Genomic DNA, 248494 nt, shown 5'->3' with positions numbered 1-248494 from the left:
AGGGGTCCTTTTACTAAGCCACAGTAAAAAGTGGCCTGTGGTAGTGTAGGCACGTGTTTTGGACGTGCACTGGTCCATTTCCTCAGAGCACTTGGAAAAAAGGCATTTTTTGTGCTGGAAAATGGATGTGCGGCAAATTTAAAATCAGCGCATGTCCATTTTGGCCTGAGACCTTAAGGCTACTCATTGACTTAGCAGTAAGGTCTCATGCGATAACCAGGCTGTAAGTGTCCAGTGTGCACCAACTGCCGATTACTGCCGGGTAAGTGCTCTGCGGTAGAAAATAGAAAATATTTTCTAACGTGTTTTGGGCACATGCCAAAAATGGAATTACCACCCAGGGCATGCGGCAGCTGGGTGGTAGTGCCGATTTGATGCCCATTGGACGTGCATAGCTACACGCATTAGTAAAAGGGCCCCTAAGTGTTTCTGCGTGGATCTGAAAAGGGGCGTAACAATGGGAAGGACATAGGTGGCTACCCTGGCCACCTTCAAATCCTGGCTTAAGGCCTACCTGTTTGATGCTGCTTTTGACTCCTAACTTGTCACTTACTCGTAACCTTTAACTTGTCCTCCTCTCTTCAATAGTCCCTTTCCCTCTGTGTCCTTCTGTCTGTCTTACCCTTATCCTTATTGGTCCTGTCTGTCCTAATTTAGATTGTAAGCTCTTTTGAGCAGGGACTGTCTTTTCATGTTCATTTATGAAGCGCTGTGTACGACTGGTAGCGCTATAGAAATGATTTATAGTAGTAGTAGTAGGGTGGGTCAAGGGGTTCCCTAAAATGCACACAATGTTAGGGGGACCAATGCTTAATTTGTGCACCAAGATTTATAACTGGTTTCAGTTAGGCACAGATTCTGGCACTACATGCTATTCTATAGAGGGCACCCATCCCGGAGCGCTCTTTATAGAATGCCATTCAGCACCAATTTTTTTCAGTGCCATATTCTGAATCCAGCCCATTATGTGCGGTGCACTGATGCTACAATCTTGATGGATATAAAGCCTGTATGACCACATCGTTCCCATTTTTGACAATCTACAATGGCTTAGAATCAGATTGAAAATCATGTCTCTTATTTGTAAAGTTTTATTCAAAGACCATCCTCAACATCTAAGGGGTAGACATTTTCTATGATCCAGTGAGAAACCTGAGATATTCACAGAACATTTTGTTACAACCACCTTCAATTTCTGAAATTAAATATGCTGAAACCTGGAAAAGAACTTTCTCATATTTTAGCCCAGAACTGTGGAATTCTTTCCTGAGAAGCTTTAGCTCCTATTCAGACTGTTTATCATTAAGCTAGGGCTGTAAAGCTTGGCTTTTTATGGAGACATTCAAATAATTTTATTGATGTCTCATCGTAATCAAAAGGGGAACTTTTGTTCCTCATATCTTTCCGGCTTTACTATGTTGATTTTATTTGTGCTTTTGTGTTATTGTTTGTATATGTATTTTTATGGCTATAGTAATATTGATATTAATGTAACTTATTGCTGTATATTGTCTGGAGACTTCTTAAAATGTAAATAAATAAACTCTTGAAGAAACCAAGACAAATCTTTTGAATAACAACTCCTTGTGTAAGAAATAGTGAGGCCGATATTCAAAGTGATTTAACCGGCCAGAAATGGCTCCTTGCCAGTTAAAACGCCTTTTCAGGGCTAACTGGTCATTTTCAGCAGCACTTAACCAGTTAGCACTAAAAGCAAAACCAGCTATTTTGAGGCTGTTCCAAGGGCAGAGTCGGCACTTAACCAGCCAAGGTCACAACATGAATAGGACTGGATAAAAGTCAGTCCTCTTTTTATGTGGTGCACCATAGTCAGTTAAGTGCTAAATATCACACTTAAATGACTATGGTGTACCTGGCTCTGTAAACCAGGAAATTCAATGCCAAAGCCCAGACAACGTCCAAATCTGAATTTCTGTGCATAACACCAGGGGTGGTCAGCAAAATGCTGAGCACTGCTCGCTGAATATTAACCCACTGAGGCCACTATTTAACTGACCATATCCAGGTAACATTAACTGGACAGCTTTATCTGCTGAGCAAGGGTGGGGGGAGGAAGGAGATTAGCCATTGGGTTTGCCCAGATGACTCCAGGAGAGCAAGATAATGTGTGAGAGGTTTTGAAATAACAGCTCATTAGAATTGGCACACACTAACCAATTTTTAGACATTTTTCTATGACGTTCGTCAGAAGTGCGTTCAAATCACAAGGGGCATGTCAGGGGCATGTTAAGGGTGGGATTTGGGCGTTTCTAACACTTAGATGTTTTTCAGCCATAATGGAACAGAACAAAACCGTCCAAGACTAACACCTAGACCTTTTAAGCTAGACCTATTTTTATAACGAATAAGGCACAAAAAGGTGCCTTAAATGACTAGATGGCCACTGTAAGGAATCAGGGGTGACTTCCCCTTACTCCCCCAGTGGTCACTAACTCCCTCTCACCCCCCCCCCCCCAAAAATGTGATTAAAAACATTACTTGCCAGCCTCTATGCCTCTATGCCAACCTCAGGTGTTCTACTCAGGTCCATTAGAACAGCATACAGGTCCCTGGAATAGTCTAGTGGTGGGTGCAGTGCACTGCAGAAAGGTGGACCCAAACCTATACCTCTCCCTACCTGTTACACTTGTGGAGGAAACTGTAAGCCCTCCAACACTCACCAGAAACCCACTATACCCACATATAGGTGCCCCCTTCATCCGTAAGGCCAGTGGCGTAGCCAGACTTGAGATTTTGGGTGGGCCCAGAGCTAATATGGTTGGGCACTGTATATATATAGTAGTGTTTCTTGTGATACTACAAAATAATGCCTTAGAATGCCCTTGATAATGGATTTCTAAGTAGTCTGCCCAACAGCTGCCCCGCATCAATATAACCACATACATATTTAATGGAAAAATTGATATTTTTAAATATGATTACATTATCCCATATCTTAAAATTGACCATACATAAGTCTACTACAACGGCAAACTTCTCAACATACATGGCAGGATCCTGCAATATAATTACACAGGAAAATTGTATTCAAGCAAACCTATGAGCTGCTACATCCTTGCTGTTCTTCTTTATTGTTGGTAGCATTATTTAATCTCACTTAATTTTCAAACATGCTGGCTTGTGCAGCATATGGATGTACAAAGAGGAAGTATTAGTTTCATGATTATAGTACTCATTTGTTCTACATTTTCATAGTTTAATATCTTTTATTGGATTTCAACATAATACAATAGAAGCAAGAGCTCACCACAGTTCAACAATCAAGAGTTACAAACATGGCAAAACTGGAGCTCACATTCAAGAAACAACTATCCACAACTAGAAACACATTAAGAAAAAGGGGAAAGAAAGAGGAGGTGAAGAAAACAAAAAAAGGAGGGGGGGGGTGCTGGAGGATACAAATCCAGACATGGAGCATGCATAGGCCACAAAATACATCAACTTCAGTGCTTATCTCTGTACCGAAGCAAAATAGGACACCAGTGGCAGCCATTTTTCCCTATAGGAAGCTGACTATGGGACTCCCCCTGTATTCATGCAGAGATGTTTACACCTAGTAAAGGGCCACCAAGTGACCAAAACAGACATCAGATGCAGATGTGCCCCCAATGAAAGTAGAGTTTAATTCTACTTCCATTTAATTTCAATATACTCCATCTTTATAACACCAGGCTTCCCAAAGGCAGATTACAGAAACAGATGAACAGTTAAGATTCAAAACTCTGCTGCCTGTCTCATCTTCTGCCAGGGTCAATTTACTCATACTACCCCTCTCCTCAAGTCGCTTCACTGGCTCCCTATCCGTTTTCGCATCCTGTTCAAACTTCTTCTACTAACCTATAAATGTACTCACTCTGCTGCTCCCCAGTATCTCTCCACACTCGTCCTTCTCTACACCCCTTCCCGTGCACTCTGTTCCCTGGCTAAATCCTTCTTATCTGTTCCCTTCTCCGCTACTGCCAACTCCAGACTTCGCTCCTTCTGTCTTGCTGCGCCCTACGCCTGGAATAGACTTCCTGAGCCCCTGCGTCTTGCCCCATCCTTGACCATCTTTAAATCTAGATTAGAGAGGTGTGGTAGCAGTGTTAGTCCACTCTTAAAGGTTATCAATGGAAATCAAACAAAATAAAACATGGAAAAGAAAATAAGATGATACCTTTTTTATTGGACATAACTTAATACATTTCTTGATTAGCTTTCGAAGGTTGCCCTTCTTCCTCAGATCGGAAATAAGCAAATGAGGTAGCAGATAGTATATATGAGAGAAACATCAAAGCATTACTTTGACAGTCTGACAGAGTGGGAGGGTGGGGGTATACATGGGGACATCAAAGCATTTCATTGATATTCTAACAGAATGGGTGTTGGTAGGTGAGAGGAGGGTAATAAACAGAGAAATCTAGATTGAAAGCCCAGCTCTTTAACATTGCTTTTGACTCTTGACCACTTGTATCCACTCGCCTCCACCTACCCTCCTCTCCTCTTTCCTCTACACATTAATTGATTTGTTTGCTTTATTTTTTGTCTACTAGATTGTAAGCTCTTTGAGCAGGGACTATCTTTCTTCTATGTTTGTGTAGCGCTGCGTACACTTTGTAGCGCTATAGAAATGCTAAATAGTAGTAGTAGAAGTTAAGATCAAGAAACAGGATATTCTCACTGAAATTTCTCCAACTGTATTGTATAGAACAGCTTAGAAAAATAAGCACAAAATATAGAGATTATAACTGCTGTTTCTACTAGCTATAATAATTTTTAAGCTGTTTTAGTGATGTTCAATTTTTATTTCATGATATTTAAATCTAGATATGGGAAGCTTTCAAATAAATTAAAAAGCTGTCAAATAAGTAAAAAAGAAAGCAAAATCTTTTGTCCTCCTCCTCCACCTTTTAAGGCTTATCCAACTGGAACAGCTTTAGACTTTTTACAGATGGACCACACATTTATTTTTAATAATCTCACACAGCACACACTATGGAATGGTCCCTGGACCCTTCTTACCTTAACCTACAGCCAAGCCAGCAGTCAAAGAAGAAGAAAGAACTCAACCTCACAGCCTCAGCCAAGGCCAAGCACCGCTGCCGAATAGCTGGCTGCCCTGCACCGACCACACACTGGGCGACGCAGACCATGCACTGAGGAGGACCCTGGCCTGGGCACCGCGCACCCCCACAGTGCTGCCTGCCTGCTCTGCTTGAAGCCAGGAGAAGCAGGAGAAGAACGTCGTCTAGAGAGCTCACCTCAGCCGCAACGGCCATATGGTAACACTGATTAAGTTACTACCATAATGGCCTCTGCGGTTCTGGCTGAGCAGCTCTCTGGACGACATTCTCCTTCTCCTGGCTTCAAGCACTTCTGCAGGCAGCACAGTGTGGGGACAGGAGACGAGGAGTGCAGGTCATTTTCACACACTAAGGCCATTTATATTCTGGCCACAAAAACGTCAATTTTCTATTTCATTAATGGCCGTGTGCTAATGTTGCCATTAGGTCAGGTAGGAGAGATAAGCCACAAAAGGTGGAGGAACACTCAATCCCTATGACTGTGGAGCACACAAACCTTGGGCTGCAGTGCATGCGTGAGCCTAGGATGGGGCAGCAGCGGCATGACCGGCAGGACTGTGGGGGTCACAAGACACAAACCCAGCGCCCCCTCCCCAGGAGAGGTAAGTTAGGTCGAGTCACAGCAGTGACCGTGACATTCAAAAAGTACAAAGACCAGGGGATACTCAAGGAAGTTACATGGTACTACTTTTAAAACAAACAGGAGGAAATTGTTTTCACTCAACATTTAAAGTTTATTTAATATTTGCTATCCCATCCATCAAACATATGTCTAGGTGGCTTAGTTACATTAAAAGAAAAGATAAAGGAAAATGGTATAAATTATAAGAAATAACAGCACATGAATAGAAGGGGAAAAGGATGGAACTACAATATAGACAGAATGGGGGGAAAGGAAGAAAGGGGAAGGGAGTACTTTAAAAACACTGTGCAGTCAATTATGTTCAATCTCTAAGGACAGTAAATAGAAAATTAGGAGTATGCATCTGAAAAAATAAAAGTCTTACATTCTGATTTAAATGTTTGAAGTGAAGTTTGATGATGAAGAGACTATGGCAGTTTATTTAAGTGTTCTGGTCTTTGAACTGAAAAAAATAGCTTTCCTAGTATAATTTCCCCAAAAGATGGTATCACTAGCAAATTTTGAGAGGATGATCAAAGGGACCACTGAGTAGAATAAAGGATTAATAAATAGGAAAGATATGACAGTTCACCAGATAGACTAACAGTAGGATCTTATAGACAATGTGGTGAGGTAAAGGGAGCCAGTGGGCAGTTTTCAAGAGAAGGGTAACATGATCAAATTTCTTTTTTCCAGTGATTAATTTATTGGCAGTGTTTTGAACTATTTGTAAACGTCTAATATCAATAGCTTTAATGCCCAGATACAGTGAATTGCAGTAATCTAATGTGCTTATTACAAAAGAATGCATGAGAGTATTCAATGCTGGTGGATCAATAAGTGAACGAATGGAATGAATTTGTTTGAGTCTATAAAAAAACAGTTCTTAATCACGTTCGAAATCTGGAAGCGAAAGGAAAGAGATTCATCTAGGATTACACCTAGTATTTTAGTATGTTGCAGTTGGGAAAGGCTAGTGGAGTTAAGAAGAATAGGATGTGCAAGAGTGTTATTTTATGAATTGGAAAAAAGTCAGAAGCATGGGATGGGATAAGCATGGCCAAGGGTGATAGGAAGATGATTAAATAGTATAGGTACCAACACGGAACCCTGGAGGACACCATACAGAGAAGCATGAAAAGTGGAGAAGGAATTAAGCCAATGAACTGAAAAAGATCTAGAGTAAAGGTAGGACTGAAACCACTTTAAAACTGTACCTGCTGGGAAGAAGTGACATCAGTTTCCAGGATGGCAGTGCTTGGTTAGAGCTCTGGGCTGTAATCTAAAATAGCACCCTTTTCCCTGCAAAACTTTGGTCCTGGAGTAATTATAAGTGGTGGGTGCAGAAGTTTTTTTGATGGCGACAAGGAAAAAGCCTGAGCTGACCTGATTTGGGATTCACAGCAGCAATAATCCATAAATAAAAACGCTAAGCGAAGATCAATATGTCTCAAAGATGGTGGCTTCGAATTCAGAGAGAGAGGATGTCTCCAGCTCAGATGCTGAACAACCGCGCTCAGCACTGCAAAAAAAGGTGATCTCCACGCTTAGATGAAGGAGATTAAAAAAGTGTTTTCGACGGATCAGCAGAATATTAAGGTAGCAGTAGCTGATCTTAAAAAAAGAACTCAGAGCTCTGGGAGAAAGACAGAGAACTAGAGTGTTATCCACAAAAACAGAGAATAGGGGAAGAGAAGAGGAGGGTTTAAGGGGAAAGATATGAAGCTCAGTCTTGGCCATGTTCAGTTTCAGATGGTGGCGAGACATCCAGGCAGCAATGTCAGACAGGCAGTCTGAGACTTGGGCCTGGATTCCTGCTGAAATCTCTAGTGTGGAGAGGTAGATCCGCTAGTGTTTTTAGCTCGCACTAAAAATCAGCTGGCGCTAAACACTGTGACACCCATTATATTCCTATGGGCCAGACTTCGACGGGAGGCGGGTCCAGATCTCGAGGTGAGGGGACACATTTTAGCCCCCCCCCCCCCGCCGCCACCAACCCCCCCGCCCGCCGCCAACTTTCACATGCACCCCTAGCACCGCCACAACCCTCTCGACCCCCCTTCCCGCCGCCAACCCTTTCCCCCCACGTACCTTTGCTGGTGGGGGACCCCAACCCCCGCCAGCCGAAGTTCTCTCCTCGGCCGCGTGGCGTTGCTTGCTGAATGATCTGATCAAATTTCTGTGCGTGCGTCTGACGTCCTGCACGTTGTACAATGTGCAGGACGTCAGACGCATTCACAGAAACTTGATCAGATCATTCAGCAAGCAACGCCGCATGGCCGATGAGAGAACTTCAGATGGGGGTTGGGGTCCCCCGCCAGCAAAGGTACGCAACGGTGGGGGGAGGGTTGGCGGCAGGAAGGGGGGTTGAGAGGGTCGCGGCAGGGGGGTCCAGGGCCAAATCTACGGGTGCCCAGGCCCCCGTGTCCCCATAGTAGCTACACCACAGCTATTTTTATTTTTTTATTTTTTATTCTGTATGGTTTTGTTACTAAATGGATGTGGTAATCAGTAATATAAGCAATCAAGCCTTTTTAGAGATAAGTGTAAATAATGATATGTTCTTTGTTTTCACTTGTATAGTTCTTAATCAATTCATTTTTATGGCTCACATTTTTCTATATGGATTTCTTTTTATGAATGTTTTATGTATTTCATAATAATTTGTATGTTTTTGATCTTAATTAAATACATAGACAATATTTATTGTCCTCTAAGATATATTTATGTATTATGCATTCTATATTCCATGCGTTTTAACATTTAATTTTCAGCATTTGTTTTTTAATATTTAATTCATAGAAGTCATGGTTTTGGACAATGTGGTGTCATATATGGTTCTTATTTTTATTCAATTTCATAACCATTTATGAAAAATCATTAAGTCTTGATGTTTATGTGTTATCTTATAATATCAAAGTAACACAAAACTTTTGGGAACAACTCCGCTAGATTATATAAAATAACAACCTGCAAAAATAGCGGGTAATTATTAAAGATTGTGAGATGAATAGTTCAATAATGGAGGGGAAGAAGACCTCAGACCCGTGACAATTTTTTGATCAATGAGATCACACCAATATAGTCACTACAATGTAATCACTGGTCTTTCTGCCAACCTCCTACCTAGATGTATTGTAATCAGCCTTGCTCACACTCAGTTAACAGTGTTAGCCTGGAAGTCTGATGGTATTAGTCGTGGCCAACTCCCAGCTTTCACCACACTGAGCGTCAGAAAGCTGCACAGGTCACTAACCCCGCCCTTTACTTCCTAGAATTAAAGGGGGAAAAAAACTAAAAATTGGATTACTCCTGATTCTGAGGAAAACCAGACTAGTTTGTAAGATGTAATAATTTGATATTTATTCAATAACATCAACAGTTTCAGTGCATGAAAATGGTAAACAGTTTTGTAATAATTGAACTATAATTTCTATTATTAGTTTCCTTAGTTGAATCAATACATTTACACAACATTAACCTTTTAACTTTTCCTTTCTTTACAGGTTTCTCAACTTTACTATTGCAGACAAGAACAAATCAGATAAGTACTATAACATTCACCCTACCCCTTTTTAGACAAGAAAATGTATATGTTTAAGAAAAACCCCTATAATCAGTGACCCACCCCTTTTTAGAATTTGATTCTTTGTTATTCTTTTCTTTACAGGTGTCAAGGATCTTCACTCCCGGGAGACTTAAGGTAAGTAATAACTTTTGTCTATTTCTGTTATCTGTATTCTTTAACTCTCTTTGTTATTCAATTGTACTTAGCTGTCGCCAAACTTGTACACAGGATCTTTCTTGCGGTGGGGCCCAACTTCGGATATCCACTCTTTCCTCTGTGACGTCTGTGTGCTACACCTCTCTCTTAATAAATAAAATGGGAGCAAAACCCTACCTTCTTATTTTAAATCTTTTAGAATATTCTATTTCTGGGAATTTATAATAGTAAACTGGGCACACTAGCTAAAATTAAACAAAAATTAACTTAAACACCCTTCTATGTCAATTCTAGGCTTTCTTTTATATATGCCCTAGGCTACACAGAGTGTCTGATCACTTGCAGCAGAGCAGTGCAGCTCAACATTCCACGGCCAGCCTTACTTCCCAACATTCCGCTCCTTCATCTTCCCTGCACTCATACAGCCTTTCAAGATTCTTTCCTTTACCCTCACCTAAAACCCCCAAACCCAACTTTAAAAAAATACTTAACTCAACCACTTAACCTCCCCCCCTCACCTTATCTAACCTAACTTTCACTCTCAATCACCTTTTACTCACCCAGACATTCAAACTCAAAATCAACTTAATGGAACACTCTTCACTCTAAATTTTAATCACACATACATACTTCCTAACTACCCTTAATAATTCTATTACCCTATAATTATTTGTTCTCCTCTTTTCACTCAAAATCACTTTTCCACACTCACAACACCACAGCGCTTCCTCACTCTCTGAAGGTCAAAACCACTCTGACCAACTGTCCACCAAGCCATTTCCTAGGAAACGGACCCTTCAGTTTGGGGTTCCAAACCCTAGTAGCCAATCCTAAGTCCTGCTCAACATTCCGCAGCTGCCTGCTGACAAACGGAATGCTGAGCAGCACAACTAAATCTCCATTTTAAATAAAACAAACCCATAGAAATCTATGGGAAATTCCTAAATTATTTAAAAACCACAATAAATTTATGTTAAATCACCCCAAATTTACTATGCCCACTAAACTTCCCATTCCCTACTAAACTGTATTTTTAGAATTTAAATATACCACAATTTAACGTCCGCCCGCCATTATTCCACCTAAACCCCTTCCAAAAATCCCAAACTCAGTAAAAACCATTCCAAAAATTCAATAAATACTTCCTTAACCTGCTCCATCAAATTTATCAATTTAACCCTTTCCTAACCCTGTTAAACCCACGCTCGCCCAAAACCCCTATTTAAAATTTAAAAATTGAAAAACTAAATCACCACAAAAATCCTAAAAAATTCCCAGAACCCAAATCTGAAAACTAAATTTAAATAACTAGAAACCCCGAATTTTTAAAACTAAAAAACGCTATTTATGCAAATTTAAAATCAACCGATTAACATTTTTGGTCAAGTGACCCCTTACCTGATCCGGGATTTTCTCCTCACTCGATGGCTTCCCTTGGTTCTGGTCCCGGACGTCCCTACGCGAAAACGGAGCCAAAACAAGAAAAGCTCCGAAGCCGGCCCAAAATCTAGGCCCCAGCTTCGGCCTATACGGAGCTTCGTGCGCCTCTCGTGCACGCGCGCGCACGCCAACTCGTCGCGTTTCCTCTCCTCCTTTTCGTTTCTCCAGCGCAGAGGGCCCGCCGGAACAAGCCCGGAAATGCTGCCGCTGCCTCCCGCAGCTCACCTCCCCCGACATCCACATGCCTCCCGCAGCGCCGTAACAACTCTTCACCCCCGGGGACATGCTCAATCGTCCCCGGGAGTCGCAATTCGTGGCGCTGCCTGGCCCTCCACCCCCGGGAACGTACCCAACCGTTCCCGGGAATAAAAAAAACACGGCGCTGCTTCCCCGGACTGCGATCGGGCCCACACCTGCCCAGAAGACACCCCGTCCCTCCGGACCGCCCGAACAGCCCCAGAACGACCCCCTCCCCCACAAGGTGGGACCGGACTCCCCCACAAGACTCCCCAGGTAAAAAAAACTTTTCTTCTTTATTTTAACCCCCTGTTACAGTATAATTCCTGTGCTTCAAGTATAAATATTCTAAATCAAAACCAAAAAAATAAACCACAGCTACTTAGCTTATCATTGCTTGCTTAAGGGCCTCCCCAACGGTCCCGTTTCACCACCTGGAGCTTCATCAGGGAGAGAAAACCCCTCAACATCAAACTGTGGAAGAAACCTACAAACAAGCACAAAATAACATCTGTTCATACATATATCTTAAGATCCCAAAGAAAGCAGTACACACAGTATAAACAATCCCACTATTCTATATATATATTTTTTATTTTTGCTACATTTGTACCCTGTGCTTTCCCACTCATGGCAGGCTCAATGCAGTAGGCAATGGAGGGTTAAGTGACTTGCCCAGAGTCACAAGGAGCTGCCTGTGTTGGGAATTGAACTCAGTTCCCCAGGACCAAAGTCCACCACCCTAACCACTAGGCTACTCCTCCACTCAAAAAACTGACCCAGCGAGTTAACAACACCGCTCAAAGAGAATGGTGAAGGCAACATACAATAGTGTAAACAGTCCCACAATTTTGTGTGTCTTACCCAACTAACAGGTACTACCTCCCCCCAAAAAAGCTAAGTAGCTGTGGTTTATTTTTTTATTTTGATTTAGAATATTTATACTTGAAGCGCACAAATTATACATCTAGGCAGGAGGTTGGCAGAAAGACCAGTGATTACATTGTAGTGACTATATTGGTGTGATCTCATTGATCAAAAAATTGTCACGGGTCTGAGGTCTTCTTCCCCTCCGTTATTGAACTATTCATCTCACAATCTTTAATAATTACCCGCTATTTTTGCAGGTTGTTATCTTATAATATACAATATATTTACTTTTAATGTTATGTTTCATCTTTAATGCTCTGTTTAGGCTGTTCGAGGCCCCTGAAGCAGACCTTTGGGCCAAAACACGGCCGTGTCGGGTAGTTTTTTATATAATAAAGCATTTTTTGATATCCTCATTCGTTTTCCTCACTTTTTTGTTTCACATGGTCTAAATCCAAACTGTAACAGATATAAACAATTAGATTTAACTAAAATATCTGATAATAATTCCACAACATAGGCTTCCACTAATTTGTCAACCAATGGTATACTTGCCATTGGTCTATAACTCGCTGGGAGACTCATTTCCAAAGATGTATTTTTAATAAGTGGAGTCAAAATGATTCCTCCTAACATAGATAGGAAGTGTCCCTCCTGAAGGAAACCATTTTGAATTGCCATAAGCCATTTTATTACAAATATGTAAGGCAGCTATCTAATAAACAAGCAAATTTATACAACTTTTTTTTAGTAAAGACTTAATTTTGCAAGTGTGGAAATGGCGACCAGTATCTGTCCGCTGGAATAGCCTCAGAATTGTAACAGTTGGAAAAATTAATTACCACCTCCAGATTAGGAGGAATAGATGATCTTATTTTTATGATCTTATCTGATAAAGCTGAAGGACATGAGGCCTGATAATATTATTTCATCCTAATGAAACAGTTGTCAATGAAAAAAAAAAGCTTAGGTCCTTTTACAAAGGCATGCAAGCGGTTTTAGTGCACACTAATGATTAGCATGTGCTAAACGCTAGAGACACCCATAGAAATATATGGGCGTCTCTAACGTTTAGCATGTGCTTATTTTTAGCCCATACTAAAAACGCTAGCGTGCCTTTGTAAAAGGACCCCTTAATTTTCTTTGATCTAAATAATTATCTTCTATTTGTAAGAATAACATTTTTGTTTAGCTGACAGTACATATCACACCTTGCCGTCAAAGAATGCTTCTGATAATACATTACAAAGCCGCACTAGCAATTTTTGCGCGGCAAATGAGAGGAAAGTCTGGGCTTCCTCTCATTTGCCACGCAGGAATCGCTAGTGCAGCTTTGTAAAAGAAGAGCATACTTTATTACCTCTAGCTGGTTGTGTTGGCTGCTCCTTTTTTGACATATGGTAGAAAACATTGACATGATTCACATTTTGTCCTCACCGGGGCAGTGTTGCTTAGCAAATGGAAAGCTAAAGCACTATGAAAAAGTTATAGAAACATAGCCCTTAATGTTCCTGTCCTAATAGAGGTACATTAACTTCATTTTAATTCTGTTTACTAAAACATGTTGGCAATGTTTGTGATTTCTGCGGCCACTTCACTTCCTTTATCTCCTGTTCGACTGGCTTTTGAGCTGAGCACTGACTAGGTACAGTATAACAGACTTTTTACAAAATTTATCATGTGAAAGAGATATATGGACTTTATACAGCAACATAACTCAGTCTCACTTTTTACACTGAACAATAATATAAAACAATAGAACAAATAGACTGATCATTTTATAAACAATTCTAGCAGGTGTATTGAGTCTTAGCAAACACTTAAGAAATGTGTGTTTGATAGGTCTTCCCCTATAAATGCATAATCACTCCTCTGTTTAATGGGGTTACATAGTTACATAGTAGATGACGGCAGAAAAAGACCTGCACGGTCCATCCAGTCTGCCCAACAAGATAACTCATATTTGCTGCTTGAGTTGAGGGTGACCAAGAAAGGCTACAAAAAAAATTTAGATAAGGGTCCTAATGGGAAGTGGATAAAGTATTTTCAAGGCCTATGCTGGATCTCTGGGGTCAGGCAGACAAAACAGACACACTATAAACTGATCTCGTAACAAATTTTCCTTTTATTGGGCACTTTCCATGCTGCAAAGCACACTAAATACACAGTCCAAATAAAGAGGGTTGCATACAAACCAAAATTCTCGCTTTTCAACAGTTATCAGGTCACCTGCTGGCCCTTTTGGTATCTCCTCTTCCATGACACATTAGACAGCTGCTGTGCAGCTCCTCACCTCCTCTTACAGTAAATGTTAGACAGGTGCTTCATAGCTCCTCAGCAGCTCCTCTCCTTCTCCTGTAGAAGATGTTAGACAGATGCTATGCAGCTCCTCAGTAGCTCCTTTCCTATTCCTGCAGTAGATGATGTTAAACAGGTGCTGTACAATAGAGAATGACAAGGAGATGGGGTCCCACGGTACTCCACAGTAAATAAATTACCACACTTACCATGGGTGCAAGACCAGTAAAAAGCCTTCCTTCACCAGTAAAAAAAAAAAGGTGATTACCGTGTGTCCAGCATCTCCTTCTTCCCTCCCCTCCCTGCCGCATCTTCCTTCCTTCCTTATTGAGCTGTGAAGAAGATCCCCCATAGGCCTGCCCCATGGCCATCCCTCCTGGCTCCTGCCTTTTGATGTATCTTCCGGGAAATCAACGCTGGTGGGAGGGAAGTCAGGCTGGAGCTGAAGCTGAAAGGGACAGAAGCAGCACTGGAGGGAGGGAGGGAGGGCTGGAACTGAAGAGAACAGAGGCAGCACTGGAGGGGGAGGGAGGGAGCTCAAGGGTACAGAGGCAGCACTGGAGGGGAGAGGGAAGGAACTGAAGGGGACATAGGTAGCGCTGAGGGCTGGAACTTAAAGGGACAGAGGCAATCGTCCCCGTCTCATCTGCCCGCAACCTCGGTGTCATCTTCGACTCCTCCCTCTCCTTCTTTGCGCATATCCAGCAGATAGCCAAGACCTGTCACTTCTTCCTCTATAACATTAGCAAAATCCGCCCTTTCCTCTCTGAGCACACCACCCGTACTCTCATCCACTCTCTCGTTACCTCTCGCCTTGACTACTGCAACCTACTCCTCACTGATCTCCCACTTAGCCACCTATCCCACCTTCAATCCGTTCAGAACTCTGCTGCACGTCTTATCTTCCGCCTGAACCGATACACTCATGTCACCCCTCTCCTCAGGTTGCTTCACTGGCTTCCGATCAGATACCACATTCAATTCAAGTTTCTGCTACTCACCTACAAATATACTCGATCTGCAGCCCCTCCTTACCTCTCAACCCTCATCTCCCCTTACGTTCCTACCCGTAACTTCCGCTCTCAAGACAAATCCTTCCTTTCAGTACCCTTCTCCACCACCGCCAACTCCAGGCTCCGCCCTTTCTGCCTTGCCTCACCCCACGCGTGGAACAAACTCCCCGTGTACATACGCCAAGCCCCCTCCCTGCCCATCTTCAAATCTCTGCTTAAAGCCCACCTCTTCAATGTCGCCTTCGGCACCTAACCTCTACACCTCTACCCAGGAAATCTAGACTGCCCCAGCTTGACATTTCGTTCTTTAGATTGTAAGCTCCTTTGAGCAGGGACCGTCCTTCTTCGTTATTATGTACAGCGCTGTGTAACACTAGTAGCGCTCTATAAATGTCAAGTAGTAGTAGTAAGTAGTAGGGAGGGACTGAAGGCTGGAACTAAAGGGGACAGAAGCAGCGTTGGAGGGAGGGAGTGCTGGAGCTGAAGGGGACAGGAAGAGCTGGAGAGAGGAAGGGCTAGAGCTGAAGGGGGTAGAAGCAACACTGGAGGGAGGGAAGGAGAGAGCTGAAGGGGACAAATGCTGGACTGGAGGGCAAGATGTTACATGTGAATGGTATATGGGCTGGACTTGGGGGGCATAGGAACACAGAGGATTGATGCTGGACACAGGGAGAGGGGATAGGGGCATAGAGTGGTAATGATGAATGCAAGAATATGGATACAGGGGAGATGCTGGGCAGCGAGGTATAGGGGACACCAAGAAGGGAAATGTGGATTATGGGGAAAGATAGGTACACAGAGATGGAAGCTGGATGGTGAGCATGGAGAAAGAAGAAATGTCAAATGCGCAGGAGACCCTGGCAAATGAGTTGAGAAGACAGAGGGAAACAGAAACCACAGCCTGGGATAAATGTGATTTGAAAAATAAAATGACCAGACAACAAAAGGTAGAAAAAACATTTCTAATTTATGATTAGAACATTTAAAATTTGAAATGTGTATCCTGCCAGAGCTGGTGTTAGACATGGCTGGGGCCCAGGGCAGAAATTTGGGAGGGGATCCCATAGCCCACTACCAGGCCATGCCTTCTGCTTTGAGCAGGCTTAGGGCTTTCTCTGGCCAGGGGGCAGTTGGACTCCCCTAACACCATCCCTGGCATGTCTGATCTTTATATTTTACACAGTATAGGAGGAAATGCATATCTTTCTACTTCTTTGGCTTTTGGCTTAATATATGTTTACCATTTTTGGTCAGTTATTCTATATTTGGCATTCGTGTTCTGTGTGTGGGTGAATGAGGTATTCTGTTAGCATGAATTTTCTATATAACATTCTGTAGTAATTTGGCTTGTTGAATTTTCCCGATAGTGAAGGTGATATTTGTGAGGGGAGACAGGGATTTTGTTGATCCTTGTTCTGTATTGTTTGTGATTTATAAAACGACAGTTGTACAGAATATTGTTTCTTTTTATACTTTAATACAATTATTTAAATATAAAATCATAACTGTTTGAGGCTTGTGTGGATAGGATCAGACAGAGCTCACAGGGATGGGACGGGAATAAACTTTGTCCCAGAGTCATTCTCTACTGTGCAGCTCCTCAGTAGCTCCTCTCCTCATCCTGTACTAGATGTTAGACAGGTGCTGTTAGCTCTTCCCTAGCTCCTCTCGTAAGAAGAAATGCTAAAGAGTTTAGGGCTCTTCAACTTGGAAAACAGACAGATGAGGGGAGATATGATTGAGGTCTACAAAATCCTGAGTAGTGTAGAATGAGTAGAAGTAAATCGATTTTTTACTCATTCCAAAAGTACAAAGACTAGGGGACACTCGAGGAAGTTACATGGAAATACAAACAAATAGGAAGAAATATTTTTTTCACTCAAACAAATAGTTAAGCTCTGGAACTCTTTGCCGGAGCATGTGGTAACAGTGGTTAGTGTATCTGGGTTTAAAAAAGGTTTGGAAAAATTCCTGGAGGAAAAGTCCATAGTCTGCTATTGAGACAGACATGGGAAGCAACTGCTTGCCCTGGGATTTGTAGTATGGAGTATTGTCACAATTTGGGTTTCTGCCAGGTACTTGTGACATGGCTTGGCCACTGTTTGGAAAACAGGATACTGGGCTAGATGGGCCATTGGTCTGACCCAGTATGGTTACTCTTTTGTTCTTATGTTTTCCTCCTCCTTCAGTAGATGTCAGACAGATGCTGTGCAGCTTCTCAGAAGCTCCTCTCCTGTGGAAGATGTTAGGTGCCATGTATCTCCTTCCTAGCTCAAAACATGTATGAGAAGAGACTTGAAGACCTGAATATGTACCCTAGAGGAAAGGAGGAACAGGGAGATATGATACAGACATTTAAATACTTGAAAGGTATTAATATTCAAAGAAATCTTTTTCAGAGATGGGGAAATGGTAGAACTAGAGGACATGAATTAAAGATTACAGGATGGTAAACTTTTTCACGGAGAGGGTGGTGGATTGTTGGAATACCCTCCCAGGGGGAGGTGGAGACAACAAAAACAGTGGCAGAAATCAAAAACACATGGGATAAACAAATATAGAAAGAAATCATGGAATCAAAGCAAAATTGAAAGACCTTCTGCTTTAAATAGGGCACAGAGTAGTGTAAACGGCAGGTACAACTCTGGCAGCAAGTCTAAATCTGCCATCATTTACTATGTTATATACATTTCAAATCCCCCCTCCCCTGCCCAGTAAAACCCAATCAATTTCCATGAAGAAAATGTCATGGCCCTCATTAGAGCCACACATATTCACCAACATAAATTCTTCAGTATACAATGCACAATGAATAATGAATTGCCCTTCTGTGTCCACTCTGGCTGACTTCACCTGCAGCTGCAAAGCTTTTCCTTCTTTCTTTCTTTCTTTCTTTTTTTTTTTTTTTTTTTTTTATAAATCTTTTTATTGAACAGTCAGTGGCAAGAACAAACAAAACACAGGAAACTTTTCTGAATTAGATAACAAACTCCTCTACTTTTAGACAAATAAAGAGCTGAAACAGTTTGCCACACCCAGTCTTGTTTTCACTTCCATTGGACATGTGAATTTCCTAAAGCAAGACCACCTATATCTTATGCCCCTGTTAAAGTTATATGTCATCACATTAGTTTTATGTTTTATTAAAGACTAGTAAAACAGGCCCGTTTCTGGCACAAATGAAAAGGGTGCTAGCAAGGTTTTTCTCGGAGTGTGTATGTTTGAGAGAGTGTGTACGAGAGTGACTGTGTGTGAGAGAGAGTGAATGTGCGAGTGTGTGTGTGTGACAGAGAGAGAGTGAGACCGCTGAGTGCGAGTGTGTCTCCTCTGTCCCCTGCCCCCCCTCCAGCCACCCAGCGATTCTCCTCTCTCCCCTGCCCTCCCTGTAGCCACCCAGTGATTCTCCTCTCTCCCCTGCCCCCCCAGCCACCCAGCGATTCTCCTCTGTCCCCTGCCCCCCCTGTAGCCACCCAGCGATTCTCCTCTCTCCCCTGCCCCCCTCCAGCCAACCAGCGATTCTCCTCTCCCCTGCCCCCCTCCAGCCAACCAGCGATTCTCCTCTCTCCCCTGCCCTCCCTCCAGCCACTCAGTGATTCTCCTCTCTTCCCTTCCCCCCTCCTGCCACCCAGTGATTCTCCTCTCTCCCCTGCCCCCCTCCAGCCAACCAGCGATTCTCCTCTCTCCCCTGCCCCCCCTCCAGCCAACCAGCGATTCTCCTTTTTCATTTGAACCCCCTCCAGCCACCCACCGATGCTCTTCTCTCCCCTGCCCCCCTCCTGCCACCCAGCGATTCTCCTCTCTCCCCTGCCCCCTCCAGCCACCAGTGATTCTCCTCTCTCCCCTGCCCCCCCTCCTGCCACCCAGCGATTCTCCTCTCTCCCCTGCCCCCCTCCAGCCACCCAGTGATTCTCCTCTCTCCCCTGCCCCCCCTCCAGCCACCCAGCAATTCTCATCTCTCCCCTGCCCCCCTCCAGCCACCCACCGATGCTCTTCTCTCCCCTGCCCCCCTCCTGCCACCCAGTGATTCTCCTCTCTCCCCTGCCCCCCTCCAGCCACCCAGCAATTCTCATCTCTCCCCTGCCCCCCTCCAGCCACCTACCGATGCTCTTCTCTCCCCTGCCCCCCTCCTGTCACCCAGCGATTCTCCTCTCTCCCCTGCCCCCCTCCAGCCACCCACCGATGCTCTTCTCTCCCCTGCCCCCCCTCCAGCCAACCAGCAATTCTCCTTTTTCCCTTGAACCCCCTCCAGCCACCCAGCGATTCTCCTCTCTCCCCTGCCCCCCTCCTGCCACCCAGTGATTCTCCTCTCTCCCCTGCCCCCCTCCAGCCACCCAGCGATTCTCCTGTCTCCCCTGCCCCCCCTCCAGCCACCCTGCGATTCTCCTCTCTCTCCTGCCCCCCTCCAGGCACCCAGCAATTGTCCTCTCTCCCCTGCTCCCCCTCCAGCCACCCAGAGATTCTCCTCGCTCCCCTGCCCCCCTTCCAGCCACCCATTGATTCTCTTTATTCCCCTGTTTACCTCCGTCGAAGCAGCCGTGTCTTTGAAAGCCCTGCCCATCTGCAGCCTTCCCTTCGACTTCGTTCCCTCTGAGTCCCGCCTGCTGACGTCATTTCCTCTTTCCGCGAGGGCAGGACTCTGAGGGAACGAAGGGAAGGCTATAGACGTTGAGGTTGTGCCTCATGCTGCTATCCTGTGGTTGGTCAGTGCTGTTTGTGATGAACCCAGAAGTGCGTGACGTCAATTCAGGAGATGGATACGTTAGAGGAAGCACGAACCCTTCAAATTTTCACTGCCACGGAGTCAGCTTCAGAACGTTGGAGGTGCTTTTTATTATATATAATGTGGGTACCTATGTAACTTTGTAAAATATGCTACAAATAAGTGCCTTCTTGTCTTCCCAATCTAGGCAACATGGTTTGGTTTGATTTGACTGATTGACTTGATATACCACATTACAGAAAAATTAATCAAAGCAGTTCACAAAACTAACAAAATGAACAAAATGTAAATAATCAAGTACACAAAAGCATCAAACTAATCACAGAATTAAAATATTTTTTTTTAAACAATAAAAATAGACAAAATAGCAAATTTTATAAACACAGGTTTTTTTACAAAATAACCTATTTCATAAGCACACGATATTCAGTGCTGGTACTCACATAGCTAAGCACCTGCACAAATGCTGGCTTATCATGGGTGTTTAGGTATGCACAGTGCATTTCTTCTAGCAAAAAAGGTGCCGGTACTCAAATGCGGACCCACCCCACAATAGCCAGGACCCTGCACAGAATCTATAACAAGGCAGAATTGGTGTGTAGAGCCTGAGCTCTTTCATTAAAACTTGGGGACCATGGGTCAATTTTAGCAAACAATGGAAAAGGTGCTGGTACTCAGTACCCCCAAGTACCCCCTCAAAAAAAGCCCTGGGTATGCAGGTGCCAACCCTGAATATCGGCTGCCAACTGCATAGTTTCCAGGTCATGGTTAGAACATTGTGCTGTGCTTCCCTCCTTCCCTGGCCAAGAACCAAGCCTCCTCCTGGACTTCCACTCATAAGAGGAGCCCCCTCCCCAAGATAAGCACCTCCTTTGGACTCCCCCCTACAAGATGAGCACCCCCTCCAGGATTCCCTACTCCCTATGGGCCCTCCTGGGCCTACCTCTACAAATCTTTAGTGGTCTGGTGGTCTTTGGGCAGGAGTGATCCCCACGTGCTCCTGACCTTGCCAGTTCCAGTTTCAAAATGGCTGCTGTGACCTCTAGCAGCATCTTGTGGTACAACTGCAGTACTACTACTACTACTACTACTTAACATTTCTAGAGCGCTACAAGGGTTACGCAGCGCTGTACAAATTAACGAATAAGGACGGTCCCTGCTCAGATGAGCTTACAATCTAAAAGACGAAATGTCAAGTTGGGGTAGATGAGATTTCCTGAGAAGAGATGAAGTGATTAGGTGCCGAAGGCGACATTGAAGAGGTGGGCTTTGAGCAATGATTTGAAGATGGGTAGGGAGGAGGCCCGGCGTATGTGCTCAGGGAGTTTGTTCCAAGCATGGGGTGAGGCGAGGCAGAAAGGGCGAAGCCTAGAGTTGGCGGTGGTGGAGAAGGGTACTGAAAGGAGGGATTTGTCTTGAGAGCGGAGGTTACGGGTAGGGACGTAAGGGGAGATGAGGATAGAGAGGTAAGGAGGGGCTGCAGATCGAGTGCATTTGTAGGTGAGTAGGAGAAGCTTGAACTGTATTCGGTATCTGATCGGAAGCCAGTGAAGTGACTTGAGGAGAGGGGTGATATGAGTATATCGGTTAAGGCGGAAGATAAGACGTGCGGCAGAGTTCTGAATGGATGAAGGGGGGATAGATGGCTAAGTGGGAGGCCAGTGAGGAGTAGGTTGCAGTAGTCAAGGCGAGAGGTAATGAGAGAGTGGATGAGAGTTCGGGTGGTGTGCTCGGAGAGGAAGGGGCGAATTTTGCTAATGTTATAGAGGAAGAAGCGACAGGTCTTGGCTATCTGCTGGATATGCGCAGAGAAGGAGAGGGAGGAGTCGAAGATGACACCGAGGTTGCGGGCAGATGAGACGGGGACGATGAGGGTGTTATCAACTGAGATAGAGAGTGAAGGGAGAGGAGAAGTGGGTTTGGGTGGGAAAACAATAAGTTCAGTCTTGGCCATGTTCAGTTTCAGGTGGCGGTTGGACATCCAGGCAGCAATGTCGGATAAGCAGGCCGATACCTTGGCCTGGGTTTCCACAGTGATTTCTGGTGTGGAGAGATAAAGCTGGGTGTCGTCAGCATAAAGATGATAGTGGAAACCATGAGAAGAGATCAGGGAGCCTAAGGAAGAGGTGTAGATTGAGAAAAGAAGGGGCCCAAGGACAGAGCCTTGAAGAACTCCAACAGAGAGCGGGATAGGGGAGGAGGACGAACCATGAGAGTGTACTCTGAAGGTACGATGGGAGAGATAGGAGGAGAACCAGGAGAGGACAGAGCCCTGGAACCCAAAGGAGGACAGTGTGTCAAGAAGTAGGCTGTGATTGACAGTGTCGAAAGTGGCGGATAGGTCAAGGAGGATGAGAATGGAGTAGTGACCTTTGGATTTGGCGAGGAACAGGTCATTGCAGACCTTAGATAATGCCGTTTCTGTCGAGTGTAGGGGGCGAAAGCCGGATTGGAGTGGATCGAGGATGACATGAGTGGAGAGAAAATCAATGCAGCGGCTGTGAATGGCGCGTTCAAGTATCTTGGAGAGGAAGGGTAGGAGGGAAATGGGGCAGTAGTTGGAGGGACAGGTAGGGTCAAGTGATGGTTTTTTGAGGAGTGGTGTGACCACAGCATGCTTGAAGGTGTCCGGGACAGTTGCAGTGGAGAGAGAGAGGTTGAGGATATGACAGATGGTGGGGGTGATAGTAGGAGTGATGGTGATAAGTAAGTTGGTGGGGATGGGGTCTGAGGAACAGGTGGTGGATTTCGAGATGGAGAGGAGATGGGCGGTTTCCTCTTCGGTGATAGCAGGAAAAGAGGAGAAGGAGGCCTGGGTAGGTTGGTTGAGAGAGTGGGTTATAGGATGAAGAGGAGGAGAAGGTTTGGTGGTGAATTCGAGGTTGATCTTACTGCAAGGTTGCAGTACTGCAAGAGTGCCACTAGAGGTTGCAGCAGCTATTTTGAGACTGGAGCCAGCTTTCTGGATTGGCCCCACTGTGCCTGTATCTCTATGTTCAACTCAAACTGTCAGGATATTAGCAAGCTGAGGCCCTACAATCATATCACCCTTACAAGGTTTCAGTCACTTCCTACACCTAGGTATTTGCAAGCTGAGTCTGGCTCCTATCCCCTTCACCTGGAATTCCCACTTAATTAGGCTTACACATCAGTGCCCTGAACTTTCTCTCAGGCTAAGCCCAAATTGTTCCTTAGTATCATGGCTCACAATGAAAACCTCTGCACAACCCAAAGCCAAGGGGCTAAATATTTTTCCTCTGCCCTTTGGGTAGCTGATTTCTTGTGCCTGTGGGGTCCATGCTGCAACAAGTCTGCAGTAACATGAGGTTCCCCTCTGCTGCAGAGTTACTTTCTCCCAGCATCTCTGGAGCCTCTCAAGATCCACTTTTGGGTAGGGCCTCCCTGCTTCTCAAACCTGAGGGATTTCCCTCTAAGCTGAAGGACTGGGTTCTGAAGCTCCCTCCAGAGAGAAACTTTTCCTTCTTTCCTGCCTCAAGGAAGTATACACCATTCTTTTTCTCTCTGGGTCTTGGACTCCCTGATAGAAGGGTGGGCTCTTTAGTTTCCTCCAGGGAAATCCTCCTTTTTTTTCTTTCAAGCCCTGTTTCTTCCCAGGGGAACATTTTCTGTCTCCTGGGCTGTTTTCCCAAGGAGGGATATCAGCCATCCTCTCCACCTAGTTGCTAGGAATCTTAGGGACTTTCATGTAGCACTGATTGGAGAGGTGAACTTGCAGCCTTCAGAAATCCCTCCCCTTGGGCTCCACATCCCATTCTCCATGTTTCCTGCTCTAAGCCTTCTGTTTTTCAGTCCTTTCTCTCCCAAGGGTGAAGTTCCTGCTTTTTGCCTGCTCTAAAGGTGGTACTGTGGGTTTTCCCTCCCCTAAGGGTACCAGTCCTGCCATTTGCCTGCTTCTCCTGAGGGTGGGAAAAGTGGGTCTTCTTTATCTGGGGCTTGTCTCACCTACAGTCTCACTTCCTTCTAAAGGGTGTGACTTTCCAGAGAGCCTTCTGACCTGTTTGCCTCTCCCTCCCCTGTCCTAGACAGCTGACTGCTTATACTAGTCCCACCCAACTCTGCCCCTGGACTGCTCTGTTAGTACCCAGACAGCACCACAACTGTCAGAGACAATATTCAGTGGCACTGCCTGGTTAAGTGCTACTGAATATCAGTGGCTAGTCTGATTTAAGTAAACAGGAGTCAACCCTGCTGTTTTCAGCTGTATTCCCCTGCTATGGATACTTTTCATACAACATCATTTCCACTGAACCCAAATGCAGGGCTTGAGCTCCAGTTCTTAGATGTAAAAGGTTAGCATTCAGACATCATGCCTCCTACCCCTCCCCACCCAATCAGCCCATTTTCCTCTGGAAGGCTTGGATTCTTTCACACAGATGTCAGCACTGATAGATGTTTTCTCTGGGCTGGTTATGCCCACACAGCCTTTTAATTCCTTCCCTTTCAGTGAGTCACCTGTAGATCACAAATGTCTTTCCTTGCATTACTCTGGAGAGCATCTGCTCAGGAAAAGAACAGGCAGTAATTTCTGGGAGCACAAAACTCTTGAAACCAGCCCAGCCCTTTCCTGCAGTCTGTAAAGCCAATAGCTTGTAGTACACAGAATGCAGGACTACATCCTGTTTCACATCAGTAAAAAGAACACATGCCAAAAGATCACACTTGCTTTTACACAAATCATGCATAGGGGGTTCCCAGGGGTGTAGCATGATTATAGCAGAGACCTAGTTACACTGTACACTCATAATTTATGAAACATGAAAGTACACATAGAGCACTAATCTTTGGGTTAGATGCAAATTGGTACAAGTGAACTCACTGGTTCTGGGTGCCAATTTTATACAGACATGCGAAGGGCGATTTTACAGTCTTGGTGCCCACATTACGTACCGACTGCATGTGTAAATGTCTAAAACTGTGGCAGTTACATGGGTATGTGTGCATTTATCCAATTAGTGCAATTTTGCAAATACCTGCTCAACCTACTTAGCACATATTTGCATGGGGATGTATAAATGGGTGGAGCATGGGCAGGACATGGGCAGGGCTCCCACTAATGTGCATACCTCAACAGAATATCGTAACTTACATATGTCCCTGTCCCACCTACGCCAACTCTATGGCTGGTGTAACTGCAGGCAGCTAAATGTTAGCTGCACCAATATCAGGTTACATTAATGATCTATAATTTATTTATTTGCTACATTTGTACCCCACATTTTCCCACCTATTTGCAGGCTCAATGTGGCTTCCATTATATTACAAAAGATATAGTTATGAATAGAGTATGGGTGCCCAGGTTTCATTATGGAATAGGCTCCTAGGCCCACCCTCAGGGCACCAAAATGAAGGTGCCCGGTTACAGAATTGCCCACATAGGGGCTTATGTTGGTGTAATAGGATGCCAAAATTGTCCCATCTGGCTGTCACAGGAGGTATATTCTTGGTCCATGGTCCAGAAAGTGCCATTCATAGTAATGAAGAGATGTTCTGTTGGAGGAAGCCTCACTAGTAGGTGTCCCTGAGAAAGTGGAGGAAAGTATAAAACCTGGGTCTTCCTTCCTTCTCACTGAAGGATCCAGTAAAGATGTAGTGAGAAGTATGGTGGATTTCCCACCCAAGAGCCCATCTGAACTTTGGTCCTCTAATTCAGAGACCAAGAAAGAGAAGAGGAGAAGGGAAAAGCCAGGTGTATGTTATGTTATGTTATGTTATGTTATGTTATGTTATGTTATGTTATACAGGGTTTATTATTCGCAAATACCAATGCATAGTTCATTGTGGATCACAAAATAAGAATGAGGAGACATAATCCCCAAAATTACATACCATCATAAATGAAACAACATGATCATAATCATGAAAAACACATCATAAATGCACTTAATCCAGATATTAAGCCTGAAGAGAGATAGCCTGAAGAGAGAAAAGAGAGGGTTCCAGTCTAAGCCACAACTAGACCACAGAGGCACAATATGACACTAGATACAGAGAGGAGGGATTGGGGGAGGGGGATAGGAGGGGGGGAATCCCATCCAAAAAGAGAAGTAAGGAGTGTGAAGCTGCTGTTAGTGCCACATCCAACCTGGGAATAGTTATTGGAATCCCATGCTGGAACCCTGGTGTGATGTCATGGCTCTTGGAAAGTATGGAGGACTCTTTTATTGCAGCAACATTTCAGCTGACTTTTAAATTGCATGATGTATTTTTACATTTTTTCAGTGCTACAACTTTGTATGATTTATTGATGTATGATGTATGCTTTTTGGTTGTAAACCACTCTGACACACTAGTATTGAACGATATATCAAATTAATAAATCCAATCCATAGGATGTAGGACCCAAGCCCTGGGTACATTCTTGCTTGCCTAGGCCAGAGAGATTGGTATGTGGTGAGAGGACAGGAGAGCTGAATCCCAGAAAAATGGGATGAGAGACTTTCCAGGTGTAGATTGATTGTGCATCCCAAGAAAGAAAGAAAGAGAGAGAGAGAGAGCGTGAGTGCATGAGAAGAAGCAGGAGAGGATGTCTTATATGACACATACTTCAGAGTACTGAGGGCCCAAGCACAAAGCTTACCATGCGGTGAACATTTGCTTTAGACTTGTAGCCTCCTGTCACGCTTCCTGTGGAACCTCTGGGTTAGTGAGCCCTTGGACCACTGCCGAGGAGCGGCAGCGGCAGGAGAATCACCCAAACACAAGACAGGCAGACCAGTCGTCCCGGCAAAACCAGGATAGGAACTCTCAGACACAGGCTGTCACCGAGGCAACTCAAGTGGGCACAAGCAAGACCGGAAATAGCCCAAACTTCACCTGCACCTGACCGCCTTTCCTCAGGAGTTGAGCCCCTGAGTGCAGGCGGCCGGCAGGACTTACTGGACAGGGCAGAAGGCAGACAGTAGAGAAAACCAGGATACAAGTCGGGTCTGGACAGGCAGCAGGCAGTAGAGCAAACCAGGATACAAGCTGGGTCTGGACAGGCAGCAGGCAGTAGAGAAAACCAGGATACAAGCCGGGTCTGGACAGGCAGCAGGCAGTAGCATAAACCAGGATACAAGCAAGATCAAAACCTAAATCAGGAAAACCTCAGCAGCACTGCAAACAACTCCCACCAAAGGAAACTCCTCTGAGGACCTCTGTTGCAAGGCAAACTAGAGACCTACCCAGGTGGTTAATAAAGGCAACCTACAAGGGAGTTCACTAAGTATGGGTACTGCTTGGTTCCAAAATACTCCCCCAAAAATCTGGAAGGCTGGAAGATCTGGACCAGACCAGCATATCTTCTGGAACATGGGAAATGGTAAACCATCAGTTCCCGGCACCCACCAGGTCTAACCACCGGGGACCGAGGTGTCTGCAAGCAAGGAACCTGGGCACAACCGTGACACCTCCTGCCTCTAGGATCACCCTCCACAAAATGGTGGTACCCAGCCCCTGCCTGGTGCATCCTGACATACAGTGGGCAGAGCTAAGCACCATATAAAGAGTTTTCTTTCTTATTTGGTCACTAGACCACCAGAGCGATTCTTGCTTGGTGGGGGTTGGGAAAGGGTTCATGGGGGTCGGGGGTCCACTGGACCACTTGGGATTTTTTGCTTGTGGGGGGTCGGGGTCCCTTTCTTTGTCGGTGACTCCTAACATGAAACCTTGCATCACGTAGCTGTGGTTTGGAATCCTCTTTCCTACATGCATCACTTTGAACTTGCTCACACTAAACATCATCTGCCATTTGGATGCCCAGTCTCCCAGTTTTGTAAGGCCCTCTTGCAATATTTCACAATCCTCTTGCAATTTAACAACTTTGTGTCATCAGCAAATTTATCCCCCCCCCCCCCCCCAGTTTACTAAGCTGCGCTAGTGGCTGCCGGTGCGTTAATGCCGACACAGCCCATTCACTTTGAATGGGTTGTGTTGGCATTGCCGCATGGCTTAGTAAACAGGGGGGTTAATTACCTCACTAGTTATTCCCGCCTCTAGATCATTTATAAATATGTTAAAAAGCAGCAGTCCCAGCACAGACCCCTGGGGAACCCCACTATCTACCCTTCTGCATAGAGAATACTGACCATTTAACCCTCCTCATAAGAGTAGCCATACTGGGTCAGACCAATGGTCCATCTAGCCCAGTATCCTGTTTTCAAACAGTAGCCAAGCCACATCACAAGTACCTGGCAGAACCCAAATAGTGGCAACACTCCATACTACAAATCCCAGGGCAAGCATTTGCTATGGACTTTTCCTGCAGGAATTTGTCCAAACCTACACTCTGTTGTCTCTCTTTTCAACAGTACTTAATCCATAATAGGACATTATGTCCTATCCCATGACTTTCTCATTTCTTCAGGAGTCTTTCATGAGGTACTTTTTCAAACGCCTTTTGAAAATCCAGATACACAATATCGACCCCTTTATCCACATGTTTATTTACCCCCATCACAGAAATGTAGTAGATTGACTTTGTAACTACTCGAGAGGTAGATCCACCACTTCTCACTTGAAATGTAAGTCCCTTCAATTAGGATTCAAACCATTGCAGCACCGTACCCTACAATCCACATGATCTTAGCTTACACAATAAAACATTATAGTTTATAGTTTATTTTATTTGCTATACCGCTAACCTTAAATACATAATCACAGCGATTTACATTCAAATCAAAACATAAAATCAATCCAGAAAAGAACCCTGTTAAAAGTAAGACAGAGTCACATACACAAAAGAAAAGAGCAAACAATCTTAACAATCTAAACAGATCCTCAGCCTGATTAATATCTACAGTCTCAAATGCAGCAGAAACATCCAGCATCACTAAACAAAGAATTTTCTTATCAACCAATTCCTTCCGCAAACTATCTATAGTTGATAGGAGAGGGCTCTACCCCATGTGCCACCTGAAAACCATATTGATGTTTATCTAAGGCCCCTGAACCCTCTACAAAATCCTCCAATTGACTCAGTACTGCCTTTTCTATCACCTTTGATACCAATGGTAATGTAAATATTCTGATCTATAGTTTGATAACTCATTGGGATCTAGTGTTTCATTTTTAACTAAAGGTTTCATGGATGCTCTCTCAGGAAAATACATGTGTTGCAGAGATTTGTTAAGAATCCTACTTGACACTGGGGCAATCTTTGATGGTATTTTCTGCACTTTGACAGAAGAACAAGGATCTATCAAAGATCAAGTAGGAGTAATCCTAGTCAGGATACAGCATCTCATCAACAGATACTGAAGGAAAATCTGACCAAATGTTTCCCATAATACCACTGTCATACATTATAGTAAAATGGGAATAGGACTTGATATACTGCCTGTCTGTGGCTTTTGCAACTACATTCAAAGTATGTACATAGTATATACAGGTACTTATTTGTACCTGGGGCAGTGACTTGCCCAGAATCACAAGGAGCTGCAGTGGGAATTGAACCCAGTTCCCCAGGATCAAAGTCTGCTGCACTAACCACTAGGCTACTCCTCTCCATGCCATTACTCAAAATATTTACAAAACTTTCAATTTTTTTGACATAAAAATCAGCAAATTTATCAGCACTGGGCCTTTAATATTTATTCAACTCATCATACCCATTAACCAAAAGCTTCACAGTTTAAAACAGTTCCTTAGGTCTATTCAATGCCTCGTTGACCTGGATCTTTATTTGTTCCTCTCCTCATCACAAAATTGCAGATATTCTTTCAAGCATAACTTGAAACTGTCATAATCATCAGTATCTCCTGATTTTCTTCATATCCTTTTACTCCTCCACATTTCCCTCCATAATTATAACAAAGCTGGTGTTCTCCAAAGGCTAGGCTTGTGTTTACCATATAAGCAACATCATTCTTAGGTGTTATAGCATCTAAGAAGAAAGCCAAACTTCAGCAGCATGATCCACCGAGTTAGAATAATCAAATACCAACATAAGAAGCCACACTTTAATCAATTTCTGCAAGTCAAATTGGGGACGCACCTGAATCACTTTAGGTGTGAAACAGCTTGGTTGCTTCCAGAACTCTTTAAAGTAAAAGAAAGGAAGTAAAAATCTGACCACAACCCACAAGAGTTGCAGTCAGCGATTGACACATACTATCAAACAGATTTTTTTGCTAGAAAAACCAAGTCCAGCACATGATCCACCTGATGGGTCTCATTCTTAATGATCTGTACTAAAGAACAGGCAAACAGCATCTCAAATAATGTATGTTTTTTTTCTCTGTACATTGCTGAGCCTGAGGGTCAAAACCAAAGGAATAAACACAACTTTTCTAAAGATATTGATAAATCAATTAACACATCAAAAATCTGAGAGCACTCCTGTACTAAAACTCCAGTGAGGGAATACAATACCCCATCTTTAATATATTCACAGATCAAAACTAAAAACTCACCAAAACTGGTAAACTCTGCAATAACCACTGAAAAATTCCAACATTTCTTAAAAAATACAAATAACCCCTCTACCTCAGTTATATAATCCCTCCACGTCCATTCTCATCAGTATTCGGTGGACAACATTCATGGGCTATAACATAATCAGAATCTAATCAACCATGATTCAGTTACACATAGCACATCGTAACAGTTAGAACTCATTAGCACATGAACTACCTCTGTCTTGTTACTGTTTTTTCAAAATGGAATGTAATTTTGATGAATGCATAAAATTATACCTTAAACCAGTAGTTTTCAACTTTGTTTCTTTCATGACCTACGTGACTGTGAATGCTCATGTGCATGACACACTCCATATGAGACTAGTGTGGGGGGAGGGGGCGTGGTCCTCCAATGATGCAACAGGCCCAGTGGTGTGCTGGTAAAAACAAAACAAAAACCCCATAGATATGTAAGTAACTGTATTATACATTCTATTGGTACAAATGATATATGCAGGCAGCAAACAATTTACAAATAGTATTAAAACATACAATATTCTTTACTGTAAATTCCAAACTGAATTTTGCCATACTCTGTAGCCAATCTATGTTTGCTATTCATCCCAATCTGCTAATTCTTTACACAATAAATTTGATGACATTAAATCTGACAGATGATTTACTGTCAGACTATTTCTCACCCTATATACCAATTACCCACTGTTGGGGAAACTGGAACAAGCTGGACGGTTACACATTCCTACACGGACACTACATGCCAGCAGAATCCTTCCCCTCAGTCACACATGCAGAACATGGAAAGACCCTCAACTGATACAAAATACACAAAATATGGGGCCACAAGAAACATGCAGACAAAAACTGGAGACCCCCCAAGAAAGCCAGATTATATACGCAGTGAAAATACTGGTAAAAGTAACAGAAATGCATTTTCTTCCATAATCTGCGAAATACAAAATTAGAAAAGATATATATTTCCAAAAAGGTAAATCTCCATGAGCAATATATTTCCCCAAAAAAGCAAACAACCATGAGCAGCATACCCCCCCCCCCCTCCTTTCCATTCCCTCCCATCCATGAGCAGCATGCATGTCTCCATCTCCTTCTATATGCTGCATTTCTCCCTTTTCCTTTCCCTCCATATATGGCCTCCCTCTCTTTTCCCTTAAGTTGTCTCCCTCATTCACATACAGCTTGTCCCCTTCTTTCCCTCTCATCCATGCAGCTTGTCCCCTTCTTGTCTCATCTACGCTTCTTGTCCTCTTCTTTCCCTCTCATCCACATAGCTTCTCTCCTTTCTAACCCACTCATCCATGCAGCATGTTTTTCAAACCCCCTCCGGCTCCCGCTCCCTGCTTCCCACTTTACGCAGCCCTCTGCTCCTACCTTACACAGCCCTGGTGGTCCAGTGGTCAGCTGGGGCAGAGGAATCCTCATACGCTCCTGCCCATGCAGTCTCCACTCTCCTCCATAGTCCGCACTATTGAAAATGTCTGCCAAGAGTTCCAGCAGCAATCTCACGAGACTGCTGCGAGTTCCGTTTCAGCGGCAGTCTCGCGAGATTGCCACGGGAACTCGCAGCAGTCTCATGAGATTGCTGCGGGAACTCACAGCAGACATTTTCAATAGTACGGAATATGGAGGAACGTGGAGACTGCATGGGCAGGAGCGTATCAGGATTGCTCCTGCCCCAGTTGATTACAGCAACAACTGGCTCACAAAATTGGCCAAAAATCAACAACCAGCTCGTGCGAGTCGGTGCAAGCCGGCTCCAGCGTACCGCTGAACAGGCCAGTCCTCTCTGATGCGTTGTCACACTCTCTTAAACACATACTCAAGCACATCCCCTCTGTCTCATGCCCGCTAAGTTCACCTGCTTTTATTGTCTCTTTCAAAATCCCATGTTGCTCCCCCCTCGACCTCTCACCCAACAATCAAATAATAGGAGGAGGAGGAGGAGGAAGAGAGAAAGGGGTGGGTGGTGTGCTTCATCCTCCTGTACATCCAGCAGCAGCAGTGACAGCAGCCATGGGGAAGAGCAAGGTTCATTTGAGGCTAGGACTGGTAGAGGATCAACAATAATAAGAGGAACAATGGGGATTTCTAGTACTTGGCTCCCTGCTCTGTGCTCTTCTCAGTCAGCAGGCACAGCTGGCTGTTCAGAAAAATTCCAGATTGGTGTCTCTCAAATTTTTGGTGACACCCCCCCTCCCCCAGCTCTTGATGACATACCAGTGCTGCTTGAGAACCAGTGCCTTAAACAAATTGTATTATCTTATTGTAATCCTTGCATTGTAATCAAATGATGAATACTGCATGAAATGTATTTCAAGCTCTCATTGTACTGAAACAAAATGTACCTTATTTTGTGACTGGTGCATTATAATTGTCAATGGGGTAGAAATTCAAAGCGATTTAAACGGCCAGAAGTGATTGTTTAAATCGCTTGTGTGAGGCTTACCAGGGATATTCAGCGGCACTTAACCAGTTAGTGCTGCGGAATATCACCGCTAACCAGCCATCCTTTAACTGACTAAATTAGGTGTGGGCAGGCCATGGGTACGATAACAATTTAGTGGAGTAGTAGCCTAATTGTTAGTGCAGTGGACTACAAACCTGGGGAAATGGGCTCAGTTCCCACTGCAGCTCCTTGTGATGTTGGGCAAATCACGTTACACCCCCACCCACCACCACCACCACCATTTACAAAGCCACACAACAATTCTGACATAGCCCATTCAAAATTGTGCCAAAAAGTGGGCTGTGGTAGTGTGGGTGCATGTATTGGACGCGCGTTAGACCATTTCTCCACTGTGTCTGGAAAAAAAGGAGAGTTTGGGTCAGGAAATGGATGTACAGCCAAATGAAAACCATCTCGCATCTATTTATGGCCTGAGCCCTTAACACTACCCATTGACTTAACGGTAAGGGCTCACGCGTTACTCATGTGGTAACCATTCAGCGCACGCCAACTGCTGATTTACTGCTGGGAATGCCCCCGTGCTAGAAAATAGAAAATTATTTTCTACCGCTTGTCTTTGGCATGCACCAAATTCAGAATTACTGCCCAGGGCATGCGGTCACTAGGCGATAATGCCGATTTGGCACATGCTGGATATGTGTAGGCCCTTGCACGCCTTTGTAAAAGGGTCCTTTAGATTGTGAGTTCACTAGGGATAGAGAAGTACCTGCATATAAAAATATGAACTGCTTTGGTTGTACCACAGAAAGGTGTATCAGATCCATGACCCTTTAGTGGCAATATTTAGTCTGCTAACCAGCTAAATAACTGCTCAAAGGGCCTCTGTTATCAAGCTGCAGTAGCTGCTCCAAGTGCCAACAAAGCCCGTTCAACCGCTAGCATGGCTTGATAAAAAAGGCCCAAAGTTAGTCAGCTGTTGTAACTTTATGCAGTGAGTTAATCGGACATCGGTCTGAATATCAACCAGTGCCTGATTAACTTACAGGTCAGCAGCCATACCTGGATATTCAGCGCCAGAAGCTGTATAGGCCACAACATTGAGTAATCAGGGTTAGTTCAGGCACTTACTGCCGCAAGCTAACATAGTAGATGACGGCAGAAAAAGACCTGCACGGTCCATCAAGTCTGTCCAACAAGACAAACATATGTGTAAACCTTACCTTGATTTGTACCTGCCTTATTCAGGGCACAGACCGTACAAGTCTGCGCAGCAGTACTTCCCGCCTCCCAACCACCAGTCCCGCCTTCCATTACCGGCTCTGGCACAGACCGTATAAGTCTGCCCTCCACTATCCTCGCCTCCCAACCACCAACCCCTCTTCCCCCCACCTGCACCGCCACCCAATTTCGGCTAAGCTTCTGAGGATCCATTCCTTCTGCACTGGATTCCTTTATGCATATCTCACGCATGTTTGAATTCCGTTACCGTTTTCATCTCCACCACCTCCCGCGGGAGGGCATTCCAAGCATCCACCACCCTCTCCGTGAAAAAATACTTCCCGACATCTTTCCTGAGGCTGTCCCCCCTTCAACCTCATTTCATGTCCTCTCGTTCTACCACCTTCCCATCTCCGGAAAAGATTTGTTTGCGGATTAATAACTTTCAAATATTTGAACGTCTATATCATATCACCCCTGTTCCTCCTTTCCTCCAGGGTATACATGTTCAGGTCAGCAAGTCTCTCCTCATACGCCTTGGAACGCAAATCCCGTACCATTCTCGTAGCTTTTCTTTGCACCGCTTCCATTTTTTTAACATCCTTCGCAAGGTACGGCCTCCAAAACTGAACACAATACTCCAGGTGGGGCCTCACCAACGACTTGTACAGGGGCATCAACACTTCCTTTCTTCTGCTGATCACACCTCTCTCTATACAGCCTAGCAACCTTCTCGCTACAGCCACCGCCTTGTCACACTGTTTCGTCGCCTTCAGATCCTCGGATACTATCACACCAAGATCCCTCTCCCCCTCAGTACCTATCAGACTCTCACCGCCTAACACATAAGTCTCTCTTGGGTTTCTACTCCCTAAGTGCATCACTTTGCATTTCTTCGCATTGAATTTTAATTGCCAAACCTTAGATCATTCTTCTAGCTTCCTCAGATCCTTTTTCATGCTTTCCACTCCCTCCTGGGTGTCCACTCTGTTGCAAATCTTAGTATCATCCACAAATAGGTAAAGTTTACCTTCTAACCCTACGGCAATGTCACTCACAAATATATTGAACAGAATCGGCCCCAGCACCGATCCCTGAGGCACTCCACTACTCACCTTTCCCTCCTCCGAGCGAACTCCATTTACCACCACCCTCTGTTGTCTGTAAATGGAGTTCGCTCAGAGGAGGGAAAGGTGAGTAGTGGAGTGCCTCAGGGATCGGTGCTGGGGCCGATTCTGTTCAATATATTTGTGAGTGACATTGCCGTAGGGTTAGAAGGTAAAGTTTGCCTATTTGCGGATGATACTAAGATTTGCAACAGAGTGGACACCCGGGAGGGAGTGGAAAGCATGAAAAAGGATCTGAGGAAGCTAGAAGAATGGTCTAAGGTTTGGCAATTAAAATTCAATGCGAAGAAATGCAAAGTGATGCACTTAGGGAGTAGAAACCCAAGAGAGACTTATGTGTTAGGCGGTGAGAGTGTGTTAGGCTGAACTTCAACTCCAATATATCTAATTACCACTTCATAAAACTTATTTTTTAATAAAGTTTATTTCCTTTTGAAAAGGTACCATAACAAACTTTCTGGCCAATAAACACATAAGGTGACAAGGACAAAACAAAAACCAGAGACTGAAAACATATTGATCACAACAGGAAGAAAAGCAAACTTACCTGACAAGGAATGTTCTGGAATAATCCTAGAAAACAGGAGTAAAGGAAAAATAAAGAATTCCTGAAAGAGTGAATACACTCTGAAAAAATTACCCTCTCAATATTCAGCAGGCAGCAGTGAATGTTTCTTTAAATGTTTATCATTGCTGGCTGTTAAACCTGGATATTCATTGCTGGGCCATGTGTAGGAACTAGCATTGAATATCTGAGCCTACCCAGATAGGAGATAGCCACTAGTACTTATGTGGGTATTGGCCAATATTCAGCTGGACACCCACATAAGACACTTCAGTGGGTCCCAGTTGAATATTGGCCAAGACCCGCATAAGGTATCTGGCCAGGTCCAAACCCTCCCCTCCCCCTCCCCCCCCCCCCCCCCCCCCCCCCCCCCCCGGCTCTGATCTTCCTTCCCTCTCTCCCCTTGGAACAGCACCCACCACCTCCTCATAACTCTAATCCCCCATCCCTCTCTTCCTCCTCAAGGACATTACTCCCAAGAAAGATCTCTCCCCACCCTTCAACTCCCAGGCCTACCTTTACAATCCCTGTTGATCTAGCAGACAAAAGGCAGGAGCAGTGCCCACTCGCTCCTGCCTATGGCAGCTCCTACTTCAAAATGGCTACCACATCCTCTAGCAGCAGTCTTTTGCTACTTTAGTAATACTGTGAAAGTAAGCCCCCGAGCTTACCTACATCCCTGGCCTGGCACTGAATATTGGGGGATAATTTAGCCGGTGATAATCAGCATTTCAAAATATGCTAACTGCCGCCGGCTGAATATTAGGTGTTACAATTTTTTTATGCCAAAGTTTCAATATTCCCTGATGTGGCTAAATCTACCCAAGCTAGACGTTGGCCATTCCTGAGCCTTCGTCAAAACGTTTTGGATATAGGTGCCAAGTTTCAGTTGAGATACCCCTGTAAATGTATCGTTTGATTAGATAATCATACCTATATATTTTATGAAACATCTCAACTTCAGCACTTTCCAGAGGGCAAAAGAACTGCTGTTAGTGGAGATTGAGTTATCCCCATTCCCATGAATCATTATAATTAATGGATATTCAACCTACCGAATTAATTCTATGTTCAGTTTCTCTTAAATTTCTGCTTCCTCTGAATAGTTGGTATTCTTGTCCCTCCCTCCTTTGTGGACTATATAGAGCTAAAGCCTTTATTGGGATTTCCCAAATTTTTTCTTTTTCTTTTTTTTTTGTTATATGTTGCTTGGTATTAGCTCGCTATCCTAATTCAATTTTGTATTGATGTAATATTGAAAATACAAATAAAAAATAAAAATAAACATATTTTTAAAAAGATGAGAAAAGATGTCTTCAATTTTGAATCCAACCATGCCTAGTTCCCTTCCAAAATTAACCTTGGGCTTCCCTAAAAAGTCAGTTCTAATTAGCCCAAATGCAAAACAAAATAGTATATTTTGATAAATCACTACTTTCTATTTTTCAGATTATAGAGGAGGGAATTAACATTCTCTCGAGTTGGGCAACTGCCTTTAAACTGACATGAAACAATGACAAAACCAAATTCTTAGTAGTGGGAAATTCCTACAAACCTTTTCTGGAAACCTCTATAATGATTCAAGGAACTTGTTATGATCGGTGAAGTGAGCCCTTGGTCCACAGCAGGGAAGCTGCGGAAGACAAATCTCCGGATAATCAGGGAAATGACTACAAAGGAAAAGCAGGAACCAAGCAGCGCCTGAGGAACAGGATAGCTGGTCAGGAACAAGGCAGCTTCTCACAACATCTTTGGAACCAAGCAGCACCTCAGGAACAGGATAGTGGTCAGGAACAAGACAGCATCTCACAGCATCTTTGGAACAAGGCAGCACCCCAGGAACAGGGTAGCTTGTCAGGAACAAGGCAGTGTCTCACATCGTCTTTAGAACCAAGCAGCACCTCAAGAACAGGATAGCTGGTCAGGAACAAGGCAGCATCTCACAGCATCTTAAGAACCAAGCAGTGCCTCAGGAACAAGATAGTTGGTCAGGAACAAGGCAGCATCTCACAGCGTCTATAGAACCAAGCAGCGCCTCAGGAACAAGATAGTTGGTCAGGAACAAGGCAGCATCTCACAGCGTCTATAGAACCAAGCAGCGCCTCAGGAACAGGATAGCTGGTCAGGAGCAAGGCAGCATCTTTAGAACCAAGCAGCATCTCTGGATCAGGATAGCTGGTCAGGAACAAGGCAGCATCTCACAGTGTCTTTGGAACCAAGCAGCGCCTCAGGAGCAAGGCAGGATTAGAGTTAGGCAGGAACAAGGCAATGCCTCAGCGTCTTGAGAACAAGGCAGGATTAGAAATGCAAAGACACAGAAGCTCTAGTTCATGGAGCTTAAATGCCCCACTGAGATGATGTAAATCCTGGCGTCGTACATGCGACTTTCTGAGGCCAGGGAGACATCAAAGGTGTGCCTGCATGGACCCTGGGTTACTCTTGGGGAGTACCAAGAGAGTGTGCCTCCTAGTGCCTAGCATCTGCGGATAGTGTCAGCCCCGAGATCACTTTAGGACCATGACAACCCCTTTTCAATTGAAAAAACAGTTAAAGATATTGGGAGTAATTTTTGATGAGTATCTAACATTTGAACCCCAAATTAATTCACTGATAATGGAAGCTTTTAACGCCATGTGGAAAATGAGAAGAATTAGATCATTTTTTAATTAGTCAGTGTATAGGCCATTGGTACAATCTCTTGTCCTATTGCACTTGGATTATTGCAATATTTTGTATATAGGTCTAAATGAGGGTCTTCTTAGAAAACTTCAAACATTGCAGAACACTGCAGCATGGCTAATTTATCCTTCTTCAAGGTATGTGTTTGCTTCCCCTTTGCTGAGGAAGCTCCACTGGCTTCTGGTTAGGTCTCGAATTGTGCTCTAAGTCTGCTCTAAGACCTTCTTAATACTTTATGGTTATGCTTCGTCATACCTGGGGAACTTAATACATCTCTCAGGGGCCCTTTTAAAAAGTGGAGGTAAGCCCACCACGGGCCTACCATGTGCCAATCTGAAGCCACTGCCAACCCAATGCGGGCACCAGCAGTAGTTCCACCCTGAGCGCATGACATTTCTGTTGCTCGTGGAAATATTTGAAAAGATTTCTGCAGGGGCTTACCCAGCGGTAATCAGGTAGCGCCGTGTGCTACCTGGTTACTGCTGGGTTAGTGTGAGAACCCTTACCGCCACCTCAATGGGTTGAAGTGCTTCCCCCCACAAGGCCATGTGGTAAGTGCAATCTTACCACATGGCCATTTATTTTTTTTGGTCTTTTTACCCGCTGCGGTAAAAAGGACCTCTGAGCGTAGCAAAACAGCCACCATATGATCTCAGGTAGCAGATTGCCTTTTTGTTTACAATTTCCCAGCCCAAGAGGTGTGATTTTTAAAACTTTATTTAATGGGATGTTTTCTATCAATCACCACATTAGCGGAATTTATTGCCATTGAATATTTGGCAAATCCTTCATTACTCCATATTTAAGAAAGCTACTAAAATTTACTTCTATGATTTATCCTATATAATAATTCTCACCTCCAACGTTCTAATGTGCCTGGTACCGTGGCTCCCTTGGAGGTGGTCTGCTAGGCAGTTTAGAATGCACTGACGTCAGTGATGTCACTGACAGCTGATTCCAAGGCCTGGAAAACAGCTGTCAGTGCCCCCCCTTGGCGCAACACTCAAGCCCCTGCCCTGCAAAACCGCGAGCAAGGCAGGGGGAGGAGTAAGGAAACACACGGAGCGTGTTTCCCTACTCCTCCCCCTGCCTACCAATCAGCTCTCAGTGCCCCCCTTCGGCGCAACACCCAAGCCCCTCCGCCCCAGCGCAGCACCCAAGCCCCTACCCTCCCCTCGACACATCATTCAAGACCCTCCCCCTGGTGCATCACCAAAGCCCCTACCCCCCCTCTCTGGCACATCAACTCCCTCGCCACCCGCAGCCGCGAATACTAAAGCTGTCCGGCCGCTGCTGCTTCTCCTGTGGAGCAGCAGCGGCCGGTACAAAAAGAAAAAAGCAAAAAAAGATTTTTAACCTGAAACGTGGCTCCGTAGACAGCCATCTGACATTGGCTGTCGTCACTGCAGCCGCTCCTCCTCTCCCCTCCACGTCACTGCCCCTGCAGGAAGACCCCGGAGGAGCACAGCGATGTCAGAGGGGAGAGGAGGAGCGGCTGCAGAGATGACAGCCAATGCCAGATGGCTTTCTACGGAGCCGTACTTCAGGTTTAAAATCTTTTTTTGGCTTTTTTCTTTTTGTACCAGCCGCTGCTACTCAACAGGAGACGCAGCAGCGGCCAGACAGCGTTAGTATTGATGGCTGCGGGTGGCGAGGGGGTTGATGTGCCCGAGGGGGGGGGTAGGGGCTTGGGTGATGCACTGGGGGGGGGGGGGTAAGGGTTTGGGTGATGCGCCGAGGGGGGAGGGGAGGGTCGCTGGACATGGGTGGCTGGAGGGGGGCAGGGGGAGGGGAGGGTCGCTGGACATGGTTGGCTGCAGGGGGAGAGGAGGGTCGCTGGACATGGATGGCTGCAGGGGGGGGCAGGGAAGAGGGAGGTGGGGAGGGGGTCCTGAGACCAGATGGGTGGCTGCAGGGGAGACAGAAGGGACACTGCGGGGGGGCAGGGGGAGAGGAGGGGCATTGGACATGGATGGCTGCAGGGGGGGCAGGGGAGAGAGGTGGGCCGCTGGACATGGGTGGCTACAGGGGGGGCAAGGGGAAAGGAGAGGAGGGTCTTTGGACATGGGTGACTGCAGGGGGGCAGGGGAGAGGAGGGTCGCTGGACATGGGTAGCTGCAGGGGGAGAGGAGGGTTGCTGGACATGGGTGGCTGCAGGGGGGGCAGGGGGAGAGGAGAGTCGCTGGACATGGGTGGCTGCAGGGGGAGTAGGGGAGAGAGGAGGGCCGCTGCACATGCGTGTCTGCAGGGGCAGAGGAGGGTTGGTGGGGAGGGGGTCCTGAGACCAGATGGGTGGCTGCAGGGGGGGCAGGGGAGACAGGAAGGATGCTGCAGGGGGGGGATTACCTTGCTAGCGCCCATTTCATTGCCTACCGAAACGGGCCTTTTATTCTAGTTTTAAATAATTAATGATTGCTCTTAAATTGTTCATTCTAACAAATGTACTTCCAGGGTTCTGTTTTGCTTCTTTGGATTGTGCACTGCAGAGAACTCTTCGGGGACATTGCGGTATAGAAGCGCGAAATGTAATGCAATATTTCATGAATGCTTTTCTTTCCTGCTTTTGGGAGTACAGAATAGCGGAGTATATTTCATTGAACCCTTTTCTTTCCCCACCAGCCAAGGTACCTTCGCAGTGGTGGTGGTGGTGGTGAAGCGGCGATGGGAGAGGCTTAAGCAGCTGCAGGAAGGTGGCAGCGGGGGGGGGGGGGGAGGGGGAGTGGAAGTGGCGGGGGTGGCAGCGGGGAGGTGGGCCAAAATGTGCCACCTACCTTGGACTCTGACCCCCCTCCCGTTGAGGTCTGGCTACGCCCCTGCCTGTAGAGGCCAGAATTATGTTCAAACTCTGTTGCTTTGTTTTTAAAATTATTCAGGATTTTGCTCCATCATGCATGTTTCCTCTAATTTCAGTTCTGAATTCAGGTTATGGCACAAGAAACTCTCTTACATTATCTGTTTCATCCTACAAGGGATCCCGCCTTAAGAGAGCATTTTCAAGCCTATTCCCTTATCAAGCTGCCAAAAATCTGGGATATTTAATCGAACACTTTCCTATTCTATTCTGTAATTTCTATTATGCTTTTAACTTGTGATTCAAAGCAGATCACAGAGCAAAGAGATATTCTAACCCTGCTTGTGGGTGTACAGAATAGTAGAGAGAATATTTAATTGAACCCTTTCCTGCTTTGGGGGGTACAGAATAATAAAGAGATATTTTTATTTTTATTTATTGCATTTGTATCCCACAATGTCCCACCTCTTTGCAGGCTCAATGTGGCTTACAATACAATACATTTCGTTGAACCCTTTTCTTTCCTGCCTTTTTGGAGCACAGCCCTCTCTGTCTGTTTCACTTCAGTGCTGCAGTTCCCCTGCGTGGCCACCAGAGGCTCTGTGTTATTACAGAGAGGGATGACAATTTGTTTTAAAGAGTTAAATGTTTAAAGAGCCCGGCCGGGACGGGGAGGGGTTTGGGTTGTGCTAGTTTTAGAAGTCTAGCCTGCTTGCAGTTGCAGCACAGTACAGCGCTTTCCTTTGTAACCTTTACAAGTTTGTGTGGAGGATTAAAAGACTGGGCTTGTTCGCCAATCACGGTATAAAAGGACGTGGCCTTGCAGCGAAAGGTAAGAGGAATGGGATAGTCGCATTGCAATTCTGGATTTAATGGCCAAAGACAGAGAGAAATGCTGGCAGCGTCCCTGGGCGAAAAGCATCGGAAGCACAAGACAAAAGCGAAAGCTGTGTCTGAGGAGTGAATGTGAATGCAGGGACTGTGAGCTGGCAGGGCTGCCCTCGGGGCTGCTTTTTTTTTTTTTTGTACTGAGCGTGTTTGCTTTCGTGCTGCAGGACCAGGTTTGTTCAGAGCTGAGTAATGGAGAAGGACAGCGCCAGTTCCAAGACTCTCCTCCTCTGACTTTTTTTTTCTCTCTTTTCAGGATTCCGTTTGTAGCCCCTAATCTCCACAGGGTCCTGGATGCAAACTGAGATTTGTTTTTAATGTGTTGCCTTTTTTTTCTTTCTAGTTTGAGTTTAACGTTACACACTTTAAATCTTTCCAATTTCACATCAAAGTGAGGCACAGTATTAAAATGAAAAATACCAGAAGTGCATCTTTTGGAAACTTAACTTTCCAGTAGAATCTGTTCTAAACTCAGATTCTTTAATTGCTCCCTTAACCCTCCATGTAACCAAAGCAGACAAAAAGGAGGATTTCGGCAGAGCTATTGATTGACACCGTTCAGTATAGGAAGCTCATAGATAAATTGAAGCAATCTGAGAGTGGGCCCCAAGGTGGTGGACTGGATTGGAAACTTTCCAGACTATGGATTACTGGAATTCCCCAGGGATTGCACCTGGCTGGGGCTGGTTTTCCTCAGGATGTTTGTGAGTGTTGTTGCACTAAGCTCCACAACAGAGCGAACACCCCTGAGGGAGCAGGTGAATGCCTGGAGGAGCAGTCGAGCACTTAGCAGTTAAGATTCAATGGGAAAATATTTTTAGTCATACATTAGGGATGCAGAAATCCAGGCTGTGAGCAATACACTGTATGCTATGGGTTGAGATACTGATGTGCACTGAACTGGAGGGGAGGCCTCATGGTCCCGGTGTGTCTGGCCTCAAGGCAAGTGAACTGTGCTTATGGGTATTCTGCGGTGCAGAGGGGAAAGCATAACTACCAGGGGGAAAAGTCGGTAATAATGCTTCTATACAGCTGGTTGGTGAGATTTCACCTAGATTAGTGTCCAGTTCTAGAGGCCATATCGTCAAAAGGATGTAGAGAAGTTGGCAGCGCAGCAGTCCAAATAAAGGCCACCAAAATGGGAGAAAATCTGTACCAGCAGCTTTATAAATTGAGACGTAAGGGCTGTAGAGGAGAGACACAGGGGATATGATGGAGACATTAAACTGTTTCAATGGTATAAATTGGATACAAGAACTAAATATTTTTCTGAAGAAAGTATTCTTTGTCTAGAACAAGAGGTCACACTGTGACGCTCAGGGGAATCAGGAAATAGTGCTTTTCTCTCCCTTTGTTAGACTGCTCAAATACACCTGTTTTCCATCTTTCACCACTACAGTTCTCTCATTCCCAGTTTTTCCAAGTTCTTCCTTTGCCCCACTCTTACTACTACTACTACTTAACATTTCTAAAGCGCTACTAGGGTTACGCAGCGCTGTACAATTTAACATGGAAGGACAGTCCCTGCTCGAAGAGCTTACAATCTAAAAAGACAAATGTACAGTTAATCAGATAGGTCAGACAGATTAGGGCAACCTATATGTTCGAAAGGTTAGGTTCCGAATGAAGCATTGAAGAGGTGAGCTTTAAGCATTGAAGAGGTGAGCTTTGCCATCCATTGTCTCTATACCCTCTCATCTTATCACTGGCCCCAGTTCTTCCCTGTCACTCATTCCCTCCCTTGCCTCCAAACTTTTTTTTTCTCTTATCCCCTACCTAGCCTCACATTTCCCCTTTCTCTTCCATCTATTTCCACCTTTGCCATTCCCTTCAAAAACACAGGCCCTTCCCTTATCTTACTCGCTCTATAGCTTCCTATCTTTCTGCTGAATCCCCACCTCTCTCTCACCCCTCCTAACATAATCTCACTCATACCCCATCCCCAAAGTGCTTAGTCCCTACTTCTGCCTAATCCCTATTTAGAATGCTAGTGTTGGGAGGCACTGGACGGTGATTCACTGTGGTTGCTTTGCAGCCACTTGCCCTGGCAAGACCAGCAGCTGGAGTCAGTTTCTCTGCTTCCTGCTGCTCTGAAAGTCTGTTAAATTACCAGCACTGCAAATGGTGTCAGAATGGTCGGCAGGGTTTCATGTTGATGCTTTTTTTGAGGTCAAATAATCATAGACTACAAATGCTATGAGATAAGCAACAGGAAGTCCTGCCCTTGTACTGAAAGTGTCTTTGTGGTGCTGGGAGCTTAAGACTTGCAGAGCAGTAGGGAGTACAGGGACTTGTAGGGGTTGAAAAGCTGCCATAAGAATCAGTGATTGGTCCTCAATATCCAGTCCCTCCCCTCAAACATTGGTGCCTTAGGTGATGCCCTAGTTCAACTAATGGTAACATCAACTCCAAAAGTGATGTGGTCCCCTGCTATCTGGGTAGTGAGTAGGGTTATCTACTTATTTTATCTAGGCCTCCATTAGGTATCAGCATTGGATGAACTGTAAACAGGATAGGCTTGAGCTTTAATTTCCTGTGAAGTGCTTTTATTAATTTGTTTTTTATGATTTTTATGGTTGCTTATTTAATTGTATTTGTTTATTTGATTGCGTATGTTTTTTTTTTTTTTTGTAACCTGTGCTGGGCACTTCCAGAAGGACAGGGTAAATATTGAATAAAATAAATATGAAATGATGATCTTCAGGTGAAAATCTTTGTCCCAGATTACTTTACATGGTGTATTTGACATGCTAATGCTATGCAGTGGTAATTTCCCTGATGCATGACTTAAGTGCCCTTTTACTAAGCTGCATTAGGAGCAAATGTGCACCTAACAAAGCTTAAAATGGTGTACTGTGGGACTCGCTTATGCATCCTGCAGTAACTGCCAAATTAGTGTGCGCTAAAAACTACTGTTCATTTTTTTTTTGAGAGGTGGCATATCAGAGAGGGAGAGAGTGGGGTTCCTGTGCTAATCAGCACATCTACATTACCACATGCTAACTAATTAGCACAGGAATACCATGTGAGCCCCTATTGTTGAGAAAATGGGCGGTGATAAGTACTCGTATGGAAAAAAATATTTGTAATGACCCCACAATAATGGGAACATTAGTGCGTTAATTCAGAAATACAAAAAGGCCATTTTTGCAAGTGCGGTAAAAATGGCCTTAGCATGTAGGAAAAAGCTACATAACGATGCACTAAGGTCACATTTTGCAGCAGCTTAGTAAATGGACCCCTTAGTGAGTCCTGAGCACTTTATTACACATGCAGGATACACTGATGAGATGTGGAAGGGGTGGCCTTTATTCTTAGACCATAACTTTCCATGGAAAGCACTCTGTAATGTCATAATACTGCAGTACTGTACCTAAGAGTAGATGTAGATATTTTGGGAATCTGATTATTTTTTAAATTTGGCAACCCCCAGTCATTATGGTCATTTGATCCCTTTGTACCTTTGGTTTGGACAAACTTTTGTCTCATTCAGCCAGAATGTACACATATTTTTCTTAGAGTTTTTGTGCATTGAACCCTCTGTAGAAGACAGTGGCATAGCTATGGGGGGGGGGGGGGCCTTGGGGGCCAAGGCACCCCCATTCCAGGCGCAGGGCTTCCCCAACCCTGGTGGCCAGTAAAGTGCCTGTGTTTTGGGCATTACTAGCTGTCCTCCTGCTCCCTGCACCTCCTTCAATTTTCCAGGCCACCGGCAGCGTGATGGAGGTAAGCACACTGCCTTCAACAGCCTGGAAGCTTTCCTCTGCTACAATTTCCTGTCATGCATAAGTGGGATGCTGCAACAGAGGGAGAGCTTCCAGGGCTGCTGAAGACAGCTGCTTACCTCACTACCGGCAACCCAGAAAATTGAAGAAGAGCAGCAGTGCAGGGAGCCAGAAGGGAGCAAGTAGGAGAGAGCTGACCAAGGAGGTTAGGTTGAGAACAAGAGACGGCATGACAGCTGAAGCCCATGAGGTTTCTCTCCCTTTCCCTGTCCTCCACGTAGCCATAATCCCCGTTCACCCAAAACAAAGCAAGCAAACCTATGAGCTACTCTATCCACATTGTCATTCTTTATTGTTAGCATTTTTATTTGATCTTGCTTATATTTTCAAGCGTGCCAGGTTGGGCAGCATATGAATGTACAAAGAGGACACATTGGTTTCATCTGTTAGAGTAGTAATTAGTTTTAAATTGTAAATCATTGTGTCATTTGAAGGGGCTGGTTATAGGGACTCCCTGTATTTGTGCAGAGATGCTTTCACTTAGTAAAGGGCCACCAAAAACATCAGTTGCTTAACAATCAGATTTACTATTTAAGATGTAAGATAGTCGGCTCCGGGGGCCCTCGGGAAATCCACCGGCATTTGGCCGTGGTTCGGCTCAACATCGCTGGACCTTTGCCAGTCTTGGTCCGGGGTGCCGTGGGGAACCTGTTGCGCTGTTGTCTGGCTAGTCGGATCGGCCCATTACCAACATTTCTACGGACCGACCAACTGCGGCCTGACCCATGCAGCGCCAGCCGGGCTGGCCAAAAAAGAAGACTGGAGGGCATTGCGTCATCATCCATCCGCCGCCGACTTCGCTCGCTTCTGCCCGCTGGGATAATGCATTTTATTTTGGCAGGTTTATTGGGAAGCCGCCAGCTCGCCGTGCCTTTCCCCACTCCTCTCTCCAGCGCCCGAGAGATATGCTCCGCGCTGCTTGCCTGTGCCAGCAGCCGGTTCTTTTCCCGCTCGTCGTTCCCTGCCTAAGGGCAGCCACAGACAGTGATGAGGAAAGGCAGGTACCAGGGAGAGCAGCTGCCTGCTCCGGAGAAGGAGGAGTGCAGAGCCCCGTTGGTGAAGTGGAAAGCAGCCCGAGAGCAATCCGGTATGGAGCAGGAAGCTTTGACAGGGCCTACTCCACTACTGTTCAGAAAAATCTGTAATCCTGACCTATTTTCTTTGTCTGGGAAAACAAAACTGCATCAACTTAGTCAGGATGACTGCAAACTACGCAGCTTGGCCAGCTCTCTGACTGGAAAGCAGCTAGTTCCCTTATCGAACAGTATACACAGTGGTGTGGGACAACTGATATGGCAGCCATCTGGAGAAACTACTAATCTGGTTCGAATGAGAAACCAATCGCTTGGACAGTCTTCTGCTCCATCTGTGACGGTTCCCTCTTCACACTCCAGGCCGCTTCCTGCTTCATCAATCGTCTTGGGAGCTGGTGTGGACGGTTAGAAGCAGATTTCAACACCATTTGCAACAGTCCGGCCGCTTCACATCTCTTCCTGCCTCAAACAGTTCTAATTGTGCCATGCTTATTTCTCCTGGTCTGGAAGGGTATTACAACCGCTCCCCATCATGGATTGCCTTGCCCATAGCTGTTCACGCCACTCTAAATCATCTCAGCATCTGGAATCTACCTGAGTCCAGCCTATCTCGGAAAGCCAACTTCAGAAATTCCACATATTACCTACAGTCCTTCCTAATAACATGCCCATACACCTTTTTTTAGTCTCTCTTACCCTTTCCCTTTTTCCTCTTACTCTGTTCTTCTATCCTATTTCATGTAATTGTAATTGTATAACAACTGGTCTGGCGATAGCCTTATCAGTACATTGTAAGCCACTTTGAGTCTGCATACATGTGGAAAAAGGTGGGGTATAAATGTGCATAAATAAATTTATAAGTACAATTTTTTAAAAATGGCAAATATAACATTAACAATGTGTCTTAGGTTAAACACTCTTACTCTTCATCTCAGAGAAAGTCCAACTCTCTTCCTTTGAGCAAACGTTTACTACTGTGGGTAGCAGAGGCAGATAGTACTTTTCAAGATTCACTTAGTTATAGCTGCTGAGAGACTTGGGGACTGTGAGGCTCTGTTTTAGATTAATGTAGAATCCACTGGGATGTTTTGTTTCTCGGGAATACTGTAGCTGGGATGAAATCAAGGGTACCTCACTGAAAGAAATACACATAGCCCAGTCTCTCCTCAGTATCTCAGAAGGGCTGCGGAGGGTTCCCTGTTCCCTCATGCAACCAATTGGACACTTATATAAGCAGTTGCTGTCTTCTATGTGCTCCTGGATTACTTACTCCTTGATGTTTATATAACCAGCTTGGGTAGCACAACATACAGTCTGTAGACTTTCTAGGATGTATAAGGCTAAGGTTTAGGCTTGATGGCTTTTCCCTAAAGCTTAGGGTCAGTGGTAGGAAGATAGAAACTAAAAACAGCTTAGCTAGATATGACCTAGTATTTATACTTGGGGAGGGGGGGAGTTTGCTTCTGACGTAGCTCTCTCCCTCTGATTAAAATAGTACACCCCTAGCTAGGGTTACCATATTTATGGAGACAAAATAGAGGACGCACAAAAATAAAATCCCCCCCCCCCCCCCCCAAAAAAAAAATAAATAAAAAATAAAGCCAGATTCTATAAGCAGTGAAAAATACTGATAAAAGTAACAGAAATGCATTCTCTTTATTACTACTACTACTACTACTTAACATTTCTAAAGCGCTACTAGGGTTACGCCGCGCTGTACAATTTAACATGGAAGGACAGTCCCTGCTCAAGGAGCTTACAATCTAAGAGACAAATGTACAGTCAATCTGATAGGTCAGGCAGATTGGGGCAGTCTATGTTCGAATGGTTAGGTTCCAAAAGCAGCATTGAAGAGGTGAGCTTTAAGCAAGGATTTGAAGATGGATAGGGAGGGGGCTTGGCGTAGGGGTTCAGGAAGATTGTTCCAGGTATAGGGTGAGGCAAGGTAAAATGGGCGGAGCCTGGAGTTGGCAGTGGTGGAGAAGGGTACTGAGAGGAGGGATTTGTCATGTGAGCGGAGGTTACGGGCAGGAACGTAGGGGGAGATGAGGGTAGAGAGGTAGTGAGGAGCAGCTAAATACAAAATTAGAAGATGTACATTTCCAAAAAAGCAAACTTCCATAAGCAGCATGTTCCCTCCTCTTCCTCTCCATCCCCTTCTGTCTATGTGCTGCATTTCTCCCTTTTACCTCCCCCCTCCATATGCATGTCTCCATCACCCTTGCCAATCTTTTTTTCCAGCCCCCCTCCCTCCATGTTACTCCATCCATCCACCTCCCCTCCAGCCCTGAGTCAGGGTGCCTCCCTGAACCTAACTTAATGTACCCTGGTGGTCTAGTGGTCTGTTCGGGGCAGGAAAGAACCCCGCTCTTTCCTGCCTGTTGCCACTGATGTGCTTGCTACCAAAACTTCAAAATGGCTGCCAAAACTTCAAGCAGCAGCCTCGCAAGACTTCTGTGGAAGGCCACCTCTTGAAGGCTCGGCAGCCAATTTGAAGCAGCGGCAGTAGGCAGAAAAGTGGGGTTCTTTTCTGCCCCAGTGAGGCCACTAGACCACCAGGGCGCGTTGACCCAGTTTCGGGGAGGGCACCCTGAGGCTCGGGGGAGACGACTCAGCCAGTCAGCGGGAAGGACTTGGAGAATCAGAGTGCAGCGCAGCCAGTCTCCTGCCACAAACTGGACAAATGGGCAGGCTCTAAAAAAACGCCCGACAGCCCCTGAAAAGGAGGACATGTACGGGGAAACCTGGACGTATGGTAATCCTATTCTTAGCTTCTCCCTCTTTATGGAGAGGCCAAGTGTTAAGTAGTGCTCTGTTTGCCTACCGCTGAGGTCAGGCTGCAGGTTAACATAGAAGCACTGAGAATCTAGGCAGGCATCCATCCATATTGCCAGATTACCAGCTGCCCTACAAATATAATGCAAGACAACTGACTATCATAACTATAATAATTTGAACCCTAATTTGCAGTTCAGTGTTCTAACCATTCTGTCATATAGCCAGGTATAAATCATTGCCAGAGCACACAGTTCTCTCCCAGCCAAAGATGCCAGTATTTATATAGGTTTCTTTGGAACTTATGAGAGGTACAAGCTTCATTCTTAAGTGAGGTTAATATTGGATATGCACTTGATCAATACTTTTATGTTAATGAATGCAACGGGTGACTCATTTGTTTGGGGAGCTGAAGTAGCCCTAGGCCACATCTTTCCTCTATTACCCCTGCCAGGGAACTCTGACTTGCAGAATTTCCTACATTGTCTTTGTACCCCCCCCCCCCCCCCCCCCTCCTCTCACAATCTGGGCAAGTCGAGCCTGCCATGAGTGGGAAAGCGCAGGGTACAAATGTAAAAAAAAAAAAACCTCTCCCTGTAGGGCCCCTGTCTCTCTCTCCCCCCTCCCCCCCCCCATACCAAGATAACACTCCTTTTCATTCTCTGTTTTCCTACATCCTGACCAGCACACTAAGCCACTTGGAGGCAGGATTTAGTAGTTATAGAAAGCAAACAACTTGCTGCCACAGTCACCATCTTAGTGCCTGGCACTGCCTGCCTCATTCTCGACCTTAACTGTCAGTGCTGCATGATCCAGCTACTGCTCCTTTTGGCCAGCCTACATATTGGGAAGGCTTAGCCTGTTTTGTTTCCTACAGCAGTGGGTCCATGCCCAAGTTCATCACAGCTCCTCTCCTGCTGGGGGGTGGGGGGGTGGGGGCTATTTTACCTGTGTTTTTTTTTTGTTTTTTTTAATTCTACCAGCAGTAGCATTTCGTTTGTGTGACTCAGATGTATTTCTTTTGGGATCTGTTTGGTAGCGGTTGCCAATTTGTCATTTGGTATGGATGTTCCATGATTGGGTACCTTCACCTCTGTATATGAGCATCTCTCGCCACCTGCACAAATCTTTGGGTGCAGTACAGTGCTTTTCTTGCAGTCTGTTGTAACAGTAAATGTTGTGGTAGGGCATTGCATTTTCCTGCTAATGAGTAAGAAAAGAGCTCACAGTGTGCTTTAATCTGCCTTGTGGAATGTATATGTGGAGCTTTGGTGAAAGCTCTGGATACCTTCCTTTTTTATAGCAATGCTGTCATTTTAAATAAGAACTTCAGATTCCTTATTTATTTATTTTAAGGTTTTATAGTTCTAAAATGCACGGGAAGGGACCACAAATAGTGGTTTGGCAGGATAACAAAATGGGAAGTGACATTGTGTGTCTGCGTTTCCTACACTGGTCTGATAACAGGGACAGAAACATTTCCTGGCCATGATGGAACGTTAATGTTGGGAAAAGGAGTCTCCTGAGAACGGAGCCCTCCTGGACACTGGGATGGGCTGAAGGAATGGTTATTCGTCATCAGTGTTAACATATGAAAATCAAATTAACTGTACACAGAAAACTAGAGGAGAGGGCAGACCCCTGCGAGACATAAAACACTGTATACATTTCTAAAGAGGCATTAGGGAAGAAGCAATCTGCAGTGGAATAGACTGGTTACAGCTCATCACAACATTAATGACTAAATCAAGTTACAAAGAATCCGTGGAGAAAACCAATAAAAATAAAAAGACAAGAGGCCTATGAGCTTACACGAAGAGAAAACATTGTGCAGTCATGAAAGCAGGACATAGGACACTATCCCCCAAATTCTGTAAATGGTGCTAAAAATTGTACACTCAAATTTGGGCATGTATCCAATTTGTGCATGCAATTTAATTGAATGAGCCAATTAGCACTGAATTGGGCCTTAACAATCAATTTTTTGGTGCTAATTGGCATTCAAATGTACATGGCCGGATCTGCGCATACATTTTACGTGCAAATCCAAAAGGGGGTGCGGCCATGGAAGGGTCATGGGTGGATCAGGAGCATACCTTTTTAATTTATGCACATTTTTATAGAATAAAGGAGATCTACACCGAATGTAGGCGCAGGAATTCACACCGGGATTTTGTTGGTGTAAATGGCTGCGCTTAAAAATAGTAACTGTTCCTGGTGCTAAGTGCTGTTCTATAAATGGCACCTGGTGCTACCTTTTCAATGCCATTTTTTTGGCACCATTTATGGAAATAGTCCTAGTGGTTAGTGCAGCGGACTTTGATCCTGGGGAACTGGGTTCAATTCCCACTGCAGCTACTTGTGATTCTGGGCAAGTCACTTAACCCTCCACTTCTCCAGGTACAAATAAGTACCTGTATATACTATGTAAACCACTTTGAATGTAGTTGCAAAAAAAAAAAACCCAACACAGAAAGGCGGTATATCAAGTCCCATTCCCTTTCCTTTTACACCAGAGAAGAATGATCACCTCTTCCAACCACCTATAGCATCCCCCCATCCCAGCTCAACCAAATGCTGCCTTGAGTCATCCTCCAATTTTTTTTTTTTTTTTAAAGGAAGGCTAAATATGAAGGTATAATGGCAATGAGGCCCACAGGATAGGGCAACAAGATGCAGAGCAACTAGTGAACTCAAAGCAATCACAAGTAACAGGAGGAATACACAGTTTTCTTACGAATATAAGAAATGTAAAGGCGTGTAAGGAGTGAGTTAAAACAAGATGAAGCCAAATACAGTGGAAGAGGGAAAAAGAACCCAGGAGCAAATCACTAATCCAGCAGGAATGCCATAATACTCACCAAACACTGAGGTGAACAGCAAGGTTTCAAGGGCTGCTCTAAATTTAGGATGAGTTAGGCCCCTTATTCGGGGAAACAGAGTTAATAGTATGGGCAATTACTAAAAAACGTCAGTGTGCCTTATCACCTCATCTCAACTAAGGGTAAGGGAACGGTTAAAAGCCTTCCTTGGGAAGACGGAGTCAATAAATGATAGAGAGTGTGGCATGAGTAATTTCATCAGATAAGGTGGAGCCCCATATGTAAGAGCATGATGATACATCCTGAGAACTTTGTACTTCATTCTAGCTGTAACTGGTAGCCAGTTCTGCTTTTTTAAATGAAGAAATATGATCTAATTTTCTTGTACTGGCAGTCAACTTCATAATAATGTTCTGGAAAAGTTGCAGATGTTTTAGTTGAGCTATATAGTGTTTCCTAACTCCTAGTGTGTTAGCAAGGATCATTCTGGGAGTGACAATAGTCAAGCCGAGGGTGTGCAGAGGATGCTTTGTCGAAGATTGTTGTTTATAGGGAGTAAATTAAGTATAAATGGAATAAAATATTTTTAGTTAAGAGATTTGGAAACCCATTGTGAGTTGACTATTCAAAACATACCCAGCTCTTTGATAGTAATTGGAGTGCCAGAAATAACAGGTGTAAATAGAGCCTTTCATATCTCACGAGAAAACCATATGGCCTCCATTTTGGCAGAGTTCATTTTCAGTTTGAGTGACTAGCCAAGAGACAGAGATTCAGATACTGAGGGTGTGAAAAACTGGTGGCTCATAAGGGTCACAAATAGACAAGCTGAATATTGTCTGCAGGCATAAATGGGCTTGTTAGCTAGATGAGCTAAGAAAACAGAGTATTGGAGCAGGGGTGGGTCCTTGCAGAAATCCCCTAATCAAGGAATATAACTTCAGACGTGTTCTTCTCGACTCACTTTTATGTTAACAACATCCATATTCTTTCTGCTTCAAGGTTTAGGAAAATCTTTGGAAGCAGGTTTTGGTGGCAGGTGCTCTGCTTCTGGAAATCCTGACCCTAGAATTTAAGATCAGAGGTTGATATCAAGAGTTTCAGAAAATCATTAAAAGCCTGATTATGCCACAAGTTTTTATTAATTTTAAATTTTTCTTTCCTTTTTTATCTTTGTTCTGAAATGATTTATTCTTTTATTCTAAACCGCCCAGAGCTATTGGTTGTGGTTTATAAATATCATCTGTTATAAAACAAAATATTGACTCCAGAACAACTGCATGACACAGTACTCTTGACACTGATCTCTTTCAATCTGCCTAAAGAGAGAGGATGATCAGTGAGATCAAAAGTAGCAGGCATGTCCGACAGGATGAACATAACTTTCCTTCTTTCATCCAGGGGCATTTGGATCTCGTTAACTGTTGCTGTTAAGCCCCATATCAGTCCTGTGTCCTTCCCTGAAACCATGACTGTTTCAGATGGAGAACATAGATCTTACTTACAAAGTCTATAATTTTGCTTTGGATAGTGGATGAAAATTTGAAGGAGAATCTGGATCCTGATCCCATTTTTTTTTTCAAGTAGAGGGCGAATCCTGACTTATTTCCAGAAAGCACATGGATCTATCCCTAGTTAAAAACTAGCATAGAAGAACAGCAGTTCCATATCATCATGCTGATCAATCCATAGACTGGTGGGTTGTGTCCATCTACCAGCAGGTGGAGATAGAGAGCAAACTTTTGCCTCCCTATATGTGGTCATGTGCTGCCGGAAACTCCTCAGTATGTTCTCTATCTCAGCAGGTGGTGGTCACACACAGCAGCAGCTCTGGCTAGGCCTCCAAGCCTAATTTTTAGGTTTTGTTGAGTGCCTGGGGTTGAGGGCTCTTCTTGAGCAAGTGCAAACCTGGTGGCGCCAGGTCCCTCCTTTTCTCCCCCCTCCCGCTGGCTCCGTTAAAAAAAAAAAAAAAAAAAAAAAAAAAAAAATTTTTGAACGTCCTTAAAGGCGTTTATTTCGACGTTTATTTAAACGTTTATTGCAGCTACTCACTGGGACACCAGGTCGTTACAGCTCGGAGCGGAAAGCAGGTAATTTTTACCTTTTTATAGCGGGCAGGGGGTTCCCCGATTGATCTCCACGTGGCATATGGCGTCGGAGGGCGAGGGCGCAAAGAGTCGTTCCCCGGATCGCTTGGGCGCTTCTAGAGGGGATGCGGGGGTCTTAAAGCCTGATTCGCCCTTGTTGGGTGACAGTTTCGTGACCGATGAGTGTCCTGGTCCTTCCTCCGGCGTGGCGGTTTTTCCCGCCATAAATGCCCATCCCCCGCTGCTCGCCTCCGCCATCTTGGCCGGCCACGCGGCTCGGACGGCTTCTTCTTGGGCCGCCCTTGAGGTAGGAGACATTAATGCCATGAACGCCCTTAATTTGGGCGACGGCACAAAAGCGGCTAAAGTTAAGCGCCGTTCTTCCCGCGCGGCTCCTTCGCGGAGTGTCGCGCCGGACGCCATCTTGGATGCGCAGCATGTCTCTCCCCCGCTCTTGCGAGCGCCGGTTGAGGGTGCGTCTAGGGCTGTAGCCCAGGCTGCGGAAGTGCACAGTCTGGGGGGTTTCTCCCCCGAGTTTGTTTTGCTGCTGCATCAGGCCTTCCTTATGCAAAACGCTGCCCCTGCTCCCTCGTCTGGTAAAGAGGTTGAGGTCCCCGGAGGTAAACGCCCTCGGGTTGATTCCCAGGCCTTGGAGGACTTTGTCTCCTCCGATGTAGATGAGGGCAGCGTATCTGAGTTCTCCCAATGGTCCTTTGCGGATTCCTTGGAGGAGACGGATCCCCGCTCGGTTGGAGCGGATGACCCCTCTGCAGCGCGGCTTTTTAGCTCAGAGGATTTGCCCAACCTGTTAGTGCAGGCCATGGGCATTTTGAAGATTTCCTCTCCGGAGGACGTCTCTCCCTCAGCCCCTATTGGCTCTGCATTATGCTGGGGACGAAGCGCCCGCCTAGAACCTTCCACGTGCATGATGCCATGCACACCTTAATTTCGGCTCAATGGGATGTCCCGGAAGCGAGCCTTAAAGTGGCTAGGGCTATGTCCCGCCTCTATCCTTTGCCTGAAAGTGAACGTGAGGCCTATCTGTGGCCTACCGTGGATTCTTTAATCACTGCGGTGACTAAGAAAACGGCGTTGCCGGTGGAAGGTGGCACGGCCCTAAAGGACGCCCAAGACAGAAGATTGGAGGCGGCCTTAAGGTCGTCCTTTGAGGCGGCTGCTTAAGTTTGCAGGCCTCAGTTTGCGGCTCCTATGTGGCCAGGGCGTGCCTGACTATGGTGCAGCGGGCTTCCCCCTTGGATCATTCCTTGAGGGCTGATTGGCCGGCCCTGGAATCGGGCTTAGCCTATTTGGCAGACTTGCTGTATGATGTCTTGAGGGCCTCAGCTAAAGGCATGGCTCAGACAATCTCTGCGCGGCGGTGGCTTTGGCTGAAGCATTGGTCTGCTGACCACACCTCTAAATCCCGCCTGGCTAGATTGCCTTTTAAAGGCAAGCTGCTCTTTGGGGTCGAGCTGGACAAAAATCGTGACCGATCTCGGCACGTCTAAGGGCAAGAAGTTACCAGAGGTCAGGGCTCGGGCTAGTACTCGTCCCGGTACCTCCAGAGGACGGTTTCAGGAAGCCCGTCGGTACCGCCCGGGCAGGTCGGCCTCCTCTGCCCCCTCTTCCTTTAAGAGGAATTTCTCCCCCAAGCAGCATTCCTTTCGCAGAGACCGCCGTCCCGGAGGTGCTCCCTCCGGTCCTCCCCCAGGGTCTCGTACCCAATGACGGGGCCCCTTGGTCCACGCCCCAGTGCAGATTGGAGGACGGCTGTCCTCGTTTCTGGGCGAGTGGACCACAATAACTTCAGACGCTTGGGTGCTGGAAGTCATCAGAGACGGCTACAAGCTAGAGTTCTGCCGACCCTTAAGAGACGGGTTTGTACTCTCTCCCTGCAAGTCTCCGGTCAAAGCTGTGGCAGTGCAGCAGACCTTGGACAATCTGATCCGCCTGGGTGCGGTCGTTCCGGTGCCAGAAAGTCAGCTTGGCAAGGGGCGTTACTTCCATTTACTTTGTGGTACCAAAGAAAGGAGGTTCTGTCCGGCCTATCCTCGACCTCAAAGGGGTCAATCGGGCCTTGAAAGTGCGGCACTTTCACATGGAGACTCTCCGCTCTGTTATAGCGGCAGTGAAGGCAGGAGAGTTCTTGGCTTCCTTGGACATCAAGGAAGCGTACCTGCATATTCCCATCTGGCCTCCTCATCAACGCTTTCTGCGTTTTGCAGTCCTGGGACGACACTTCCAGTTCAGAGCCCTCCCGTTCGGGTTGGCTACTGCTCCGCGGACCTTTTCCAAAGTAATGGTGGTCATCGCGGCCTTCCTGCGAAAGGAAGGAGTAAAAGTCCATCCTTATCTGGACGACTGGTTGATCCGAGCCCCCTCTTATGCAGAGTGCGGCAAAGCTGTGGACCGGGTAGTTGCTCTTTTGAGCTCCCTGGGATGGATCATCAACTGGGAGAAGAGCCAGCTGCGCCCGACTCAGTCCCTGGAGTATCTGGGAGTTCGATTCGACACCCAAGTGGGCAGAGTGTTCCTGCCAGACAATCGGATTGTCAAACTTCAGGCTCAGGTGGACCAGTTCCTAGTAGCCTCTCCTCTTCGGGCTTGGGACTATGTGCAGTTGTTGGGCTCTATGACGGCCACGATGGAAGTAGTGCCCTGGGCCAGGGCTCATATGAGACCACTACAACGCTCTTTGCTGCAGCGCTGGACTCCGATGTCGGAGGATTATGCTGTGCGCCTTCCCTTGGACCCAGCAGTGCGCAAGGCGCTGAGCTGGTGGATGCAGACAGACAAGTTGTCTGCGGGGAATGCCTCTGGTGACCCCGGAGTGGATTGTCGTCACGACGGACGCCTCTTTGTCGGGCTGGGGAGCCCACTGCTTGGGAAGGACAGCGCAGGGGCTCTGGTCTCCTGCAGAGGCAAAGTGGTCTATCAACCTCCTGGAACTCAGAGCCATTCGGTTGGCGCTTTTGGAGTTCATCCCGGTACTGGTATTGAAGCCGGTACGGGTCCTGTCGGACAATGCCACGGCTGTGGCCTATGTCAACAGCCAGGGAGGTACCAAGAGCGCCCCTCTAGCCAAGGAGGCTATGAATCTATGCCAGTGGGCGGAAGCGAACCTGGAACAGCTGTCAGCGGCCCACATTGCCGGAGTCATGAATGTCAAGGCGGACTTTCTCAGTCGCCATACCTTGGAGCCCGGAGAGTGGCAGCTATCTGCTCAGGCGTTCTTGGACATCACGAAGCGCTGGGGCCAGCCGAGCCTAGATCTGATGGCGTTATCGGCCAATTGCCAAGTGCCGCGCTTTTTCAGCAGAGGACGGGACCCTCGATCCCTGGGAGTAGATGCTCTTCTCCAACAGTGGCCGACACAAGAGCTTCTCTATGTGTTCCCGCCCTGGCCCATGTTGGGCAGGGTGCTAGACCGGGTGGCAAAGCATCCAAGCTGGATAATCCTGGTGGGTCCGGATTGGCCCAGACGTCCCTGGTATGCGGACTTGATCAGGCTCTCAGTCGACGATCCTCTGCGGCTGCCAGTGGAGCAGGGCCTGTTACATCAGGGTCCCGTGGTGATGGAGGATCCCTCCCCCTTTGGTCTTACGGCCTGGCTATTGAGCGGCAGCGTCTGAGAAAGAAGGGCTTCTCAGACAAGGTCATCGCCACTATGCTGAGAGCGAGGAAGCGCTCTACTTCTACTGCTTACGCCAGGGTTTGGCGTATTTTTGCAGCATGGTGTGAAGCAGGCTCACTTTCTTCTCCCTTCACTGCTCCAATTTCTTCAGTGTTGGCGTTCCTGCAAGAAGGTCTGGAGAAAGGCCTGTCGCTCAGTTCCCTTAAAGTCCAGGTAGCGGCTCTGGCTTGCTTCAGGGGTCGCCTGAAGGGTGTTTCCCTGGCTTCGCAGCCAGATGTGGTGCGCTTTCTCAAGGGAGTTAATCACCTGCGCCCTCCTCTGCACTCAGTGGTGCCTGCGTGGAATCTCAACCTGGTGCTAAGAGCATTGCAGAAGCCGCCTTTTGAACCCTTGTCGAGGGCATCTCTGAAAGACCTGACGTTGAAAGCAGTCTTTTTGGTGGCTATCACTTCAGCCAGAAGAGGTTTCCGAGCTCCAGGCACTCTCATGTCGAGAGCCTTTTCCTGCAGTTCACTGAGGCAGGAGTGACTATTCGCACAGTGCCTTCCTTCCTGCCCAAGATTGTTTCTCGCTTCCATGTGAATCAGCAGCTCTGTCTCCCTTCCTTTCGGAGGGAGGACTACCCGAGGGAATACTCTGCTCTCAAAATGTCTGGATGTGAGACGTGTCATCATCAGATACTTGGAAGTGACCAATGATTTCCGGAAATCGGATCATCTGTTTGTCCTGTTTGCAGGTCCTCGTAAGGGTCTGCAGGCTGCTAAGCCTACAGTGGCAAGATGGGTCAAGGAAGCCATTGCAGCGGCTTATGTGGCCGCGGGGAAGGTGCCGCCTATCCAGCTGAAGGCTCACTCCACTAGAGCTCAGGCGGCCTCGATGGCAGAGGCCGGGTCCGTCTCCTTGGAAGAGATTTGCAAGGCGGCAACTTGGGCTTCGACCCATACCTTTTCCAGGCATTACCGCTTGACTGTGGCTGCTCGGGCGGAGGCCCGGTTTGGAGCTTCAGTGTTGCGGTCAGGGATTTCTACAGTGGTGGAAATAAGTATTTGATCCCTTGCTGATTTTGTAAGTTTGCCCACTGACAAAGACATGAGCAGCCCATAATTGAAGGGTAGGTTATTGGTAACAGTGAGAGATAGCACATCACAAATTAAATCCGGAAAATCACATTGTGGAAAGTATATGAATTTATTTGCATTCTGCAGAGGGAAATAAGTATTTAATCCCTCTGGCAAACAAGACCTAATACTTGGTGGCAAAACCCTTGTTGGCAAGCACAGCGGTCAGACGTCTTCTGTAGTTGATGATGAGGTTTGCACACATGTCAGGAGGAATTTTGGTCCACTCCTCTTTGCAGATCATCTCTAAATCATTAAGAGTCTGGGCTGTCGCTTGGCAACTCGCAGCTTCAGCTCCCTCCATAAGTTTTCAATGGGATTAAGGTCTGGTGACTGGCTAGGCCACTCCATGACCCTAATGTGCTTCTTCCTGAGCCACTCCTTTGTTGCCTTGGCTGTATGTTTTGGGTCATTGTCGTGCTGGAAGACCCAGCCACGACCCATTTTTAAGGCCCTGGCGGAGGGAAGGAGGTTGTCACTCAGAATTGTACGGTACATGGCCCCATCCATTCTCCCATTGATGCGGTGAAGTAGTCCTGTGCCCTTAGCAGAGAAACACCCCCAAAACATAACATTTCCACCTCCATGCTTGACAGTGGGGACGGTGTTCTTTGGGTCATAGGCAGCATTTCTCTTCCTCAACACGGCGAGTTGAGTTCATGCCAAAGAGCTCAATTTTTGTCTCATCTGACCACAGCACCTTCTCCCAATCACTCTCGGCATCATCCAGGTGTTCACTGGCAAACTTCAGACGAGCCGTCACATGTGCCTTCCGGAGCAGGGGGACCTTGCGGGCACTGCAGGATTGCAATCCGTTATGTCGTAATGTGTTACCAATGGTTTTCGTGGTGACAGTGGTCCCAGCTGCCTTGAGATCATTGACAAGTTCCCCCCTTGTAGTTGTAGGCTGATTTCTAACCTTCCTCATGATCAAGGATACCCCATGAGGTGAGATTTTGCGTGGAGCCCCAGATCTTTGTCGATTGACAGTCATTTTGTACTTCTTCCATTTTCTTACTATGGCACCAACAGTTGTCTCCTTCTCGCCCAGCGTCTTACTGATGGTTTTGTAGCCCATTCCAGCCTTGTGCAGGTGTATGATCTTGTCCCTGACATCCTTAGACAGCTCCTTGCTCTTGGCCATTTTGTAGAGGTTAGAGTCTGACTGATTCACTGAGTCTGTGGACAGTGTCTTTCATACAGGTGACCATTGCCGACAGCTGTCTGTCATGCAGGTAACGAGTTGATTTGGAGCATCTACCTGGTCTGTAGGGGCCAGATCTCTTACTGGTTGGTGGGGGATCAAATACTTATTTCCCTCTGCAGAATGCAAATAAATTCATATACTTTCCACAATGTGATTTTCCGGATTTAATTTGTGATGTGCTATCTCTCACTGTTACCAATAACCTACCCTTCAATTATGGGCTGCTCATGTCTTTGTCAGTGGGCAAACTTACAAAATCAGCAAGGGATCAAATACTTATTTCCACCACTGTATGTCCCGCCTGGGTGAGTACTGCTTCGGTACATCCCACCAGTCTATGGATTGATCAGCATGATGATATGGAAGGTAAAAATTATGTATCATACCTGATAATTTTCTTTCCATTAATCATAGCTGATCAATCCATAGCCCCTCCCAGATATCTGTACTGTTTATATTCTGGTTGAATTTTAGGTTCAAGTTTAGTCTTCAGTTACTTCAGGAGGACTTCGTGTTCAAGTTCTTTTTTCACTTGGATTCTTCAAGAGTTGAGACGAGTTTGTGTTACAGTGAGCTGCTGCATTCCTCTCCCCCTCCGTTTTACGGGGCTGGATTGAGATTTAAATTCTGCCGGCACTCCCTCCCGCTTCGTGCGGCTGTAGGGCAGCTTTGTACCCCTCCCGCTTCAGCGGTGTTAGGGTCAGTCAGCTCCTCCCGCGGTTGCGGTTGCAGGATAAGCCAGATCCCCCCGCATCGGCGGGGTGGTGTCCCTCCCCCGCTCCGCGGGATGAGCTGGACGGATTCCCCTCCCCCACTCGTGTGGGGATGAGCTGGGTAATTCCCCTCCCCCGTTTTCGGGCGGTGGTGAGCTGGGCAGAGTGTCCCTTTGTGGGTGTAATTCTCTAAGTGCTGAGTCCTGCGGATGGAGCTTTGATATCGACATACTGAGGAGTTTCCGGCAGCACATGACCACATATAGGGAGGCAAAAGTTTGCTCTCTATCTCCACCTGCTGGTAGATTGGACACAACCCACCAGTCTATGGATTGATCAGCTATGATTAATGGAAAGAAAATTATCAGGTATGATACATAATTTACCTTTTATCTCTTGCTTAGATAACGGCCAGCATGAAATAGGACTTGCATCAGAGGAGGCAGAGGAGCCCTTTTACTAAGCCGCATAATTGTCTATGCGTGCCCAACATGCGCCAAAATGGAGTTACCCGCCCAGCTACCCATGGGCTCTTGCAGTAATTTCATTTTTGGTGCGTCCCAAAAATAATTTTTATTATCAGATGCGCGCCAAGTGGCTTTTGACGTGCGTAGGTAATTACCACCCATTTACCGCGTGAGTCTTAACCACTAGGTCAATGGCTGGCGGTAAGGTCTCAGACCCAAAATGGACACGCGGCAATTTGATTTTGCCGCACCTCCATTTTAGGCAAAAATTTGTAAAAAGTCCTTTTTTTTTTTTTTTACAGGCACGCCAAAAAATGGATCGGCACACTCCCAAAACCCGCGCCTACACTACTGCCAGCCATTTTTCAGCGCACTTTAGTAAAAGGACCCTAGAGTTATTTGACTCTATAATCTTGTCTAGAGACAAAATCAAGACTTGTATCAAGTAGGAAAAGAAGCAAGTGAAACAGCTTGAGTTTGTGGGCCACTGAATTGATCACTGAAAGGTTTATAGGGGAAAAGTACTTGGGGCTGCTGTAGAATTTAAATCTGTGACATCAGAACTGATCTTCTTAGCAAAAGCAATGTTGGCAGTGAGAGAAAATGCTTAAAGGGATAGGGTCATTTATTTATTTATTAGGATTTATTTACCGCCTTTTTGAAGGAATTCACTCAAGGAGGTGTATAGTAAGAACAGATCAAACATGAGCAATAGGCAATTACAGCAGTAAAAATATTCAAATAACAATACAAAGTATGGCATAGTATACTACTTATAGTGTAAACATAATACGTAATAGAACATTTAATTGATAGTGAAGGGTTAAAGCAAAGATGTAACATATAGATAGGTAAGAGAGTATGAGTTAGAAAGTAAGGTGACTAATTTAAAGAAAGTTGCACATGAGGTCAGGAGTAGGAGAGGACAGACTGTGGGAGCAGGCAGAAAGAGGCTTGCCGGCGCTGGGCCCGGTCCCTCCCTTGGAGGCAGACGCAGAAAGGTAAGGGGTTAACGGCAAGCGTGAGTGGGGGTGGGGCGGTGCACGGCGGTCTGGTTGCATTGTATCGCTAAGTTTGGTGAACATGAGTGCTGTTTTAAGATGCAAAAAATTATTATTTTCATCACCAACTTAGCCTTGTAGATGTGTTTTTGCTCTTTGCTGAGAGATATGTTGTACTTTTGGACTTGTGCCAAAGTATTCTGTAGTTTTCATTTTTGCTTCCTCCAGGAGTGATCATACAAGACATACTGTATGCTTTGTAACTGGAACTACTTTATTTGATTTATTAAAAAATGTATATTCGGTACTATCCTAGGCAGATTACAATTTACATGCATAAAAAGTCACATTACACAAATTATATATTGTATACAGATTATACACATACGCAGCTTTCTGATATCTACTATTCAAATATCACTACAAGTAATACATCTCGTGTGGCTGTTTTTCATACTCAACAAGATAGAATCGCCCATATGCTTCAACAAATAGTAATGTCTTAATTTCTCTCTTAAAATCTGTCATGATTTTAGTTCTCTGATTCATTGTGAGATTTTGTTCCGCAATATAGAAGATTCTATTTCTATATTCCTTCAATTTAATCATGTGATAAACAAGCATTGTTCATCAGATTGTAGTGATTGTTTAGGCTGGTGCAAATGTAATTCCAGTGTCAGTGCAAGGGGCACTAGTTTATGCAAAACCTTGAACATCAGACATAAAATTTTTAATTTAATTCTTTGTGCAATTGGTAACCAATGTAGCTGTCTTAAAACTGGAGTAATGTGTTCAAGCTAGATTTTCCTTCCAACACCCTTACAACTGTATTTTGTGCAACTTGCAAGGCTTGCAAGTGAGTCGTCTTAGACCAATCATTAGACCATTACAGTAGTCAAAATGTGGGGTAACAATACTCTGAATTACTTTTCTAAAATTATTTTGTTTCAGAAGAGTTTTAAGTCGTCTTAATACACATATTTAATCGCTTTTTGTACATGCCGTTTTAAATTCAAAGCAGAGTCTATTATCACTCCCAAATTTTGAATCTTCTGTAAAATCTTAATTTTAGCAGAATCGTATACAAATTCTGATGATACATCACTATCCTCCTTACTAGATATAAGAGAATCTGAGTGAGTGGAGGAGTAGCCTAATGGTTAGTGCAGTGGGCTTTGATCCTAGTGACATAGATTTGATTCCCACTGCAGCCCTTGTGACCTTGGGCAAGTCACTAAGGGCTCCGTTTACTAAGGTAACGCTAGCATTTGCCTAGTACTCATTCTCTCCCTGCACATTTCAGAAGCAGTACAATCTTGCTTCCTAAGATAGGAAAAGAGAACAGAAAAAGGCAGGAAAAATTAATAATCTCTAATACACAGTAGTAGGGAGGCAGTAGAAGTTAAAAGTGGCTTTTGCTAATTAAGTCCAGACTGAGGGGTTCGTCTGTCACCCATGCAGTGTGGGCAGGAGGTGTGGAAGAAGGTGTAACTCCTGGCCCTGCACTGTATTTCCTTATAAGCCCTTGGGGCCAGGCTTTGCAAGGGCAAAGTCCCACCTTTTCATATGTAGAGGAAAGGAAAAAAAAATCGTACCATGTGGGGGATGGCTTTAATTATTTAATATATCCCTCTGCAGTATAAGTATGTTCTGTTTGCTGAGGCTGGAGCCATCAGGTCTGCACTACAGAATTGCATGGAAAAAAATTCACCCATCCCTGTCTATACCTACGGGAGTTGACATTATTATTGTTTGCAGTCCTCCGTTTCCGCCCAACCCCAACAGGCTCCTGTGGGGTTTTTTTTTGTATGGTATTCCTTACCTCAATCTGGTGTTTCAGCTGCCTCTCATTCCAAGCCTCATTCTAATGCTCCAACTGCCTCTCTCCATACCTTCCAAGCCTCATTCTGGTGCTCCAGTTGCCTTTCTCAGTGCATTCCTAGCCTCATTCTGGAGTCTCCAGAGATCTTGACTACACTCATGAGTCCTGTGGGAATTTCATGGCATCTTCTTCCATAACATGGGATTTCCACAATCCTCATTCCTGTGCAGCTCTTTAGTCTGCACCTTGGAGCTCTTCTGACACTCTGTAAGCAAACTGCCATTGATTTAAAGCACAAATCTGGCCACAGGCTTGAGTTTAAAAAAACAAACAAACCCAAAACAAACAATCTATAAAACTGTTAAAGATTGCAGCTGTGTGCTCCTGTGGTTCCTTTTCATCTTTTGAAAGCATAACAGATCTTCTAAGTGGAGTGTTTTTAAAAAGAGTTAAGTCTGTCCTCATCCATGTGTTTCAGGGACTTTGTTGGAAACGTTTGATACATCCCCTGGAAGTGCTTACACACCAGCAGGCATCACAAGAATAAAAAATATAGTTCTCATGAGCAGGTTTTAACTTCCTAGAAACCAACATGGTTAGTGCGGGCAGATTGGTGAGGACTGATTATCGGGCCACAGTTAAAAAGCAGTAGCTGATCAGAATATTAGAAAGTTTGGTGGTAAGAGATACAAATCAAGGTAAGGTATAAACAAAAAGTAGCACATATGAGTTTATCTTGTTGGGCAGACTGGATGGACCATGCAGGTCTTTTTCTGCCGTCATCTACTATGTTATGTATGTTATGACCTGGGGCAGCAGGGCTGCTGAGTGTTAGATTAAGTATGAGATAGCTATAAAAGCTTGTGTGCTTCTATGATGATGATATAGATCATTGGTGCCATGGACTTCATTAGGATGCAATGGGGTGGTTGGTATTATTCTGCCATCGTCTGCTCTGTTATATATAAGAACAGTGGGCGCCCATAGGAGAGCTGTTTCTATAAAGGTATGTATTTTCCTTTATTGATTACAGTGTATCTGGGTATATGTGCCTGTAATTCAGGTGTGAGCACTTATGGCAGCCATAAGATGCCATACTACTTGGGCACCTCCAAGTTGACAAGTTGAGGCAGTTCCTGAGTAGTATGGTATCTTAGTAAAGGACCTATTGCCCTGACCATACAATCCATACAATGTTGGAAAGAATGTCAATAAAATAGGACAGAGAACAAACATACCAGCAATCACACAGGAGCCTAGATTGCCTGGCCTAAGCCAAAATTATAACTATTGACATCAAGCAGAGTCACCAGTTTCTATAAGAGGAGGGCTTAAGGAATGTCCAAAGGCTTGCTCAAAATAGTAAGCCTTCAATAAGGATTTGAATTTTGAAAATTACAATTTGGAACAGAGATGGAGTGGGCAGGAGGGAGACCATTCCAAAGTGCTGGAGACAAGAAATAATAAGCTGAGCTCCTGGTTGACTCATAAGGACCATAGGTGATAGAAGGACCACCACTGATGTCCGGGCACTGGCATTGAATTTCTGGGTTTCCGGAGCTGGCTAACACTTAGCCTTTTAAGTTAAATATTCAGCTCTTAACCGACTATGGCTTACCTATCATGGTGAAACATGGCACATGTTGGTGTGGGTCCAAAGGCAGTTGTTTGAGCTTTAAAAAGATGTTTTAAAATTTATATGAAATATAGCGTACAAGCAAAGGTTTTGAAATTAAGAGTTGTATATATGGAAGCCGATGACAATACAGGCAAGTCATAGAACATGTTCCTATGTGAACATAAGCGTGGCCATACTGAAACAAGACTGAAGGTCTATCAAGCTTAGGGTTACCATATGTCCGGATTTACCCATACATGGCCTCTTTTTGAGGACATGTCCAGGCAACTGGGCGGGTTTTGCCAATCTGCCCATTTCTCCAGATTTCTGGGCAGGCTGGTGGGCGGCCCCGCCAGCCGGCCTGTTTGTCCAGAAATCCGGACAAACAGGCAGATTGCTAGCCTCTCCTCCTCTTTACTACTGCCCTGGTGGTCTAGTGACCCACCTTCAGGGCAGGAAAGAGCCTCCGAGAGTTGAAGTGGCCTCGTGAGACTTCAACTCTCTGTGGCCATTTTGAATCGGCGCCGAGATCATGAACAGGAAGGATGCATGCAGGGCTCTTTCCTGCCCCGAAGAGGTCACTAGACCACCAGGGCAGTAGTAAGGGAGGGGGTGACGGGGTGTGTGACAGGGGGCGGAGCGAGGGTGTGAAAGGGTGGTGTGGAGAGTGAAAGGGGTGCGGCATGTGTCCTCCTTTTTGGGGGACAAAATATGGTAACCCTAATCAAGCTGTTTCCAATAGTGACCAATCCAGGTTACAAGTACCTGGCAAGATCCCAAAACATGTGAAATTAATTGCTGATGAGGCTTCTACTTAATTGGGTTTGCCTACCTCATATAAGTGTGATTGAAGTGATTTAAAAGCACCTACCTGTAAGATACACATGTATTTACAAAATAATGCTTAGGAGGTGGAAATTTTGCATATACATGTGCATGCCATTGTACTGACATATGTATGTAATTGGTGCATAACTGTTTATAGAACTGACCAGTAGCCCAGTGAGGCAGCCCGGGATCCCATCTGAGCAGAAACACATAAGGTCTAATACCAAGAAAAGAAAGTAAGAATGTTTTAGCCCAGACCCTAAAAGTGGAGGAGCTGTGAACATAATTTAGGAAATGCAAAAAACAACTGGTGGAACATGAAGAGAAGTAACATCACCTGTGCAAAGAAGGGAAGCTGCTGGAGAAAGAATCCAGTGTAAACATGGAATGAAAGGAAGGGGTTGGGGTGGGGGTCATGCAAGTGCAAACAAAAAGCTTAAAGCACAGGCCACCCAAAGACTGGAATGGAATGCAAACATTTCAGCTAGCATGGAGCAAGGACAGGGCGATATCTTTGCTGAGGCTTTGGCCGAGATGAGACTCGCTGTAGCTCAAGCAAATCTTGGGCAATACTAGTTAGCCAATAATTTTATTTTTAACCTAGCAGATGAGTTCTGCTTCTTTGTGTGGTGATTAAATGTCTAGTGTGTAATCTGGTGCTATGGACCATCATTTGCAACTGCCTGAGGCATTTCTTCTTCATATCCAGTCATTACAATGATGGCTCTCAGCTGGGTACCCTGCAATTAAGAACCCTAAACCTAACCACTTAGATGGTGCCGTATTGCAAAGACTGGTACTCCTTCTCTAGGGCTGTTGCCTCTATGGCCTCCCCCACTGCGGTTGACCCAGGTCCCTTCTGCGTGACTCGGTCACAGAGCTGGCCCTACCACCCTTTCATCTATTTAAATTTTGCCTAGTCAAAATCCAAACATTGGTATAACTAGTATTAATGAAATAATTTAATGAAGAAAATATCAGCTTCTAAAAATTTTACATCGGAGAAAGCAAACCCAATCAAAATTAAACTCTTATTAAACTCAAACAAAAATAGAAAATATCTTTGTTAGAAAGGTTACTTTGTCCATCGGCTGTAGCATGCACGCATACGTAGCGGTGAGAGCCTCACTAAAAGAGGTTCCAGTCCCTTTGAGCTTATAAAGAACCAAGTATAACTTGCCAAGTTCTTTAGTTGTCTTTCTCTGGTAGGAGTAAAACCAGAAGCAGAGGCAGCAGTGGGATTTGAGCAAATTGTGCAGGCAGCTAATGACAAAAGCTCAAAGGGGCCAATGCAGAAAGCCTCACAGTAGAGCCGGCTCAGTGCAAAGCTCTATTGTAAAATTAGTAATCCCAAAATACCATGGCAGTAATCCATAGCTCATTGCTAAATGTCACCCTTCCTGTCAGTGCCTGAGAAGTGATTGGCTCAGGCAGTGACAGGAAGGGTGACCTAAAAAAACAAAAAACACGAGCCATGGGCAAAAAAGTATGCTGGCCAGTATTTTGAATCAGGCCCCGCACACCTCCAAACCAATGTCCAACATGACTTGTACTCATCCCTCTCCCCTGACTCAACTTGAAATGACTTAAAAAAAAAAAGTCTGTGGTATCTAGTGTGCTCTTCACCCTCCCACGACCCTGTACCTAAAATGCTAAAATGAAGTTGGGTCAGCCTGTGTTATAAGGAAAAAAATATCCCTGGACTCAAAACTTTTTTTGATCCCCAGGTCACTTCGTAGTTTATCATATTGAATGGCAGTTAAATTTTCCTTAATAAAAACACTCTTGGGGTATTCAGCCAGCAGTGATCAGCATTGTGTTTGTTTATTTTGATTTTGATATCCCGCCGAATCTGAGAACGGGTCAAGACAGTTTAATAATTTAAAATACAATCCATACAATATTGGAAAGAACATTGATAAAAATAGGACAGAGAAGAAACATACCAACAATCACAACACGAGCCTAAATTACCCGGCCTAATCCAAAATCATAACTATTGACATAAAGCAGAGTCACCAGTTTCCATAAGAGGAAGGGCTTAAGGAGTGTCCAAAGGCTTGCTCAAAATAGTAAGCCTTCAATAAAGATTTGAATTTTGAAAATGACAATTTGGAACGGGGGGGGGGGGGGAGTCCATTCCAAAGTGCAGGAGTCAAGAAGTAATAAGCTGCGCTCTAGGTTGATTCATAATGGGCATTTTTAGGTGATAGGACCATCACTGATGTCTGGCACTGGCATTGAATTTCTGGGTTTCCGGCGTTGGTTAACAGTCTGTTAAGTGAAATATTCAGCACTTAACCGACTATGGGTTATCATATAAAGATAGGACCAACTTTTAACGTGGTCCTGTTTATGCAATTAACCTGGCTGGTTAAGTGCTGAAAATTGGTCCTTCACCAGCCAAGTGTGAACTCCACCCTCAGAATGCCCCCCATATAGCAATTTTCAGTTTGGCGCTAAACCTGTTATTTTCAGCACCATAACCGGTTAAATGCCACTGAAATTAGCGGCTAGTCCGAACATGTGATTTAACTGACTGGGATCCATTTCCTGCTGGTTAAATCGCTTTGAAATCTACTCCTTCTATACTCTCCTCGTCCAGATTTTCTGTCTTTTCATGCAGTTGGCACCTCGTGCTGACTAGTAATGTTGTGTGTTAGCTTTTCTTTTGCCATGTATCGGTCCTGAAGGGTAATTGCACATTAGTTATTCTCCGAGGACAAGCAGGCTGCTTGTTCTCACGACTGGGGTTGACGTCCGCGGCAGCCCCCACCAACCGGAAGAAGCTTCGCGGGACGGTCGGCACGCAGGCCACACCCACCGCGCATGCGCGGGCCGCCTTCCCGCCCGTGCGGAGCGCTCCCGCCAGTTCCTTTTTTTCCGCGCCTGAGAGAGTCGTGCTTTGCCGCTCTCTCTACTTCAGCCGCCGGATTCTTGCGATCGCGTACGCGGATCACGCTTCGTTAATTTAATTAATTTCCTTTATTATCTTTTCTTAAAAAAAAAAAAAAAAAAAAAAAGAAGATGAGCGTGTGGAGCACGCGCTCCCTTTCCCTCGCTTCCAGGGGGACGCCTCGTTGCGGGCCTAGTGGCCGCTCGGTCGGTGGTTTTTTCGTGTGTGATTTTAGCCACCATTGAGACTTTGACTTCGCGACGCGATTTTTCCGTCGATGTCCTCGAAGGTCCCGAGTGGATTTAAAAAGTGTGGTCGCTGCGGCCGGCCGATCTCGCAGACGACACCCAGCTTGGTGCCTCCAGTGCCTCGGGCCGGAGCACAATCTCAAGTCGTGCGCGCTGTGTCTCGGTCTCGGAAACGGACTAAGGTTGCGAGGCAAGTTCTGCGGGACCGTCTTTTTGGAACTGCGCCGGCCCCTCGACGTCGACCTCGATGGCATCGGTATCGAAGGCGGATCTTCGGGTACCGGTATCGATGCCCGAGACATCGGCACCGATGGCAGACCCAGGAGAACAGGTCCCGTCGGCCGCCGGTACGCCGGTGGTGAGAGTGGGGTTGAGAGGCCGCGTGGGCTGTCGGCCCCGGTCATCCCTCAGCTCGTGAGCCACGGGACGAACCCTGTCGGACCGGTACCTCGAGACCGAGGGGGATAGACGTCCTCTCCATGCCTCCGGCGCCGGTGACGTGCACCGGAAAAAAAAAGAGAAAGAAGCGCCGTCACCGGGAGCCCTCGGTGCACCCTGAAGGGGAGTCGACGCCGAAGCGTCATCGCAGAGAGGAGAGATCTCCGTCGGTGGTGGAGGTACCGACGCGTCGGGGTTCCGGCACTCGGTGCCGTCTCCTGGCCCCAGCAGCTTCTGGCACCGACACCCTTACCGGCCCCACCGCTTTCCCGGCAGCGGGCCTGGACGAGTGCCTCAGAGCCATCCTTCCGGGGATCCTGGAAGGGATGATGGGCAGGCTGTGCCGGCGTCGGGGGTGCTTGCGCCCCGGCGCCGATGATGTGGCGCCGGCGAGCTCTAGCCCGGCGCCGGGCTGTCGACACCGCGCCGCTTGCGGTGCCGGTCTCGACGCCACGCAGGTGGAGTCCCGTCGACGTCGATGGAGGGAGCTCCGTCCCCGCCGGCGCGGGAGTCCACCGCTCGACGAACCGAGGCCTCGGTGCCTCGACGTCGAGCCGGGCCGGTACCGGACTCAGCTACATGAGCTAATGTCCGATACCGAGGATGAGGACTCGTGGGGGGAAGAGGAAGACCCGAGATTTTCTCTCAGAGGAGTCTACGGGCTTCCTCGGACCCCACGCCGTCACCGGAGAGGAAGCTCTCACCTCCTGAGAGTCTCTCCTTTGCCTCTTTGTGCGGGATATGTCTATAAGCATTCCTTTCCGTGGTCTCTGTGGAAGAGCCGAGGGCCGAGATGCTCGAGGTCCTCGACTATCCATCACCACCTAGAGAGTCCTCCACGGTACCGCTGCACATGTCCTGAAGGAGAGCTGCTTCGGAACTGGGTGCGACCACTAACTAACCCAACCATTCCAAGAAAGCAGAGTCCCAGTACAGGAGCCACTCTGACCCAGAGCTCATGCGGCCCCAGTTGCCCCATGACTCAGCGGTCGTGGATTCTGCTCTCAAGAGGGCACGGAGTTCGAGGGATACCGCCTCGGCGCCCCCGGGGCGGGAGTCTCGCACTCTGGACTCATTTGGGAGGAAGGCCTACCAATCTCCATGCTCGTGACCCGCATCCAATCTTACCTGCTCTATATGAGCATCCACATGCGGACCAATGTGCAACAGCTGGCGGACCTGGTCGATAAGCTCCCGCCGGAGCAGTCCAGGCCATATCAGGAGGTGGTCAGGCAGCTGAAGGCGTGCAGAAAGTTCCTGTCCAGGGGATTTTGACACCTGTGACGTGGCATCTCGTGCTGCGGCCCAAGGTATAGTGATGCGCAGGCTCTCATGGCTGCGTGCCTCTGACCTGGACAACCGCACCCAGCAGAGACTGGCTGACGTCCCTTGCCGGGGGGATAATATTTTGGCGAGAAGGTCGCAGCAGATGGTTGACCAACTGCATCAGCGGGAAACCGCTCTCGACAAGCTCTCCCACCGGGCGCCTTCAGCACCCGCCCCCGCGGGCGGGCGTTTTTCCGGCTCGGCAGGCTGCACCCTATTATTTTGCGAAGCGTAGGTACAACCAGCCGGCCCGAAGGCCTCGTCAGGCACAGGGACAGCCACAGCGCGCTCGTTCCCGTCAACAGCGTGGCCTAAGCACGCCCCTGCGCCCTCCACAGCAAAAGCCGGGGACGGGCTTTTGACTGATCCACGGGAACATAGCCGCCCTACAAGTGTCCGTAACGGACGACCTGCCGGTCGGAGGGAGGTTAAAATTCTTTCACCAAAGGTGGCCTCTCATAACCTCCGACCAGTGGGTTCTCCAAATAGTGCGGTGCGGATACGCCTGAATTTGACCTCCTGCCTCCAAATTGTCCTCCGGGAGCTCAGTCTTTCAGCTCCCATCACAAGCAGGTACTTGCAGAGGAACTATCCGCCCTTCTCAGCGCCAATGCGGTCGAGCCCGTAACACCCGGGCAGGAAGGGCAGGGAATTCTATTCCAGGTACTTCCTTGTGGAAAAGAAACAGGGGGGATGCGTCCCCATCCTAGACTGAGAGGCCTGAACAAATTCCTGATCAAAGAAAAGTTCAGGATGCTTTCCTTGGGCACCCTTCTGCCAATGATTCAGAAAAACGATGGCTATGTTCCCTGGATTTAAAGGACGCATACACTCACATCCCGATACTGCCAGCTCACAGACAGTATCTCAGATTACGCCTGGGCGCACGGCACTTTCAGTATGTGTGCTGCCCTTTGGGCTCGCCTCTGCCCCACGGGTGTTTACAAAGTGCCTCGTGGTGGTAGCGGCCTACCTACGCAAGCTGGGGGTGCACGTGTTCCCATATCTCGACGATTGGCTGGTCAAGAACACCTCGGAGGAAGGAGCCTCCGGTCCATGCAGTGCACTATTCAACTTCTGGAGCTGCTAGGGTTTGTGATAAATTACCCAAAGTCCCATCTCCAGCCAACTCAGTCTCTGGAATTCATAGGAGCACTGCTGAATTCCCAGACTGCTCAGGCCTACCTTCCCGAAGCGAGGGCCACCAATCTCTTGGCCCTGGCTTCGCGACCAGAGCGTCTCAGCAGATCACAGCTCGGCAGATGTTGAGACTTCTGGGTCATATGGCCTCCACAGTTCATGTGACTCCCATGGCTCGTCTCCACATGAGATCTGCTCAATGGACCCTAGCTTCCCAGTGGTTCCAGCCACCGGGAATCTAGAGGATGTCATCCGCCTCTCCACCAGTTGCCGCACTTCACTGCTCTGGTGGACCATATGGACCAATTTGACCCTGGGACGTCCATTCCAAATTCCGCAGCCCACGAAAGTGCTGACCACGGATGCATCTCGCCTGGGTGGGGAGCCCATGTCGATGGGCTTCACACCCAGGGTCTGTGGTCCCTCCAGGAAAAGGATCTGCAGATCAACCTCCTGGAGCTCCGAGCGATCTGGAACGCACTGAAGGCTTTCAGAGATCGGCTGTCCTGCCAAATTATCCAAATTCGGACAGACAATCAGGTTGCAATGTATTACGTCAACAAGCAGGGGGGCACCGGATCTCGCCCCCTGTGTCAGGAAGCCGTCGGTATGTGGCGTTGGGCGTGTCGGTTCGGCATGCCTTCTCCAAGCCACGTACCTGGCAGGCGTAAACAACAGTCTGGCGACAGACTGAGCAGAGTCATGCAACCGCACGAGTGGTCGCTCCATTCCAGAGTGGTACGCAAGATCTTCCGAGAGTGGGGCACCCCCTCGGTGGATCTTTTCGCCTCTCAGACCAACCACAGCTGCCTCTGTTCTGTTCCAGACTTCAGACACACCGGCAGGCTAGCGTCAGATGCCTTTCTCCTTCATTGGGGGACCGGCCTCCTGTATGCTTATCCTCCCATACCTTTTGGTGGGGAAGACCTTACTGAAGCTCAAGCAAGACCGCGGCACCATGATTCTGATAGCGCCCTTTTGGCCCCGTCAGATCTGGTTCCCTCTTCTTCTGGAGTTGTCCTCCGAAGAAACCGTGGAGATTGGAGTGTTTTCCGACTCTCATTTCGCAGAACGACGGAGCGTTGCTGCACCCCAACCTTCAATCCCTGGCTCTCACGGCCTGGATGTTGAGGGCGTAGACTTCGCTGCGTTGGTCTGTCTGAGGGTGTCTCCCGGGTCTTGCTTGCCTCTAGGAAGGATTCCACTAAAAGAGTTACTTTTTCAAGTGGAGGAGGTTTGTCGTTTGGTGTGAGAGCAAGGCCCTAGAACCTCGTTCTTGCCCTGCACAGAACCTGCTTGAATACCTTCTGCACTTATCAGAGTCTGGCCTCAAGACCAACTCAGTAAGGAATCACCTTAGTGCGATTAGTGCTTACCATTATCGTGTGGAAGGTAAAGCCATCTCTGGAGAGCCTTTAGTCGTTCGATTCATGAGAGGCTTGCTTTGTCAAAGCCCCCTATCAAGCCTCCTACTGTGTCATGGGATCTCAACGTCGTCCTCACCCAGCTGATGAAACCTCCTTTTGAGCCACTGAATACCTGCCATCTGAAGTACTTGACCTGGAAGGTCATTTTCTTGGTGGCAGTTACTTCAGCTCGTAGGGTCAGTGAGCTTCAAGCCCTAGTAGCTCATGCTCCATATACTAAATTTCATCACAACAGAGTAGTGCTCCGCACTCACCCAAAGTTCCTGCCGAAGGTGGTGTCGGAGTTCCATCTTAACCAGTCAATTGTCTTGCCAACATTCTTCCCCAGGCCGCATACCCGCCCTGCTGAACGTCAGTTGCACACATTGGACTGCAAGAGAGCATTGGCCTTCTACTTGGAGCGGACGCAGCCCAACAGACAGTCCGCCCAATTGTTTATTTCTTTCGACCCTAACAGGCTAGGGGTCGCTGTCGGGAAACGCACCATCTCCAATTGGCTAGCAGATTGCATTTCCTTCACTTACGCCCAGGCTGGGCTGGCTCTGAGGGTCATGTCACGGCTCATAGTGTCAGAGCCATGGCAGCGTCGGTGGCCCACTTGAAGTCAGCCACTATTGAAGAGATCTGCAAGGCTGCGACGTGGTCATCTGTCCACACATTCACATCTCATTACTGCCTCCAGCAGGATACCCGACGCGACAGTCGGTTCGGGCAGTCGGTGTTGCAGAATCTGTTTGGGGTGTAAATCCAACTCCACCCTCCAGGACCCGAATTTATTCTGGTCAGGCTGCACTCTCAGTTAGTTGTTCTTCGTAGGTCAATTTCTGTTGTACCCTCGCCGTTGCGAGGTTCAATTGACCTGGGTTATTGTTTTGAGTGAGCCTGAGAGCTAGGGATACCCCAGTCGTGAGAACAAGCAGCCTGCTTGTCCTCGGAGAAAGGGTATGATACATACCTGTAGCAGTTGTTCTCCGAGGACAGAAGGCTGATGTTCTCACCTACCCTCCCTCCTCCCCTTTGGAGTTGTGTTTCATATTTTATTGCTTGTCATTCAAACTGGCGGGAGCGGTCGCGCACGGGCGGGAAGGCGGACGCGCATGCGCGGTGGGCGTGGCCTGCGTGCCGACCGTCCCGCGAAGCTTCTTCCGGTTGGTGGGGGCTGCCGCGGACGTCAACCCAGTCGTGAGAACAATCAGCCTGCTGTCCTCGGAGAACAACTGCTACAGGTATGTATCATACCCTTTTTCTGAATCCAGTCCTGTTGCTTGTTTGTTAAAATTTGATATACTGTCATTTGGTAATGCTGTGGTGTTCTTGGGTATTTCTTCCATATGTACAGCATAATTTCCACAGTCTGTGTTAATGCAATTGATTCATAGCACCTGTCTAGCTATCATTGAGTTGGTCAGGCATTAGGTACCACCTGTAATAGATTTTTTTTTACTGTCATTTCCATGATTATTGAGGGTATTGAAACTGCTCATTCTGATTTTATCTCCTTTGCTTAATCATAAGAGAATGCTTACGTTTCCTTTTCTGATGCTATACTTCTGCGTTGAGTGTAGGCTTGATACAATTCCTTTACAGTATAAGTGCTCAGATTGTGTAAGACAGTTGCTAATGTTTCCTTCATGTCTTTCTGTGTTTGAAAATACTGAATTTGTAAAGAGCAAGTTTGGAATCTTTCAGTTCTGGGCTTTTTGTTTCCTCGTTTTAGTTGTCCGGATCCTGTTTAAATTGTCCCTTTCCATGTAATATAAAGCCTGAGGAAAATTTAAATTATTTGTAAAAGCCAAAAACTTCTTGGGAAGGATTGGACCTTTTTAAGGCCTACCGTGTTTTGTTTGCTTTCTCAGTCTGTTATTGTTGAGGGAGGCCTGGCTTGTCCTCTCTGCTCTCTTGAGAGAGAGAGAGAGACTGATATATATATATATATATGCTTTTCATACTACTGACTTCAGTCAACCCCACAGTGGCCTCACCTCACTGTGGTTTTAGTTGAAGGTTCTGCTGGAAAATACAGTCACTGGAGCTTCAAATACCATCTTGCAGAAGTGTAAGAAATAACTAGGAATCATGGCAAAGGCAGGTTGAAATTAGGTGTATCTTGACTGACAGAAGTTGCTGACCTTGAAGACATTACATAGTGTCAGAAACCAGCAGAGAATTGGGGGGGAGGGGGGGGGGGATGGACCACCACTCCATGTCGTCATACACATGGAAGCTTTTAGATATACGTTTTTACTGTGCATGATGAGGAAGAATATTGACAGTAGGAGCACTGGATGTACGGTAGCGTAGTGAATACAGTACTTGGCCCATTATAAATCCTTGTATATTATACAACAGCTGCCTTCTTCCGGAAGTACTTATCTGAAACATTAGTCATAGCCAGAGCAACCTCTGAGCCAGTGCTCTGCTCTCCTCTAGTGCTTTTAGCTTGACAATGTGTCAATAAATAGTTTCATACTTAACTCTTTCATGGTTTGCTACTGATTTAATAGTAATTAACAGCATTTTTTTTCTATTCTTTGGCCAATCGTGAAACACAAATTTTGACTGTCACATTAGTTTAATTATTTTTTTATTTTTTGTTGTATGGCTGTTGAGTGTCTGATCATATGCTCCTGCTATAAACACACGAGCAGATGCTTGTTGTCAGAACAAAAGAGGAGGCCCAGGATTTTCAAGCACCTTGTATGAGTGTTTGTAATATTTACTTCAGAAGCACATAGTGAGCAACCATAAAGCATTTATTTATTTTTTAATGGGAAAAACTAGCTGAGCATAAATGTAATGTCATATATAGATGAGAAGTTTGCTTTTGTGTATAGCATGATGACAATGAACCTCATTTTAAGCTAGGGATTTTTTTTTCTTTTCGTTTGTACAATATAAGTTTCTTTTGTTTGTCCCAAAGAGATATTCCTTCTTCTGGAGGTCATAAAGCTTTAACATTTATTTATTCACTTTTAGATGTAACTTGCACTTCTTCATTGCCCAGAATACAGGCGCCAGACTCGTATTTGGAAAAACCAAATATGAAAGCGCAAAACCCCTAAGAGAGAAGCTTCACTGGCTTCCACTTAAGGAACGCATTGCGTTCAAGATCTGCATGATTGTACACAAAATCATTCATGCAGACGCCCCAATCTACATGCTAACCTCATGGACCTACCTCCCAGAAACGCCACAAGACCATCCCGCAAATTTCTCAACCTGCACTACCCCAGCTGCAAAGGACTTAAATACAAGCTGATGCAAGCCACTACCTTCTCTTACCAGAGCACGCAGATATGGAATGCATACCTACAGACCTGAAAACAATCAAAGAAACAGCTATCTTTCAAAAATCTCTGAAACATTCTTCTTCAACAAGGGCTACAATGAGAACCTATAACCTCACTAAGGCCCCTCAATATGAACGCACACCTATAACTACTCTTATCAACTCTCTTCCTTCTTCCCTCTCCCCTTCCTTAATCGCTACACATTAATAACTGTATCCGATATCCTGTTATGACAATGTTATCAAATCTATGTGAGCCACATTGAGCCTGCAAATAGGTGGGGGAATGTGGGATACAAATGCAATAAATAAATAAAATTAGTAGTTTAAGGTGATTAACATTCAGCTATAGAAGGTATTTCCCTGTCCCAATGAAGGAATAGATTTACTAAAGTGTGGTAATGGCGATGGTTCTCAGCCTGCTGCTCTAACAGCTGTTCTACCCCTCCATTTTCAGCAACTCATCAAGGAGAGCTTGGAAATCAGACCAATGGCACTGAAGAGAAGTGGGACTATTTCTCTATTGTTTTGTTACATTTTCCTGATTTATCCCCTCACGTTTGATGGTCATCATCTTTTTCTTCTTCAGTAGCAGAGTATAGTCACTTGGTTCTCTTGTATCTTTGCTAAAAGTCCATGTCAAAACGTCTGAGGGGAGATAGGATACAGGTATATAAAATACTGAGTAGAGTGGAACGGGTAGACATGAATCGTTTACTCTTTCCAAAAATACTAGGTCTAGGGGGCACGCAATGAAGCTACAAGGAGGTAATTTAAAACGAATCAGAGAAATATTTCTTCATGCAACGTGTAATTGGAATTCATTCCCAGAGAACGTAGTAAAAGCAGTTAGCTTAGTGGGGTTTAAAAAAAGGTTTGAATAGCCTCCTAAAAGAAAAGTCAATAAGCCACTATTAAAATGGACTTGAGAAAATCCACTGCTTATTTCTGGATAAGTAGCAATAAAATGTATTGTACTGTTTTGGGATCTTGCCAGGTACTTGTAACCTGGATTGGCCACTGTTGGAAACAGGATACTGGGTTTCATGGACCTTCGGTCTGTCCCAGTATGGCAACACATGTACTTATGTAAGGTGTGCAGCAGAGTTTAGTGTACTAGGCAACTATCTAACAGGAGCTGTGATACGATCTGAAGTCTTGTCTCATTTCTGCACCTCACTATAGGTGGGGTTTTAAACAGTGGCCCAGCGGTGTGAAAGGCTCTATACTGCTTTCAGAGTACAGGGGCAATTCCCATTTATTACTGTCCCACAAGAACTATGGCTCTAAACTCATGGCTGAGCTAAGACCAGTGCCATGTTGGAGTACTGAGGGTACACCTCACCAATAGGGTTTCCTGGATAGTGAAAATTTAATTTGCATGAGAGAAATTTGCATGCATTGCAGACCCTGTATATGCAACCTTTTCTCATGGGTATTTATCAGACTTCTGAAAGCCAATTTAATAAAAGGCCTTCTGGACTGGGTTGGGAAGCAACTTAACCAAAACCTCAATCTACAACCCTACAAATCCCTCCACTGGCTGTGCCTCATCCATCCACATCTACCCAACCTCTGCTCCACTATACACCCCACTCCCTTCCCACATACATCTCTATATAGAAAACCTTGTCAAAATGATCTGTCCAAATCACTGGATAAGAAAAAATCTTCCCCACCTCTAACCTCAACCCACCCCCAAGGAGTCCAGAACCAAAATCAAATCTAGCATATGCCCCTTCACATGTGTCAGGTCACTAACCAAATTAACCAAATGTACAAATTTGAAAAACTTAAAAAAAAATTTGACCCTAATTGGATCCCGATCCCTTCTACCCAACAGTTCAATCCCCAGCCATAATAACTCCATCATTACAAATGAAATATATTCAAATAATATATCCCTATCCTTAACTTATCTGCCTGCAGAAAAATAACCAATAATACCCCCCCACCACCACCAACGCCTTGTTTCCAACAATTTACTCACATGTAATCTTTACCTGACCAGAACAGCTACCCCTCCCTCTTTTTAATCCACCCTCACATGATGCAAATACTGATGGTGTTCAAGTAAACATCTGGCAGCCATGATTCGGCTATCAGCAAATCATAAGAGTATGATATCAATGAGGAATTACAAGACCTGCATTTAACATAGATGTACAGTTTTTTTTTAAAAGCACACTTTTAAATCTTTCATTTCTCCTACCTACCCCTCCTCTTCCATCTCTGCAACAGCTAATCCCAGCTAGCCTCCTTGAGTCTGAGCCCACCCTGCTGTGCTTGATGAGGAAGGATATTGGCAGTTGGAGTTCTGGATTTATCATGGTGAACCCATCATAAATCCCTGTATATTACAGCAGCTGCTTTCTTTCAGAAAGTACTTATGTGAAACATTAGTCATAGCCCGAGCTCTACTCTCCTCTAGCGCTTCCAGCTTGGCAATGCGTCAGATACTTTCATAGTTAATTTTTACATGGCTTGCTTTAGATTTGATGGTAATTACATAGTACCGTAGTAAATAACAGCAGATGAGTAACGTAGTAAATAACAGCAGATGAAGACCAGTATTGCCTATCTAGTCTGCTCAGGAAAGTGGGTTGTACTCCATGTGGATTAGCACCCCTCCCTTGTCTTTAGGGTTGTAAGTGATGCCTAAAGCACTCTACCTTCATCTTTGTCTATTATTCTTAACATCTTAAAGTTATGTAAGTTGTACTGCAAGTGGAAACGATCTATACTTTTATTCTATGTTCATACCATATAGAGAACCTCTATGTTTATCCCATGTCGTTTTGAATTCCGACATTGTTTTTGACCCCCCACCACTTACTGCAGAAGAGCATTCCAGGCATTCACCATGCTCTCCATTAAAAAATATTTCCTGATGTTGCTTTTAGTTTTCCCTCTTTGCAACTCATTTCTTATTCTGTTACCTCCCGGTTTTTGATAAAGATTGTTTCCAGACATTAATCGTACAATAGATGCTGCTATTCCTGTTAATATTAGCTAGATTTTACACCAATTCAAGAAGATGGTCTTCTTTCCTTGTTTAATCGATATCGTTCCTCCTATTGTATGTTGGACGCTTGTCCACCATATTTAATAAAATCAACTCCAAATAATTTTATTCAAATTTAAAAGATTAGATCTGATTGTTGATCTTACCTAGCTTTATTGTTTAGGTGATTTGTTGTATGATGTTCTTCAGATCCCGAATAAAAGTCATTTAAACATTAAAATTAAAAGATTGGATTAACCATCAGCTGGTTCTAGGTAGGTTTCCAACAGAAGATGGAAATATAATTGTAACACCAATTATCAAAAGTGATAAAGCAAGTAATTGATGACAGCAAGCTAATTGGTGGCAGCAATCAATAATTGGCCTTAACATGTGCTAATTGGCACTAATTACTGGTTATGCACGTATCTGCTCTGTGCCTCTAGTCTTCAACATACATGCCTAATTCATCTTTCACAAGCCTCCAAAGAGAATGTGGCCAAGGGAAGAGCGAGGTTGCGTTCCCAGGACTGATAGAACAACCCCGTTTCCGCACATAACTGACAGGACTGATAGAACTCTCCCATTTCTGCACGTAACTGTCAGGATTTGTAGAACTCTCCCATTTATTCACATAACTTTTGTAGAACATTCCCATTTCCGCACCTAACTGACAGGACTGATGGAACACTCCCGTTTCCGCACCTAAATGACAGTAGTTAGGTATGAGCGATTTACTCCAGCTTTTGGTGGGCATAAATGCTCATGCCTAAAGTTAGGTGTGAAAATGACTTAAGCTAGTATTCTGTAAAGGCGCTTCTGTGTGGAACTGCTTTTTTGGAATTCACATTTTGTGTGCATCATCCTGGCACCTAACTTTGGGCTTTATTTACTGAATGTATCCCATGGTACTTAACTGCAGCAATTAGTGATGGTGCTGTGCTACCCTTGCTCCATAGCACTAGGCTACAATGGTGCTGGGGCTAATGTGCCTCCCTTCCATTTCCCTCCCCCCCCCCTGCCATGAACCACTGTGCTACTGGGGTTACTGTGCCCCCCTGGATCTGTAGCATGAGGACTCCTGAATGTGTATTGCTGGACAGCAGTGATGTTGGGGCTACTGCGTCTCTCCTCTCCCCTCCCTGATCCCAGATCTGTAATAGGCTGTAGCAGCTCTGGGGATACCCGCCTATGCCCTTGTGTAGTGTAAGACTAGAATAGTGTTGGATACTTTCCCCCTTTGGATTTAAGGGTTTGAGTTGTGGTGATGGCAGGAGGTACTGTGTACTGCCAGTCTGCTTCTGGTATTTGTTTTGGATTAGTGGTAGGTGATGAAATGCATCAGCAAAACTATAAGGAGAGTGTAAGCTTGCACAACATTGGCAGTCACTGAATACGTTCCATTTAAGATAAATGAGCAAAGAAACCCTCAGCTATGGTGAGCAGTAAAGGGAAGAAGACAGAGGAAATCATTCATTTGCTGAAACTCATCTGGCCCTTGTGTATGTAAGCGATGACTGAGGCATATTTTCAAAGCACTTAGCCTTCCAAAGTTCCATAGAAACCTATGGAACTTTGGAAGGCTAAGTGCTTTGAAAATATGTTAGTGGTACAGAGTTGAAAATAAGCTTACAACTTTGGAATTGCTCATATAACCATAGAGGTTTTCTTTGGCTGTGCCCCTGGCTGATCTCCTGATTGTCGACCTCATGTATGGAGTCTCATTGAAGAAAGCTAAACACTCTGATACATCAATCAGTGGATGCTTGGTGGACTGTTAAGCTGCACCTGAGAATTTTATTTTTCTCCCTAAGTTGTAGAGCAAATACTAATTGTGGGTGGTTTTTTTTTTTTTACTCCTAAAGCCCTGCTGACATTACACACAAAGCAGCCCAGGAACGCAATAAGGGGAAGGCAGGCATTCTGTATCCTTAGGGCACTTTTGTTTTCCTTTAGAAGTGTTGGCATTTCCGTGTGTGCAGACTCTGCCATGCCTCCACTCCATGTATATTCGCAGATGGCACTTGTGGGGATAGTGGATCCACTTACAGTTGAACGATTGAGAATCATGCACAGCAGCATAAAAGAAGCGGATCATTGTCTGCATATGGTAGGTAAAGATGCTGGAGGCCTTTAAACCAGAAAGGTGAAAGAAGAGGGCCCTCTCCTACCTCTGCTGTGGTACCTGGCTATGGGAGAGTGGAGAGAGGCTGGTGTAGTGTTCATGCTCGGGGATGTAGGTGAAGGAGGGCAGTCCTTTTCTACCTCCTCACTTAAACTAAAGCTTTCATTGGAAGTAAACCATGCAATTTCTTGCCTGAATACATAAAAGCTTCTCACTTGCTCAGATGGAGCAAATTAAACTCCTAGTTTGAGGCAGTCCAGATTTTACTGCTATGTAATGGGAGTCAAAAATATTTGACTGCCACCAATGCTAATGAGGAAAACTTGGAATGACAGTAGAAGGAAAAATAACCTCCTATCGTTAACATGTGGAGATGTGCTCTTTAAGGGCAGCCTTTCCCACCCCTGAATGGCCCTTTTATAAATCACCAATGTTAAATCTCTCTGGTGGATTTTTCTTTTATTTGACAAACTAGATGCACCATTGCTCATTAAAAAGAAATGAGGAATGTATCAATGACATAATTGTTTGTGTAACAGATATCAAGAGTAAGGTTATGTGGCTTATTGCATTCACTTATACTCAGCCCAACCAGTAAAAAATGAAGACTGAGCTAGACACTAAGGCATTAGTGGGAAATGAGGGGGTTTCCCCCTCTTTTATATACTCCCTGGTTCTCATTAGAGATCATTCATAACCCTCTCTCCTTACTGCTCTTTATCTTGGATAGAGAAGTATGGTTGCCGTGTTAGCCAACAGGAATACATGTCTGCCCTCCTTTGTGGACAGGGGTTCAGATGCTTCTGACTGGAGGCTTCACAACCTGGACATCTGCAGGGTCCTTCTCAGGTACTTGTTGGAGATGAACGAGTTTCACCTCTTGGATCATCTTTTTGATTTCTTCCATGGCCCTCAGTGGGGTCAGGTGGCATCCAAGGTTTCCATTGCTCATTAGATCAAGGCAGCCATTGAGGTTGCTTTCCTCTGTAGGAATAAGAAGGTGCCTCCTGTGTTGAGGGCTCAGGTGTCCTCCTTGGTGGAGGCTTGAGTGGCCTCTCCAGAGGATATCTGCCATGACACCGTGGTTGGTGCTCCGTTCCTTCATGAGGTATTACAGACTGCATGTGCTGGCCTGAGCCTGTTTGGATTTTGGCAGTGCTGTCATTCAGGTGGCCTTGGCTTCCCTGCCCAATGAGTCTGTTTGGATACATCCTGCTTGTTCAGGATGGTATGGCTCAGATACCAAGGGAGGTGAAATTTTAGTCCTACCTGTTAATTTCCTTTCCTTGAGTCAGGCCGAACCATCCTGGGACCCTCCCTTAGAAGACTAAGAACCTCGCTGCTGTTTTTCCAAAAAAAGAAAAGGAATTGAAATTGAACTCATTTATAGCTGCAGTTCTTTGTGACATGGGTGCACTTGCCAAAAGGGACCTTCCGCTGTGTTGGCAGAGGCATACTGGAGCTTTCTAATGAGTTACCACTAGGTTATATGGGTGATTTATTTATTTATTACATTTGTATCCCGCTCTTTCCCACATACAGCATCCAGTGCGGCTTACATAGTAAAAGAAAGCATCTTACATGGTAAAGAATACAGTAAAACAAGGAAATGTAGGGAAGAGTATTATAAATTGTGATGATCATAACTACTTACATTATGAAAAGTATTAAAAAGGACATGCGAAAAGAATATAATGAACTGTGGTAACAGTGTCCCGGAATATATGATTTAGAATAGGGAAGGTAGACAAGGATATGATAGGTGAAAGGGAAGGAGAATGGGAGGGAAATGGCAAAGGATGGAGGGAAGAAGATGAGGGATTGAGTATAAGGGATTAGTGAAAAAGGTCAAATGTAACATTGGGGTTAAAGTGAGCGTCAACATCTTAGCAGGAGTATCATAGGTGATCTGGGGCTCGTTTTCAAAGCATGTAGCCTTCCAAAGTTCCATAGAAACCTATGGAACTTTGGAAGGCTAAGTGCTTTGAAAATATGGTAGAATTAAGCTGGTACATTGGGGTAAACTTGCTTGGAAAAAATGGGACTTTAACATTTTCCTGAAAGGTAAATAGTTATTAATAGCTCAGATGGGGCTTGGGAGAGCATTCCAAAGTTGACTACCCAGGAAGGAGAAATTGGAGGCATAGTATGTTTTGTACTTGACACCTTTGCAGTTTGGGAGGTGAAGGTTGAGGTATGTTCGCGATGACATTGTTCTATTTCTAATTGGGAGGTCAATCAAGTTGTTCATATAGCTGGGGGATTCTCCTGATATGATCTTATTGATTATTGTATGGACCTTGAAGTATATTCTCTCTTTAATGGGGAGCCAGTGAAGCCTTTCTCGAAGGGGTGAGGCGCTTTCAAATTTTGACTTGCCAAATATAAGTCTGGCTGCTGTGTTCTGGGCAGTCTGGAAACTTTTCAGGACTTGGGCCACTGAGAGAGATCAGTTTCTCTACCTCTGTTGGCAGGAAGGGATAACACCCGCTTGTTTAGGATGGGTACGGCCTGACTAGAGGAAAGGAAATTAACAGGTATAACTAAATTTCACCTTAAATCTGCTACAAGTTCAGTTAAGCTGTAGGCGTCTTGTCAGATGACGCAGCTTAGCCAAGGCCTGTAGAGTATGTAGATTTTAAAAAAGGTTTACACAAGTTAGAGGACAGAACAGGGCTTTTAACAGCTATTCCTAGCAAGCCATCTGATTTTTAGCCAATCAGATTTCATCTGTTCGGACCTCATTTGAAAGTTTGCGACTTCTCTGGCCTTTTCTGTCCTTATTAGAGTGGAAAGATTTAGCTGTTTTAAACTAGATTACTATAATAGTGTTGTCTATAGGTTGAAAATCAGCTTCATCATAAATTACTTTTGGTTTTTCTGTGCCCTGAAGTTGGAATGGCATCTTTGCTTGAAAAATGTGTTACATTGATATGTGCCCTCGAGAAATCTGCTATCACCTCAACAGGCTTTGCTGGTTATACCATCTGAAGTTGCACCTATTTGTGTTTGCAGTGATGAGTCCTAGATTATGGAATCTACTACCATTAGAGCTATGGGATGAGAGGAAGAGTTCTGATTTTGCTAAGAAAGTAAACATTTTTTTTTTAATGAAAGATTTTGGTGGATAAATTTTAACTGTAGATTGATGGGGTTTTTTTAAAGCTATTTAATGTAACTTTTTTTTGTATTTTTGTTTATATAATTTTTATTCATAACATGCTTTGGGCTTTTTTGGTGAGGCGTGATATCAAGTCTTTGGGGAACAAAGTAAAGGTAGACTTGTGGATGCCATTTCTGGACATGAGCAGCAGAGAAAAGATCTCCTGTTTAGCTCAGTCAGGTACTTCTAAGAGACCCGGATTGACCACTCTTTGAAACATGATACCAGGCGATGAAGAGACCACAGTATACATCATCTTTATGACCTATAATGGGGCAATATTGTCTCTTTTTTTTCTTTTTTCCTGTTGATATATCTATGTAACTGAGCATACAGTTTTGTCATTTAGCATTTACTAGTTCTTGTTTTCCTAATTGATAAGTGTCTGGTAAAATTGTTATGGGGATTATCCTTTAGGGGTGGGACTTGTATTTAAGTATGTGTGGTTGGAAAGCACCGTACTGCCTCAAGGGTGCAAGGAGATGACAAATGAAGTCAGGGTTGAAATCTCTTCTAGAATCCTCTCTTACCCATTTTTACATTCCTTTTCTTCTCGTTTCATTTTATCCAGGATCTTAGGCCTCATCCTTTTATTGAAAGATCTCATGAATGGGTTCTGGTAGACTTCAAGTACCACTTCTATCTGGGCTGGTTGCTGTCTGGCAACAATTAAGCATGCGTTCTTTAAAATGTAAAATGAGTTTATCTTGTTGGGCAGACTGGATGGACCGTACAGGTCTTTATCTGCCGTCATTTCATTTACTATGTTAAACAAGGAAATGTGTGATGTCTGTTAGCAAGTGTGAATGTTAGAACCAACTTTGTAATAATAGTGTTTGTTACAGACATACTTGCCAGGTCACAGGTTCCTTGCCTGTTTGCTCTCTCATTGTGGTTTTGTAGTGATGATGGATATACTAATTCTAGAAGTGGTTCTCAAATCCATCCTGGGGGGGCCTTAGACAATCAGTTTTTAGGATATTAGTGATGTTTATATAAGAGTCTTGCATACAAATTTATCTCTTGCTTATTTATTATACATTTTGGAAAACCTGATAGGGGAGGGGGAATCTCACAGGGCGAGTTTGAGAACCACTGTTCTAAAACTAATACTATGTAAATATCTGCACAGTCTAATTTATTTATTCAACATTCTTATCGACTTGTTTCCACACAAACCATCAGAGTGATGCTCAATAAAACTGTCCCTGTACTGCCTCTTTACCTGCTCAATCCTGTGCTATTATAATGCACCTTTGTGTCCTTGAGCCCCTCCTCTGATCTATCCAGCCCTAGGGATGGATTAGGGGTGAGGTAGGAGGTATGAATAAGTGGTATTGGGACAGATGTGATTAGAGAGAGGGTTTCTGTGCTAGGTAGGTGTATGTCTGTCTGGGTTTGGTTATATTCCCAGCTAAACAAAAGGAAATTCCTACCAGCTGCACCTCAGGGAATGTTTTGTCTGGTTCAGGGATGAAAGGATGGTCTAAGTAGCTGGAAAAAGTTGATGGCTTTCTTGATGTGGGTGAATTTGCTCTGACTTGCCTGATAATGAGTAATTCATGATGCACTTCAAGCTGTTACTGATCAATTTTCATCCCACAAATGAACAAGAATTGTAATAAGTAGGAGGAGATGAGGCTACCAGTGTGGAAAAGAGGCCGTCTGCACATAGTGGGAGGGGTGGCAGAGAGCTAAGCCCAGGGAAGATATGCCCATGGAGGGAAAGGGCAATAGAGAGCTCAGTCCCATTGTACAAGAGGTGGTGGAATGCAGCCTTTGGGGGCTTTTTTTTTGGGGGGGGGGAGTGCAAGCAAGCCTTTTATTAGCATAACTTGTGGCTTGCCAGATAAGAAGGACAAAAAATGAAAAAAAAAATCTTTGCAAATGTACTAGCAGGAATTGATGTGCATTTTGGAAGTTGAAAGCAGCTATAGTTGTATTATAAAGAATTTTTGTGTATGTTGGTAGTAAAATCAAACTCCCCTGCTCTGTTTTCTTTTTCCATACAAAGAATGTTTTGGATTTAAAATTCCTCCCTATCTAAGAATTCCATGTTTAAAAATACACACAATTCAAGGACTGCTATGCTGATCTTCAGCAGAACACCTGCAGGCATCACACTGATCATTTCTTAGTTTTAGAAATAAATATTCTTTATATTGTTTCTCAATAAAGAATAAAACCTTTTGGTGCTACTGTTGGAGTGAGGCACAGGAGTGTATCTCTGTGCTTTCTTACCACATTCCAGTCCCACTCTTCACACTGCCATGGCACTTTATGTCAAATCCCAGCAGTAATAGTAATAGTAGGGATGGTAAATAAAACTGAGAATACTATAATGCCTCTGTATCGCTCCATGGTGCAACCTCACTTAGAGGTTCAGTGGTGCAGCCTTACCTAGAGTATTGCTTTCAGTTCTTGTGGCTGTATTAAAAAAACAAAAAACAAAAAGATGGTTTAAAGAAGTGCGACCAAAATGATAAAGGGGATGGAACTCTTCTCATATGGGGAAAGGTTAAAGAGGTTAGGGCTCTTCAGCTTGGAAAAGAGTCGGCTGAGGGGGGGATATGATTGAGGTCTGTAAAATCCTGAGTGGTGTAGAACAGGTAGAAGTGAATCAATTTTTCAGTCTTTCAGAAGGAACAAAGACCAAGGGACGCTCAATGAAATGACGTGGAAATACTTTTAAAGCAAATAGGAGGAAATATATTTTCACTCAAATAATAGTTAAGCTCTGGAACTCGCTGCCGAAGGATGTGGTAACAGCAGTTATCTGGAAGGTTTGGATAAGTTTTTCTGGAGGAAAAGGCCATAGTCTGCTATTGAAACAGACATGGGGAAGCCACTGCTTGCCCTGGGAGTGGTAGCCTGAAATGTTGCTACTATTTGGGTTTCTGCCAGGTATTTGCTCAGGCATTGGGAAGTTCAACGAAACATCATGCACTGGCCACCACAAAAATGTTAAATGAGTGAGGGAAGCATGCACAGCATGGCTTATGAATTGTTTCCAACCCTTCTGTGTGTATGCTTCTTCATCTGTGTATGAGTATTTCTTCTGTGTGTATCTGTGTTTTGTCTGTGAGTATATGTATTTTTCTATTCTGTGTGTATGGGCTGATATGTGTGTGCATGTTTGTATGTATAGGCCCCTGTGTTTGCACGAATGCTTATCTGAAAATACATGGGTGTGCTCTATATATGTATGCATATGTTTCTGTGTTGGTTTTCTGTGTGTTTCTGATAGGGGAGTGGAGAAAGGGAGAGATGAAAGGGCATATAGCTGTTTTGAAAAGTGTAATTCCTCAGCTGCCATATTGTAGCTGGTGTCTGTTGTAGCTGTTGGACGTGCTTCCCCTTAGAAATGCATTGGGGTGTTCTTTTTTTTTTTTTGGGGTGGGGGTGACAGTTTTTTACAAGAACTTCCCCCATCTTACCTCCTGTGAGTAGAACTGTCTTTCTGTGCTTCACCCCTACAGCCTTCCCTTTGGGCGTAGGTACGGGCGGGCCCAGGCCCATCCAATCTCAGCTCAGGCCTGCCCACCCAATCGCGGTTGCACACATCACTTTTGTACCGTGTCGTCGGGCAGGCGGTGGCCGCCTGCTCAGCTGATCTCCAGTCCCACCCACCCATAGGCGCCGACTCCATGAGTGCTCGAGCACCCCCCAATATTTTCCCGGCCGTCAGTCATCCGAAGTTCCAGTTCCAATGTCCCCAGCCCGACCTACCCCCCCTCTTCTCCCTCAACAGCCCTCCTTGCTTTCCTGCCACCCAGCCAGCGCTTAAAATTCATTTTACCTGACTGAAGTCGTGACTGCAAAAGAAGCAGAGTACAGCAGGCTCGCCTTCAGCCTTCCCCTTCTCTCTCAATGTCCCACCCTTGCGGAAACAGGAAATGAGGGCGGGACGCTGAGAGAGAAGGGGAAGGCTGAAGACGAGCCTGCTGTACTCTGCTTCTTTTGCAGTCACGACTTCAGTCAGGTAAAATGAGTTTTAAGCGCTGGCTGGGCTGCAGGAAGGCAAGGAGGGCTGTTGAGGGAGAAGAGGTCGGGCAAGTCGGCCGTGGGGGGGGGGGGGGTTGGAACGCGGGGGGGCAGGTGGGGTTTGAGGCATCACTGGACATGGAGGGGAGGGCAGAGGAGCATCGCTGGGCATGATTGGGAGGGAGGGGAGAGAAGAGAAATCGCTAGACATGGAGGGGAAGGCAGGGGAGAGAGGAGAGTTGCTGGACATGAATGGATGGAGGGGAGAAAGAAGGGGTAGACGCTGGATGGAAAGGGGGGAGAGTTAAGATTGACGAAAGAAGAAACAAGAGACTGGGACCAACACAATTAGAAACAGTAAACAGCCAGACCACAAAGGTAGGAAAAAATGAATTTTATTTTTAGTTTAGGATAAAGTAGTGTGGTAGCTGTGTTAATAAATACAGAAAATGGAAGTAAGGTGATATCTTTATTGGACTAATTTTAATACATTTTTGACTAATGTTTGGAGACCAAACCCTCCTTTCTCGAGTCAGAACATCATATATTCCATTTGTTGTTTTATTTGTATTTGTTAACCTATAGTATAGTGATTGAAATATGTCTGTTTTTGAAATTTGCATCTCTTTATATTTGCACAGTACAGGGGGATTGAGGGGTGGGACTGTTCAGGGAAGAAGTCCTGGTGCAGGTTGCAGGCAGCCTATGAGTGGCGCTGCCACTGCCCAGGTGAAGACTGCAGCAGACAGGATTTTAAGGGGGGGGGGGGGGAGAGAACACAGTGCCTGTAAAAATAAAAAAAACAACCCATTTTCAGCACCCCCAATCATTTTGAAAAGTTGGCTCCTATGCACCCACCTACCTTTTAGCCAGAGCAGAGGCAGACTCGGCATGACGGCACGGTGGGCACGCACACATGCAGTCTCGTTCCCGCTCGTCGTTGCTGGTCAAAATAGCTGCATGCACCACGCTTACTGCTGCCAGGGGTTGACTAATGCGAGAAAAGGTTAAGAGATATGGATCAGCAAGCAGCTGCCCAGCATCGCAGCACCAGGTAATAACATTTTAAATATATATATTTTTTTTTGACAGGATCATGTAATTTTTAAAAAAATTAAGCTAGTTGGGCACTATTAAAATTTATTGTTGGGAATTTCTGGGTGGGGTAAGCACTTCAGTGCCAGTGCCTAGGTAAAAAAATGTATATTTAATGATTAAAATATACCTTTCTTTTGCCCTAGGCCAGTGATGGCGAACCTTTCAGAGACCGAGTGCCCAAACGGCAACCCAAAATCTAATTATTTATCGCAAAGTGCCACCAGGGTAATTTAACCTGAATAACAGAACTTAACCCCCCCCCCCCCCCCCCCCCCCGAGAACCGTGATTTACATATTCTTTTTTTTTAATTATTTATTTATAAGTATTTTAGTTTACATAATATTCATTCAAGAATAATAATACACAATACTTGAAAAATATAAGGAAATAAAATAAGCAGGAAAATGACAAGATTGCTATCGACCACAAAGTTAAAGAAATGATCCAAGAATTCGAAAATACACAACTGCTATCAATCAATATCAATATCCAGTTTATAACTCTATTAAACCAAATACTGTGCCATGCTCTGCTAACTAACTCCAAGCTGCTTTACAGTGTTACATTCGGGTCTAAACTTTCACAATTATACTCTCTTTTCCTTTTAAAAAATCATCCAACTGTTGGGGTTCAAAGAATTGGTATTGTTTTGTGTGTAACAATATCCTACACACACAAGGAAATGTCAAAAGAAAATTTGCTCCCAGGGCTGTAACCCTAGGACGCAAAGCAAGAAATGACTTACGTCGTTTTTGGGTTTCCCTAGATAAATCCGGGAAAACCCTTACCTTTGAACCCAAAAATAAAGAATGTAAGTGCCTTAAGGATAATCTGAGCACTGCATCTCTATCTAGTTCTAGTGCAAAGGTCACTAACAAAGTAGTCCTTTGCGTAACCACCTAAATGATGATTCCAGGAAGGCCGTCAGATTCATTGCATTTTGAGGGTTTACATTTTCTGGAACTTGCCCAGGAATTTGAATATAATATGTTCTTGTAATTGGAGGCAATGAATTCTCAGCCATTCCCAAAATATCAACAAGATATTTCTTAATCATTTGTACAGGAGACAGCAATGGTGATTTTGGAAAATTTATAATACGAAGATTAAGTCTCTTAGACTGATTCTCCAAATATTCCATGCGTCTAGAAGCAAAGTTCCTTTTTTTAATCAATGATTTTTCCACAAGTGCCTTTTTTTTCAACCTTTTCAGAGAGGCCTTTTACTTCAACCGCCTGGAGCTCATTCATATGCAATTGTTTAAGTGCAGTCTCAGCCAAAGCTTTAATAGTTTCAGTATTCTTTGAAATAGGAGACTGGAAAGTAGAGAGAGTAGTGGAGTTCAGATCCCAAAGTGACTCCAAGGTGTTTGAGCAATTTGTTCAAGGGTACTCACAATTGTAGAAACCACAACTGGAGCTGTTTTCTTCTCTGGGTCATTCAATCGCTCAAACGATGTTCCTGCTGCCTGCAAGCTCCCTCCCTGCTCACTCCACCACTTCGGCTGGAAGCGGCAGGACTCGCCTGGTAGCTATCTCTTCCTGGTTGAGGGGGCGCTGCACGTATCACAGGGCTTAGGGAAGCCCTGTCGCCACTGTCGGTCAGGACTGAAACGCTGACACCAGCTGCAGGAGTAGAAGTTAGTCCAGAGCCGGATGCAATTTCAAAATGCTCGAGTGTCTGCTATACGATTTGAGGCTTTCCGTCAGGGTCGGAGGGAACATCCCTGACTTTTCCTCGCTGCTTTCCCATCGAAACGACAGGTAAAGGAACTCTTTCCAGATACCACTCGAGCACAATTGATAGCGCGTCCGTAGGCACACGTCAAACCGTCGCCATCTTGGATCCCTTCAGTTTAATCCCGTTATGTGATTTACATATTCAAAATTTTACATCATCGGTGAAAAGCTTAATCATTACAATGTTTGGAATTTACTTGTTAAATCACTGACTCTTAAAACCCTCACTGTGCCTTTTAGCATGAGGCATTATGAAGTGGATTCTTTAGGTTACACATCCACATTGTTCTTCAGCCACATCACTCTGTACCAATCAGCGGTTTTCATTACGATTCTTTCCTGCAGTTAGTCCCTGTGTCAATTTGCACTACTTATTCTTTAAAATATCCCATGATAGTCAGGGAACATAGGAAAGTGTGTGTGTTGAATAAGGCAGGCCTCGACGAATCTCGGAGACCAGGTCTCCATGGCTTTCAAGTCCCACAAAGGTTACGTTTGCTGAACAGCTGCCTGCCTCACTTGAAAGCATCTTGCTGAAACAGCGGAGGAGAGGGAAAAGTAGTTACCTCAGGTTTTTTACGTTGGCTGGCTTGCTTCCCTGTACCTCTCTGGCTCGCTTCTTCAATGTTCTGGGCTGCCGGCAGTGTCAGTGCAGTAAGCACACTGCCTTCGGCGGCTCCAGAAGCTCTCCCTCTGTTTCAGCATCCCGTCTATGCGAGACAGGAAACTGTAACAGAGGGAGAGCTTCCGGGCCACCGAAGGCAGTGTGCTTACTGCACTGACACTGCCGGCAGCCCGGAATATTGAAGAAGCGAGCCAGAGAGGTACAGGGAAGCAAGCCAGCCCAGAACAGAGCCAGATGACATAAAAAACCTGAGGTAACTACTTTTCCCTCTCCTTCGCTGGGAAAGTGGCTGGGTGTGCGTACCAACAGAGAGGGCTCTGCGTGCCCTCTCTGGCACACGTGCCAATGTTACAAGAAATAGTCACAGTTTTTAATATCCATTAAAATGTTACAAGAATGTTACAGTTCTAATATGATATTTAAGAACAGGGAGAATTACTCAGAGCATGTGATAATATTTTTAGTTTTTAAGAACCTGCTGTATTTATACATTTTAAGATATATATTTTGATTAATTCTCCACCAATTACCTATACGGTAATAAGATTTACAATTGCAAGATTAAAGAGAAATTAAATGCTATATTTATTGAATTACATTAACCTGCATTGCCAGGTTTAAGAACATGTGCAAAGAACAGAAAAAGACCATATATTTAGCTTCAAAAGGGGTTTATTTATAATACAGTTAATGTAATCAATGTTGCAAGCAAGAGGTAATAGCTTTAGAATCTTTAATATGCTGCAAGATAACAGATCTGAATCAAAAGTTAACTTACAAAAGTCCTTGTTTGTTGTCCAGCTGAGTGATGAGCAGCATGAGGTAAGAGGAGCCCAAGAGTTCTGCAGTCAGTGATGGAAGAGAAGAGCAGGGCAAAGAGTGGAGAATCTGTTTAAAAGGAGCATGCTCCTGGCTTTTTATAATGTCTTTTTGGAGCACTGAGTTGCAAAGGATCATGGTCCTCGGTGCACTGATCCCTGGGTATTGCAAAGGATTATTGTCTTAGAGTCCACTGAGTTGTGGGTAATGTAGTTCATAGAGGAACATGATTCTGGGCATCTGCTGGCAAATGCTTTATTGTAGTTTGCAGAGAAGCATGGCCTGATAGTTGATGGGGGGAGAGGGGGCAGATACACATCTGATAAGATTTGTCTGAGGTAGCCAGCTGTATTTCTGTAGATGATCAGTGTCTTTTGTTTTAGCCCCAGCCTGAATCATTGTTTGTGAATAGGTAGATGGGCTTTCAGTCAGAGTCATAGGTGGAGTCTTTTGTTACACAGCAGACTCTGTGTCTGCTGTGTATCTTCAAGCTTTTATTGTGTTGATCAGCCAAGCTTTTGCTCAGTCTTCTAGGTGAAAGGAGAAGAGGAACTTGAAGTTTCTTTGATGCAGTTTCTTATTTGTTTCTGAATAGCCTCTTGTTGAGGGTAGTAGATGTGCTGATGGCTTTAGGTAACCACCCAGCCAAGCTTTTGTTATCAGTAGTTACCAAAGGGGGGAAAAAGGGGGGATGAAAGCCAGACCAACTAATCTGTTGCAGCTTATCTGACCTAGCAAAATCATAAACTGACAACCAACTCACATCATACTACATATTTCAATAATTCTGACAAGTAACTCATATCACGCTACACCATAGGTTCGCCATCACTGCCCTAGGCAGTGAAGAGCCCACCACTGTGACCAGACAGCGTTTTGATTACTCTTGTATACTGTGTATCTCTTGTTGTGTGCTCTGCATTCTCTCTGGGGACAGTTTTATGGGGATAGGTTTGAGAGAGGGGCAATGTGTGGACTGGTGGTGCAGCTTTTGGGAGTAGGAACTGCTTGCAGGATGGTGGGGTAGTTTAGGCAATTAAAATTTAATACTGTGCTAACTCTGGGGTAACAAACTATTCTGGTTTCAATTCATGCTACCATGTACCTCTTGTAGAAACCGTTGTTTTCAGTTGCCACACTTTTTTTTTTTTTTTGTATATGCTATTAAACTGGTGAATATAAAACACTATCCAGCTTATTTTCGAAGGAGATTGCCGGCCATCTTCCGACACAAATTGGGAGATGGCCAGCCATCTCCTGAAGCCGACGAAATCGGTATAATGGAAAGCCGATTTTGGCCGGCTCCAACTGCTTTCCGTCGCCGGGACAGCAAAAGTTCCTGTGAGCATGTCTGAAGGGTAGCGAAGGCAGGACAGGGGCGTGCCGGGGCGTGCTTAAGAGATGGGCACCCTCAGCCAATAATGGAAAAAAGAAGGGCGTCCCTGGTGAGAATTTGGCCCACTTTATTTGGTCCCTTTTTTTGCAGGTCCAAGTCCCAAAAAAGTGCCCGAACTGACCAGATGACCACCGGAGGAAATCGTGGATCACCTCCCCTGACTCCCCCAGTGGTCACTAACCCCCTCCCACCCTCAAAAAATCAACTTTAAAAACTTTTTATGCCAGCCTCAAATGTCATACTCGGGTCCATCGCAGCAGTATACAGGTCCCTGGAGCAGTTTTAGTGGGTGCAGTGCACTTCAGGCAGGCGGACCCAGGCCCATCCCCCTGGTGGAAAATGGGAGCCCTTCAAAACCCACCCGAAACCCACTGTACCCACATGTAGGTGCCCCCTTCACCCCTTAGGGCTATGGTAGTGGTGTATAGTTGTAGGGAGTGGGTTTTTGGGGGGATTGGGGGGCTCAGCACCCAAGGTAAGGGAGCTATGCACCTGGGACCAATTTGCGAAGTCCACTGTAGTGCCCCCTAGGATGCCTGGTGCCCTGGCATGTGAGGGGGACCAGTACACTACGAATCCTGGACCCTCCCATGACCAAATGCCTTCGGTTTCCATTATCGGCGAAAACCGAGGGCGTCCATCTCTAAATCCGGCGATCTCAGCATTTAGGTCGACCATCTTTAATGTTGACCTAAATGTTGAGATTTGGGCGCCCCCAACCGTATTATCGAAACGAAAGATGGACGTCCATCTTGTTCGATAATACGGTCGGCCCCGCCCCTTCACGGTGCCGTCCTCTGAGATGGGTGCCCTTAGAGATGGGCGTCCCTGCTCGAAAATGCCTCTCTGTGTCTAATATTTTAGTGCTCAGTAAAACTCATATTGCTCCGGCTGGTCTACTTATTAGCAATATGTTGTACTCAACATCATGGCACTACAGCCCTCCCTCTCTCCTTATGTATACACATCTTAAAATATGAAAAGATGATCACTTAGCATCTCAATATGTTAAAGGATGATCACTTAGGTTAGGGCTGAAATTTTCTTGCTACGTATTGCTAATAAGTAGACATGAATTGAGGTTGAAGGGGGGGGCAGATTCAGGAGTAATGTCAGGAAGTATATTTTCAAGGAGAGGGTGGTGGATACATGGCATGCTCTCTCGCGGGAAGTGGTGGAGATGAAAACGGTAATGGAATTCAAACATACATGGGATAAACACGAAGGAATCCTGTTTAGAAGGAATGGATCCACGGAATCTTAGCGGAGATTGGGTGGCGACGCTGGTAATTGGGAAGCAAAACCGGTGCTGGGCAGGATTCTACGGCCTACACCCTGGTCGTGACTGAATAGTTATGGATGGGCTTGAGTGTAAATTTTAAGGGGCTTCGACAATAGCTTCAGAACTTTTAGTACAAGAAGAGTGCTGGGCAGACTTCACTATCCTGGAACAACCAAGACCAGGGAAGCGGGGTGGAGGGGTAGCGGTCCTGATCCAAGAGACAATCAAACTGCATAGAGTCTCCATTCCCCACCTGTCAGAGTCAAAATGCCTCCTAACCCAGCTGGGAGATAAGGAACCAATGTGGCTACTCATGGTCTACAGAGTACCTCGCATCATCAGTACAAGAAATGCTGAATCTGGTGACTGAGGTAACCCTGAGCTATCCTAGGTTACTGATCAAGGGGACTTTAACCTACACATTGAAACTCCAGACACCACTACTGCTGCCTTCCTTGATATGATGACAGCTCTAGGATTCATTCAGGTGATCAAATCTCCAACCCATGAAAAGGGCCATATGCTAGACTTGGTGTTCTGCAAAGGGGTCGACATCTTTGAACTCAAGGCTGGTGGCATTGAGATAACACCCCTATCATGGACTTATCATTTTCTAATCAAAATTTCTATTAAGGACCACATAAAACACCTGGGCTCAATCAAAGTTTGGAAGGAAATCCAAGACACAAGAAATCTGACTACTGATAACATCCTGGAGGCCTTGTCCTACTCCTATGTGGATGGAAAGATGATAGTGTCAGAACAGGTTGATATTTGGAATGCATGCTTTGTAATGGCATTAGAAAGAATGACCTCTCTAAAAAAAAGGTCCTATGCTCTACAAACAAACGTTCCCCATGGTTCTCCCCATAACTATGGGTTCTTAAGCATCATGGATGCTAAATTGAAAGAAAATGGTGAAAATTTCACTTAGATGAATAGAGGCTCAACTGTAAGAAATACATGGCAGTGTACCACCAGGCTATAACAACAGCCAAAAAACAATATTTCTTTTAACAAGCTGCAAATTCAACCAAGTAACTATTTAAAACTGTAAACAGCCAACTATAAACCCCAAAACAGAACCAGCCTTGCCAATCACAACAAACCAGCCATGATTTTGCCACATACTTTGCCAACAAAATTAAAGTTTTCCATCTACAGATAGTCCCATCAAAGCTACCACCAGCTAATGAAGAAAACACTCCCTCTTACTCACTATGCACTCATTCAGCCAGATCATAGAGGAAGTTCTTGAAAAAATCCTATATATAAAACACTATCCAGCTTATTTTCGAAGGAGATTGCCGGCCATCTTCCAACACAAATCAGGCCTTTGGCCTACAACTTGCCGTCATGATCCCTGTCCAGTAAAGATAATACAACGAGCGAGCATAGGCCTCATTGAGGGGGCCACAAAAATTAACACCTCTCTTGTGGAAGGGCAGCTGCCAACATTAAAAAAAAAGAGCAGTGGTGTACCCCCTACTGAAAAAAAACTCACTGGATCATTCCTTTCCTACCAAAACTTATAGAGCGAACAGTCTGCATTCAACTCAACGACTGGCTAATTAAAAGTAATTGGCTAGACCCATGTCAATCTGGCTTCAGACCTGGGTATAGAACAGAGACAATTCTTGTCCCTTCTTGATTATCTACACAGAAATCATGATGGGGATCTGCCTCAAAACTAGTGTTGCTGGATTTCTGAGCTGCCTTCAGCATTGTGGATCATAATATTGTGCTTACAAGACTGATAGGCATTTGTTCAGCAACAGTACATTATTACCTTGGGCACTAAACCATGGTGTGCCACAGGGATCCAAACTATCTCCCATTTTATTTAATATCTACCTCAAGCCTCTGCTTGATACAAAATTCTACATCTATGCTGATGATGCGCAACTACTCATACCCATTGAACCAGATCTACTCGCAGCTGTGACTGAACTGTCTGCCTGCCTAACCACAACTCAGGAATGGGCAAATAATAACAAACTCTGCCTGAACCCAAGCAAAACAGATATTCTTGGACAAATACCTGACTTCAAAATACCTTTTCGGACATATGAACTCCTCTAAAATCACAGGTCAAGAATCTTGGGATACTGCTAGACACATCACTCACTCTGATCCTGCAAATTCAAACAACCTTTAAAAATTGTCTCTATCACCTATGGCAGCTACGAAATCTCTCTCCATATATTGAAAAGACAAGTCTGACCACAGTGGTGCATGCCATAATATCACAGCTAGACTACTGTAATGCTCTGTACACTGGTCAGACCAAAAAAGAGATTGTATCAGCTTCAACTAATTCAGAATGCTGCAGCACAACTGATAGAAGGCTGCAAATGGCGTGACCACATCACACCCTTCCTGCAAAAACTACACTGGCTACCAGTATCTTATAGGGTAAATTTAAAACTGTTTGATTTTCAAGACCCTCAGACAAAGTGGGGCAGAATACTTAAAGAATAAGTTAGTCCGTTACACACCTTTTGAGACCTCTTAAGATTCTCTCAAGGATCATCATTATCTGTACATTCGCCAAAATAAATTGTATGATGAAATATCCGCCAGTGAGCCTTCTCAGGAATAGCCCCCATGCTCTGTAATTTATTCCCAGAGAGGCTACGTATAAGTCGAGACGACTACTACTTCAGGAAGCAGGTAAAAGCCTGGCTCTTCTCCCAAGCCTTTAATACATAGGGTGACTGGCTATACACTCATTCTGTCATTCTGCATCTGGTCTAGCTTGCTACACACACTGTAACTTAGACCAGTTCCTTATATCTTGATTAACTGTACAAAGAATTCACCTTTAGTTTAGCCACCCATTTATTTATCCAAACTGACTCTGTACCACACATCTTCCTATTATTAGGTTTCAATTTGCTGTTTTCATTTAATCTACTTCTACTACTACTTATCATTTCTAAAGCGCTACTAGACATACGCAGCGCTGTACACTGGAACATGAAGAGACAGTCCCTGCTCGACAGAGCTTACAATCTAATTAGGACAGACAAACAAGAGATAAGGGAATATTAAAGTGAAGATGATAAAATAAGGGTTCTGAACAAGTGAATAAGGGTTAGGGGTTAAAAGCAGCATCAAAAAGGTGGGCTTTTAGTTTAGATTTGAAGACGGCCAGAGATGGAGGTTAACGTAATGGCTCAAAAAGTCTATTCCAGGCATATGGTGCAGCAAGATAAAAGGAACGGAGTTGGCGTTAGCAGTGGAGGAGAAGGGTGCAGATAAGAGAGATTTACCCAGTGAACAGAGTTCCCGGGGAGGAATGTAGGGAGAGATGAGTGGAGAGGTACTGAGGAGCTGCAGAGTGAATGCACTTATAGGTCAATAAGAGGAGTTTGAATTGTATGCGGAAATGGATAGAAAGCCAGTGAAGTGACTTGAGGAAAGGGCTAATATGAGCATAACAACACTGGCGGAATAAGTCGTGCAGCAGAAGTTTGAACTGATTGAAGAGGAGAGCGATGGCTAAGTGGGAGACCTGTGAGAAGCAAGTTGCAATAGTCTAAGCGAGAGGTGATAAGAGTGTGGATGAGGGTTCTGGTAGTGTGCTCAGAAAGGAAAGGGCGAATTTTGCTATTATTATAGAGAAAGAAACGACAGGTTTTAGCAGTCTGCTGAATATGTGCAGAGAAGAAGAGGGAGGAGTCGAAGATGACCCCAAGGTTAGGAGCTGATGAGACAGGAAGGATGAGAGTGTTATCCACAGAAATAGAGAATGGGGGAGGAGGAGAGGTTGGTTTAGGGGGAAAGATGAGAAGCTTACAGGAGTTTCTATGTTTATACTTAATTTTGCTATGGTTATGCTGTTAACAAAATTGTAAGTTTGATGTTATGTACCTGCTGTACACCGCCTTGGGTGAATCTCTTCATAAAGGTGGTTAATAAATCCCAATAAACAAGTGGGCTGCAAGAATACAGAACAGGGAAAGATGGTTTGAAAGAATCACCTAACTGGTATGTTGTAAGTTTCTGTACAATGGGCCTTTTTTTTGGTTGGGGGGAGGGGGGGGGAGAATTATTTCTCTGAAACTACTCTGAGCTGGCCCATTTTAACTCTTTGCATCTGTAAGTAAGTGAAAAGACCCATTGGGTTAAAAAATGAGCCAGATCAGACCAGAGGATCCAGAGAAATGAGCACCCCAGAAAATTGTCCCAATGTGTTTCTGTAGCATAGAAGCTTTGATAGACTGAAACATAGCAGATGGAGTGGAGGAATAGCCTAGTGGTTAGTAGAGCAGCCTGAGAACCTGGGGAACTGGGTTCAATTCCTACTGCAGCTCCCCATGGATAAAAGCACAGTTCAAATAAACCAGATGTTATGGTAAAGGATAAAAGTACAAGAACAACATTGTTAATGAAAGTGTCACTTCCAAGTGGCTATTTTGTAAAAGTTGCCAAAATTTGCATGTGCAAATTAATAAGCTAATTAGCACCAATAATTGGCTTAAGCAATTGGCACTAATTAAATTTAATTGAACTTTACATGTGTAAATTTCCTGTACAAAATTTTACATGCAATTTTACGTGCAATCAAGGAGTCACGGAAGGTGGAACAGGGGTGTTCCTAAAGTTAATGCACGTTGTTATAGAATAACAGGGATATACGCCTAATGGTAGGTGTATACATTTGCACCATGATTCAACTGGTGTAAATGACCACGCCTAAAGTTAGGTGTGATTCCTGTGCAGTTATTCTATAAACCGTGCCTAACTTTAAGCCAGTTTATGGAATAGCACTTTTTTTCGGTGCCCTTTTTTGGTATCATATATAGAATCTAGCCCTGTTTGTGGAGAACAAGAAGATAAAGTACCAACAAATATAATCGGAGAGCAAGAAAATGTTCCAGAAGATGCAGAAACTATCCTAGTTTTATTGGGTGCCATCAGCTGAATTTCCAAGCACATCTTGTATGTTGCCTGTACATATTGCACTTTATGAACTCCAGAAGGAAACGCTCTTTGGCACAGTGCAAGAGTTAAGACAAGCCTTAGCAATGAATTTGAGAGAGATAATCTCCAATATACCCTGGCATCAGTGGCGTGCATTCAGGGCCTTCCAGGGATTCAGTGAATCCTCAGCACTGCCATCATGATGCCACCTGACTTGTCCTTTTTTTTTGTCCTGTGTTTGCCAGGCTGAAACACTTTTGTCTTTGAGCAGGAGAACAAGCATTGGAGAGAGTGTGAGACAACTCCCGCAGCTAGCACAGAACTCTCAGCTACAGCTTCTGCTTCTGACTGTGTTAGGTCATGTGCAGGTTGGGGGAAGGGAAGAGATGTTTCATGCCTTTTCTGATGCCCCCTCTGCAGTTGATTAATTCAGTGTTCCCAGCTAGGCTTCTTAATCACTGCTGTGCTTCTTTCCTGCCCCAAACCTCAGCATCACAAATTTGGCACTGAGCCTACCACCCCTCCCTTCCTGGGTCCTACAACTGCTTTGCCAGCTCTTTATCAGCATCCATCTACGTTTTAATGCTATAGTCTGTGCCTGTGCAGCTAAACTGCTAGAATTGGGCTGGGTCAAAGTCATCACAGATGTGCAAGGAAAAGGGACCTGTCATTAATGTCATTGCCCTCTTTTTTTTTTTTTTTTTTCACCTCATCACTGCTGGGAGGCAGAGAGAGGGGCTTTAGGGGGCAATGGGTGAGAGAAGGGATTGGTGCAATTGGCCTGAGTCTTGGAACGATAAGGAGTGGAGAACAAAATAACAAGGAGAGAGGGGATGAATCGAGGGGAATGGGATGGGGGGCAGGATGGGAAGAGAGGGGAGGAGAGGAGTGGGTGGTAGGAAGAGTGAGACGTTTGGGGCACAAGAGAGGAAGAACAAAGGGATGGTGTCATAATAGCAAAAAAGAGAGAGAATATGGTAAGAGAAGGGAGGGAAAGGGGACATCAGGATAAGTGAGAGAGGAGTGTAAGGTGAGGGGATGGGAAATGAGCAAGGAGAACACAAGGGGTGCCAGAGAAAGGGAAAGCAGTTGGGCACAGTGTGCAGGGGGAAAGGGTTTTGGAAGAGGATACAAGTGGTAGTTTTGGATGATTTTATTAACTTGTTTGTTATGCATTTATTAATGGATAGTATTGAGCCCACGACGCAGCCCATAAGTGAGTGAAACATGGCCTTGTCGGTCTTTTTATATGGTGAATAAACATTTCTGGTAATGGACAAACTTCTGTACTCTGCTGCTTTTTTGGTGATGGATATCTTGTATTGATCTGCTTTCTTCTGCTTGCCTCTGAGCAGATCCCCTAAAAGCTGTTCTGTAAGTACACACCTATCTTCGATAGCTCATACGTGGCAGGTGAGCAGGGGCGGTCTTAGCAAGTGCGGGGCCCTATGCAGACCAATTTGGTGGGGCCCCATCCTACCCCTGCTCCACCCCATTGATAAGATTATTCCATTTTTAGAAAATTTTATTTATGAAATTTCAAATAAATACAAATGAAGCTAAACTTGTACAAAAAAACTGATTGAAATAATAAGCACAATGCTATCATGAAACCTCCCCTCCCCAGAAATTATTCAGTTCAAGTCCACTACAATTAGTAGTTCCAATTCTCATAACAAAGGAGAATAAAGGAAAAATATTAAGAAAAGATCCAGTACTTTCAAATTCCCCTATTACTCTGTAACCCATCAAACCAGAGAGGCAAGTAGCCACATCAGTTACTAAAATAGTTTGAACTGATTGTACCTACTTTATATCAGATTTTGCTACTTCATGATTTCCATTCTCAGATTTTAGCTTAGTAATCTTTTCTTCCTGTGATTGCAGTCTAGCTTCCAAATGATTAATTTGAGATGTCATATCATTAATTCCTGGAAGCAGTGTTTTAGCTAAATCTGCTATTGCCATCCAAATTTTTATCAGGAGAAATATCTGCAGATCTATGTGAAAATAACCCAGATATGTTAGAAACAGCCTCTTCCAAGCCAGAAGATCTTACTTGCTCAGCTTCTCCAGCAACTAATGTTGTTGGGCCAAATTCCTCTCAGGGAGACAGACATTTCCAACCCTTGCACCGTCCGCAAGCGTTGTTAGATGAGAGAGGCAGTTTTCCTGATCTGCCTGCATGGAATCCGATTTCGATTTGGCATAAGTGCACAACTGTTGGCGTCAGCAACGATGGCTCACCTCACGTCCTCACCACCTCCGACCAGGCTCCAGCTTTTCCCACTCAGTGACTCCCGCCCTTGCGTCCGGAAACAGGAAATACATCAGAAGGCGGGACATCGAGCGGGAAGCTGGAGCCTGGAGGTGAGCCGTCGCGCTGCAACTGTCTGTCGTCGCTGTCAGGGGCAGGGCCGTCGCTGCCTGGGCTGGCTCGCTGGCATCGCTCAGTTAGTTGCCGGGGTCCGGGGACTCGGGAGCTGACGGAGAGCTCAGCGGGCCCAAGCCGAGGGTGGGCGACACGCCAGTGGTGGCGGGAGCGGAGCGACTGAGCCGCGGGAATGGGGTTCATCTCAGGCGACTAAGGCGAGCAGCGGTGGAGGTCGGAGCAGAGGCAGAGTTGAGGCGCGGGGCCCCCTTAGGCGCGGGGCCCTATGCGGCCGCCTTGGTCGCCTCTGCCTAAGACCGGCCCTGCAGGTGAGCATTTACATAGGTGTGGAGTGTGGGTGGGATGCACACATACGCTGATAACTTGTATAATACTAAAGTATGAATATATCTCCCCAATCTAGACATGAGCTTTTATAGCAGCTCTGGCTGGCGTAAACATGTAAGTGCAAATATACCCAGTTACACTGTAAAGCAGGGCAGGCAACCTCAGACTTTGAGGGCCACAATGCAGTTGAGTTTTCAAGATTTCCACAATGAATATGCATGACATCAATTTTCATACAGTGGAAGCAGTACATACAAATCAATCTTGTGCATATTCATTGAGGAAATCCTGAAAACTCAACTGTGTTGTGGCTCTCACGGACCGAGGTTTGCCACCCCTGCTATAAAGGAAAGTAGGCACTTTCTTGTATAAGTATGTAAGTATTGCCACACTGGGACAGACCAAAGGTCCATCAAGCCCAGCATCCTGTTTCCAGCAGTGGCCAGTTCTGGCAAGATCTCGAAAACATTCAATAAATTTTATGCTACTTATCCCAGAAATAAGCAGTGGATTTTCCACAAGTCAATTTAATAATGGTCTACTACTTTGTAACTTCATCGCATGCCCCCCCTAGTCCTAGTATTTTTCAAAAGAGTAAACAAATGATTCATAGAATAGGTTCTAAATAGGCAACCTTCTAGGTAGCTAAATGTAGGTGCCGTTCTATAGAATTGCCATCCGCATGTGGAAAATGAATTATAAAATGACCCCCAATATTAGAAAACCTCTTTTTACTACCTCAAATTCTAGGAGTAGCTCCCGGGGACGCGAGTGGGACCTGAGTGCTGGGAGGGTAGGAATGACAGCGAGTAACACAGGAGCTCTGATGGTACAGGAGATGCTACTTCTCAGGAATGTTGGACTCAAGACTGTCATCACTCTTAATCTTGATCTGGCAGAACTTGAGCAATGCTATTTTGCAAATCCCTACAGAGCACCAGTTGGTGCCTGCCAGCTGTACATAAATCTGAGTGCCACAGCAGTGGCATCACATGCTGAAGAGTAAACAAGTGAAGAGTAGAGTTTGTGAAGGGCACAGTGCCTCCAGAATACTTTGCTTTTCTTTAGTGTCATGTTTTATAATTGGTAGGAACTGGTAATTTAAAGGAAGAAATAGGTTTAGAGTACAGAGCTGCACCTTTGCAGACCCCAATTTCTTATCCAATCTGCAGCATGCCACTTAACTCCCTGTACTCCAGTATGGATTGTAAATTCCTAGATATTTCTTCCCCCCACCTCTGAGTTTATGCTGTAAACCAGCATTGAAGGGGAACATGGGATTCTGAGTCCACCAAAACCCAAAACTGCTCTTTTTATTAGCATCCTTGTCCAAATCCTGAAACGCTCACATTGCAGTAGTCCTGCTTAATCTCCCTTCTTTGACTGTTCTGGGATTTCCCTCATGTTTGTTTATCTGAAGGCTGAGAAGGGCAGTTTAAAGACCACTAGAACAGGCACAGTCCTCCCCCCCCCCCCCCCCAAAAAAAAAAAATTACTTGACATCATTGGCAGCTCTGGAAAAGTCTTGCATATTTTTATGGCCCTGGGGAGACTATTTTTAATTAAGCAACCAGACTTCATGTCTGCATCATTGCCTTTCACGAATAAAGTTCCTCTTCCTTCCCATGCTAGAAACCCATTAATTTAAAACCTCCTGCTTGGGACAGACTGGATCCTGGAAGAGAGAGAGAGAGAGAGCAGAATATTGGGGGGGGGATTCCTTGGTGGGAGGGTAGTAAAGATCAATTTGGAATGTGCTTTCATAAGAACATAAGAGTAGCCATTACTGGGTCAGACCAATGGCCAAGCCAGGTCACAAGTACCTAGCAGAAACCCAAATAGTGGCAATATTCCATGCTACCAATCCCAGGGCAAGTAGTTGCTTCCCCATTTCTGTCTCAATAGCAACTATGGACTTTTCCTTCAGGAACTTGTCCTAACTTTTTAAAACCCAGATACACTAACTGCTGTTCTTACATTGTCTGGCAAAGAGTTCCAAAGCTTAACTATTGGTTGAGTGAAAAATATTTCCTCCTATTTGTTTTAAAAATATTTCTATATATTGTCCTTGAGTGTCCCCTAGTCTTTGTACTTTTGGAACAAGTAAAAAATCGATTCTCTTCTACACTACTCAGGATTTTGTAGACCTCGCTCATATCTCCCCTCATCCATTTCTTTTCCAAGCTGAAAAGCCCTAACCTCTTTAGCCTTTCCTCATATGAAAGGCATTCCATCCCCTTTATCATTTTGGTCACTCTTCTTGGAACCTTTTCTAATTCCACTATATCTTCTTTGAGATACGGTGACCAGAACGGAATGCAATACTCAAGGTGACTTGGCACCATGGAGGAGCAATACAGAGGCATTATGGTATTTTTGGGCTTATTTACCATCCTTTTCCTGAAAAAAAATCTAGCATCCTATTTCTTTTTTGGCCGCCACCGCACACTGAGGAGAGGATTTTAGTGTATTATCTACAACGACACCTAGATCTTTTTCTTGGGTGCTGACCCTCAAGGTGGACCCTAGCATTAGGTAAGTATGATTTGGATTATTCTTCACAATGTGCATCACTTTGCATTTGTCCACGTTAAATTTCATCTGCCATTCGGATGCCCAGTCTTCCAATTTCCTAAGGTCTTCCTGCAATTTGTCACAATCCACATGTGTTTTAACAACCTTGAATAGTTTTGTGTCATCTGCAAATTTAATCACCTCACTCGTTCCGATTTCCATATCATTTATAAATATGTTAACTAGCGCTGGTCCCAGACTTGATCCAATATCTTTCTCTGTACATGTGTCATAGATTATTAAAGTGCCTGGGAGAACGCCTTAGAGATGAGATGGTGGAGCTGTACTATGTGGAATGCTGATCAAGCAAAATGCAGGATTCCTACCCTAATTGGCATCCAAATTTTTATGTAGGGCAAGGTGCCATCATTTTTCAAGATGGTGGCGCCGGAGGCAGTAGTATTGCCCACTCACGTTCGCCTCTCCTGTGAGGTACAGGTGAGCTGAGGGGGGAATCAGGGTTTGGAGGGTGCCAGGGATTTAATCTATTTATTGGAGGAAAGGGGTTTGTGCCAAGGGGGAGGGGGAGGGGGTGGACCACTAGAATACCTGGGAAATGTAAGTGTGTATATGGGTGGGGGACTACTAGACTACCAGGGAAATCTTTTTAATTGTGTGTAGAGGAGTTGGGTTAGAGAGGGAGGGGGAACCCCTACAAAGAAGAAGAGGTTCAGGAGGGAAGAGAGGAGATCCAGTTACGTTTTGTTTTATGTTTTATGGGGGTTTTTAAATGTCTCTCTTGAGTCGATCACCGCTCAGGCACTGACGGGAAAGGTGACATTAATCAATGAGCTGTGCATTGCTGCTGCAGTTTTAATGTGGCAGTAATTTGCATGCTCATTGATTTATTTATTTTTATTTGTTACATTTCTATCCATATTTTCCCACCTATTTGTAGGCTCAATGTGGCTTACATAGTTCCGGAGCTGCGTTTGCAGACTCCGGTGAGAACAAATACATAGTGATGTTGTGATGAGATAAAGTTCATGTGGCACAGCCACATTAGAGAATCGTCTAACAGAATAGTTGGGTTTTGTCCATTACGTACTTTAGTTGTATTGTGTTGCAGGGATCAGGCATTTAAGTTGGATCGATGGGGTATTCCTTTTTGAACAGGTTAGTTTTTAGTGATTTCCGGAAGTTTAGGTGGTCGTATGTCATTTTTAAGGCTTTTGGTAATGCGTTCCACAGTTGTGTGCTTAAGTAGGAAAAGCTGGGTGCGTAAGTTGATTTGTATTTAAGTCCTTTGCAGCTTGGGTAATGTAGGTTTACTTAAGTTTGTGTTGATTCTGATGTGTTTCTAGTTGGTAAGTCGATCAGGTCTGTTATGTATCCCGGGGCTTCATCGTAGATAATTTTGTGAACCAGGGTGCAGATTTTGAAGGCAATGCGTTCTTTGATTGGGAGCCAATGTAATTTTTCACGAAGGGGTTTTGCACTTTCAAATCGCATTTTTCCAAATAGCCTAGCTGCCGTGTTTTGAGCGGTCTGGAGTTTCTTTAAGGTTTGTTCTTTGCATCCTACATAAATTCTGTTGCAGTAGTCTACGTGGCTTAGTACCATTGATTGTATTAGGCTGCGAAATTTTTACCGCGGGAAAAATTGTTTCAAGCGTTTGAGTTTCCACATTGAGTGGAATATTTTCTTTGTTGTGGATGCCACTTGGCTTTCAAGTGTTAGGTTGTGGTCTATTGTAACGCAGAGGATTTTCAGGCTGTCTGAAATAGGAAGGGTATGTTCTGGGGTGTTGATACTTGTGGGGTTGTCGGCGCTGTGTTGAGATGAGAGGATGAGACATTGAGTTTTTTCTTTGAGTTTTAGTTGAAATGCGTTTGCCCAAGGGTCCATGATGTTCAAGCTGAGCTTGATTTCGTTGGTGATTTCTGTTAGTTTGGTATTGTACGGAATGTATATTATGACATCGTCTGCATATATGGAAGGGTTAAGGCCTTGGTTGGTTTATGGCACACTGCAGTATTGTGTGGTAGAACTGTGGCTGTACAGTGAGGCTTACTGAATCTCCCCTGAGTATGCTCAGTGCTGCTGACGTTTGGTGGGGGGAGGAGCTGATGGTAGTGAAACAGATTTAGGATCTTAGAAGTTCAGTAACAGACATGAGAAATGGGGTGATGTTGAGCTAAGTAAGGGCAGTGGGGATAATAAGGGACATTAAGAAATGAGAGAGAGAGATGGAGGGTTAACAAATGGCAATGGAAGTGAGAAAAAAATGGAGAGCGCATAAGAAAGGCATCAAGGACAATGTGAAGAAGCTGAAGGAAGGGGAAAAAATGTAGGAGTAGATATGAAGAATGAGATTAGACCAGGATCCTTACCAAGAGAGAGTTGCACCAGTTCATCGCTTAACTACCGCCAACGAAAGGAGATGGAGGGGCATACAGTTTGCTCCTAGCCCACTATTTTTGTACCCTATGCAGCCACACCACTTGGAGAGCCCTTGGTTTGGTAGTCTCCACACAAGTGGAGAGGAACCAAGAAACACATAGAGGTGAACTGGAAAAGGGAATCAGAGATGGGAACTGGGAGAAGACTGGAAAAAAGAAAAGCAGTGGTAAGATAAAAAAAAAGTATGACTACTACTACTACTACTATTTAACATTTCTATAGCGCTACAAGGCATGCACAGCGCTGTGCACCATACACGAAAAAGACAATCCCTGTTCAAAGAGCTTACAATCTAGATAAGACAGGTAAACAGACAGAACAATTAAGGGTAAGGGAATAAAGAGGTGAGGATAAAGGACAGGACAAGTGAGTAGAGGTTAGGAGTCAAAAGCAGTGGTAAAGAGGTGGGCTTTGTTTGGACTTGAAGATGGCCAAAGACGGGGCTGGGCACACAGGCTCTGGAAGTCTATTCCAGGCGTGAGGTGCAGCAAGACCAAAGGAACAAGACAAATGAAAAATAAGAGAACATGATGTATCTTACATTTTATTATCAAATTCTAATTTAAAAACAAATGTTTGCATGGTAGTTCTGTTGTACCTTGTAAACTCAGATCAAAGTTTGACTCTATGTGGGTGGGATCTGTGGAGCCCAGGAAAGTCTTTCTGTCTGAGCTCTGAAGTAACCAGAATTTGTAATGGTTGTTTATGTGGGTTTAGTTGGTACTTGTGGAAGGTTTACAGTGATAATTATCTCCAGATACAGGCTGAACTGTTAATACACTGCTTTTGCGTAATGCCCTTAACTTCTGCCAGCTAAGCATTAGTGATCAGGAAATACTCCAGCATGTGCTTATAGGATCTGGACAGGTTTCACCTGAACTGTCTAAAGTGCTTCAGTCTTTGCACTGTCAGTTATAACTGGTGCAATTTGAAGATCTTTAGTAATTTCTGGAGTTTTTGCAAAATGAATTTCCCTATCCTTTCAAACCTTAAAAAAAAAACAACCCTCAAAACTCTAACTTTTAATATGAGTTAGGGCTAATGAATACTTCAGCAACAGTGACTGCAAAATGTGAATTTGCTTATTATTTTTATCTTTGTAGGTTTTAAACCGAATGTTGTACCTATCTCTTGTGTGCTCGTGTTTTGTCATGTCTTTTGATGGTGTTGTGTTTCCTTTTCTTTTTTATGAATTAGTGAATTTTGTAAATCACTTAGATATGGGATTTCTCAGGATTTAGTGAGCCATCGTCATGAATAAACAATTTAGTTTCCATGTAGCTGGGATGTCAAGTCCCTTCATCCTTCCTGCCTCCTTTTATCCTCCCCAGCACATATATTCTTTTTTTCTTTAATTTTTTTTATTTTCATAATTCCAATATTACAAATCACATTTACTTCATTATAACATAAAAAAATAATAATAAACCTCCGTTATCAAAACAAAGTTAGGAAATTTAAATTAGATACTTGTTTGACCACAATAAATGATCCAAGATACTTTCTCCAAACCTAAAGGAAATAATATATTTTTTTCTACACTATTCTATACAATACAGATTACGAGATTTCAGTGAGGATATCCTGTTTCTTGATGGGTTCATCTTAACTGTTGTAATCTGCCTTGGGAAGACTCGTGTTATAAAGATAATGGAATATATTGAAACTAAATGGAAGTAAAATTAAACTCTCCTGGCTCATGGAATCACATCGTCACTTCATGTTTTCTAGGAGGTTACGTTTTAGATACATAGATTATTCTGTTTTGAGCAAATTTCACAGAGTCAGACAAGTGGTTTTATAACTCAAAATAAAATATTTTGTTTCATGCAGATTTCTTTGGTTTAAACATAACTAAATGAGCTATAAACCCCTAATTCAGCCCATTGGTTTTCTTATATTTTGTTCTTGTGATGACTTATACTGTGCCAAAACTGAAAACTTGTTATCTCTTCTATCTGGTTGATAAAAGCAGCTCATTGTGAACACTATCCTCCCTAAAAGGTTGTTTTGTTGCTGTACATGAGAAATTGTGATATTGAATAAATAAGTTTGTTTTTGTTCCTAGTCATGCATCCAAATGTTAAATGATTAACTGGCTTTCCTGAAAGGATTATATATTAGTGGAACATAACCATAGAGGCATGGTATGGTCGCATTTTCAATATACTAGAGCCCAGCTAAGGAACAGGTTATTTTGAGTTAGTCTTCACCGGAACAAACTTGCTTTCCTTGTGCCATCACCATCCTGCTGGATAGGCAGTGTTTTAAAAAGGTGGAGGATAAAGGATTTTTTTTTTAATATTTATATCCCACATTATCCCAAGCAAACTTGGGTTACCACCCTTAGGATTTGCCTAAAGCAAATGACCTTAATATGTAATACTTGGTAGCAGTAATGAAACGGTGATAGAATATTCACATAACAAGCAACCTGAGCAAACAGATTTATTTTCCACTGATCACACATATGTCTATGAGGATTTTAACTGTTCCCTCTCTCCGGCCCTTCAAGTCTCGCACTGGCGCTTATTTTACAAAAGTCTGCTCCCCCTAATGTCAAAACCTGGCTACGCCTCTGGTTTGGAGGTGTGGTGTTGGGGTCAAGGCACATACTGGATGTGGAAGAGATGGAAGGGTTGATGGGGCACATGCTGGACATGGGGGAAGGTCTTGGATGAGGAGGAGGCGGAAGGGGAGATGCTCAAAAGAGGGTAGGAAGGGATAAGAGGAGAGTTGATAGACGTGAATGGGGAAAGCTGGAACACTGGAAGTGGTAAAAAGAGGGAGCTTGAAGATTGGAAGGTGAGGAGGAAGGATTAAATTTAGCTGGATTGAAAGACAGAAAAAAGGAAGAAAGCAGATTGTGGAAGATGAATATCCTTGATGAATTTATGGGGAGAAAGTGAAGAAAACAGGAGAGAAAAGAAATAGCAAGTGGACAAGAGGCTGTGCATAGCAAGCTGAGAGGTTAAAGGAAAGAAGGACAAATATGATTAGAAAAATGAAATCACCACACATCAAAGATGGAAATTATTTTTTTCTATCTTGTGATTAGCATATCAGTTTTGGGAATTGACATACTCTATCTTTATATTTTGTACAATAGAGGTGGGAATGCATCGTTCTGTTTCTCTTATGTTGTGCTGTATGCAAAGCATGGCTTAGTGGGGGTTTCTAGTAAGTTTTTGTTTATACATTTCTGTTATTGAGTTTGTGGTCATTTATGGGTCTATTTACTAAGCTGCACTAGCAGCTTCCATATGGCATTGTCAACAAAGCCCATTTGAAGTAAATGGGCTGTGTCGGCACTAGCACACAGCCAGCCGCACTAGTGGCTTAGTAAACCCCAGCATTATTCTGTATTTTGAGAGTGTCTATTTGCATTATGCATTTGCGACTTGAGGGCAGGTATTCTGTTAGTATTATCTGTGGGAATCCAGCTTGTTTAATTTTCTCAATATGTGTATTGATGTTTGGGGCTAACTGCAGTTTTTATGCTGCTGCCTTTTCCTGGGAAGGCCTTTGTAGGTACTGTTTGGGAATGGTAGTTTTGTTGGGAATGGTCTAAAAGTCCTGAGTGACTTCTGTTGGGTATTGTATTAATTCATAATAACCCCTCTCCAGTAGCAGGCATATGTTGCTGTTTGCTAAGATAAAACTAGAGTCAGACTTATGTGGTGAGTTCTCGGAGAAAATGCTTTAGTTCTGCTCTGCATCCTTTGTGTGAAGAAGGCTTCTGTGGATACAGAATATATGTTTGCAGTAGGTTAAAAAAAAAATATATATATATTTGAGTTGTAGGCTACTAATTTAACTTAAATTTTCTTGAATATAACCAATGTTGATGAAGTTTGTTTTTTTTTCTAGTCAAGTGTTCAGCGTGGGAATACAAGATGTGTTCTTTATTTAATCTTGGAGGGACCACCTAACCAGTGTTTTTCATAAACTACATTTGTCATATTGACTCTTCTGTTTGGTAATACTTGACGTTGTTTCGAACTTAGTTCTTTGTATTACCCATACCTCTCTGTCTTAGAGTTTTCAGAGGGGGTGCTTTGTATGGAAGGGGAGGGCACTATCTCATCTCTCCCCTCAGGTAGTAGACTGCCTTGAGCTGTCTCCGAGGATGTCAAGAGGAAAAATGTTATGCCTGTTTATGGGGGGGGGGGGGGGGGGGGGGGGGAGTTAAAAAAAAAAAAAAAAAAAAAAAAAAAAAAAGAAGTGCTGCCTGAGGATTGGCCCACAAAAAAGTTCTGCCTGTTTAGATGGGGCGGGGGAAGAGCTTCCTGTTTGGAGTGGGGTGGGAGACGGGTGTGGGAGATAAAGTGCTGCCTGTTTGAGGTGTTCTGTTTTTTACCTATTCACTGATCAGTCATGGACATTTGAAGAGAGTGAGTTAGCATTTTGCATTAGATCCTGTCATGGCCCTACATACTCTTCTCAATCTCTCCCTCTCTAATCATGGTTTGTCTTTTTAATACTGTACATTTTATTTTAAAGTAGATTATTTGGCGTTTCACAGTGAAGTGGCTAGTGCCTAGCAAATATGAAAACTTTGTGAAATGTTGGTTTGGTATGTCATGAGGATCAAGCAAGCTCGAAAGTGTGTCCTGGAATAATAATAAAAACTTGAGAAGTACTGAATTAGGGAATGGTTGTTAACTTGTCAAACACTACAAAAGCGAGAGCACATTCCATGAAACTAATAAATAGTAGATGGAAAACAAATGATAAGCAAGTGTGTTTTATACAGTGTATAATTAAACTGTGGAATCTGTTCCCAGAGAATGTGATCAAGGCAACCAATATAGTGGGATTCAACAAAGAACTGAGCCAGTGGCGTAGCCACAGGTGGGCCTGGCTGGGCTGGGGCCCATCCACTTAGGGCTCAGGCCCACCCAACAGCAGCACATATTTAGTGCTAGCTAGTGGGGATCCCAAGCTTCGCCAGCTGAAGACCTCCCCCTGATGGTGCTGAAAACACTGCTTTCCACTTCATAAGTCTAAGCTTCCTAAGCTGCTGATACTGGCCTCATCGCATTGGCCCACCCAAAATCTGCTGTCTGGCTACGCCCCTGAACTGAGCTAGTTCTTGAGGAAAAGCAATGAAAAATTGTTACTTCAGTAGACTCTGGAGAACCATTACTCATCCCTATGGAGAATTGATTGTATTTGGTGATCTTAAGGTGGCCAAACAGGTAGAAAAGGCAGCAGCAAAAGTCAAAAGGATCTTGGTGCATAGGGAAAGGAATTATGTGAAGGGGCATAATTGAATGGGGCGCCCAAGTTTTCCTGAGGACGTCCTCGTAGGACGTCCCGGCGAAGGGGCAGGGAAACCCGTATTATTGAAACAAGATTGCCGCCATCTTTTGTTTCGATAATATGGTCAGGGACGCCCAAATCTCAACATTTAGGTCGACCTTAGAGATAGTCGTCCCTGGTTTTCGGCGATAATGGAAACCGAGGACGCCCATCTCAGAAACGACCAAGTCCAACCCTTTGGTTGAGGGAGGAGCCAGCATTCGTAGTGCACTGGTCCCCCTGACATGCCAGGACACCAACCGGACACCCTAGGGGGCACTGCAGTGGACTTCATAAATTGCTCCCAGGTGCATAGCTCCCTTACCTTGAGTGCTGAGCCCCCCAAAACCCACTACCCACAACTGTACAACACTACCATAGCCCTAAGGGGTGAAGGGGGGCACCTACATGTCGGTACAGTGGGTTTCTGGTGGGTTTTGAAGGGCTCACATTTACCACCACAAGTGTAACAGGTAGGGGGGGTATGGGCCTGGGTCCACATGCCTGAAATGCACTGCACCCTCTAAAACTGCTCCAGGGACCTGCATACTGCTGTCAGGGAGCTGGGTATGACATTTGAGGCTGGCAAGAAATATTTTTAAAGTTTTTTTTATTTAAGGGTGGGAGGGGGTTAGTGACCATTGGGGGAGTAAGGGGAGGTCATCCCCAATTCCCTCCGGTGGTCATCTGGTCAGTTCGGGCACCTTTTTGAGGCTTGGTCGCAAGAAAAAATGGACCAAGTAAAGTCGGCCAAGTGCTCGTCAGGGACTCCCTTCTTTTTTCCATTATCGGCCAAGGACGCCCATGTGTTAAGCACGCCCCAGTCGTGCCTTCGCTATGCTTCCGACACCCCCCCCCCCCCCCCCGGGAACTTTGGTCTTTCCCGCAACGGAAAGCAGTTGAGGGCGCCCAAAATCGGCTTTCGATTTATGCCAATTTGGACGACCGTGGGAGGACGCCCATCTCCCGATTTGTGTCGAAAGATGGGCGCCCTTCTCTTTCGAATATGAGCCCAATTGTGACCTGTTAGGGCAGTGGGGGGGGGGGGGTGGGGAGAGGGGCTGCCATTAGTGAGCAAAAGCAGAGGCGAGAACAGAGGACTGTTTTGAGCTGGCTGTAGGGGCACGCATCACTGAGCAGAGGCAAGAGCAGCAGTCGCTGGGAACACCGGAGCAGAGGCGCGTGCTCCTTCCCTGATCCTGGACTGTTGTGTGTGCTGTGTGTGTGTGTGGGGGGGGAGCATCAGTGAGCAGAGGCAAGTGCAGCAGCTGCACCAGGAACAGAGGCAGACTGTGGGAACACTGGAGGCTGGAGCAGAGGTACGTGCCCCCCTACTCCCCAATGCTGGATACACCCTGTCCTTATCCCTCTCCCCATATTCAGCACCTGCCCTCTTTGTCCCCATACTTCCGTGTCCAGCATTACCCCTTTGTGACCCTGTCTCTCCCAGCTTCTTCGCCCCCTCTTCCTATTCTCCTGCATCCCAATGCCAGAATCTCTCCCTCTCCCCCCCTCCTCCTTGCAGTCCAGCAACTTTGTCCCTCTCTTCATCGTTGGGTTCAGCATTTCTTCTACACTCTCTCTCTCCCTCTCCCTGAAGTCCAATACCTTTATTCCCTTCCTCCTCCTCCCTCAGTCTTCCAACCTTTGGTTACGTTATTGGCAATGTCAGCCACTGAAGCGTTCTCTGTGCCGCGTTCCGCCTCTGCAGGATCAGGAAGTTGTCGGAGGAGGTGGGACATGGCACAGAACACTTTTGAAGCTGACTGGCAGTAGCATGCTTCAGTGGCTGACACTGCCGGATAATGTAGCAAAAGGTTGGAGGACTGATGAGGGGTTGGAAGAAGGGAATAGAGTTATCGGACTCCGCGGGAAGGGGGGTGGTGAAAAATGGAGAGATGCCAGATCTCGGGAGGAGGATAAGAGCAATATGTCAAACCATTTGAGTGATAAATTTAAGGGTGGCACTTGCCACCCCGTAGTGACGCCCATGGCTTCTTCCCGTGCTAAGCAGTTAACGCCAGACTTTTACCACACTGACTTGTTAACACATGCTATACAGGTAGAAAAGTGACAGCAATAGCTAGAAGGATGCTTGGGTGCATAGTGAGAGGAATGGCAAGTAGGGAAAAGGTGATGATGCCACTGTATAAGATTTTAGTGATTTATTGTATACAATTCTGGAGACCACACCTTCATAAAGATAAACAGGATGATGTCAGTCCTCGCGGAAAGGAAATTACATCAGAGGAAGGCGGGGCGCGCTAAGAGGGAATGCAAGCGACAAGGAGGCAGGCAGCTGTTTTTACTGCCGGTTCGCCGCAACTTTGGGTAAATTAAAGATTTAAAGGAAAGTCAGGGAGCTGGGGGGGGGGGGGGGGGGAAGCACGGGTGCACGAACGGAAGGGAGCGAGCAGGTGAGCCGGACCTCACAAGGTGCCGGTACGCTGTACCGGCACAAAAAAACCACTGTCGATATGTATACTTTGGAAGAAAGGCAGGAGAGGGGAGATATGATAGAGTCATTTAAATACTACATGCCATAAATGTACAGGAGGTGAGTCTTTTTCAATTGAGTGGAAGCTGTGTAATGAGGGGGCATGTTATGGGATGACAATGAAAAGGGACAGACTCAGAAGTAACCTGAGGAAATACTTCTTCACAGAAAGGGTGGTGAATTTGTGGAATGGCCTTCCAGTGAAGTGGAGATGAAAACAGTATTTGAATTCAAGAGAGCTTGGGACAAGTACATAGGCTTTCTTAGGCAGTGATAGGGAGAGTAGATGGTATGGATTTTCTAAGGGAGTGATAGGGAGAGTAGAAGGCATGGATGGGCACACTGGATAAGCCATATGCTCTTTATCTGCCTACATTTTTCTATGTTTCTCACACTAATCGTGCATGCTAAAACTTACACTAGCTTAGTAAACATGCCTCAAGAGAACTCCTAGGACTGATGAATATAAATGTTTAGCCAGTAGTCAGCTGGCCCCAGCCATGTTTTCCAGCAGCTTCCATAGATTTATAGTGTGTCACTGGAGCTTGCTCATGAGCAGGTTGTTTCCAAAACAGTTGAGGTTTACTTTTCATTAAGAGAATGGGAGGCAGCCAAGTTGTGCACTGACCTTTGCCTGCAATTCATGTGCCCATTTGTATTTTGAGAAGATCAAATGATTAATGGGCAGATTGCTGAGATGTATGAGTAACTTGCATAGGTATTTATTTGGTTATTAAAAAAAACAAAACTCCACAGTCTGACTTAAAAGCATCACTCTTGGAGAACCTGCTTATATATAGAGAAGAAAGAATTTGGGGAGGGGGGCAGTACCCACAGAGATATGGAAATAAGTGGTGAAAACATTTCATACCATATGACAAATTTTTCAGTCAGTAATGGCACTATTTCTTTACTGTTTGGCTCCCTCCTCCCTTCACCCCGTAATGTAAAAATAAAAATGATCTCTCTGAACTGCTTGGGAAACTTGGATTGATAAAAGCGAGTTTGTTGATTGCGTCATCGGCATGATCTATAATTAGATATCAGCCTATGTAAGGTTTAATTTTATTACTTTACTCATGGGACAATTATTTCCATACCCGAGTCCCAAGCTTAATTTAGCAGCCCACCCCATGTCTTCAGTGGAGCTGAATTAGTTCTCTCTTGGCACTATTTTAGCTCAGTTTTTTTCCAATAGCATTCTGGGCTTTGTAGTTCTGTGTTCCATAATGTAAAAGGGAAGCGTTGAACCTCGTCTTTCAGGTTACACGAGGTACTCGCTTACTTAATTGCTAAAAATACTTAATTTTCCCTCTTCCTAGAGCATCCGATATAAGAAGGAATTGGAATCGTCTTTTGTTTTTCAAGCCATACAGCTTTGGAATAATCTGCCGCCCTCTCTGAAACACAATTTGGTTTACTTCTCTTTTTGGACATGTTTAAAAACCTATTTGTTTCAAATATATATATATATTTGTTCCACTACTAGTTATTAATTGCATTGTGAGCCATATCCAGTCTATAATGTCATGAGATTCTTTTGTACTTTTATGCAAACCATTGTGGACCTTTGTAAGGCATAAGCGATTTGATAAATATTGAGATTAGATTAGGGTGAATAACTAGAGAATTTTGTAATCCTCCTTGGAGAAGGGATAGACCCAAGAAGACATCACACTGAGCGCGCTCTCCTTTCGCTTTGCCTTGTGAGTTTCAGTTTGTTAGTAGGTGGATTCTCCACTGCCCCAGTTCTACACTGGGTAGGGTTAGTGTCCAGCCTCTGAAAGCTGTCAGAGGGTTTATTTTGTGTTCCTTCAGGACCCAGCTCCTGGATTTCAAGCAGGGCTGTGGAGTCAGTTCAGCAAACCTTTGACTCCAACTCATACTGGTATTAAGCTTTACATTTTTTGTTCTGGATCTGCCCAAAATTGTTTCCAACTCTGACTCCATAGCCTTGATTTCAAGCTTGAAGTATTCAGAAGCTGAACTTGGTCCCTGGAAGGAAGAAAGTCCTGAGAGCCTTCGACACCCACTCCCTGGAATAAATCAGTTCAGATGCATCCCAGAAGTCCCTAGCAGTGAATATCCCTGAGCCATTGAGTCTTGTGCCCTATGTCTAGTCCTAAAGCTGAAGCTTTTTATCAGCTGAAAACATTGAAAGTGTGTTACATACATAATAGCATAGTAACATAGTAGATGATGGCAGATAAAGACCTGCAAAGTCCATCATTATCAATTCATGATTAAAACAATTACATTCTCTTCTATGTTTTCTCTCTCAGATCCAAAGTGGTCTGTTTTGGTGGAAAAGGAAGGGGGTCGGAAGAAGCCAGAGGGTCTATTTTCAGCGTGAAAAGGTTTGTGTCCATATACACTGTCCTATGTGGTACAATGCATCTGTGCAGCGATATTTAATGAGTATAAACAGAGCATAATTTTCATTAAGGTTTTTTTTTTTTTTCTTGGACTGTAATCATCTGAAGATTTATCTATGAGCAATCCAGAAATTATTTGTATGACCAAGACTTGAGTGTTAATCCTTATTAATAATGGTTTTAGTAATGCACTCCAGTATTTCCTGTCTGACACAGATTGCACTATACATTTGCACGTGGTAACCAGGGGCGTATCTGGACTCGGGCGGTAGGGGTGGCCAGAGCCAGAGGGAGGGGGCACATTTTAGCCCCCCCCCCCCCCCGGCGCCACCGATCCCCCCCCCCCCCCCCGCCATTTCCGGACCCCCCCCCTCGCCACCAATGACACCCTCCCCCGCTGCTGTCACTTACCTTTGCTGGCAGGGGACCCCAACCCCCCGCCAGCCGAGGTCCTCTCTTCCATGCAGGCTGCGCCGCTGCAAGTTGCAACGCTTCCTGTTCTTCTGAGTCTGACGTCCTGCACGTACAACGCGCAGGACGTCAGATTGAATTCCAAATTCTGAGTCTGACGTTCTGCACATTGTACATGCAGGACGTCAGACTCAGAAGAACAGGAATCGTTGAAACTTGCATCCTGCACGGAAGAGAGGACTTCGGCTGGCGGGGGCTTGAGGTCCCCGGCCAGCAAAGATCGGCGACGGGTTGGTGGCGGGCGGGAGGGAGGGGGAGGGAGGTGGAGAGGGTCTGTGGTAGGGGGGTCCAGGGCAAAATCTGCGGGGGCCCAGGCCCCTATGGCCCCACGCAGATACGTCCCTGGTGGTAACTGTGTTATCTACAAGTGACAATTTGGCTGAATTTTGTACTACACTATAGAGGGTAGATATTCAACACAATTCAGAATACTATTTCTTAGTGTCAACCAGTAGGTGTTATCCCTTTGTATCAGGAGGTGGAGGTAGAGAAAATTGAATCCTGCTAGTGACATCACCAGCATAAGGGAAGGTGCTCCCTGGAACAGTCCACTTTTTCTCTACCTTCAGCAGGTGGTGTGGTAGTTTGTGCTGACCAAGGAGGTTTTATGACAGGAGACTGCTGAAGGCAGTGGGCAGACCTTGCCACCATATTGAGTGACCCCAAACATTCGCAGACACTATCAGTGGCGTTTCTATGTCAGCTGCCATCCGGGACGGATCGCTGCTGTGCACTCCCCCAGCACATCACCCCACCCCCACCCCCCAGCGCACCACCTCCTGGGGGAGCAGAGAGCAGTCATGCGGCTGTCTGCTCTGCCGGTTCCCTGCCCCGGAACAGGAAGTAACATCAGAAAGAGCAGGGAACCAGCAGAGCTGACAGCCACGCCATTGCTCCCTCCACCCCTTTGCAGCATGCATCCAGGGCAGACCACCCCCACCGACCTGCCCTTGGTACGCCACTGGGCACTATTGAAAACAATATCAAACTTGTGAGGTTGATATTGTTTTAGTAAACCTTTGTATTTTCTCTGTTAGCAGGGCATCGTGGGGGGGGGGGGGGGGGGGGTAGGGGAGTTTTCAAGAGGGTTTATGAGGGGGAAGGGTTATATTCAAAATGTGTTTGCCAGTGCTCCAGATCTTGCTTTATTTGCAATGCTGTATTGTGGATTTCAGTACTGCACTACAGGGGCGTAGCTAGACCTCTGCGGGAGGAAGGGCCAGAGCCCGAGGTGGGGGGGGGCACTGTTTAGCCACCTCCCCTCGCTGCCGACCCCCCCCCCCCCGCCGCATCAGGTACCTTGTTTGCTGGCAGGGGTCCCCAAACCCCGCCAGCCGAAGAGTCGTCTTCAGCGCCGGTCAACTCCGGCGCCTTCATTGTGTGATAATCTGACGCCTTACGTCCTGCACGGGGCAGGACGTAAGGCGTCAGAAACAGATTATCACACAACGAAGACTTCTGAGTCAACTGGCGCTGAAGAAGACTCTTCGGCTGGCGGGGTTTGGGGACCCCCACCAGCAAACAAGGTACCTGATGCGGTGGGGGGGGGGGGGTCAAATGTAGAGGGGGCCAGGGCTCAATCTGTGGGGGCCCATGCCCCTGTGGTCCCACATAGCTACGCCCCTGCCTTTATTTTTGCTTATAATGACAACAATATTTCAGTATAAAAGCAATAGCAAATGCTTATGACTGCCTATGTGTTTATTTATTTATTTGAAAGCTTTGTGTACATATATATCATGAAATATCACTCAGGGGTCCTTTTACCAAGCTGCGGTAAAAAGGGCCCTGCTATTGCAGTGGGGGCCCTTTTTACCACAGTGGGTAAAAAGGTTGAAAAGAGAAATGGCCATGCGATAAGATTTCACTTTGTGGCCATGTGGGGAGGAGGGGGTACTTACCACCCATTGAGGTGACAGTATGAGCTCCCGTGCTAACCCGGCAGTAACCAGGTAGCGCATAACGCTGCCTGATTACCGTTGGGTTAGCGCTTGCAGAAATATCTTTTAATATTTCTGCTAGTGCTAGAAATGCCACGTGCTGGGGTGAAACTACTGCCAGCGCCCGCGTTGTGCTAGCATAGCTCCAGATTGGCGTATGGTAATCCCGAATTGGGTTTACCGCTGCTTTGTAAAAGGGCCCCTAAAACGGCATCAAAAATTGTCAGCATTTCAGCTGTATAAGCGCCTGGGAGAGACGAGCTTCGAATCAGATAAGGTGCCAAACACCAAATTGGAGGTGAAAAGAAGCAGGTAGGAAAGTGCTTGGATGGCAGTAAATAAAGGCAGCGTCTCGTCTAAGAAGTTATCAGTTTATCGTTTATTTTATTATGCAGTCACTTATTGCTTGGCAAATCAGAACGGTTTACATGTTAGTACAATAAAATACACATAAATTAAAACTATTTAGAACTCCATTTAAAATAGGATAGAAGACAGGCAAAACTTTCAAAAGGTTAAATCAATCAACTTAAACAACAAACACACATCATATAATGGCACCAACAATTAAAATCTACTAAAGACCTGTGTAGTCAGCCAGTCAAAAACTCAGTGATGAAAACTGATTGGTAGTAGTGTGTTTTAAGCACTACCTGAAAACGAGAATATGATTCCTTCAGTCTAATAGACTTAGGCAATGAATTCCATAATGCTGAGGATAAAAAAAATCGAAAGTTGATGACTGAGTGGATTCCCATCTTGCCTTAGAAGGAGGGGGCAGGACCAGCCTATTATTGGTTAATGAACAGAGAGTATGGGCAGGTGCGTAAGGGATGTTTTCTCTTTTTTGTACCTATTCTTCATGTTTTGCGGAGTCATGTATTTGGATTTTTCTTTTTGGTAACTGTTAGCTGATAGTTTGTTTAAAGTACACCAACATGGCGGCTGCCCAGGGGAGATGGCTTCAGCTTTTTGATGTCATACCGCCTCCTGTCATTAAACCTCCTTGGTGCACCTGTTCCTAGCCTACCTCCCTGCTCTGGTGGCCACAGCCATTGCCAGAGTCACAGTCTCAGCACGGTACCTGGTTGAACTTGAAGCTTGGCTACGAAGCCCCCAGTTGCACTTCTTAGTGCCACTGTGTGAGACTTTGACTTAGTCATGCAGGGTCTTGCCCAAGGGGTGCAGGTCCCCATCCCCCACCCCTTGTGCCTGTTCACCCTATTTGGGTGTACTTCTCCCCATGGGCTCCCCCTGTGACTCCCAGGCTTTCCAAAAGTGCTGTATTTAGCAGCATATATACCCCCCATTGCCTGGGTAGCTGTCTGCACTTTGTCAGGGGCTAATGCTATGGTAAAGAACTAAGTAAAGAATTTCCTTTTAGGCACGCACACAGAGAGAGCCAGGGAAATCAGAGATGCTGGATCCCTGGGCTGAAGTAGGCAGTCAGATTGCATCTGCCATGTGGTAGAGCATTCTGGCAGCACATGCTGCACAGCCTTCAAAGCCAGCAGCTGAGCAGAGATAATGGATAATTTGTAAAGTGTATAAATGTGGGCTCAGTCTGTCTGTCTTTTTTTTTTTCTCTCAGTGAGCGTTTCCATGTGCTGTTCCCTTCCCCCTCCCCCCCTCCCCCAAGCTCAAATGGATGCCTTCCAATGCATATTGGTAGTTAGAATTCTCTCTTCTCTCTCAATTTACTCAGACTGGGAAGACAAATCATTGGTCATGTTACTAGCTTTTTCATTCCTGTGCACCCTGGGTCCCTCTGTGGGGGTGGTAGGGGGGTCTCGGTGGGGCCTCTGGGGGTGCATTGGAGCCCTGATGATTTTTTGGCTCTAGAGCTTGAACCAGATGATTAAGCAGGCCCTACACAGGTCCCCCTCATGGGACTAATCCTAGCCATTACCTTAACCGTCATCCTCTTGGTGGGGAGCCCTGAGGGGATCCAGTGGCACTGTTTTGGAGTCTTAGCGCTGTAGAACGTATCTGGTTGTTCCGGGAGGTTCATAGTTCTTTGGAGGGAGCAGAGGAGGACTCTGAGGTTCTCTTGGGCTCCTAGTGCTCCATGGACTTCAGTTCCGAGGACCCTCCCTGTCAGGAGGCTGTGGAGGATCAATCTCGTTCCAGCCCTTTTGTCATAAAGAGCTGTCTCGTCTCTTCAACAAGGTCGGGGGGGGGGGGGGGGACCTCGACTATGCTTAAACCTACTGCAGCGGGCGATTGGAGACCCAAAGCGTTTTCTGCTTCATAAGGCATTTATCCACTGCTTGATGGTAAAGAAGGGAGTACCTGAATGACACCTTGGGGTTGCCTTTGCTGAGGAGTTGGAGAAGAGTTGGGCCTTCCCAAATGTAGACACCCTAGTTATGGCAGTCACAAAGGTGACAGCTGTACCTGTCCAAGGGAGCTTGGCCCTTAGGGAGCTCCATGAAACGTATGTGGAGCAACAGCTCTGCCTGGCCTTGTCAGTGGGGGCCCCAGCATTCAAGCTACTATTTGTGGAGGTTACGTATTTCCATGCAGCTTTGGTTCCAGCAGTTGCTGGAATCCACGGAGACTCTCGCCTGTATTTTTGGCTGAAACCAAAATTGTCTGCCCCTCCTCAGACCACCTGACTAGCTCCCCAGCTAGCCTCCACCCTTCACCACAGCCCCTCTCACCATCTGAAAGCTCGCCCTGAACCTACTTTTAAATGCCTTGGTGGTCGTGGCAACACCTCCTCTTCCCCCTTGTAGCCACCCGGACAGACTACTACTACTACTTATCATTTCTATACTGCTACAAGGCATACACAGCGCTGTACACCATACACAAAAAAGACAGTCCCTGCTCAAAGAGCTTACAATCTAGATAAGGCAGTTCAGACAGAACAATTAAGGGTAAGGGAATAAAGAGGTGAGGATAAAAGGACAGGGCAAGTGAGTAGTGGTTAGGAGTTAAAAGTAGTGGTAAAGAGGTGGGCTTTAAGTTTGGACAGACCTTTTAAGCTCCTAGTGATCTAGTGGGCTTTTCTGGGCAAGAGAAATTCCCATCAAATACAATCAATAAAATCGTATCACACCTGTTCAAGGTTAGCAACATTGCTGTTTTATTTCGCTTGTGTGCGGATGTATCTGTCTATATATATGTATGGAGTGAGGTGAAGGGATACAGCTGTTGGGGATCATAAAACTACAAAAGCTAGTAGGAAGACCTGGGAATCAGAATGAAAATCGTTTTGCCATTGCTTCCAGACACCTTTATTGGGTAAGGATGTGGTGTTCTCATAATCATCCAGTTTCAAGTAAACATGGCTCTGACTGTGGTTAAAAGGGGCCATGGACATTTTGTTGAAAGAAGGCGAAAGTGCCAGCTTGGAGAAAGTTTTCATAGTATTTGAGTTACTACATATGAGTTCAGTCTGACTTGGTCTCCTTGAGCTAATGATGCATAGCATCTACCTGTGAGACTGGGTACTGTGAAGTACACCATTCAGGTTCAGCCCTTGGACTCCAGCCAGCTGATATTTTTTATCAATAATATGAAGGAAGAAATGGAGAAGTTTGCCATTTTCTAAAGAGGCCAGCTGTTGTAAATATACTGCAAGACAGACTAAAAAGAGTACAGCTATGCGAAATGAGAATAGAAGAGAAATAGCAGTTTGTGGAAAAATGAGAGCTAATGTTCCAGGAGCACAAGAATATGGGGCAGTGTGCACTGAACAGGACTGTACAAACCAAAACTACCCTGGAAAAAAGACAGACAACTTTAAACCTGGAAATGAGCATTTCATGCTGAGCATCAGCATCCAAATCATGATTAAATTATTAAACAGTGGAGGAAAGGGGCCAGCAATGGCCTCCTTCCACCATGCTGGATTCTGGACACCTGCTTCATATGGAATGTCAAAAATTGAACACCAGAATTCTATGATTAAAAGTAGAAAGGGCTGCAAGAACGTGTGAATGTGGAAAAAAAACTAAGTATTATACTTTAGAACTGGTAGAATTGATCTTAAAGAAATCACTCCAGTCCACACAGAGAGGGTGGGAAGGGGGAGATATTAAATCTAACCAACATCGGGGAATAGAATTTTTTATTCAGAGACTCATGAAATTATGGAATACTTGCCAACAAAGATGGTCATGGCTACAAAACTAAATAGTGTCTTATTTTAATTATATAATATTGAAGTAATATTAAAACGAGTAGTTTTAGCGAGCATTTTCTATGTCTAAAAAAATGTTGTGCAGCTGATTACGTGTGCCAAAAAGATTATACGTATGTTTATTCACTCCTATCTTTGCTGAGATATTTAACCATCTCTCAGACCTCATGTGCAACTTTCTTTAAATTAGTCACCTTACTTTCTAACTCTTCTTACTCTCTTACCTATCTGTATGTTCCATCTTTGCTTTACCCTTCACTATCAATTAAAATATTCTATTACGTATTGTGTTGACATTGTAAGTAATATATTATGCCATACTTTGTATTGTTTGAATATTTTTACTGCTGTAATTGCCTATTGCTCATGTTTGATCTATTCTTACTGTACACCGCCTTGAGTGAATTCCTTCAACAAGCGGTAAATAAATCCTAATAAATAAATACATAGGCATTTTCAGGAGTGTAATCTGGGTGGCGTGTAGCAGAGCTGCGATGTCTGAATATTTTACAAATGCAACTACTACATAGATTTATACCTTTGAAACTGCTGTAAATTTGCGTGCGAGGATTTACATGTCTGGATGTTGGCACCTATCTTGTCTTTTTATAGAATAAGCTAAAACTGGACATCAGTTTGGACTTGTCATGTAGGCGACCTTGCACAAAATTACATCTTAAATGTCTGTCAGGTATTTTGACATTTATGATGAGTCATTGGAAAAAAATGGATAGAAAAAAATAATGAAGCATCAGCCTGTGGTGTATCATCTAACCAGATCACTATGTCAAAGAGGGATAGGAGGAGTCAGTTATAGGAGAGAGAATACAAAAGACAGATCCCTTACGACCAGTGTTGGGCATATTACTAATGAGTAACTGCAGTGATCATTGTCATGCAAATTTTTATTGGGTAAGGATATTGCATTTTTCAGTAATGAGTAATATAATGTCTTGATAGTTTATATAGTTACTTTAGTGATACACATCTTATTTTCTATAGCATATACATACACTGGTGCCCAACATTAGACACCAAGTTGTAGAATGAGGAGGTAGAGCCCATTTTAGGTAGAGCATAGAAATTGGAACTGAAACATCTAGGTAGGGGTGTATACAATTCTAGAAGTATTTTAGAACAGGATCTGTCACATAGACCATGTGTAGGATTGGACGTACACATACTGCTTACGTTTGGTGGGAGCATCTTTCTTATAAATATGGATAACATCAGCGGAGAGAACATGACTATGTAGACATCTGTGTTTGCGCATGCACATGGAAAGGGAAGGGGGATGGGATTTGATATACCACCTTTCTGTGGTTACAATCAAAGCGGTTTATGTGTACAAGTACGTATTTTGTACCTGGGGCAATAGAGGGTTAAGTGACTTGCCCAGGTATTTCAGAACATACATATAAGCTTTTTCCATATTAGAAATCTGCATGTCTGCGTTCACAGAGCTTGATATCATTTACCAGAATTGCTCTCAGAGGAGGACAAAAAAACACTGAAGGATTAAGGAGGTGTCCTCCCCTGTCATATTTAATTAACCTACATGTTCCCAGGAGCAGCTATAAATTCTGCTAATCTTGTAGGACATTAAACATGTATTCCCTTCTGAAATGGAGAATAATCATGCATTTTTTAGCTTACCCTTTCCCTGCCCAAAATTTACCCATGTAATCCTTGCCATGTGTACATATTCATGTTTGGACTCATTTATCTAGCTTTCTAAAATTGGGATTTGGGGTTTTGGGGTTTTTTTTAGGGGGGGGGAGGGGAGGTTTGGTTTTGAAATATAAATTTTATTGAAAAAGGGCACAACAAACAGAACAATAAAAGAACACAATGAGTTTTTCAATATTTTGCACCCCCCCATCTTAACACAAAATCCCCCATTCCCCTCCCTACAGTTTCTCTCCCTGTCACTAAAATTGGGATTTAAATGTGTATGCAGTGTAAACATAAACATCTAAATGCTAGTTTATGCATATCCAAATTACAAATAGGGCTTCTAAAATAATGGCCTTAGTGCATGCTAAAACATGGAATTTTAAATGAAAATAAATTGACTGTGTAGAAGAACTGTGGTGCACACTCTGATAATCCATAAAACATTTATAGGGGACTCGGCTTTCCTGTCACTTAGATAAGAAGTTCAGTTCCTCAGGGCTACTTGTGCTTTCTGCCTCTCTTGGCTGGATCTAGCAGTAGTAGGGAGCATCCATTTTTCTGTCTAGGAAACGAATAATTTCTTGGAGAACCTGGAAGATGTACTGGCCAAATCAACAAATTAAAGAGTAGTAAATCACCTGGATCGGATGGCATGCATCCAAGGGTACTGAAAGAATGCAAATATGAAATTGCTGATATGCTATTGGTAACCTGTAACCTGTCGTTAAAATCATCCATAGTACCTGAAGATTGGAGGGATGGTGGCCAATGTAACGGAAACGCATCCCCAATCAAATTTCTTCTAACCAAGGTAACACTTGCCATCTTGTCTCTCGCATTCCTGTTGGGTTTTCCTGTGACAATTAGCGCTGCTGTCTATTACCTTTGGTGGCATTCATTCTAATCATCGGTGTATATTTGGGGGAAAGAGTCACACACATCGATTACTCTAATTATTTTTGCCATTGTTTTCTCTGATGCTGCTCTATGATTCTTTGGCATAAATCAATCATGCTGTAAGCCTAATGCCAGGTTAGGAAGTTTTAAACCTCCAACTCGTGGCATTGTGCTCATGCAGGACAGCAAGTATCTGAATGCAGTGGAATGGGATCTACAAAAGCAGGACTGAATTGCTATTTCTCATTGCAGGGTATTCGAATGACCAGCCATCAAAGTGGAGGCAGAGCCCCTCCTCATTTAAGATGCACAAACATCTTTCCCATGGACTCATACTATAGGGCTGAGGGCTTCACTTCTCTAGTAATTAAGTATATAAAATAACTTGGCAATGTCACAAGTCTGCGGAACAAGAGGCTCTTTCTATAATTGGCAGCTCCAACAATGCTCTGTCTGTGGCTGCTCTTCAGTGCTGGCTAAAGACATTGTGCTGTGAGTCAGGGCTGGATTAAGTCCAACTGATGCCCAAATGGTACCCCTCGGCCCTTCTATTGCTTAATTGAAAAGACATTAAGACTCAATAAGTGCTGAGAAATATCATTATTGTATGAAACAAAACATGTATATTTATAATGATAGAAAAACACTGAAATTCACTTTGGATAATGGGTGTGGCACGTCAGTGAAAGAGTTAAGGGCATGATACATAGGGGGAAAAAAACTCTGGTGTCTCCCCTTCCCTTGATGCCTTAAGCATGTACTTTTTTGTTTAATGCTTAATCCAGGGCTGCTGTGAGCAGGGGCGTAGCCAGACTTTGCGGTGGGAGGGTGCCAGAGCCACCTCCCCCCTGCCGTCTCTTCCCCCACTACCTCGCCGCTCCCCACCCACTGCCGCAGCAAATATCTTGGTTGGCAGGGGTCTCCAACCCCTGCCAGCTGAAGCGTTGTCTAGCACCAGTCTCGGGTGCTGCCGCATTGCCTGCTCTGCTCTGTCTTCCCCTCACGTCCTGCACGCTCCTTTTAGTGAAATGTAGCATGTGTCTAGTATTAGTTGTCAAATATGTGCATGACCCAAAATCTTCAGTTCATTATTGGACATGTTCTCCATTTATTTTTAGTTGTTTAGGTTTTTTTGTTCCTCTCACACATTTGGTTTAATAAAGCATGTCTTTTACATGCATTCGAACGTTTTAATTTGTGTAAATTAATTGCACATTCATTCATTTGTAAGTCAATGTGCATGCAAAATCAATTTAAGGTACTGAGGGACCCTTTTACTAAAGCTTAAGGTATGCTAATAGAATTAATGCATGCTAAATGCTAAGAAGCCCATAATTATAAAATGGGTTTCTTGGCATTTAGGACACCCTAAGCTTTAATAAAAGGGTTCTTAAATTTTTTAAGACACGTTAATGAATTCACATCTCTAGGACACGGGCGTAGCTACGGGCGGGCCTGAACGGGCCCAGGCCCAACCACTTTTCCTCCAGGCCTGCCCACCCAACATCCCCTTGCCCAGGGTTTAAATCTATTTTACCTCTGTCGAAGCGGCCGCGCCATTGAAAGCCCTGCCCATCGAACCTTCCCTTTGTGAGTTCGTTCCCTCAGAGTCCCGCCTTCTGATGTAATTTCCTCATTCCGCGAGGGCGGGACTCTGAGGGAATAAACTCAGGAAGGGAAGGCTAAGACGGGCAGGGCTTTCAATAACATGGCTGCTTCGACGGAGGTAATAAAAAAGATTTAAACCACGCAGGGCGCTGTGGCAGAAAGAAAAAGGGGGATGCTGGGGGAAGAAGAGGGCGGGCAGGTGGGGGGGAGGATGGGGGCGAAGGAGAATTGCTGGACATGGATGGGGAGGGGAGCTAGGAGAATCGCTGGGTATGGATAGATGGAGGGGGGCAGGGGAGAGAGGAGAATCGCTGGGTATGGATGGATGGGGGGGCAGAGGAGAGAAGAGAATCGCTGGGTATGGATGGCTGGAGGGGGGGCTGGGGAGAGAAGAGAATCGCTGGGTATGGATGGATGGGGACAGGGGAGAGAAGAGAATCGCTAGGCAAAATCATGGTTGTAGTGGCAGCGGCCCTCAGGTGGGAAGGTATCCTTGTCAACCCGTACTTGAACTACTGGTTCATCAGGGCGAAATCTTTTCAAGAGAGTGTGCAGGTCACGGACCAGGTGGTTTGTTTCCTGCAGTCCCTAGGTTGGGTGGTGAACTCAGCCAAGAGTCGTCTGGTTCCTTCGCAGTCCCTGGAGTACTTAGGAGTTACCTTTGACACTGTGCGGGATCATGTTTATCTTCCCCAGAGCAGAGTGCTCAAGCTCCGGTCTCAAGTTCAGGGGTTACTTCACAGTCGTTGTCCTATGTGCTCGAGATTATGTCAACCGCCAGGAAGGAACGAGGAGTCGACTTTTGCAAAGGGAGGCAGCGAGCCTCATGGCATGGGCGGAGCTTCACCTGTCCGCCATCTCGGCTTCCCATGTGGCAGGAGTCAAACGTTCAAGCAGATTTTCTCAGCCATCACACACTCGATCCGGGAGAATTGTCTCTCAGCACTCGGGCATTTCAGTTGATAGTGGAACAGTGGGGAGTTCCGGTTCTTTTTGCCTCCGGTCTCAACACAGAGGTGCCCCACTTTTTCAGTCGTTGGAAAGACTCAGCAGTGGCGGGGATAGATGCCCGCGTAACAGTGACCTCCCAGTCTTCTGTATGCGTTTCCTCCCTGGCCCCTCTTGGGTCGTCTATTACAAAGTATCGAGGCTCACCGGAGTCCAGTAGTCCTAGTGGCACCGGATTGGCCTCATCATCAGTGGTACGCAGACCTCAAGAGTCTTCGGTCTGCGCCTCCTCTTCATCTCCCTGTTCACAGGGATCTTCTGTCTCAAGGCCCTATTCCTCATCCAGACCTGGCTCGATTTTGTCTTATGGCCTGGCTCTTGAACGGGCTCAGTTAACTAAGAGGGGTTATTCAGCTCCGGTAATTTCTACCATGCTCCGGTCACGTCGTTGGTCTACTTCCCTGAATTATATTCGTACCTGGAGGATTTTTGAAGCCTGGTGTTCAGAACGGGGTATTTCTCCATTCCGGGCTTCGGTGGCAGAGATGTTGGATTTTTTTTGCAAGCAGGTTTTGATAAAGGTTTGTCTCTCTCTTCTCTCAAGGTGCAGGTTGCAGCTCTTGCTTGTTAACAGGGACAGGTGCAAGGTAAATCGTTGGCTACACTTCCGGACGTCTCACGTTTTTTTGAAGGGAGTCGGCCTTCGTCCTCCTGTCAGTTGTCTTTCCAGCTTGGGATCTCAACATGGTGCTTTCTGCACTAGCGGGTCCTCCTTTTGAGCCGTTGTCTTCTTGTTCACTTCAGGACTTAACTCTCAAGACCGTATTTTTGTGGCCATTACTTTAGCTAGGAGAGTCTCGGAACTTCAAGCCTTTTCCTGTAGGCCTCCGTTTTTGGAATTTTCTAAAACGTGTGTGGTTTTGCACCCAGTACCTTCTTTCTTGTCTAAGGTACTTTCAAGTTTTCATCTATCTCAATCGGTCTTTCTACCTGTCCTTGGGTCTTCCTTCAGCACGAAGAGTCAGAGGAAGTTGCGTAAGTTGGACGTTAAAAGGGTTCTTAAGCACTATCTGAGAGTGACTGCCGACTTTCGGTGCTCGGACCATCTGTTTGAACTCCTGGCCGGTTCGCGGAAGGGCTTCGCTGCATCTAAGCCCACAATCTCGGTGGCTCAAGGAGATGAAAGCTTCTGCCTACATTCTTGCCAGCAGATCAGTCCCTGAGGGGGTTAAGGCTCACTCCACAAGGGGACAAGCAGCTTCATGGACGGAGCAGTTCTTGGTCCCGCCTGCAGACATTTGTAAGGCAGCAACGTGGGCTTCTCTGCATTCCTTTTCTAAGAACTATAGACTGGATGTCCAGTGTTGTCAGGAGGCGATCTTTGGGGCTTGAGTACTCACAGCGGGTTTACTGGGTTCCCTCCCTTAAGACTACTGCTATGTTACTTCCCATCAGTCTAATTCTGGGCCAGGCCGGAGGAACGCTAAGGAAGGAGCTTAATGCGGGTCCCGGCTCTGTATATTGGCCTGGCACCCACATAACTTTTTTTTTTTTCTTTTTAAAAATTTTCCTCTTCCCTGATCCTCCCCCTCTATCATTCTATACCATCCTACCCCCCCCCCCCCCCGCCCCCACCCTGGGCCTATTTCCTGTCTTTGGTGATCCAGTGGAGGGGGCGATGGAGGCAGGTGCAAAGGCCATTTGCTCCTTCAATATGGCTGCCTCGAGAGGTTGGTGTTCTAGGGAGAGGGGTCATAATGGCATGGGATGGGAGGAGGGGAGATAATGCTGGGAGTTTCCTCAGGAAGGGGGAGGGGGATCGGGGGAGAAGACATTTTTTTTTTAAGTTATGCAGATGCTGGCCTGATATTCAGTGCTGGCACCTGCAAAGCTAAGCAGTCTAATTTAGGACACATAACCCTGGGCTCCTCCCTAATGCCCCTGACCCGCCCACTTGTTTTGGAGGCGGTCAGAGGCAATATTCAGCTGCGCTGTCTGCTTTAATGCCACTGAATATCAGGGGTAGGCGGTGACATGTGCTTTAAGAAGGCAGGAGCTTCCCCTGCCCACTATCGACCTATATGTTACTGTAAGTGCTTAAATAAAATGTAAAAACAAATGATACAAAAAATAGTGTCTTCAGTGTAACCGACAATTGGTTAATAGTGTTGAAATACTGCTGCCTTCGGGATTAATTTTGAAATGATTTTTACTGACTACTTTGTAGTTGCCATTACTTGCTATCTAAACGTCTGCTCCACTAGTCTTTGCTTCAGAACAGGACAGGCAGATGTGCCTCTAGGCTGAGGTGGAATCAATCTCTATTAAATACTGAGATTTGCTCATGAGGTAATCCTGAGCACTAAAAAAACAGGAAAATGAAGTGGGCAGATTCCTGTCTTGGAATGAAAGTGGCCCTAGGACACCCTTTACTCAGTGCAGGGTGTGTTTTAAAATAATATGTTACAGAATGATCTCTAAGCTTAAGGCTGTATGGTTTTAAACAACTTAGAACACAGTCATGATGGAAAAAAAGTGTTGGCTGCAACATGAAATGCCTTCATAATTCCAGTTGTATACGTGTAGAGGCGATGCAGCATGTTACACGTGTAATGGCACAAGTCCACCCTGGCTAATGGATTTCTGAGGTGGGGAAATGAGGAGTGCAGCAGACCAACCTTGATCTGGAATATACTGGGTGGGATATATGTGTAGAACCATGGAGTGGCTCAGATAAAAACGGACTTCTGCAGTTATTGTATGGAGCCTGGTGTATTCTAGTGGTTCTTCCTGAGGAGAATGTTTGGTCCTCAAGATTTTGAGAGTGTTCTAGCAATTAGAAGAGTTGGAGGCTACACTGAGCCCAGTGAAATCTTGCCTTGTATCCAGACTCTGGATAACATTTTATGGACTGGTGGTTAAAGCCTGGCCCTAAAAAGTGAATAATTATAACTGAAGCTTAAGTTGAATATTCTTTCATACTGTGCAGTGTGTAGGCAAGGTCCTTCCTACGTTACAACTTATGGGTAAATAAACACTAGCAAGGGAAGGAGAGGTAGGCAAGTGAGAGAGAAAAGCATGCATGATGCCGCTTGCTCTCTCTCAACATGCCACTTCACATGCTATGATGTGGAGGCACCAGCAGGAAAGACTAGTTCTCTCTTATGCTCCCTGTTGGCAGGGGGGAGGATTGCACTGTAAATTCTGTAGCTGGTTACTGGGGATGAAGAGCACTGGATAGTTGCCCTCATTGCCCCCTCTCACCAAGGACCACCCTTTATTTCTTCAAACATCCCTGCTTTTGAGCAGCATTGCTCTCATATTTTCTTATCTCTTAGCAGTTTACTAAATTTATACGTAAGAACGATGATACATGATGCCACTAACATGGACGTGTTTCTAGAGGTTCAGGAAATTCTTTGGGGTCCTCTGGCCATGTGCAGTAGTTCTGTGGTTCTGCAGCAGGTTTTAGTGTTATTTCCGAGATGGATCTCTCTTCAGAGATACCAAGTCACATGCATTAGGTTGCACTCACATACTCACAAGCCTCTTCTCATGCATCCCCTCCCCCCATAGTCTGGTATCTCTGTGCTGCTCCCCCTCTTGTTAACCGCATTGCATTGGCTCCCTGTTAACTTGCTTATAATTTTTTTTTTTAATTGGGTTGTTTAATTTTTAATTCATTTTATGAGTCTGATTCTGATGGGCTTATTCAGATTTTGAGGTTTCCTGGCAACCTGTTATCTACTTGAATGGTTCACAAGATGAACCTCAATTTTCCCTCCTTGAAAGGAGTTAAATATAAGAAGCAGGTTGAGCTGTCTTACTCTTTTTTTTATGGTGTCTGGCTATGGAAAAGCTTTCCCAGGCAACTTTGAGAATTGTCGTCTTATTTATTGTTCAGGAAATCTCTTAAACGTCTTTTTTTTTTTCTAATTGATGTTTGAGTCTAGTAATGATGTTTCCATTACGTTCATTCCCACTATTCCAGGACGAGTGGGTAGTTATGTCCATCAACCAGCAGGTGGAGATAGAAAATACAGAACTGGTTCTGAGGCCTTGCACCTGGTCCAGTTGGTCAACTGGTTCCCAGTTGAGCAGACATACCTGGTGGTGCTGGGTCCCTGTCGTGCCTTCCCCCTGAGGTGTTCTGCGCCTTTTCCCTGCTCAGCAACCAGTCTGCTCAGAAGATGAGGAGTCACAGGCAACACAGTGAGTCTGGCAGGCTGCTGCTGTGCCCTGCTCTGAAAGGAGGTGGTGGTGACTGTGTCTCCGGGTAGCATGGACCCAGGGTGGTGGGTCCTTTCTCCTGTGCTTCAGGCCTTGGGACATCGATGGGAGCACACCATGTGTCGGTGCTACAAAAATAAATAAATAAAACCGTGGAGGAGTGGTTTAATGATTAGATCAATGGAGTGAGAACCAGGGGAGCCTGGTTGAAATCTCACAACTGCTCCTTGAAGTCTTTGGCAGATAAACAGACTGTGATTCCTCCAAAGACAGTAGAGAAGTGTGGTAGCCGTGTTAGTCCACTCTTAAGGTTATCAATAGAAATCAAACAAAATAAAACATGGAAAAGAAAATAAGATGATACCTTTTTTATTGGACATAACTTGATACATTTCTTGATTAGCTTTCGAAGGTTGCCCTTCTTCGTCAGATCGGAAATAAGCAAATGTGCTAGCTGACAGTGTATATAAGTGAAAACATTCAAGCATTACTATGACAGTCTGACAGGGTGGGAGGATGGGGGTGGGTCGGAGGTATGCATGGGAACATCAAAGCATATCATTGATATTCTAACAGGATGGGTGTGGATAATTGAGGGGTGGGGTGATCAACAGAGAAATACAGCTTTATGGTTTATAATGGGCTAGGAACCCCAGATCCTTGTTAAGTCCTTTCTGTTGGTGTCACGTCTGTGGCCGTGACCACCCTCATACTCACCCTGTTTCTGGGAGTCAGTGGCTGTGCTGGCTTTTGCGTGTCTCTGTGTCTGTCTCTGTCTTAGTTTCTCTCTGGCTCTGTGTGCTGATTGCACTACTGAACCTCACCTGTGTGGGGCTTTGCCTCTTCCAAGATGGCTGCCGCCTCTTCGTCTCTGCCAGTATCCAAGATGGCTTCCGCTGTCACTTTCTATGGGATGCCTGCTCTGAGTGTCAAGCCTCTGTTTGGTTGCAAGGTGATTGCTGCACCTGTGGCTCTGGTGTTGGGCTTTATTAGTCATTTGGAAACTAGAGTCCTGGCCTTTGCATTGCCATTCCCTCCGCAGTGCCTTAGGTCCCGAGGTTAGTGTGCTGTTAGCACCGTTTTGCTTTCCTTGTTATTTGTTCTGTGGGTCTCCTACCCTTCTGTGGGTTTTCAGCCCTTCGGTGTTTATTGCTTGTGGGTTTCCAGCCCTTCTGTGTTTGTAGCCTGTGCCTAGCTCTGCTAGTTCTCTGTGTTGTTTCCAGTGCATGATTAGTTAGGTTCTTTGTGTTTGTTTCCAGTGCATGATTAGTTAGGTTCTTTGTGTTTGTTTCCAGTGCATGATTAGTTAGTGCTAGTTCTCTGTGTTTGCTCCTAGTGTTAGACTAGCCAGCTTAGGCACCGTCTGTTTGTTAGCTTGCGTTCAGCTTTCCTAGTTCTCTGAGTTTGCTCTGTGTTTGTTCCTAGTGTTAGACTCGGTAGCTTGGGCACAGCTTTGCATTGTCTGCCTGTGTACAGCTTTCCTGTGTTTTGCTTTATGTATGTTTCGTGTGTATGACTGGTTTGCTTGGGCTTAGCTTTCCTACTAGCTTGTACAGTTGACTAGTCTTCTTGTGTTTAGCCTGCTGGTTTTCCGTGTGTGTGTCTTTTGCTTCTGGAGCTTCTGCCCTTGTTCTATCTGTTGCCAGTTCTCCTTGATACTGAGGCTCCAGTCGTAGTTTTGTTCCTTGTCCTGACCATTGCTTTGTATCTGCCTGCTGCCGGAACCCAGACTTTCTCTGCCTTGCCTTCGCCTAGGTACCAGGGGGCCCCCTGGACCTTTATCCCTGCTGTTCCTGTAAGTCCTACCGGCTGCCAGAACCTGAGGGCTCAACCCGAGGGGGAAGGCAGTCAAGTGTAGGTGAAGCCTAGGTCCAGGGTGTTCCAGTTCCGCGGGTTCCGCTCCAGTGTGTTCCAGTCCAGCGGGTTTCACTCCTGTATGTTCCTGTCCAGTGGGGCCACTCCAGTGTGTCCAGTCCAGCGGGCCCCACTCCAGTGCGCACCCGTCCGGTGCGTTCCAGTTCTGAGTATTCCTGTGTAGAACTCCAGTCCGGGGTTCCAGTCCAGTCTTGTCTCCTCTCTACCTTGTAGGTGATCTTGCCTGCCACTGCCGCTCCACGGTAGTGGTCCAAGGACTCACGAAACCAGTGCTCCCGGGGAAGAAGTCTGACAGTGTGCCAAGGTCCTCGTGCACGCGACAGAATGCAAAGGCCATGAGTCCGGCAAGATCAGCCGTCCAGGTTGGCTACCTGTCCACAGCTTCGTTCCCTGTGGACAATCCGGGTGCAGTTTCTGATTTTGACTCTGATCTTTATGTCAGCCCAGTTTCTTTTTTGGGTCCTTTTATGACGCTTCGGGAGTACCGAGATAAACTTTTGTCTGATCCAGCCCTGAAGGCTACTCCTGAAGCAGCAGCTGAAAGAAAGCGTCTCTGGTGGCGTCTGGTCCGCCATAGCCCAGTTTCTGACATGAATCCTGCTATCTCGCTCTGTGAGTACCGCCTCAGACTCCTGGAGGAGCCAGCTCTGCGGGATACTCCAGAAGCTGAGGCCGAAAGAAGACGCCGGGGAATTCCTCCGCTCTGGTCTCCTCAGCAGAGCAGCCTGCGGTACCATAGCGGGTTAGTTCCTATTCGGGATTCCAGTCCACCGGCGCTGAGTCCAGTCCAAGGAGAGTTTCAAGTGGAGCCTTCAATTCCGGTTCGAGTGAAGCCGCCAGTTAAGCCTCTGAGTTCGTTCCGAGGGACGGTCCTGACCAGGTCTCTGAGGACGGGCCGAGTGAGGCGTCGGACCAAGCCCATGACCCCAGTTCAAGTAGCGCGGCCGCTTAAGAGCCTGAGTCCAGTCCAGGGGATGCTTCATACTGAACCTCCAATTCAAGTCCAAGTAACGATGCCACTTAAGGCTCCGAGTCCAGTCCGAGGGAGGCTTTCGATGGAGCCTTGGATTCCTGTTCGAGTGGAGCTCCAGGTCGAGCCTCCAGTCCTCGTTCAACTGGCACGCCCTCTGAAACCTCTGAGTCCAGTCCGTGGGGTGCTTCTGACGGAGCCTCAGATTCCTATGCAAGTGGCGCTCCAGGTCGAGCCTCCAGTCCTCGTTCAAGTGGCACGCCCTTTGAAGTCTCCAAGTCCAGTCCGAGGGAAGCCTTCGATGGAGCCTCAGATTCCTTTGCAAGTGGCGCTTCGGGTCAAGTCTCCGGTTCTTGTTCAAGTGACCCGTCCAGTCAAGCCACTAAGTCCAGTTCGAGGGGGGCTTCTAACCAAGCCTCCGATGCCAGTCCACAGGGTGGTTCAGGTGGCACCTCCGCTTCCAGTCTGGAGGGTACCTCCAATCAAGCTCCGAAGGCCAGTTCGAGTGGCGCTTCCGCTCGAGCCTCCGATCCCTGTCCAAAGGGTGTGTTCTGTCAAGCCTCAGTTAAAGTCCAGTTCGCGGGGCGCTCCCAGCCAAGCTCCTGAGTCCAGTTTGAGGGGCCCTGCCAGTCAAGCTTCTGATACCAGTCCGGGTCCCGGTCCCGGTTCAGCTCCTGTTCAGTCCGAAGCAATAGCTGAGAGAAGATGTGTTCAACGGCTTGGGGCCCGGAGAAACCCATTTTCTGCATTTCAGCCTGCTAGCATGCTCTGGGGATCCCAGGGCCGTCTCCTCTTGAACCCTGCTCGGCAGACGCTGCCTGAAGCTAATGTTAGAGAGACGTCCCAGTCCGGCCAGAGGGGGGCATCCAGCCTTGCAGCTGAATCTCTTCCAAGTTCCAGCCAAGATGCTGCACCTGCTCCGAGTTCCAGTTCCAGCCAAGATGCTGAGCCTGCTCCGAGTTCCAGTTCCAGCCACGATGCTGAGCCTGCTCCGAGTTCCAGTTCCAGCCACGATGCTGACCCTGCTCCGAGCTCCAGTTCCAGCCAAGATGCTGAGTCCGTTCCAAGTTCCACTTCCAGCCAAGATGCTGACCCTGCTCCGAGCTCCAGTTCCAGCCAAGATGCTGAGTCTGTTCCAAGTTCCAGTTCCAGCCAAGATGCTGACCCTGCTCCGAGCTCCAGTTCCAGCCAAGATGCTGAGCCAGTTCCAAGTTCCAGTTCCGGCCAAGATGCTGACCCTGCTCCGAGCTCCAGTTCCAGCCAAGATGCTGAGTCCGTTCCTAGTTCCACTTCCAGCCAAGATGCTGAGCCTGCTCTGAGTTCCAGTTCCAGTCAAGCTTCTGACGCCCGCCTGGGTCCCAGTTCCGGTTTGCTTCTTGACTCTAGTCCGGGTCCCAGTCCCGGTTTGCTTCCTGAGTTCAGTCTGTGTTCCCTCAGAGAAGGGTCCCTTTTGAACATGGTTCCTCTTGATGCATCCAAGTTCCTGAGTTGGCCCAGCGGTGATTGGAAGGAGCCTCCTGTTGACAAGTTCCGCTCCTGTCTGCCAGTTTTGAACTTCTTTGTGACTTCCAGTCCAGTGATCCATGTCTGGGGGTTGAAACCGATCAGAAGGTTTCACCACAGTTACCCCTGGACACCTGACCTCCTCAGGGAGACCGAGAGGGGGGTCTTGAGGAGGGGGTACTGTCACGTCTGTGGCAGTGACCACCCTCATACTCACCCTGTTTCTGGGAGTCAGTGGCTGTGCTGGCTTTTGCGTGTCTCTGTGTCTGTCTCTGTCTTAGTTTCTCTCTGGCTCTGTGTGCTGATTGCACTACTGAACCTCACCTGTGTGGGCTTTGCCTCTTCCAAGATGGCTGCCGCCTCTTCGTCTCTGCCAGTATCCAAGATGGCTTCCGCTGTCACTTTCTATGGGATGCCTGCTCTGAGTGTCAAGCCTCTGTTTGGTTGCAAGGTGATTGCTGCACCTGTGGCTCTGGTGTTGGGCTTTATTAGTCATTTGGAAACTAGAGTCCTGGCCTTTGCATTGCCATTCCCTCTGCAGTGCCTTAGGTCCCGAGGTTAGTGTGCTGTTAGCACCGTTTTGCTTTCCTTGTTATTTGTTCTGTGGGTCTCCTACCCTTCTGTGGGTTTTCAGCCCTTCGGTGTTTATTGCTTGTGGGTTTCCAGCCCTTCTGTGTTTGTAGCCTGTGCCTAGCTCTGCTAGTTCTCTGTGTTTGTTTCCAGTGCATGATTAGTTAGGTTCTTTGTGTTTGTTTCCAGTGCATGATTAGTTAGGTTCTTTGTGTTTGTTTCCAGTGCATGATTAGTTAGTGCTAGTTCTCTGTGTTTGCTCCTAGTGTTAGACTAGCCAGCTTAGGCACCGTCTGTTTGTTAGCTTGCGTTCAGCTTTCCTAGTTCTCTGAGTTTGCTCTGTGTTTGTTCCTAGTGTTAGACTCGGTAGCTTGGGCACAGCTTTGCATTGTCTGCCTGTGTACAGCTTTCCTGTGTTTTGCTTTATGTATGTTTCGTGTGTATGACTGGTTTGCTTGGGCTTAGCTTTCCTACTAGCTTGTACAGTTGACTAGTCTTCTTGTGTTTAGCCTGCTGGTTTTCCGTGTGTGTGTCTTTTGCTTCTGGAGCTTCTGCCCTTGTTCTATCTGTTGCCAGTTCTCCTTGATACTGAGGCTCCAGTCGTAGTTTTGTTCCTTGTCCTGACCATTGCTTTGTATCTGCCTGCTGCCGGAACCCAGACTTTCTCTGCCTTGCCTTCGCCTAGGTACCAGGGGGCCCCCTGGACCTTTATCCCTGCTGTTCCTGTAAGTCCTACCGGCTGCCAGAACCTGAGGGCTCAACCCGAGGGGGAAGGCAGTCAAGTGTAGGTGAAGCCTAGGTCCAGGGTGTTCCAGTTCCGCGGGTTCCGCTCCAGTGTGTTCCAGTCCAGCGGGTTTCACTCCTGTATGTTCCTGTCCAGTGGGGCCACTCCAGTGTGTCCAGTCCAGCGGGCCCCACTCCAGTGCGCACCCGTCCGGTGCGTTCCAGTTCTGAGTATTCCTGTGTAGAACTCCAGTCCGGGGTTCCAGTCCAGTCTTGTCTCCTCTCTACCTTGTAGGTGATCTTGCCTGCCACTGCCGCTCCACGGTAGTGGTCCAAGGACTCACGAAACCAGTGCTCCCGGGGAAGAAGTCTGACAGTGTGCCAAGGTCCTCGTGCACGCGACAGTTGGGTGTTAAAATATTCAATCATTCTGACTTCAAAGGTCTTACGTTCTTGTATGGTTTTAAAGTTACCTTTCAGGATTCTCACTGTGAAGTCACTGGTACAGTGTCCTGGTCCTGTATAATGTTGACCCACAGGCGTGGGAACCCTACTGGCACCAGTATTGTTCATGTGATGTCTATGTAAATTGAATCTTGTCTTAAGCATCTGGCCTGTTTCTCCAATATAGCATCCTTCGTTACATTTTTTACACTGAATGATATATACCACATTGGAAGATGAGCAAGTGAAAGATCCCTTTATGTTGAATATCTTTGGTATGTATTGAAGGCAGAATAAAATTGTTTCAGAGTTTCTTCACCATCCGTCCAAATCATAAAAATGTCATTGATGTACCGGTAGTATTTTAGAGGTTTGGTCTGGTGTGTATTCAGAAATGTCTCTTCCAGCTCAGCCATAAAAAGGTTGGCATATTGGGGTGCTGTCCTGGTGCCCATCTTTTCCCTTCAATCCCTTCAATCTGCCTTCAATACATACCATTCTACAATCAGATTCAAAATTGACTACTCCCCAGAAAAAGTCAATTTTTTGGACACCACGGTCTCAATCAGTGATGGCTGTATACAAACATCTATATACAAGAAACCCACAGACAGATGCAGCTACCTCCACAACTCCAGCTTCCATCCTTCACATACAAAAAGATCCATCATTTACAGCCAAGCCACAAGATACCACCGTATCTGCTCTGACCCAGGGGACAGAGACAGACACCTTAAAAGCCTGAGTGCATCCTTCAAACAGAAAGGCTACAACCCCAAAATAATCTCCAAGAATATTGCCTCCTCCCTCAAAACACCCAGGGAGAATCTGCTACAGTACAAGGAGAAAAAATCCACAGACAGAATTCCCCTTGTAGTGACATACAATCCAGAGCTGGAAAAACTGAGGAAAATCATAAGAGATCTACAACCTATACTCCAGGAGGATGAATTACTGAAAGAGATATTCCCATCCCCACCAGTACTGGCCTTCCGACAACCACCCAACTTAAAACACAAGCTAATCAGAAGTAAACTTCCATCACAGACTGAAAAGGAACAGAAGGGCACACGTCCCTGTAATCTATCCAGTTGCAAACTATGCCAAAATATTTCACAGGACCCCACAGTTACCCACAAAGGAAAGATATTCAACATAAAGGGATCTTTCACTTGCTCATCTTCCAATGTGGTATATATCATTCAGTGTAAAAAATGTAACGAAGGATGCTATATTGGAGAAACAGGCCAGATGCTTAAGACAAGATTCAATTTACATAGACATCACATGAACAATACTGGTGCCAGTAGGGTTCCCACGCCTGTGGGTCAACATTATACAGGACCAGGACACTGTACCAGTGACTTCACAGTGAGAATCCTGAAAGGTAACTTTAAAACCATACAAGAACGTAAGGCCTTTGAAGTCAGAATGATTGAATATTTTAACACCCAACAGAAAGGACTTAACAAGGATCTGGGGTTCCTAGCCCATTATAAACCATAAAGCTGTATTTCTCTGTTGATCACCCCACCCCTCAATTATCCACACCCATCCTGTTAGAATATCAATGATATGCTTTGATGTTCCCATGCATATCTCTGACCCACCCTCATCCTCTCAGACTGTCATAGTAATGCTTGAATGTTTTCACTTATATACACTGTCAGCTAGCACATTTGCTTATTTCCGATCTGACGAAGAAGGGCAACCTTCGAAAGCTAATCAAGAAATGTATTAAGTTATGTCCAATAAAAAAGGTATCATCTTATGTTTGTGCTGTGCTCCGGTTAAAAAAAAAAAAAAAGCAAGCAAGTGTGTAGCGCGGTGCGCCACATGTTTTCCCGCACAGTGGCAGTCATTGACCATGGCAACCCTCGCTTAGTGTGTGACTTGCTGCCCGTCTTGCAGTGAGCGGTGTTCCTCCTTGGGCTACTGCACAGTGTGTAGTCCAGTTCCCAAGTGGAAGAGCTGATTCGGGGCTCGCATATACAGGGTGCGCTTGGTCACAGCAGCGTGTTTCTTTCGGCTCTGGTCCCCGGTGCAGGGCTTTGGTGCTTCGCCTCAGAAGGAGGCGGGAATGGCGGCCTTTTTGGTTTTTTTCACAGAAGCGAAGCCCCTGTGCAGGCAGCTGTGTAGGTGGGGGTCCCTTCAGGGGGGGGCCTTGGGTCAGGGCCTTGGGCTGGTGCTAGGAGCCTTTTCTCCAGCAGGCCTGGCAGCTCCGGGGAGAGAGAGGAGCTGGGGATCTTCTTGCCTGTTCCTAGGGGATCGCGACTGCTGCCCTGTGGAGACTTAGATTTCGCTGCAGTTGGGCTGCTAGGAGGCAGCCCCCTGATTTCAGAGGCACTTACAGCGCTCCCTTGGGGAGTTTCCGGAAGGTAGTCATGCGGCTAGCCTTATGAAGAGCCTTAGGGGACCGTCCTGGGTATTTCTCCATTCACCTGGACATTCGGGTCCTGCTTGCTGCAAGGTGGAGTGCGTCTGACACAGGTCTACAGGTTGGGAGGACCGTGGCCCGTCCCTTTTCTCTGGTGCCAGAAGGAGGAGATGTTCCCTTACTTAAGTTGGACTCGGTGTCTGCGGTCACCTAGAGTACTACCTTCCTGGTGGTTGGCGGCCTTGCCTTGAGGGATCTGCTAGATAGGAAGCTGGAGTGGCCTAGTGGTTAGGGTGGTGGACTTTGGTCCTGGGGAACTGAGGAACTGAGTTTGATTCCCACTTCAGGCACCGGCAGCTCCTTGTGACTCTGGGCAAGTCACTTAACCCTCCATTGCCCCCCATGTAAGCCGCATTGAGCCTGCCATGAGTGGGAAAGCGCGGGGTACAAATGTAACAAAAAAAACCCAGGCTTTCCAGCACACCTTGAGGTGACTGCTTGGCGCTGCAGGCTTCTATTTGTAGCCCTTTGGTGGCACAGGCCTGTTTGCAGTGACATCAGCAGTCCTTTTTCCCGGGGCAGTCCCGGGCTGCCTGGATGGAGGCAAGCTTAGCCTGTCTGATGGCCACTGTGTATGTCAGTTTTTCAGCCACAGGCATGTCTTTGACGCTCTCTGTCAGTTCTGGCTGCCGTTGCCACTTTAAAGGCCTGCGTGGTCAGGTTACCCTTTTGAGACACTTTTCTTTATGGGAATGACCTCAGCAATTTGGTTCAGGAGCTGGGTGAGCGGGCCCCAGCGTTCTCCAGAAGACGTTCCTTGTTCCTCTGCTTGCCTTGTGGGCTCAGCAGGTGCCCTGTTTCATGACAGCTCCTTGTGTAGGTCTGGTCATCAGACCTTTGGCCAGAGGACTCGGCTTCAGTTCCGGCAATCTTCCTTCCGGGGGACGAAGAGCTGGCAGGGCACTCAGAGTGAGTGTCTGCTGTCTTCCAGCAATCCCAATATAGCCAGGCCGGATGGTCCCTCCGGGCCTACAGGGGGCCGCTTCAGGCCTTTCGGGACGTGTGGTCTACCTTTTCCTTAGCTCTGGCGCTGGTTATTCTGGGTGATGGCTTCCAGTTGGAGTTCTCCCCTCCGGTAACTCCTCTTTTCTTACAGTCTCCTTGTTGGGGGGCCTCTGGCAGCTCAGAGCAGAAGCTCAGTTGAGGTGCTGCTGGCCCTTCGGGCCATTGCTCCCGTCCGTTCAGAGAGAGTTTGGTCTCTGCTCTTGAGACCAGGGAGGCGTAATTACCTTCCCCTCTTGGGGCTGCTTCTGTAGTTCTTTTCCAATTCCGGTCCCGACCATTTGGTCTCCTCACGGGCCCAGGGACCTTTTCCTAGGTCGTGTGTGTAGCGTTCATTCTGCGGAGATGGAGGTTTCATTTCCTCCTGCAGTTGGATAGCTGGCTAATCTGAGCCTCCTCTTCTCAAGCCTGTGTAGAGGCTCCTTCAACAATGGTTCGCCTCCTGTTTTGTTTTGTCTTTTCTGGTTTGGGTGTTCAATTTCAGTGGGGGCGGCTGGCACCAGCACACCAACTTGGAGCATCTAGGTGTTCTTTTGGATTCCCTGTGAGCTTGAGTGTTTCTCACAGAGGGACGGCGCTTTAAGTTAGTGCACTGGGTTCTTCGCTTCTGCTTCGTTTCCAGCTTTCAGCCTGGGATTTTGTGCAGCTCCTTGATTCTGTGACAGCGGCCCTGGAAGTACCAACCTTACCCTCAGATGCGGCCAATTTATAGGGCCCTGTTCAGCTCCTGGTCTCCGATTTCAGAGGGTTACAGCCTCTGGCTTCTATGCCCCTGGTGGTCAGACAGACCTGAGGTGGTTGTGGCTTCACCAGTCGTTGACCCTAGGGAGGCCCTCCCCGCTCCTGCCTTGGGAAATGGGGTCTACGGTTGACAGTTTCTTGGGCTGGGGGGGCCTTTTGCAGGGGTCCCCTGGCACGGCTCTTGGTTTCCTGTAGAGGCGCATTGGCCCTCTGGAGCTGTGAGGGATGCGCTAAGCTCTGGAGGCTTTTGCCCCGCTGTTGAGAATGCTTTGGTTTGGGCCTCTTCTACTAGCTAGGGGGGGGGGGGGGGGGACGGACTCCTAGCAGTTTGCTGGCTCCAGAGCCCAACTGGTTAATGGCCGGGGCAGAGAGACACCTGTTGTGCCTTTTGGCAGTTTTGAGGGGTCCATCTTGTGGGGACCGACCTTCTTAGCAGGAATCCTTGGACTTCCAGCGATTGGGAGCTGTCAGTTGAGCCATTATAGCTGCTGATGTGTCAATGGGGCTTGGTTCTCTTGGCCTATTCCTATGTCACTGTTCCTTGGTTCTTCAGCCATCACAGGGAAGAGGACTCTCTGGGTCTGGACACTCTGCTGTGTTTGAGCGAGGGACTCCTGTACACCTTCCCCCGTGCCGAAGTTAGGCCAGGAGTGGGGGAGAGTGGGAGACCTTCTGGATACAGTGCTCCTGTTCTCCAGCCTGGACACTGCTCCAGTGCTATGCAGATCTTCTGAAGCTCCTAGTTGGGGAGCTAATGCGATTCTCTCAAGTTCGAGGTTCTTCTGTTAGGGCCTGGTGGTCATGGAGGATTCTTCTCCCTTTGGTCTTATGGCCTGGCCCTTGAGAGGGTTCGGCTGAGGAAGAAGGATTATTGGTTTCAGTCCTGGCTTCCCTGCTGCAGGCTAGGAAGCGCTCTTCTTCCTTGGCGCCTGCCAGTACTTTGCTTCCTCCCTGGGCCATTTCCTGGCATTTTGCAGGAGGGAGTATCAGCGGCTAGCGCTGGGTTCCTTGTGGGTTCCAGTGGCAGCCCTGGCTTGTTTTCAGGGTAGTTGGCAGACTTTTTCTTTAGCAGCTCTTCCGGTTGTGATTCGTTTTCAGAGAGGCATGGGTTGCTTACGCTGCCCTTCGCGTGCCTTTTCCGAATGGTATTTTATGCTGGTCCTTCGGGTGCTGCAGCACTCTCCATTTGTGTCCCATCGCTAGGTGATACTGATAGTTTTCACGTAGAACTCGGTGTTATTAGGGCGCTTCCGTTGGCCTGTTGCTTCTTGCAACTTCACGCTCCTTCTTAGGACTAACTCTTGTAATCTGTGTACAATCCTGTGAAATGGTGGAATATAAGACCTTTGATGGTATGGTATCTGAGTTCAAGAAAGCTTGGGACAAGTATGGAGGGATCTCTGAGGGAGATGTAGAAATAGTGAATTGTATGGATGGGCAGACTTGGTGGACCATATGGTCTTTATCTGCCATCATTTTTTTAGGTTTCTATCCTGTCCCATTTGATTTGATTTCCTATTTCTAGCAGGGTAATAAAACAACAAGGCAGACCTTGTAAGAAATAGTCTTTATTAATAGATTAAAAGCTTCAAGAATTTCAACATAAAATGCCTGACATGGCCATGTTTCTCCAGTACAAATGGCATTTTTATGAGAGACTGATCCCAGAATCTAGTTTGCTATGTTTTAACAGTTGCACCAGCCACGCTAATTTTGGAATTTTATATCAGCTGGTGACCCTGATACAGCCATTTGTACTGGCGAAACATGGCCATGGCGGGCATTTTATGTTGAAATTCTCGGAGCTTTTAAAGACTGTGTTTCTTACAAGGTCTGTCTTGTTTTATCTTCCATATTGGATTTGGCAGACTACCTGCCTTTTTGCTTTTTGACTCCTATTTCTAGCAGGGAAGGATATGGCAGAGGGAAGGCTTGGGGGCCAATGGAAGATAGCATGCGTTAAGCACTGCTTCTGCCAGTAGCCACTAGCAATAGACAACTTTTGAAGGTGGATTGTGGAGAGGGGGAGAGTGATGCTGGACTTGGTGGGAGGGGAAGGAGGGAGATGCTGGACTATTTGGGGGGGGGGAGAGAGAGGAGAGATGGCTGCACTATTCTGGGGAGGGAGAGGGGAGATGGAAGACAGCCTGTGTGTCAGGGGTTCCTATATTTCTCTAAAGTCTTAGCCACATTTATTGCATGAGCTTTGAAGGACAAGAGGTAGGAGGAGAGAGGGTCATTTACAAATATACAAGCTTCTGTTTGCATGTTTTGCCAAAATGGAATTGCAGAATTACAAACCAAGGAAAGCTAAATAATCACTTGGTGGTGCTCCTTTCATTTGCAAAGCAAAATCTGCCTCTGTCGTATACCTGTGCTTGAACAGCTTGAGCTTTTATGGTTGCATAGACCTAGATTTTTAGTTGGTTGTCCTGAGACAGATTTTGTTGCCTATGGGTGAGATTAAAGTGTCAGGGATGTTATTGGATGCCTCCTCACTTTTTGGAAAAACAAACGGTGGTAGTGGTGAAGAAACATTATCATTTATGGAATTTTTGTTATTTACACCCTTATTTTGACCTGGCATGTCAGGTGTATACACGGATTACTTTCAGACTCCATTACTGTTCTGTAGGTTTACCAGAATACCATTTGAGGAAGCTACAGCTGCTTCAATATATGGCTGTGTGAGTGATTACTGGTACTAAGATAAGTGAGCGTATTCGTCCAGAACTGAGAGAACTCCTTTGGCTACCAGTAGAGCAGAGAATTGAGTTAAGGATTTAAATTTCCATGTTAAAATCTTGAGTGGAATGTGGAGGCAGATTTAGCACACTCTATTAGGCATTATAGGCCAGAGAGATTATGTTTAAAAGCAAGAAAACGTGCGTTCTCATGTGAGTCAGGTTTTATAGAACAAATTATGTGGGGAATTATGAGATCTTAAGGATCCTGTCTGTCTTCATAAACGGTGTAAGGCATGACTGTTTGTGCCAGCATACAAGGAAGGCTATGGGTGACTGGGTTGCTCCAATTTTTCTTTTATGTATTGTTTATAATTATGTGAACCATTTTGAGATCTTATGATATACAGTAATAGTATATAAGACACTTAACTAATAAAATTTAAAAAATTGCAGCACTAGGAAACGTCACTCATTGGCCTTCAAGTCTCGCTCACTGTGGTAGTGAATCTCATTCTTTGGAATAGGCCATCCGTGGCTTCTGTTTTGTGCATACCATGATGGGAATGAACTTCACCCCTATGCCAGGGTATGTTGGAGATGAGCCCAATCTCTCTGAGTTACTGCTAATGCTCATCTCATTCTCAACACTTGTGCCAAAGAGGACTTCCTTCTGGTGTTAATAAGCTGTAGTATAGGGAAAGGAATGGGATTTGATATACTACCTTTCTGTGGCAACAATCATACATACATAGTAACATAGTAACTTATATACTACTACTACTACTTAACATTTCTAGAGCGCTACTAGGGTTACGCAGCGCTGTACAATTTAACAAAGAGAGACAGTCCCTGCTCAAAGAGCTTACAATCTAATAGACAAGTGAACGGTCGGTCCGATAGAGGCAGTCAAATTGGGGCAGTCTGGATTCACTGAACGGTAAGGGTTAGGTGCCGAACGCAGCATTGAAGAGGTGGGCTTTAAGCAAAGACTTGAAGACGGGCAGGGAGGGGGCTTGGCGTAAGGGTTCAGGAAGGTTGTTCCAAGCATAGGGTGAGGTGAGGCAGAATGAGCGGAGCCTGGAGTTGGCGGTGGTGGAGAAGGGTACTGAGAGGAGGGATTTATCCTGTGAACGGAGGTTACGGGCGGGAACGTAAGGGGAGATGAGGGTAGAGAGGTAGTGAGGGGCAGCAGACTGAGTGCATTTGTAGGTGCTTACACCTAAGCGGTGCTGTCTGGCTGGCCTCCCTCCGCCTGAAGCCTTTAAGGCACATTCCACAAGAGCGATTTCCTCTTCTTGGGCTGAAACTGGAGCACTCTCTCTTCAAGAGATATGCAGTGCAGCGACATGGGCTTCTAAGCTCTCATTTGCCCGACATTACAGGCTGGATGTGGCTGCCAGGAGGGATGCGCATTTTGGAGCACAAGTGCTGGCGCGTGCTGTCGCCTGTTCCCACCCTATCTAGGGATTGCTTTGATACATCCCATTCGTAATGGCTTCATTTGCTTGATGACAAGGAAGGGAAAATTAGGTTCTTACCTTGGTAATTTTCTTTCCTTTAGTCATAGCAGATGAATCCATGAGCCCGCCCTGATTGATTGATTGATTGCTGTTTTGGGTTCAGTTTTTCCTGTAGATATGTTCCCTCATTGGGAGAAGTTGGAAAACAGTCTTCAGGATTTCTGTTCTGTTACAGGAGGTTGAGTTTGTCCCTCCTTTGAATTACTGCTCCTGTTCCGGGGCGTTTGTTCGCTGTGAGGAAAGTTCATGTTATTCTACTTTGCAGTGTAACACTCCTTTGGAAGCTTCAAATACTGAGAGGCAGATGGAGCTAGCTGGCCAAGAGGCACTGTGGTTTTCAGTGCTCTCTATCTCCCCCTGCTGGTAGGTGGACACAACCCATTCGTAATGGATTCATCTGCTATGACTAAAGGAAAGAAAATTACCAAGGTAAGAACCTAATTTTCCCTCCCTCCCTCCACCCTGTTCCCTGGGTTTACCTTCTTTCATTATGTGACAAAAGCCACCAGCAGCAGCGATTCCCATACACTGCCCTGCTGCTGACACTGGCCTCTTCTCTACTTTGGCTGCCTCTGAAGAAACAGGAAGTTACATCAGAGAGGCAATCATAGTAAAGAGAAGAGGTGGGTGTTGGCAGCAGGGCAGTGTATGGGAGTCACGTCTGCCACTGCTGGCTTTTGGAACATGAAGAAAGAAGGTAAACTCGGGGAACAAGGGTGGAGGACGAAAGGGGGAGATGCCACTCCTGAAATAGGTGTTGCCCGAGGCCCCTGCCTCAGGTGGCTTAATGGGCGGGCCCCTGCCTGGCGCAGTGGAGGGTTAAGTGACTTGCCCAGAGTCACAAGGAGCTTCAGTGAGAATTGAACCCAGTTCCCCTGGTCCTTTACCCACAGCCCTAACCATTAGGCTATGCCTGACAGATTAAGAAAATGAGTTGTTTGGTATTGTTTTCCAGTTTTACTCTTTGCTGTATTCATATATTTGTTTACACAGTTAAGGATTCCCTAAAGCAAAGCTTCCCAAACTGTGAGTCGGGACCTCAAATGGGAATCACATTACCTACCTTTAGGGTCATAAGCTAAGTGGGCTTTCCATAGGTCCATCATTATTCTGCATCTTCAGGGGGGTCGCACAGTTTTGTTTGGTCGCAATTGTGGGGTCACAGCTACAAAAAGATTGCGTGCATTGCCCTAGAGTCGGCTAGGATACACCTTTCTGAATTTTGGAGCCTCTATGGGGGAAGCCACTGCTTGCCATGGGATTGGTAGCATGGGATGTTGCTACTAATTGGGTTTCTGCCATGTACTTGTGACCTGGATTGGCCACTGTTGGAAACAGGATACTGGGTTAGATGGACCATTTGCCTGAACCAGTATGGCTATTCTTAAATTCCATATGTGATCTGGATGTTGAAAAACATTGTGGCATTCTGTTCAAAATTAGACAGCCTAATTAAAGAAACACAGTAATGGAGATTTTGATTTTGAATGTCTCCTCTGATGCCATAAATGAGTGCTTCATTGAGAAACTGGTTCTAGAATTAACAAGAAGGGGGGTTACATATAGATCTGGTTCCCAGTGGAATATAGGAACTGTGGGGAGGTGGGGAAGCCACATGGCATCAGTGATCATAATACAAACAAATCTGGCGTAATCACTGGAGGGAGAATAATGAACTACTTTCAAAAATGGAGATTGCAATACCATGAGAAAATAATGGCTTCTTTTAATTTAGTTTTAAAGTAATGAGGGTTAAAATTCCACATGCGGCATGAAGTTGGTTTTAAAAATATTATCTTGGAAATCCAGATAAAATGAGTTCCATATGCTAACAAGTAGGGAGAAGTCTATAGTACTCAGTGCTATTCTGTCTAGTGCAAGAGAGAAGGAAGAAGAGGGACTATTGTAGAAAGGATGAGAATCATCGATGCTGTGACCTTCTCAGCAATGCTATATAGGAAGCAAAGCAAGTACTGTAGAATGTCTATGGCAGTGGTTCCCAAACCTGATCCTGGAGGCACCCCAGCCAGTCAGGTTTTCAGGATATCCACAATAAATATTCATGAGATAGATTTGCATGTGGTGGAGGCAGTGCATGCAAATCTCTCTCATGAATATTCATTGTGGGTATCCTGAAAACCTCACTGGCCGGGGTGCCTCCAGGACCAGGTTTGGGAACCACTGGTCTATGGTACTCTAGCCCAAATGGAACTGAGCAGGCAAGATGGGCCTTAATGTCTTATTTTACATCATAATCCGATCTGCACCTAATGTGAGAGAAGAGAATAACATTACATATTTAGCAGGAAACCCCCTTTCATCATCCTGTGATTTACTTAGCCTGATGAATATAGTGTGCCCATAAACCACAGGAAGACTGGACCAGCTGATAAAACCCCTGGATCTTTTATGGATTATCATTTTGTCTCATCTTTTACGTTTAGCTTCTGCCATGCCCCTTGGGACTGCTGACAGCTGTGGCTCTGATTTCAGGCATGTCATTCTCTGTGACCTCTGCTAGTGACCTCAGGTCCGGGCAGATAGCGGCTGGTAGAACTCTTTGCTGATGTTTGTTTATCATGAATGTTTCTTCTGTCTCTTTCCAGGGCTCAGTAACAGATGAAAATGAATGAATATAAAGAAAAACAGGAAACATGTGGGACTATCTGCCTGAAGTATCTGCTCTTTATCTTCAACTTCTTCTTCTGGGTAAGGGATAGCTCCAAAATGTGTCGTCCTGTGTGGCACAGCACCCCAGTCTCATGTCGCACACATCTGTTTCCTGGCATAGCAGTCGGTAACTAATTGGTGCCTTTTATTGGTTCTTCTCACACACTTACATACTAACAGCATTTCACAACATTCTTGCTCACACCCCATCATGCCAGGGATCAGTGATATCCCAACCTAAACCTCACCAGGGCCAAGTTATATGCCAACTCCTCTCATCAGTCCAGTGAGCGTTCTGCAAGTTGTCTGAAAATCTACAGACTGTCTGTGTCCCTCAGAAACATATAACTGCTTTTTCACAGTTGTTCAGTGAAGTGAATGCTGATGAAGGCTCTATATTGTATGCATTTTTTTATTGTAGGGGTTTCTTATAACACCTATCTGGAGCGTGGGTCAAAGCACTGATATCAAAATGAAAACTGACATCCTGCGTGTATCCAGTAGCAGACAGGGTTTCAAGACATATCTTCCTGTCTGCCACAAATCTGACATTGAGATTAACTATCATACTGTGCATGGGTACTGTGTCTGATCTGTTTGCTGTTCTGTCTCTAGCTGGCGGGCGGTGCTGTGATGGCAGTTGGGATCTGGACTCTTGTGCAGAAAAGTGACTACATCAGTCTGCTGTCCTCCAGCATGTATGCAGCCACCGCCTATATCCTGGTCATTGCAGGGGTCATTGTCATGGTAACAGGCATCCTGGGCTGTTGTGCAACCTTCAAGGAAAGGAGAAACCTGCTGAGAGCTGTAAGTGGTTTTTGTTGTTGTTGTTGCTTTTTTTTTTTTACAAAGAATCAATCAGCAGCAGAGCTAGCTGCTATTCCCATGCATCCTCTGTCCTGGGGTGTTTCATGCAGGGGAGCCCACTGCTGGACTGTCCTCGCTATCTGACATGAGGTCTTAGAATGACTTCATATCATTTGATTGTTTAGAATGACTTCATATCATTTGATTGTTTAAATCAGGAGAGGGTAACCATGGTCTTCAAGGGCCACAATCCAGTCAGGTTTTCAAGATTTCCACAATGAAATCCCAGAACCTCCAGGGAAGCACATGTGTGAAGGTACAGGGAAGAGGATTTTAGATTTGTTAGGAACTGGTCAAAATTCTGGGGAAGGGGGAGCCTATTCTGGAAAGATGGGCTTCACCTTTAAGTAGGGTGGATCCAGGCTGCTGGCATCAGCATTTGAAAAGGAGATGGAGCAGCTTTTAAACTAGAAACTAGGGGAAGGCCGACAGTCACTCAAAAGCGCATGATTTGGATCAAGGTATCTTTCAAAGATATCACCAAAACGGGGAAGATAGGGTATCCCAATAGCGAGGTTGCAATAGAGACCATAGTAGACCAAGTGTCTTTAAATAAAAATGAGACAAAAGATTGTAAATTATCACTGTCAACTGCTGAGCAAATTGTAAATAGGAACAACAAACATTGTTTGAAATGTCTGTATTCAAATGCCAGAAACCTAATGGGAGAGTTAGAATATATTGCACTAAATTAAAAGATAGATATAATAGGCATCTCTGAGACCTGGTGGAAGGAAGATACCTAATGGGACACTGTCATACCAGGGTACAAATTATATTGCAGTGATAGGGGTAGCATTATACATTAAGGAGGGCCTTGAATTGAATAGACTAAAAATTCTGCAGGACACGAAATACATCTTGGAATCCCTATGGATAGAAATTCCATGTGTGAAGGGGAAAAGGATGATGATAGGAGTGTACTACTGTCCACCTGGCCAGGATGAACAGATGTAGAAATGTTATCAGAAATTTGGGAGGCTAACAAATTGGGGAACACGATAATAATGGTGATTTCAATTACCCAGATATTGACTGGGTAAATGGCTTTTAACTCCTAACCCTTACTCACTTGTTCAGTACCCATATTTTATCATTCCCACCTTAGTAATTCCCTTATCTCTTATTTGTCCTGTTTGTCTGTCCTAAATAGATTGTAAACTCTGTCGAGCAGGGACTGTTTCTTCATGTTCAAGTGTACAGCGCTGTGTATACTTTGTAGCTCTATAGAAATGAGGAGGAGGAGGTAAGGACTAAGTCTAGAATTTTTCCCCTCTTGTTGGTTCTTGAACCATCTGCTCCATTAAGCAGTCCTTGATTTAATCCTGGAAAGTGAAGCGCATGATCGGATGGAGGAGGTAATGGTGCTGGGGCCACTTGATAACATTGATGATGATAATATGATCAGATTTGATATCATCTCTGGAGTAAGTACATACAGGAAATCCAATACGTTAGCATTTAACTTTCAAAAAGGAACTATGATAAAATAAGGAGAATGGTTAAAAAAAAAAAAACTTAGGGGAGCAGCTGCAAAGGTCAAAAATTTACATCTGGCATAGATACTATTCAAAAACACTCATAAAATCAAACATTTATTTAAAAAGCTTTCAATAATTTCCTAAATCTAAGATTGAAGACTCTAATCTAATATCAGACAGTAGAAAGTAAAAAAGGTTTTGCCTCCAATGCAATAATCTTTTCAAAGTCTCTTTGCCTTTCTCATCAGCGCTTTGCATTTGACTTGCCATTCCTTATGCTTTTTCCTATTATTTTCAGATGGATCCTTCTTCCATTTTCTGAAGTATTTTCTTTTAGCTCTAATGGCTTCCTTCACCTCACTTTTTAATCATGTCAGTTGTCATTTGGCCTTCCTTCCTCTTGAATACATGGAATATATCTGGTCTGGGCTTCCAGGATGGTGTTTTTGAATAGTATCTATGCCAGATGAAAATTTTTGACCTTTGCAGCTGCTCCTCTTTTTTTTTTTTTTTTTTAAACCATTCTTATTTTATCATAATTCCTTTTTGAAAGTTAAATGCTAATGTATTGGATTTCCTGTGTGTACTTACTCCAGAGATGATATCAAATCTGATCATATTATAATGATAAAATTACTGTATATTATTATAATTTTTTATTTTGAAGATGGAGTTAGTCGGTACATTTTTACTGACTCCAACTCCACCCAAAATTGCTTCCAACTCCAATTCAACAGTCCTGATTTTAAGTTACGGTGAAACCTGTCTCTTATAGCATATGAGATTTCACCTTGCACTTAGGGCGTTTTTAGTCAATGTGATATTGGACCTCATAAGAGGTATCACTAACACGGTCCTTGTAGAGGCTATTCACGCTCTTCATTTTTCCCTCTGTTTTATAAATAGAAATAAAAGAAAACGAGAGAAAGATGATGGTACCTTTTCTTTGGGTTAATTTAATAACGTCTCATACAGAAATGCATAGGACCATTTTTTTTAGGGGGGGGGGAGGGGGAGCTCATTTCTCTGGAACCCCATCTGATCTGGCCATTTTCAAACTTGTCCTCTTACAAGGTTTTCCCTCGTACATAGTTTCATCCCATTCTGTTACATTTTTGGAGAGTTATTTTATTTTGTCCTCAGACAGACGTAGTCGACTACTTTTATATAATTCTTTCCAGCTTCCGATGATGGCTAGGAAGCAGTAGGTCTGTCCAGTTTACATCCTGGTGCAATCTCACGGTTCCCTATTGACCTCAGGTTTTCCTTTCACTCCTGTCCCAGACTGTGTTGAATTCTCTTACAATATTAGCCCTCTAGTACATCTGCTGAAAGGCTCTTCATGCATCCATCACCGATGATGAAGAAATGCTTCCTAAATATCACTCCTCAGCCTGTCACTCTGAGCCTGTTGCAGTGTTTCAGCATTCATATATCACTGCACACCAAGGGGTTTTACAACAAATTTCATCTAGGTACAGGTTTTCTTGTCCCAGGGAGACTCTCTAAGTAAGTATTAACATAATAAATTATGGCAGATACAGACTTGTGTGGTTCATCCAATCTGCCTGACAAGGCAGCCAGAGTTGCATCTGCTGCTCACTGCAGGTTACCCCCCCCCCTCCCCTCCCTTCATGCCCTGTTTAAAGTGTGAAGGTCATTTAAATTCTACTTCAATTCCATCATGTTTCAGTTGTTTCAAGTTTAAGGTTTAACGGTTTTTATTTAGGATCAAAATAACCATATAGCAAATAGCTGAACAATAATACTAGACAGTCAACAGTCTATTACATGATTATGAGGAAACAATGAGAGAACAGTGAACAAAGCACCATACAGTATAAAACAGAAGAAACTTATGATCCCAATTTTTGCGAATGTCCTGCTATCACCCAATCCCATGACCCTTGTCCTTTGAAAATACAACTAAGGTGGCCCCCTGTCTGGACTGTTAGGACTCCAGGCTATCTATTGAGATGAGCATGTCTAATATTTCCTACCCCCCCCCCCCCCCCCAACCAATCCAGGCAGAGGACCCCGAGACAGCCTATTGTTAGACAATAACAAATCATGATACACTCTGGAATTTATTCAGTACCACATTTTTTGCCTTGTGCGAGATGTTTTGTAAATAACAATTCCAAACAGACAAAAAAACCTTTTTTTTCTTCTTTGGATAGCTTGGGCATCCCGCGCCTCCCATAACATAAAGGCTTGTATACCAAAAAGAGGGAGGATCATCCAGCAAACAATGGTTAAGTATACACATCTTCCCAAATGCATAGGCTTTGTTAAGAAATAAATGAGAAGCTTTATCAGGAATCCGATAAGCTTCCCACTTAGCCAATAAAACTCCCTTCCAATAAAAGGCTATATGTTGACTAAATATAGTTCCCCAAGAATCTGTGAAGTGTCCTCCAAAAAACTTGGCTACCACTGCAGCTCCAGAAGGTATGAAGAAAGTATTATTCCCTCGCTGACATTTGGAACATTGAGCAAGTGGCACCCAACCCATTTTAGAGGCCTATGAAGTACATGGTATTGACTCTCTTGGAGTTCAGCACTAAAAACCTTGATCAATTTAGGAAAGTCCACCCCTCCAAATCATACCCAAGATATTTAATCCAAGCCTCCTTAAGAGGACCATATTCCTGTGGAGGGAGAAGAGAAACCAATGCTTTATGTAGCCCAGTTACAGAGACCTGTCCAAAAATGTCACCTTGTAAAAGGTCCTTGAGCTTCTGACCTAAGCCTGTTTTCAATGTTACCTGATCTAAGCTAACATAGTAGTGAGGCAACTGCATAAATCAAAATGATCCTTTTATGTTAGAGAAAGTCTTTGCTATAATTCGAAAAAAGAATAGAATCTGTCTTTCTCATTGAGATGTTCAAGCATGGTGATTCCTAATTCCAACCATCTCCTAAAGAGTCCAGATTCCATTCCTGGCGGGAAATCAGCATTACCCCTGCATGGCAACAAATCACTAACATTAGGATTCTGGTTACAACATTTCAAAAGCTCCCGCCAGATACTTCTCAAGGGTTGCAGCAGAATACTGCTGCAGCAAGTCTGTGGCAAACGCTTAACCCTGGCCTGCAAAAGAAAGTCCAAATTTCTTGGAGCACACAGTGCCCATTCCTGATATGTTGGAGTAAATTGCTCAGAGACAAATATCCAATCTTGAAGATGCCTCAGTAGACAAGACTGGTTATATCACTTAAGATATGGTAAACCTAAACCTCCCTGCGACCAAGTATCATAAAGATACTCCATACACATTTTTGATTTCTTCCCATCCCAAAAAAAACTTCCTACACATTCTTATTTAACAACGGCAAATCTTTTCACAAAAGACAAAGTGGTAAAACTTGCTAAGCATAAAACCAGCAAGGTTAAATCACCATTTTAAAAAGAGATTAATCCTAGCTATTAATAATAAAGGTAAGTGACTCCATTTTTCAAATTGAAGTTTAGTATCCTGTATCAACCTCTCTACATTTATATGATATATACCTTGTGTCTCCATGAACAACACCACCCCAAGATAACAAAGACTTAGCCGCCCATATCAATGGGAAGGGCCCCTGCCAACCTAGGCCTTGGACCCCTTCCCTCAGCATGGCTTCTGATTTCTCCAAATTTAACTTAAAACCTGAGAAATTGCCATACTCAGTCATACATTCTAACAGTGCAGCACCTGAAATGGGGATTTACCACATGAGCTAACAGGTCATCAACAAAGGCTGCTATTTTGAAAATATCTGTGCCTAATTTAAGATCTTGTATGTCAGGATTCCTCTGATTGTCTCTGAACAAAGGGTCCAGGGTAAGAAACAACCTTGTCTGGTAACACGATGTATTGTGAAAGGGGAGGAAAGCAATCCATTCACCCACACCTGTGCCCGAGGAAGTGCATACAGAGCACGGATTTCATCTTGGAAAACTCCACATAGTCTATAGGCATCTAAAACCCCAAACAGAAAGTCCCACACCACCCAGTCAAGGCCTTTTTGGTATCAAAACTTATTAGCATGGAGGGAGTAGTCTGACCGGATGCCAATTCCAATGTGGCAAGAATCTTCCACACATTCTTGGTAATATTACGGCCTCGCACAAAACCCACTTGCGAGTCCTCTATCATATCTGGGAGGATTCAAGATAGACGGTTTAGCAAATAATTTGACTTCATAATGAGCAACGAAATTGGCCTATAGGATTCCAGTTTCTTCAAGTTGCGGCCTGGTTATGGCAAAACAATTAGTTGAGCTAACCACAGTGACTCAGGCAGCTGTCCTGCTCCCACTATGGAATTGAACATGGAAATCAGCGGGGGAACAACCTCATCCCTCAGCATCTTATAAAATTCCCCTCTGTAACTGTCAGGCCCAGGGGCCTTTCCAAGGGGGCTCCTCTGTATAGCCCAAGATGCCCCTTTAGGAGAGGAGGAGGTATTTATCATGGTCAGACATTCCAGATCCAATTGTGAAAGGTCCAAACCAGAAAGATACATAGAACTTTCCAACAGTGGAGGCAGTGGCGTAGCCAGACCTGATAATTTGGCTGGGCCCAGAGCTAATATGGGTGGGCACTATATATATATTATATATATATATATATATTACCCACCCATATTATCTAGGGCAATGAGGAGCCCATCCCAACCCAGAAATTCCCCAACAATAAATTTTAATAGTGACCACCAGCCCCAGGCAGGCAGCAGGCCCCAGCTAGCTCAATTTAATAAAATTTACACAGCACACGTCACACATTAAAAATTATGATGAAAAAAAAGTATTTAAATTTTTATTACCGGCTCCTATTGCTGCTGGGCTCGCCTCAAAATAATGTCGAATCATGAAGAAGAACCTTCCAGGGCCAGGCTCGTGCTCCTCACCTCCGCAACCCTCCTGTAAAACGTGCACTGCATGACGTGCACTTGGTGGGTGGTGGTGGGCTGGACTGGAGTCCTAGACAGGCAGTTGAGCGGGAGCCGCCATTCATTCCAGGCAGCTCCGCGCTCCGGAACTTTCATCCGATCTTACTATCCATTCTTTAATTTCCCTCTTTTTACTTCATCTACCTATCCCTTTTCATTTTTTGCTCACTTTTGTTCTCCCCATGCCCCTTCCTCTTATTCTGCAGTCTTTCATTAACTCTATCCTCGCCCCCTTTCTCTCCCCATCCTTTCAGTGTCTCTCCCTCTCTCTGAATCCAGCGTCTCCTCTTTCTCTCCCTAACCTTCTATCCAGCATCTTCCCTCTTTCTCTCCTACCCTTCCATCCAGTGTCATCCCTCATTCTCTCTCCATCCTTCCACCTATTACCCTCTCCCAATCCTTCCATCCATTGTCTCCATCTATCTCCCCTTCCTTCTAGACAGTTATCTCTCTACCCTTTTCCATTCAGCATGTCCTCTCTCTCCCCACCATCCTACCAGTGGCTTTCCTCTTTCTCTTCCTACCCTTCCATCCAGCGTCTTCCCTCTTTCTGTTCCCTTCTTCCAGCATTTCCCTCTTTCTCTCTCCTTTCATTCAGCATTTCTCCATTTGACCAGCTAAGGTCTCCCCCAGTTTCTCTCCAGCAGCTTCTCTCTCTTTCTCCTGCCATTTTCCATGTCCCCTTCTTCTCTCCCCCATCTTTCTACTCATCTGTCTCTCTCTCTGTACCCCTCTTCCATCTAGCATCTTCCCTCTTTCTGCCCCTCCTTCTAGCATTTTTCCTCTTTCACCCTCCTTTTATCCAGCATTTCTCCTCTTTGTCTCTCCATCTGGACCAGTCAGGGTATCCCCCTTGTTTCACCTTCCATTCTCCCCAGCAGCCTGTCTCCTCCCCTGCTCTTTTCCATGTCCCTCTTTCTCTCCCTATCTCTCTCTGGCTCTCCCCTGCTCTTTTCCATGTCCCTTCTCTCCCCATCTCTCTCTGGCTCTCCCTCTTTCTCTCCCCTGCTCTTTTCCATGTTCTCTCCCCATCTCTCTCTTGCCCCCTCTCTCCCCATCTCTCGCTCTCTCTTTCTGTACTCTCCAGCGTCCTCTTCTTTTTTTCTCTCCCCTCTGCTCTCTCGGACACCCTTCCCCTACCAGCCACGTTTCCTCTCTCACTCTGGCCCTCTGCAGCAGCAGTGTCAAGACAAGAAGAAAAACAAGTGCGGGGCCGCCCGCAGCAGCCTTCACTCATGCACTGTCAGCTCTCCCATCCTCTGCCCCCGCTGACGTCAATTTCTCGTTCCGGGAGCAGAGGACAGGCAGAGCCGACAGCGCATGCCTGCAGCGGCGCGGCCCCGCGCTTGTTTTTCTTCTTGTGCCGGCTGAACTGAAGTGGCGGCTCGGCGAAGCGCATCTGACGCGCAGTGGCGCGACTATGACCGGCGTCGTCGAGCGAGGCATGCGGAGCACAGCGCTGCTTCAAATTTCAGCGCTCCGGAACGGTGGGGATGTGGGATCATGGATGGGCGGGCCTGGAGGGAAAGTGGCTGGGCCCAGGCCCGTCCAGGCCCGCCCGTGGCTATGCCCCTGAGTGGAGGATTGGGAAGCGAATACAATTGAGCATAAAAAGCTGTCATAATGTCATAGGCGTAGACTGGGGGGGGCGAGGGGGGCCAATGCCCCCCCAAACGACGAGGCGCCGCCGCGCCATTAGTTAAAAAAAAAAAAAAACACATGCAGGCACGCGCTCCTCTCCATCCGCTTGGCTTCCCTGCCCTCTCTGTCTGCTCCCGCCTTCCTCTGACGTCAGAGGAAGGCGGGACGCAGACAGAGAGGGCAGGGAAGCCAAGCGGACGGAGAGGAGCGTGTCCGTGTACCCCTCTCTCTTCCTCCCTCCCTCCGGCGCAGGCAGCAGTCTTTTTCAGCGTTCCTGGCAGCGGTAGCGATGTACACGCTGCCTTCGGCTCTGCCCCAAAGCCTTCTCTTCAAGTTCCTGTTCCCGCATAGGTGGGAACAGGAACTTGAAGAGAAGGCTTCCGGGGCAGACCGAAGGCAGCGTGTACATCGCTACCGCTGCCAGGAACGCTGAAAAAGCTGAAGACTGTTGCCTGCGCCGGAGGGAGGAAGAGAGGGGGTAAACGGAGTCACGATCTTGGACCTCGCAGGGGGGGAGCAGTAGAAGGAAGATGGATGGTACTGGGAGGGGTGGGGAGCAGAGGGAAGGAGCAAGAGATGGATGGGACTGGGAGGGGTGGGGAGCAGAGGGATGGACCGGGAGATGGATGGGATTGGGAGAGGTCAGGCACAGCAGAGGGAAGGAGCAAGAGATGGTTGGGACTGGGAGGGGTGGGGAGCAGAGGGAAGGAGCAAGAGATGGATGGGACTGGGAGGGGTGGGGAGCAGAGGGAAGGAGCAAGAGATGGATGGGACTGGGAGGGTGGGGAGCAGAGGGAAGCCTACTGGAAAGAAGACACTGCATAAAACAGAAGACACTGGGACCAAAGCGAATAGAAAAACTAAATGATCAGACAATAAAGGTAGATAAAAGTATTTTATTCATAATTTATTAATTGAAATGTCAGCTTTTTGAAATGTGCATCTGTGATATTTTGCCTGTAAATTTCAATTCCTTCCTCCATATTAGCATATTCATTTGCATATGTATATATGCAAATGATATGCTAATATGCTCCACCCATCTTTGCCCCCCCCCCCCCAAATGAAACAGTCAAACTACGCCTATGCATAATGTGATTAATTTTGATATTCCTATTCCCCAGAACCAGGGCCGTGCCTAGGGTCTCTGGTGCCCCCCTGAAGTCTATCAGTTGGCGCCCCCCCCCCCCCCCCCCCCCCCTAGCATAAAATGCCATAAATACCAAAATACCACACTGTGCAAAATATAAAGACAGCAGATGTAAATTTGAAAAAGCTAACAAGTACCAATCACCACTTTACAAATTAACAAATAGAAATAAAACAAATATAGAAAATAATACCATTTTATTGGACTAATACATTTAGCTTTCAGAGGCCAAAACATCCTTCCTCAGGTCAATACAGTATAGTGCTGTTACAGTATCCTATCCTGACCTGAGGAAGTGGGTTTTGTTCTCCGAAAGTTAACCAAAATGTATTAAAATTAGTTCAGTAAAAATATTACCTTGTTTACATGTTCTATTATAAACATTTATTAACACAGCTACAATACTACTTTATCCTAAAGCAAAAAAATAAAAATATATATTTTATTTACAGTTTGTTGTCTCTGGTTTCTGCTTTCCTCATCTTCTTTTCACTGTTTTCCTTCCATCCAGCATCTCTTTGTTCTCTCTCTGCCATCCAGTGTCTGCCCTCTCTGCTGTCCCCTCCATCCATTGTCTGCCCTCTCTCCCTGCCCCTGTCTGCCCTCTCTCTCTCCCCCTTCCATTCACTGTCTGTCCTTTCTATCCCTTCCATCCACTGTCTGCTCTTTCTCTCTGCCCCTTCAATCCACCATTTGCCCTCCCTCTCCCATCCATCCAGGATCTGTCCCCTTTCTCTGCCCCTTTTTTTCAGCCCCCAGTTCCAGCCCCACTATCCCACCAGTCCCCAGTTTCAGCCCCCAGCCACTTCTTCCTGTCCCCTTTTCAGCCCCCCAGTCCCCACAACATCCCTCTCCCATCTGAGAAACCCCTCCCCTCCCCGACTCTCCTGCCACCACCCTACCTTTAAAAAACATTTTGTGAAGTCGAGTTGCAGGCAGCGCCTCGCCTCTCCCCTGTCCTTCATCCACCCATGTCCAGCAGTGACCCTTCTCTCCCCTGCCCTCCATCCACCCATACCCAGTGACCCTCCTCTCCCCTGCCCTGAATGCACCCATGTCCAGCAGTGACCCTCCTTTCCCCTGCCCTCCATCCACCCATGTCCAGCAGTGACCCTCCTCTCCCCTGCCCCGCATGCACCCATACCCAGCGACCCTTCTCTCCCCTCCATGATCCACTCATGCCCAGGGACTCCCTTCTCTCCCCTGCCACCCCTCCCGAGTTGTTCAGTGGCGACTTCTTCTCCTCCCTCCGGATCCGTCCCTCACCGCCCTGCCCCTGTCCTTCGAATTCTTCGGGGCAGGCAGTCTTGCCTGCCCGCTGCCAGCGCTGACTCTCCCCTGCCAGTTCGCGCTTCAAAATGACTGCCTCTGGAAGTCTCAGTGGCCATTTTTAAAGCGCGAACCGGCACGGGGGAGATTCAGCGCTGGCAGTGACAGGCAAGACTGCCTGCCCCGAAGAATTCGAAGGACAGGTCGGTGAGGGACAGATCCGGAAGGAGGGAGGACAAGCGGTATGGCGGAGCAGCACCACAGCGGCGCCCTTGAAGGCAGGCACCCCCTGCGGTGCTTACCGTGTTGGCATGGCCCTGCCCAGAACCCTGTTGGAGGAATACAAGGCATCTATCTTAAAGGGACCCTGTCAAGGATGGGCCAAACGGGCCCACAATCTAACACTCTTGTTAGCATGTTTGTATAACTGATATTTAAAATAACTGTGATTTCTGGGTGTTCTGATGAATCAGTTCATTTCAGGTTTGTTGTAATTCCAAAAGCTGAGTTTTGACCTGAACATTGTGAGTTGTCTGTAAAGCAGTGGCGTAGCCAGACAGCCAGTTTTGGGTGGGCCTGAGCCCAAAGTGGGTGGGCACAAAATTTTCTCTGCTCCGCCCTACCTCCACCTCAAAATATAAATACTTTAGCTAATGAGGATCCTCAAGCTCAGTCAGCTGAAGACTTTCTCTGAAGGTGGCCAGAACTCTCTTTTACCAAGCTTGACAGGCAGCAGCAATGACCCTAAGCCACTGATGCCAGCACCCCACACATGCTTAGCTGTCGATGGCTCAAGGATGCTGTTGCCAGAGCTTGGTAGAAGGGAGTTCTGGCCGCCTTTGGAGGAGGTCCTTAGCTGGGGATGCCTGGGAATCCTCACCAGCTATACAGCAAGGGTTAGGACTGTTGTAAGACCTACTTGGCCCAGGTCCTCTCCTCTTTGCCTCCCTTCCAATTTTCCACCTGCCATTACTATCACACCAACAGAACCTCACCAAACACAGAACAAGGAGGGATCACAAATTAGAAATAAAAATATTTAGACAAAAATTGAAAAGGAACCCCAAGAAGTTAAACATAGCATTACTGCAACACTGGAGACACAAAACATGCATTTCCTTTTCTACAGAACACAATACAAAGACATTTCCTATGCACATTTCCAAAAGCTAACATATTCCATTTAAAACATTTGAAATAAAATGCTTTGTTTCTACCTTTGTTGTCTGGACATTTTATTTTTCCATCTTGCTGGTTCCAATTTCTCTTTTCTGCTTTCCTCTCTGCCGTCTGCTAATTCTTCTTCAAGCGGCTGTAGTTCATTTGACTTTTCTCCTCTCTCCTGTCTGTTCCCTCAATATTCCTGCCTCTGACATGTTGGTCATTCCTTTGTAGCTCTTTTCTGCCTCTCTCTCACCCTTCTTTGTTCCTTTTTACTTTTCAACTACCTATCAAATTTCCATCTTCTTTCACCCACTAGCTCTCCCATTCCCCATCTTACTCCTCCCCATCCCTACTTTCTCTTTTATCTTTAATCTACTCCCCATTACCATATTTCTACCCTCTGTAATCACTATCTCTCATTCATTTCCTTGCCACCCCCTCCTCCCCCTCTTGCCCTCTCCCACAGGGTTCCACCATTCCCATCATCTTCTCCCTCCACCCTTCTAACCAGCATCTGATCCCCTCCCCAACCCACCATGGTAGCCTTATATTTTCCTGCCCCTTCTCTCTTCATTCCTGTTAAATAGTAATAGTAGTAGTCCTCTCCCCCATGGCCCAGCATTTCTCCCCTCACCACCTACTGTGTACCTCATCCACCTCCATGTCTATCTCCCCCTCTTATTCCCACTGTCCAACGTCTCTCTCCCCTTCCCATACAGCATATCTACCTTCCTCCCCTCTACCAGCATGTCTAACATTTCTCCCTTCCCTCCACCCCTATGCCCACCATTTTGCCCTCCTCTCTACCCCTATGTTTAACATTTCTCCCCCTCTCACCACCTATCCCCTCTCTATGCAGCATGTCTCCCTCTCCTCCACCTCATATGCAGCCAAGACTTCTCCCTTCCTGACCCCTCCACCCCTTTACTGGATCTCTCCCTTCTTCCCCATGCAGTTTCTCCCCCACCCACCATGCCTCATCATTCCATCTTCCCTCCTCCCTGTGCAGCATCTTTCCTTCCATCTTCTTCCCTCCCCCCCCCCCGTGCAGCTGCTGTCCCCGTCTTCCCTCCCCCATTCCAACATCTTTTCCCCATCATCCCTTGCCCCGTTGCGTGCCACAACTTTCTCCCCATCTTCCCTCACCCTCGCAGGCCCGCCCAGCAGCGATTCCGATCGCAGGCAGCTCCTTCGACTCGCACACGCTGCCTGCCGGCTGCCGCTCAAATCTCCTTGCAGCTACTAGCAGCGCTAACCCGGAAGCTCAGAGGAGAGGCTTCCGGGTTAGCGCTGCTAGTAGCTGCAAGGAGATTTGAGCGGCAGCCGGCAGGCAGCGTGTGCGAGCCGAAGGAGCTGCCTGCGATCGAAATCGCTGCTGGGCGGGCCTGCGAGGGTGAGGGAAGATGGGGATGAAAGTTGCGGCACGCCACGGGGGAATGGATGATGATGGGGACCGGAGCCTCCGGTATCGCTGTGCTGCTGGGCGGGCCTGACCCCAAATTGGGTGGGCCCAGGCCCACCCGGGCCCACCCGTGGCTATGCCCCTGCCGTAAAGGCGCCACAATCGTTTAACCTTGTTTTCCAAATGGAGTAATTCCCTCTTCCTAGCCTTCTTTTGATGACTAGTAGCATAGGCTATGATTTTTCCTCACAGCACTGCTTTAGCAGTATCCCAATATAAGATAAGAGTATCCACATGAGCAGCATTCGCCTCTTTATGTCTGCCATTTCTGCGAGAGAAAGTCTAGAAATCTGCCATCCCCTTAAAAATGGACAGGAAAATTCCACTGATAAGATTTTTAGAGGTGCCCCCGGGAGTTCTAATTGAGTAGACACCATCGTGTGATCCGATATTTTGATGGGTCCAATTTCCGCCCCCTGTACTGCCATAAGTAAACACTGAGAAACAAAAATGTAATCAATCCTGGACATAGTGGAGTGTGCTCAAGATATGTGAGTATAATCTTGATCTACCGGATGCAAAGTGCGCCACACATCCACCATATCCAGAACTTCACACGGCAATGGAATACCTCTGGATGCATGGTAGGATCCACCTGATTTCCCATGTGATCTATCTAACTTTGGATCACCGACCTCATTGAAATCCCTTTCCACCAAATAAAGAACTCCATCAAAACTCGAGGTGTTGAATAATCTGCCTATAAAAGGCCTTACTGTCAATATTCAGTGCATAAATATTGGAAAGAAGCAACAGGGGGCGTTCAATGGTTAAATGAACTATCAATAATCTACCAGCATCATCATGAATATAACTTTGTGTAGTGATCTGGACACCCTTCCTGATTAATACTTCAGCGGGGGACTCAAAATAAGAACCTACCCACCATCAACAAAGCTTCTGATGTTTCCAAGCATCCAAATGTGTTTCCTGGAGGAGGGCAATAGACACCTTCTGTTGGTTCAATGTTTGCAATATTTTTTGTCATTTAACTGGTGATAAAATACCACCCACATTGCAGGTCACTACAGTAAAGGGCATTACATGACGGCACAGAGCAAGTGAAGCACAAAGATGAAAACCACTCTAAAAGAGCAATAGGGATTTCCCAGCCAGTATCCCCACCCCTCCAGCCAAAGAGCCAGTGACTGCATAAGCTCCTACTAGGCATACTAGGAACCCCAGCCTACCTGAACCCTCCCACCCACCCTGGTCAATAACATCCCCACCCTCTCCCCAAACCCCTTCCCTCTGCTAATGACTTCCGTGCCCCCCACCTACAGCCCCTCTTGCATAGGTAATATAGAAAGATATGTAGGCACCCATCCCGCCCAATCAATGAAATCAGGAGCAACTGATGCCTCTGAAACTTGGGATTACAAAAACCCCACAATTGCTTCCCAGGCAAGCAAGTAGTTGAGCAAACCTGCACAATCAAGGAACTACAAATCTGAAAAATATAAACAATAAAATGGAGCATCATATACTCCCTCTCCAACAAAGCCCCAGATTCCCCAATCTAAGGATAGTTCTGGAACTTCATTTGGATGTTCCAAATGTTCCACAAAAGCTCAGGCTGCCACTATGATATTGTAATATTGTGGAGCACCATTGTGATAAATATGCAATTTAGCTGGATATAGCAGGGTGGGTGGGAGGGTTCAGGTAGGCAGGGGTTCTGTTATTTTGTGGGCAGTGCCAGAATTCCTGCTCTGTCTCTCTCTGAGGCAGTGGTAGTGCCAGCCCCCCCTCCCCTCCCCTGTCCTTTCTTCTGTGCTGCTCTCCTCAGCCCCCCCCCCCCCCCCCCCACCTCTCTCTGCCTGGGCTGCAGTGTGCAGACCATTTTTGTATTGATGTGAGTCAGTGCTCTGGTATTTGTGGGGATTGTGGGAGTGAATGAATGTGCAGGCTAGTATCTGACCTTGAGGTAAGAGGCAGGGGTGGCCAGGAATGCCAGGAATGCAACATGTGCTCAACTGAGAGACCAACAACCTAAAAACACTACTCCATCTGTGTTTGTCTATGCACAAGAGTGTGCGTGCACATGCCGTCTTTCTCTATGCCACTGCCTCCCTGCCTCCAAATGGAGGGCACCTTAACCTCTGATACACAAGGAGCCTGTGGAAAGTAAGAGCTGAAATATCTCAGGGTGTTGGTTCTAATCCCTAGCTCTGCCATTTACCTGAAACAAGTCACTTTATCTCCCTATACCTCACTTTTAACCAATTTAATATAGAAATAATGCATGTTTCTTTTTCTGAAGATGGCTGATATGTAACCCACCTTTATGGTGCTGGAGCTGGTAGAAGGGGGAGTGCAGGGAACCCATCTGCACAGGGCAGACAGCCAGCACTGAAGGGAAAGTGTGGGGACGGAATTATTGGCTCTGTTGTTCTGGAAAGTGGGAGGAGGTAGAGAAGTAGAGAATAGAAAATGTACTAAATAATTAAGGGCCCTGTTTACTAAGCCACTATATAGGCACATTAACTTCTTTAATGCGCGTTAACCATTTATGTGCGTTAACCATGTATGCACCTACAATATCCTTATAGGCACCTGCTTATCTATTTACCCCCTAATTCTGTAAAAGTTGTCAAACATTGTGCATGCCCAATTCGCGTGTGCAATTTAGATAGCTAATTGGCACCAATAATTGGCTTTTTAACAAGCAATTATTGGCACTAATTAGATTTAATTGAACTTTACGCATGTAAATTTAGGCACGGGATTTGCGCCTAAATTTTACATGCGATTTGAAAAAGGGGATAAGAAATGGGAGTGTTCCTATAATTAAAGCGCATTGTTATGGAATAACTGGCATAAGTGCCTAATGTTTCAGTTGGTACAAATGGCCGAGCCTAAAGTTAAGTGTAATTCCTAGGCATACGCGCTAGTCTATAAACTGTGCTTAACTTTAAGTGCAGCTTATAGAACAGCACTTTTTGGGCACCATGTATAGAATCTAGCCCTTAACAATCTGAAGAACGTACCCTATTCTTGCCTAACCCCATCCGAAACTTGGTCCACCAATATACACACACTCCCTCATTCTATAAAGTTGCACTCCCAAATTTCTGACTAGCATGCAAATGTGTGTGTGCAATAGAATAGTTCCAGTTGTACACCTAACTTAGGAGCCCTTTTATAAAGCAGCGGTAGGGCTACCACGCATGTAGCATGCGCCAAATTGACACTACTGCCCAGTTAGCACGCCCACCCGGCAGTCATTTTGAAGTTGATGCGTGCTGTTTCCCGTGGTAGAAAATATTTTCCCATTTTCTACCATGGGGAGCGTTCCCGGCGGTAATCGGCTGTGCAGCCACATTGGCGCGTTCTGCATGTAGCGCTTGAGCCCTTACTGCTTAGGTCAATGGCAGGCGGTAAAGGCTCATGTATTAAATAGCAGCACACTACTTTTAATTCTAGTGCCCAGCCATTTACTGGCCCCATTTTAAAAACCCTTTTTTCCCAGCCACTGTTAAAAAAAAAAAAAAAAAAAAAGGACCAACTTGCACCAAAAACACATGCCCACACTACTGCAGACCACTGTGGCTTAGTAAAAGGATGCCTATATTTATTTATTTATTTATTACATTTGTAGCCCACATTTCCCCACATAGCAGTAGGCTCAATGTGGCTTACAATCCGGAGAGGAGAGTACCAACTCCGGGAATACATACAGAGTGGAAAATAGAGTAACAGTAGGTGCAAGGAAACTGATAAGGTTCCGGAAAAGAGAATACAACTCTGGGACGAATATATAGTAGCATATAGAGAAACGTAATCCCAATGAGGCTGATAAGTCTCTGGGGATGGGACTACAGCTTCTAGTGAGCAATACAGAGTAGGATAAGGGTAGAAGTACACTCAAATTCGTACAGTTTGAAGTAATAGGATTATGTGGAAGGGGTATTGTTCATTTCTTAGATTGAAAGATGTGATGCATTGTTCATGAATTAGTTCGGGTCTGCTGGGTAGGCTTTCCGGAAGAGGTGAGTCTTGAGGTCTTTTCGAAATTTTAGATGGGTGTACACAGTTCTAATGTTTTTGTTAAATAGGCGCTAATTGGCATTAAGTACCAGTAATAGCCCTCAAGCAATATTAATTGGTACTAATTTGTAGTTAAGCGCTTGACTCACATAGGTGATATTCTATAAATTTAATACCTAAATGCTATAGCGAGCAACTACAAGGGAGTGTGCATGTGGGTGGATCAGGGGTGTGTCTTGCAGTTGCACATGTAAGTTATAGAATGCTATCACTTATGCACACAACTGCCAACTTTAGTCGTGACCATTTATACCACCAGCCTTTGACACGGCATAAGTGCTCATGCCTAAAGTTAGGCACACGCATTGCCGACTTACGCTCTATTCTGTAATTTTGCGCACAATTGTCGTTATAGAATTGGCACTTAGAGACCATATTTTTTGCACCTAATATTTGGTGCAGTTTCTTGAATCACCCCTAGGCATGCTTGCATAGATATGCCAGTTTATGGGTGTAAAATGTGGCTTCTAAAATTACTTGTGTATTTTTGTTTGCTTATTTGAATTTTACTCGCACCTTTTTCAGTAGTAGCTCAAGGTGAGTTACATGCAGGTACACTGGGGATTTCCCTGTCCCTGGAGGGCTCACAATCTTATTTTGTACCTGAGGTAAGTATGCATGAGGGCAAGAATATGTGTGCTTGTACAAAGCTTTCATGTAGGTATGTTCTTGGGTAGAGTTTGTGTGGCACAGGGGCAGAATGATGATTTATGCATATACTTCATGTCAGTGGCGTAGCCACGGGGGCCTGGGCCCCCCAAAATTGGCTCAGGGGCTCCTAGTTTGGACAGAATTCAAAATATAAGCAGTGATTAGAGATGCCCCAACAATTGAAGAGTCCAGTGTTTCAATAAGATATATATAATGCTAATCTTGATTCTAAACAAGATGGAGACCTCAATACACTCAGACGCTAATGGCAATTTTCGCATCTTTAACTGGGGGTGTTAATAATCATCATTGGTCTCACCTCCTTGTGAGTTTTTATTGAATTTTTTAAACATTTCTTTTTTTATTTTAATCCTTCAAATTTTAAAACATGAATCTTCTTAAATCTTATTCCTTTATTCTCTTAATTTTCCTTCTGCTATACCTTAGTTTAACTTATTTTCTGTGTATAATAAAATGTTGAGCACTTAGCTGTGGCTCAATGGTGGCCAAACCCGTTTCACTTTCATTGCTTCCTTAGGAGCCATGCATCAACTTTGTTGAAATATCAAAGGATGGTGTCACGCATTCAAGTGATCAGCTGCAGAGAGCTTTGCGCAGATCACTTGAATGCGTGACACCATCCTTTGATATTTCAAGAAAGTTGATGCACGGCTCCTGAGGACGCAGTGAAAGTGAAACGGGTTTGGCCACCATTGAGCCACAGCTAAGTGCTCAACATTTTATTATACACAGAAAATAAGTTAAACTAAGGTATAGCAGGAGGAAAATTAAGAGAATAAAGGAATAAGATTTAACCCTTTAGTGTCCAATGTTCCCATATGGCTTATTACGGGAACATTGGACACTAAAGGGTTAAGAAGATTTATGTTTTAAAATTTGAAGGATTAAAATAAAAAAAAAAAAAAAAAAGAAATGTAAAAAAATTTTGAAAAAACTTACAAGGAGGTGAGACCAATGATGATTATAAAGAACCCCAGTTAAAGATGTGAAAATTGCCATTAGCGTCCGGGTGTATTGAGGTCTCCACCTTGTTTAGAATCAAGATTAGCATTATATATATCTTATTGAAACACTAGACTCTTCAATTGTTGGGGCATACTTGATGTGTTAGAGCCACAGTTGTCTTTCTCACCTTTTTAATAAAAAGCAGTGATTAGAAAGCCATGTATCAACTGCTTGCAGACAGGATTGAAAAGATGCAATCTCAGATCTGTAACTCAAAGTGAACAAGATTTGTATGTCATCTACTATAGATAGGGACTGCTGCCTAAAGATTAAATAAGAAGTTCCAGGGTGCCAAAAGGACATTAATGGGGTAAGTTATCAGTGTGGGCTATCGTTAAGACAAATTATTTTACCACTAACTCGTGCTATTCTAGCACAGGTTCCATTTTATGCAATGAAACCTAGTTACTAATAACTTGGGTTAACAATAAAATATCCCATCTTAATGGCAACCTACGTTGATAACTTCCTCCCTAAATAGTATGGGGCCAGAACTGAGCCCAGAGGTAAACTGCAAGTGACAGAATGAGATAGAGATGTGATAAAATTAGAACGAGCTTGATAAGAATGACCAGATAAGTATGAAGAGAACCAGAAAAGAACAGAGCCATCAATACCCAGGTCTTTTAGCTGAAGTAGGAAAAGAGAATGATCTATATCATAGATTCTGTGACAAACACTGAAGACAGATCAAGCAAAACAATAATAACAGAGTGACAGTGGTCTAAAGCAGGGTTTTCATGCATGAGAGAGATTTCCATACAATAGAGGAAATGTATGCACATTTGTATCATGCATATTCATTATGGATATCTTTGAAAACCTGATTGAGGGCTGCTGGAGGGAAGGGAGAGAGGCACTGGACCCATGGAAGGGGGGGGGGGGCTGCTGGAGGGAAGAGCTTAACCAAGAGAATAAAGGAATGTACTGAACTCAAGTGGAGGAAGGAAGAGACAGGAGAAGCTGGATACAGAAACAGAAAGGAGATGATGGTCATGGAGGGGCGCATAGGGACAGGACCACAAAGGAGAGATGCAGCATACGGATGGTATATGAGAGGGAAGATGCTAGACCTGGTGGAGAATAGGAACACAGAAGGGAGATGCTGGATTCGGAGGGTGGGGGGATGTAAGGAAACAGAGGAGGACATAGAGTGGTGGTGATGAATGCAGGACACAGAAGAGATGCTGAAATGGGAAGTATAAGGGACACAGAGAAGAGATGATACTGAACATGAGGAAAAATAGATACACAGAGATGAAAGATGGATGGTGAGCATGAAGAAAGAAGACAAGTCAAATGGGTAGGAGACCCTGGTGAGTGAGTTAAGAGAAGACAGAGAGAAACAGAAACCATAGCCTGGGACCAACATAATTTGAAAAATAACATGACCAGACTACAAAAAGTAGAAAAAAATATATTTGTTTTTCTATTTTGTGATTAAAATATGTCATATTTGAAATGTGTATCCTGCCAGAGCTGGTATTAGACATGGTTGGGACCCAGGGCAGAAATTTGGGAAGGGATCCTACCAGACTGTGTATTCGTCAGCTTCCAGCAGGCTTAGGGCTCTATTAGGCTAGGGGGCAGTTGCCCTAGTAGCATTCCCCTAACACTATCCCTGGCATGTATCATCTTTATAATTTGCACAGTATAGGAGGAAGTGCATTTCTTTCTATTTCTTTGATGTTGTGCTACATGTGAGGTGTGGTTTATTGACATTTTGGTTTAATTTATGTTTATCATTTTTGGTCTGCTATTATGTATTTGGCATTTGTAGTCAGTGTGTGTGTGAACAAGGTATTCTGTTAGCACGAATTTTCTATGTAGCATTCTGTAGTAATTTGTCTTCAGTTTTCCCGATATTGGAGGCGATATTTGTGAGAGGGGGAAGGGAGATGGGTTTTGTTGATCCTTGTACTGTATTGTTTGTGATTTATAAAATGATAGTTGTACAGAATATTGTTTTTTTTTTAAATAATTTAATAACACGATTTAAATATAAAATCGTAACTATTCAAGGCTTGGGCAAATGGGATCAGACAGAGCTTGTGAGGACAGGGACAACGCAGACGGAGCAGGTTTGTGTCCGTGTCATTCTCTACTTAGAGGAAACAACATACATGAGAGCCTGAATGAGGAGACTGTTCTTTAGGCAGGTAGATGGCTTAGGAAGTTATCCTTCCCATGTATGATGTCTGTGTACTGCATGTATATCCACTGTGCACACACCTGCCACTGAATATACCATGTCTTCTCTTACAGTATTTTATCCTGCTACTCTGCATCTTCCTACTGGAGATCTTGGCTGGAATTCTGGCATATATTTACTACCAGCAGGTAAAGATATCTTTTCTTCCTCTTAATGAGAAATGAAGACCCAGGTAAAGTGTCTGCACTCTCCTACCTATCTCATACAGGCGTGGAAGAAACTGGTTCAAGCACCCCAATGATCCTGTGAGGTTTAATGGGGGTTGATGGGAAGGCACTGTGTGTGTCTGCCACAGGCTCATTACTCCAACCACTGAAAGCCATCAGCACTTAAATTCTTACCACAGCCCCCCTCTACCTCACTTTGAGGCTGATGTAGAAAGCTTCCCAAGTGGTTACTGTGTGTTTTAACTTGGTTATACTGAGGGATAGCAATGCAGAGAGTTTCAGTGCCGGTGTTAACTTGCACGGAAATCCTTACCACAGTAGCATTTAAATGCATTCAAATGCAGTGCATTTGCTATCCTTTGACATGCCAAATTAAAAAAAAAAAAAAAACTTTGCCCATGTGAATACAGCGGGAAAAATAATGCCAAGGTCCAGGGCAGTGTAGAAGGGATGGTTGAAAGGACTGGATGTGTACCGGTACCACCTCCTTTCCATCCAACCTGTCCTCTTGTCCCAGATGCCTGCATTCCTTCCCCCCACCCAACCCGGTGGTCTAGCAACCCCTCTTGTCAATGACCCAAACCCCTTTCTTCCAGTAATAAAAATTAAATCCCTGGTGTCTAGTGGCACCCTCCTACCCCTGTTCACTCTCGCAGCCCACCTGATGTACCTCACAGGAGAGGCAGGAGTGATGCTTTCTCTCTCCTGCCTCTGGTGCCACCATCTTGAAAAATGGCAGCACCTAGCCTTGCATGGTGCATCCTCACTAGGTGGAGCCTGTCTGCCATATAAGGAAAAATTATATGGGCTAGACGCTGCCGTTTTTTTTCAAGATGATGGTACCAGAGGCAGGAGTGAGTGGGCATCGCTTTTGCCTCTCCTGTGATGTATGTCGAGTGGGCTGGGGAAGGGAGTGAGAGGGTGGCACTAGATAATATTTTTATTGGAGGAAAGGGGTTTGGATCCGGAGGGAGGTGGGAAAGAGTGGGCCTAGCAGGGAAATCTTTTAAATTGTGGGTATGGGGGTTGGGTTGGGGAAGGAGGGGGTCTCTACAAAGGGTTCAAGAGAGAGATGCCAGTATGGTTAAAAAAAAAAAAAAAAAGTCACCTTCTTTGTAAGTGCTCAGGCACTGACAGGAAAGGTGCCATTAATAAATGAGCTGCACACTACTGCTGCAATTTTAATGTGATGGTAATTTGCATGCTTATTGATTATAGCATGCCATGGTATTTTTTTGTGTGATTATTTTGCAGTAGAGCTGTGGTTCTACCATTAGGCTTACTGCATCTCCCTCATTGTATAGATGTGCCAACCTATACACCTTGATAACCCTCAGAGAGTTGGGAGAAAAATAGAGAACTGGGGTCACCAGATGGTTATCTCACTTGATTGCTGTATCCTCTTGCAGATCAACTTCCATTTGTACTAGTTCTATGCACAATTTATTGTTTGTTTCAACTGAGCAATCACTTTAAAATGCTCCAGTTAATACAATAAATAAAAATGCTATTATAGAAGAGAACTTGTATTCCATGTACTAGGGGCATGTTTTCTAAAGCTTAGAACATGCTGTGCTTCTTAATTTAGACCTATAGGCTATGTGACACTTAGCACATTAATGTACATTAGCTTGCGCCAAGCTTTAGTAAAAGGGCCCATAAGTTCACAAAATAAGGGCCCTGTTTACTAAGGCGTGTTAGCGTTTTTAATGCGCCTACAATTAGCGAGCACGCTAACTGTGTAGGCGCCTATGGGGATATTGTAGGTGCATACATGCTAACGCGCCTATAACTCGTCTTGGTAAACAGGGCCCTAATTTTGCTGAGGGGTACAAAGTTAGCCTGCTGCTTATTTTCCTTATTAATGATTAAGACTTTTCTGTGTTTGTTTGATTTCTTGTTTGTGGGTTTTTTTTTGTTTTGCTTTGCTTCTGAAAGCTTCTTTTCCACTTATCCATTACAGATCACTATAATGTGAGGATATTTCTTTAATATTTTATGTTTGATTTGTTTTTTTTCAGTCATACTACTTTTCTATACTAGGATGTTGGCTTAATTATTGTGTTTGTATTCACAGTTTCATACATTTGAAAAAAAATTATATAAAATTGCATAAAAACAAACAAAAGAAACAGACAATATAAAATTACAAAGGTTTAAAAAACAAAAAAACACCTCAGAATCTATCCTGATCTTTGTCACCATTCATGACAGCATAAAATCTGCAACAAAAGCATCTCTCAGAATAACCAGACTTTTAAAAGCTTCCTTATGGGATCTTAACTCTATAGGGAGAAGATTTAGGGGCTCTTTTACTAAAGCTTAGTGTGCATGGAGGGGTCCTTTTACTAAGGTGTGGTAGTGTTTTTAGTTTGCGCTAAAAATAAGCGTGTGCTAAACCCTAGAGATGCCTATATATTCCTGTGGGCGTCTCTAGCGTTTAACGTACGCTAAAACTGCTACCGCATCTTTGTAAAAGACCCCCTAAATGCTGTGTGTCCTGTTCTATACCTATGGGGCCACATGACACTTAGCACACATTAAACTATAGTAAAAGGGCTCCATAGTGTATGCAGAATGTATTGAACACATGTTAATTTATGAATTAATTAGCATTAAAAGCACTACGCTTTAATAAAAGGACCCCTAAGTTCACAAACTAGATTTGCTGAGGGGTACTGCATTAGCCTGCCAATTATTTTATTTATTAATAATTAAAACTTTATTTTTGTTTCTGAAGGCTTCCTTTCCACTTATTATAGTGGACTCTAATGGACGAGAGAATATTTCTTTAATATCATGATACGTTTGATTTGATTATTGTTTCAGTCATACTAATGTTTTGTACTGGTGTGATGACTTGGTTATTATGTTTGCATTTATAATTTCATAAATTAAAAAAAGAACATGTGACTATCTCTGGAAAATGGTGACTAAAGTCTCCAGAAAACAAAATTGAGGTTTTGATGAATTCTGTTAGAGCAAACAATAAGAAAGAAAAAGAAAGGGGGATGGGATTTGATATACTGCTTTTCTGTGGTTAACAATCAAAGCAGTTTTATATATTACTAGTGGAACCATGCCTGTTTCCTCAACAATGAAACGGGCCCTAGGAAGGCTGTCATGTAAGCTTTTTTTTTTTTTTTCCTCTCTCCCCTGCCCTCCCCTCCAAGTCCAGCAATTCTTCCCTCCCCTCCCCTCCATGTCCAGCGATTCTCCTCTTCCTTGCCCTCCCATCGGTGTCCCGCGATTCTCTCCTCTACTGTGTTCCCATCCCACCCATGTCCATCAATTCTCCTCTGCCAAGGTAGGAAGGGAGGGCTTTATAGTGCGATGATGGTGGTACTGGTGTTGATGTCACAAGCTGCTTTGTAGCTATTTTCGTGCACCTATTTCTGAGCACTATCACATTATATTGTACACTACTCTAAGGCACATGACACATAATAGCTAGAAGTAACATTTTGTAAGGTTTCTCATAGTTCCATATACATTGAATATTTGGGGTCAGCTCTACTACTACTACTTACTACTTAGCATTTCTATAGCTCTGTCTGCCGCCAGCTGAATATCCGGGGGGGGGGGGGGGGGGTGGTAAATGTTCTGAACACAGCCCAGAATTTTTTTCCGTGCCCATCCCTAGTGTCCTCAAGGGTCACTGTTAAATATGGAATAGGTCTTGTGCAGAGGAGCAGGTACAAACCATTTTATTTTCTCCTCTAGGCATTTTGGTGCTGTAGAAAATGATTTAAAAAAATCATAGTTAAGGACTTGACTTTCATTAGTAACTAGTGCAGATGGTGTAACACTAGGGCAAAAGGCTAAAAGCTACATGGTCATAACACGATATGGGCTGCTGCGTTCTACACATATCCCACAGACGGGTTTACAATATATCCACAATGAATGTGTATGAGATAAATCTGCATGTATTGTCAGTGTATGCAAATTTATCTCATACGTATTCATATTGGATATCCTGAAAACCGATTTGGGTATCCAGGACAGCTAAGGGAAGCCCTCGTCTGGTGCCAGTGCTTAGGCTGAACTGGGGATCATTTGTAATACAGTAGCGCCATCTAGTGTGAGTCTTTTACAGAGCGCTCATACTGAATGCAGCAAAAGTGTGCTGCATTTGTTACGTCCCTGGATAGATAAGGCCTGAGTATATGAAAAGTTTGAGTCCCAAATAAAATAGAATTCAGGATTTGGGCCCTACACTATGAGTTCTAATCTATATATCAGAAATGTGGGCTATCAAAAGCACATATATAGCATCATCTTTTGGTAATTCTTATGTCAATCCAGTAAAATGTATTACAACCTGCACAGGGCTTATATCCTGACTTGCATTTTATTTGGGACTCAAACGTTTTATAAATTCAGGCCTTAACTGTCCAGGAATCTAACAAACGCAGGACATTCTTGTGGCATTCAGTATGAGCGCTCTGTAAAAGATTCACATTAGATGGTGCTACTTGTTCTTCAGATGACATCCCCAGTTGAGCCTAAGCACTGGCACAAGAAGAGGGCTTCTCTTAGCTGTCCTAGATACCCCACAGATAGTTGCCTTTCAGGATATCCACTATGAGTATGTAGGAGAAAAATATATAACTGTTCACAGTATAAAATAAAGCTGCTCCTTTCTGAAAGGGCCCTCATCCAGATCCAGGTCAGGGACAGGCACAACCAGTTTTACCTCAGTAACTTTAGAGACTTTTGTAGTCCTTTGCCTCCCAATTTCTCAGGTACAGTGGGGCAAAACTAGAACTGGGCCAGCCTGTCCCTGGAGCCTGTTGGTGAGCCTTGATCCTGCATGATGTTCGTGTGGTGCTTGTGGCTGGAATTGCCCACTCCTCTCTCACTATGCTCGGGGGTGGCTCTTGTTGCGGTGTCTCTGTGTAACCTGTGCCTCTGCTATCTCTCTCTAATGCTGCAGTGCTCCTTTACTTGTCCCCAGGTAAATGTTTTCTTTTTATACCTTTCCTCTTTGCTGTCTGCTCTGAGATTTCCGCTGTAGCTAACACCTGGATAACATGGATAACAAAGGGTAGGTTTCCTGAGCGCAGCCCTCCTGGAAAATCGGTAGTGGCTAGAGGTTGAGGTTGGATAAGAATATGGGGTGACCGTCCCCCAGCACTAGGTCATATTACCGCTTGTGAAAGACTATATAGAATTATAGATCAATGAAAAGCGATATAGACAGAGGGGGGCAAAAAAATAAAAAGATGCAAGAGTAAATGTGATGTGCCCCCCCCCCCCCCCCCAAATTAAAGTGCTCTTGACCCCTTTCAGTTGCCCTCCTCAGCTCACCAGTTTGTATCACAGTTTCTAAAACTGGAACTAGCTCATTTGGCCCAGTAATAAGCTTCCTTCCTGAACTGATGAAGCCTGCTCTGCTCCCTAACCAAGTTAGGGGCTTCAGTGATATTTCTGGCTTTTCCTGCTGTGCTCATACTCTATCTCTCCCCTTTCAGCTGAGTGGGGAACTGAAACAGAATTTGAAAGACACGATGATTATGAAATACAAGCAGCCTGGTGAGGACAAACTGACAGATGCTGTGGACAAACTGCAGCAGGAGGTGAGTCAAAGAAATGGGGGGGGAGAAGGGGAGGATTGAATGGGATCAGGGCCGCCGAGAGGGGGGGCAGGAGGGGCAAAATTCCCTGGGCCCAGCTCCAGGGTCTCTCTGTCTCGCTCTCTCTCTCTCCTGCTCCTGATGGGCCCCAGTGATCCTGTCCCGACAGGAGCAGGGGAGAGAACTCTGGTGCCGGGCCCCCTCCAGCACTGCTCTTCACTCGCCTCTACAGCGGCTGCTTTTCCTGTCAGGCGCATGCTGGGTTGAAACTGAGCATGCGCGATGAGAAAAAAGCATCCGCGGGGCACTGCAGACATGGAGTGAAGAGCAGCATTGGAGTCTTCTGCTGGCAGGGCATCGGGATCCCTGCCAGCCCCAAGGTTGACAATGGCGATGATCTGGGGGGGCGGTGGCGATCCGGGGGGGGGGGGGGGGTGGCGGCAGCAGCGGCCCTGGCCCGGCCCCGTGCCCGGCTCAATCTCTCGGCAACCCTGAATGGGATGTTGGTCCTAGGAGGTTGGCGAGTAGATTGTATATGAGAGAGAGTGGTTCCAAGTGAGGACAGAGAGGTGAGACACCAAGCAAGGCTCTGGGACATGAGGCGTTAAGGCAGAGAAGCAGTGAGAATTGATGGATTCAGCTGGATTCTTCCAGGGTCCCTGCAATTTTTTTAAGCAAGTGGCAATGGGGATTCAGCACATTCAAGACAGTGATGTTCCTAAACCTTACGTAACACGGGAGTGTGGCATCCCATAACAAACATGGGGGCGGATGTAAGATTTCCATCAGGCAGTTTATGACCGGAACCCTGAGGAAGCGACTGTAGTCTGAGCGCAGGTCTGGTTTCTGCTTCTGGGGGGGGGGGGGGGGGGGGGGGGGGTTGCCCTCTTCTTGTATGAATGTGATCTTTTTCTTCTGTGCAAGACACTGAGGCAGTCCAGTAGTTATGATTCCAGGAGGAAGAGGAAGGGGTCCCAAGAGTTCTTGGACCTTTGGCAGGACAGATCTGAGTCCTTTGTTAGTCTTTTTCCCTCTCCTAATGACAGTACACACCTCCCACTGTGTGCACAGTCATTCTACAAAACAAATGTACACAATTACATGCGTAAACATATGCATGCATTCACCAGTGCACACATGCAGTCATTAAGACATGTAGGTGTTCAGATGTGTTCACACATTCACATAGTCCTTCGGATATACATGTATATGTGCCTAGACTCATTCTCACATGCACCCATTCACTCCTAGACAGGTTGTCTTCTATATTTATAGGACTGGTAGTTTTGTAGACAGAGTGGGCTGGGGGGTGGAGCAGGGCAGACTGACAGTGAATGTGGCCCCTGGGCAGTGAGGGTGATCTGGGTCCGCCCAGCTGCTGCCTGCCCCCCCTATTGCCACCCACTGCCCTCCCTACAGCCTTAGCTGCTGCCCCCTCTCACAGTCCCCTGAGCCTCAGTGGGCCCTTCCTGGTCCTACCTTGAAGGGCCGTAGTTGTCTAGTGGATTCTTCAAGGGCAGGAAAGAACGCAACTCTTTCCTGTCCACTACCGCTATTCTGCCCTGCGCCTCCATGTTTTCAAAGTGGCAGCCGAGACTTCCCACGGTAGTCTCACAAGCCTGCAGCAGGGAGTTTTGGAAGCTATTTTTAAAACACGGCGGCACCAGGCAGAATAGCAGCAGTGGGGAGGAAAGAATGTTGTTCTTTCCTTCCCCTCAACAGAGACCACTAGACCTCCAGGACCCTTCAAAGTAGGACCGGGGGGGGTTGTGTGCGGCGGCAGGCAACCAGGTAAGCCTCTGGGCTCTCGGGCACTGCCTAGTTGCACGAATAGTCAGTCTGCTCCTGGGTGGGGAGGGGGGCATATTCTGCAGCAATGATCTAGGCATATGCAGGGCTCTATCTGACCACTCATAGAAGGTGCAAAATAGATTGATGTGTTACTGCCCCTGAAAATGAGGGGGGGAGGGGCTGATACCACTGTACAAGGTTGTCAGCATTATCCCATGTTCCTGCCATAAGGTGCTGGCACATACCAACCTTGGACACTGTGATTGAGGTAGGAGGGAGGCAGTTGTAATATGAACTGTAAGCCAAGACTAGCGTATATGCTGTACTTGAGGGACCCAGGTAAGACAAGGCAGGGGATGGGCTGGTGCTCTTCTCCCATTCAGCAGAGAGGGCCCTTTACCTTGCACTGTCCAACAAACACAGTGCACAGATGCCCATTCAGTTCCATTTCTCTGCACGTTCTGGGTGTAGCCAGAATGGCTAGCACTGTCCTGTGAAAGCGTAGAGGAAGAGAGTTTGCCTTGCGTATCCTTAATAATCTGAAACTAATGTTTTAGTTTAAGTGCTGTGGAAGTAATAACTCAGAGGACTGGAGCGACAGCATCTGGATCAAATCCTCGGATGCCAGTGGTCGGAAAGTCCCTGACAGTTGCTGTAAAACGGTAACGAAGGAGTGTGGTAAACGAGTGCATCCCTCAAACATCTACAAAGTGGAGGTAAGAGAGGACTGCAGAACCCGACGTTTGATAATACGAGGTTACTGGAGTGCAATGTCTAATTATCTGATGCACACTTGAGAACTGAGGCCAGGGGAAACCAGTTCTCTTTCTTTCTGCCACATTTTCTTGGTCTCTGATTGCATTTCTTAGTATTCGAGGATCTTCTTTCTCCATACATAGTACAGAGTAGTTACTTAGTACTGATTCTTCTGTCTTTACTGCTGTTCTTGTACTTTTCTCCATTACCTCCGTGTTCAGTTTTTCATCATACCCTTTTTCAATGGGAATGGCAGTGTCACAGGTTATTACAGCTTCTTCATTCTTCAAAGTTCTCTCAGGGTCACGATACCAGTGATCTTCTATAGTGATGTTGCAATGTTTATTCAGTTTCTAGTGGATGAACTGTGCTACTTTATTATTATTCTTTATATAAATGCTTTCTGACCGCTGCACATCATACTTAGCAATGATATAAGTAACCATTTCTAGTTTAGTGCTACAAAAACTGCATTTATCTGTTTCAATTTTTTTTTCTCTCATACGGTGAACGGCGCATTTTAAGGTTGCCTGAATCCCACACCTGCAGTGTCTTTAATGTCCCTCCTTCCTCTTACATCAATGTAGCAACAGGAAGTGGGTCTTCAAGAATGCACCAAGATTCTTTCCTGTCTTCCTCTGGTTCAGTTCCTCTATAGCACAGGTTCCCAAACTGGTCCTAGAGGCACCCCAGCCAGTCAGGTTTTCAGGATACCCACAGTGAATATTCAAGAGAGAGATTTGCATGCACTACCTCCACTGCTTGCAAATCTCTCTCATGAATATTTATTGTAGGCATCCTGAAAACGGGAACCGCTGCTCTATAGGCTGTCTAGTTTTAGGAAATTTACTGGTGCTCCACCACTTTTACCAGAGTTCTGGATATATACTGCACAGTCTCAGGGCCTGGAAATGCTGAAGATTGCTAGAAAGTTCTCCATCACTGTTCCAACATGTCTGCACCTAATCTGAGGTGGAGACTCTGAAACAGTTTTGGTGGACTCTAGAAGGCCTTGTGTTCCCCCTCCAGCACATTAGCATGTGTCAGCAGTTTTAATTTACTAGAGAGCACTATAGAGAACTAACACTTAGCACAGGGGTTTACCACCTTTCAAAAAAGAAAACCCAGAGCTGATGGTGACAGTCGCCTCTGAATAAAGTTCTGTTGGCGTCTCCAGCTCTTGTCTATATTACTAGAGAAGAATAAGAAAAAAGATGGTGCCCTCAAAGCAGTTTTCATTCAGTGAGTAGGAAATGGAGGCCTGTGGTGTGCATGCATCACATTGTGAGGTGAAAGAGAACGGTCTGACTGAAGCAGAAGGGGCAACCTAGTATGAGCAAGCAGTCACCAGAGCAGAACACACAGTAACACAGGAAATGTCAGTAGATAAGAACCGCATGCTCCATCCAGTCTGCCCAACAAAGTGACCAGAACTGCATCCGCCACTCCCTGCAAGCCACAGCCACCAATGCTTAATCACTGGTTGGCAAGACTCTACCATGTCAACCACATATAGGCAGCCAAACATGGAGTCTTGGTTATAACCATATATCATCCCCAAGTATTGCCAACAGTATTAACTTACCAGTCAAGATGTCTTCCCCTCCCTCCACAGCATGTGATAATAAAGTGATCAACAACACTGAAGTTGTTGAAGCTTCACCTGTCTTTTGCCATTTGCAGGACACAAACTGAAGAAGTCTGTCCACCATTGGCCTTGGTTCCCCTAGTGCTGGAGTTGCTGAATCTTACTAGTCTTTTGCCATTTCTGGAACACAAATTGTACAAGTCTGTCCAGCATCGGTCTCTGTTCCCACTACTCTTGACCAAGATAACACTTCAACAGCCATGTTGTTTTTTTCCATCCTCTTTCTATTTAAGCATCCCCTGTGTCTATCCCACGCATTTTTTAATTCACTCACCATTTTTTACTTTACTACCTTTCCTGGAAGGGTGTTCCAGGTGCCCACTACCCTCTCTGTGAAAAAGTATTTACTGATATTACTCCTAAGTCTACCACCCTACAACCTCCATTCATGTCCTCCTAGTTCTACCACCCCTATGTTTCTGGAAGAGTTGTTTGTATACTAATACCTTTCAAGTACTTAAATGTCTGTATCATATTACCTCTCTCTCTCCTTTTCTCTAACATACACATATTCAAGTCCTCCAGTCTTTTCTTATATGTCTTTTGGCATTTTGTGTCACCTTCCTCTGAACTGCCTCATGTCTTATTTTTTTTTTCCCCAAAACTGAACACAATACTCCACGTAGGGCCTCATCAACGACTGTACAGGGGCATTAACACCTGCTTTCTTCTGTTGGTTATGCCTCTATGTATGTAGCCTAGCATTTTTCAAGCAACAGCCACTACCTTGTTGCATTGTTTCGCCGCCTTGAGGTGTTTCTCCTGATCTGTTTGTGTCTGTCTCTCAACCCCTAGTGCATAAGACTCTCTTGGATTTCTACACCCCAAGTGCATCACTGCACTTCTTTGCATTAAATATTAACTGTCAAACATTTGACTATTCTAATTTTTGCAGATTTCTTCTGATGTTGTCTACTCCCTTGGGGGAAATCCACTCTGTTGCAAATCTTGGTGTAATTTGCAAAAAGGCAAACGTTTCCTTCTAACACTTTAGCAATCACACTTACAAATATATTGAACAAATTGGCCCCAGTACTGATCCCTGAAGCACTCCACTACTTAACTTTCTATCCTCTGAATTGACTCCATTTTCCACCACCTTATGCCATCTGTCAGTCAACCAGTTCCCAATCCAGTTCATCACTTTGAGGCATATTTTCAAAGCACTTTGGGAGGCTAAGTTCCATAGGTTTCTATGGAACTTTGGGAGGCTAAGTGCTTTGAAAATATGCCTCTTTATGTCCTAACTTTAGTCCACTGACTCAAAGGCCTTACTGAAATCCAAGCAGGTCTACTCTCTGTTTCTCTGGTTACCCAGATAAATTGATCAGATACACTTGGCTTGGTTTTCCTTAGGTGAAATCATGTTGCCTTGGATTTTGTAACCTGTTGGATTTCAGAAAACTCACTATCCTCTCCTTGAGCAACACCATTACCTTTCCAACTACTGTAGTAAGGCTTACTGACCTATAGTTTCCCACTTCTTTTCTGTCTCCACTTTTTTTGAAGACAGATCAATCCTATGGAACATCCCCCCATCTCCAAGGATTTATTAAACAAATCTTTAAGAGGATCTGCCAGAACCTTTGAACTCCCTCAAGATTTAGGGGTGGATCCCAGGGCCACCCAGAGACAGAGCTAGGCCCAGGGCAGGGCGGCCTTTGCCCTATGTGGGCCGCCTCTGCCCTCACCCCCCCCCCCCCCACTCTGGCCGCCCCCCCCCCCCCCCCACTCGGGCCACCACTGCCCCCTGCCCTCCTTACCTTCCTGAGTCTGCTCCTCCCTCAGTTTGTCACTCTTCTGCTCCTGTGTTCTGGGACCCGATGTTTGCGTTAATGCAGTCACCCGGGTCCTGATGCACAGGAGCAGGAGACAGACAGACTGAGGGAGCAGAACCTTCTGGCACCGGGCCCCCCTTGGAGGTCGGGTCTGGGGAATCTTGACACCCCCTCTCCCCCCATCCTCGGCAGCCCTGTTGGATCCCACTTGGCCCCATGACTTTGTCCACTTTCAGTTTTTCAAGTTGTTCATAGATGCTTTCTTCCATAAATGGTGCAATATCAATTTCATTTTCATATGTACTTTTATCAGTTGACTGAGGTCCTACTCCAGGATTTTCTTCAGTGAAGACAGAACTAAAGTATTTATTAAGCACCTCTTGTTTTTCCTTATACTGTGTAAGTTGCTGACAGAAATCAAAATGGAATTAAAGAAAGAATTTGTGCTGAGTGTGCAGGAAGTAAATAGCATGCTGAGTGAGCTGCACAGTGGGTAAAGAAGGAGGAGCCAAAAACAAAGGAGCATGCAGACTTACTGAAGATTCTAGAGGACTGTACTATGAACAAAATGGAACTTGAGAAGAGAAAATAGAGGAACTGCAGAATTGCTTGAGGAGAAACAATTTGCTCATGCAGGGGATTGTTATCCGTAGATCTCACGTCATACCATTCAAATTCACTCTCACTAGCCTAGTTTTTTTTTAATCTGTAAACCAGTTCCATTCCCTCTCTGTCCAAAATATTAAAACCATATGCTCTACTACATGAAATGCTGCTGTAAGATCTAATTGTACACCTTTATCCATATTAATTCTTAATTCAGTCAGTCAAGCCATCGGTACTGTCTGTACGTGCACACTTCAGAATCCTAACTAGAATCAAGAATTTCATAATCCATAAGACTTGTTTTAAGTCTTCACCACAACTGGCTCAAGTACTTATTCAAGATAGGGATGGGACGGTAGTTCTCATGCTTATTGAAAGGCGTCAAAACAATCTCTCCCAATTCAATAGGGTAAATACTTACCTCTAAAGGACAATTGGAGTTCCATTCCTTTTTTGAGTTTACATAGAAACATGACGGCAGATAAGGGCCAAATGGCTCATCCAGTGTGCCTATCCTCAGTAACCACTAACTCCTCCTTTTCCTAAGGGATCCCACGTGCTTGTCCCATTCTTTTTAAAATTTTGACACAGTCTTCGTCTCCAAGACCTCCATCGGGAGGCCATTGCATGCATCCACCACCTTTTTCATAAGAGTATTTTCTTAGATTCCTCCTAAGCCTATTTCCTCTTAACTTCATCCTATACCCTCTCAAACGAGGCTCTCCTCATATACATTAACGCCACTGAGTTCGATTCCCACTTCAGGCACAGGCATCTCCTTGTGACTCTGGGCAAGTCACTTAACCCTCCATTGCCCCATGTAAACCGCATTGAGCCTGCCATGAGTGGGAAAGCACGGGGTACAAATGTAACAAAAATAAAAATACATTAACGCCACTAAGGTATTTAACCGTCTCTATCATATCCCCTCTCTCCCGCCTCTCTTCCAGCTTGTACATGTAAACCACATTGCTCTGCCCAATGGTTAATTGTGATACAGTAAGTCAACCCTAAATAAATAAATTGTCCAAGTGAGTTACCCAAACCATTAATCTCCCAGGCATGTCCTTACTGTATTTAATCTACCTAGATGAGGGTTTAAAATACAATTACCCCTAGTAATTTTTTCACCAGCTGAAGTGAAACAAAAGAAAAATCTCCAGCAGCAATCCAGTCTACAACCCCGCCACACCTTAATGTAGGTACTGGGACAAAAGGGGGAGGAAGTGAAATGTTGTCTGAATGTATGTGTGCCATTATTGATGTAATCTTGGAATAATCTACTATAATAAAACTCACCCTCAACATTCTGAAGACAACGTTCTGAAGTCACTCAGTCACTCACTGAAGGGTTCATGGATTCATGGTGGTGAAGCCAGAACACTGACCATGTCTCTCTGCCCCGCCCTCGCATGATGGACCAATCAGAAAAAACACCCTCAACATTCTGAAACACAAAGGACCATCACAACACCGTTCCCAGGCAACACTAGGCAACGTAAGACGGACCAATCAGAGGAAACTACGTGACAATAAGGGAGGAGCATTCCCCAGCAGAATGGCTCATTATCTGTGCAGCACGGAGAGCACAGAACCACCGCTGGAACGAGAGAAGAATATTCCTGCTGTGGGTATGTGTAAAAATAGACTGGGGGAGGGGGGGGGAGAAATGTTTAAATGCCTAATGCCAGTACTGAAGAGTGCCAGAGGGCCTATAGCACAGACTATATTTGGGATCGCTTGACATGGAGTCAGAGGAGCCGGAAAACAACGTGCCCGTCACCATCTGGGACGTGGGCGAACAGGACAAGCTGCGGCCCAGCTAGAAGGATTACCCTCGACCCAGCCAGCAGCAAACAGCGACCAAGGAAGGGGGAGGAGTAGGGAAACACTCTCCGCGTGTTTCCCTACTCCTTCCCTGCCTAGGAATCGCTGGAGACTGGCTGCCAAACTAACGAAACAACCGCACACCGACGCACCACCTCCATCATTAGAAAGGCATCCACTCTTTCTTCAACAGAAATGCAAACTAATAATACAAAACAAACAAAGAATACATGGTTTCTCAGGCGGCTGCAGGTAACTCCCCACCCCCTTCCTCTTCCCCTTTTGCCGAAGCAGCCAAGGACGTGCCCAACCAACCCCAGCCTCAGGCAAGCTGTTTCCCACCTCGGGGATTCCCCGAGCACCCGGAAAAAGACGGCGCTGATTCCTGCAGCGCATAAATGTTCCAGCATTCCCCTGCAGCCGGCCTGAAATGGACCAAACATACCGGATCACCCCCCGACGGCCCGAGACTGTGCTCTTCTCCCTTCCGCCAACTTAAAACAACCATCCCCGTCCTCAGGCAAGCCGTCACCCACCTCCAGGATGCCCAGAACCCCAGCCCAATGGAAAAAGATGGCGCTGCTTCCAACAGCACATTTCTCTTCCAGCATTCCCCTACAGCAGCCCTGAAACGGCCAAAAAATACCGACAGACAAAGAACGTGCTCCTCAACCTTCCACCCATCTAAAACAACACTGCTGCCTCAGCACAACACAAAAAAAAAACATGGAAAAAAAAACAACACTCAACAAAGGCTGACACCCCCTACAACCACATTTACATTTCACCAACAGAAAGACCCCCCTCCACAAACCTCCTTGACAGACAAAACAACACACACACAATACAACAGAAACACACCCTCAAAGCCACACACCAATCCAACCCACTTTGCCAGCACAGCACAGCACATCCCCCAACCCCCAAGCAAAAAACAAAACAAAAAAAGACACACATCAACAACCTGCACACACACCGCACCCTCACATACACACACACACACACACACACAAAATAACTCTGTGACACATACACACACAAAAAAAACCACATGCTAGTGCCCGTTTCATTGGTTTCGGAAACGGGCCTTTTTTAGTAGTGGGTGAATAAACAGTCAAAAATAATGCTCATCCTATGGAGCACCAAGAGAAGAGGAAGGAGGAACTATGTAGACTTTCCCCTCCATCACCCCCCTGCTTATTTTTATATATTTTTGTGACTGTGTTTTGGGTATGTTTTAATTAAACAAGGTTTATTTGAAGAATTACCTACCTATTCAGCTGACAAGGTGCTGATGGTAAACAGCAAGATGGAAGAGGTTCTATAGATCCGCAGGCAAAACCAGAAAAAAAAGAATAAGCAGATCCCAGAATAACATTCTTTATTTGTAAGAATACCTGATGTGGTCCATGTTTCACCCAATACAGGGCTGCCTCAGGGGTATGACAAAAACTGATCAGACGCACTAGGGTTGGCAGACCCCTTTCAAACAAATATCATAGTGCTACTTGTGCCAGCAAGCAGTGATCACCTGTGATTAAAACCTTAAAGGATTTCTGCATATGAGAGCGTTATTCTGGGATCTTCTCATTTTTTTTTCCTGAAGGTGCTGGTGGGGTCAGCAGAGTTCTTGGGGGCAGGGTCTCCAAATGGGTTAGTTGGATGTGTACTGTGTCACCAGGGGTGGACTGACCATTGGGACAATAGGGCAGTACCCGAGGACCCATATCATTTGGGGGCCCACTCTTTCCTAGTCTCTATCTAGTTTAATCACTTTTGATAGGTGGTGAGGAGCCCATGACCTTTATTGCCTGGGGGTCCAAATCCCTGTCAGTCCACTCCTGTGTGTCAGTAATTAACTTTACTCCTAAACCAGGCTTTGTTGAGTCTGATTTTAAGCTCTAAAATTTACGGTTACTGCTCACTGTAATATTTGTGTTCGGTCAAGGACATCCTTCTGGAGTTTCTAGGATGTAGTCTCTAGATGCAGTTTATCAAGGTGTGCTGGGAAATTTTTTGATTCAGTAGCAGCTTGCAGAATAATTGCTTAAAGGTGGCATTTTTATTAACAGTGCTGCTGTTCCTGTGGGTTTTTTTCCTTCACCATTAGGTCTAGTTTTCATGTGTCGATCATTTTGTCAACTGGAATTGGGATGTCCCGTTTACTTAAAATACAGTGGTCCAGATTATCAAAGGGCAGCTCTGGAACACCTTTAACATCCATTTTTATAGATCCAGGGTAACATTTAGCCATTTAGCAGCTTAAACAGGTAAACGTTATCCATTCTCCAGCTTGAACTTTTTCAAAAATAGCCACCTGCTGCCCACCATGTAAATGGCTTTCAGTATCAAATCCTATATTGCTACTAGAGTATAATTATGTATAATTATGTATTGTTTCTCTCTTCCTCCTGATTTTCCCATGAGTTTTGAAATTTCCAGAAAATGTACATCCCTATCCAGAGATAATGCTGTGTGTGAGCTTTTAAAACCTAGAGGGTTGCACCTAAAGAAGAGATGGAAGGGAGGGGTCTTTGGAGTATAGAAGACTCTCACATGATCATATTTGTAGATTATTCTACCTACTTAACAAACACTGAAGCTGAAACTGGTGTAAATGTACAACAGCAGAATCACTGTAGTTACTCATCATGTGAGACAGAACTCACTGAAGGTTTGGAACAGGGTAGGGAATAGCTCCTAATGCTGTGGCTGTCCATCCCACAGGGCGGCTGTATCACTAAGCTGGAGAACTTCATCCAGGAGCATCTAAGGATTATTGGTGCTGTGGGACTCGGCATTGCGTGTGTACAGGTAAGAACCACATTGGATTGTGCTCAGAGGACAAGGAAAGACCTACAGATGTGCTGGCATGAGGACCAGGTATCTCCAGAATATATTGGACGAATAGTCTTTCACCTTTAGGTCTTGATTAGGCGATTGACACTGAAATATAGATTTATTGTGGGTAATATGGAGGAAACTTGTACTGCTGCTGCTGCCTGTGCTGTACCTGTTCTGTGGTGAGGGTGGGTGTGTGAGAGAGTGAAAGACTGTACCATGGGGGTGGGGGGGGAGATAGAGAGATGCTCTACCATGGGGAGGGGGGGAAGAGAGATGCTCTACCATGGAGAGGGGGGAAGAGAGAAGAGAGATGCTCTACCATGGGGGGGGGGGGGAAGAGAGAGAAAAATGCTCTACCATGGGGGGGGGGGGGGGGGGGAAAGAAAGAGAGAGATGTTCTACCATGGGGAGGGAGGGAAGAGAGAGAGAGATGCTCTACCATGGGGAGGGGGGGGGGGTGGGGAAGAGAGAGAGAGATGGTGGTCCTAGGGTTAGCAGTGCAGGAGAAAGGGAAAGAAGCTGGACAAGGGAAGGGATGGGGAAACAGATGGCAGATGCCACTGATTGGACAGTATGTGAGGGAATCTTGCACTGCTGTTGCCCATGCTGTGCTTCTTCTTGGCTCAGGAAGTGTGTATGAGGGAAGCTTATATTACTACCACCTGTGCTGTGCCTGTTCTGTGGTGGGGCAGTGTGTATATATGTGTGTGTAAATGAGGGAAGCTTGTACTACTGCTGTTCTTGCTGTACTTTCTTTGTGGTGGGACAATGTGCCCTGCACAGAGGAAGTTTCTGCAGCTCTTACAGACATTGATTCAAGGTAACCGCTGCCTCTGTTGTTGTTCTGGTAAATCTGGACACCAGAGCATGATAAGACTCTGCTCCTCTGTCCTTTTGTTTTTAGTAATTTAACAGAAGGACTTTACTAGGTGAGTCTGAGTGGTGGTGTGGAGAAAAACTCCATGTATTGCGGGTTCTTAACTCAGTCTGTATGACGCATATCCACACTCAAGATGTATGAGGTAAATTTGCATACAATGCTGGCAGTGCGTGCAGGTCTCTCTCATATATATTCTTTGTGGATATCCTGAAAACCCAACTGGCTCAGGGGTGGCCCAAGGCACTCTGCCACCTGAGGTGAGGGATAAGATGGCGCCCCACCTCCCCTCTCAGTAGTGGTCTGGCATCTCCCCCCTTCCTTCTTTAACCCATTCCCAAAGCCTACCTTTGTTTTCCAAAAGATGGCAGTGGCAGCAATTCCCAGAGGCTGCCCTGCCACTGACACCAGCCTCTTCTCTCTGCTGCGGCCCACCTCTGAGGAAATAGGATGTTATGTCAGAGGCGGGCTGCACTAGAAAGAAGAGGCCGGAGCAGCCAAAGGGAACCACTGCCGCCATGTTTTAATAAAGGTCGGCTGAGGCTCAGGGTAGGGGTAGGGAGGATGCCAGACCACAGCCGGTGTCCCCGGAAGACTGCCATCTGAAGGCCCTGCCTCAGGTGCCCTCTGGTGTACCCTGAGGACTGGGCTGACAACCACTACTGTAGAGTTGTAGCAGGTTTGTAGCAGGTAGTGCTACCACTGTGGCGTAGAGTGCGAGAGGCAGTGCTGCGAATTTAAAAGCAAAGGCAACCTGCCACGGCATGGAGAGTGAGATCTGCAACAGCAGGAGTCTTGGCTGCAGTAACTTACAGCCTCTGGTCTTGTTCTCTTTTCTCTGTAGGTTTTTGGAATGATTTTCACCTGCTGCTTGTACAGGAGTTTAAAGGCAGAACCTTACTAGGAATCGCACATCATCACCAGCCTCTCTTGTCCTAACCCCCGTCCTCTCTGCTGCTGCCACCTGTAGCCCTCCCTTCCCAAAGCACCCAGTTCCTGAATCTCTTTGCTTTGCATTTAAGGAATGGCTCTCTCCCTTGCTGTAGCCAGACTTTAATCATGAAGAGATGGTCCAGCAGCTTTCCCTCTTGTGCTCCTGGAACTTTCTGCAAGAATCTGAAAGATGCTCAACCGGATTGTGGAGGCAGCTGCAGCTCAGCACTGATATGTATTAGCAGCTTCAGCTTGGGGCTGAATTGAGAAACAAAGGAGGTCAGCTTAGCCCTTCACCATCTGGGTCTCAAACATCTTCCTCCACCTACCCCCAACTCCCTCCACTGCTGTAAGGTATCTGGTTTTAGGAAGAGCACCTTAGAAACTGGGGCAAAACTCACCATTTCCAAAAGTGCCTGAATAAAGAAAGTGACAGTAGGTACTGGAAACAAAGAAATTTTAAGGCATGTAATGACTGTGTGGCCTGTCCACTCTTCTCTAAGCCCTGGTTTGTAACACATCTCATGACTGAGGCCACAACCAGGCCCACAGGGAGCCCCAGGTGATGCCTTTAAAATGCTACAACATGGCCCAAATCTTCCCCAAGCTGTACAGCACTGACGTCCATTATTTTGTTTTTTTTAATTTGTATTGGGCATCTTATAAATCTTACAGCCAGAAACATAGGCCCACATTCACATGCTGATAGACAGGATTTCAGGACATTTAGAATGCAGTTGAGCACTTTGCCTCACTGCTGCAGAAGATGGGTACTTCACATGGCCAATTAATGAAGGAATGTATAGGTTTTGGTTTAGCTCACAGCTCCCACTGGTTTCATACTTGGTGCCATGGTTAGGTGAGACATCCTCAGGAGTCTGGCCACATTTTATATGTGCTGATGGACTCTGGGACTGATATTGTACTGATTAGCCCTTCTTTGGGGCTCTAATAGTTTTAAATCCAAACTTTTCCAAATTTGTTGATAACACAATGAGAACTGTAAACTAGAGGAAAACTATAGCAGCTTCTAATGTCTGCCTTTGCAATCTGATACATTTTAATTTTCTAAACAAAAGCACAGAGGAGAAGTATAAAAAGAGGCACACTCTAAAACATCAAGGATTCGAATAAACATCGTTTTAACTAATTAAAAGACACAGTGGCATCAGATGCTCATAGAAAAAGCTATGAGACCTCTTATAGCGCTCAGCTATTCCAGATCAAAGCTTCATAACTTGTCATCAATCACTTGCTGAAGTATCCGTACTTTATTCATCTAAATCTTTTATTTTATGAGTGAAAACAAATGAAAAAGAAAAGAAAGCGACTACTTATCTTCAGTTGTGCCAAACATACTCCATACTAGCAATCTGGCAGAAAAAAAAAAAAAGCACAGCATCTGATGCCGTTGTGTCTTTTAATTAGTTAACAAGATGTTTATTTGAATCCTTGATGTTTTAGGATCTGCCTTGTTTTATACTTCTCCCCTGTACTTCTACTATTTTCAGTTTGGGAGGGTGTTAAGATTTTTTTTTCTCCTTTTCTCTACATATTTTATTTTCTGCCAGATTCTTGTGTATGCAGAAAGATTATATGTTTGATTGGGGGGGGGGGGGGGGGAGTCTTCATATTCTGCCTCCTTGCTCATCCTCACAGCAGGACCTCCCTCTGTCTCTGGCTGTACCTTGGTGCTGTATTCTTAATACACTACAGACTGACTTTTACCACAGTGTAAGTGATGAATTAAATCCAAGCTGTGAGGTGTCATAAGGGGCTGATGCTCAAAGCCAGACGCAGAAGCCCACAATGCAACAACACTACCAAAAAGTAGCTTGGGCATGCTCAAAGGAATCAATATGCAAATTATATGTGCACTTAATTTGTACTATTAAAGTGAAAGTAGGGGGCAGGAATATGGCTGACACATGTGCGCAAAGCTTTTGCAGTAAGCTAAGCTCTTGTGTGCATGTCCAGACAAAACCAGCAGTGCAAGAACCAGCGCTCAAGCCCATTGACAATTCCGGCGCTGTATAATGTGCATGCAAAACCAATGTTAATTGCATGCTAACTTCGCTGGTAGTTTTGAGCATCAGCTCTTAAGTGTTGTGCCTCTCTGCCCTTCTCTCAATTAACTGTTACACTGAAAGGCAAGTTCTAGCCAAGGGCGAGGCCAGTATGGGCATATGTCTTTCTTTGGCTTGAGACAGAGAAAAAAGAGAACAGGGATGGCTTAACCATTAGAAAAATTAGGGGGTTGCCTAGAGCAACAACTTCTAGGGGGTGGTAAAGAGCAGCTGTAGTCAAAGCAAAATAGCCATTTACACTTAATGGAGTAGCCAAATGGTTAGTGCAGTGGGCTTTGATCCTAGCATCCTGAGTATGATTCCCACTTCAGCTTGTGACCCTGGCCAAAGTCACCTATCCTCCACTGCCTCAGGTACAAAAACCAAGACTGAGAGCCCTCCAGGAACAGAGAAAGTACCTGCTTATAATATGTGATTCTCCTGAACTTGATGGTTAATTAGATTATAAATGCCAGAATTAACTTAAATTTGAGTTATTTATGCACACCTGTAGCAATGGTAGTCAGTTTTCTAGGAGCCTATTCACCTGGTTAAATGGCTTTTGGAAATGCCCCACATGTACATCCTGTGTTAGTTTAATTATCAAATTATTGGAAGTGAGAGACTTAGAGGTCTGAAAGTTAATTGAGGGGAATGCAAAGCAGGTGGTTTATCTAGATCACCTAAACACCCTGCATGGGAAAGGAAAGCTAGTGTGAGGTACCCGGATTAATTCATGGGGGGGAGGGGCTTGTTCTTTAGGGAAAGGCACAGTGGCTCATGTACAGCAAATGGGTCCTCTTGGAGGCCAGAGTCTGCCTCATAATGCCAAAGAACAGAAGCCCTCTTCATGGCATTCAGTTGGTGCCACAAGGGAATGCAGATGTTTGAACCAATTGTGCAGAAAACTCAAATACAGTTACAGATAAAATATGTTGATGATATGGTGCTGTTAACCCTTGAAGGCCACTGCGGTGGCTTCTGATCTTGATTATGTGTTGATGGCGTATGTGAATCTGAAGAGCTTTCCAGGTGCCTGTTTGACTGAATGCTCAAGCAAAGAGTTGAAACACTGAATCTAGATGTGTAGTGATTAAATGTAGTCTGTGTCCTTAATTAACTGTTTGATTAATGTGCCAGACTCTGCTTCTGCTTGCATTAGCTGCAGGGTCTCTGGCATCTCAGCTGATAACTGCCTTAAAGATTTGCTCTAGCAACTGGGAACAGGCTCCTACAGCTCTGGTTTTGCTGCCCTGTACAGAATGATGATGGATGATGAAGGGAATTTAGTGTAATGAAGACTTAAAGAAATTCTAACCATGTAGCTGCAAATGCTTTTGTTATGTTAATCTAGCACCTTGTACATGCTTACCTTCTCTAAGGGGCCAATTCTCAAAGCTGGGTGCAAGGCCTACAATGCAACAACACTGTCAAAAAAATAGTTCAGGGATGCTTGAAGAAATCAGTAGGCAAATGATACGCACACTTAATTTGTGTTGGTAAACCAAAAGCAGGGGAAGGGGGAATGTACCTGGCCCATACACACAAAGGCTTTGAGGTAAGCACGGCTCACGGGTGCATCTCCAGACAAAACCAGAAGTGCAAGCACACATTGGCATTGTTCTATGCCTTTAAACATTAGTCTTTTAAAAATTGTTTGCACTGAAAATAATTAAACTCTGGAATTCATTGCTGGAAAATGTGAAGGCGGTTAGCTTAGCAGAGTTTAAAAAGGGGTTGAACGGTTTCCTAAAGGACAAGTCCATAAACCGCTACTAAATGGACTTGGAAAAATCCAAAATCTTAGGAATAACATGTATAGAATGTTTGTACGTTTGGGAAGCTTGCCAGGTGCCCTTGGCCTGGATTGGCCGCTGTCATGGACAAGATGCTGGGCTCGATGGACCCTTAGTCTTTTCCCAGTATGGCATTACTTATGTACTTATCTAAGTTCAGAAAAACAGGCGCTGATGTGTGCTTTCACTTTAGGTTTTGCTCAGACTAGTACATATGCTTGTTTCTTACTTTCAGCGCTTAAAACCTGCACAGGCTTTCTTCCACTGGAAAAAGAGAACAAAACCCACAGTTTAATTTGACAAATTGACAAGAAATCTCCTGAAAAGTTTCAATGCTACACCTGATAATTTGCCTCTGAACACTGGGAAGGAACATCATTTAAATTAATTCCAGTTCAATTTGCAGCAGTGTTTACTGCACATCTTAACATCTGTGTGCCAGTCCTTTGAGCAATCTGCATGCAATAAAGTGCATGCAAATTGGGTGCTAACCCTTTTTACCACTGGCAATAGGCATTGAGTATCGGCCCCTTAACCTGGCACTTCCGTCCTGCTCCTCTGACTAAAGCTGGGATCTGGTGCCATGAGCCTTCCTTCAGAATTATGTGAGATTTTAACCCTATTGCCCCCCCCCCCTTTATTCCATCCTGTAACATTTTTCAGACAGGGGCCATACACCAGGGCATCTTCTGATCATAAGCACTAAATCTGACCACTGTTGCTACATAACTTGATCCCCTCTTTTCTAGGGCCCATGAACACTGATTCTGCTGCATTCCTAACCCTAGCTGAGCCAGGAATTAAACTCTGCACCCTCTCTGTGGCACTGTTATTGTGTGTATTCCAGCCTTGTCTGCCTTCCATCTTGTAGCTGATAGTAAGCACTGTCTAGAATACAACATTAATTTATTAAGAGGCTCATTTTCAAAGCACATAGACTTACAAAGTTACTTAGGTTACAATGGGCTTTGAAAATGAGCATGTAAGCATCAGGTTTTCATTATTGTCACTTCTCTGGGTGGTGATCAGTGACTTCCTGATTGAATGCTAAGACCGCATCCCAGGAGGCCACAGAGTTCAAAATTTCTGCATGGCTGTATGTACTGTTAGTATCTGAACAGAAACCAATCATAACTTTATAAACAGAAATAACAAATTTGAAAATGTAAATGAAACAAAGTGATTGTAGTATATGCTTCACAGGAACTAAAGAAAATCTATCGTTAATTCTCACTTTTAAAACAGCAGCAGTGCAATGAAGTTTAATAAAATCTCTCTCTGGCTGCATGCTGGCTTTAATACTGTATACACCTTAGGAGAGTTAATCAGTGCTTAGTGTTCAGCGTGGGTTAAAGCCCTGGGTGGCTATAGGTTATTTCCTCTCTCTTAGTGATAGAGAGAACATTTTCCAGAGTAAATGGGCTATTGAAAATGGCTGCCATTCCTCTGGATGAAAGTATATATTGCTGCTTCTTTAAGTCAGTGTGACTCTTTTGGGACTTAGTGATTTTTTTTTTTTTTACTGGACCTGCTCTTTATAATATACCCTCCAACCCCCTACCCAGAAAGTGCCACCCTAGGCCAATGCATAGCCTAGCTAATGGATAAGCTGTGTGTTAACCATGGTGCTGCTGGAAGTTAGAGATCAAAGTTCATAGACTCTACAAGTGACTGAAATATAATGCAGAGGAGGGGGCACAACCCCACCCTCCTATCACAGCATTAGGGCCAAATGCAGAGCTCAGGAGAAGTGCAGTGTCTTACTTTGCAGAAGACCTTGGTTCAGGCCAGCTGTGGGCACTGTTGAGGCAGTGTTAAAAACATCTAGGATAGCTCACCATGCAGTGGTTGGTCTTAGTGCGAATGCATAGCAGTTTCCAGAGGGAGAAATGCTGGTAAAAAAAACTGCTAGTGTAAATGACTGGGCTATTAAAGGTGATAAAATCAGGAGAAATACCCTGAATAGTTCTGAGTGAAGGCTTTTGGTACAGGTGCACCATTCATGCCAGTTCTAATTGAGATAGAAACCCAAAGGAGTAGGACAAAAAACAGTTGGGCCAAAATCGAATAGAAGACAAATGCCAGCAAGTCAGTGTGTGCATACATCTTACGTACGTAGAACTCCTCTCACTCCCAAGTCCTACCACTTCAGGGATGCCCAAAGATCTGTGCACACCCCACACCCAGGTCTGCATAGTGTAGTCTGTATATAAGTGCAAGGGCTCAGTACATTTACCAGCTAGGTGCTAGAAGGTGAGCCCAGTTTGTTTGCTACATCCTTAGTTAACCAGCTTCCGCCTGCCCTATTTGATGCAACTACATTTCCAGTTGCTTGTGAAATCTGTTAACAGAAGTTATATGAACTGCACTGTATGTTTAATAGATGGGGGAGGGTGGTTTCAGTGCCTCTTACCCCATACCCAATGGGGCTGGAAGAGCCTATTAACCTTACCATTCCACCTCCGTACACACTGAACATCCTCAGTGGAGGGAATTGAGCAGATGATTTCCGTTTGCATCATTCTTTTGTATAAAACTCTTTCTACTGAAGTACATGAAAATAAAAGTTAATAAATACAAAAAATAAATATAAAGTGATATCAATTTATTTTATTAACAATACATTGCTTGAGTTTTCAGACACAAATACTTCCCTTATCAGGTTCAAGAGATCACTAGCATAATCTGGACAAACAAAAAGAACTGAGAGAGAGAAACAAAACAAAAAAAAGCAAAGATAATTACTGAGAGCTCCTGGAAGAGGATGATATTTCTTCATAAATATGTATGAATTGTACTTTGTGTTTGGTTTTCATTTTGAATTGCAATGATGGATTGATTTTGTATGCTGCTTTTTATAAAACACACAGATATTTCACATTTCCAGGCCATCATCTTCCACCTCTTGCTGCAGAACTAGACATTCTTCAAAACAATGTAGTGGAAAAGGTTTGGCAGGGATCCACTCAAATTTTTTTCTTATTCCCAGTAACACAGGAGGTGTCAGACCTATTCTAGATTTGAGGAGTCACAGCCTCTTTGTGAAAAGAGAGAAATTCAAGATGATCTCTCTTCCCATGATCAAAATGATTGGCTAGCTGTCTTAGATCTCAAAGATGCCTATACCCACATCTCAATCCAAACCAGTCACTAGCAGTTTCTATGTTTCACTTTCCTCAAAGTACTGTACTTTCCTTCAGTTTCTGTTCTGCCCCCCAGAGTCTTCACAAAGTGCTTGGCAGTAGAAGCAGCTCATCTTTGTAAACTTAAAATCTAACAGTGTAGCTGCAAATGCTTTTGTTATGTTAATCTAGCACCTTGTACATGCCTACCTTCTCTAAGGGGCCAATTCTCAAAGCTGGGCGCAAGGCCTACAATGCAACAACACCGCCAAAAAAATAGCTCAGGGATGCTTGAAGAAATCAGTAAGCAAATGATACGCGCACTTAATTTGTGCTAGTAAACCAAAAGCAGGGGGAGGGGGAACATACCTGGCACATACGCACAAAGGTTTTGAGGTAAGCACGGCTCACGGGTGCATCTCTACACAAAACCAGAAGTGCAAGCACACAGCAGTACTGTTCTACGCCTTTAAACATTGTTTTCCCCTCATGGAGGTAGCAGAGAAACCACATGTCCACAGTACAAGAATAGGATTACTGAACAGACAGAAGTCATCCCTCTTTCCATCTGAGTCTTAAATTCATAGCTGTAGACCTTGACTCAATACTACTACTACTATTTACTAGTATTTAGCATTTCTATAGCGCTACAAAGCGTATGCAGCGCTGCACAAACATAGAAGAAAGACCGTCCCTGCTCAAAGAGCTTACAATCTAGTAGACAAAAAATAAAGCAAACAAATCAATGTGTAGAGGAAAGGAGGGTAGGTGGAGGCGAGTGGATACAAGTGGTTACGAGTCAAAAGCAATGTTAAAGAGGTGGGCTTTCAATCTAGATTTAAGGATGGGGCAAAACGTAGGGGCTCAAGATGTCTATCCCAGGCGTAGGGCGCAGCAAGACAGAAGGGGCGAATTCTGGAGTTGGCAGTAGCGGAGAAGGGCACAGATAAGAAGGATTTATCCATGGAACGGAGTGCACGGGAAGGGGTGTAGGGAAGGACGAGTGTGGAGAGAGACTGGGGAGCAGCAGAGTAAGTACATTTATAGGTTAGTAGAAGAAGTTTGAACAGGATGCGAAAATGGATAGGAAGCCAGTGAAGCGACTTGAGGAGAGGGGTAGTATGAGTAAAGCGATCCTGGCGGAAGACGAGATGGGCAGCAGAGTTTTGAACCGACTGGAGAGGGGAGAGGTGACTAAGTGGGAGGCCAGCAAGAAGCAGATTGCAGTAGTCCAAACGAGAGGTGACAAGGGTGTGGATGAGGGTTTTGGTAGAGTGCTCAGAAAGAAAGGAGCGGATTTTACGGATGTTGTAAAGAAAGAAACGACAGGTCTTGGCGATCAAAGCACCCCCCCCCCCCCCCCCAGGATCAAAGTTTAAAACTCTTCTAACACAAAATTTCCCAACTACACAACAGCATGCTAATTTCTACAGCCGCTAAGACTCATAGCTGCTTCTGTCCATGTAGTTCAATTTGCAAGGTTAAAAATGCAGGTGTCGCGGTGGCATCTGAAGTTCCATTGGAATCAAACTTTTAATTTCTCTCCAAATGAATCCCTCTCTTGCAGAAGGTATCATGATCCCTTTAGTGGTGGACAGTAGTCTCAAACCAGTTGAAAGGTTGCCCTCCATGTTCAACAACAAATCTCCCTCACCAGAGATACCTCCCCTTGGGCATGGGGGATGCATCTGGAGCACCTGCAAACTCAGGGCTTGTGGTCCCCAGGAGAGAAAAAGCTTCACACCAACCAACTCGAGCTCAGAGCTATCTCAAAAGCTCTTAATGTTTTTTTCTCAGTGGTTGAAGAGGAAGACAGCTCTCATCTGGACTGACAACAAAATCTCCCATGTTCTACCTCAACAAATGAGGGTCAGGATTGCACCTGTCTGCATAGAAGCCCTGAAACTTTGGACCTACGCTTGCTCTGGTGATCACACTCCAAGCTGTATATGCCAGAGGAAGAGATTCTCTAAGGTTTGTCATTCTTTCTCCAATAGGTAACCCCAAGGATGGACCTCTTTACCTCTCAGCACAAAAAGTGTTCCCTCTTTTGTTGCATCAATGAGCTCCTCAATGTTCATGATGCCTTTGCTCTCAGCTGGAGTAAACATCTCTTGTATGCATTTCCACCCATTCTGCTTTTCTTACTTCAAAAGATCATTCAAAGGATGAGGTTAATGTTATTTCTATTTCTTCTATATTTATTTTGTTTATTTTTAAAAATTTGTATTCCTATTCTATGCAATCCCATAGTTTTTGTTTCTTTTGCATTTGATATACCACAATCCCTGAGGTGACTGGTTTATAATTATTATGGGTATTTGGCACTGTCCTTAATGGGTTCACAATCAAAGTTAGATATTGTAACTGGGGCAATAGAGGGCTAGGTGGATAACAAAATAAACATACAAAATTTTACTATCCATAAAACAACTCAAAGGCATAATACAACAGCCTTCATTTGGACCAAGACCCTGAAAATAAACACACATTCTTTTCACTAGAAAATAGGTGTGTCATTAAATACCTTTTGGAACAAGTATATCTTCAGTTAGTTCCTAAACACCAGAAGTAAATCAACTTTACACAGTTCCAAGAATACAGTGTTCCACAGTTTGGAGCAGCCACTTGAAAAATTGAAGAAGACCAAGATGGGCATTTTCAATATGATGGCTAAGTCCGACTTTGGACATTTTGCTCAAAACATCCAGAATCTGAATAACAAACATATCAATTTTCAAAATATCAAAACTACTATTTTATTTTTTTAAATGACCATTTGCTAGATGTTTTTGTGCCCTGTGCATTTATCTTTTTTTTTTTTTTTTTTTCAAAAATAGACCAAAAAGTCCAAGTGAAAAATGCACAAAATCAAGCCATTGGGATGTAGGAGGCAGGGGCGTAGCCAGACTTTGGCAGAAGGGGGGCCAGAGCCCGAGGTGAGGGGGCACATTTAGCCCCCCCCCCACTGCTGCGGACCCCCGCCACCTTTGACCGCCCCCAGTGCCACCACCACCACTTTTGACCCCCCCTTCCTGCCATGTCCAACCCTCCCCTGCTGCCGTTCTGGTGGGGGTCCCCAAACCCCGCCAGCCGAAGTCCTCTTCAGCTGGTCTCTGGGCTGGCGCATTGCTGCAACAGATGTGAAAGCCTAGGATTCTGTTTCTCTGTGAGTCGTCCTGACATCCTGCACATTGAATGTGCACATTGAATGTGCAGGACGTCAGGACGACTCACAGAAACAGAAGCCTAGGTTTCCACATCAGCTGCAGCAATGCGCCGGCCCGGAGACCGGCTAAAGAGGACTTCGGCTGGCGGGGGTTGGGGACCCCTGCCAGCACAGGTACCCAACGGGGGAGGGTTGGCGGCAACAGGAAGGGGGGTCAAAAGGGGCGGTGGGGGGGCAGGGCCAAATCTGGGGGGGCCCAGGCCCCCGAGGCCCCATGTAGCTACACCCCTGGTAGGAGGAGCCAGCATTCTTAGTAGACTGGCACCACACAAACATCCCAATAGAGCAGTGGGACACTGTTGTGAACTTCACCTAAAAGCTCTCAAGTACACATTGCTGAGCCCTCCAAAACCCACCACCCTAACTATACACAGCTACAGTAGCCCATACGGCTGCCGATGTCACCTATATGTGGATATAGTTGGTTTTGGAGTGCTCACACTTTCCACCACAAGTGTAACAGAGTGAATTATGGACCTGGGTCCCCTTCTCCACAGTGCACTGCACTGACTACTAGGCTACACCAGGGACCTGCATCCTGCATTTAAAAGAGTGGCTATAACATCAGAGGCTTTCATAGAGCCTGGTATATCTTGTTTCTTTTACATCTTCAGGGTGGGGGTGGGACGGCGCATACTGGCACAAGAAAAAGCACTGGCATCAAGTAACCATGGAGAACAAGAAGGGATATAAGGGACTGTCAAAGCAGAGAGAGAAGGTGGAGGGTCCAACTGAGAAGGCTTATCAGCCAGACAAACAACTTTGAATTAAATACTACAGGTGATATGCATATTGCTATAGAATAGAGTGTAAGTCAGGGGTGGGCAACCTCACTCCTCAAGGGCCACAACCCAGTCGGGTTTTCAGGATTTCCACAATGAAAATGCATGAGAGCTATTTACTTACTGTGGAGACAGTGCATGCAAATAGATTGCATGCATATTCATTGGGAAAATCCTGAAGACCCGACTGCATTGCAGCCCTCGAAGACCGAGGTTGCCCACCCCTGGTGAAAGGCACTTACTCAAACGGAAGGAGTAGTGAAGGTAGCAGGGTTCTTCCACAGAAGACAAGGAGACAAAAGGTCTAAATATCAAAGTCTTACTTATACGGTCTGTGCCCTGAAGAGGACAGGTACAAATAAAAAGTAGCACATATGAATTTATCTTGTTGGGCAGACTGGAGAATTCCTTTATTAAATGAAAGCGGAAAATCAAATTTCAATACATTACACTGTGCAGTTATAAAGCCAGCCCCTCTATACTTTTATACAAAAATGCAAATTTTACACAAAAAACCGTCCCCCCCCAACCCCCCCCCCAAACCTTCAACTCAACTTCAAGCGTACATGCTTCCACCAAACCCCAAAGGTCTTTACCCCCACCTCCACCCGTTCCCATCGGGCCACTTCCTGGACAGCTCGGACAACGTCCCAGGAGACCTGCTCAGCAGACCTGCACTCCTGGCCCAGGGACACCCCGCAGCGAGCCATCCATAGGCAGTATCTGATGATAACTGAGATTAGAAAGGCGGTACCTGGCTCTAGCCGCCCCGTCTCCCCCTGCCTCCCATACACCCAGTCCGCATAGGTGTAGGACGTGAAGCTGGGGATGGCCAGCAAGGCAGCCACTCTCCGGCAAACCGCTACGGAGAATGGACACTCCTTCAGGAAGTGGTCCATGGTCTCCAGCCGGCCAGCACACTCCCCCCTCGGGCAGTCTCGGTCCTGCTGGTTCCTACACCGAAGGTTTGCCCTAACATACAACCTGCCATGTAGGGACAGCCAAGCAATGTCCCTGTACTTGTGTGGGATGCGTTTGGATGAAATAAAACGCAGGCCCTGCCTCAGCACGGGCTCTGGAGCATCCCTAAGAGCCAGGGGAGAGGAGAAGCGTTGGGAGCGAACCCGCTCCACCCAGATCTCCCTCTGCCCTGCCCTAACTTCCTCCCATGTAATGTCCCACAGCCGAACCAGCTTTACCAAAGATTTATAGTAGCCTACCCCCTCCGGGAACCCTTTCCGCAACCGTCCCACCCTACCTCCCCCCAACCAAGGACCCCAGAATCCCTCCCACCACTGGACAACACTGTGTACCCATCCTGGGGCATTCAGACCCCCCGCCCGCCCCAGGTTAAACTGGATGAAGAGGGAGGAGAATAGCAAGACTGGGTTTACCATTCCCACCCCCCCTTCCTCCCGTGACCGGTAAGTGAAATTACGTCGAACTGGGTTCATCCTGTTCCCCCACAGGAGTTGAAAGAACACGCTGTAAATTGCCGTGAAACAGCGTTCCGGCAGGAGACAGATGTAGCTCAGGAACAGGAACATGGGGACCACCTGGCTCTTCAGCAACCGGACCCGGTCCTCCATGGGCATCCGCCACCCCTTCCAGCGGTCCACCTTCTCCCTCGCCTCCGCTATCCTTTGTTCCCAATTTTCCCGCCCGTAATCCCCTCCCCCAAAATACACTCCCAAAACCCTCATTTTCTCTATCCCATCCGGGAACCCTCCACCTAAATTAAACCGCCGTCCCTCTGGCCCCACCCACAAGCTGGTGCTCTTGCCCAGGTTTACCCGAGACCCCGAAGCCTGGGAGTATGCTGCAAGGATCTCCTGCAGCCTCCTCCCCTCCCTGCGATCCGCCACCCAGACGGTGATATCGTCCGCATAGGCGATGACTCGCAACACATTCCCTTTGCCTACCTCCACTCCTCTGAGCCCGTCCTCCCCCCCCCCTTCCAGCCTCCTCACCAGGGGATCAATGGCGAAAGCGTACAGCAGGGGGCTCAACGGGCACCCCTGCCGCACCCCCGCCGAGATCCCCACCTCCACCCCCCTCCATCCATTCACCAGGGGAAAGAATCGCGCCCCCGCATACAATAACTGAAGTTGCGCGATCCATTCCCCCGGGAATCCATAGTGGTCTAGGACCTTCCATAAAAAACCCCACTGCACTCGGTCGAAAGCCTTGTCCTGGTCCAAGGCCACGACCAGCCTGCCCTCTCCCACCCGACTACGTTCCAGACCCTCCCTCACCCAGGCCACTGCCTCTAGCACCCCCCTTCCCGGGACCCCACACCCCTGCGGGGCTGCCAGCACTTCCCCGGAGATCTTCCTCATGCGGGCAAGGAGCATGTGAGCGAAGATCTTCCGGTCGGTGTTCAGAAGTGCAATCGGCCGCCAATTTGCCACATCCTGGGGGTCCTTGCCTTTGCTAAGGAGGACCAAAGCTGATGCCCCCATCGACTCAGGCAAGGATCCCCCTGTTCGTGCCGCCTCCCAGATTGCCAACAAGACTGGCGCCAACTGATCCCTAAACCGCTGGTAGAACTCTGCCGGGAGTCCGTCTGGCCCCGGCGCCGTCCTGCGCCGCAAGGCCCCAATGGCCTCCTGTACCTCCCGCAGCGTCCACGGCCGCAGCAAGGCCCGAAGATGAGGCCCCCCCTTACCCACCCCTGGGGTTTCCTCAATGTACCTCGCCATGGCCTCCTCCCCCAACTGTTGGTCGAAAAAGACCCGCCCAAAGTGGGTCCCCACCACCTGCAAGATACCTTCCCTAGACTGCTGGAGCGTCCCCCCCTCATCCCTTAACCCCTCTACCACCCTCCTCTCCCTTCTTTCCTTACAGCAGTCATAAGGGTTCGGGCTGAGCAGCTTCCCGAAGTCCCGCTCATAGACGAGGGAAGAGTACCGATTGTATTGTACCCGTTCCACCTCCTGCTGCAAGGCCTCAATGTCCTCCCTCTTCCCTCCCCTGGAAATCAAATTGTCCCTTCGCTTCCTCAGAGCAGTTCCTAGCCGGGTGACCTCCCTCCCCTGCCTCCTCGCCTGACGGAGAAAGAACCCCCTGGTGCGGTGTTTCAAAACTTCCCACCAGTCTCCTAGGGAAGGGAAGACACCCTGAATGGATACCTGGTCTGCCAGAAACTCCAGATACTCCTGGTACAACACCCCCTCCCTCAACCATTTCTGATTTAAACGCCACAATCCTTTCCCCAATCCGTGAATCCCCCCTCCCCCCAGCTCGACCAGCACCATCTTGTGGTCTGAGAAATCAACCTCTACCACCCTTGGTGCCTTCCCACACGCCCCTCCCCGAACTAAAAACCGGTCGATTCTACTTCTACAAGTGCCCCGGGCAAAAGTGAAACCCTGCGTCCCACCACCAAACTCTATGTGCGCGTCCACCAATCCCGCTCCCTTCATGATCCCTGCTAGCCGTACCCCATCGTAACCTACTTGCGCCGCCCTCCCCCCCCTATCCTCCTTCCTCAGGACTGTGTTAAAATCCCCCCCCCAAACTAGCTGCCGTGAGGTGTAAAGGTACGGCCGAATTTTCCCAAACAGTGCTGCCCTTCCCCGTTTGCTTTGCGGCCCGTAGATGTTAATCACCCGCAAAGCCACCCCCCGCAATCTCATATCTAACACCAGACACCTCCCAATTCCCAGCTCCACAACCCTCTGGATCTCTACTTTAAATGTTTTGAAGAGGATGCCTATCCCCCCATACCGTTCCCCTGCCAGACCCCAAATAGAGGGCCCCCATCTCCAGGCCTGCTTTGCCCGCCGAACCTCCTCCAGCGTTCGCAGCCTGGTCTCCTGCAGAAGAAAACAGTCCGCCGCCACGGCAGAGAGGCCATCGAACGCCAAGCATCTCGCCCTCTGGGAGGCGACACTAGCCACATTAAGTGTGGCGAATGTTAACAGCAGTCCAGCCATCATTGTGCCGTTCCATACCCCCCGCCCTCCTGGCTACCTTCCCTCTGCTCCATACTACCTCCAGGGATCCCTTCCCCTTCACCCTCCCCTTCCTCGTCCGCCCAGTCCCGGACCCCTAGCTCAAAAAGCCCCCCCCCCATTCCTTACTTTCTTCCTCCCCTTCTTCCTCTTTTCTTCGCCCACCTCCCTCCCTCCTTGGGAGTCGTCCACTGACTCTCCCCCCCTGCCTCCTCTCCCGCCCCTTCTGCCCCTTTTTCGACCCCCTCCATCAATCCTGCCTCCAGCCCATCCTCCCTCTCCTCTCTTGCCTTCATCCCTGCCTCCTGTCCTACCCTCCTTTTCTCCCCCACCCTCCCTTCAGCCCCCCCCAATCTGCCCCCCACCTCCCCGACCTCCTCCACTACCATTTCCTCCTCTTCGTCCCTCAAAACCTTCTCCCTCTTCTTCTTCTTCCTTTTACCCGCTGTTCCCTTTCCAGCGTCTGCCATGCTGTCCAACCCATCCTGCCGGCTCATCCCATCCTCTCCTTCCTCTCCTGCCAGTTCGTCACCCCCTCCCTCATCTTCCAATCCCCTAAATCTGTTCTCTACTTCTATCCCCATTCCTGCCTCCCCTCCCCCTTCCTCCCGTACCCCCGTCACCTTCCGTTGTTTTTTTGACACCCGCGTCCAACCCTCATCTGCCCCGTCCTGCCGCTTCCGCCCTTCCCCCAACCCTTCCCCACCTCCCACTCCCTGTCCCTCCGCAGCTCCTTTCCCCCCCACCCCGGGAACCTGATCTCGCCCTACATTCACTCCCCCCCTCTCCCTCTGAACTGGACCGCCCCCTCCCATGTCCTCCTCTCCCCCGTTATGGGAGGCCCAAGGGCAAGCTCTGAATGCATGCCCCAGACCCCCACACAAATTACACCGGATAGATGCACAAGACTCCGTAGGATGCTCCTTAGACCCACACTTCCCACACTGCCGTACTGGGCACGACATACTAAAATGTCTGAATGACCCGCACTTGTGACATTGCCGCGGCTGCCCCTTGTAAAAGCAGAGGATCCGATCCCTGCCAATGAACGCCGCGGAGGGAATGTGCTGGGTCACGTGTCCTGCCTGCTTCAGCCTAACCTGCGCACACCATCCTCCCGCCCACACCCTACTGGGGTCAGGGAGTTTGGACAAGGGGGTACGCAATTCTGCATACCGCTGTAGCCAGAAGGCCAGGTCCGCCCCTGAAATGGATTCATTTCGGACCAGCAGGGTTACCTGCACCAGGTCAGGTCTGCTGATCGGTACGGCCCTAAAGTTTCTCCAATCCCCTTTCCCCCTTACCCCCTCGTATTTCTCCCAGAAGACCTCCATGCCTCGCTGGGTCAGAAAACTAACATCATACTCTGGGATATTCACCGGGTGGATACAGGCATAGAGGTCCTCTGGGAGAAATCCTAAACCCAGGACCAACTTCAGGGCCTCATCCCTACTTGGCATCCCCCCCTCCCCCACCCACCTTAACTGAATCACATTCCTCCTTTTGGGAACCTGGCCCCCCCACCCTCCCCCCATCCTTCCCCAATGCTTCCTGCCCCCCCATTCCCCCTGCGCCCGCCCCTCCCACCTACTACCGCCGCAAAGGATGGAGCACCCCCCCACCGTCCCCCTCCTCCATCTCCTGCACTGAGACCCCCCTGCTCCTGCTGCGCCGTACCCCCCCTCTCTCTCTTGCCTCCCCTCTCAGCCTCCCTCCCTTCTCTCCCTTCTATCAGCAGACTTTGCACATCCCCTGCCTTCACAGTGTCCTTCTGTACCATTTCCCCTGCAGCAAAAAACCTGCCATTGTCCCCTTCAACACGTTCGCTAGAGACAGTGAGAGCAGGTTCCCCTAAATACTTGTTCCCCTCCCAATGCCCCTGACCCCCTCCCCCGCCCACCGAGCCAACCCTCCCCTCCCGGCCCGAACACTCCCCCCTGGCTCGCACCCCTGCAGCCTGGCCAACTGCAAAGTCAAAGGTACCAGTCAAGTTTCCTTCTGGCGCACACTGCAAGGCAAACACCTCCCGCTCCTCCCCCCCTCCTTCCCCCCCGGAACCTGCTCTCTGTGCTGGGTCCCTCCTTGCAACGTGCTGCTCCAGCTTTCCCTGTGCGGGCCCGCTGTTTTCCTGGGAACTGGTCTCCCCTCTGGCGTCCTGCTTCGTTGGGACTTCCTGCTCTGCCGTTTTGCAAAGTAAGAGTGGCTTCCCGCACTCCAGCACCACTCGCTCTCCCAAACATGGGGAATCCTCCTGCGCTGTAGCATTCTCCTCTGCGGCCATCCCTGCTCCTCCAGCCCGATTGGCTGGCGCCTCCTGCTCCAATGTGCTGGGCGGGCATGGCATCCCGCCACCCGGCAGCGCAGTTCCTTGCCATTCTGAACCTTTATGTGGGGAACACTGTGTGGCCTCCTGTGCTTTCTCTATGGAAAACCACTCCTTGTCTTCACCTGCCTTTCTTCCTGCATTCTCCTTTAAGAGGCAGCTCCCTGCAGGAACATCTCCACTTTCAGTCCTTAGCCCTGCTGCAGGCTGATTGGCTGGAACATCCTGCTCCTCAGAGCTTTGTGGGTGAGGCCTCCCAGGCATTTTTTCCTTGCCGTCTGCTCCTACTACAGGCAATGGGAACAGGACAACCTCCTCTTCTCCAGGTAAGTTCTCTGTTTCAACTTCCACCACCACTTCTGTGGAAAAAGGTTTCTCTCCTGAAATTGCAGCCTCAGTTTCAACAATGTGAAAAGTCTTAGTGTTAAAGTTTTTTTCCTGTTCTGTTCTCCCACACTCAGGTGCTCTCAATGAGGCTTCCACAGCCCCACCTTCAGTCCTGCTTACTCCAGAAGCTGCCTGCATTGGCCCAGACTGACTAGCAAGGCATTGCATGAATTTCAATGTATTTTGGGTGCTAGTTCCTGGCAGCTCCCCTGATGCTTCAATGTTCTGGGGTCCAAAGACTGGGCTGATTCCTTCCTGCTCTGTTTGTTGCTTCCACTGTACCGAGGCTGACGGGGCCTGTCCCCCCGAGGCCATCCTGTCTCTGTTGATATAGAGTTCTCTCAGAGGATTTCCAGGGCCTTTCCTCAGGGCCCTCAGCAGCTGTTCTTTTCTCTGGAGAAGCCTAAGCAGCCTGGTTTCCTCTTTCATATAGGTCTTGCGATGCTCTGCTGGGGCCAGCCTGCTCAGGGCTTTTGCCATTTTGACTCGCTTCCCCAGGTCCACCACCTCCTTCTCCGTACTTTTAATTCTCTTCACCATTTTAATTATGCCACTGGCCGGGTCCTCTGGATCCTGGCAGTAGTCCACAAGCTCTTCCTCCTCTAGATCGTCACTATCCTCACTGCCTTCCTCCTCCACCTCCGGCAGGGCCTCTTGACAGATCTCCATTACCACTCTTTCCTTCTCAGACCAGCTCTTCTCTAGGGTCTCCGCCAGCTCTCTCCCCCCCTCACCTGCTGGACGTCGTGCGGCCGTGAGGGGGGTACCAGTCCGGCTTCCTCCCTTGGAGTCTGGCCCTCTTCTATCCACAGGGCTCCTTTCCCTCCTCCCTGCGGCACTGCAAGGGAGGAGACCGCTTTTCCTGACCCTCTGGTCCCTGAGCCCAAGAGGCCCCATGGCCTGGGCCTGTCCTGGGGAACGCTCCCCAGAGGCCCTCCACATCCTTGGGGAGGGAGTTAGGCCTCACTCTCCTCCCACTGGAAGTCTGCAGAGCTCTCTGAAACACCTCCTTCCACCTCAGCAGACTGGATGGACCGTGCAGGTCTTTTTCTGCCGTCATCTACTATGTTACTATGTTATGTTATTCTTCAAAAACTGTTAGTTCTTCAAAAACCTGACACAGTACTGTGTTTCGGCAAAGTGGTTGCGTCAGGGTTCTAGAAATTGGGACAGATATAAAAAATATATGTACATATGAGACACAAAGGAATTAAATCATATTAAAAATAGAATACATCCATAAAATGTGAATACATGTAAAAATTTGAAATAATGTATAAAGATTAATATTAAAATTATATTGACTAAAAAATATCATACAAATTATATGCCAATACATAGAAAGGTGAAGATAAATAACAGAAAAAACTTGATCTCAAATAGAGTACATAATATTAGGGACATAAATTAATGCATATTGACCAAGATGAAGTGATCTTTAACATCACATTTGAGGGATGAGAGATGATTGGATGGAATATCATGAAAATAAAACACTAAACAAAAAACATTCATTATATAATACAGACCTGTATATGAAATCAAATAAATAAAGTGCATAATAATATCGAGTACATAAAAGAGTGCATATTAACCAAGATGAAGTGATCTAAAAAGTAACATTTGAAGGATGAGAGATGATTGGCTAAAATATGATTGGATGAATGAAAATAAACTGATGAACAAAAAAATAAAATTGATATATAGTACAGACATGTATAATAAATCAAATAAAGTTCATGATATTAAGAACATAATTGAGTGCATATTAACCTGGATGAAGTAATCATAAAAATAACATTTGAGGGATAAGAGATGATTGGGTGAAATATTATAAAGATCAGATACTGACCAAAGGTAAATTCAATGTATAGCACAGACCTGAATTTGAAATCACTGGTAAAATTTAAGGGTCAGGATAAAAAGAAAAGACAAGCACAATGAAAATGAGGTAGAAATAAAATAAAAGGGAACAACTGTGAAAAATGATCATATGTGATAAAAAGAAGGTGCTGTGATGTCATGAAGAAAAAACTCCATTAATTGAATTGTGAAACATATAAATGGATTTAAAAAACAGGAGTGAGAAAAGGGGGAGGCATGCCTTGAGTAGTGGTTGATGCAAAGTAAAAACAAACAGGACCAGCATCAGAAGCAAAAATGTGGGAAGATGGATAATAACAATGTGATAAATGATGGTACAAAAAAGGAAAGTGAAACACTGGGGAAAGAAACGCAATGGGAAGAGATAAGGATAAAAAAAACATATATAACTATCTGAAACAACATTATACATTATTTTAAATGTTTACACATATTCACGTTTTATGGATGTATTCTATTTTTTATATGATTTAATCCATTCATGTCTTGTATGTACATACATTTTTTATATATGTCCCAATTTCTAGCCCCTTAAAATTTACACTCCAGCCCATCCCTATCTATTCAGTCACGATCAGTGCATAGACTGTAGAAGTCTTCCCAGCTCCCATTTTGTTTCCCAATTACTGGCGTCGCCACCCAATCTCCACTAAGATTCCGCGGAACCATTCCTTCTAAACAGGATTCCTTTGTGTTTATCCCACACATGTTTGGATTCCATTACCGTTTTCATATCCACCACCTCCAGTGGGAGGGCATTCCACATATCCATCACCTTCTCCATGAAAAAATACTTCCTAACATTAGTTCTGAGTCTGCCCCCTTCAACCTCAGTTCATGTCCTCTAGTTCTACTGCCTTCCCGCCTCCGAAAAAGGTTCATTTGTGGATTAATAAATTTAAAATATTTGAATGTCTGTATCATGTCACCCGCTTCTCCTTTCTTCCAAGGTATACATGTTCAGGTCAGCAAGCCTCTCATATGGTTTGCAACGCAAATCCCATACCATTTTTGTAGCATTTCTTTGCACAGTTCCAGTCTTTTTACATCTTTAGCAAGATACGACCTCCAAAAATGAAACTTGGCCTTAGCATGCCCTTACATAGTTTTTTCACTGCACACTAAGGCTATTTTTACCGCAGCCGTAAAATGGCCAGTTTTCTATGTTTTTTTGTATTAATGGCCATGTGCTAATGTTGCCATTTTTTTAGCACCTCGATTAGCGAGTGCTAATTTGGCAGTTACCGCAGGATGCCTCAGTGTGTCCCACAGTACGCTATTTTAAACGGTTTTAGGCGCACCCCACCACCAATTTAATTTGCCCTGGCATATTGATATCATTTCTATCCTGGTATCACAGCATCCCATTGTTTATCCTCCTTCCACCAGACCTCTGAGATCTCTATTAACATTTTAATTTAGGGTTCTTTTACCAAAACACGCTAAGTGGCCAGTGCTGGTTCAATGCGTAGGTTTTCCATGCACTGTGGTCACTTTTCCCATTAGCATGTGGTCATTTCCATGGGAGCCCCTACCGCCACCTATTTAGGAGGCCATAAGGGCTCTCATGCTACTCCCGCACTAAATGGGTAGCACGCGGTAATGAGTCCATGCTACCAAGGGTTACCATATAGCTCCAGAAAAAGGACAGACTGAGCCAGTCTGGGTTTTACTTTCATTGCTTTCAATGGAAGCAAAACCTGGACTGGATCAATGTGTCCTCCTTTTTCTGGAGCCATATGGTAACCCTAATGCTACCCAATTAGCGTAGACATGCCTACTCTCCACCTTTAGTCACAGGCACGCCTACTCCACCTATAGGCACACCTCCAATGCTAGAAAATACAAAATATATTCCAATTTGGGATTAGCACACAGAGTGGGAAACTATGGCGGTTTAGCATGTGTTAGGCCTACCAAGCCTTACTAAAAAGGCCCCTTAGTGCATTCATTTTCTAGACTTGTGGCATTGATATACAAATCACTCAAAATTAATTGTTTAAAGGCAGGTCTTTCAAAAGACAGAAAATTGAGAGGAAGAAGGATGTAATATCATACTAAACTATAAACCGCTGAAAAAATAGAATAAAATGCAAGAAACAGCAGTGTCTCTTTATTAAGGAAATGAAGATGAAAGTCTTTCCTTTTGAAAGGGGAAGCAGAGTACATATTTTGCAGACCTAGCACCTAAATCTATACAGCAAATAAAGGAGACGGTGATTTACAAACTCACATAGACTCATCTAAGCATAAGAAGTCTGCTCAAGGAGAGAGTTCATTTTCAAAATTAAGAGACTCATTTTTTGTAAAACCTTGCAGCAATATAGAAGATGCAGTGTCTGCAGTTGAAGGAATGTTTGCTTTCCATGTTGTTATGCTTCACAGCAATTAAAAGTTAATGGGCTGTATTTTTGTCTTGCTGTATAAAGTACTTTCTGAGTCAGAAATAAGCAGAAAATGTTTGAGCACCTGGACAGAAGCAATTGTTAACCCTACCCTTGCATGACATTCTCTTAACTGTATCCTAAAAGAACTGGAAAACAATGGTATAGCTTACCGTGGTAAAGTCACGAATGACAGCAAACATCATGCTACCAAATGTTTTTCACCAATGATTAAATATTTTAACTGATGTTGCTAGGTAATTAAAAGATCCAGAGCATCTAGCCCTATAAGACCACCGCCCCTCCCTCAACCCTTCCACCCAATCTACAAGATTTTGACAAACAATATAGAGGAGTGGTTACTAATGTGTCAAGGCAATGTATTTTAAATGAAAAAATCATGCATTGCCTGCTTTTAACACACATTTTTATATAGTGCAATGCAAGTTAAATAATAACAAAATGAAAAGCACATCATTATTATACAAAATGAATAATGCAGTTTGCATTTACTGTAACCTTAGAAGATTAGTTATTTATGGAGCATCAAGCCGCTAACACGTGGTCTGATGCTCCCGAGGAGCCTCGTAAATGTGCTGTTGCCTGGGGGGGGGGGGGGGGGGGGGGGGGGGAGAAGAAACCCTACCCTTGATTCACTTTATACCTACTAGGAGTGTAGCTGAGTAGGAGTGATTCCCTTATGATCCTGCTCTGGCTGAATTCAAAATGATGCTGCTTTGACCTAAGGGAATCACTCCTACTCAGCTATACCCCTAGTAGGTATAAAGTGAATCAAGGGTAGGGTTTATTTTCTTTTCTCCCCACCTCCACCCCAGGCAACAGCTTAGCATCCTCTTTCAATCTTTGACTGTGCTCCACTTCCCCTACTTACCAGAAGGGCCACTGTCTTGATCTTATCTTCTTCTCAAACTGCTCATTCTCCAGTTTCTGCGCCTCAGCTCTTCCTCTGTCTGACCATCATCTGATAACTTTCACAAACACCCTCCCCCCCCCAGTCCCATCCATTCTACACCAGTACATTTATAAATCTTCAGGATATTGACTCTTCTACTCTTTCCTCCAGTGTTTCAAACTTCTTGTCAACCACTATGTTATCCAAGTCTGTCAAGGAGGCTGTCTCTTCCTATAATACTATTATCTCCTCTGCTCCTCATTCCTCTCATTCCTCATTCTGTAAGGCATACCAAACCCCAGCCTTGGCTGACCTCTAGAATCTGTTACCTCGTTCTTGTTCCTGATCTGCCGAACGCTTTTGACTGAAAACCCATGCCCATGTGAATTTCATACATTTCAAAATCTTGCTGACCTCATTTTCTGCTCTTTCACATTCCAAACAGGACTACTACATCCAGTTGACAAACTTTATTGGCTCAAACCCTCGAAGTCTCTTTGCCACACTGAACTCTCTCAAAGTGCCATCACCTCCAACTGCACCGTCATTTTCTTCCCAGACTCTGGCTGAGCACTTTCATGATAAGGATCACAAGATTAACCTTGATTTCTCAACCAAGTCACCTCCACCTCTCCTTCTGTCAGTCCATTCTCTCAACCTTCCTTCAACCCCTGCCTTCTTTTCTTCCTTTTCTGAAATCACTGAAGAGGAAACTCACATTTTCTTTTCTCTACCAAACTGACTACCTGTTCCTCTGATCCTATTCCCACCCATCTACTTAGCACTATCTCTCCTATTGTCATCCCTTCTACCTGTCATATCCTCAATCTTTCACTTTCCAATACAACTGTTCCTGATGCCTTCAAACATGCTGCAGTTACATCACTCCTCAAAAAAACCTTCATTGGAGCCAACGTGTCCTTCCAACTATTGCCCCATCTGCCTCCTCCCTGTCCTATCCAAGATAGTAGAACCTGATGTTTACCACCATTGTCTTGACTTTCTATCATCTCAAGCTATTCTTGATCCAATTCAATCTGGCTTTTGCCCTCTTAATTCAACTGAAACAGCCCTTGCTAAAGTCTCCAATGACTTGTTCCTGTCCAGATCCAAAGGTCTCTATTCTACCCTCATCTTTCTCGATTTACCTGCTGCTTTTGACACTGTTGATCACCGCTTACTCCTCGATACACTGTCATCACTTAGATTTCAGGGCTCTGTTCTTTCCTGGTTTTCTTCTTATCTCTCCCATTGCACTTCTATCCCACTATCAGTTGGTGTGCCTCAGGGTCTCTTCTTTTCTCCAATATTTCTTCCCTTGGTGCTCTGATCTCATCCCATTATTTCAGTATGGGCTTTATGCTGATGATTCCCAGATCTACCTCTCCACACCAGAAAGTTCAGCAGGAATCCAGGCCCAAGTATCAGCCTGCCTGATACTGCTGCCTGGATGTCTCACCACCACCTGAAACTAAACATGACCAAGACTGAGCTTCTTATCTTTCCCCCTAAACCCAACTCTCTTCTTCCCTCATTCTCTATCTCTGTGGATAACACTCAGGGCCGGTCTTAGGCAGGGATGACAGGAGTAGTCGCACAGGGCCTCGCGCCTCAAGGGGCCCCACGGTGCTTCCTGTCGCTTCCTGCTGCCCTGTGTTTAAAAATTCACAGCGGCGGCAGCAGCAGCAGCAGTGAAAAAGTAGTATTGCTTCTAGCCTTTAAGCCTTCCCCTTCTATCTCAGTGTGCACTGATGCAATTTCCTGTTTCCGGTTTCTGCGAAGGAGGCACAGAGGGGCATAATTGAACAAAAACGCCTATCTCCATGGACGTTTATCTCCAAGAACGGGTCCGTGAAGGGATGGACCGAACCGTATTTTGGGAAAAAATAGACGCCCATGTTTTATTCAACAATGTGTGAGCTGGGCGTTTTTGTTTTTCAGCGATAATGGAAAATGAAAGCGCCCAGCTCAAAAACGAATAAATCCAAGGCATTTGTTCGTGGGAGGGGCCAGGATTCATAGTGCACTGGTCCCCCTCACATGCCAGGACATCAACCGGGCACCCTAGGGGGCACTTTTACAAAACCAAAAAAAAAGGTAAAAGAGCTCCCAGGTACATAGCACCCTTCCCTTGTGTGTTGAGCCCCCCAAATCCCCCTCACAACCCACTGCCCACAAGTCTACACCATTACTATAGCCCTAAGGGGTGAAGGGGGGCACCTACATGTGGGTACAGTGGGTTTGGGGGGGTTGGACGACTAATAAGCATTAAGCAGCACAGTTGTAACAGGTAGGGGGGATGGGCCTGGGTCCACCTGCCTGAAGTCCACTGCACCCCCTAACAACTCCTCCAATGACCTGCATACTGCTGCCAGGGAGGTGGGTATGACATTTGAGGGTGAAAATAAAAAGTTGTGAAACATCATTTTTTTTGTGGTGGGAGGGGGTTAGTGACCACTGGGGGAGTCAGGGGAGGTCATCCCCGATTCCCTCCAGTGGTCATCTGGTCATTTAGGGCACTTTTTGGGGCCTTATTCGTGAAAAAACAGGGTCCAGGAAAAGTGTCCTAAATTCTAGCTAAAAACGCATACTTTTTTCCCATTATCGGTGAAATGCGCCCATCTTTGTTCGGCAGATAACCACGCCCCAGTTCCGCCTTCGCCACACCTCTGACACGCCCCATCAACTTTGTCCGCATCCGCGACGGAGTGCAGTTGAAAACGTCCAAAAATCGGCTTTCGATTATACCGCTTTATTCGTTTTTGTGAGATAAACGTCCATCTCCCGATTTAGGTCGGAACTTGGGCGTTTTTCTCGTTCGATTATAAGCAGGACAGTGTGCACGCTGAGAAAGAAGGGAAGGCTTAAAGGCTAGAAGCGAGCCTGCTTTTTTGCTGCCGCTGCTGCGACTTTTTAAACACACGGCGGCTGGAAGGAAAGCAGCTGAGGAAAACTGAGGGCACAGATGTAGCTGGGGCTGGGGTAAAACGGGTTGGGACCTGAAACTCGGGGGCTGAAAAGGGTGGTAAGTTAAGTTGGGGGCTGGGGCTGGACACGGAGGGGAGGGTAGAGGAGAATCGCTGGACATGGATGGGAGGGCAGGGGACAGAGGAGAATCACTGGATGTGGATGAGAGGGGAGGACGGGGGCAAAGGAGAATCGCTGGGCATGGATGGGTGGGGAGGGCAGGGGAGAGAGGAGAGTTGCTGGACATGGATGGATGGAGGGGAGGGCAGGAGAAATGCTGGACATGGATGAAGGTGAGGGAAGACAGGAAGGAGATGCACATGGATGGAGAGGAGAGAGGAGAGAGCAGGGAACAGAGGAAAGTTACTGGATGTGAATGAGAGGGGAGGACGGGGCAAAGGAGAATCACTGGACATAGATGGGAGGGGAGGGCAGAGGAGAATTGCTGGACATGAATGGGTAGGGAGGGCAGGGGAGAGTTGCTATAGATGGAGGGGAGGGCAGGAGAAATGCTGGACATGAATGGAAGTGAGGGAAGACAGGAAGGAGATGCACATGGATGGAGGGGAGAGGAGAAATTCTGGATATGGATGGAGGAGATGGGGAGAGTTGAAATGCTGGATATGGATGGAGGAAAGAGAAGAGAGAGGAAGTGAGATGAACATGGATGGAGGGGAGGAGAGAGAGGAGAAATGCTGGACATGGATGGAGGAGAGGGAAGAGAGAGGAAGGAGATGCATACCTACGGAGATGAGGGAAAGGGAAAAGAGGAGAAAAACTGCACATGGATAGAGAAAATAGGCAAAAGCTGGATCCATTCTATACCTCCTCCTCCAGTCAAGTCCGTGGAGGACCCAGCTTTTACCTATGGATGTAGGGCAAGAAATGAAGAAGAAAGGAGGAAAGTAAAGAAATAAATGGAAAGGAAGCCCTGGAAGTGGAGTTAAGGGAGCAGATAGAGAGCAGCAGAATCAGAGACTGAGACCAACATGATCAGAAAAACAAAGTCACAAGACAACAAAGGTAGAAAAAATAATTGTATTTTAATTTTAGTGTTTGGAATATGTCCAATTTGAGAATTTACATCTGCTGTCTTATTTTGCAATGTATAGCAATGTTCTGTTGTTTTTTTTTTTCTGGTATTGCGCTGCATGCAGAATCTGTATGCTAATTTGGTTTGTGTCATTTTGGGTATACTGGAGCTGTAACAGCTTACAGAAATTATTTATAATGAAAAAAAAAACAAGTTATTTTTCTTCTCCTGTACTGGTGTAATATTTTCAATGATTACTGTTTAAATGCACCATGGCTGGTAAACAGGTGTGGTTAAATGTGCCAATATTGTCCAGTTCAGCACACTATTTGCATCCAAGTTCATACAAAGTTAATTATGTTCAGTGGAAAATACATCTGTTGGCTCAGGCTGCTTGCTATCTGAATATTCAATCACTGTTTCATTATTGCTACCAAGTATTACATATTAAGGGGATTCATTTTAATTCATTTATCTAGTCCTTACATGCACATGGTTTTGCTTTTTAAACCCAAAGGTTTCCTAGTATAGCATTTTTCATGTTTGAATTAGTTTTTGTATACAAGTTTTGTTTGATTTGTCTTTATTTGAAATAAAAATGTTTAAAACATATCTTGTCAACAAGGGGCGGGGCTGGGGGCAGGGCTGGGGTCGGGGGACTGGGGGGCAGCGAACTGGTCTGCACAGGGCCCCGCAGTTGCTAAGACCGGCCCTGATAACACTCTCATCCTCCCTGTCTCATCAGCTCTTAACCTTGAGGTTATCTATGACTCCTCTCTCTTTCTCTGCACATATCCAACAGACTGCTAAAACCTGTCATTTCTTTCTCTATATTACCAAAATTCGTCCTTTCCTTTCTGAGCACACTACCAAAACCCTTATCCACACTCTTATCACTTCTCACTTAGACTCAGTGGCATACCAAGGGGGGGGGGTGGTGGGGGCGGTCCGCCCCGGGTGCACGCCGCTGGGGGGTGCCGTGGTGCGCGCCTGCTCCTCCGAGTTCGCTAAACTTCGTTTGTTCGCTGCAGCTCCCTCTGCCCCGGAATAGGTTACTTCCTGTTCCGGGGCAGAGGGAGCTGCAGCGAACAAATGAAGTTTAGTGAACTCGGAGAAGCAGGCGCGCACCGCGGCACCCCCCCCAGCAGCGTGCACCCAGGGGGGTGTCATTTCACTGGAGGGGGGGAGGTGTCATCTAGTGGGGGGGGGCGCGCTGCACCCGGGGGGGGGGGGCGCGTCGGCGCTCCGCCCCGGGTGCCATCGAGTCCAGGAACGCCACTGCTTAGACTATTGTATCTTGGTTCTCACAGGTCTCCCAGTAAGCCAGCTCTCTCCCCTTGAATCTGTTCAAAATTCTGTTGCGTGACTTTTATTCTGCCAGTGTTGCTATGTTCATATTAGCCCTCTCCTCAAATCACTTCATTGGCTCCCTATCCGTTTCCGCATACAGTTCAAACTCCTCTTATTGACTTACAAGTGAATTCACTCTGCAGCTCCTTAGTACCTCTCCAGTCTTATCTCTCCCTGCACTCCTCCCAGGGAACTCCATTCATAGGGTAAATCTCATATCCTTCTCCTCTATTGCCAACTCTAGACTCCGTTCCTTTTATCTTGCTGCACCATATGCTTGGAACAGACTTCCTTAGCTAGTGCGTCAAGCTTGATCGTTGGCCGTTTTCAAATCTAGGCTAAAAGCCCTTCTTTTTTATGCTGCTTTTATCTCCTATCCCCTATTCACTTGATACCCATGTATCATTTTATCATAGGACACAAAAGATACTGTGCTTTTTTAAATCCACGCACTAACACATCTGTGCTGAGTGCTGTTTATAAATGGTGCACAACTCACATTTATGTGTATTCTATAAATGGGCAAAAGAAGCAGAGCAGGAGCAGAGCCTCTACATGTGTAAACACAATCAAAAAAGGAGTAGAGGATGAAACAAACGACGATCAGCCGTAGTGATGAGGTCTTCAAATATTTATTAAAAGCACCAGTGTGGGGGGGTCACATGATGGTAGAGACCTGAGCGGACATCTTTGGCTCGGCTACCCTCTCCCCTGCTGATTAAATCTGCTATTATAACATTTTCAAGGCTAATTTCATATGGGAACATTACTACTGCACGATGGGAAAACCGAACAAACCCTTTTGGTGAGAGAAAGCAACTAGATTTCTGTGGTATGCCGGCTAAAACTGTGCAAACGGGGTGTGAAAACGCTGCACTTACTCAAAAAAAGATGGTGGTGACCGCTTCTCCAGCGGAATGACAGCTGGCTCTCTCTGACGACACTGTCCAGGTGTCCATGAGGAACTTATCACAACTACTTGACGACAAAGTGGCAAAATTGCACACTAGCATGGAGGAGCTAAAAGATTCTATAGCTGGTCATGCGGTGAGAATCCAGCATGTGGAAGAACGAGTCTCTGCCCAGGAGGATTGGGCAGAATCGATTCTGGGAAGACTGAGTGCATTGGAAGCACAAATGCACACCCTGACTGACAGAGTAGAAGATCAAGAAAACAAGGGTAGAAGGAAAAATTTACGAATCATTGGCATTCCGGAAGATGTACCCGATTCTGCTCTTATGGAGCTTGCTGAAAGATGGCTGCCGCATGCTCTGGGATTTTGCTTTGAGATAGGTCCAGAGCAAGTGGAGCATATACATTGGATTGGAGCCAAGAGAGATAATGTTGCCAAGCTGAGGCCGATAATTGTGTGTTTCCTCAACTACATGATTAAAGCTAAACTGCTAGAACTTTTCAGGAAATAGCGTTCTTTGGAATACAAAGGAGCTCGGCTGTTGTTGTTTCAAGATTTCTCAGCACGCGTGGCGTAAGTTATTAGTGCCTTATTGCTCCCAACTATTTTTGAGAGAAGTAAAGTTTGCTTTCCAAAACCCAGCTCGGGTTCGCATCATCCATGATAATCGTACAGGAACCCCAACCAAGGTGGATGAATTACGGGTGTTTGTGGACAAATTACCTCAATCTACTTGACTTTGGTAGCTGATAAAGCTGGGGAGATGTGATATGAGAAGTGCTACGTGTTCATTTGCACTCAGGACAAATCCAAGGAGTTCCTGCATTGTCAGCTTGAGATGCGGGCTGGTTAAGTTTGAGTTCTTCTGTTTTTGGCAAAGATTTGGGTTGTATACCTGTGTGCAACTTTGACTACCTGAAATGCACAGATTCTTTTTTCTTTCTAGTTGTTGTTACTGGTTGGCTTTGCTTTCACTGCTGAGGTGTAGTATGTATTGTTTGTGGGTATTTTCAGCAGTGGGTAGGAAGGGGAGGGGGGAGGGAACTATGGAAATAGGGGTGTATAGAGCCACTTTGGCTTTGAGGGACTTGGAGTTAGGATTGGAAGAGGGGGGGGGGAAGAGAGCTGGGGAGTGTGTGTATGTGTGTTGATTTTAGTATGTTTTGCATGATAGTGGGAAGTATGGCATGTGTGTGGGTTAGTTGGGGTGTGCTTGTGGAAGGGAGGACTGTCTGGGGGGACTGGTGGGGTTTTAGGGGAGGGGGATTAGTATGGCTGGGGGGGAACAGGGCGAGAGGGGGGTTTGGCGATTCCTGTGTTCGGGATACTCTGGCTGCTTACAATGGTACAAAAGAAGTTTCTCTCTGTATCTTCCGGGGGGGGGGGGGGGGGGGGGGGGGGGGGGGGGGGTTGGCCAGGACGCCGCCCCTGGGAGGGTATCACATACATTTACTCTCTTTCATACTTTTGTGATTGGATGGAATGTTGGGTAGCTTACGAGTGGCCACTTTAAACGTTGACAGCATACATTCGCCGGTCAAATGTACGAAAAGACTTAGCTATAGCAGATGCATGAAGGCAGATGTTTTGTTTCTCCAGGAGACACATCTTTCCCACTCTGAACATGTGAAACTGAAAAAGAATTGGGTTGGCGAGTTGGCTTTTGCCTCCTATTATAATAGGCAAAGGGGAGTGGCTATTCTTATTCATAAGTCTCTTGATTGCACTAAACATGGAGTCATACAAGATCCCGAGGGGCGGTTTGTAATTTGGCTGGGGAAAATCCAGGGAATAAGGGTGGCTTTGTGCTCAATCTGTGCCCAAAATGTGTACTCCCACAAATTTTTTTTTCTGATGTTCTGGCAGCTCTGGCCCTGTTGAATGAATATAAGTTGGTAGTGGGGGGAGACTTTAATATCACAGCAGACCCGCTCATTGATTGCAGTCCTCCCAAACCTAGGATGAAAGGAGCTGAAATAAAGGTTGTGAATTTTCTGATGCATGAATTGGGCTTGCTGGATGCCTGGCGTGTTCTTAACCCTGATGTTCATGACTATACTTTTTATTCACATGTTCACAAGGTATATGCCCGATTGGATTACGTATTACTCTCTCCCTCAATGCTATCTTCAGTGCGGGTGGCAAGCATAGATGCAGAGGTAGTATCAGATCATAATCTGGTATGGGTGGATGTGGGACTGTTTAAATGTCCGGGTGCTGCTGGCTGGTGGATGAATCCTGCATTATATCAAGATCCTGGCTTTCGTGAATATTTAGTGGAAGAGTGGAGGAATTTCATAATGGATAACAAAGTTGGAGAGGTGGACCCCGTAATGTTTTGGGAGGCTGGTAAGATGGTGTTGAGGGGGAAAATTATGTCATACACTAGTCGCACCCGCAGGGAGAGAGATGAAGAACATATCAGGTTACTAGGACAGCTTCAGGAGGCTCGAGCTGCGGCTCTGAGAGGAGGCCCCCATGGCGCTAGGGATACATATTGGAAGGTCAACAGGCAAATTAATGAGGTGTTAAATCAGAGGGCCCTACTGGATGTTCAGCTTTATAAATATAACCTGCATCGGTGGGAAAACAAGGCAGGTAAACTGCTGGCCACGATTAATAACACGTATTTGGGCCCGATCTGGGACTGTGCTTACCAAGGGAGAGGATATTCAGAAAGCTTTTATTGATTTCTACCAGTCATTATATGACTTTGGCCACTGTGATGTGCAAGAGAGGGAAGCCTTCTTTGAGGGCCTCCGCATGCCGGCTTTGTCATCGAAACAATTGGAAAGCCTGAATGCGTCTTTTCAGGGAGCTGAGATCCAACAAGCCATAAAGAAACTAAAATTAGCAAAAGCGCTTGGGCCGGAAGGCTTGGGGGCTGAATTTTATAAGATTCTGGGGACTCAGTTACTTGGCCCTTTCGCAGATCTGTGCCAGGCCCTGTGTAATCCCAACCAGCAGACTGAATATTTGATGCACGCCACTATAGTGTGTTGCCGAAACCCGGGCAGAACGAGGAGCAGTTGGGCTCATATCGATCTATATCTCTATTGAACCAAAACATTAAGATCTTTGCTAGTATATTGGCTGCTAGACTGGGCAAAGTATTACCCTGCTTGGTCAATGGGGATCAAACGGGCTTTGTACCTGGCAGATATGCTTCCACTAACATTCTGTGTTCGTTGAGGGCCTTGCATGTGAAAAAAGGCCAACTTTGCGATGCAATTTTCACTAGCCTCGATGCCGAAAAGGCGTTTGACAAAATTCTGTGGGATTATTTGTTTTGGGTTTTACCCAGATTTGGTATCTTTTGGAGAGTTTTTGTCAGGCATTAGGGCTTTGTATAGAAGGCCCACAGCGTAGATTTTGATTAATGGGAGCCTGTTATGATTGGGGTCAGAACCCCTCTCAAACTTACCTCTTTCCTGGGGGTCAGCTTCTTAGCTGGCTTCTGTTTCTTTTGTCTGTCCTTTCTGAGCTGGCTCTGTCTCTGTGCTGGCAGCTTCCAGCAGCATGGGGTTAATTGTTTCACTTTACTACAGCTGTGTGGGTGGACTGAGTTAGCTCTACCTCTCTTTGGGTGTACTGGCTTCAAGTGCTTCACGGTGTTGCATTGGTGTGGGTTGGGCCTCTCTGGGTCAGTGTGCTTTTGCCTAGGTCTAGGGAGTGTGACATCATCAGGGAGGGCCTTGATAAGGAAGTGGTGTTGTTTCCTTCAGGGCCTTTGCAAAGGTGGTGTTTGCTTTAGGTAGGGTGGTGTAGTGTGCACTTCTGACGTTGTGTCTAGTTTCCCTGCTTGCTTTTGCTAAGGTCCAGGTTAGTGTTAGTGCAGTGTGCACTGGTGTTTGTGTGTTTAGCTTTCCTGCTTTTCCCTTATGGTTCCCCTGCTTTTCCCTCTTGGTTTTGGAAGCATTGCTGTGTGTAGGGCTTTGGAAGCTCTGTTACTGTTAGAAGTACTTCAGGGTTTGGTGTTGTTAGGAACACTACAGATTTTGCTGTTAGAAGTACTCCTGGTGTTTGTGCTATTGGGAGCATTGCAGTCTTTGCTGTTTGGGTTTTGGTGCTGTAGGAAGCACCTTGTTAGTTTGGTGTCTAGCTTGCCAGATTAGTGCTTAGGAAGCACCTTGTTAGTTTTGTGTCTCGCTTGCTAGGGTAGGGCTTAGGAAACTCCTTGTTAGTTTTGTATCTAGCTTGCTAGAGCAGTGCTTAGGTAGCTTGTTAGTTTTGTGTTTAGCTTGTTAGTGTAGAGCTCTGCTTGTAGCTTGGTGCTTAATAGCACCTGTGTTAGCTTTGTGTTTAGTTCCCTGCTCTGTTAGTTTAGGGCTTAGGAAGTCCCTTTGTGAGCATGGCTTAGGAGCTCCTGTTTAGTATAGGGCTTAGGAAGTCCTTTTGTCAGTTTACTGTTAGGAACACTCCTGCTGGTTTAGGGCTTGGGAGCACGTAGATCAGTTTAGGTTTAGGAGTACTTCCGTTTCCAGTCCTGGTCCCTGTGTCATCCGGTATCCGGTAAGTCCTGCTGGCCACTCGAACCCAAGGGCTCAACCCTTGGGGGGGGGGGGGGGGGGGGGGTAGTGGCCAAGCGCAGGTGAAGCTGTATGGACCAGTCCAGTGTGCTCCAGTCCAGTGTGTTCCGGTCCGGTGTGTGTTCCAGTCTGGTGCGCTCCAGTCCAGTGTGTTCCGGTCCGGTGTGTGTTCCAGTCCTGTGTCCTCCAGTCCGGGGAATTGCAGTCCAGTGTTCCAGTCCTGTGTCCTCCAGTCCGGGGGATTCCAGTCCATGTGTTCTGGTTCGCTGGGCAGTGCCTGCAGTCCCTGCCGGTGTGCTTGCCCAGTGTTGGTTGGTGGGTTTTGCCTGCTGCTGTCGCTCCTCGGCAGCAGCCCAAGGGCTCACGTTTGCTCCAGAGCCGGCCCCGCGGGCTCTGAACCTGAGAACCTGACAGAGCCTCACTGAGAAGTTTGGCTTGGAGCGGGGAACGCGACAGGGGTGTCCCCTTTCTCCTATGTTATTTGTCCTTGCACTGGAACCGTTGGCTTGCAAGATTCACCAAGCAACAGAGTTGGAGGGTATTCGAGTGGGGTCCCAAGAATATAAAATCAATCTTTTTGCAGATGATATGCTGATTTTTTTGGAACAGGCGTCCCGGGGGATTCCCATCTTGGTGAATTTGACACAAAGGTTTGGCAGTTTCTTGGGGCTCAGAAACAATTTTGAGAAGTCAGAAGCCATGGCGCTTTCGACAACTGTGGTTGCAAACACTGGTCTGACTTTCCCTTTGCTTGGTCTACGGGGCCCTTGAAATATTTAGGGATTTACCTCCACCCAGAAGCGGGTATTATGTATAAGAAAAACGTGCAGGACAAGCTAGACACTATTAGGGCCTTATGTCACCGCTGGCGGGATCTCCCTCTCTCCTTCTTAGGTCAAGTGGCCTTGGTTAAGATGGTACTCCTCCCAAAGATATTGTACCTTTGCAGATGATGCCCCTGTGGGTCCTTCATAGGGATGAACTAGCTTATTGGGGGACAATATCTTCGTGTGTGGGGCGCACAGAGCAAGGATAGGCTACAACAAACTTATTCGGGATTACAATAGAGGGGGGTGGGTTTACCTGACCTTCGTCTGTACAATGTGGCAGCGGTTCTGAGGTGGGTACATGAGCTTCACACGGGACAATTTAAATTCGCACCAGAGGGTGTGTGGGAGAGTATGGACATGTCTATTTCTGTGTTTAATGCTTTCCATTGCAGAAACAAGAAAGCTTATGTTTCCCCCCTCGCGCGCCAATTGAAGAAGGCATGGGATTGGTGGAGAACCAGAATAGGGGGAGCAAAAGGAGCATCTCCATTTTTGGAGATCTTGCGGAACCCCGACTTTGCTGCTAGCCAGCCTGGGTCTCCTTTTAGGTGTTGGTTAAAAGGGGGCTGTAGGTATATGGGGCAAGTGGTGGAACAGGAACAGCAGGGGCGTAGCCTCGGGTGGGCCTGGATGGGCCTGGGCCCACCCACTTTGGGCTCAGGCCCGCCCAGCAACGGTGCACCTCAAGCCCAAACCGCGACTTTTCCCTTGCTGCTGCTCACCGTCACTTCTGCTTTCCCTCCTCCCAGCCACCCGCCAGCACGCAGGTTTTGTTCCCTCCCATCATCCGCGTCGTCGGGCAGCTGTGTGTTAGCTGCTTCAGCAGAGCCGCGTGGCGCCAGGGCCGTCCACACGCATGCTGCTACAAAATATGCTTCTTCCGCTGCGGCACTGGCCCCGCCTCCTCTTCAGAGAGTTCGGACGGGAGAATGTGAAGCCAGCCGGAAGGAAGGAGGCACGTAGCGGCTCGGCTCCGCTGCACTGCTGCAGAGTTAGATCGCGGCGCCGCCCGATGGATGGAGGTGGAAGGGGAGTGAGGGGAAAGAAGGCCTGCAGCACGCTGGCGGGTCACGGGTGGTTGGGAGGTGGGAGAGAGCAAAAACTGCAGCGGTTGGCTGGGGGGGGGGGGGAGAGGGGCAAAATGTGCAGTATGTCAGCGGGTGGGAGGAGGGAGGGAGAGAAATAAACCTACAGCATGCTGGCAGGTTTTCTTGAGGGATCAAGGAGAGAGGGAGAGACAGGAGCACTTGGGATGAGGGTAGGGAGTGAGACAGGGTAGTGCTAGATGGGGTGGAGGAATAATTGTTCGATATGGTGGGAGGGATGGAGAGATGCTGCAAGGGGAAAGAGAGGGAGAATTGTTGGATAGGGATGGGATGGGATGGGATGGGGAGAGGGAGGGAGAGGCTGCATAGGAGTGGTAAAGGACCAGAGAGGGAAAAAAAAGTGTTGGACATGGAAGAAAAGGAGGGAGAGAAGAGAGGGGAACTATTGAACATGGCATTGAGGTGAGGGGAAGGAAATATGGAGAGATGCTGTGTGTGTGTGTGTGTGTGGGGGGGGGGGGGGGTTTGAGATGTTAGACCAGGGGCTCAAGGCAGGGAGAGGGAGAAGAGGAAAGGAGAGATGCACAAGCGGGGGAGGGGAGAAAGAGGGAAGATGGATCCAGGGAGAGAAGATGGACAATGGATGGTAGGGAAGAGAAAGGGCAAAATGCTGAACAATGGAGGAGGAGAGGGGAGAGAGATGGGACAGGAAGATGCTGGTGGTAAAAGGGATAGGGAGATATCAGGCTATGAGGGTGAGGATGGGAGAAAGAGGGAACAGATGCTGGGCTGGAAGGGTGGAGGGAGGGAGGGAGACACTGGGAATGGTGGAAAGCGTGGGGAAGAGGCCCAGGGAATGGAGATGGCAAGGAAATAAATGAGAGAACAGTGATTACAGAGGTAGAAATATGGTAATGGTGCATAGATTGAAGATGGAAAGGAATGATAGGCTGGGAAGGAGAGAGATGGGGAATGGGAGAGCTAGCCTAGTGGGTGAAAGGAAATGGAAATGTGATAGATATCTGAAGGAAAAGATTTAGAAAGAGGACGAAATTTGAGTGTACAGAAGCAGAAAAGAAAGAAAGAAAGAAAGAAAGAAAGAAAGAAAGGAAAGATCAATATTTCAGAGGCAGGTGCAGTGAGGAAATTAAATGACAGGAGAAAAAAAGACAAATGGACAGCCGCTTGAAGAATTAGCAGAAGACAGACAGGAAAGCGGGAAAGAGAAATTGGAACCAACATGATGGAAAAATAAAATGTCCAGACAATAAAGGTAGAAAAATCACTTTATTTTGAATGTTTTAAATGGAATATGTTAGCTTTGGGAAATGTGCATAGTGGATGTCTTTTTATTGTGTTAAGTAGAAAAGAAAATGCGCTTTTGTTTTGTTTTTTCTCCAGTGTTGCAGTGCATGCTGAGGTTTGTATTGCCCATATAGAAGTTACCGGTACAGATGCGCGCTGGGGATATACAGAGACGTCTAAAATCCTTTAGTTGCAAATTTAGACAGGTTGACTGGGGCCCTAAATTTTTGTTCTCTTCTAGACGAATATTTAAGCATCTATTGGGGGTTAGCGACAAAATGGCGAGTGTATTCCCATATATGGCGAGTGTATTCCCATATTTCTAACCGGCGAAAACCAATTAGATCGCTGCCCTTTAATTTTAGAGAACTTATTTTCGCTGTTCGCTAAAATCTTTTTTTTGGAGTTTTTGCTTCCCCCACTTTTGGGGTTTTCAATATGGCGAGTGTTATCCCATATCCAAATTCATGGCGAGTGTTATCCCATGTGCGATCCCAGGCGAGTGTTATCCCATGTCAAAATTCATGGCGAGTGTTATCCCATGGTCAATTTCTATAGAAGCATACTCTGGAGGGCAGTATTTTTAGAGTAGGTTATATATAGTAAGTGACACAACTGACTCCTGCACTATTCTCATGTTCATGGCTATCATTTCTTTGTTAATATAACCTGCGGCAAAAGCATTGAGCTTTCCGCCAATTAGTAATTTATGTTTTAGGTTCCGCCAATGGGACGCTCTTGAAGACGCGTGAGTATAAGTGTTTTTGTTATACGCATGATGCATGTTCTTTTGTTTAGATAATTTTCCTGTGCATGGTTTTGTTTAGTTGCCCCTGTTATAGACCTCAGCATTTTGATTTGAACCATCTCACTTGTAGATATTGCATTATATTGAATACACTCTTCTATGAGTTCCTATGTGAATTGTCTTCCCCCTATTTCTGATCCCACTATGCCCACTTCCTCGTCCCCTACTCCCTTGGAAAGAGTCCCTTAATTTCTTTCCCGCTGATAGAAAAGAACTTACCCGGTTATGTCAAACCTGGCATACCGCTTGGTCCGCTAAGGATCAAGGACTGGAATGGCCATCAAGGGGCTCATTTGATCAGGGCAAACTCCAAGCCTTGGTCTGCTACAATGAGTCCAACAAAACGGGAAAATCTAGGGATAAACATTTAGCTGCCATTAACAAATTCATACTTATTGCACGAAACCAGCACGATAGAGCTCTGGGTAAGTCAGATACCGATCAAGCCCCCTATCAAGATCCTGTAGCACCTACAGCTCCACCACCTTATGATGCTGCTACTGCTGCAAGTACTACCAAGTTGTTACCATGTGCAGTGGGATATACCCCAATACCCCCAGGATATTGTGATAAACCTGACACAAATCCTCAGCTACAGATTTCTCAGGGATCTCAGACAGTGACACCCCCGCTGCCTGCAGTATCTCCTGCTCCTATGATATTTGACCCACCTACTACCGTGCACATCGCCGGTGTTGTTGATCTATCTCTTCCCTCATCACAAAAAAACTCAATTCCAATATCTCAGGGGTCAGTACAAACTCAGACGCCTTTAACCCCTTCAACAATCCCAGTGGCCCAACCAGTAGCCCTGATTTCGGCCCAATTACCCACTGTTACCTCTGCTCCAACGATGCAAGCAACAACCCAGACGCTAACCCCACCACCGCCTCATGTATATCGTACTCTTGGAGGCTATGAGATGGAGATACCCCCTCCCATTATTGAGCAATATCCTTGTGTCCCGAACCCATCAGTTCCGGCCACCGTCCAGTACCCTGCTATCAGTCAAATTGACGTAGCTGCCCAGACCTCCACCTACCCTAGCCTAGGATCCGGGTTGACTTCACACATGACCACCCAAACGACTACCTACCCACATATGGGACACACAACTCAGACATCACCTCCACCACTACCTTTGGACTCTTCTGTCCAAACTGGTCCCTTGCCAGCTGAATCCCTACAGTCTATCCTGTCTCAATTACGACAGATGGGTTTCATTCCATGTAGTCCTGCTACACAGACACGGGCTATTTGTCAGGAACTCTATGATCGGGGTTTCATTAAACCACCCCCTGCTCCAGTGAACCCTTCAATGCCCATTCTAGAACCTCAGTGTTCTATTCCTCCTAGATGGGACACGTTAGGTGCACGGCCAATGCGTCCCTTGGTACTCCCAGCCAAACCAGCTAATAAGGAGCGACCGAAGGTTAGACTCTCCCCATTAGACGAAGCATGGGAAGTTTTAAAACAACAACTCCCCACAAAATCGGACATAGAGGATATTCGAAACGAGCCTCCTCCGATGTTCCATTTCTCCTCTTTTTCAGATAGTGAAGTAATCCCTTCCCTTGCAGACGATTCACCTCGTTTCACGTTACCTAATACCCCAGTCCCCTCGGAAGAACAATACGATCACACATTGGCTAGTATGGGAGATGGCCTCGCGTTTGTTTCAGAAGGACTTCGTTCCTTACACAAGTCCCTGACAACGCAACCGCACCCTGATACCCCGGACACCGTGGTATCTGTTGCACCAAAATCTGAGTTTCCTCAACAACATGATGTTATTTCTCATCATACTAGACAGCGCCATCCTCACAGTTATCTTACTGATGAAGGATCTAGCCGCTGCCTTGCGGTTATTGACAATTCCCCACACCCTACAAGTTTGAATATCAGTACAGACCCTATCTTATCTAGTCCGCCTAGCACACCTGCCCAATATGTGGCTTTGCATGAGAATTCATGGCATTACGTTCACCCATGGGTTGATAATCTCGCAGGATGGTCTGAGGCGCTCCAGCCCCAGTCCGCTCTCTTCCCACGTGAAGGATCCTTACGTTCTGACAAGCTTTCACTTGTAAGAGATCTAATTTATGACCACCCCGACCCCCATTGGGATCAGAAAACAACCCTCTATCTAATCCAAGGTCTTCAGGTTTGGAAAAAGTATGAGAATCAGTTTCCCCCAACCACCTCGATTGATCTCCTTAAATCAGTGAAACTTTTTCCCCTGCTGAATAAAATGTCAGGTGGTGTCCCTCATACGGAATACACCCCACTTTCAGCTGTTGAATTGAATAGCCTCATACTACAGCTCCCGGATATTGCACAGGGAGGTAACCGCTGGTTAAAGAAATTACAGGACATAACCCTGGGGACTACTCTATCAATAGGTGATATGAAAGCGCTCCTGGGCAGAACCCCACACGCTAGTATCACTGACATATTCACTCAATCGGGCTATGCAAAATTTGCCACCGATACTCAGTATGATGGCAACCCTTTGACAGAAATTCAGACCAAAGTATTCCAGGAAATCCGGACCATGTATCCGACCCTTAAAGACTTTTCGGTTATCACTTCCCAAAGATGGGAAATGGATTCAGAGCCTATTGAGGCCTATTTACTCAGACTCCAAGACCTCTATAAGGAAGAAACAGAGGAAAAATTTGACTCTGATAATGCCCTCCCAGTATTCTACCATTTACTGAAGGGAACCTTACCTTCAGAAATTAAACTTAAGTTAGAGAACACCGTGGGTCTCCAATTAGAAAAATGGCCTAAAATTCGTGAACACATCCTTCATCATTGCAGACGACTTATTAAAAGCAAGCAAAATGAAGCCCAACATCGTAAGACAGTACACACTAACTTGGAGGTGCTACAGACTGAAGATCTCAAAGAGAAAAGAGCCTCTAAGAGCTCTGACACCAATACCAATACTCCTAACACTTCTCCCCCTGTTATTGTTATGTATGCTGATCAACGCTATGACAATAACACCCGAAATCAGGGCCCACGGCCCTACCGCCCAGACCGTAGAATTGATTACCCTGAAGAAAGAGGTCGTCGCTCTCAACCCCAGCGAGGTCCCCCAAGGGGCCCTCTTGGAGATACTAGGCGACAACGAGACTATCGTTCCTGGCCTAGCCCTGATCGCTATCCTGATGTGCTCTGTTATCGCTGCCAACAATACGGTCATTATGCTGCTGAATGTCTTCAGACACAGCCATATAGATTTAGAAAATCGCAGATCCGTCAAAATCCCCCTGAACGGCAGTCATTCCCTTTATGGAACCCGGATCAACACCGTCCGCAGTGACCACAGATTTAGGGATCAATATTACCCACCCCATAATGACTAGGCGTAATCCGAACACGATTTGATTTTGTTGCTCTCAGTTACTCAAAACTACTCGGCTCCTCATTTAGTATCCGGTAACCATTTCTCTGTATATGTGTTGGTTTGATGTTTCTGTTTCCATTACAGGTAACATGTCTTTATTTTATATTCCTCTAGGTTTAATAGCAAGTGTATATTTATGGTACCATACAAATGACCTAACTAAGTCAGCAAGTTATTTATTTATTTATTTGCTTTTATGCATACCTTCCCTGGGGAGTTCTTATCAACTGCAGGGATGAGCGATCCCCGAAGGATGTTCATTTTATATATATACCTGTACTGACTTATTTATGCCATTTTACTTTATACGGGATCCCTTTTAAATAAAAGCTGTGTATTGCTCATTGTTAAAATGTTTTCTGCTTTAACTGTTACGCTGTTTACATTCACTTCTTTAGTTTTTTCATGAATATAAAGCCTTCATTTTTGAAATCTCTCTATGGTATGTGTGATATCTGAAAGCTTTTCATTATTTCCTTGTCTAAGAAAGAAGCAATATTTAATAACCATTATCCGTTTTATGGAATAAATGCGAGAAATATTCCCTTGAACTGGCCATTTGGGGGAACATTTTGCGCTGATCATAGATTTTGTAGTATTCTTGAATTGAGAATTGGTGAAGCTTTCAGTCATAAATAAGGAAAATTATGCATTCAACTTTCTGATTCCTTTCTATTTAAAACAGTATGCTTTGTGTATTTAACTAACACCTTGCTTCAACTAACTCTTGCCACGTGGTGATTTTGTCTTGAAGCGATATGCTTCTTCCTACTTCTTTGTCTGATTGAAAAAGGGTTACTTAAACTCTATGTGAAGGTCAATAACTTTTGAATGTTTTTTTCATTTGTCTTTTTCAAGGAACCTTTTTCTTGCATTGCCATCTGAATATGCCTTGTTACAATTCAGATATATCATATTTTGTTTTATTTTTATTTTTCTTTTAAGCCTATTTTTATCTTACACCCTTCAGGGTGCTTTTTTTTAAATATTTTAATCTTTTTTTAATTTTTTTTTAATTTTTTTTTAATTTTTTCATTCTCGATGCTTTGTTTCTTACCATGCCTCCTTCCTGGCCCCCATTTATACCCACGACCCGCCTCCTAACCCCTTGTCTAATTCTTGTATTTACGCAATAGTTCTTCATGACTCCCGCTACCATTATGATTACTTCCAATAAATTAAGCACATAAATTGCACTGTTTAAGTTTTGCCTTTCCCCAGATGGATACAGGAATTCCGTTGACGTCCCTCACCGAGGAGACGACTGCTAGCAAACAAGAGCTACCCGATAATATATCTGATCTGAAGGCTATATTGCAGCAAAGAATCGCTAGCATAAAGGACAGATGCACAGACCCCAACATTACCCGGTGTGAGATACGAGACATTATTGAGTGTGAGTTTCAACAGATACATCGATTGGTCCATGAGCGAAAGAGATAGGCTCTCCACTTACTGGAGTTGCAAGAAGCTTTGGCCTCTACCCTTCTTTCTGAATCGTCTAGCTCGTAAGTCCTGCTGGCCTCCTGCAGCTGAGGGCTCAACCCTTGGTGAATGTTAGTCATCGCAGGTGAAGATTCCATATCTATTGGCGATAGATGGCAACACATTGCCCTCCATACATCAATAACATGAACATTTACCATCATCTCTAAATTTTTATTGTTAGTTTTTGTACTTTTTTTGTTCCATATACTTAACCATTGTTATTTTGATCATGTGTTCGTTAAAATTACCAATCTGTCTCGCACGTTATGCAAGCCAGAAGTGGGGATATATTATGCACATCCCAATTTCTAGTATTAAGAGGGTTGCAATTGACCCCTACCAAACAGGAGATATAATTTTATATATACTATTGCTATTTATGAAAATTGGCTTTTCATTATTTAACCCTTATGGTTTCCCTTTTGTTTTTGCACTTAATTAGCACTGATTTCTCCATGTTTACATTGTCTTTCATTTCTCTTGACATTTATATATTATTTTTGCTTATTCAATTCACACTGATTATGCCCACCAAGATATAGCAATGTATCATTCAGGCATACAGTTATTTTGCTTATTCCTTTGCCAGCCTCTGACTCTTGATGGACTTGATGGTATATGCCTAGAATAAAGACATGGAAAGATCCCATTTTATACACCACAAGTACGTCTTCAAGATCTATCCAAATGATGTTAGATCCCCCAAGGTTGTGGCAATAATCTTTACACCTTGCAAACTATTGGACCATAAGTTTTGGGTCCATGTGAAAGATATACGCAGAACCAGCCTAACCATCTGAAGACCAGTCACTTCCTTCAGCAAGCCAGCCTGAAAATCCAGCCCTGTTAGATCTTCCAGATCTCCGTCCAGATTCTTCAGCGCTTCCACCGTCTCAACCATGATCGATGAAAGAGACTTTAGAACTGATACTTAACTTGAGATTTCCTGTTGCTGTTTATGGACATTATAGATTCATGTTTTGTCTTATTTTTAGTTTAGCAGTAATACTGTCTATATATTGAAAAGGTTTTATTTTTATTTTCCTATTATTTCCTTTATTGTTCTAAATGTTTTTCTAAGAGTTTCCCCGTTATTTCTGTTGATGTAATTTAACTTGAAGTTGATATTCTCCGATACAAGGGTAACATCAAACCCTAATACTGGCTCTGATATCATAATGTAGGTGTAAACCCTGTTAGTATCAACCTGTTATGCAATTGTTTAACTTTGGTGTAGGCTTACTTAGGCTTACTTAAGCTGCATGTCTTTCTGTAGGTTTGACTAAGCTCCAAGTGGGGTAACGGATATATAAAATGCTTCCCATACTTCCAGGTCATTATGCATATGTCCAGATCCATGCATGACCTTGGTTAATATAAATTTTCCTAGGATTGACCCTTTTTGCTGTATAAGACAACCTCATACCTGTTTGAGGATTCTGAATATCTACAACCTTAAACAGCCTGCAATCTGAATACTAACCATATAGTTGTTGAGCCACCATAACAATGCTTAATCAAAACCACTATTCCTTCTCAAGACCACTGAGAAAGATACATTAGATTATCTCCCCATGCACTATGCTACAGATGCAATAGAAGTCATAGCAAGACCTGAAAGTATTTATTAGTATGATCCACCTGAAATTGCTATTACCCACATACCTATACTTCATGAGATTTTGCAGATGAACTCATGGATTTGTCCCATTCATAAAACCTCTCTCACTACAGGTTTGAATTAGCCTCAAGAGGGGTAACATCAAGATTAAGGCCCAAGGGATTGGGTAATATAAAGGGAATTCCATATGCCCAAAAATATACCACCTAAGAATGAAGTTTCCTATCTTGCACCATACCTTCTAACAATTAGTAAGACCAAAACTCCCCCTCTCGTTTGATAGCTTACCACCTTCTGGAATGGATGATGACAAGCTTGACGAGCTTTGTGTCACCCCTCTCCAGAGGGGGTGACAAGTGGGGAATGTATAATTATACTACAGCAAGAGGCCCTCACTGGATGCCCACCGAAAGGGTGGAAGGCCAGATTTTAGGACTCAGGCTGTAAAAATACCAGCTAGGTTTAAAAATCTATGACTGGCTGAGCATGGACTTGCTTTTCCTGCAAGTTAATATGTGTTCTACCCTAAGATCTATCCACTGGAATAGTGGCAGGCCAAACTACATAGCTTTGTACAGCTGAAAAGCACTGCCTAGGCCTGATAACCTACTAATGGCCTTATAGAACAAAATCAGGTACAAATTGAATGTAGCACTTATTAAAATGGAGTTTGTCTTTCTATAAGATGAAACTTAGATCATAAGATAATAGAAAAAGGGGAAGTGAAACTGATATGCTAAGAATAAGATGTTCTGGCAGAAGAGAAAAACATGTTGACAAAAGAGGAAATTGCGAAATAACTTGCAATAGCTGGAACGGAAAGAGTTGGGTACAGAACAACAGATGGCAGGACACGACAGTTTAACCACAGAAATTGAGAAATATTTGAAAAAAATAGGTCCCAAAATAGGTGCTGCCATAGACTTCAATAGAGAGATGAGAGTATAAAGGAAGGGTGATTTTGGCTTAATTTCGAAGTCGTCCCCAACACTTCTCAGACGGCAGAGCGCTGTGCCATTGAACCCAGAATCTGTCCGATGTCTGTACTACTTTGAAACTTTGGTAAGAATAAATGCCTTCTATCTGAAACCTATCTCTGTCTTCATTTTCAAGTATTCCTTACCTGTCACTTATTTTACAAACTAAACTAAACCCACACCAGACACTCATTTTGTGCACAAAATACTGATAGATTCTAATAGACTATATGTGGGAACATAAATGGCCCAGAATACACCTAGATCCAGAAAGGCAGAAAGCAGAGGTCAAGAGGATCAGTTTTGAATTACGCCTTCTGATGCCTCCCCAGAACCAACCACCCTGGGATTGGAGGGAAACTATAAAGAATCTTCTGGATGAACTTAAGATGTTCCCCTCCCCATTTGGAAAAGTCCAGAAGGGGTCTAAAAGAGGTCAATTTAAAACAGGTTCCCAGTTCACTTTTGTGTACATATTTTTATTTCTAATTTGTGATCCCTTGTTCTGTAATTTGTGAGGGTCTGTCAGTGTGACTGTAACGGCAGATGAAGAGATTGGAGAGGAGAGGGAATTGGGGAGGGGCTTCTTTATTTTCTGCCCTGGTCACCAGCATGGTTATCAGCAGCCCTGACCCTTGCTGTAGCTAGTGGGGATCCCCCAAGCCCTACCAGCTGGGGATCTCTTCCGAAGCTGGCCAGAGCTGCCTTCCACCAAGCTTGGCAGATGGGGGCAGCATCCTGGAGCCACTGACAACTAAGCATGTATGGGGTGCTGGCATCAGTGGCTCGAGGAATTGCTGCTGCCTGCTGGGCTTGGCGGAGAGGAGTTCTGGCCATCTCTAGTGGAGGACCCCAGCTGACAGACATTGGGGATCCTCATCAGCTAAAGTATTTATATTTTGAGTTGGGGAAGTGCTGGGGGAGAGGGGGGAGAGAGAAAATTTTGTGCCCACCCACTTTGTGCTCAGGCCCACCCAAAATTGGTTGTCTGGCTACGCCACTGAGGAACAGAGACAGTGCCCTACCTTTTCACAATGTCAGGCTGCCTGGAATATACCACAAAGATACTTTTATTCTTTTTTACAACTCAGTCATTATTTAGCCTCTCTTAAGGGGCGAGATGGTGGCCTTGCCTCTTTCACGGCTTTAGACAACATGTTTTTGCAGGTGCCTGCCGCCCAAAACTCGCTTTCCCTCTGGTTTAGAATGGCAGTGGAGTACACGTTTCGGGGTGGAGGTCTCTGATCAGGAGTTATCCCGGTATTTTGGCCTAGCTTTTTGGGTCACGCCTAATGTGGGCCTTCATGAGATCCAGTTTAAAATACTACATAATGCCTACATCACTAAAAATAGGGGTAAATCCATGGACCTGTGAAAGACGGATGTATGTGATAGGTGCGGCTCGGGGCGAGGGTCTTTAGTTCATCAATTTCTAGAATATGTCATGCTCAGGGATTACTGGCCCAGTTTTTCCTGTTTTGGAGGATGTTTTGGCAGGCTTCTATGAATGGTCTTATGGGACTCTGCTGATGGGCTCTGATATTGAGTTGCAGGGTCATAACAGAAACCTGTGTAAATGTTTTGCTAGCATTGTTCTCGGCCAAAAAGGTAATCTTGCAGAACTGGACGAACCAACTTGCCCAACCCATAGAACAATGGTATGGCCATATGCGTCAGATGGCGGACTGGGAGTGCCACTTTGGTCTGAAGGTCCTCCCGAGAATACAGTGGCTTATGGAAGCAGTGTTTGGAGCGAATACCTGCTGCGCCTTTGGCTGCCACTTCTGCTTCCATTGTATAATTACCGGACACAGGGAGGGAGGGAGTAAATGGGCAGGGAGGGGGGATCCTTGGTTCTCTTTCTTTATTTTCTTATCAGCTAAAAGGCAGGTAGAACTAGGCTATGTTATAATGCTTGATGATGTTAAGGTTTGTGATGATGCTATGTTAATGTTCCTTACTTTATAGTCCGCTAAGAATGTGAATTGGCTTTGTCATTGCTCTATTTGTTAACAATAAAAAGATTTAAAATAAAAAACCACCAGTGTAATGGGACCCGACACAGGACGTGTTTTGGTGGGCACAGCCACCTGCCTCAGGGGTCGCAAATGTAACTCCAAGCCCAATATTAGGCAATGGAGGAGTGGCCTAGTGGTTAGAGCACCGGTCTTGCAATCCAGAGGTGGCCGGTTCAAATCCCGCTGCTGGGCAAGTCACTTAACCCTCCATTGCCTCAGGTACAAACTTAGATTGTGATCCCAGCCCTCCTGGGACAGAGAAATATCCAGTGTACTTGAATGTAACTCATCTTGAGCTACTGCTGAAAAAGGTGTGAGCAAAATCTAAATAAATAAACAAAATGTACCTCTGGTGCATGAAGACAGGAAAAGCCTTACTATGGGCTCAATAACCAGGATGTCTGTAGAACAAAACACCGTGAACGCCATGGCAAAACAGCATGCTTGGGAAGTGCAAGCATTGGTGGCTGGAGGCAGTCTGCTGACTTCCTCGCTCCTGATGCAGTATGAGGAGGAAGGGGTGACTCAGGTAGTGGATTTCTTTGGCTGGCGGAGCTTCAGCTACCCCATCAGCCTTTGAACAGGCACTGCAGCTTTAGAGGTGGCCTGAGCCCCTTCTCTCCATATGTGCCCCCCTATACCTTCACCCATTCTCTCTGTACCCCCATGCCTTCACCCATTCTGTCTACATACCCCTCTGTGCCTTCATCCATTCTGTCTCATATGCCCCTCCTTGCCTTCACCCATTCTCTTTCTAATGTGTCGTGTCTCCCCCTCCTCCCACAGTTCTCTCTTCATGCCCCCTCGACCTCCCCCATGGTTAATCCGGCATCTTTCACTCCCCTCCTGGACCGCCGGCAGCTCTCTCTCCCCTCCCCATTGACCTTTTTTTCAGTAAATCTTTGCCCTGCAGTGGCAGCGGTATTGAAACAACCACTACACTACTCCAGGGATCTGCTTGCTGCTGTAATAGAACTGGCTACTTTTATTTATATTCCAAACACTATAATGAAAATAAAATGATTTTTTCTACCTTTGTTGTCTGGTGACTGTTTTTCTGATCATGCTGGCCCAGTATATGATTCTGCTGCTATCTGTCCTCTTAACTCCGTTTCCGGGGCTTCCTTTCCATTTATTTCTTTCCTTTCCTCCTTTCTTCTTCATTTCTGGTCCTCAGCTTCTGCCTATTTTCTTCATCCATGTGCAGTTTTTCTCCTCGCCTCCTTTTCCCTCATCTCATCTCCTTCCTCACTCTTCCCTCCCCTCCATCCATGTCCAGCATTTCTTCTCTCTCCCCTCCCCTCCTCTCCCCTGCCCTGCATGCACCCATGTCCAGCAGTGACCCTCCTTTCCCCTGCATGCACCCATGTCCAGCAGTGACCCTCCTCTCCCCTGCATGCACCCATACCCAGCGACCCTCCTCTGCCCTGCCCCCATGTCCAGCAGTGACCCTCCTCTCCCCTGCCCTGCATGCACCCATACCCAGCGACCCCCTCCATCCACCCATGTACAGCAGCAACTCCCTTTTCCCCCCTGCCACCCCCTCCCGAGTTGTTTGTCAAATTCTTCTCCTCCCTCCCTCCCTCCCGATCTGGTCCCTCACCGCCCGTTTGTTCTTTGAATTCTTCAGGGCAGGCAGTCTTGCATTTCAATTTTGAGAGTGGAACTGAATTGGGAATAAAGCACTTTGGTCCTAAGTCCTTATGGCAGTCTGGTTCTTTGCTGGAAACCTGTGAGCCTAACCGGGCTGCCGGCCCCAACCCAGAGTGGAGGAAGTGGAACCCTTTACAATGGAAAAAAAACGCCTAGGCATATTCTGTAAGGTATGCCTAAATTTTATAGAATAGGCTTAAATTTCTGCGCAGTATATAGAATAATGTCGATCGCCTCTCCACATGACCAAAAAGTAGTTTTACTTGGCGTAAATCCCAGCACCTAAATTAGGTGCAGAGGGTCAGATTCTATAAAGGGTGCCAAAAAATCTGCACAGTAAACATTTCCACCTAAGTGTATTCTATAAGTGGTGCTTAGATTTAGGCACAATACACAGAATACACTGAGTTTATTTATTATTTATTTAGATTTTGCTCACACCTTTTTCAGTAGTAGCTCAAGGTGAGTTACATTCAGATACACTGGCTATTTCTCTGTCCCACCTGAGGCAATGGAGGGTTAAGTGACTTGCCCAAGATCACAAGGAGCAGCAGTGGGATTTGAACTGGCCACCTCTGGATTGCAAGACCGGTGCTCTAACCACTAGATCACTCTGATACCTCAGTGTCTCTATTTACACCAATGAAAACGTGGCATAAATCCCTGCACATAGATTTACGTGTTCTGGGCCATATTCTATAATTATGCGCATAAATGTTGGAATGCCCATGAAACACCCATTTCGCCATCCATAGCCATGCCCCTTTTGAACTGCGTGCATTAGAATTTAAGCGCAGTTCATTACAAAATGCACTTAGCGAGTTATGCGTGTAAATTCTAATTATTACTAATTAGTGCTCATTATTGCTTGTTAAGAGCTGTTATAACACTCCCCTGACACACACCCCTTGTGATTTGAACACACATCTGATGTGAGGTGTGAGGATGGTATAGTGCTGTCATATCGCTCCATGGTGCGACCGCACCTTGAGTATTGTGTCCAATTCTGGTTGCCGCATCTCAAGAAAGATATAGTGGAATTGGAATAGGTGCAGCGAAGGGCATCTAAAATGATAGCAGGGATGGGACGACTTCCTTATGAAGAAAGACTAAGGAGGCTAGGGCTTTTCAGCTTGGAGAAGAGACGGCTGAGGGGAGACATTAGTTCATTTCTTATATGAAAAGATGCATTGCAGTTAGAGGTTGTGTTGTGTATTGTTGTTCCAGAATGATTAGTGTATAGTTTAGTCATAGAATTTCCTGAAGAGGTAGGTCTTTAGGTCTTTTCTGAACTGGAGGTAGTTTGTGATGCTTCTTATAACTATGGGAATTGAGTTCCACCATTTTGAGCCCAGGTAGCTAAATCCCACTGTGTACGTGGACTTCTACAGTACGTTTTTGTAGTTGGGCAGGTGAAGTATTAGGTAACCTCTAGTTCCTGGGTTTGCATTTCTTGGTGATAGTTTGGTCATGTCTAGAATGTAGTCCGGTGATATGCCAAACAATATTTTGAAGATGATTGTGCTCGTTTTGAAAAATAGACTGACCTTGATCGGGAGCCAGTGTAGAATTATGAGTAGTGAAGTTGCTCTATCATATTTTGACTTTTTGAATATCAATCTCGCTGTTGTGTTTTGGATGGTCTACAAATATCATAGTACGTTTTCTTTGCAGCCTATATATGCTGCATTACAGTAGTCTAGTTGGGACAATATCATCATCTGTACTATAAGACGGAATGACTGGGGAAATAGTCTCTGATCCTTCTCCGTTTCCATAGTGTTTTGAAGCTGTTTGACATGATTGCAGCAACTTGGTCTTCAAGAGTCAGATGTTTGTCGAGGATGAATCCACATATTTTTATGTGTGTTTCGATTGTATAAGATTGTTGATTATGAGGTTTTGGTAAGTAGTGGGATTGTGCTGGCTGAATAAAACCAGGAGTTTGGTTTTGTCTGTTCAGTTTGACAGTTGTGGCCCAGTTTTCCATGAGGTTGAGTTCTTTTTTGGCCTTATCTAGTATCTCTGTGATGCTGTTGTTTAAAGTATGTAGATGGTGACATTGTCTGCGTATATGAAGACGTTTAAACCCATTTTTTTACAGTTTCTTGCCAAGTGGAGCCATGAGGACATTGAATAATATTAGTGATATCAGGGAACCCTGAGGGACCCTGAATTCAGGGATCCCAGAGGCTGAAAATTAATTGGACAAGGCTGGATCTAGTTCTTAGAAAACAACTGAACCAGGCTGCTATTGCTCTGTTATTCCTATGTTGCCACAGGAATTTCCCCCAGGTCTTATCATTGTTTTGTCTAATAACCTCAACACATGTTCGCTTTCAAACTGTGTATACATTCTTAGTGTCCTTGTGATGTAGAGTCAGTGGCACCAACTCTGTCATGGAGGGGAAGAGTGCTCTTTGCTGGATCAGCATGACCTCGAATTCACAGCCTTCAGCAGAAAGTAAAAAGATGCAGCTCAGGCATCTTTAAGTTTCAGCCTTTAGCTATACAGTTCATGGGTCATAACTGACCTGTCAGTGGCCAGAAAAGTGCAAATCAATTCAGTCATTAGTATTGTGTGATCTACTAGGTCGAAAGTGCTTGACATATCAAATTGTAGTAGTAGTATTGACTGGCCTTGGCTTATTATTCTTCTGAATTTAGTGATCAGGGTGGTTATGACTGTTTCAGTGCTATAGCATGGTCTGAAGCATGATTGAGAGCTGTAAAGGACTGAGTAGTGCATTAAGTATTCCATTAATTGTTGTGCTACTAGTCCCTCCGTAGTTTTTGTCAGCAGTAGTATTGATGCCACTGGTTTGTAATTAGTGAGTTCACTGATATTTCTGGTGGCATCTTTAGGGATTGGGGTATGTTGCTGCCCTTGTCAGAAGGGAAATGGCCTTTTGAGAACATGTATTCAGTTAAGCGTTTGATGAACCAATCTGGTGGATTTTCCATCATGTAGTCTGGGCAGCTGTCTAGCAGGCAATTGGCGAGTGCATATTTTGTCACTAGTGCTTTAACTGAGCTGGTTGTTGGTATCTTTTAAAGGAGGACCAGATTCTGTCTGCTTTGATGTGGTCTTCATTGATTTCACATTCATGTTGGAAATCTAAGAGTGTTGTGTTGCAGCTAGGTTTGATCTTATTTTTTTCTTCAAAATATTGTGTGAGCTCATCTGGTTTTTTGTTTGACGTTAGCAAAGCTTGTGTGTTCAGTACGTTTTTCATTAGTTCATATATTTTATTCGTGTTTCTCTCTTCTGGGCGCACATATGTGCCATAGTATTCCACTTTGCCTCTTCTTATGGTGTGTTTGTACTTGCTTAGGGCTTTCCTCCATGTGGTTTTGTTCATGTCTTGATTTGTTTTTGGACCATTTTCTTTCCAGTTTCCTGCCCAGTTTTTCCATCTCTAATATTTCCTGGTTGAACCAGGAGCACTGTTGTCATTTCCTCTTAGTTTTCATTTTGCATAGTGCTATCTCGTTTAGTGGCTATAACATGTTATAGAGGCTGGTACTATTTTTATTCACATCTTTGAGGGGTAGAAGTGGCGCAGCGAGGGAGGCTGACACCCGGGGCGGGTCACCATTGCGCACCCCCCCTCGGTGCACGCACCCCTCCTCGGAGCGCATTCTTACCACTGGCGCTCCACCCCGAGTGCATGTTGTCGCTGGGAGCTGCGTCGGCTCCGCTGGTTCCCTGCTCTCTCTGCCCCAGAACAGGAAGTAACCTGTTCCGGGGCAGAGAAAGCAGTGAACCAGCGGAGCCGACACCACCCCCCCCAGCGGCGTGCACCCGGGGCAGACCACCCCACCCCTTCCTACGCCACTGGGTAGGTCATCCCTTTTTCCCTCTAGTGGTCATTTAGGGCAACGTTTTGGGCCTTGTTATAAGAACAGGTCTAGATCAAAATATTGACATTTTAGCCCTAGCCGTTTTCATTTCATTCCATTATTGCTTTAAACCATCCAAGTGTTAGGAATGCCCTAAGCTCGCCCCTGACACACCCCCTTGTGATTTGGACACACTACAAATTGCATAAACATCTGCAAAATATGTTTCAAAAATACAGATCATAAAGGGCGTCAGTCAAAAAGGACAGGGCCGACTCCATCCATGGGGCAACCTCAGAAAGGGACCACGCACCATCCACGGGCTGATCCACCGCTTGTTGCAACCAGGAAAGACAGGCCTAGGCTGCATAGGAACTGCAAAGAGACACCCTTAATGCAAGGCCCGATATTTCAAAGAACCGCTTCAGAGCAGATTCTAGCCGCTGGTCCTGCATGTCTTTCAAAGCGACCCCTCCCTCTACTGAGAGAGTGGTCTTTTTACTTACAGCCATGACCAACACATCCACTTTAGACATCCCAAAAAGGGCCAAGTGATCCTCACTCAGCAGGTAAAGCTGACCCATAGCCCTGGCCACTTTCAAAGGCCCATCGGGGTCAGACCATTGAGCTGAAATAAGCTCCTGGATGGAGTCATGCACAGGAAAAGCCCGAGCAGGCTTCCCCTTACTCGCCATCCTAGGATTAAGAGAGGCGGCATCGCCCTCGGCAGGATCATCAATCGAGAGGGCCTGCAAGGTGTCAGTAATGAGAGCTGGCAGCTCGTCACGGTGGAAAATCCGAACCGCATTGGGATCATCCAAGTCCAGTGGCAAACAGGAACCCTCATCTGGATCATCCGTCCATGAGGGCCTGCCAGATTCCTCAGACTCTCCACAGCCTGACCATGGGGGGGGGGGGGGGGGGGGGGGGGGGGGGAAGAAAGGGAGATGCGCCACTCTCAGACGGAGAATTTACCCGTCTACGTTTAGCGTCCTTCCAACGCTTGGGGGAAGAAATAACATCTGTAGCCATCCCTGGGCCATCAACACCTGGAGGGAATCCAGAATGCAACGCAGTGTCAGACATCTGCGGCAGAGCTCTTTTCAGCATGAACGCCTTATGCATCAGTAGCACAAACTCGGGAGAAAAACTCACCCTGGCCCTCTGTCCCCGAATTAGGAGAAACGGAGATTGGAGCTCCTCTAGCAGCCTCGAAATGAGACGTCCCCTGCACTCAGACTCCTCCGCAACCGCGAGGGTCGAGTCATGCGGCGCTGCCAAAATGGTGCCCGCTACCAGCTCCATCAAGCAGGAAGAATCACCGCTCGGCATGCTCATACTAGCGCGAGCGTCTAAGGAGCACGTACTGCAAAGCCCCGCTGCTGACCTGTGTTTACCACAGCGGGAGCAAACCTTAACCCCTTCAGCAGCCATCGCCAGACTAGACGGAAATATAGCAAAAAATGGCAGCTTTACACCAAAACTTACCCCGATCAGAACACTGTCCGCGGGAACATCCCCGGAGGAGCTGGGCATCACTCTTACCTCAGAAGACCGAGCCAACGAGCTCCGGTCAAGCTGAACCAAACCAGAATCACTGGATAAAGCCTCAGAAATAGCTGCACTGTAAAATTGCGCCCTTTTAATGCTGTGAGGAAAGTTGGGGGCAGGCAGCAAGAGGGACTCCGGGAGGAGGGGGGAATGGGTAAGGCAGGGAAAGGGCAAACCTATATGCCTTTAAAGTGGGGACCACCAGCCCCAACACCTGCTCAACTGGCAAAGCACAGGAGCCACCCCAGGCAGAAGTCCAGGAGCTGATCAAGCGACGTCCACACCTACTGGGAGATAGAGAAATACTGAAGGCAGAAGGGGCTAGCCATCCAAGGGTCACTGTGGTTTTTCAGTGTTCTCTATCTCCACCTGTGGTAGGCAGATACAACCCATCAGTTATGGATTCATCTGCTGCTGATGACAAGGAAGTCACCAATGATGTTGTTTAACTTGTTCAAATATATTGGAGTAATTATCAACCCACTTTTTTAAAATTTACGTACACATCTCATACATAGTAGATGACAGCAGAAAAAGACCTGCACGGTCCATCCAGTCTGCCCAAGAAATGTGCCACTTTTTTGTGTATACCTTACCTTGATTTGTACCTGTCTTTTTCAGGGCACAGACCGTACAAGTCTGCCCAGCACTATCCCCGCCTCCCAACCCCCAGCCCCACCTCCCACTACCGGCTCTG

At 45.6% G+C, this 248494-nt stretch overlaps 1 protein-coding gene across 1 annotated transcript; it reads left to right on the top strand.

The window, feature by feature from the left end:
* The first annotated feature begins 41912 nt into the window (after nucleotides 1-41912).
* On the top strand, nucleotides 41913-194909 carry CD151 (CD151 molecule (Raph blood group)). Its single transcript, XM_030201258.1, has 9 exons — nucleotides 41913-42060; nucleotides 119736-119810; nucleotides 152828-152930; nucleotides 153507-153698; nucleotides 174855-174929; nucleotides 180446-180550; nucleotides 182896-183054; nucleotides 191681-191767; nucleotides 193519-194909. The coding sequence occupies exons 3-9, from the start codon at nucleotides 152841-152843 to the stop codon at nucleotides 193576-193578; spliced, it is 768 nt and encodes a 255-aa protein (XP_030057118.1). The 5' UTR covers nucleotides 41913-42060; nucleotides 119736-119810; nucleotides 152828-152840; the 3' UTR covers nucleotides 193579-194909.
* The last annotated feature ends 53585 nt before the right edge of the window (nucleotides 194910-248494 follow it).

This window comes from Microcaecilia unicolor, chromosome 4, assembly GCF_901765095.1.
Source record: "Microcaecilia unicolor chromosome 4, aMicUni1.1, whole genome shotgun sequence".
Lineage (NCBI taxonomy): Eukaryota > Metazoa > Chordata > Amphibia > Gymnophiona > Siphonopidae > Microcaecilia > Microcaecilia unicolor.
The sequence above is the reverse complement of the archived record's forward strand: the minus strand, read 5'-3'. Positions and strand labels throughout refer to the sequence as shown.

Coding starts and splice junctions, on each gene's coding strand:
- CD151 (XM_030201258.1), top strand. CDS start 152,841: ATGAAAATGAATGAATATAAAGAAAAACAGGAAACATGTGGGACTATC. Junction 152,931..153,506: donor TCTTCAACTTCTTCTTCTGG/GTAAGGGATAGC, acceptor TTCTGTCTCTAG/CTGGCGGGCGGTGCTGTGAT. Junction 183,055..191,680: donor CAAACATCTACAAAGTGGAG/GTAAGAGAGGAC, acceptor TCCATCCCACAG/GGCGGCTGTATCACTAAGCT.